At 46.8% G+C, this 245,122-nt stretch overlaps 2 protein-coding genes and 2 pseudogenes across 3 annotated transcripts; 3 read left to right on the forward strand and 1 right to left on the reverse strand.

The window, feature by feature from the left end:
• Positions 1-15,432: 15,432 nt before the first annotated feature.
• LOC120944533 lies at positions 15,433-15,591 on the forward strand (annotated as a pseudogene).
• Positions 15,592-16,531: 940 nt separating this feature from the next.
• On the forward strand, positions 16,532-16,708 carry LOC120944531 (annotated as a pseudogene).
• Positions 16,709-24,035: 7,327 nt separating this feature from the next.
• NHEJ1 (non-homologous end joining factor 1) lies at positions 24,036-199,332 on the reverse strand. Of its 2 annotated transcripts, none has more exons than XM_040358173.1 (8): positions 199,252-199,332; positions 195,544-195,740; positions 190,940-191,149; positions 184,226-184,364; positions 181,777-181,835; positions 34,485-34,596; positions 31,601-31,722; positions 24,036-24,425 (listed from the first exon to the last, which is right to left on the reverse strand). In XM_040358173.1, the coding sequence occupies exons 2-8, from the start codon at positions 195,727-195,729 to the stop codon at positions 24,333-24,335; spliced, it is 921 nt and encodes a 306-aa protein (XP_040214107.1). In that variant the 5' UTR covers positions 195,730-195,740; positions 199,252-199,332; the 3' UTR covers positions 24,036-24,332. The 2 variants fall into 2 exon arrangements, with proteins under 2 accessions (XP_040214107.1, XP_040214108.1); XM_040358174.1 differs by having other exon boundaries at positions 199,257-199,315.
• A 10,210-nt stretch (positions 199,333-209,542) lies between these two features.
• On the forward strand, positions 209,543-240,649 carry LOC120944214 (sterol 26-hydroxylase, mitochondrial-like). Its single transcript, XM_040358175.1, has 9 exons — positions 209,543-209,998; positions 218,677-218,867; positions 221,631-221,830; positions 225,206-225,403; positions 228,276-228,439; positions 230,850-231,016; positions 234,131-234,212; positions 236,108-236,308; positions 240,428-240,649. Exons 1-9 carry the CDS (start codon positions 209,780-209,782, stop codon positions 240,542-240,544), a joined length of 1,539 nt encoding a protein of 512 aa, XP_040214109.1. The 5' UTR covers positions 209,543-209,779; the 3' UTR covers positions 240,545-240,649.
• The last annotated feature ends 4,473 nt before the right edge of the window (positions 240,650-245,122 follow it).

Below are 245,122 nucleotides of genomic sequence, written 5' to 3' on the forward strand. Positions count from 1 at the left end.
GTGGCCATCATTGGTGTCTGGGGGAGGAATGGTACCCCATCATTGGTGTCTGTGGGAGGAATGGTGGCCATCATTGGTGTCTGCGGGAGGAATGGTGGCCATCATTGATGTCTGAGGGAGGAATGGTGGACATCACTGGTGTCTGCGGGAGGAATGGTGGCCATCATTGGTGTCAGTGGATGGCATGGTGCCCCGCGGGCCGGATAAAAGCAAGCAAAGGGCCACATCCGGCCCGCGGGCAATAGTTTGGAGACCACTGCCCCAGCACATTGATCATTCTTTATTTGAGCTTAATGGGACCGCACCTGACATCATTAAAAGTAAACATGATTTAAAATCATAAATCGGCTGACATTTTGATAATCTATCGATGTGTGAATGACCACCAATAGTTACACTTTAAAGATTGTTTGCGTGAGCCGGACATATCGGGGTCACTATGATGCTCTGATATCACTTGATAAACACAGACAGGAACTTCAGTCATATCAGCCAAACATCCGCCCCGTGTATGGCCAGCAGATACGTCCTCTGTAGATACGAGGATTTAATTTTATACCTTTTCAATCAATTCTTCCATTCACCGTGGTGAATATGACGCCTCTTGGCGCTCTGTAATTTCCCATTTCTATATCTGAATTAAAATCTTATACTTTATTAGATCATACAGTTTTCATTCAATCGCCTTACTGTGCTTGGCTTCATCCTTCTTCAGAACCGCAACATTATAATATGTCTCTCTCATCGGAGGTGAGCGCTAACACCGGGGTCTTCTGGCCCCTCCCTGGGGCCGCGCTATTTCCTGGGCTGAATGTAACAGATCTTTAAATAGATCAGAACCCTAACCGCATTACATTTCGTATATTACAGTGGGAGGATGATTTACTAAAACTGGAGAGTGCAAAACCTGGTGCAGCTCTGCATAGAAACCAATCAGCTTCCAAGTTTTTTTTGTCAAATCTTAAAAGGTTTCTGGGCCACACTGTGCAAAACGAACTGCAGTAAGTATGATATGTTTGTTATTTAACCACTTAAGACCCGGACCTTTAGGCAGGTAAAGGACCCGGCCAGTTTTCGCGATTCGGCACTGCGTCGCTTTAACTGACAATTGCGCGGTCGTGCGATGTGGCTCCCAAACAAAATTGGCGTCCTTTTTTTCCCCACAAATAGAGCTTTCTTTTGGTGGTATTTGATCACCTCTGCGGTTTTTATTTTTTGCGCTATAAACAAAAATAGAGCGACAATTTTGAAAAAAATGCAATATGTTTTACTTTTTGCTATAATAAATATCCCCCAAAAATATATAAAAAAACATTTTTTTCCTCAGTTTAGGCCGATACGTATTCTTCTACCTATTTTTGGCCAAAAAAAAATCGCAATAAGCGTTTATCGATTGGTTTGCGCACATTTTTTAGCGTTTACAGATAGTTTTATTGCATTTTTATTAATTATTATTTTTTTACTACTATTGGCGGCGATCAGTGATTTTTTTCGTGACTGCGACATTATGGCGGACACATCGGACAATTTTGACACATTTTTGGGACCATTGTCATTTTCACAGCAAAAAATGCTTTAAAAATGCATTGTTTACTGTGACAATGACAATTGCAGTTTGGTAGTTAACCACTAGGAGGCGCTGTAGGGGTTAAGTGTGACCTCGTCTGTGTTTCTAACTGTAGGGGGGCGGGGCTAAACGTGTGACATCATTGATCGTGTTTCCCTATATTAGGGAACACACAATCAATGACAGCGCCACTGTGAAGAACTGGGAAGCTGTGTTTACACAGCTCGCGGTCGCGCGCCCACGACCCACGGCTGGGCACTTAAAGAGGACGTACAGGTACGTGCTTGTGCCCAGCCGTGCCATGCTGCCAACGTATATCTGCAGGAGGCGGTCCTTAAGTGGTTAAAAAAAACCCCAGAAGGTTTAGTGTTACTTTAACCACTTGCCGGCTAGCAACCACAGTTTTACTGCGGCAGCATGGCACGGCTGGGTGAAACGACGTTACTGTATGTTACGTCGCTTTGCCCTGTGGCCATTAGGTGCGCGCCCGCTGCTCATCCCCCTGGAGCCGATGCGAGTGCCCGGCGGGCTTGATGACCGCCGGGGCGCTCGTGACACAGCGAGAACCGGGATCTGCGTGTGTAAACACACAGATCCGGGGGATCTGAGGGGAGAAGAGACTGATCGTGTGTTCATACAAAGTATGAACACTGATCTCTCTCTTCCGCTAGCAAGTCCCATCCCCCCCTACAGTTGGAACACAGTTAACTCCTTGATCCCTTAATTGTAAGGGACCTATGAGCCTAGTATGCCCTTGGAGGGGAACCCATGTCGGTTTTTTGGTTAAAATTTGGCGTGGAGTTCCCCCTCAAGATCAGTAGAATACAAGTCGCATGCCAAAGTCGGAGCGTGCAAGACTGCCTTCCGACTTTGATCCTACTTCAATGATGTTCAATGGAGTGAAGTAGGATCAAAGTCGGACCAAAGTAGTACAGGGAGTGTTTGCAAAGTCGGACCGACATGTGTCGGACCAGTTAAGACGGCTCCCATAGGGAAACATTGCTTTTCACACGTCATGCGACATGAGCTCCCAATGTCGGAGCGTATGTCGGACTAGTGTGAACCCGGGCCTAAGGGGGCGTGGCAAGGGGTGTGTCCTATGCCTGCATAATTTTGCTGATAGGTGTCCCTCATTCCTATCTCAAAAAGTTGGGAGGTATGCCATAGCACACGGTTTGCTATTGGGTTATGCTAGACTTTGATTGCTATGCCCTTGGGTGGCAATCAACACCCTGAATATAAACAGTGCCACATCCTAATAAATGTTTTAGAAGATATGGTAGAAAAGATGGACTTTATAGGCACTACTTAGAAATATAAAAAATGTATTTTTAATAATCTGCAAGTATATACAACTCAAAGATGCTAAATGCATCTATTGAAACATATAAAACACAAAATAAAAACAAACAAAATGTCAAAGTATAAGACCAGGTGAAGAAACCACAGGTGTAGGCTATATTGTTGTTATCACTGTCGCCAAAAGTGTGACGATTGGGATTAATATTGCCTGGGTTGACACCGTCAAAGTCTTGACACTTGTAAAGTTTGCTCAAGAGTTACTCGACATGTTTCGCGGATTCAAGCTGCTTCCTCAGGAGTATTTGAGCTGTATACAACATAAGAAAAAAAAAAAAAGCACTTGTGGAGTTAACCAATCTTGTTTTTTGTACAATTTCCCTTTAAGGGGGCGTGGCAAGGGGTGTGTCCTATGCCTGCATACTTTTGCCGATAGGTGTCCCTCATTCCCATCTCAAAAAGTTGTGAGGTATGCCATAGCACACGGCTTGCTATTGGGTTACTCAGCAGAGGGGAGGAGCCAGGAGAGCCAGCGAGGAGGGGGGCAGAAGAGGAGGATCGGGGCTGCTCTGTGCAAAACCATTACACAGAGCAGGTAAGTATAATTTAAAAAATAAAATAAAAAATTCTTGAACCTTTACAATCACTTTAATGTCTCCTTTTCTTGTATCCATAGGTGTGCGCAGCCTATTGCATTAGGGTGTGCGCCCCAAAGCTCAAACATATTTGCATGTGTATATACAGTATACTGATGGTGTCAGCAGAGCGGTGAACGGTGACAGTAGGGCCGACAGTGTCAGTAGTTTTTTTTTTTTTTTTAGGAGCCCCATTAGGGAGCTTTGGTGAAATATTGAGGGTATATTTCTGTGCATTACTGCATGTTTAACGCACTATGGGTCAGATTCACAGAGCAGATACGACGGCGTTTCTCCTGATACGCCGTCGTATCCCTGTTTCTATCTATGCGACTGATTCATAGAATCAGTTACGCATAGATAGCCCTAAGATCCGACAGGTGAAATTGTTTTACACTGTCGGATCTTAAGATGCAATACTGCGGCCGCCGCTGGGGGGAGTTCGCGTCGTAAACCAGGGTCGGGTATGCAAATTAGGAGTTACGGCGATCCACGACGGTTTTTCGCGTTCGCTACGTCACCGCTAGTCTAGTTTCCCGTCGCAAAGTTAGTCGTTTTTTTGGTGCCTTAACTTTACACAGCAATCGTATTGCTGTATAAAGTATGGCCGTCGTTCCCCCATCGAAATTTAAAAAATAACGTTGTTTGCGTAAGCCGTCCGGGAATACGGAATTACGCTACGCGCGTCGCTGTTCAAAAAAATGACGTCACTTTGCGCAAAGCACGGCGGGAGTTCGGAAACGGAGCATGCGCGGTAGGTTCGGCGTGGGAGCGCGCCTAATTTAAATGACACACGCCCATTTGAATTGGCCCGCCTTGCGCCGGAGTAGGTTTTCATCGCAAGTGCTTGGTGAATCAGGCACTTGCGATGAAAAATTGCGACGGTGTAACGTATCTACGATACGTTACGCCGCCGCTCTTCTATGTGAATCTGGCCCTATATTCCAGTGTGTTACTGCACGTTTAATGCAGCATATTCCGTGCATTACTGCATGTTTAAAGTAGAATATTTTGGTGCGTTATGTGCCGTTTAATGCTGTATTTTTCTGTGCGTTACTGCCAGTTTAATGTAGTATTTTTCGGTACAATGTGCACCACACAGGGTGATTAGGGTGTGCCCAGGCACACCTGGCACACGCCTATGCTTGTATCTGAGGCTATTTTTTTTTTCACCATTTCCATATAGATGGAAGGAAAACGTAGAAATCCTGCAGCTGCATAGGACTCTGTTATTACCTCGGTCCGCGGCGCTCGCACAGGACGGGAGATTAAACTTGTTTTTCATTTTCTTCCCCTATAAAACCCAAAAATAGAGAATCCACAGAGTCTCTTTTTCGGCGCGGTAGCGAGAACAGGACATTTCTGTGCGTATAGATCTGACCTCGTTAGCTTCCCGCGAGTGTTAATTTTTCATGGTAATTTTCTTGTTCGCTGGAAAACACATATCCGTTACAAATCATTTGCTGCGTTTAATAGGCGCACTTTTTTTTTTTTTGGGTAATAGGTTGAAAGTTCCTGTACTTTTCTTATTTTTATCAGCTTTAAAAAAAACTGATGCTGGTAAAGAAAAAACACTCGCACAGATTTGCGTCTGTATTTTTCCGTAAAGGCGGAACACGGAGCCATAATTATAACACGGTTCTGTAGCATGCCGGCTCACTCTGCGGTCTGAAAAAAAAAAAGAAAACGAACGGTCGCCACACCCCTCGCCTCAGAGTATAGACAGAGGGGAGAGAGCCGGGGAGGACTGCAGAGGTTGTGATAAAAGTTGTTCCTAAACTTCACCGAGTCTCCAGGATGTGATCCAATTTAAAAAGTAGGGTTGTCCAGATATTGATACTAGTATCGGTATCGGGACCGATACCGAGCATTTGCCCGAGTACTCGGGCAAATGCTCCAATGCTTCAACTGATACTTGGACAGTCAGGCACTGACTGTCAGTTACAAGCACTGATCACCGCTGACTGTCCTCCACCAGCCCCCCGCCGTGTCCCTCCATGCTGCCGTCTCTTTTTCCTTGCTGCCGCCGTGTCCCCCCTCCTTGCTGCCGCCATGTTCTGCCGCTGTGTCCCCCCTCCTTGCTGCCGCCATGTTCTGCCGCTGTGTCCCCCCTCCTTACTGCCGCCATGTCCTGCCGCCGTGTCCCCCCTCCTTGCTGCCGCCATGTCCTGCCGCCGTGTCCCCCCTCCTTGCTGCCGCCGTGTCCCCCCTCCTTGCTGCCGCCATGTCCTGCCGCTGTGTCCCCCCTCCTTGCTGCCGCCATGTCCTGCCGCTGTGTCCCCCCTCCTTGCTGCCGCCGTGTCCCCCCCTCGTTGCTGCCGCCATGTCCTGCCGCCGTGTCCCACCCTCCTTGCTGCCGCCGTGTCCCCCCCTCGTTGCTGCCGCCATGTCCTGCCGCCGTGTCCCACCCTCCTTGCTGCCGCCGTGTCCCCCCTCCTTGCTGCCGCCGTGTCCCCCCTCCGCCGTGCTGCTGCCGTGTCCTGCCGCTGTGTGCCACTCCATGCTGCTGCCATGTCCCCCCTCCGTTCTCCTTCTCAACCCCCTGGATCAGTCAGGATGGAGAATGGCGGTAGGAGCCGGTAAATCCGGCTCCTACCTTTTCCGAATGTACAGAGTCAGTGATGAATCTGTACATTCACATAACTGAAACATCGTAAACTGTGCTTACAATGTTTCAGTTTAGGAATGAAGAGAAGCCGCTGTCTTCTCTCCATTCATTTTCAGCGCAGCTGAGGCTGCTGAGAAAGGGACTGGGGAATCAGTGTCCCTAGTCCCTTTCTCTGTCTCAGAGGGGAGATGTCAGAGGTCTGTTAGGACCATTGATATCTCACCAAAGCCCCTCAACAGGGCTGATAAAAAATAAAGGAATTGCAATAAATAATAAAAAAAATTATTGTAAAAAAAAAAAAAAACACACACACTGACACTGTCCATTCCTCCCCACCCCCTTAAAAAAAGAAAACATTGTAAACAAAACAAAAACAATAATATTAAACAAATTGCAAAAAAAAAAAAATTGTAAAAAAATAAATAAAAATAATTGTAAAAAAATAAATAAAAATAATTGTAAAAAAAAAAAATACTGACACATGTGCCACTGTCACATGAGATTTAAAATAAGTATCGGTAATCGGTATCCGCGAGTACTTGAAAAAAATTATCGGTACTTGTACTCGGTCCTAAAAAAGTGGTATCGGGACAACCCTAATTAAAAGCCAATCAATAAAAATCAAAGCTGAAGTTTAATTGGATTATATTTTGCCATCCCTGGTTTATTCCCACGCCCCCCCCCCCTTCAAACATTTTTAAATAAAGTTTTCATTTTTATTATATACCATAGCTTGGACCTAGTGATGACATCACTGGACTTCTGGCCTTCTCTATGCAATGCAGGCAGATCATGGTTGGTGGGAGGGGCCAGCAGGGGGCGATGTAATAAAAACTGAGCACCCAGAATCTGGTGTAGCTGTGCATGGTAGCCAATCGGCTACTAACTTCAGGTTGTTTAACCACTTCCCGCCCGGTCAATAGACAATTGACGTCCGGGAAGCGGCTGTGTAATCCTGACGTCCAGCAGGATAACGTGGGGGCGCGCAGCGCGGCGATCGGTGATGCGGGGTGTCAGCCTGACACCCTGCATCTCCGATCTCGGTAAAGAGCCTCCGGCGGAGGCTCTTTACCACGTGATCAGCTGTGTCCAATCACGGCTGATCACGATGTAAACAGGAAGAGACGTTGATTGGCTCTTCCTCACTCGCGTCTGATAGACGCGAGTGAGGAGAGCCGATAGGCGGCTCTCCTGACAGGGGGGGTTTGCGCTGATTGTTTATCAGCGCAGCCCCCCCTCGGATGCCCACACTGGACCACAGGGAAGGGGGCAACATGTGGATGGCCAGGTACATCCCCCATGGCCAGCCACATTTAAAAAAAATAGGCACAATAGATGCCAAACAGTGCCTACAAATGGCAAAATAGTAAATAAACAAGTGCCACCCCTCAGTGTCCATCAGTGCCACCCCTCAGTGCCACCTCTCAGTTCCCATCCATGCCTAGTGCCCATCTGTGCCACCCATATGTACCCATGAGTGCCCATCAGTGCCGCCTATGAGTGCCCATCAGAAGAAATAAGGACATTTAAAAGCAAAATGGAAGGATGAGGTAAGTGAAGGAGGACTGCACTAAGGTAAAGGAAGTTATTTAGGGAAAAAAAATCATACCTTTACAACCCCTTTAATGTCATTCCAGTCTTAGTCCGTAGGGTTCAATATTGAGTTGGCTCCGCCCTTTGCAGCTATAACAGCTTCAACTCTTCTGGGAAGGCCGTCCACAAGGTTTAGGGGTGTGTCTATGGGAATGTTTCACCATTCTTCCAGAAGAGCATTTGTTAGGTCAGGCACATGTTGGACGAGTCTCCGCTCTAATTCATCCCAAAGGTGTTCTATCGGGTTGAGGTCAGGACTCTGTGCAGGCCAGTCAAGTTCCTCCAAACTTGCTCATCCATGTCTTTATGGACCTTGCTTTGTGCACTGGTGCGCAGTCATGTTGGAACAGGAAGGGGCCGTCCCCAAACTGTTCCCACAAAGTTGGGAGCATGAAATTGTCCAAAATGTCTTGGTATGCCGACACCTTAAAAGTTCCCTTTACTGGAACTAAGGGGCCAAGCCAAACTCCTTAAAAACAACCCCACACCATAATCCCCCCTCCACCAAATGATTTGGACCAGTGCACAAAGCAAGGTCCATAAAGACATGGATGAGCGAGTTTGGGGTGGAGGAACTTGACTGGCCTGCACAGAGTCCTGACCTCAACCTGATAGAACACCTTTGGGATGAAGCAGAGACTAATTCATCCCAAGGCAGGCGTCCCCATACTTTTAGTAATCATGGGCCAGATTCACAAAGCAGATACGATGGCGTTTCTCCTGATACACCGTCGTATCTGTTGTTCTATCTATGCGACTGATCCATAGAATCAGTAACGCATAGATAGCCCTAAGATCCGATAGGTGTAATTGTTTTACACTGTCGGATCTTAGGATGCAGTACCGCGGCCGTCGCTGGGAGGAGTTCGCGTCGTAAACCAGCGTCGGGTATGCAAATTAGGAGTTACGGCGATTCCCGCCGGTTTTTCGCGTTCGCTACGTCGCCGCTAGTCTAGTTTCCCATCGCAAAGTTCGTTTTTTTTTTGGTGCCCTAACTTCAGTCAGCAAGCGCATTGCTGTCTAAAGTATGGCCGTCGTTCCCGCGTCGAAATTTAAAAAATAACGTTGTTTGCGTAAGCCGTCCGAGAATACGGAATTACGCTACGCGCGTCGCCGTCCGAAAAAATGACTTCACGGCGGGAGTTCGGAAATGGAGCATGCGCGGTAGGTCGGGCGCGGGAGCGCGCCTAATTTAAATGGCACACGCCCATTTCAATTGGCCCGCCTTGCGCCGGAGGCCGCCGGCGTAGGTTTTCATCGCAAGTGCTTGGTGAATCAGGCACTTGCGATGAAAACTTGCGGCAGTGTAACGTATCTACGATACGTTACGCCGCCGCAATTCTTCGTGAATCTGGCCCCTAGTGTAGCTTTCTGAAAGAAACAGCAGACCACCCCAGGACACAACATGTTAGGCTCAGCCTCCATGGCTGAAAGAACTGAAATCCAAGGGACAGACAGGCTGGGGAGGGAAGACATAAAAGATGCTAGAAGTACTCCAGCCAAGAAATGAGGCAGAGATCTGTCTGACGTGCTGCAGCTTCTAATGCACATTGTGAGAAGCTCACGGTGTGCAGTGAATTCAGGGTAAGCCATTTCAGTGCAGGCGAGGAGCCGGTAACCACATGCAAGATCCAAGGAAAGTTCAGCTTTAAATGAGAACATCTGCTTATATCATGTCGTCATATCCAGACCGTACCAGGGTCCAAATATAGTGTTTTCAAGTTATAAGTTACTCACCGACATACTGCTGGTGTGTGAGAGATAACATCATGATCAGGGATTGGTTTCTTCTGCTAAAGTCATACTAAAGTCTTGTTTTATTTTTGTCGTTTAAAAACATGTTACACTTACCTGTGTAATGGTTTTGCACAGAGCAGCCTGACCCTCCTCTTCTCTGACACTCCGGGCCCCTCCCCCCTGCCAAGTGCCCCCACAGCAAGCAGCTTGTTATAGGGGCACCCGAGCCGCTGCTCTGAGTGTTCATTCCGACATTGGCCCTGCCCCCTCTTTTTCTCTCTCCTCATTGGTTTACTGACTTTGTTTGACTCCCGATCAGTGGCGGCTGGTGCTCAAATTTTTTGGGGGGGCACAAACGAAAAAAAAAAAACTGACTTTGTACATCAAATGCAGCCACTGTGCCATCAATTGTCACCACTGTGCCATGCCATCAAATGCAGTCACTGTGCCATCAATGCGCATCACTGTGCTATGCCATCAAACGCAGTCACTGTGCCATCAATTGTCACCACTGTGCCATGCCATCAAATGCAGTGACTGTGCCATCAATTCGCATCACTGTGCCACGCCATCAAACGCAGCCACTGTGCCATCAATTATCACTACTGTGCCATGCCATCAAACGCAGCCACTGTGCCATCAATTATCACCACTGTGCCATGCCATCAAATGCAGTCACTATGCCATCAAACGCAGTCACTGTGACATGCCATCAAGCGCAGCCACTGTGCCCCTTAATTGTCGCCACTGTGCCAATTGTCACCACTGTGCCCTTTAATTGTTGCCACTGTGCCCATTGTTGCCACTGTGCATGTCACTGTGCCCTTTAATTGATGCCACCGTGCCCTTTGTCTCCACTGTGCCCTTTGTCGCCACTGTGCCCTTTGTCGCCGCTGTGCCCTGTAAAATGCACTCACCTTTCTGCTTCACGTCCCTCGATGTCCTCTCCCGCCCTCGATGAGGCTTCAGCCAATCAGGGTACCGATAACCAGAATCGGTGAACCTGATTGGCTGAGACGGCCGTCAGTCTTATCCAAGGGATGCAGCCCCCGTACGTTCCGAGGATAAGCATCCGGGAGCCGAGGGCTGTACTCGGAAAGCCTATCAGAGCCGCTGGATCTGATAGGCACTTCCGCACAGCCAACCAGCTGCCGTTATTCAGGTATCCGGCGCCCTATGTCCAGCTATCTGAATAGACCAGCGGCAGCTGACCACAATAACATACATTCATGCAATCCATGAATGCATATTATTTGCGAAAGCAAGGGGGGGCGGCGCTGCAGAACGACATTCTTAATGTCTTAAAGGGCCCGTTTTTTTTCTTTTTTATGACTACAGGAGGGGGGCGGCGCCCGGGCGCCCCCTATGGATGGGCCGCCACTGCTCCCGATGCTTTATCAGCCAATGCGGAGGGGAGTCCCAGACAACTAAGGCTCTCGTGGAACACTGCTGGATTGAGACGGGGCTCAGGTAAGTATTAGAGGAGTCTGTAGGAAAGTTATAAAGTCCGCAATCTATGGGAAATATATCTGAAAATCGATCAATCCTGATGTACTGAGGTGTACTGATTGAGGACAGTACAAATATCCCCCAAATGACCCCTTTTTGGAAAATAGACAGTCCAAGGTATTTAGTAAAAGGCATAGCGAGTTTTATGAAGTTGTAGTTTTTTTTTTGTTACCATTTTTTTGGAAAATGAAGAAATGAAACAAAATTATTTTTTCACAACATTTTCTTTTTACATATTGTCACCAGTGCAGTACAATGTCATCATATGACTGGCGTGGCAGTGATCAGGGACACTGACTAGTGACAGTTTGTTAAAAAATAAATAAAAAATTTTGTTTTTCAATTTTTTTTACAATTCTTTTTTTTTTTACATACTGTGACCAGAGCAGTGCAGTGTTACCATAGTGACATTGTACTACTCTGAGGAAGCGATCAAATTTTTTTTATACACTATGGTCACTTATAACAGTGATGACCACTGTTTAACTGTTTTTATTTTTTTACTTTTTTTTTTTAACATACTGTGACCAGAGCAGTACAGTGTTACCATCAGTGGCGTTTCGTCCATAGAGGGCGCTGGAGCGCCGCCCCCTCTGGCTCTCACCCGCCACTGAGTCTAATAACATACATTCATTGCATTGCATGAATGTATGTTATTGTCGCCGCTGCCGCTGGTCTATTCAGAGATGGCCGGAACTTGAGCGCCGGCCACCTGAACAACGGCAGCTGGTTGGCTGTGCGGAAGTGCCTATCAGAGCCAGCGGCTCCGATAGGCTTTCCGAGTACAGCCCTCGGCTCCCGGATGTCTTTTCCTCGGAATGTACAGGGGGGTGCGTTCCTTGGATAAGACTGACGGCCGTCTCAGCCAATCAGGTTCCCTGATTCTGGTCATCGGTAACCTGATTGGCTGAAGCATCACCAAGGCGGGAGAGGACATTGAGGGACGTGGGAGGAGTAAGGTAAGTGCATTTTACAGGGCACAGCAGCGACAATGGGCACAGAGGCGACAAAGGGCACAGTGGTGACAAAGGGCACAGTGACATGCACAGTGGCAACAATGGGCACAGTGGCGACAATTAAAGGGCACAGTGGTGACAATTGGCACAGTGGCGACAATTGGCACAGTGGCTGCGTTTGATGGCATGGCACAGTGGTGACAATTGATGGCACAGTGGCTGCGTTTGATGGCATGGCACAGTGGTGACAATTGATGGCACAGTGGCTGCGTTTGATGGGCACATTTTTTCGTTTGCGCCCGCCCAAAAATTTTGAGCACCAGCCGCCACTGGTTACCATAGTAACACTGTACTACTGAGGAAGTGATCAACATTTTTTTTGCACACTATGATCACTTACAACAGTGATGACCACTGTTATACTGTAAGCAATCGCTTTTATGAATGGCATCCATACATTCACATTGTGATTACTATGATTGGTCACAGCTACCGTGTTTCCCTGATAGTAAGACATCCCCCGAAAATAAGACCTACTTACAGTTTTGCCTCGCCCTGAAATATAAGGCATCCCCCCCAAAAAATAAGACCTCCCCGATTATAGGGCCTCCCCCGAACATAAGGCATCACGATAATAAGGCCCCCCGAAGCTACCGTAACTCTGTACCCTGGACCGTAGCGGCGGGTGCCGCCGCGCAGCTCACCATTGGCCGCAGCGCAGACAGGAAGTGCGTGGTCTCCTTTCATCAGAGAGCCCACGCCGCCGCCAGGACAAGCTGCTGCTCGCTCTGCCCTGACGGAGTCTGGCCGACTCACAATTAGATAGTGAGTAGCGTAGAGCAGGAGTCGGGCACATTGTGTGGACACACAGGGGTGACTGAGGTAGGGGGGAAATGTCTGATAAAGGGATGGGGGGGGGGGTGTCTGGTGAAGGTGTCCACTGGCACAGGGGTGGGGGAGGGGATCACTTAAAATGACACAGGAGGATCAGAGGGGGTTACTAAAATGGTAATCCCTCCCCTCCGATTCTCCTGTGTCATTTTGATTCCCCCCACCCCCCTTCGTATACAGGTAATACATTTTCTTTTTTTATTCAACAATAAATGTGTACTGTATTATTCTTTATGGAAAAATAAGACATCCCCTGAAAATAAGACCTAGCGCATATTTGGGAGCAAAAATTTATATAAGACACTGTCTTATTTTCGGGGGAAACAAGGTATAATATGGTACAGATGCACTGTGATTGGCCCTGTCTGTATCATGTGATAACTTTGACCAATCACAGAGGTGATCACAATAGTACACAATGAATGGTATATATAAAAGCTATTCATGGTGTAAAACTGTCATGTGATTGAATGAGTTTGAATAATCATCATCACATTATTATAACTGTGCAGCCGTACCTAATACAGATTTACTCGTTATTTACCTGGCCATACACTACACGAGGAGTGCGACAGCCCAGGAACTGCCTAGTGGGGGTCCGGGGTGGTGGTAGGCGACACCTGCGGGGAAAATAAAAGCGATTAGTTGGCTCTATAGCCGCACAGATCACTTTTACATAAATTCCCGGATCCGGTTGAACAACACAGAAACAAGCTCACCGTTGTTACTGCAGACATAAGTTTGTTTCAACCTTTCACCAGATATGTCCAAATCGCTGAACTAGCAAAAGCCCATTGCTTCAGTGTGCTTCAGTGCGCATGTGCCGATGACATCGGCACATACTGGGGACAGGAGATATCTCCTAAACCGTGCCGGTTTAGGAGATATCCTGGGTAGCTACAGGTAAGCCTTATTATAGTCTTACCTGTAGCAAAAAGTGTTTTTTAAAGGGTTTACAACCACTTTACAGCAGATTAAACAGTAATCTGTCCCCCTTCAGACTGTAAAAAAAACCTTCCTGAACCTGCCACTTCCTGTAACCACTTCTCTGTACTGACTACGAAAATCAGGGCTGCTGAGCCCTGACCACCGTGGTCAGAGTGCGTCCCTGCGTCATACGCAGCTGTCCTCTCTGCTCTCCTCTCTCCCCCTCCTCCTTGCCTGCCAGCTCCCTCACTGTGCCTCTGCCCCACAACCCCCCCCCCACTATTTTATATATATATATATATATATATATATATATATATATATATATATATATATATATATATATATATATATATATATATATTAAAAAAAAATACAATGGTCACCGCCAGCCCCTCTATTAGAGCCTGGCATACCGCAGTATGTAAATCATTTCTAAAAACAAGCGTTTAAATACCTATTTAGAGCCGTCTTCAGGCAGTCACATGACTTGGAGCTGTAAAGCGGCCTCGAGTCATGTGACCGGTCTGAAGACAGCTCTAAATAGGTATTTACAACACTGAGCTATGAGCAAGCACTGATTGATAATGCGAAACGTCAGCTGTATGCCCCTGTCTTTGCTGTGATGTGTGGTGTTTGAATACTTTTATCAATAAAAGGCAACCAAGAAGGTTTTTCCAGAGTGCGGCTGTCCAAACATTTCTTTCTACAAACACTGTTTTTTAGAAATGACTTACATAGTGCGGTATGCCAGGCTCTAATAGAGGGGCTTGCAGTGATTTAGAATTTACAGTTAAACACTTTAAAGTGATTGTAACCCTTAATTTTTTTTTCTTTTAATAACATGTTATACTTACCTGCTCTGTGTAATGGATTTGCACAGAGCAGCCCTGATCCTCCTCTTCTTGGGTCCCCCACTGGCGCTCCTGGCTCCCCCCCCCCCACTGCCCACCATAACAAACCCTTGCTATAAGGAGCACTCGTCTGGGCTTTTCCCCAAGTTGACTCTGTGTGTCCATTGACACACAGAGTGCGGCTCAGCTCCCCCCCCTCTCCCTCTTCACCGGCTGTGATTGACAGCAAAATAAATAATAATAAATAATAAAACTAACAAATAAAAACAATTAAAAAAGAAAATGTTTCATAGAGTAACAGGAAACGACATCCATCTCTGACAGTTGCCTGCTTCTCAAGGTTCCAGGACCCCCCCAAGCTAGCCATTTCACATAATGCAATTCCATCCCATAATTATTAGCTTTCCCTGATTTCAAAGGACAGAGTCAGGTTTTCAATAGTTGTCCCTGGAAATACCCCCGGCCTCCAATGAAGACGACTCTACTAGAATACCCTTTAAGACTCTGATGTCATCGCCTATTTATATATCCCGGGTTTCATACATTTATCATCCAGTTTAATAAATGAGACAATGTTCTTTTGTGTCCCCATAAAAATGTTGAATTATTTAGAAACTATGAATTATTGAAATATTAGATAGAACTTTAAATCTGATCTCCAGCCTTCTCTTCAGTCTTGCACAGTTGTACCGGCTCCTCTCCTGGACTGCAACGTCTTCTTCTGATTTCACTGCACACTGTGAGCTTCTCATAATGTGCTTTAAAAGCTGCAGTAAGTCGGATACAGCCCACCTCATTTCCTGGCTTGGGGACATCCAGCATCATCTAGCCCAGGGGTGTAAAAAAAAATAAAAAAATCGCTTCTCTGCCTTTTGGCTAAGATCAAGTGTATAGTATCTGTTCTTATCAGTTGCCAGGAGGTGGCGCTATGCTAACCGTCCCTAGTACACGGCGAGGTGGAAAGGGATGGCGGTTGGCAGATGCTAAACCTGCTGGCGTGGAGGTGGAAGCCTTTGGATTTGGACGGAGAAACATGCAGTCGAAGCTGAAGAGTGGGGTCCCTGGCCCGGACAGTTGTTCGGGAGAGAACACTAGCTCCTCCTTCCCACCGGGGGAGCGGTTAGTATTTCCCGAATGTGATTAGGAGGGAGTGATGGGAGTAGCCTTCTGGCACGGGCTCTCCCCAATATCTCAGAGCTCCTACCTCCTGGCTGGGTTGGGTGCTGCTGGTCCGGGCTGTTGGTCAGGGTTGTTTGAAAAGCCTATGGTGATTGCGCCCCTGGAGTGGCAGGCCAAGTGTTTGAGAGGGCACTTTGAGTGTGGCACCTAGGTCACGTCACCATATACACTTTTTTTTACACCTGCCTCTAGGGCCGGGCCTTTTGACTGGGACCAGAGGAATTTGTGTTTCCTGGCCGGATGGGCTGGCCATCGTATTGCACGATGGTCACTTTCTACTCACTCTCCTCATCTTCCTTCTCCCCCACCTCCTTTTTATTTATCCCCTGTGTGTGTCACTTTATGTCTTTTTTTGTTGGTGCACGTTATGTTCACTGTGTGATTAGTAGGGTGCGGGTCCTCGGGCCTGCCCTGAACGTCTTGGGAGTGGGTGGACATGGCCTTCTGGCTTAGTTCGCCTGCTCTCATGGGGTCTCCCTTCGGGGGAGCCCCACCTAGTACTTGGGTGGGTTCTGTTTTTTGGCAGACCGTCCAAGGAATGGGGTCCGTGTCGGCTTCGGCTGCTCGGACCATGTGAAGTACCTCAGTCCCCGTCTGGAGCCCAACGCACCGGGGGATCAGGGTCCTTCTTGGAGGATAGACGTAGCACCCGCTGCACGTTTTTGTGTCACTCTTTATGTGTGTGCACATTTTTTTGGCACCAGGTGGAGTTTTTGGGGGTGTTTTGCACGCCATAGGCTTTTCAATAAAAAAAAAAAAAAAAAAGGGGGTGTTAAATCGCTTCTCAGCCTTTTGGCTAAGATCAAATGTAGTATTTGTTCTCATCAGTTACCAGTGGAGGCGCTGTGCTACTGTCCCGAGCTATGGCGGTAGGTTGGGGTGGCGGTGACGGTGGCTATGCAAATCCACTGGTGTGATGGTAACCTGGAAGGTTAGTATCGGTAGGAACCGAAACCGGACTGCTAGCTTCTTCCAGAGAAAGCCGGAAAGGGTTACCCCCCCCTGGTAGGGATGGAGCTGCACTGGTCTGGTTGAAGGCCAGGCTCCGAAAGAAGCCTGTGCTGTATGTGCCCCTGGAGTGGCAGCCCATGGGTGCCGTTATTCTCACTGTGTTAGTGTCCCACTTTTTATGGCATCAAGGTCACTGCACCATACACACTTTTTTCGAACCTGCCTCTTGGCTAGGACCAGAGCAATTTTTTATTCCTGGCCTAAGTGCCGCCCATTGCACCATACATTGGCGGCCATTGCACTTTCTACATTTCACTTTTCCCCACTTTTTTTGTTTCTTTGCTGTGTTTGTCCCATTTTTTTTTTTTTTTTGTCGGATTGTACATGTTTTGTTCACGTTTGACTGGTAGGGTGTAGGTCCTCGGGCTGGCCCTGAAAGTCTTGGGAGGGGGGTGGACATGGGCTTTTGACTTCAATATTCATTCGCTGTTGTAACGCCTGGGGGTGGCTCATGGTGCTCTGTGCCATGAGCCCACCCTATTTTGAAGCCTATTAGAGCCTATGGCCCATGGCTCTAATCAGGTGCTTAAAAAAAAAAAAAAAACACCCCCACCACTGTAATTCAGGCGCCCCCAGCATCCTGAAAGTGTCCGGACGCAGGGATAGGGGGTGGCTGCGGCGGCCGTAAATAGATTAATGCTATGCATGAATCTATCCAATGCATATAGGGGGTGGCATGGAGAGAGGGGGGGCACCACCCGGGTGCCCCAAATGGACGGGCCACCCCTGCTCAAAGGGCTGGTTATATCAGAAATACTAGATGTCCAGAGCACCCAGCCTCCCCTTATATCAGATGTCAAGAGTCCCCCCTCCATCAGAAGGCAAGAGTCCCCCACTCTCCCTTACATCACTGTGCACCCCCTTACCCCGTGCTGCTACCAGGAAGAAGCTGGGAGTGGACATGAGAAGCAGAAAGTGCAGGATCTGGAGGAGGACCAGAGGAAGGCTGGAGTCCACTGCCGGAGTCTGGTCAATGCTAAGACTAGGGAGGGCAGAGACAAGGGGGTGCTGAGGCTGCACAGAGAGGGGCAGGATCTGTAGGAGTTTTGTCCTTCTCTCTTATGCTGACTGAGACAAGGTGGGGGCGGAGACAGGGGGGGTGTCGCAGCTACAGGTGTGAAGACCATATGAAATTGCTAGCAGGCCTTGTGTTTGACACATGTGATCTAGCCCTCTCCCGCCCCCTACCTGACTGTCCCTGGCCCCGTCCGTTACATTCAATGTCTTTCAATCATGGCGGCTCAGCATCACATGCAAACGTTACTATGCAAATACAGTCTGCCCAAGAACGCCTACTACTTCAGATGCTCCGCCCATCAAGGCATTTTGATATTTGCATAACTCCTCCCAAGAGCCAGCCCACTGCTTGAGACCGGGTTCCGGTGATCTGCCGAGCTGGTTCCGGCTATCGTGAAAGTTCCTGCGCAGGCGCAAAGTGATCTGCCAAGATGGTTCTGGCTAACGGGAAAGTTCCTTCAAGGACTGCGCAGGCGCAAACTTGCAGACGGAAATCTCCGAACCTCGGCCGGCATCCAGGGCGACGTGGATTTCGAGGAAAGTGGGCAGTCGGCCTCACGTCCTCGCTCCGCTCGCTCGGCCTCCTGGCTCTTTTTTTTAACATCCTCCAATCCACGGGGATGTTAAAGAATGAGCCTGGATGCCGGGCGAGGTTCGGAGATTTCCGTCGGCAAGTTTGCGCCTGCGCAGTCCTTGAAGGAACTTCCCCGTTAGGGGAACCTTAAGGACAAGTAACCGGGATGTTTCCAGGAAACCATGTACAGCCAACTGCTGGCCCCGCCCACCAGCTATAATCTATATAATGCATTGCATAGAGAAGCACAGAGACGCAGTGATGACATCATTGGATTAAAAATAAGGCATGTGATGAAAACATATTTAAAAATGTCATCAGTGTGTTCATGAGGATGAAGGGAAGACAAATAAATAACCAGATTAAGCGTCAGCTTTACAGCTCAGATATAGTGAATTGACATCAATGTTTCCATGAATAATATTTTTAGCAATAATGCCAACCAAACAATTCCTTTAATTAGAATCTTGCTCTCGCTGGATGGGACAAGATCTGGAGCAGCCAGAGCACAATCAGATAATGTTGTATCTTAGAAATAATCACCTATCGTGTATGTGCTGCTGCTGCCTATTCTACTGCTGAGCACGTAAACGCATGTGTGTGGTGGCAAAGAAGGCTTTAATTGCCACATCCCGTACGCAGTGGCGGCTGGTGCTCAAAACTTTTGGGGGCACAAACTGAAAAAAAAAAACATCAATTGCAGCCACTGTGCCCATCAAATGCAGCCACTGTGCCCAAATGCAGCCACTGTGCCCAAACGCAGCCACTGTGCCCATCAAACGCAGCCACTGTGCCCATCAAACGCAGCCACTGTGCCCATCAAACGCAGCCACTGTGCCCATCAAACGCCGCCAGTGTGCCCCATCAGATGCCGCCAGTGTGCCCCATCAAATGCCGCCAGTGTGCCCCATCAGATGCTGCCGACACTTACCTGTCTCGGAGCGGGTCAGCGGCGTCCTCCAAGTCTTCTTCTGTCCTCTCTCAGGAGTCCAATTACAGCGCCTGACGTTTCAGCCAATCAGGTGACCGGTAACAGACCCGGCTACCTGATTGGCTGAGAGGCGGATTCAGTGTTAGCGAAGCGAAGCATGGCGCCCGCTGTAATTCAGATGCCTGGCGCCCGAAAAAGGGCTGGACACCTGAATCGGGGGTGTCAGCTGCGACCATAGATAGATTCATGCAATGCATTAATCTATGGTAATAGAGCAATGCAGGAGAGAGGGGGCGGCGCTCTTGTGCCCTGTATGGACGCACCGCCACTGTCCGTATGTGCATCCATGGGTGGCAGAGCTTGCTGTGCTTAGAGCTTAATCCCAGCACAGGGACTGAGCTATCCAACACAGCTCCAAGTATCTAGTAATGATCAGGAGCTCAGGGAGAGCAGTTCCCTATCACATGACCACTGTCATAGCCAATCACAGTGGTCACATGATCAGACAGTTAAGGGAATTGTAAACACTCAGTTAAAGCGATGCAGTGCCGTATCGCAAAAAATGGTCATTAAGGGGGCAAATCCTTCCGGGGCTGAAGTGGTTAATGCAATCTATGCATTACAGTGAGAAACCTTATGTGCTGCAGGAGCCCCCCTCTCTTTCTTATCTGAGCCCAATCGTTCCAGCATTGAGGACGAGCAAAGCATCTCCAGCCGCTGTCTCAGGTCCTCATTGGATAGATTGATAGCAGCGGGAGCCATTGGCTCTCGCTGCTGTCAATCAAATTCAGTGACATGGCAGCCAGGGGGTGGGGCCGAGTCCTTGGACGTCCCCCCCCTCTCGCCGCCATCCGGTGCTTCTCCGGGCTCTCCCGTGCCATCGGGGGCCCGGAGAACGAATCGGTCGGCGCTGCCTGGAAAGCATAGAGATGACTGGTCTCCAGTCATCTCTATGACCGCCGGAGGCCCGGGTTATGATGTCACGCCCAGTACCTGGAAGTAAACAAAGCCGCAATCGCGGCTGCCGGCATGAGATCAGTGATTTTTTTTTCACCGATTTCATGCTTTCCAGCCTGGAGGAGAGACGTGAGGTCTTATTAAAGCGGAGGTTCACCCATAGCGAACACATTTTCCCCTTAGATTCATGCTCGTTTTCTCTAGGGGAATCGGCTAGTTGTTTTAAAATATGTGCAGTACTTACCCGTTTTCGAGATGCATCTTCTCCGTCGCTTCCGGGTATGGGCTTCGGGAGCGGGCGTTCCTATTTTGATTGACAGTCTTCCGAGAGGCTTCCGACGGTCGCATCCATCGCGTCACGATTTTCCGAAAGAAGCCGAACGTCGGTGCGCAGGCGCAGTATAGAGCCGCACCGACGTTCGGCTTCTTTCGGCTACGAGTGACGCGATAGATGCGACCGTCGGAAGCCTCTCGGAAGACTGTCAATCAAGAAGGAACGCCCACTCCCGAAGACCCATACCCGGAAGCGACGGAGAGGATGCATCTCGAAAACGGGTAAGTACGGATCATATTTTAAAACAAATAACCGATTCCCGTAGACACAACGAGCAGGAAGCTAGGGGGAAAATATAAAAAAAACGAATTGGGTGAACTCCCGCTTTAACCCCGCATCTCTCCATAAAGAGGACCTGTAACAAGGGATGTTTACATTCCTTGTAATAGGAATAAAAGTGTAAAAAAAAGTGTAAAAAAAAAGTGTCCCCGTTATCTCGCGCGCAGAAGCGAACACGCATTCAAGTCCCGCCCACATATGTAAACGCGGTTCAAACCCCACGTGAGGTATCGTCGCGTGCGTTAGAGCGTGCGCAACAATTCTAGCACTAGACCTTTTCTGTAACTCGAAAATTGTAACCTGTAAAAAACAAAGCGTCGCCGATGGAGATTTTTAAGTTTCGAAGTTTAGCGCCAATCCATGAGTGTGCGCAATTTTAAACCGTGACATGTTTGGTATCTATTTACTCGGCATAACATCATCTTTCACATTATACAAAAAAATTGGGCTAACTTTACTGTTTTGTTATTTTTCAATTCATGAAACCGTTTTCTTTCCCAAAAAAAGGCGTTTGAAAAATGATTGCGCAAATACCCTGCGAGAAAAAAAAGTTGCAATGACCGCCATTTTATTCCCTAGGGTGTCTGCTAAAAAAAATATATAATGTTTGGAGGTTCTGATTAATTTTCTAGCAAAAAAATTTTGATTTTTTACATGAAGGAGAGAAGTGCCAAAATAGGCCCGGTGGACAAGTGGTTAAAGGGACGCCGGGGCCAGCCGGGAGTTAAACCACAAAGCATGGAGCACTGGGACGGTTTGCAAAAATATTTAAAATTTATTGATAGCATTAAAAAATCAGAAAGTTGCAGCAGATCTTTTAGAAATTTGAAGCTATGCATAATTTTCCTTCTATGTAAACATCTAGGCCTCGGTCTTCCATAATTAAAGGATAAGTTCACCTTTTACAAATACAAATATTTTTGTGGGTAAAACATGGACATTTATTATGTTTTCACAGAAGCCTGCAGAGAATTGCACCGTGCTCTATGGATTGCGGGTGCAATGCCATGCTCCTGCACACACCGTGCTCTATAGATTGCGGGTGCAATGCCATGCTCCTGCACACACACCGTGCTCTATGGATTGCGGGTGCAATGCCCTGCTCCTGCACACACACCGTGCTCTATAGATTGCGGGTGCAATGCCATGCTCCTGCACACACCGTGCTCTATAGATTGCGGGTGCAATGCCATGCTCCTGCACACACCGTGCTCTATGGATTGCGGGTGCAATGCCATGCTCCTGCACACACACCGTGCTCTATAGATTGCGGGTGCAATGCCATGCTCCTGCACACACCGTGCTCTATGGATTGCGGGTGCAATGCCATGCTCCTGCACACACCGTGCTCTACGTATTGCGGGTGCAATGCCATGCTCCTGCACACACACACCGTGCTCTATGGATTGCGGGTGCAATGCCATGCTCCTGCACACACACCATGCTCTATAGATTGCGGGTGCAATGCCATGCTCCTGCACACATTAAAGCAGCCTTTCTCAACATTTGTAACATGAAGGATCCCTCAAAAAACGTTCCGGTCGTAGGGAACCCCTTCTAATAATTGCTATATCTACAGCTCACGACAATGCTCCTTATATTTGTGGTCATTGTGGGGAAGATCCTCTTTTAGATCGCTTAAAAGATCACTGGTGCCAGTGGTTATTTGTAAAAGAGGCAGAAACTGCTCATTGCTCAAGGAACCATTAGCAACCTCTAAAGCAGTGGTTCTCAACCTGGGGGTCGGGACCCCCTCGGGGGTCAAATGATGATTTGCCAGGGGTCACTGAATCCTGGAATGTTCCTGAAGCCCACACCACTCTTCCAGACTTTTTTCACGGCCGCCCAGCTGGGCTGTTCCTGGAGCCCGCGGCTGCCACTCAGCCTCTTCACAGCCGCCCATTTACTTCCCGACATGGGTGGGGGGCAGAGACTAGAGGTCAGCTGACTGGTGAGGAATGTGAAGTGGGAGGGGCTGGAGGAGACCCCACCTCCCGATTTTGGCATAGGTGTTACTGCTGCGAGACACCACAAAGCTGGAGACATAAAGAGTAACACTACCTGTGATTAGAGTTGCCATTAACCACTTAAGCCCCGGACCAATATGATGGCTAAAGACCCAAGGGGTTTTTACAGTTCGGGACTGCGTCGCTTTAACAGACAATTGCGCGGTCGTGCGACGTGGCTCCCAAACAAAATTGGCGTCCTTTTTCCCCCCACAAATAGAGCTTTCTTTTGGTGGTATTTGATCACCTCTGCGGTTTTTATTTTTTGCGCTATAAACAAAAATAGAGCGACAATTTTGAAAAAAATTCAATATTTTTTACTTTTTGCTGTAATAAATATCCCCCAAAAACATATATAAAAAAAAAAATTTCCCTCAGTTTAGGCCGATACGTATTCTTCTACCTATTTTTGGTAAAAAAAAATCGCAATAATAGTTTATCGGTTGGTTTGCGCAAAATTTATAGCGTTTACAAAATAGGGGATAGTTTTTTTGCATTTTTATTTTTTTTTACTAGTAATGGCGGCGATCAGCGATTTTTTTCGTGACTGCGACATTATGGCGGACACTTCGGACAATTTTGACACATTTTTGGGACCATTGTCATTTTCACAGCAAAAAATGCATTTAAATTGCATTGTTTATTGTGAAAATGACAGTTGCAGTTTGGGAGTTAAACACAGGGGGCGCTGTAACATTTAGGGATCACTGTGCATGTGTTTACTAGTGTAGGGGGGTGTGGCTGTAGGACTGACATCATCGATCGAGTCTCCCTAATAAAAGGGATCACTCGATCGATGCGCCGCCACAGTGAAGCACGGGGAAGCCGTGTTTACATACGTCTCTCCCCGTTCTTCAGCTCCGGGGAGCGATCGCGACGGAGCGGCTATAAACAAATAGCCGCGCCGTCGTCCCGGATCGCTCCCCGAGCGGACCCAACCTCCGCATGTACCGGGGGGGGTCCCGATCGGACCCCCCACCCACGTCTAGCAGAGGACGTACAGGTACGTGATTGTGCCTGTCCGTGCCATTCTGCCGACGTAAATGTACATGAGGAGGTCGGGAAGTGGTTAAAAGTCCCCACTACAGTTCTTAGATCAGCAGATGACCTTGATCAAGAGCAATTAAATTGGCCGATCAGAACTCTCCCCAGCCTTGCCACTCATCCAAACTACTGTTAGGGGTCCCCACAACAACAATTTTATCAAGGGGTCACGGCACTAAAAGGTTGAGAACCACTGCTCTAAAGGAACCCTGGATGAGAAAGGCTGCTTTAGTGTCTACAAATAACAGGTCACAATTAAAAATATGCATGTTAAGCACTAGGAGGCTACAGCTTGGCAGATGGAACCCTACCCTCTGCAGTGTACCATTGGTGCCATCTTGTAAAATATTAATGCTGTAAATTCAGTCCATTGAGGAGCCTTTCTTTTTGTGGACTCCTCTTGCGACGTGTAGGAGGGTCGTTGTCATTTGAAGAGCCCCTTGGCTTTCTTCTTCTTGGGTTTGGATACCGTAGATTGGGAGTGTTGAGTCAAAGACAGTACATCAGCCAGAGGAACCTGCAAGGAGCAGAATAGATCAATGTATGACGTGTAGATGACGGAATTCCATATCTTTAGATAAAAGACATTCTATATAGTACATTATTGTCTTTACACATATATTATCTTATACTTGGCATGGCAGGCTAGAAATGTCATCTGAGCCTGAAATCTGGTCTTGGCAATTCTGGGTACAATTGGAAAGATTTTATTACAGGCATTTATAAAAGCACCAAGGGCTTAAAGAGCTGTACAGTTCCTGCCCTCAAGGAGCTTACAATCTAAAGTTTCCAATCTCACATAATAGGCCTATTTTGAAAAGGAGACAATTTACCTACCAGCATGTCTTTGGAGTGTGGGAGAAAACTGTAGTACCTAAAACTAGCCCTATCCCACCTAAACCACTATATGCTGCCCTATCCCACCTACACTACTATATGCTGCCCTATCCCACCTACACCACGATATGCTGCCCTATCCCACCTAAACAACTATATGCTGCCCTATCCCACCTACACCACTATATGCTGCCCTATCCCACCGACACCACTATATGCTGCCCTATCCCACCTAAACAACTATATGCTGCCCTATCCCACCTACACCACTATATGCTGCCCTATCCCACCTACACCACGATATGCTGCCCTATCCCACCTAAACAACTATATGCTGCCCTATCCCACCTAAGCAACTATGCTGCCCTATCCCACCGACACCACTATATGCTGCCCTATCCCACCTACACCACTATATGCTGCCCTATCCCACCTAAACAACTATATGCTGCCCTATCCCACCTAAGCAACTATGCTGCCCTATCCCACCTACACCACTATATGCTGCCCTATCCCACCGACACCACTATATGCTGCCCTATCCCACCTACACCACTATATGCTGCCCTATCCCACCTACACCACTATATGCTGCCCTATCTCACCTACACCACTATATGCTGCCCTATCTCACCTACACCACTATATGCTGCCCTATCCCACCTACACCACTATATGCTGCCCTATCCCACCTACACCACTATATGCTGCCCTATCCCACCTAAACCACTATATGCTGCCCTATCCCACCTAAACCACTATATGCTGCCCTATCCCACCTACACCACTATATGCTGCCCTATCTCACCTACACCACTATATGCTGCCCTATCTCACCTACACCAATATATGCTGCCCTATCCCACCTACACCACTATATGCTGCCCTATCCCACCTAGACCACTATATGCTGCCCTATCCCACCTAAACCACTATATGCTGCCCTATCCCACCTAAACCACTATATGCTGCCCTATCTCACCTACACCACTATATGCTGCCCTATCTCACCTACACCACTATATGCTGCCCTATCCCACCTACACCACTATATGCTGCCCTATCTCACCTACACCACTATATGCTGCCCTATCTCACCTACACCACTATATGCTGCCCTATCTCACCTACACCACTATATGCTGCCCTATCTCACCTACACCACTATATGCTGCCCTATCTCACCTACACCACTATATGCTGCCCTATCCCACCTACACCACTATATGCTGCCCTATGCCACCTACACCACTATATGCTGCCCTATGCCACCTACACCACTGTATGCTGCCCTATCCCGCCTACACCACTGTATGCTGCCCTATCTCACCTACACCACTATATGCTGCCCTATCCCGCCTACACCACTGTATGCTGCCCTATCTCACCTACACCACTATATGCTGCCCTATCTCACCTACACCACTATATGCTGCCCTATGCCACCTACACCACTATATGCTGCCCTATTCCATCTAACCCACTATGCTGTCCCACCTAAACCACTATGCTGCCCTATCCCACCTAAACCACTATATCAGGGATATGCAATTAGCGGACCTCCAGCTGTTGCAGAACTACAAATACCATGAGGCATACAAGACTCTGACAGCCACAAGCATGACACCCAGAGGCAGAGGCATTATGGGACTTGTAGTTTTGCAACAGCTGGAGGTCCGCTAATTGCATATGCCTGCACTATATGCTTCCCTATATCCCACCTACACCACTATGCTGCCCTATCCCACCTAAACCACTATGCTGCCCTATCCCACCTAAACCACTATATGCTGCCCTATCCCACCTAAACCACTATATGCTGCCCTATCCCACCTAAACCACTATATGCTGCCCTATCCCACCTACACCACTATATGCTGCCCTATCCCATCTACACCACTATATGCTTCCCTATCCCACCTACACCACTATATGCTGCCCTATCACACCTAAACCACTATATGCTGCCCTATCCCACCTACACCACTATATGCTGCCCTATCCCACCTACACCACTATATGCTGCCCTATCCCACCTTCACCACCATATGCTGCCCTATCCCACCTACACCACTATATGCTGCCCTATCCCACCTACACCACTATATGCTGCCCTATCCCACCTAAACCACTATATGCTGCCCTATCCCACCTACACCACTATATGCTGCCCTATCCCACCTACACCACTATATGCTGCTCTATCCCACCTACACCACTATATGCTGCCCTATCCCACCTACACTACGATATGCTGCCCTATCCCACCTAAACCACTATATGCTGCCCTATCCCACCTACACCACTATGCTGCCCTATCCCACCTAAACCACCATATGCTGCCCTATCCCACCTACACCACGATATGCTGCCCTATCCCACCTAAACCACTATATGCTTCCCTATCCCACCTACACCACTATATGCTGCCCTATCCCACCTACACCACAATATGCTGCCCTATCTCACCTAACCCACTATATGCTGCCCTATCCCACCTACACCACAATATGCTGCCCTATCTCACCTAACCCACTATATGCTGCCCTATCCCACCTACACCACTATATGCTGCCCTATCCCATCTACACCACTATATGCTGCCCTATCCCACCTTCACCACTATATGCTGCCCTATCCCACCTACACCGCTATATGCTGCCCTATCCCACCTACACCGCTATATGCTGCCCTATCCCACCTAAACCACTATGCTGCCCTATCCCGGTTTTCTCCGACGTCTTCCGATATTGACACGACACTTAGCCGGGGGAAACTCGCTCGTCCCCACCCCTTTTCCTGCCCGTTTCGGGCTACGTGCTCGGATAAGGGTCTGATATGGACTTTGGGGGGGGGACCCCCACTCCGTTTTTTCGGCATAGGGGGTTCCCCTTAAAATCCACACCATTTGAGTCGGACCAGTTAAGACGGCTCCCATAGGGAAACATCGATTTTCACACGTAATGCGAAACAAACTCCCAATGTCAGAGCGTTAGTCGCACCAGTGTGAACCCGGCCTTAGGCCACACAGTAGGCGTAATAACCAGGTGTTCACAAACGTTGGTCTATATAGTGAATATGCAAAATCCAACAAGAAGAGGGAGACTCCCCCAGAATGGCTGTTACAGCTCAATGGATCTATTGGAGAAATCTTGTCATCGGTGAGAGATAGTGGCGAATTGTTTCGTTTTAGACTGATGCTTTAATTTTGATCTCCCCCACACATGTGCTCCATGAAAAGGTGAAGCCAAGACTAAACCAAATCTGATGGCTTATCACATGTCAGTGCAGTGACAAGGGACCACTTGTTTTTAATGTTAGATTCAGTTTGTTGCAGGCTGGCTGGTAAGTGCGCTGGGAATATTTGTTTTTTGACATGCGTTGCCCTTCCATGTGCTTCTTGCTGCAAATGCCAGTTATAGGTAAAGGTGGTTGCCACTTTTTTGGGACAAATGATGATATAAACATGCAGGCACTCGCACTGGGCACCCAGGAGATCTATAAATGTAATGTAAACACGTCTCTTTTGTGAATTATACTTAAAAGTAATCTACACGCCTAGCACCTTTGGCTTTTTCTTTTTTCATTCACTGATCACTCTGCTAGGCCAGCTCAATCACGTTTACCTATTTTCCCCCTTTTTTTTTCTATCCTGAGCGCAGTGACCTGACAAGCCAATACAGTGAGAGTTAAGGCGGTCATACAGACAGCGGCAGGCAGCAGATCAAAGCATCGTCCAGGTCAGAGTGTCCCAGGTATGGCTTACTGGTGATCAGCAGAGAACGCAGAAAAAGTATTACAGCTTAAAGCGGAGTTTCGCCCCCCCCCCCCCTCTAAAAATTAAAAGTCAGCAGCTAAACTGTAGTTTTTGACTTTTAATATTAGGACACTTACCTGTGCTGGAATCCCGCAATGTCGGGACCCCAGCCAATGTTACCATCGGCTGTCGGGTGCTGCCGCCGCCATTGCCAGTGAGGGGGCCCGGCAGTGAAGCATTAAGGCTTCACAGCCGGGACCACGCTGTGCTTTCTGAATGGCCCGGCGGCGTGGGGTCAAACTTCTGACGTACCTCGCGGCGCCGTGGTCCATCAGAAGTGGAGAAGGGTATCTGCCAAAAACAGGAACCTCCTCTATAGTGGGTGGCAGACAATCTGGCACTAACAGACACTGGTTGGAAGGGACACTGATGTCGCTAGTGGCACCAATACAGTAATCAGTGATAAAACTGTACACATGACACTGGCTGGGAAGGGGTTAAAGGGGTTGTAAAGGGGTTGTAAAGGTAAAACCTTTACAACCCCTTTACCTCATCCTTCTATTTTGCTTTTAAATGTCCTTATTTCTTCTGAGAAATCCTCACTTCCTGTTCTTCTGTCTGTAACTCCACACAGTAATGCAAGGCTTTCTTCCTGGTGTGGAGAAAGCCTCTTGAGGGGGGAGGGGGCGAGCAGGCAAGTCAGGACACTCTACTTTGCAGATAGAGAAAGGAGCTGTGTGTTAGTGGGCGTCCTGACACTCCTGCTCGCCCCCTCCCCCCTTAAGAGGCTTTCTCCACACCAGGGAGAAAGCATTGCATTACTGTGTGGAGTTACAGACAGAAGAACAGGAAGTGAGGATTTCTCAGAAGAAATAAGGACATTAAAAGCAAAATGGAAGGATGAGGTAAGTGAAGGAGGACTGCACTAAGGTAAAGGAAGCTTTCTTGTGAAAAAAAAAAAAAGGTAAAGGAAGCTATTTAGGGATTTTTTTTTTTTTACCTTTACAACCCCTTTCAAGCAGAGTTCCTCTGAAAAAAAAATATTAAAAGTCAGCAGCTACAAATACTGCAGCTGCTTTTAATATAAGGAAACGTACCTGTTCAGGTAAGCCGATTTGCGCATCCTCACTGGTCCCTGCTGTCTTTTGGGACATGTGTGTCTCCCAGAAGACAGCGGTGGGGACGGAGGAGGGGCCGGAAATGGCGTAGATCGCCACGGATACTGCAGCGATCTATGTCCGGAAGTGGGAGCAAATACCTGTATCAGACACGTATCTGACCCCCCACCCCGAATGGTGCCAAATGTGACACCGGAGGGGGGGGGGGGGCTATCCGGACAGCGGAAGTTCCATTTTTAGGTGGAACTCCGCACCCAACAAGCGTAAAGTGTGTAACGTGTGCTGCTTTTACTTAGTAATCTTGCATTATTTTTATCCCAGCTTTTCATGGAGAAGAAACAGCCAGATCGCTGTTCTGTGTTCACAGAGTTCTGTGTATTTGTAAACAGCCAATCAGCAGGTTTCAGCTGAAATCATTGGCTGAAAACCGTTCGGTTGTTAAGCCAGAGGAGCAGGAGGGGACATCCCCCCTCCCGCCGCCTTCCGTTCGCTCTTACCGGGCCTCCCATCCCACCGGGAGACCCGATCCCTGATGCACCACTTCCGACGCCTAGAGACAGACTGGCACGAAGCCGGAAAAGGCTTCTCTCTGTGAACACGGAAGAGACATCACTTCACAACGTCACTTCCGGGTTTACTCGGCTGCCAATGGTGCCAGAAAAAATATATAGTATTCAGATACGCCGCTTTCAGCGATCTGAATACTTTGAAGTGCGAAGGAGGGATTGGTGGTCTTTTAGACCGCTGGTCCCTCCATAAAGAGTACCTGTCACCACCTATTACTGTCACAAGGGATGTTTACAGCAATGTGACAGCAATAAAAGTGATCACATTTTTTTTTTTTTAAAACACAATGTAAAAATAAATAAAATATATATATATATTTTTTTAAAAACATCCCTGTCTCCGCCAGCTCGTGCAGCAAAGAAAAAACGCATACTGAAGTCGGACCCGTATATGTAAATGGTGTTCAAAGCACACATGTGAGGTATCGCCGACATCGTCAGAGCGAGAGCAATAATTCTAGCACTAGACCTCCTGTGTAACTCTAACCTGGTAATCGTAAAAAACAAATAAATGAAAGTGTCGCCTATGGATATTTTTAGGTGCCGTAGTTTGTCGCTATTCCACGAGTGCGTGCAATTTTGGTATTTATTTACTCGGCGTAACATCATCTTTCATATTATATAAAAAAAATTGGGCTAACTTCACTTTTTAGTGTTTTTAAGATTCATGAAAGTGTATTTTGTTCCCAAAAAGTTGCATTTAAAACACCGCTGCACAAATACTGTGTAACATAAAATATTGCAACAATCGCCAGTTTAACTTGTAAACACCAAATGTCAGAAATAGGCTTAGGCATGAAAGGGATAATCTTCTTTCAAGTGATACAAGAATATATTACTTCTTAAAGCGGAGTTCCACCCAAAAATGGAACTTCCGCTTAATCCACTCCTCACCCCCTTACATGCCACATTTGGCATGTAATTTTTTTTTGGGGGGGGGGGGGAGTGGGGGCTTCAGGAGGAGTGGGACTTCCTGTCCCACTTCCTCCTTCCGCCGAGGGGCTGCAAAGGCGAATAACCTAATCGCCTTTTGGCAGCCCCTCCCTGTAGGCGATCGCCTGTGACACATGACAGGTCCCAGGTGATCGCCTGTCCAATCGGATGGCGCAGAGCCGCTCGCGCATGCGCAGTGGGTGCCCTGCTGTGAAGCCGAAAGCTGTCACGGCTGGGTGCCCACAGTTGCAGTGGAGGCGCCGAGCGGTGAAGGGGGGGACCCGAACGAAGCTCCCAGCGGCACGTCGCTGGACCGTGGAACAGATAAGTGTATGTTTATTAAAAGCCAGCAGCTACACTTTTTGTAGCTGCTGACTTTTAATAAACATAAAAAAAAGCCTGGAACACCCCTTTAAATCACTGTAAATGTAGCTGGTGCTAAACAAACAAGCCCCCCGGGGATCAGTTCTGTTGGACACACCTGATGGTTCTCAACCTTCACAGATTCTTTAGGAACGGGTATATCCTCGGCGGCCATATTGTGCTCTCTCTCCTCTGCACATTGTGCTGGTTCCGGCAGGGATCCTGGGTACTCGTTCACATCTAATCACGAGAACATAGAAATAGACATCAACAAATACAAGAAAAGAACAATAAAGTTTTGATCATAAATTTCTCTCTAATCCAACTGCATCTCAAGCTTACTGTAGTCTTTATAGACAGACAGGGGGAAATTAACAAAGAGCTGTTCAAGCACAAGTTGGCACCTATTAAACATTGCATTGGCTGCTCCTAATTAACAAAAGGGCTCCGATCAATTAGGAACGATCAGTTCTGCTGCTACACAGAAAACGGAGAGCTGGTGCTCCGATCTCTCTGCCTGTCCCCGCCCCCTGATTGGCTCAGAGTGGGAGGAAGGAGGAGGGTTGTCCACCCTGCTAGTGTAGTGTAATCACTGCACTGGCAGAGAGAGAGAGAGAGAGAGAGAGAGAGAGAGAGAGAGAGAGAGAGAGAGAGAGAGAGAGAGAGAGAGAGAGAGACTGACTGTCTGCTGACAGCTCACATCCCCTACCTCAAGGTCACACCTGGCAGGATTCTGCATCAGTGTTCTATATAGAAAACTGCCGTATTCCCTCCGTTAATTAAAGGAGAGTGTAATTATATATCCTCGACCATGGACAATGTGGTATCTTGTGATCAATTAACAAACAAATTCTTCTGCGCTCAAAAGTGATGTGACAGCAATAGATATCGCCTACAATCTCCCGGTAGATGCACAGACCTTGCTGCCCTCCAAGGGTCAGGGGACATCCAATGGAATCACTGTAGAAAAAAAACAAAACGAGGGCGCACCAACCTTGTGCATTACCCAAGTGGTGTTTATTGGTATATACAAAGGAAATATACAGTAGTGAGGAAAAGATGATACGCACTCCGGTCGTTGCTCTTAACCACTTAAGGACCGCCTCCTGCATATATACGTCAGCAGAATGCCACGGCTGGGCACATGTACGTGGCGCGCTCCCGCGACCCGGTCCAAAGCTCCAGGACCGCGGGACCCGATCGCCGCTGGGGTCCCGCGATCGGTCCCCGGAGCTGAAGAACGGGGAGAGCCGTGTGTAAACACGGCTTCCCCGTGTTTCACTGTGGTGGCTGCATCGATCGTGTGATCCCCTTTATAGGGAGACACAATCGATGATGTCACTCCTACAGCCACACCCCCCTACAGTTGTAAACACACACTAGGTGAAACATAACTCCTTCAGCGCCCCCTAGTGGTTAACTCCCAAACTGCAACTGTCATTTCCACAATAAACAATGCATTTTAAATCCATTTTATGCTGTGAAAATGACAATGGTCCAAAAATGTGTCAAAATTGTCCGAAGTGTCCGCCATAATATCGCAGTCACGGAAAAAAATCGCTGATCGCCGCCATTAGTAGTAAAAAAATGTTTTTGTTATAAAAATGCAATAAAACTATCCCCTATTTTGTAAACACTATACATTTTGCGCAAACCAACCGATAAACGCTTATTGCGTTTTTTTTTACCAAAAATATGTAGAAGAATACGTATCGGCCTAAACTGAGGCTGTTAATAGCGCAAAAAATAAAAACCGCAGAGGTGATCAAATACCACCAAAAGAAAGCTCTATTTGTGGGGAAAAAAAGGACGCCAATTTTGTTTGGGAGCCACGTCGCACGACCGCGCAATTGTCAGTTAAAGCGACGCAGTGCCGAATCGCAAAAAGGGGCCTGGTCCTTTACCTGCATTTTGGTCCGGGGCTTAAGTGGTTAAATAATTGACAAGCCACAGTAGACAAACGCAAATAGGAAAGGTTGACGCGTTTCAGCCTATAAGGCCTTAGTCATAACCACATGGTGGTTATGACTAAGGCCTTATAGGCGGAAACGCGTCAACCCTTCCTATTTGCGTTTGTCTACTGTGGCTTGTCAATAAATATGTCAATTGTTTAAGAGCAACGACCGGAGTGCGGATCATCTTTTCCTCATTATTCTACGCAGCCAGCGACTGTGGATTGAGCACCCGGGAGCTCTGCTTTTAATGCGATGTATGGGTGGTAGCACTGACTTTTTTGTTTATATACAGTAGTACCTTGGATTACGAGCATAATTCGTTCCAGAAGCATGCTTGTAATGCAAACCACTCGTATATCAAAGCGAGTTTCCCCATAGGAATCAATGGAGACTCAGATAATTAGTTCCAGTGTCACTGCTAGTGTATGTAGTACTGTATGTGGCCCGAGGTGGGGGCTCGGGGGGTGGCGCCGGAGATCCTCAGAGATGCTCGGGATGCACTTTAAGTGTTACTAAACCCAGTAATATGAAAATAGTTCATCCACCCCCCCCTCCCCCAGCTTATAAATCTTCTCTTTACATTAAAATACTGCCACTATATACCTTTTAGGATGATTTGTATACCACGGTCACATAATAATCTGCACAGTTTCTCCAGGGCAGAGAGTTCAGGTAGGAGAAGATTTCCACTACAGCCTGTATACACGCCCCCATGTGTGATGTCATTATCATATGACCTGGCTAGCTCAGATAACAAGTAAATATTCTCTCCAGCATAAAAGACACAACTGAGCATGTGCAGGTCAGCTACCCTGCCTGTGTTAGCCGGCCTTCCCCAGATAGACAGTGCAGGGAGGGAAGGATCTGTCCATACAAAATAAAACAGCCTTTTTACACAATGCAGAGGATTAACCCCTTAAGTTCCACAGTGAGTATAACAAGCATGCTTTACTGCATATACAGACTGATTTTACTGTTGCCAGTTTAGTAACATTTTAATGCAACAATGTGAAGGGACCTAAAAGATTGGCCTGTATGCGATTTTACCTTCCGCCTCCGATTTTGGCTCCATTTCTGCAGCAGTCACCGTGCTGTATAATCGCTGTAGACGGTCCGTGAACCCAGGGGAGTTCCATGAGCTGCGAAGTCCCGGGATTTTCTGTTAAATATCAAATACAGGGAGATTATTAATCAGACTAAACCACAAAGGGGAAATAAAATGTGCGCTAGGGAACTTTTAACTTGGGAAGGGTCAGAAACTCTGTCGGCTCTTTATTGCTGAATATGTTCCCACTAAGGAGATTTCCATTCTCTTCCTTTCCCATCATCAGGACAGGAAATAAGAGATCCTCTACTGAACAGGGACACAGCAATAAAAGCCCAACAGAGGTTCCAAACCCTCTGCTCTCCATTGACAACATTATTTTCCTGCTTTAACCTCCTGGGACCCGCGCTATAGTCAAATGACGGCTACAGCGCGGATCCCAAAATCCAACAGGACGTCAATTGACGTCCGCCCCTTTGGGCGTTCCCCGCGCGCGCTCTGGAAAGCTCTGTGTTGGCCGTGTCCCTTGGACACAGCCAATTACAGATCGCCGTGAACGGCCAATCAGAGTGGCCGTTTGCGATGCGATCTGTGCGGCCAATGAGAGATGATCTCAAATGTAAACATATGAGATCATCTCTCATTGCCGTTTTACACAGAGACAGCGGTGCTGTCTCTGGAGAGGAGACCGATCTGTGTCCCTTGTACATAGGGACATAGATCGGTCACCCCCCCAGTCACCCCCCTCCACCTACAGTTAGAACACAATGCAGGGAATACATTTAACTCCTTCCTCACTCCCTAGTGTTAACCCCTTCAATGCCAGTCACATTTATACAGTAATTAGTGCATATTTATAGCACTGATCGCAGTATAAATGTGAATGGCGCCAAAAATGTGTTCGATGTGTCCGCCATAACGTCGCAGTCCCAATAAAAATCGCAGATCGCCGCCATTTCTAGTAAAAAAAAAAAAATAATAAAAAATAATAATTCTGTCCCCTATTTTGTAGGCGCTATAACTTTTGCGCAAACCAGTCCCTTATTGCGTTTTTTTTTTACCCAAAATATGTAGAAGAATACGAATCGGCCTAGACTGAGAAAAAAAAATGTGTTTTTTTTTTTTAAATTGGGATATTTATTATAGCAACAAGTAAAAAATATTGTATTTTTTTCAAAATTGTCGCTCTTTTTTGTTTATAGCGCAAAAAATAAAAAACGCACAGGCGATCAAATACCACCAAAAGGAAGCTCTATTTGTGGGGAAAAAAGGACGTCAATTTTGTTTGGGAGCCACGTCGCACGACCGCGCAAATTGTTAGTTAAAGCGACGCAGTGCCGGAAGCTGAAATTTCACCTGGGCAGGAGGGGGGTATATGTGCCCAGTAAGCAAGTGGTTAAAGTGATTGTTAACCCTCTTTTTCTTTTTTAAATAACAAACATGTCATAGTTACCTTCTCTGTACAATTAATTTGCTCAGAGACAGCAGCGGGAGCACAGCACTGGATTGAGATCCGGCGCAGGTAATTATAAAGGGGGGCTGGGGGGCGGCTGCACTCGGAAGTTTTTTTTTTTACCTTAAAGTGATACTATAGGTTTGATTTAAAAAAATAAATAAAAATAACAAACATGTCATACTAACCTCCACTGTGCAGTTCATTCTGCACAGAGTGGCTCCGATCCTCCTCTTCTGTGATCCCCGCATCAGATAACCCCCTCTGGGAAGCGCTCTGCCAAGGGGGTTACCTTAAAGGTGCACTTCTGTGTCCAGCATTCGGCATCCATGATTGACAGCAGCGGGAGCCAATGGCTGCGCTGCCATCAATCTATCCACTAAAGAGCTGAGTACCCGTGGAGAGAGCGACGGCGGGATCGCGTCCACGGAAATTCGGAGCTCAGGTAAGTAAAAACGGGGGCTCTGGGGGGACGGACACTGCAATGTGTTTTTTCAAGAAAAAGGTTTGGAGGTTCTGATTAATTTTCTAGCAAAAAAATTGTGATTTTTACACGAGAGAAGTGCCAAAATTAGCCCGGTGGTAAAGTGGATATATATAATTTATTCCCGCTAGAACATATACAGTGCTACAATATGAACGCCCCTTCTCTGCATTACTTGTTCCCGTGGATCGGACGCACACAGAGCCTACAATGCTACACGGTATCTTCCATAATATTTGCAGGCAGAGTTGCTGAGAATGTAGCTTCTCATGGGGGAGTGAGAGATAGGACATGCTGGACAAGGCTGTAGAGTAAAGTGTATCAGCAATGTTTATGATGATGGTGATATCAATATCGGCCATTCAAACTTTCCTGACAAAAGATTTGCCTTTGACTAATTCAAAATCTAAAACTAAATCTCATCTCCAGGCTTATAGCAAAAACATTTTTTTTAGGCCTCATGCACACGGGGCATTTTTTTCTGCCTCTAAATGCCCCTTTATGTGTCCTCTAGGGCAGTGCACCTCAACCCTGTCCTCGAGTACCCCCAACAGGCCATGTTTGCAGGTTTTCCTTTATCTTGCACAGGTATTAGTGATAGATATAGTGCTCTATCATTGGTGGGAAGAATAGCGTCCCATCGGTGGTGTCAGTGGACGAAATAGTGAGAAATGGAAAATGACTGACAATGCCACAAATCACATGAATCATCATTTGCTACCGTGTTTCCCCGAAAATAAGACCTACCCCGAAAATAAGACCTAGTGTGATTTTCGGGAAGGGCTGCAATATAAGCCCTACCCCGAAAATAAGACCTAGTTTACAGTGCTGTCCACTCTATTACAGTGTTATTAAGTGTAGAGAGTGTGTGTGTGGGTGTTTATGCGATCTAGTTGTGCCAAATACCATCGGCATATCGCTGACCTTCCGCTGCTCTCAGCTGATCTCACGCTGCTTTCCTCTCCTCTCAGATGTCAGTGGGGGATCTCAAGCTCCCCTCCCTCTGCAGTTCTCGGAGCTTGGAAGAGGCTTCCGACGGAGCACAGAAGCGCCGAGCGGCGCACAACTGATGTTACTCTGCTCTGCTTATTTGCAAGCTGTCAGCGGGGGATGTTGGGCCCCCCTTTCTCTGCAATTCTCGGAGCTTGGAAGAGGCTTCCGACGGAGCATAGAAGCGCCGAGCGGCGCACTTCTGATGTCACTCCGCTCTGCTTACGGTATTTGCAAGCTGTCAGCAGGAGATGTTGGGGCCCCCCTTCCTCTGCAGTGCTCAGAGCTGGGATGAGGGCCCCGGCTGGCCATGGAAGCGGCGAGCGGCGCTCAGCTGATGTCACTCTGCTCTTCTGCAAGCTGTCAGCGGGGGATGTCAGGCCCCCCTGCCTCTGCAGTGCTCGAAGAAGGGGAAGAGAGCTTTGGTGGGTTACAGATGTGCCAAGCACTATAAGGTATGTGGCACTAATGGATTGCAGAGACATACACATTTTGCAATATGTAGTGGATTCTAGGATTTTACAATCACTTTACACGGTTCCACATGGGATTTATGACAGGCATGGGGGAAGAGAAGACAGCACACGGCATGATAAGACCTACCCCGAAAATAAGCCCTAGTGTGTTTTTGGGTGACAAAATTAATATAAGACCCGGGCTTATTTTCGGGGAAACACGGTATGTGCAATAAACACATCGTTGGTGTCAGTGGGAGGAATAGTGCCCCATCATTGGTGTCAGTGGGAAGAATAGTGTCCCATCATTGGTATCAGTTGGAGGAATAGTGTCCCATCGTTGGTGTCAGTGGAAGGAATAGTGAGAAATGGAAAATGACTGACAATGCCACAAATCACATCATTCATCATTTGCTATGTGCAATAAACACATCGTTGGTGTCAGTGAGAGGAATAGTGCCCTATTCTTGGTGTCAGTCAGAGGAATAGTGTCCTCATCAGTGGGAGGAATAGTGTCCCATCGTAGGTATCAGTTGGAGGAATAGTGCCCCATTGTTGGTGTCAGTGGCAAGAATAATGCCTCAAGTGCAAGATAAAGGCGAGCAAAGTGCAGCATCCGGCCCCAGGGCCGCAGTTTGGAGACCACTGGTCTAGGGCAAAGGTCTTTAGCTTGTTAGAAGCAATAAATGGCTAAAAATCTATTAAGTTATTGCCCATAATAACCAGTATTTGTTTAATTCTCCCAGAGAATAAAAGGCGGCTCCAGACTGGTCACAACTGGTCGATCTGTGGAAGGAATGGTGATCTGTGGAAGGAATGGCGATCTGTGGAAGGGAATGGCGATCTGTGGAAGGGAATAGCGATCTGTGGAAGGGAATAGCGATCTGTGGAAGGGAATGGCGATTAGTGGAAGGAATGGTGATCTGTGGAAGGATTGGTGATCTGTGGAAGGGAATGGCGATTAGTGGAAGGAATGGTGATCTGTGGAAGGAATGGTGATCTGTGGAAGGAATGGTGATCTGTGGAAGGGAATGGCGATTAGTGGAAGGGAATGGTGTTCTGCGGAAGGGAATGGTGATCTGTGGAAGGGAATGGTGATCTGCGGAAGGGAATGGTGATCTGTGGAAGGGAATGGTGTTCTGCGGAAGGGAATGGTGATCTGTGGAAGGGAATGGTGATCTGCGGAAGGAATGGTGATCTGTGGAAGGGAATGGTGTTCTGCGGAAGGGAATGGTGATCTGTGGAAGGAATGGTGATCTGTGGAAGGAATGGTGATCTGTGGAAGGGAATGGCGATCTGTGGAAGGAATGGCGATCTGTGGAAGGGAATGGCGATCTGTGGAAGGGAATGGCGATTAGTGGAAGGAATGGTGATCTGTGGAAGGAATGGTGATCTGCGGAAGGAATGGTGATCTGTGGAAGGGAATGGCGATTAGTGGAAGGGAATGGTGTTCTGCGGAAGGGAATGGTGATCTGTGGAAGGGAATGGTGATCTGCGGAAGGAATGGTGATCTGTGGAAGGGAATGGTGTTCTGCGGAAGGGAATGGTGATCTGTGGAAGGGAATGGTGATCTGCGGAAGGAATGGTGATCTGTGGAAGGAATGGTGATCTGTGGAAGGGAATGGCGATCTGTGGAAGGAATGGCGATCTGTGGAAGGGAATGGCGATCTGTGGAAGGAATGGTGATCTGTGGAAGGAATGGTGATCTGTGGAAGGAATGGCGATCTGTGGAAGGGAATGGTGATCTGTGGAAGGAATGGTGATCTGTGGAAGGAATGGCGATCTCTGGAAGGAATGGTGATCTCTGGAAGGAATGGCGATCTCTGGAAGGAATGGTGATCTGCGGAAGGATTGGTGATCTGTGGAAGGGAATGGCGATTAGTGGAAGGAATGGTGATCTGTGGAAGGATTGGTGATCTGTGGAAGGATTGGTGATCTGTGGAAGGGAATGGCGATTAGTGGAAGGAATAGCGATCTGTGGAAGGATTGGTGATCTGTGGAAGGGAATGGCGATTAGTGGAAGGAATGGTGATCTGTGGAAGGAATGGTGATCTGTGGAAGGGAATGGCGATTAGTGGAAGGGAATGGCGATTAGTGGAAGGGAATGGTGTTCTGCGGAAGGGAATGGTGATCTGTGGAAGGGAATGGTGATCTGCGGAAGGAATGGTGATCTGTGGAAGGGAATGGTGTTCTGCGGAAGGGAATGGTGATCTGTGGAAGGAATGGTGATCTGTGGAAGGAATGGTGATCTGCGGAAGGAATGGTGATCTGTGGAAGGGAATGGCGATCTGTGGAAGGAATGGCGATCTGTGGAAGGGAATGGCGATCTGTGGAAGGGAATGGCGATTAGTGGAAGGAATGGTGATCTGTGGAAGGAATGGTGATCTGTGGAAGGAATGGTGATCTGTGGAAGGGAATGGCGATTAGTGGAAGGGAATGGTGTTCTGCGGAAGGGAATGGTGATCTGTGGAAGGGAATGGTGATCTGCGGAAGGAATGGTGATCTGTGGAAGGGAATGGTGTTCTGCGGAAGGGAATGGTGATCTGTGGAAGGGAATGGTGATCTGTGGAAGGGAATGGTGATCTGTGGAAGGGAATGGCGATCTGTGGAAGGAATGGCGATCTGTGGAAGGGAATGGCGATCTGTGGAAGGAATGGTGATCTGTGTAAGGAATGGCGATCTGTGGAAGGGAATGGTGATCTGTGGAAGGAATGGTGATCTGTGGAAGGAATGGCGATCTCTGGAAGGAATGGCGATCTCTGGAAGGAATGGCGATCTGCGGAAGGAATGGTGATCTGCGGAAGGAATGGTGATCTGTGGAAGGAATGGTGATCTGCGGAAGGAATGGCGATCTGCGGAAGGGAATGGTGTTTGGGAAGCTGCGATCCCTTCTACTCTCCTACAAAATCTTGTTAGACATTGAGAATACAGAGACCGGGGATACAAAAATCTATTTCCTCCAACATTCTGCTACAAACAAGAAGTCAAGGTTGTTCAAAAGACGCAACAGCTGATAAAACAGAGAGAAGCGTCTGCATCGTACGGCCAGTGCTGCTACAACAGCAACTCTGTTGGGTGTGTACACTGTACAGTGTATTACAGTATATTTTCTTTTATTCATTTGTTTTACTTATATGTTTAATAGAGTGTCACAATGTTTCAGAAGCTTCTTTAAAGTGATACTAAACAACACACTGCTGTCCCCTTCTATTTCTGTATGGGGATGATGGCATTGCAATTATTTTTGTAAAAAAAAAAAAACTAAGTACTTTTTTCCTAATCTATATCCAGCGGTCACATGACCCGGCTCTCTCCCAGCCTGCCTGCAGGGAAGCATAAGCAGGAGTGTCTAGTCCTCTGCTGCTGGTCATGTAAAAAAAAAAAATAATAATAATAATAAAAAAAACAATAAAAAAAAAAACAATCAGCCTTTGGAATACGGAGTACAAATAAGTAATAAATATCATTAACCACTATAATACCGGGCACCTTCAACCCCTTCCTGCCCAGGTCAGCTTTCAGCGCCGTCACACTTGACAACGGCGCGGTCATGCGACATTGGACTCATATGACATTTTTATCATTTGTTTGAGACACAGCTTTCTTTTGGTGGCATTTAACCCCTTGGCGTCGAGCTCACATAAAATATGCGGCCTGTTGGCGGCCGTGCCTTAGTGCCAACAGTGCTGTGCCAAGAGCGTGCGCCCCCGACACAGTGACCGACGGTTTAACGGAAAACTCCCGATCGTTGCTTGCGATGAGGAGTTTTTACCCGATTATGTGACCACTGTGACAGCCAATCACAGTGTTTACACGACCATAAGCTCCTCCCGGCATAGCAAACCCCTTAAAGCAGGGGTCTCAACCTGGCGGCCCCCCAGCTGTTGCGAAACTACAAGTCCCATGAGACATTGAAAGGCTGACTTATAAGCATGAATCCCACAGGCAGAGGCATGATGGGACTTGTAGTTTCGCAACAGCTGGAGGGCCTGCTGTAAAGGGCCGGCGCCAAGGGGCTAATCACCACTGGGTTTTTTGTTTTTCGCTAAACAAATCTTTTTCTTTATTTCTGTTTTACAATCTTGCAAAAAAAGTAATTTTTCTTCTTCACTGATGGGCGCTGAGGAGGCTGCACTGATGGGCACTAATGAGGCTGCACTGTGGGGCACTGATGAGCACTGGGGCTTGGAGCCGTGCATGTGCACAGCTGTCAAATTGGGAGCATGCATGGAACACCTGTGCAGGTAAACACAGCCCCCCGCATGGATGTCCACTGTAGTCCACCAGTGTAAATGAGGCCCGAGTGCCAACTATGGCGGCAAAGTGGCACGGCTGCGCCGGATAACGCACCTAGTATGTGATCTGACATTTCCAGGTCTAGGGGGCGCACATGCTCCCTGCTGGCAGCCCACTCCGATTATACATAGCAGAAGCCGATTGGCGGATAGCCAGCACCCAATGTCCGCCAGCACCCTTTCGGTACAGAGGGAGAATGGCGGTCTCCCTATGTAAACAAGGCAGATCACCGCTGTGAGTACAGAAGGCATGGATCCTGTGTTCCTGTAAAGCAGGGATACGGATGTAAACCTTCCCCTAGTACAAGCACCTCCCCCACAGCAAGAAAACACTGGCTAGGCACAAAACTAATCCCTTGATCACCCGTTCCCTGCCAGTGTCAATAGTACGGTGACAGTGCGTATTTTTAGCACTGACCACAGTATTGGTGTCACTGGTCCCCATAAAGTGTGAGTTAGGTGTCCGATTTTTCTGCAATAAGTCGCTGATCGCCGCCATTACTAGTAAAAATAAAAATAAAAATAAAATTCTCATCATTTGTAGACACTATGGCCGGGATTCAGAGAGATCGGCGCATCTTTAGATAGGCGTAGCGCATCTCATATGCGCTACGCCAACGTAACATTGAGAGGCAAGCCGAGTATTCACAAAGCACTTGCTCCCATATTTACGCCGGCGTAAGCCCGCGTAATTCAAAGTAGCAAGGCAGTGGGCGTGTTGTATTATAATAAAGCGTGACCCCATGTAAATGCATGGCCGAATAAACGGCGCTTGCGCGCGCATGCTCAGAATCACGTCAAATTTACACCCTAAGATACGCCGGGTCCATTCATGCGACGTGAACGTAACCTACGCCCAGCCCCATTCACGTACGACTTACGTAAACGACGTAAAATACGACGGCTGTTCCGACGTCCATACCCTAACATGACTTACCCCTACTTTATGAGGGGTAAACATACGCCGGACGTACGCCTTACGTAAACGGCGTAGCTTACTGCGACGGGCACAAGTACGTTCGTGAATTGGCGTATCTAGCTCATTTACATATTCGACACGTAAATCAACGGAAGCGCCCCTAGCGGCCAGCGTAAATATGCACCCAAGATACGACGGCGTAGGAGACTTACGTCGGTTGTATCTTGCCAAAATTCAGGTGTATCTGCTTTCCTGAATAAGCGTATAGATACGACGGCGCACATTTTGACTTACGACGTATCTGGAGATACGATGTCGCAAGTCCTTTCTGAATCCCGGCCTATAACTTTTGCGTAAAACAATCAATATACGCTTATTGGGATTTTTTTTTTTTTTACCAAAACTATCTAGCAGAATACATATTGGCCTAAACTGAGGAAGACTTCTTCAGTTTTTTTTATAGCAGAAAGTAAAAATCTTTTTTTATTTTTTTTTCACTGTTTTTTTTTATTTATTTTTTAGGGCAAAATCAGCAGAGGTGATCAAATACTACCAAAAAAAAAAAAAAAAGCTCTGTTTGTGGGGAAAAAAAGGACACAAATTTTATTTGGGTGCGAAGTCAAAGTAACGCAGTGCTGTTAGAAGAGGGAAGGTCTGGACAGCCGCACTCAAAAAAATAAATGCCTTTATTGTGCAAAATAACAAAAGTACAAACCACAGTATTGTATAGGATAAAAAAGCCGACGCGTTTCACACTCTCAACAGTGCTTAGTCATAGCTACAAAAGCTCTGTTGGTGGGTGGGGGAGGGGTTTTGAGGACATGAATTTGATATGGGTACAGTGTCGCACAACCGCGCAATTGTCAAAGTAACGCAGTGTTGTATCGCAAAAAATGACCCGGTCATGAAGGGGGGCGCAAGTGGTTAAGATGACCACAAAGGCGTTCAGGACATTTAGGTGACGTAGTGATCAGCAAGGAGCTCAGACAGATCTGATCACACATAGAAGAGATGTCTATATAACAGTCAGTTTGCGGTCAGTGACTTGCGCTGAACAATGTAACAGCGGCGGAGCTGTGGCGTACTATAAATTTTCCAATTAATCTGAAATGCCCAGACAATGCCAGTCCTGCCAGCGCGAATAACAATAAAAGTCGGAACCCTGCACAGGGCGCGCAGAACGTTGTCTACCGCTCCATTTGCCACATTAAAGCCGCCGTCTTTTACTAATGGGTCCCGTGGGCTGCAGGAGACGTGGATTTCTGTATTTTGGGCATTTCTCTCCCCCTTCTTCCAGTATCTCTTTGAAACATTAAAATCCATCTCCGTTCTGTTCTATTTTCACTGCCGTGGGTGAGACAATGCCCAAGATTAACTCCTCCTCACCTAAGAGCTCGGGCTGTGCGGGGACAATTCAATGGCAGAGTCATGCTCAGAGCTGAGACACAATATACTGGGTGTGTGTATATACAGAATCTCACAAAAGTCAGTACACCCCCTCACCTTTTTGTAAATATTTTATTATATCTTTTCATGTGACAACATTGAAGAAATTACACGTTGTATCATTCTCTACAATGTATCACCCCAACCTTCCCTATACCACCCCAGCCTTCCCTATACCACCCCAGCCTGCCCCAATGTCACTGCAACCTGCCATATGTCACCCCAGCCTACCCTATTCCACCGCAACCTGCCCTATACCACCCTAACCTGCCTTATAGTACCTCAGCCTGCCCTATTCCACCCCAACCTGTCCTATGCCACCCCAACCTGCTCTATGCCACCAAAACCTGCTCTATACCACCCCAGACTGCCCTATACTACCCCAACCTGCTCTATACCACCCCAGACTTCCCTATACTACCCCAACCTGCCCTATACTACCCCAACCTGCCCTATACTACCCATGCCTGCCCTATGCCACTGCAACCTGCCATGGCAACCTGCCCTATGCCGCTGCAACCTGCGATAAGCCACCCCAGCCTGACCTATTCCACCCCAACCTGCCCTATACTACCCTAACCTGCCCTATACCACCTCAACCTGCCATATACCACCTCAACCTGCCCTATACCACCCCAGCCTGCCCTATACTACCCCAACTTGCCCTATACCACCCCAGTCTGCCCCTATGCCGCTGCAACCTGCGATAAGCCACCCCAGCCTGACCTATTCCAGCCCAACCTGCCCTATACTACCCTAACCTGCCCTATACCACCTCAACCTGCCATATACCACCTCAACCTGCCCTATACCACCCCAGCCTGCCCTATTACACCCCAACCTGCCCTATACTACCCCAACTTGCCCTAAACCACCCCAGTCTGCCTTATAATACCTCAACCTGCCCTATGCCACTGCAACCTGCCATATGCCATGGCAACCTGCCCTATGCCAGCCCTGCCTGCCCTATTCCACTCCAAACTGCCCTATGCAACTGCAACCTGCCCTATACCACCCAACCTGCCCTAAACCACCCCAGCCTGCCCTATACCACCCCAACCTACCCTTTATCACCCCCAAACTGCCCTATGCCACGCCAACCTGCCCTATGCCACCACAGCCTGCCCTATACCACCCAACCCTGCCTTATGCCACCACAACCTACCCTATGGCACCCCAGCCTGCCCTATACCACCCTATACTATAATTTACAGGGGCCATTTGGGGGTGCACCCCTTGACTGTAGGGCGCTGGGCAGGATAGACAGGAGGAGGGGTGGGGGGGTGACACCATGTTTTGCTGCACCAGGTGACACCAACCCTAGTGACGCCACTGCCCAAAGTGTCAATATTTTGTGTGGCCACCATTATTTTCCAGCTCTGCCTTCACCCTCTTGGGCATGAAGTTCACCAGAGCTTCACAGGTTGCCACTGGAGTCCTCTTCCGCTCCTCCATTATGACATCACAGTGCTGGTGTATCTTATTGACCTTGTATTGTTAGGAGGCACTTTTCCACTGGTCGCCAATGTGGGAGGGGGCACTTCTCTACTGATAACCAATGTAAGAGAATGCTTCTCATTGGTCCAGCATTGTTACGAGGCGCTTTCCCACTGATCGCTAATGTGGGAGGGGGCACTTCTCTACCGATAACCAATGTAAGAGAATGCTTCTCATTGGTCCAGCATTGTTAGGAGGCACTTTCCCACTGATCGCCAATGTGGGAGGGGGCACTTCTCTACCGATAACAATGTAAGAGAATGCTTCTCATTGGTCCAGCATTGTTACGAGGCGCTTTCCCACTGATCGCTAATGTGGGAGGGGGCACTTCTCTACTGATAACCAATGTAAGGGTGTATTTCTCCATTGATCACCAATGTAAGTAGGGCCTTGTCCACTATAACCACCAATGCAAGGGAAACCTTTTACTCTATAACCACCAATGTAAGGGGCCCTTCTCCCAATGACTACCAATGTAAGGGGCCTTTCTCCCAATGACTACAAATGTAAGGGGCCCTTCTCCCAATGACTACCAATGTAAGGGTCCTTCTCCCAATGTAAGGGGCGCTTCTCCCAATGACTACCAATGTAAGGGTCCTTCTCCCAATGACTACAAATGTAAGGGGCCCTTCTCCCAATGACTACCAATGTAAGGGGCCCTTCTCCCAATGACTACCAATGTAAGGGGCCCTTCTCCCAATGACTACCAATGTAAGGGGCCCTTCTCCCAATGACTACCAATGTAAGAGGCCCTTCTCCCACTGACTATCAATGTAAGGGGCGCTTCTCCCAATGACTACCAATGTAAGGGGCCCTTCTCCCAATGACTACCAATGTAAGGGGCCCTTCTCCCAATGACTACCAATGTAAGGGGCCCTTCTCCCAATGACTACCAATGTAAGGGGCCCTTCTTCCAATGACTACCAATGTAAGGAGCCCTTCTCCCAATGACTACCAATGTAAGGGGCCCTTCTCCCAATGACTACCAATGTAAGGAGCCCTTCTCCCAATGACTACCAATGTAAGGGACCCTTCTCCCAATGACTACCAATGTAAGGGGCCCTTCTCCCAATGACTACCAATGTAAGGGGCCCTTCTCCCAATGACTACCAATGTAAGGGGCCCTTCTCCCAATGACTACCAATGCAAGGGGCCCTTCTCCCAATGACTACCAATGCAAGGGGCCCTTCTCCCAATGACTACCAATGCAAGGGGCCCTTCTCCCAATGACTACCAATGCAAGGGGCCCTTCTCCCAATGACTACCAATGTAAGGGGCCCTTCTCCCAATGACTACCAATGTAAGGGGCCCTTCTCCCAATGACTACCAATGTAAAGGGGCTTTAAATGGACAATACCGATGATTTAATATTCATAATAGAAGCATCGGATCTTCTTCTAACTTACTTGAACCCTTTGACCCTCTAGAGGAGGAACAAGTACACAGAACCAAAGAAAACAAGCAAATTACAATACTGTCTAAATATTAAACGTATTTTGCTTATTTGATAATGGCGTGTTTATTGCACCCGGTATTTAACTTCTAGCAATGATTATGGGATGTTTGTTGTCCGGCTTGTACAGGTTCCTCTCCTTTATGCTGAATCACGATCACGGCGTTGCCTTTGATCTGGTAGAAGCCCCGTGTCTGCTGGCACTGTCCCCGCATGGCAGGATAACCTACTACTGTACAAGTCACACTTCTGTACTCTGGAATCCTTTTTAACATTTTACTATAAATCATTTTGTAACTGAACCCGACGCCTGTGGATTAATGGAAAGAGAACTAAACCTATTAAGGAAAAACATCATTTGCCATTCCCAAAACACGTGCATCTTCGCACTCTGTACAGACTTAACCACTTAAGGACCGCGGCACGACTATATACGTCGACAGAATGGCACGGCTGGGCACATGGACGTATATATACGTCCTCTTTAAGAGCCCAGCCGCGGGACGCGAGCGTGCCTGCCATAAGCCACCCCAGCCTGACCTATTCCACCCCAACCTGCCCTATACTACCCTAACCTGCCCTATACTACCCCAACCTGCCCTATACCACCTCAACCTGCCCTATACCACCCCAGCCTGCCCTATACCACCCCAGCCTGACCTATTCCACCCCAACCTGCCCTATACTACCCCAGACTGCCCTATACCACCACAGTCTGCCTTATAATACCTCAACCTGCCCTATACCACCCCAGCCTGCCCTATTCCACCCCAGCCTGCCCTATTCCACCCCAGCCTGCCCTATACTACCCCAGACTGCCCTATTCCACCCCAGACTGCCCTATTCCACCCCAGCCTGCCCTATTCCACCCCAGCCTGCCCTATTCCACCCCAGACTGCCTTATACTACCCCAACTTGCTCTATACCACCACAGTCTGACTTATAATACCTCAACCTGCCCTATACCACCCCAACCTGCCCTATACCACCTCAACCTGCCCTATACCACCCCAGCCTGCCCTATTCCACCCCAGACTGCCCTATACTACCCCAGACTGCCCTATACTACCCCAGACTGCCCTATACTACCCCAACTTGCCCTATACTACCCCAACTTGCCCTATACCACCACAGTCTGCCTTATAATACCTCAACCTGCCCTATACCACCCCAACCTACCCTTTATCACCCCCAACCTGCCCTATGCCACCACAGCCTGCCCTATACCACCCAACCCTGTCCTATGCCACCACAACCTACCCTATGCCACCCCAGCCTGCCCTATACCACCCTATAATATCATTTACAGGGGCCATTTGGGGGTGCGCCCCTTGACTGTAGGGTGCTGGGCAGGATAGACAGGAGGAGGGGGGGTGACACCATGTTTTGCTGCACCAGGTGACACCAACCCTAGTGACGCCACTGCCCACTGCCCGGCAGCGCGCTCGCGACCCACGGCTGGGCTCTTAAAGAGGACGTATATATACGTCCATGTATCCAGCCGTGCCATTCTGACGACGTATATAGTTGTGCGCCGGTCCTTAAGAGGTTAAGTCTGTACAGAGTGCGAAGATACACGGTCCGAAGCTCCGTGAGGGCAGCCACCAATCGTCACGGGTGTCACATGATCGGGTCACAGGAGCTGAAGAACAAGGACAGGCGAGTGTAAACAAACCTTCCCCGTTCTTCTCTGTAACTTGTCACTGATCGTCTGTTCCCTTTCATAGGGAACGACGATCAGTGACGTCACACGTCCAGCCCCGCCCCCCCTACAGTATGAAACGCACATTAGGTCACACTTAACCCCTTTAGCGCCCCCTAGTGGTTAACCCCATTCACCGCCATTGTTATTTTCACAGTAATCAGTGCATTTTTATAGCACTTTTCGCTGTGAAAATGACAATGGTCCAAAAAATGTGTCCGATGTGTCCGCCATAATGTCGCAGTCACGAAAAAAATTGCTGATTGCCGCCATTAGTAGTAAAAAAAAAAAAAAAGTTATTAATAAAAATGCCATAAAAATACCCCCTATTTTGTAAACGCTATAAATTTTGCGCAAACCAAATCGATAAACGCTTATTGCGTTTTTTTTTTTACCAAAAATATGTAGAATAATACCTATCGGCCTAAACTGAGGAAAAAAATGTTTTTTTTATAAATTTTTGGGGGATATTTATTATAGCAAAAAGTAAAAAAATATTGAATTTTTTTCAAAATTGTCGCTCTATTTTTGTTTATAGAGCAAAAAATAAAAACTGCAGAGGTGATCAAATACCACCAAAAGAAAGCTCTATTTGTGGGGGAAAAAAGGACGCCAATTTAGTTTGGGAGCCACGTCGCACGACCGCGCAATTGTCAGTTAAAGCGACGCAGTGCCGAATCGCAAAAAGAGGCAAGGTCCTTTACCTTCATAATGGTTAAAGTGTGACTGCATGTCAAATGCACCGTTCGACTCCATGTGTGTATGACTCCAAAGCACCTCCCCACTTGTAGTAAGCACTTCCTAGGCACACATTTAACCCTTTGATCGCCCCTGTTTTTAAAAGGGCATGGTAAAAAGAAAAAATCCCTAAATATCTTCCTTTCCCTTAGTGCAGTCCTCCTTCACTTACTTCATTCTTCCATTTTGCTTTTAAATGTCCTTATTTCTTCTGAGAAATCCTCACTTCCTGTTCTTCTGTCTGTAACTCCACACAGTAATGCGAGGCTTTCTCCCTGGTGTGGAGTGTCGTGCTCACCCCCTCCCTTGGACTACAGGAGAGTCAGGACGCTCTCTACGTTGCAGATGGAGAAAGGAGCTGTGTGTTAGTGGGCGTCCTGACTCTCCTGCAGTCCAAGGGAGGGGGCGAGCACGACACTCCACACCAGGGAGAAAGCCTCGCATTACTGTGTGGAGTTACAGACAGAAGAACAGGAAGTGAGGATTTCTCAGAAGAAATAAGGACATTTAAAAGCAAAATGGAAGGATGAGGTAAGTGAAGGAGGACTGCACTAAGGTAAAGGAAGATATTTAGGAGAAATAAAATTACCTTTACAAACCCTTCAACTCAACCTCATGTATTGGTGAGAAACAACTCTGGAGGAATGAGAATCGGAGGCACATCAGACAGCAGCATTGTCAGTCTAGGCCAGTGATGGTGAACCTTGGCACCCCAGATGTCTTGGAACTACATTTCCCATGATGCTCAGGCACTCTGCAGTGTAGTTGAGCATCATGGGAAATGTAGTTCCAAAACATCTGGGGTGCCATGGTTCGCCGTCACTGCTCTAGGGGGGAGGGGGGTGTTAAATGTATTAGCAGATTTAATTAAAGCAACAAAATTGAAGCCAAACGCCATCTCACACTTTATAATCAGTTACCGCAAACTTTTTTTTTTTTTTTGGGGGGGGGTAAAGGTTTTACATGAATAAATAAAAACTGATCTTTGTAAGCACCGCTGTCAGTGAGGGTTTGTCTCAATCATCTAACTGCTACATCTGCAGGACAGCTTGTTCTGTTGAAAAAACGGATTTACTGGCTGGATCACCAAATGAAAATCGAAGAAAAAGAAAAACGAATGCAGCCATCACATCTAATGCTGCAATATAATAAACGTTTGATTTTGGATTTGGAATGTTTTAATACCAATTTAAAGCGGGATTCCACCCGCCATTTTTTTTAAACTTTCTGAGATGGGAACGAGGGACACCTATCAGCAAGTATGTAGGCATAGGACACACCCCTTGTCACGCCCCCTTAAAGGAGAATTGTAGAACAAAAAATGTGATTTGTGAAAGCGGGATTCCACCCACGATTTATTTATTTTTAAGTCAGCCGCTACTAACACTGGAGCTGCTGACTTTTAATAAGGACCTGTCCTAGTCGTCCGTGATGTCGGTCCCCCGACGGCGATCGCTCCGTCCTGGCGCCTCCATCCTTACTAAGGGAAACAGGTAGTGAAGTCTAACAGCTTCACTGCCCGTTTCCTACTGCGCATGCACGACTCGCGCAGCGCTTTGTGAATGGGCGGCCGCCTCCTGGTATACACACAGGGCTAGATTCAGAAAGAATTTCCGCCGGCGTATCTATTGATACACTGCGTAAATTCAAATCTGCGCCGGCGTAGCTTCTTTCTGTATTCAGAAAGCAAGATGCGCCGAAATTTGCCTAAGATCCGACTGGCGTAAGTCTCTTACGCCGTCGTATCTTAGTTGCATATTTACGCTGGCCGCTAGTTGGCGTTTCTGTCGATTTCAGCGTAGAATATCGAAATGAGCTGGATACGCCGATTCAGAAACGTACGTGCGCCCGGCGGTATTTTTTACGTCGTTTGCGTAAGGCTTTTTCCGGCGTAACGTTGCTCCTGCTATATGAGGAGCAACCAATGTTAAGTATGGACGTCGGGCCAGCGTCGAATTTAGCGTAAGTCGTTCGCGAATCGGGCTTTGCGTAAATTACGTTCACGTCTAAAGCATTGACGATTAGCGGCGAAATTTGAAGCATGCGCAAATTTCAAATACGTGGGGTCATGTATTATTTACATAAAACACGCCCACCTCTTCAGAATTTGAATTCGGCGCGCTTACGCTGGCAGATTTACGGTACGCCGCCGCAACTTACGGAGCAAGTGCATTGTGAATACTGCACTTGCCTCTCTAAATTGCGGCGGCGTAGCGTAAATACCATACGCTACGGCCGCACAACATTACGCAGGGCTAATCTAGCCCACAGTTGCCAGAAGGCAGCGCGGCTCATTCACAAGAAGACACGGCGACGGAGGACGAGCCTGAAGATCCACCGCGGAGGAAGAAGAGCAACTTCCGCATTGCAACCGCCCTTTCAGGTGAGTATAAAACATTTTTTTTTTCAAATTTTTTTTTTTTTTATGTATTTTAAGATTTTTAGGGATAAAAAAAAAAAACGGGTGGAACTCCACTTTAAGTATTTTTTTTTATAGCACATGCAGAGAATCATTCCTTACAAATACATTCAGCCCTTAGAAATGGCCATCTCCCAGGCACGCTGTATGATTCATTACAGACATTGACCAGCAGAGGTCAGCGCTAATAGTAAATTGTGGGATTCATGTCATATTTAGGAGAGCTTTCCAGAAATTATGAGTTTCTCAAAGGTGACTTTTATTTTCATAAGCGTCACGTGGAAATTTACTAAGATGGAAGTGACTGATCCCGAGATGTAGAAGAGGTAAGCTGCGGCTCCTGAGGGGAATTATTTTCTCTGCACACGCCCCACTTCCTGTTGGCAATCAAACCAGGAAAACGCTATATATGACCGCAGAGCGCCATATCAATGTTATTATGCTGTACAGCGTGGGGGGGGGGGCTGGATTTTATTGTTCAAACAGCAAGAAAGGTTCGTAACCCTTAACCACTTAAGCCCCGGACCAATATGCTGCTAAATGCCCAAAGGCGTTTTTACAATTCGGCACTGCGTCGCTTTAACAGACAATTGCGCGGTCGTGCGACTTGGCTCCCAAACAAAATTGGCGTCCTTTTTTCCCCACAAATAGAGCTTTCTTTTGGTGGTATTTGATCACCTCTGCGGTTTTTATTTTTTGCGCTATAAACAAAAATAGAGCGACAATTTTGAAAAAAAATCTATATTTTTTACTTTTTGCTATAATAAATATCCCCCAAAAATATATATAAAAACATTTTTTTTCCTCAGTTTAGGCCGATACGTATTCTTCTACCTATTTTTGGTAAAACAAAATCGCAATAAGTGTTTATCGATTGCTTTGCGCAAAATTTATAGCGTTTACAAAATAGGGGATAGTTTTTTTGCATTTTTATACATTTTTTTTTTTTTACTACTATTGGCGGCGATCAGCGATTTTTTTCGTGACTGCGACATTATGGCGGACACTTCGGACAATTTTGACACATTTTTGGGACCATTGTCATTTTCACAGCAAAAAATGCATTTAAAATACATTGTTTATTGTGAAAATGACAGTTGCAGTTTGGGAGTTAACCACATGGGGCGCTGTAGGAGTTAGGGTTCACCTAGTGTGTGTTTACAACTGTAGGGGGGTGTGGCTGTAGGTCTGACGTCATCGATCGAGTCTCCCTATAAAAGGGATCACTCGATCGATGCAGCCGCCACAGTGAAGCACGGGGAAGCCGTGTTTACATACGGCTCTCCCCGTTCTTCAGCTCCGGGGACCGATCGCCGCACTCCAGCTTCGGACCGGGTCGCAGGAGCGCGCCGCGGGCGCGCGCCCGCGACCCACGGCTGGGTACTAGTACAGGACGTACATGTGCCCAGCCGTGCCATTCTGCCGACGTATATGTGCAGGAGGCGGCCCTTAAGTGGTTAACATGGGAGTATATAGAAGGGGTGCCCGGCTGTAGGTCCTCCAGACAGAAAGCTTTGCACCTGTGTAGAGGAGAACTGGAATTACATGTGTGCCAAGTTCCGGGTCCACGGGACCTACGGCCAACCAGTATCAGGTCCCCAAATTTAACATGGGAGTTTAACATGGGAGTCAATGGAAGGGGTGTCCGACTTTGAAAAATCAGTGCTCCCAGGCCAACAAACTTTGCACACTTGTAGAGGAAGAGTGGGGCTATATGTGTGCCAAGTCCGGGAGGTACCGGGTCCCCAAAGTCCGGGAGATCAGGCGCAAAAAGGTGACTCGAGTATAAGCCGAGGGGGGCATTTTCAGCACTAAAAAATGTGCTGAAAAACTTGGCTAATGCCGCGTACACACCATCACTTTATGTGATGAAAGAAAACGACACTTTCTGTGAAGTAAAAAATGACGTTTTTGAAACTTCAATTTTCAAAGACGAAGTTGCCTACATACCATCGTTTTCTCACAATGATCTTGCAAAGCGAGGTTACGTTCCACCACGTTTTTCCATTGAAGCTTGCTTCATAAGTATCTTCTGGGCATGCGTGGATGAAAAAACGTCTTAGAAAACGACGTTTTTTGCTACACACGGTCAATTTCTGTGAAGTAAAAAGTGCACTTTTGAAAAACGACACATAAAATTGAAGCATGCTTCAATTTTTTTTGGTCGTTTTTTACAAGACATAAAACAACGTTTTCCCCCACACACAGTCAATTAAAGTGACGTTTTTAAAAACGTCATTTTTTTTCATCACATAAAGTGATGGTGTGTACGCGGCATTATACTCGAGTATATATATATATATATATATATATATATATATATATATATATCTCTTGCGCCTGATAAAAATTTTAATTGCGCAAAAATAGAAAAAAACTAAGGGCCAGATCCACAGCCAGCGGGTGTAACTTAAATATTCGGATTTAAGTTACACCGCCGGAAAATTTCTACCTAAGTGCCCGATCCACAAAGCACTTACCTAGAAATTTTCTGCGGTGTAACTTAAATCCGGCCGGCGCAAGGCGTGCCCAATCTAATGGGGCGAGTCCCATTTAAATTAGGTGCGCTCCCGCGCCGGACGTACTGCGCATGCTCCCGACGCGATTTTCCCGACGTGCATTGCACGAAATTACGTTACGCTGAGTTTTGTGAATCGCGCCGGGTAAAAAAAGTTGCGTCGGGAAAAAAAAGAGATGCGGCGGGGAAAAAAAATGTAAAAAAATTTTTGACAGCGTCGCGGGAAAGAAGGGTCTACTTTTACATGGTGTACTAACTTTACACTTTGTAAAAGCAGCCCTAATTTTGCGAAGGCAAACTAATACTTACGGAAAAAAAACGAAGCGTAAAAGCTTTGTGGATCTCCGTAAGTGCTAATTTGCATACCCGACGCTGGATTTCGACGAGAAATGCCCCCAGTGGCGGCTGCGGTACTGCATCCTAAGATCCGACAGTGTAAGTCCCTTACACATGTTGGATCTTCTGCCTATCTATGGTAAACTGATTCTGTGGATCTGTTCCATAGATAGAAACAGGGATACGACGGCGTATCCCTTTTGTGGATCAGGCCCTAAGCTGCTAACCCCAAAACTGAGTGAAAAGATCACTAGTGCAAAATGAAGAGTGTTGGTAGGGGGCGCTAATAAGAACAATCAAGTGAATAGATTTCACCTCATAAATATAGGAAAAATTCCTGGTGAATTTGATAATAATGAGCAGCAAAAAATGCACCAGCCTAACTAGATGCAAAATATACCATAACAAAACAGTAAAGCCTCGTACACACGATCAGTCCATCCGATGAGAATGGTCTGAAGGACCGATGAAGCTGACTGATGGTCCGTCGCGCCCACACACCATTGGTTAAAAAAAAATCCTATCAGAACGCGGTCACGTAAAACACAACGACGTGCTGAAAAAAACGAAGTTCAATGCTTCCAAGCATGCGTCGACTTGATTCTGAGCATGCGTGGATTTTTAACCGATGGTTGTGCCTACTAACGATCGGTTTTGACCTATGGGTTAGGAATCCACCGATTAAATTTAAAGCAAGTTGGCTTTTTTTTTAACCTATGGATAAATAACCTATGGGGCCCACACACGATCGGTTTTGACCGATGAAAACGGTCCATCAGACCGTTGTCCTCTGGTTAACCTATCGTGTGTACGAGGCATTAGTCTGCTGGCAATTTATCACCAATATTAAAAAAAGGCAATTATGCACACGCAGGTATGTGTGCTCAAAACATAAAACAACAATGTGTTAAACAATGATGAGAAAAAAATGTCCTTGGTATTCTAAAGAAACAATATTACCACACATGTGAGTGAATGAAAGTTCAATGTGGTAAACTGTAGAGAAATCTTCCTGGATATGAAAGCACCACCTTCACCAGCTATCACCCAAATGGCTCAGTATATGGATGCCAGCTTACCAGAGGATGTTGACCTTTTTAATGAAAAGAAGGTCAAATCGGCTTTAGCAAGAAAATGCTTGCTGCAATGTTGGAGATTGCGAACTGGATCAGCCCCTCACACTGTTGGGGGGTATCAGGTGGGATATGTAAAAAGATGTAGGAAACCAAAATAGTGTAATCCCATTTAATAAAAAATATAAAAACAATACAAAGTGCCAAATGGCTGGTTACATTGGTGGTGCCATAGCCCGGCACTGAGGCTGGATTGCGTAGTGAAAGAGTGGATGTGTGTCCTGCAGTGAAGACTGATGGCTGGCGTGCGTTCCACCTACAAAAGCGGACAACCAGAGGGACCGGAAATTATGTAATTGCGTGACCAAGTACCGCCCTGACGTACGTTTCGTTTACACATCAGGAAGCGTGGCAGCGGGACTCCACATAGAACAAGTTTAGGACCAAAATCAATCCATCCCACTGAACAAATTGGCAAAGGTAAAGTATGAACCAGTTATGTCACACTTGGGTTGAAGAGGAACAAATCTCACCTCTAGTATAGCCAAGGTCACTGATGATTCTATTAATGAGGGATAGGTTGATTAAATCAGAGAGGATTAAAAAGTAAAGAGAAAGGCCCGGATTCAGATACATTTACGTATCTATCCGCGGGCGTAACGTATCTCAGATACGTTACCCCGCCGAAACTTAGGGCGCAAGTTCCGTATTCATTAAGAACTTACACCCTAAGTTACGGCGGCGTAACTTATGTGCTCCGGCGTAAGCCTGCCTAATTCAAATGTGGATGATGTGGGCGTGTTTTATTTAAATTACATGTGACCCCGCGTATTTGACGTTTTTTACGAACGTCAAAAAAATCCCAGTGCGCATGCTCGAAATTACGCCGCAAATCGTCATTGCTTTAGACGTGAACGTAACTTACGCACAGCCCTATTCGCGAACGACTTACGCAAACGACGTAAAAATTTAAAAATTTGACGCGGGAACGGCGGCCATACTTAACTTAGGATAAGCCTCATATAGCAGGGGTAACTTTACGCCGGAAAAAGGGGTAACTTTACGCAGGAAAAAGCCAAATGTAAACAACGTAAAAAAAATGCGCCGGGCGGACGTACGTTTCTGAATCGGTGTATCTACCTAATTAGCATATTCGCCCCTAGCGGTCAGCGTAAATATTGCACCCTAAGCTACTCCGGACCGTTCTCATCGGATGGACTGATCGTGTGTACGCGGCCTAATAGTGCGGGTTTCCCCGCTGGTTCAACGGTGACAACACAGGAGCACAAATGGGAGACCGCTGTCATCCCACAAGTACCTGAACAAGGACCTTCATTGGCAGGGCCACCAAGTATAATTTGAATGAAAGCTGCATATCTAAAAGACTGAAAATAACTTTCTGCATTATATAACCGTGTTACGGTTTATTTTATTGATTGATTTTGAACCTTATTTAACACATCCATACACACTCTGTTTAAAGTAGGTGTTAATCTGCAGAAAAATATCCCTCAATAAGGTGTATGTACAGAGAACTGCCATACCATCATTAATGTATTTATATAGTATTAACATTACTTCATAAAGCCCTCTACATCCAGTATAATGACACAGTCATGACTAATAAGAGCTGGCCTAAAACTTCCCCTGATTTTAGGTCCTTATATACCAAACTATTTTGAATTATTATTATTCCCGTTTACTGGAAATTAAACACAACATATTATATGTGGAGAGTACATCTCCCACGCCATACACTTTAACCACTTAAGCCCCCGACCATTATGCAGCTAAAGGACCTTGCCCCCTTTTTGCGATTCGGGCACTGCGTCGCTTTAAATGACAATTGCGTGGTCGTGCGACGTGGCTCCCAAACAAAATTGGCATCCTTTTTTTCCCCGCAAACAGAGCTTTCTTTTGGTGGTATTTGATCAACCCTGCGGTTTTTATCTTTTGCGCTATAAACAAAAATAGAGCGACAATTTTGAAAAAAATTCAATATATCTTACTTTTTGCTGTAATAAATATCCCCCAAAAATATATAAAAAAACATTTTTTTCCCCTTAGTTTAGGCCGATACGTATTCTTCTACCTATTTTTGGTAAAAAAAATATCGCAATAAGCGTTTATCGATTGGTTTGCGCAAAATTTATAGTGTTTACAAAATAGGGGATAGTTTTATTGCATTTTTATTAATAATATTTTTTTTACTACCAATTGCGGTGATCAGCGATTTTTTTCGTGACTGCGACATTATGGCGAACACATCGGACAATTTTAACACATTTTTGGGACCACTGTCATTTTCACAGCAAAAAGTGCTATAAAAATGCACTGTTTACTGTGAAAATGACAATTGCAGTTTAGGAGTTAACCACTAGGGGGCGATGTAGGGGTTAAGTGTGACCTCATTTGTGTTTCTAACTGTAGGGGGGCGGGGCTGGACGTGTGATGTCATTGATCGTCTTTCCCTATATCAGGGAACAGATTATCACTGACACTGCCACAATGAAGAACGGGGAAGCTGTGTTTACACACACACCTCTCCCCGTTCTTCTGCTCCTGTGACCGATCGCGGGACACTGGCGGCGATCGGGTCTGCGGGTCACACGGCCGCGGAGCTTCGGACCGGGTTGGACCACGCGCGACCCACGGCTGGGCACTTAAAGGGGACGTACCCTTATGTGATTGTGCCCAGCCGTGCCATTCTGCCGACGTATATCGGCGTTAGGCGGTCCATAAGTGGTTAAAGCAAACCTATATTTGGACATACGATACAAATTCTAGATCTCCATCACAACTCTGGGTGATTGTGGAAATCCTTTGATGTGCAAAAACCTGCCAGCCCAGCATTCATTTTCACCAAAGTCATAACACCTTCATACTGTTAGATCAAAGGTCTCCAAGCTTACTAAACAAAGGGCCAGGTTCATGTCATTTAAACATTATGAGGGCCAGACTGTGGCTAATGGCTCATGGCTCATCTTTGGTATTATGGGAGGAATAGTGCCCCTTTGTTTGTGTTAATGGAAGGAATAGTAACTCCATCAGTGGTATCAGTTGGAGGAAAAGTGCCCCATCATTGGTATCAGTTGGAGGAATAGTGCCCCATCATTGGTATCAGTGGGAGGAATAGTGCCCCATCATTGGTATCAGTGGGAGGAATAGTGCCCCATCATTGGTACCAGTGGGAAGAATAGTGCCCCATCATTGGTATCAGTGGGAGTAATAGTGCCCCATCATTGGTATTAGTGGGAGGAATAGTGCCCTATCATTGGTATCAGTTGGAGGAATAGTGCCCTATCATTGGTATCAGTTGGAGGAATAGTGCCCCATCATTGGTGTCAGTGGGAGGAATAATGCCCCATTTAGTTTTTTAGCCTTCGATTGTGTGGATTACAACAAGATGTGGCAAATACTAAAAGAAATGGGAATATCAGACCACCTCACCTGTCTTCTGAAAAACCTGTATGCAAGTCAAGAAGCAACAGTTAGAACAGGACATGGAACACATGAGAAAGCAGTGCGGCAAGGATGTATATTGTCACCCTATTAATTTAACTTATATGCAGAATATATAATGCGAAAATGCCAGGAACGGACGAATCACAAGCCAGAAATTAAGATCGTAGGGAGGAATATCAACAACCTGAAATACGCAGACAATACCACACTAATGGCAGAAAGGGAAGAACTAAAGAATCTGAAAGGGGAGAGTGAAAAAGCTGGCCTAAAATTGAACATCAAGAAAACTAAGATCATGGCAACTGGTCCCAACACTCCTTGGCAAGTAGAAGAAGAAATGGACACAGTGAAAGATCTCATCTTCCTAAGATCACAGCAGACGGTGACTGTAGCCATAAAATTAACCATTTAAGACCCGGACCAAAATGCAGCTAAAGGACCTTGCCCCTTTTTGCGATTCGGCACTGCGTCGCTTTAACTGACAATTGCGCGGTCGTGCGACGTGGCTCCCAAACAAAATTGGCGTCCTTTTTTTCCCACAAATAGAGCTTTCTTTTGGTGGTATTTGATCACCTCTGCTGTTTTTATTTTTTGCGCTATAAACAAAAATAGAGCGACAATTTTGAAAAACATGCAATATTTTTTACTTTTTGCTATAATAAATATCCCCAAAAATATATATATATAAAAAAAAATTTCCTCAGTTTAGGCCGATACGTATTCTTCCACCTATTTTTGGTTAAAAAAAAAAAATCTGCTTTATGGGGGGTAAAATTACGCGGGGCCGACGCCTTATGTAAACAGCGTATATAGATGTGTCCGGACGGAACTACGTTTGTGAATCGGCGTATCTAGGTCATTTGCATATTCGACGCAGAAATCAACGGAAGCGCCACCTAGCGGCCAGCGTAAATATGCACCCCAAGATACGACGGCGTAGGAGACTTACGCCGCTCGTATCTTGGCAACCGTGAGGCGTATCTGATTCTTTGAATCAGGCGCCAAGATACGACGGCACACACTCAAACGTACGACGGCGTACCTGGAGATACTCCGTCGTAAGTCGTTTCTGAATCTGGCCCCTTATGTCTAAGTCACCCTGTGCCATCCTGGCACAGGGTGACTGAGAAAATATATCTTGGATTACTTAAAATGGGACAGTAATATTTAACCACAATATCTCCCAGGATATATGTAAAGACTATTCTTGGTGTGTTTGATTCTGAACTCAACATGTTAGTTGAAACAGCTGATCACATTGGCCTCTGTACAATGTAGGAGATGGACCGACTCCTGCTGAAGCTCCTGCTATTGTGAGAAGGTGTCCTGTGTTTGTACTTATGATAATGTATCATCTACTGTCACATCGGCTGCTTCAAGGGATTTGTTAATTAGCTCATGTTAATTTTATGTTTCTGGTTACAAGTGTATTGTTAGAGTTATATGAGCAGGAGGGCAGAACCTCCTTTAACTGTATACAAGATTTGTATTTTGGTTCTAATAAACAGTCCATGTTCAGCTGACAAACAAGTATTGTCTTGTTTTGTGCTTGTTATCGGTTGGAATATCTGATATCTATTAGGGATGCACCGATATATCGGCACCGATACATATGGGCCGAAAACAGCCGTTTTGGCGACATGCTGAAACAGCTTAAAAATTGCCGATATGGGCATCGGGTGCCCGTAAAAATGATGGCCGCTGGGCTGTCACGGCTCCGTCCTCTGCCTATGGCGAGTGTCACTGCCAAAGTGTCCCTCCTGACTCGATCGGCTATTCAAAAATGGCGCCGAGTGGCGCCATTACGTATCTGTGCATGCGCTGCCCGGCCGGCTTCGGGCTCGGGAAAGCTCGTATCCGCTCGGCGTATGCACATATACGTAATGTCGCCACCCGGCGCCATTTTTGAATAGCTGATCGAGTCAGGAGGACTCAGGAGGGACACTTTGGCAGTGACACTCGCCATAGGCAGAGGACAGAGCCGTGACAGCACAGCCCAGAGTCCAGGCCTGCTTCAAGGTAATAAAGAAGATGGTGGCAGGAGGTTGTGGGGCAGGAAGTGATGGTGGCACTGTGGCAGGAGGTTGTGGGGCAGGAGGTGATGGTGGCACTGTGGCAGGAGGTTGTGGGGCAGAAAGTGATGGTGGCACTGTGGCAGGAGGTTGTGGGGCAGAAGGTGATGGTGGCACTGTGGCAGGAGGTTGTGGGGCAGAAAGTGATGGTGGCACTGTGGCAGGAGGTTGTGGGGCAGGAGGTGATGGTGGCACTGTGGCAGGAGGTTGAGGGGCAGGAGGTGATGGTGGCAGGAGGTGGTGTTTTAACATACAATTATAAGAAAAAAAAGAAAAGTAATTTTCGGTTTCGGCTTGACATTATTTTTTATTTCGGTTTCGTTTCGGTTCTGAAATTTCCATTTCGGTGCACCTCTAATATCTATATTCAGACTGGGAGGAAGTGTATATGATGAAAGCACTCAAGCGGAGTGTGGGACGTTTTGTTACAGTGGACATCGTATAAGAGATGGTCAGAGACTGTGGACATGGTATAAGAGATGGTCAGAGACTGTGGACATGCTGTAGGAGACTGTCAGAGACTGTAAATATGCAATAGGAGGTGTTGGAGACTAGGGACATGCTTCCGGAGAAGTGATAGACATGTTACATGAGGCTGCTAGATGTAACTACTATAACAGGGCAATACGGAAACACATTAGTGTTTGTAGGGGCCCAAGGACCACACAAAAAGTACCTGCAGGTTGGCTACTAGCGCTCTATATAATTTTCACAATTCTTTTCAGGCCAGCACCAAACCTCACCAACGCCATCATTCCCACATTGTGAACATGCCTCGAAATTTAGCTTTGGTCTAATTTTAGGAGCTCCCTGTGTCTATATATGGTAACACTCCATATCCACTCACCCCACAAACCTACAAATAATCTCCAAATTTAGATTTATCCAAAACAAGAAAACAAATTGCCTAAACGAAAACTTGACCCGCAATTCTGTGGCTGGGATCGTTTTCAGCATGTCTCATCGGCTGTCCGATTGAAGTGGCCGGTGAGCTGACACACGTTTCAGTCTGGGGATGCCAGCGTGTGCCCGTCAGTGGGCCGGCGGCCTCCTAGACTCTGCGCTTCTGTTTACTAGAGATAAAGATCTGCCCAAAACAACAACAACATGGTCAAGATTTTTAGGCTTTTTATTAGCTGAAAGGAACAGATTGTAAAGTGAACCTGTACTTTGGCTGTCCGAGAAAAAGTAGCGAGTTGAATTAAAAGCCCACTTTATTTTTCAAAATGCCCCCCCAGCAGGGGTTTCAAATGTTAAAAAAAAAAAATCAGCTTTGGCTGCAGTACTCGCCATCTCCCTGGCACTGTCCACTGCCATAATTCAGTTTCATCACTAGATGCCCAACATCACTCCAATTAGACAACCGAACACATGTGAGTGCAAGTTGTCATGGACTTGCAGTGTAGTGATGCCAGGAGAGGCCAGGCGTCATCACGTCCGTGCCATTCTCTGCATCACTGAAGACCACACCCACCTAAGGTGCCCACGTGTCCCGGATTGCACAGGACTGTCCCGAAATTGACATGTCTGTCCTGGGTTCCCGGGCACCTTCATTCCGGGACAATACAGTGTGCCGGAATGAAATAGAGGACACAACCACCCCCTACTAACTAGCTACATTTCCGGAACTGGTTGCTAAGGCCAGTCCTGCCTGGCATCTTGTAACCAGTAACAATTTGCTCTCAGACAGTGAGGACGGGAGCAAGGCCTGCGCGGGGTGGGTGAAGATCTGCTGTCCCCACCCACCTCGGCACCTCCTCCTTATCCGGCACCCAGCGGCAAACAGCAGGAACTGGTGTGATCTTCACTCTCCAGATAGTGACTCCACTCCTTTCCTTCTACGCACGTGGCTCATGCAGAGGGAGTGACAGCAGCACTGCATCTGGTGGCAGGCTATGGGTGGCAAACGGCACTGCATCTGGTGGCAGGCTATGGGTGGCAAGCGGCACATTCACCTGACAAATAACCTGCCGCCAAATTCCCCATCAACCCCGGGACTACATTCCCCCCCGCCCATCTTTTTTTGGGGGGTGACAGAGGGGGTGTGTCCCTGAATGGCAGCATAGAAATGTGGTCACCCTACACCAGTGTTTCTCAATTCCAGTCCTCAGGCCCCCCAACAGATCAGGTTTTCAGGATTTCCATTATTTTGCACAGGTGATTTGATCAGTTTCACTGCCTTAGTAATCACCACAGCCTTTTCATCTGAGGGAAATCCTGAAAACCTGACCTGTTGGGGGGGCCTGAGGACTGGAATTGAGAAACACTGCCCTACACCAACCACTAGGAGAAGATGGTGCCAAGAGAGGTTCTGACCTCATTATGTCAGACATATTCTGCTTAATTTAAGACCACCATGAGAAGATTTGAAGATGATGCCAAAAGGGCATTCATGTGAGTGCCATTCTCTGGTTGATTGGAGACCACCCACCACCAGGAGAAAATCTGAAGAGAATACCTCATCACACCAGTGCCATTTTCTGCATCATTGAAAACTAATCACCAGGAGAAGATCTAAATATAATGCCCAAAGGTGCCCTGACCTCATCACGTCAGTGTCATTCTCTGCTTCCTTGAAGACCAATCACAACCAGGAGAAGATCTGAAGATGATGCCCAAAGGTGCCCTGACCTCATCACGTCAGTGTCATTCTCTGTTTCCTTGAAGACCAACCACAACCAGGAGAAGATCTGAAGATGATGCCCAAAGGTGCCCTGACCTCATCACGTCAGTGTCATTCTCTGCATCCTTGAAGGCCAATCACAAGCAGGAGAAGATCTGAAGATGATGCCCAAAGGTGCCCTGACCTCATCACGTCAGTGTCATTCTCTGCTTCCTTGAAGGCCAACCACAACCAGGAGAAGATCTGAAGATGATGCCCAAAGGTGCCCTGACCTCATCACGTCAGTGTCATTCTCTGCGTCCTTGAAGGCCAATCACAAGCAGGAGAAGATCTGAAGATGATGCCCAAAGGTGCCCTGACCTCATCACGTCAGTGTCATTCTCTGCTTCCTTGAAGGCCAACCACAACCGGGAGAAGATCTGAAGATGATGCCCAAAGGTGCCCTGACCTCATCACGTCAGTGTCATTCTCTGCGTCCTTGAAGGCCAATCACAACCAGGAGAAGATCTGAAGATGATGCCCAACGGCGCCCTGGTCTCATTAAATGAGTTCCATTCTCTGCTTCCTTGAAGACCAACCACAACCAGGAGAAGATCTGAAGATGATGCCCAAAGGTGCCCTGACCTCATCACGTCAGTGTCATTCTCTGCGTCCTTGAAGGCCAATCACAAGCAGGAGAAGATCTGAAGATGATGCCCCATGGCGCCCTGGTCTCATTACATGAGTTCCATTCTCCGCTTCCTTAAAGACCAACCACAGCCAGGAGAAGATCTGAAGATGATGAACTGTGCATCATTTGACCACTTTGGCTTAAACCTTATCTCTGGGGATAGGAAAAATGCTCATAGGGACTCATCCTGATCTGGAGGGTGGCACATAATGTACTTTTACTTACCCAATCATTTGTGGAATTCTGTGGAATGTCCCTCAGCATTCCCAACATCAAATGCAACACTATGGGCTCTGCATGGGACTTATTGCTTATTGATGTCAGAGGACCTGTGACCACCAGAGCTTTGCAGGGACTGGTCTTACAGGCTGGAGGGAGCCTGCGGGAAAGGAGGATTGGATAAATAAACGTGCTTTTTGTGGGTCCCTTAAACCAAAATGAGCTTTCAACCCTTGCAGTGTGAGGCCATGTTTTTTTTTCTTTGTCTGAATTTCTCACTTCCTGTTCCTCCTCAGTAAGCTTGCCCCCATCACTTGAGCCGTTCTGGCTGGGGGTTAGTCAGCGTGCTCGCCCCCTCCCTTGGAACTACATCCCTGCGGGGAGACACTGTGAACGTTCTGGCCGGGGGTTAGTCAGCGTGCTCGCCCCCTGCCTTGGGACTACATCCCTGCGGGGAGACGCTGTGAACGTTCTACCTGGGGGTTAGTCAGCGTGCTCGCCCCCTGCCTTGGGACTACATCCCTGCAGGGAGACGCTGTGAACGTTCTGGCTGGGGGTTAGTCAGCGTGCTCGCCCCCTGCCCTGGGACTACATCCCTGCGGGGAGACGCTGTGAACATTCTGGCAGGGGGTTAGTCAGCGTGCTCGCCCCCTGCCCTGGGACTACATTCCTGCGGGGAGACGCTGTGAACGTTCTGGCTGGGGGTTAGTCACCGTGCTCGCCCCCTGCCTTGGGACTACATCACTGCGGGGAGACGCTGTGAACGTTCTACCTGGGGGTTAGTCAGCGCGCTCGCCCCCCGCCCTGGGACTACATCCCTGCAGGGAGACGCTGTGAACGTTCTGGCTGGGGGTTAGTCAGCGTGCTCGCCCCCTGCCTTGGGACTACATCACTGCGGGGAGACGCTGTGAACGTTCTACCTGGGGGTTAGTCAGCGCGCTCGCCCCCTGCCTTGGCACTACATCCCTGCAAGGAGACGCTGTGAACGTTCTGGCTGGGGGTTAGTCAGCGTGCTCGCCCCCTGCCTTGGGACTACATCCCTGCAGGGAGACGCTGTGAACGTTCTACCTGGGGGTTAGTCAGCGCGCTCGCCCCCTGCCTTGGGACTACATCCCTGCGGGGAGACGCTGTGAACGTTCTGGCTGGGGGTTAGTCAGCGCGCTCGCCCCCTGCCTTGGGACTACATCCCTGTGGGGAGACGCTGTGAACATTCTACCTGGGGGTTAGTCAGCATGCTCGCCCCCCGCCTTGGGACTACATCCCTGCAGGGAGACGCTGTGAACGTTCTGGCTGGGGGTTAGTCAGCGTGCTCGCCCCCTGCCTTGGGACTACATCACTGCGGGGAGACGCTGTGAACGTTCTACCTGGGGGTTAGTCAGCGCGCTCGTCCCCCGCCTTGGGACTACATCCCTGCAGGGAGACGCTGTGAACGTTCTGGCTGGGGGTTAGTCAGCGTGCTCGCCCCCTGCCTTGGGACTACATCACTTCGGGGAGACGCTGTGAACGTTCTACCTGGGGGTTAGTCAGCGCACTCGCCCCCCGCCTTGGGACTACATCCCTGCAGGGAGACGCTGTGAACGTTCTGGCTGGGGGTTAGTCACCGTGCTCGCCCCCTGCCTTGGGACTACATCCCTGCGGGGAGACACTGTGAACGTTCTACCTGGGGGTTAGTCAGCGCGCTCGCCCCCTGCCTTGGGACTACATCCCTGCGGGGAGACGCTGTGAACGTTCTGGCTGGGGGTTAGTCACTGTGCTCGCCCCCTGCCTTGGGACTACATCCCTGTGGGGAGACGCTGTGAACATTCTACCTGGGGGTTAGTCAGCATGCTCGCCCCCCGCCTTGACACTACATCCCTGCAGGGAGACGCTGTGAACGTTCTACCTGGGGGTTAGTCAGCATGCTCGCCCCCCTGACCTGGGACTACATCCCTGTGGGGAGACGCTGTGAACGTTCACAGCATCTTCCCGCAAAGATGTAGTCCCAAGGGAGGGGGCGAGCACGCTGACTAACCCCCAGCCAGAACTGTTTGGATGATGGGGGCAAGCTTACTGAGGAGGAACAGGAAGTGAGAAATTCAGACAAAGAAAAAAAAAACATCTAGAAGGGAAATCGAAGGAAAAGGTAAGTGAACCAACAATGCACTAGTTTAACCACTTCCCGACCGCCGCATGTATATGTACGTCCACAGAATGGCATGTACAGGCAAATGGGCGTACAGGTACGTCCTTGCCTTTCCGCGGGTCGGGGGTCCGATCGGGACCCCCCCCGCTACATGCGGCGGTCGGATTCCCGCGGGGAGCGATCCGGGACGACGGCGCCGCTATTCGTTTTCAGCCGCTACGTTGCGATCGCTCCCCCGGGGGGTGAAGAACGGGGAGAGCCGTATGTAAACACGGCTTCCCCGTGCTTCACTGTGGCGGCTGCATCGATCGAGTGATCCCTTTTATAGGGAGACTCGATCGATGACGTCACTCCTACAGCCACACCCCCCTACAGTTGTAAACACACACTAGGTGAACCCTAACTCCTACAGCGCCCCCTGTGGTTAACTCCCAAACTGCAACTGTCATTTTCACAATAAACAATGCAATTTGAATGCATTTTTTGCTGTGAAAATGACAATGGTCCCAAAAATGTGTCAAAATTGTCCGAAGTGTCCGCCATAATGCCGCAGTCACGAAAAAAACCGCTGATCGCCGCCATTAGTAGTAAAAAATAAATAAATAATAAAACTAGCCCCTATTTTGTAAACGCTATAAATTTTGCGCAAACCAATTGATAAACGCTTATTGCGATTTTTTTTACCAAAAATAGGTAGAAGAATACGTATCGGCCTAAACTGAGGAAAAAAAATGTTTTAAATATGTTTTTGGGGGATATTTATTATAGCAAAAAGTAAAAAATATTGCATTCTTTTCAAAATTGTCACTCTATTTTTGTTTATAGCGCAAAAAATAAAAACCGCAGAGGTGATCAAATACCACCAAAAGAAAGCTCTATTTGTGGGGAAAAAAGGACGCCACTTTTGTTTGGGAGCCACGTCGCACGAGCGCGCAATTGTCTGTTAAAGCGACGCAGTGCCGAATTGTAAAAACGCCTTTGGGCATTTAGCAGCATATTGGTCCGGGGCTTAAGTGGTTAAAGGAACCTATTTAAAAAATAAAAAATTAACCTTTAGAGCCGGTTCACTAGGGCGGCACGACTTTGGGGGCGACTCGGCAAGGCGTCCTGAAGACGACTTCAGAGGCGACTTGCAAAATGACTTCTGTATAGAAGTCAATGCAAGTCGCCCCCGAAGTCGTACAAGAACCTTTTTCTAAGTCGGAGCGACTTGCGTCACTCCGATTAAGACGGTTCTATTGAATACAATGGGACGCGACTTATCAGGCGGCTGAGTCGCCCCAGTGTGAACCGGCTCTTACAACCCCTTTAAGGGAAGTTCAGCTTCAAATAAATTAGATTTCAGAAAGGCACTCAAACAAATGCCAGCATTGTTAAGAGTCTGTTTGATCATTCACCAGGTTTATTCCCAGCAAGCGATCGAAATCATTCATAAATGTTTTGATATAAAGTCGTTCAGCAAACATGACAGAAGACGCAGGCCCCGACAAGTCCCGCTTCCTAAGGCCTGGGCTTGAGTTTAGTTCAGGTCACTGAAGAAGTAAACGATGATGAACGGTGGGATCGTTTTATCCCTATTGTTGCTTGGCACGTGTCGCCCTAGATTTGCATTTGGGTGTTTCAGTAGCTCCGTGTCACTCATGCCTCTCTAGAAAAGGCACCGTAACCCGCATCACAGACCAGCTTTTCTTCCTGAAGGGTGTCACTCCTGGCACGCTGCAACAAGGCAAGCTGCGATGAAGGAATCTTTCACTGCCTACATGTTTATCTTCCTTCGGGGAGTGACTCGATTCGGCTGAAACCAGTAGCATGCCATACGCTCCGTGTACCAGTGGACTGTCACCGACACTCACACACTTGGCCGCTTTCCACGCGTTCCATTACACACTGACCTCTCAATGGCAGGAAAGTGACAAGCGAGGGCTTTAAGTGTTCCAATAATATGGGAATTGAGAGTTTACTAATCTGATTCTTCCATTTCCTAGTTTAATGTGCTAAGTTTTCATGCACTGCATTAAATCGTAATCCTTGCACACCTTAACTGTTAATGGTTCTGCCTCATTGGTTCGAAAGGCAACCATTGCCGAGGATCTTCATGATATGGGGGACTCACATAATATTCAGTAAATATTATACCACTGCCAGAGATTGCAGACATTCCCTAGGATGGTCAAAAGTTATGGGCATGCTACAAGAGATGATCCCTGACTGCCATCATGCTACAAGAAATGGGCAGAGACTGAAGACATGCCACAAGAGACGGTCAGAGACTGCCGTCAGGTTACAAGAAATGGCCAGAGACTGCAGACATGCCACAAGGGATGGCCAGAGACTGAACACATGCCACAAGGGATGGTCAGAGACTGCAGACATAGTACAAGGGATGGCCAGAGACTGCATACATGCTACAAGGGATGGCCAGAGACTGCAGACATGCCACAAGGGATGGCCAGAGACTGCAGACATGCTACAAGGGATGGCCAGAGACTGCAGATACGCTACAAGGGATGGCCAGAGACTGCAGATACGCTACAAGGGATGGCCAGAGACTGCAGATATGCTACAAGGGATGGCCAGGGACTGCAGATATGCTACAAGGGATGGCCAGAGACTGCAGACATGCTACAAGGGATGGCCAGAGACTGCAGACATGCTACAAGGGATGGCTAGAGACTGCAGACATAGTACAAGGGATGGCCAGAGACTGCAGGTATGCTACAAGGGATGGCCAGAGACTGCAGATATGCTACAAGGGATGGCCAGAGACTGCAGATTTGCTACAAGGGATGGCTAGAGAGATGCCCAAAGACTGAAGGCATGCCACAGGAGATAGTCAGCGACTGCAGACATGCTACAAGGAATGGTCAGAGACTGCAGACACGCTACAAGCAATGGCCAGAGACTGCAGACATGATACAAGAGATGCTCAAAGACTGCAGGCATGCCACAGGAGATGATCAGCGACTGCAGACATGCTACAAGGGATGGTTAGAGACTGCAGACATGTTTCAAAAAGGGGTCAATGATTATGGGCATGCTACAAGAGATGTCCAGACTGCAGACATGTTACAGGAGATGGTCAGAGACTGCAGACATGCTACAAGGAATGGTCAGAGACTGCAGACATGTTTCAAGAAGGGGTCAAAGATTATGGGCATGCTACAAGATATTACCAGTAACTGTCAACATACAACAAGAGATTATCAGTAACCACAAACGTGCTACAAGAAATGGTCATAGATGGAAGACAAACGACAAGAGCTGACCAGAGGCTGTAGGCATGTTACAAGAGGTAATCATAGACTGCAGATATGCTACAAGAGATAAGTAAATATTATGGGCATACTACAAGAGATGACAAGTGACTGCTGGCATGCTACAAGAGATGGCCAGAGACTGCTGACATGCTACAAGAGATAGTCACTGACTGCAGATATGCTATAAGAGGTGGTCAGAGAGTGCAAACATGCTACAAGAAATAGTCAAAGGTTACAGTATGAGTATGCAACAAGAGATGATAAGCGACTGCTGGCATGCTTCAACAGATGGTTAGAGTTGAAACACATGCTATAAAGTCATGGGGAAAAAAAAAGCAGACAAGTTATAAGAAATGGTCAGAAAATGCATACATGCTACAAGAGATGATCAGAAATGGCAGACATTATACAGCATTTGCGGGAGACTGGGGACACTATTTACAAAAAAGGGAAGACTTCATCAGGGAGAAGTCACATGATGTGATGCAACCCGTAGGGCTCCCAAAACCGGAAGTGATGCGAGATACCATGTACCTGTATTCCAAGTTTCTGAATGTCTGCTTACCTTGTTCCTGACCTGGCTACACCTGACATCTCTCTTGGATCGCACCTGCCTGTTATGTCCGCTGCTGACTTGTGCTGCCAACCTCGGCTTGGACTTCTGATTAAGATTTTGCCTCCTGACTTGGTACCTCGCTGCCAGCATGGTACTGACTCCTGCCTGTTACCGACCTTGAACTTGATCCTGACCCTGCACCCGTTTGCCTGGCTGCTGTTGAACAAAGCTTATAACCAGATTCCTTACTGCCACCGGAAGCAGTGTTAACTTTGACAGCAAATTACGATTTAGTTTTATTCTTAGGACTAAAATGGCAATTTAGTTTTAGTCCCATTTTAGTCTTCTGCAATTGTTTTAGTTTTAGTCGTATTTAGTCGACTAAATCTCCAGGACATTTTAGTCGACTAAAACTAATTTTAGTCATATAAAATCTAATGGTTGTAGTTAAATTGTAATGCATTATTTAAGCATTTCCAAACTCATTATATACTGCTGTAGTGAAAAATCTAATATGTTATTATTTATGGTATTGAGGTATGAACATGCACTACAGACCAGTGTTAATTTTGAAGTCAAATTTAAATATAGTTTTAGTCTTAGGGCCAGATTCAGAAAGGACTTACGACGGCGTATCTCCAGATACGCCGTCGTAAGTCCAAATGTGCGCCGTCGTATCTTAAAGCGTATTCTGGAAACCAGATACGCTTAAATTTGGCCAAGATACGACCGACGTAAGTCTCCTACGCCGTCGTATCTTGGGTGCATATTTACGCTGGCCGCAAGGGGCGCTTCCGTAGATTTACGCGTCGAATATGCAAATGACCTAGATACGCCGATTCACGAACGTACTTGCGCCCACTACGCCGTTTACGTAAGGCTTACGTCGAGCGTAAAGTTACCCCTGCTATATGAGGCGTATGTAATGCAAAGTATGGACGTCGGAACAAGTGTATCTTTTTACGTCGTTTACGTAAGAAGTACGTGAATGGGGCTGTGCGTAGGTTACGTTCACGTCACAGGCATTGAGCCGGCGTATCTTAGGGAGTAAATTCGACGTGATAATGAGCATGCGCCGTACGATCGGCGCTTCATTTACATGGGGTCACGATTCATTTCAATACAACACGCCCCCTACCAGCCTACTTTGAATTAGGCGGGCTTACACCAGCCCATTTTCGCTACGCCGACGTAACTTAGGGAGCAAGTGCTTTGTGAATACTGCACTTGCCTCACTATGTTACGTCGGCGTAGTGCAAATGGGATGCGCTACGCCGGCCAAAAGATACGCCATTGTATCTGAATCTGGCCCTTAGTCTTTTGACTGAAATGGTGTTTTAGTCCTATTTTAGTATCTCAATTGTTTTAGTTTTCGTCATATTTTAGTTGACTAAAATGTTTTAGTCGGTTTTAGTCAACGAAATGAACACTGACCGGAAGGACTCTGTCTCCAAGCTCCAATTCACTTATCCAGCTTCCTGGCATCGGCACCCTTCTACTGCCCCGAGCAGTCCCTGTGTCTACTACCAGGGATGCTTGGATGGGAATTGAGGAAGAGGCCACACTCGTCCTCTTGGGCTCCACAGTCCGGTACGTAACAACCGGCGGTCCAGACCAATATATAGAGTGACCTTTAAGGGGAGCCAGTACCTGAGGAATCCATGGGCCCCACCCAGCAAAACAGGATTATCAACCAAAAATCCACCAAAAAGAGGTGAAAACGATACTACACTAATGGGAAGACAATGAAATTTGTCTAACCAAAGAAAAATCTATTGGGGTCAAATTTAAGGGGGGGGGGGGCACACCCCTTGGGGAAATTTTGTAAAGACAACTACATCTAAAAAGGGAGACCAGCTGGTTACCGTAGAAGGCTCAAGTCTAGCATTCCTCACTCTTGACTTCAGGGAAAGGAAGTGACTATAATAATGAAAGAGGCTTCCTGAGCAGATAACCAATTTTGCAATGGGTGTGAAATCCTCAGTGTAACATTCCAATGGTTAGAAGGTAATGACTCACCAGGTTGGAAATAGAAGTCTAGCAAAAATATAGTTCGACTTTTCTCCGCAGAGTTACAGAAAATATCTTCAACCTCCTAGGACACTAGCAACATTCTGAGGCATGCTGGGTAGAGGAGGGGGTATACTTGGGTATTATTTCCTGTTTGCCAGTGTCCCAACCTCCTGGCCACAGTTTAACCTAAATATTTCAGGTTACCTGTGTCCCTCAATGATCGATAATGAAAAGTGTTTTCATTTGATTCATTGACGGGCTTCTGGGGAAGTTGAAAATCACTATAGTAGTTAGAACTAGATGGGAGAACGAAAAGGGGGAGAAAGGAGAAAGAAAGGAGGGGGGGGGGTAGGGTTGCCAACTCATCCCTTTAAGGCTGGGTTCACACTACTACACTACTTTCATCCTACTTTGCTCTGCTACATTGGTCCTACATTTATCCTACATTGGTCCTACATCCATCCTACTTTCATGAACAGGATACTACTTTGGTCCGACTTCAATGATATTCAATGGGCCTGAAGTAGGATCAATGTAGGACCAAAAGTAGTACAGGGAGCATTTTCAAAGTCGGACCGACTTGTGTAGGACGCTAAAAGACGCTCTCAGAGGGAAACATTGAACACAGAGCAAAGTAGGATGAAAGTAGTGTAGTCGTGTGAACCCAGCCTTAAACAGAACACATATTAATTACACAGGTTCTGTGGCTGATTAAGGTGGTAATTAAACTCACTTGGTGCCTTATTTGCATTAAATTAGCCTCAGAACCTGTGTAATTCATATGTGTTCTGTTTTAAAGGGATGAGTTGGCAACCCTAGGGGGGGGGAGAGAGCATCAGTCAGGAAGCATTAGTGTGCAACAACAAGTTATTAATGGGAGTGATTATTTGCGTACCAAAAGTGCCAGGGATTCCAGAGGTTCAACAGGGTAGCGTAAGTGGGTTTTCCACGAGATAGGTATAATGAGTGTGTACCAAGGTAATTACTTCTTCAAGTGTAGGGGCATCTGTTGTCTTCCATTTTCTGGCGATCAACAGTTTCGTTGCCAGGAGGATGTGAGTCGTCACCAGTCTGAGATTGGGCGGTATGTCATCAGTACTTTAACTTTTTTTTAATACACGACGAAGCAGAGAGGAAAGACAGTGACGCCACGATCTCCACCATATTCGACAGCACATGGATCAAACTTCTGTCCAAAAAATAGGTGCAGCGTTTCAGAGCCACGCATGTCCCCCTTCGTCAGGCCTGAGCGATGAGTACATGGAAGCCAAAACACACAATATTGATCAGCAGGGCTGGCTTGCAGTGCACAGGTTAATATAGAATTCTCTTATAGGGGCTGGGGTGGAGCCATGCTTTGAGGAGAGATTACTTAAGCAACGAGGTGAAAGTGGTTGGCCTCTAAAGCTGAACAGGTGGAAGAGAGGTAAGCTGACAGACAGACATTACTGCATAACTGTGACAGTTTATTTGGCATGGGACCCTTTCCGATTGTCAAGATCTACTTTACTACTCCGTTTGGTCCTTCCAAATTTTCAGTGCATTACCAGGCAGCCATTTTGGTTACTGTCCTTTAGTAGTTTGTTGGACCACATAAGAACGCTGAGGTCTGTATGGAAGCTGCATTTATGGGCTTTCTCTCGGAGCTCCTAACTTTGGTATACAAAGGACCGTGGGTTTATGCTTCACTCCCAATTTCTACTAAAGTCACTCTACGGGTGTGGGGAGCGATTAGGCATAGATTTCTTCAGGTAAATCATTGGTCACCTGTGCAGCCCCTGTAGGGGAATCCGATCTCGTATCACTTTTGTACCATTCTGGATCCTCTGGTGTGGGCCAGATATTGAATTACGACTTTGGAGAATATTATGCCATCTGGTTCCTTGCTACTCTTTTACCAGCTCTCTCAGAAGTTTTGATTGCAGGGCTGTATGTTCTTTTGGTACTTTCAACTGCGGCATGCTGCCAGGTCCCAGTTCCTTCATGTACCTGTCCTCCAAGCTGACCCCGATTGAGGAACTCAAGATGAATTGAGTAAAGCCTCGTACACATGATCGGTCCATCCGATGAGAACGGACCGATGGACCGTTTTCATTGGTTAACCGATGAAGCTGACTGATGGTCCGTCGCGCCTACACACCATCGGTTAAAAAAATGATTGTGTCAGAACGCGGTGACGTAAAACACAACAACGTGCTGAAAAAAAACAAAGTTCAATGCTTCCAAGCATGCGTCGACTTGATTCTGAGCATGCGTGGATTTTTAACCGATGGTTGTGCGTACTAACGATTGTTTTTTTCCCATCGGTTAGGTATCCATCGGTTAAATTTAAAGCAAGTTGGCTTTTTTTTATCCGATAGTTAAATAACCGATGTGGCCCGCACACGATTGGTTTTGACCGATGAAACCGGTCCATCAGACCGTTGTCCTCTGGTTAACCTATCGTGTGTACGAGGCCTAAGCCTATTTCCGCTCTGTATGCAGCTCTATGCACAGAGTCTCCAAAGGTAATGCAGTTGTGGGATCATTGATAGATAGGATAGGGAGGACTGTGAGCATTGTCTGAAGGCTTGTCCTAAGTTAGTTATTTACTCCAGAGACAAATTGATAGTCAAAATGTCTTTATAGGATTTATTACACGCCAGTACGGCACCTATATTCACATGTTCTGAACTTCTGAGAGTGCCCCAATGTTTTTCAGTTTTGGTTGGAGGTCTTTGACCTCCTTAATTCTCACCTTTAACTAGGCCTTCAGAGGAGCAATTGTCAGTTAAAGCGACGCAGTGCCGAATCGCAAAAACTGGCCAGGTCCTTTAGCTGCCTAAAGGTCCGGGTCTTAAGTGGTTAAATGATAAAAAGTAGAGCTTTTCTCAAAAAATAAACCACTGCTGTATATTGCGACATGTCAGCATCTTATTCATGCAAGTTGTAAAGTTTCTCAAAGCTCCATTTTAATTCCCAGAAAAACCTTCTGTGAAAAAAAAAAAGGCAGTCCCTTTATAAAGCTGAAAATAAAACATCCTTCTTTGGGTTTATTTCACATTAGTCAAAATATATGCCGAAATTGCCCAGAGCAGCAAACGGGCAAACCTGCCCAAATCAATTACCCACAATATGAAAGAACTATTAATTTCGGCCTTTACAAACAGGTCCCACAATGTGATTACAGCAACACAGCTCCCGTCTTATGTCCCGTGCGGTGACTTTGGCGCCTCAGTGTGCCCTTGGTGGCATCTCCGTCCCCATAATAAACGCAGCCACTGGCAAGCAAGGTGAAACTCGTCAGCGCTCCTGAATAAACACAAGTAACGGGAGCCGCTCGCAGGACAGGGCTCCGTAATGCCATTGGCAGCAATTAGGTTTTACTAAGTAGGTCAGGAGCCCGGGAGAAGAGAGAATCCCTTCTGAAAGAGCCGGGGGCCATGAACCCCTCATCACAACGGGGGGATTGAGAGCCTTCAACCTTAAAATATGCCGCTTCCTGCATGCCACAAAAAAACGTACATTTCTGACTCCAGGTCTCAGCTAGCTGCGGCTTGGCAGGGTCCCGGCCTGGTCAAACCTGACATGAAACATCTGGGAGCCATAGCGAAGGAAGGAGGCAATGGGTGCTGGCCTATCCCTATCAGATGCTTGGTGGTGCGGCACCCTGTCACACAGGTGCCACCGCGATACGCAGCGCAGGAAGCCGCCAAAAACATATTTAGACGAGCTGGACAGTAAATGTCTTATTCAAAGCAGCCGGGTTGGATGTGATGCAGTTACAGAGGAAAACAATATTTTATTAGGACTTGATTATAAAATAAAAACAGCCTTATAAGCAGACGGGTAGTACTCTGAATAACTCAATTAAAGTGGAACTAAACCCATTGATATACCGGTTTCCCAAAACAGTTACATTCAAGCAGGGCCGGCCTGGGGTGTGCGAGCTGTGCGGCCGCACAGGGCGCCATGGGCAACAGGGGCGCCGTGCGGCCATCACAGCTCACAGAATGTAAGTCGCAGTAAGTTGCTCACATGATCACATAGGACCCGATGGTACCAATGTACCAGGCGGCACTTTCAGGAGGGTGGCAAATTGCACAATGTCTTGGGGGCGAGGGGTGAAGATGGGGGGCCCCACAGGATTAGCTCGCACAGGGCGCCTGAACACCTAAGGCCGGCCCTGCATTCAAGGCCTGCCCACAGTGCCAGGACAAGATCAGCTAGTGCCAAGGGAGAAGATGGAAAAAACTGTGCTGCCACCCCGGCACCCCACTCCTAGTCGTCGTCCCCCTAGCCGGACACTCCCCCCCTCCCCTAGTACAAAGCTCTTCCCCCCAACCACATCCCCTTCCATCACTACAAAACTCACCCCCCACCAACACCTCCCCTTGACACAGCTCTTCCACGCACCCTCAACGACCCTTCGTTCCTTTGAATGGGCTGCTGTACCTATGGGAAACTCAGGGAGAAGGTCCCTGACTTTTTTCTAAAACCACAACCACATTCACCCATTTTATTTCTCATGTTTACTGAAATCACTGAAAATGAAAGAAAATCACAAAACTTTGGGTTGTCCCCAGAACAGTAATAGAGGTTGTAACGGTCAGGGGTTAACGCCGTTACGATATTCCATTCCACCAACCCAAGACAGCTTCCGACAATCCACAATCCAGCAGACAGGACCCATTGGATTTCCCCCAGAAACGAGACACACACAGCTCTGTCTCTGGTTCCAAAACGAATTACTTTAATGGTAAACTCAGGTTTCTTATATACAGTTAGAAAGCATGCTGCAGTAATCAAAGTAACAATGACACACTCCACCCCCAACATCACACAATGGGTGCTACCGAGTCCCCCTCAATCCACATCTTAGACAGACTTTCTGACTCCGCGATAAGCTATTCTCACCTGCTACACAATACACATTCCTTTAGTGAACATAAGTCAGATGTCTGACCTTTAGGCTGCATTCACACCTGAGCGTAGGGCGTTCGGTCGTTTTTTCGGGCGTTTTTTTTCGCGCGTATTCATGCTTATTTGCGCGTTTGCATACAGCGTCGTGCGACGTTTTTGTACTTCGGCGTTTCTTATTTTAGCCAATAGGAAAAATTATCATCTTTTCATCACTTGTTGCTATGTTGGTAGATTTTTTTTAATCTTCTGCATGGGCGACAAGTTCTATTGATTAAAGCGAGGAAACGCCCATAGCAAACGCCCGTTGTCGCTCAATACGCGCGTTTCCCATTACTTTCTATGGGGGGAAAAAAACGCTCAAACGCTGCTGTCGTTGACAAAAAAAGGTCCGGGACTTGTTTGAGCTTCGCGCGACAGGCGTTTAAGCGTTCAGGTGTGAACAGTCACCATAGGGAATAATGTTAATTCTCCCCTCTGGCGTTTGTGAGCAGTGCGCTTCAGGCGTAAAAACGCCTAGGTGTGAATGGGGCCTTAGAGTATGTTAACTCACAACACATATTAGCATCAATAGAACTTTCACACAATACAAGGTTAGTTAGCATAGCACCATGAAATATCTTAGGAGCCAGGCTTAATTAACACAATAGACAATAGAATGCAATCACAGCAAGCTTTCATCACTACAGCCAGGTAGCTGGAGGTGATTAACATCAATTAACATCTTAAAGTGGAGGTTCACCCGGAAATGACAATTTTTAACCTTAGATTGATGCTCATTTTGTCTAGGGGAATCGGCTAGTTTTTTTAAAATCGAAGCTGTACTTACCGTTTTAGAGAGCGATCTTCTCCGCCGCTTCCGGGTATGGGCTGCGGGACTGGGCGTTCCTATTTGATTGACAGTCTTCCGACAGGCTTCCGACGGTCGCATCCATCGCGTCACGTTTTTCCGAAAGTAGCCGAACGTCGGTGCTCAGGTGCCGTATAGAGCCGCACAGACGTTCGGCTTCTTTCGGCTACTCGTGACGCGATGGATGCGACCGTCGGAAGCCTGTCAATCAAATAGGAACGCCCAGTCCCGAAGACCATACCCGGAAGCGGCGGAGAAGATCGCTCTCTAAAACGGTAAGTACAGCTTCGATTTAAAAAAAAACTAGCCGATTCCCCTAGACAAAATGAGCATCAATCGAAGGTAAAACATTTTTTTTAGGGTGAACTCCTGCTTTAATAGTATTGAAGGAGACACTCTATTGACCTGTTGTGTTCAGAATGAACAACTTGTTATATTTCAAGATATCCTGCAATACATGAATTATCATTACTGTGCCATCTCATGTAATCCACGATAACATTTCTCAGTCATCCTATGCCCCTAGTGGACATAGGATGACCCTAGACCCAAGAGTCATTGGTGAAGCTGACACAGGAGTACCCCATATCCTTCAAGCGCCTCTGGGTCCCACGGGCCATACCGTTACAGAGGGGAAATCTTCCAACGAAGACACTAGTTTTTGAAACAACCAGGGATTTCCTCTCACTTCCTATTTTGGGTATGGGGCAGGAAGCTATGGGTATTTCACCAATGGTACACAGATGGCATAAATAAAACTAACGGGGGTTATAACCCTCACAAAAAAACAAAAAAATTCCCAGCACACTTACCAGCCAGCCTGCAAAAACAACCAAATTGACCCTAAAGGCCCGTACACACGATCGGATATTCCGACAACAATTGTGTGATGGACGTGTTTTGTCAAATAATCCGACTGTCTGTATGCTCCATAGGACATTTCCGACAACAAATGTTGGCTGTGCATGCTCTCAAATTGTCCGACAACATACGTGTTACGTCGGATTATCCGATCGTGTGTACACAAGTCTGTCGGACTAAACTCCAAAGTACAAACACGCATGCTCTGAACCAATGCTAACCATCATTAGCAGAAGTTGCCCAAAGGGTGGCGCTAAAGAGCAGAAAAAACACGCCGTTTCATGAACGTTAGCTGAAAAAGTTCTGCCGTCTGTATGTAGAACAAGTTCACGGCCAGAGAAATCCGATCGTGTGTATGAGGCTTTAGAGGCGCCTCTCTTCTCTTTTATACTCTGGAGCTCCTGCTGGATTTCGCTTCTAATCCCCTTGTGGAGGCTTCCATTTGTGGATGGACATTTTATGGTTACACAACCAATCACATTGCTATAATCTTTTTATATGGACTATAAACTGAGGGACCTATGAATAAACGGTTGTGGAACGAATCATCTGAGTTTCCATTATTTCTTGTGGGGAAATTCGCTTTGATATACAAGTGCTTTGGATTACAAGCGTGTTTCCAGAAAACAAATTATACTCGCAATCCAAGGCTTTACTGTATTTCAAATTTTCACATTGTTTCAATTTATTTATTCGTTCATCTTTACTATTTGGACTGATTTGATCACAGTTTGGACATTATTTATAACCGCAACTTGTCTTCTTTTGTAACACAGCGTCCCAACTTTTTTTTGGAATTGGGATTGTAGACCAAAAAAAAAAAAAAGTTACGTCAGGACGGCTTTGACTTCAGGGGGTTAAATTTCCTTAAAGCGGAGTTCCACCCAAAAGTGGAACTTCCGCTTAATCCACTCTTCGCCCCCTTACATGCCACATTTGGCATGTACCGTATTTATTGGGGTATAGCGCGCTCCCGCATATAACGCGCACCCCTAAAGTTGCCCCGAATTCCTGTGGAAAAAAGATTTTTTGTACTTACAGTTTTGGTGTCTGGCGCGGCGTCCATCGGCGGCCTCGTCGGGTCCGGCGTCCGTCTGCGGCTTCGGGTGTCCTCTTCGTCGGGTCTGGCTTCCTTCTGCGGCGTCCTCGCGTCCTCCCCGCTCCGAGTTTGAATACTGCGCCGACATATACAGAGCGCAGTACACTCGTGTATTGTCCGGCAGGCTCGGCTACTCTCGCGCTGACGTCCAGGACGTCAGCGCGAGAGGAGCCGAGACTGCCCGACTATAGCCGAGTGTACTGCGCTCGGTATATATCGGCGCAGTATTCAAACTCGGCGCGGGAAAGCGGGTATCGGCATATATCGCGCACCCACGATTTTGCCCTGATTTTCAGGGCAAAAAAGTGTGCGTATACGCCGATAAATATGGTAATTTTTTTTTTGGGGGGGGGAGTGGGGGCTTCTGGAGGAGTGGGACTTCCTGTCCCTCTTCCTCCTTCCGCCGAGGGGCTGCAAAGGCGAATAGTCTAATCGCCTTTTGGCAGCCCCTCCCTGTAGGCGATCGCCTGGGACACGTGACAGGTCCAAGGCGATCGCCTGTCCAATCGGATGGTGCAGCGCCGCTCGCGCATGCGCAGTGGGTGGCCGGCCGTGAAGCCGAAAGCTATCACGGCCGGGTGCCCACACTTAGAATGAAGACGCCGGCCGGAGAGGGGGGGGGGAGAGGAGCGGAGCCCCGGCCGGCGCGTCGCTGGAACATGGAGCAGGTGAAAGCATGTTTATTAAAAGCCAGCAGCTACACTTTTTTAGGTAGATTCACAGAGAAAGGCTTAAACTTGCGGCGGCGTAGCTTAGCCTGTTTAGGCTACGCCGCCGTAAGTTAGCTAGGCAAGTACATGATTCTCAATGTACTTGCCTGATAATATACGGCGACGTAGAGTAAAGCGGGCGGGCGTAAGGGCGCCGAATTCAAATGTGTTGGAGGGGGGCGTGTTTTATGGTAATGAGGCTTGACCTCACGTTTTTTTTAAATGCGCATGCGCCTACATTTCCCAGTGTGCATTGCGGCTAAGTACGCCGCACGGGCCAATTGATTTTGACGTGGACGTAGACGACGTAAATCCCGATTCGCCGACGACTTACGCAAAGGACGTAAAAAATTCGAATCTCGCGGCGGGAACGGCGGCCATACTTTAACATTGTTATTCCACCTAATAGATGGAATAACTTTAGGCCCGCTAATGCCTTACGGAAACGGCGTAAAACTACTGCGGCGGCCGGGCGTACGTTCGTGAATCAGGCGTATCAACTCAACTCATTTACATATTCTACGCCGACCGCAATGGAAGCGCCACCTAGCGGCCATCCGTAAAATTGCAACCTAAGATAGGACGGCGCAAGCCGTCTTATCTTAGATATGTTTAAGCGTATCTCTGTTTGAGCATACGCTTAAACATAAGTCGGCGTAGATTCAGAGTTAGGTCGGCTTATCTACTGATAAGTCGGCCTAACTCTTACTGAATCTACCTATTTGTAGCTACTGACTTTTAAAGGGGTTTTCCACCCATTTTGTAAGTTTATTAAAAGTCAGCAGCTACAAAAAGTGTAGCTGCTGGCTTTTAATAAACCGACACTTACCTGCTCCACGGCTCCAGCGACGCGCCGGAAGGGGCTCTGCTCCTCGCCCCCCCTCGCCAGCCGGCGTCTTCATGCTCAGTGTGGGCACCCGGCCGTGACAGCTTTCGGCTTCACGGCCGGGCACCCACTGCGCATGCGCGAGCAGCGCGGTGCCGTCTGATTGGAACTCCGCTTTAATAAACATTAAAAATGAGTGGAACTCCCCTTTAAGCTTTAACGAAAGTTAACTCCACACAAAACCATATTCCCTGTATGCTGGAAGTGAATGAAATCTAATTATGGGATTTTTTTTTTTCGCGTTGCGCCATTATCACGACTAGTCCCATGTACACATCACCTCTGTGGCTTTACGAGTGGAGATGAAGGGGTTTTCACAGTCTGGCCCCGGCTTATTCTCCAAACTCCTGGTCTGGCTGCTGCCCGGGACAGAGCCCCGTCGTTTTATTGAGAAACCTGACTCTCAGCCTCGGAGTCCGCAGGGACTTACCGTCGAAAATCCGACTGAGAGCGAGCCCTGTGTTCGAAAAGGGGGGGGGGACGACGACGACTTTTCATTTTTTTTCCTCCTTTTAAAACTAAAAATACACTCGCACGCACAAACAGAAAAACAAACATAATAAAAAGGTGAGACACTCCCCTGCATTCATGCAAAAATAACTCTGGTTAGCGAACGAGTTGAAAGCGTCTGTCTGTCAGACCATCCAGATCCCCTTATTTCCCTCAAACCCAGAGGAGAAACACCTCAAGCTGCTGGAAAGGGACAGATAAAAGAAGCAAAGAGGGGCGAGAGGCGGGCGCCTGTCGAGAGAGAGGGAGCAAAAAAAAAAAAAATGGGGGCACGTAGTCAAAACGCATTCAGGAAAAGAAATAGCAACTAGGTAAACAGAATCCTGGAAAGGTCCCATTTCTATAAAAGGTCACGGGGTCAGGTAATAAATAAGCACAATAAACAGTGAGGATTAGGGGGTTCAGCGAAGAAGGAGGGGCCGAGCTTTTGATGTAACCCTGCTTCATGTCACTAGATGTCCTGGTAGCAGGGTAGGGATGTTTGGGCTGGACGCTAGCCAATCACAAATCAGCATTCCAAAGGCAGAGAGAGCGTTTTTTTTTTTCGGGAGCCTCGAGTTAGCGCAGTACAGGTAGCGGAGGAGGGGGCTGGTGGGGCTCGCCGAGAGCTGCTGTCAGAGAAGTGATAGGTTTAGCACAGCGGAAACAATGGCAGCTACTGTATATTTTTACGAGGTAAGGAGCGCAGGACGGGAAGGGGATTGGAGACAGTACGAGGAGCAGTCTGCATGCGAGCCACCAAAAAAAAAAAAAAAAAAGGAGGTCATTGACTACCTTCTGTGCCACAAAGACTCGTATAGAGGCTAGAACGTCTCCCGTCCCATTGGGTGACACCGGGAAATACAAGAGACCGATTGCTGAGCTCCGTCACCAGCCTGCATTGTATAACCACTTCGTTACTGAGCCTGTTTTTCAGATTCAGTGTATACGAGACTAAAACAGTATTTTTTGCTAGAATATTACTTAAAACCCCCAAACATTATATATATATTTTTTTCTAACACCCTAGAGAATAAAATGGCAGTCATTGCAATACTTTTTGTCACACCGTATTTGCGCAGCGGTCTTACAAGCGCACTTTTTTTGAAAAAAAAAACACTTTTTTGAATTAAAAAATAAGACAACAATACATTTTTTCCCAATTTTTTTATATATTGTGAAAGATAATGTTACGCCGAGTAAAATGATACCCAACATGTCATGCTTAAAAATTGCGCCCGCTCGTGGCATGGCGTCAAACTTTCACCCTTAAAAATCTCGATAGGCGACGTTTAAAAAATTCTACAGGTTGCATTTTTTGAGCTACAGAGTAGGCCTAGGGCTATAATTATTGCTCTCGCTCTAACGATCGCGGCGATACCTCACTTGTGTGATTTGAACACCGTTTTCATATGCGGGTGCTACTCACGTAAGTGTTCGCTTCTGCGCGCAAGCTCGTCGGGACGGGTCGCTTTAAAAAAAATTTTTGTTTGTTTTCTTATTTATTATTTATTTTATTACTTTTTACACAGAAAAAAATAAATAAAAAATTTGATCACTTTTATTCCTATTATAAGGAATGTAAACATCCCTTGTAATAGAAAAAAGCATGACAGGTCCTCTTAAATATGAGATCTGGGGTCAAAAAGACCTCAGATCTCATATTTAGACTAAAATGCAAGAAAAAAAGAAAAAAATTTGGAAATGTCATTTTTTCAAATGACAAAAAAAAAAAAATGTTTCTTTAAGACGCTGGGCGGGACTGACGTTTTGACGTCACTTCCGCCCAGCAGAGCTACGGGGACGGGCGAAGGAGATTTTTCCTTCACTCGTAACCCCGCTCAGCTGCCGAACGGTCCCGATCTCCTCCGCCGCTACCGACGGCTCCGGTAAGCGGCGGAGGGCGCGGGACAGCGGCGGGAGGGGGGGGGCCCTCTCCCGCCACCGATAACGGCGATCTCGCGGCGGAGACCGCCGTTATCGTGTACAGGACCGTCGGCACTAAAGATGGATACCTCAGTTGTGGCAGCAGCTGCTGCCGTTACGGAGATATCCATCTTTAAACACAGGACGTATTTTGACTATGGGCTGGAAACCAAGTGGATAAAGACACCAAACCGTAAGGCTTGGACGGGTCACTCCATGCAAACTCCGGGAACAGCTTTTTCTTTTTTTCTTGTAGTCTGCGGTGCTGAATTTGTACAATGATGAAGATTTAAACATAACCACATAACCAAAAAATTAAACAAAACTAACTACCTAAAATACTAATAAGGCTAAAGCTAAAACGTATAACTAAAAGTTGGCTTATATAAAAGAGTTTAAAGCGATTGTAAAGAATGGGCCAGATTCACGAACAATTACGGCAGCGTAACGTATCCCCTTTACGTTACTCCGCCGCAAGTGGTTGATTCACAAAGCACTTGCGTGTAAACTTGCGGCGGCGTAGCGTAAAGCCGTCCGGCGCAAGCCCGCCTAATTCAAATGGGGCATGTACCATTTAAATTAGGCTCGTTCCCGCGCCGAACGTTCTGCGCATGCTCCGTTAGGAAATTTTTCCCACCGTGCTTTGCGCGAAATGACTTCGCCCCGACGTGTTTTTTGAACGGCGACGTGCGTTACGTCCTTTCGTATTCCCGGACGTCTTATGCCGGGTACACACGAGAGGATTTATCCGCGGAAACGGTCCTCCGGACCGTATCGGCGGATAAATCCTCTGGCGGATTTTGATCTCCTGGTTGTACTAAATTTACGGAATTCCGCGGTGACGTGTCGCGCCGTCGCCGCGATGATGACGCGGCGACGTGCGCGACGCTGTCATATAAGGATATCCACGCATGCGTCAAATCATTACGACGCATGCGAGGGATGTGTTCGGACGGATCGATCCGGTGAGTCTGTACAGACCACCGGATCGATCCGCTGGAGCCGATTCCAGCGGATAGATTTCTTAGCATGCTAAGAAATTTTTATCCGCTGGAAATCGGTCGGCCCGAAAAAAATCAGCGGAAAAAGATCCGCTGGGTTGTACACACCAGCGGATCTATCCGCTGGAACTGATCCGCAGATCAATTCCAGCGGATAGATCCTCTCGTGTGTACGGGGGCCTTCGCAAAAAATAAATAAAAAAATTAAATTCGACGCGGGAACGACGGCCATACTTTAACATGGCTGGTCTAAATCTAAGCCATGAAATAGCAGGCTTAAGTTTGCGACGGGAAAAACAGACTAGCGACGACGTAAGAGAATGCGACGAACGCGCGTACCTTCGTGGATCGCCGTAAACAGCTAATTTGCATACCCGACGCAGAAAACGACGCGAACTCCACCCAGCGGTCGCCGAAGTATTGCATCCTAAGGTCCGAAGGCGTACTCCTGTCGGATCTTAGCCAAAGCCGTTGTATCTTTGTTTGTGAATTACAAATAAAGATACGACGCAGCAAATTTGAAAGTACGGCGGAGTATCAGCAGACTTTTTCTGTGAATCTGGCCCCATGTCTGTTTTTTAACCACTTAACCCCCGGGCCATATTGCTGGTCAAAGACCAGAGCACTTTTTGCGATTCGACACTGCGTCGCTTTAACTGACAATTGCGCGGTCGTGCGACGTGGCTCCCAAACAAAATTGGCGTCCTTTTTTTCCCCACAAATAGAGCTTTCGTTTGGTGGTATTTGATCACATCTGCGTTTTTTTAGTTTTTACGCTATAAACAAAAATAGAGCGACAATTTTGAAAAAAAAATATATATTTTCTACTTTTTGCTATAATTAATATCCCCCAAAATATATAAAAAAAATAATTTTTTCCTCAGTTTGGGCCGATACGTATTCTTCTACATATTTTTCGTAAAAAAAAACTGCAATAAGCATTTAATGATTGGTTTGCGCGAAAGTTATAGCGTTTACAAAATAGGGGATAGTTTTATGGCATTTTTTTTTATTTTTTTTTTACTAGTAATGGCGGCGATCAGCGATTTTTTTTCGGTACTGCGACATTATGGCGGACACTCCGGACACTTTTGACACATTTTTGGGACCATTGGCATTTTTATAGCGATCAGTGCTATAAAAATGCATTGCATTACTATAAAAAATGCCACTGGCAGGGAAGGGGTAAACACTAGGGGGCGAGGAAGGGGTTAAGTATGTTCCCTGGGTGTGTTCTAACCGTAGGGGGGTGGACTCACTAGGGAAAATGACTGATCGCTGTTCATACGTTGTATGAACAGACGGCCAGGCATTTCTCCCCTGACAGGACCGGGAGCTGTGTGTTTACACACACAGCTCCCGGTCCTCGCTCTGCAATGAGCAATCGCGTGTGCCCGGCGGCGATCGCGCCCGCCGGGCACGGGAGTCGGGGGCGAGCAGGGGGTGCGTGCGCGCCCCTATTGACTGCTGGGCGAGGTGACGTATAGGTACATGCTCTCGCCCAGCAGAGCCGACCTGCCGCCGTATAACTGCGGCGGCTGGTCGGCAAGCAGTTAAAAGTGGTTGTAAACCCGTTACAACCTACTTTTACCTACAGGTAAGCCATGATAAGGCTTACCTGTAGGTGCTCGAAATATCTCCTAAACCTCCACGGTTTAAAAGATATTTACAATAATGACGGGCGCCGATGTCTATCGGCGCATGCTCCATAGACAACGGTGCACTTTAGAAACAGCATCTGTGCCGTGACTGGCGGCTCCCGTGTGCATGCGAGTGACATCATCGCGGCTCCAGCCAATCACAGCGACAAAGAGTCGCGATACCCAGAAGTAACCCCCGGGAGAGATGTCAGCCGCCGGAGCCATGTACGAGGTCGGCTGTGGGGGCTTCAATCTGAGGTGAGTATTACATAATGAGCTAGTATGTGGTGATTTTGGGGGGGGGGGGGGAGTGGGTTTACAACCACTTTAACCCCTTCCATACCAGGCCATAATAAAAATGATGCCGGCAGGAAACCTCCCTCCCTCTGGATGGACGTCATATGACATCCTTTATTCCCGGCCCTCTAGGGCCGTGCACGGTGGCCGCCGGGCACCCGCAATCACGGCAGGAGTGTGGACACACAGATCCACCTCCTGTCAGCGGTGAGGAGACCGATGTGTGTTGCCGGTACAGAGGAACACACATCGGTCTCCTCCCCTTGTGAGACTCCTCCCCCTATAGTTAGAATCACACATTAGGGAACATATTAACCCCTTCAGCGCCCCCTAGTGTTAACCCCTTCCCTGACAGTCACATTTATACAGTTATCAGTGCATATTTATAGCACTATTCACTGTATAAATGTGAATGGTCCCAAAAACGTGTCAAAAGTGTCCGATGTGTCCGCCGCAATGTCACGGTCACAATAAAAATCACAGATCGCCGCAATTACTAGTAAAAAAAATAAAATAAATAAAAATGCCATAAATCTATCCCCTATTTTGTAGACGCAATAACTTTTGCTCAAACCGATCAATATACGCTCATTGCGATTTTTTTTTTACCAAAAATATGTAGAAGAATACATATCGGTCTAAACTGAGGAAAAAATAAAAAACAAAGATTTTATTTGGGTACAGTGTTGCATGACTGCGCAATTGTCATTCAAAGTGCAACAGCGCTGAAAACTAGAAATTGGTCTGGGCAGGAAGGGGGTGAAAATGCCCTGTATGGAAGTGAGTGAGTGAATAACTTATATAGCGCTACAAATGCGAACTGAATCGCCTCAAGGCGCTTGGTATCCATTTTCTTCCATTTAGCCTTCAAATTTTTTTCCTAAAGGCCAGGTGATTTGCTTCCGTTTGCATATTAGTTGGTAGTGCGTTCCACAGTCGAGGTCCTTGGACTGAAAATCTACGTTCTCCTTTGGTCTTGTAGCGGGCCTTGGGGATTTGTAGAAGATTTTGGTTAGAACGGAGAACGCGATTGGTGGTGTGGCGTTTTATTTTCTCGCACAGATATTGGGGGGCGGTTCCTTGTACACATTTGTGCGTCAGGCAGAGGGCCTTAAATGTGATTCTGTCCTTTACGGTCAACCAATGGAGGGAGAAATTGACTCCCAGGTTTTTTTTCCCGTTACCAGTCGTGCCGCCGTGTTCTGGACGACTTGTAGGCGAGCGATCTGGTATTATGGGAGACTGAGGTAAAAGGGAGTTGGCATAGTCGAGCCTGTAGTTGATTATTGTACCTGCCACTACTGCGGTGTCTTTTTCCGGGATGAACGGAACGAGTCTTCGTAGCTGATGGAGAAGATGGTGGGATCCGCTGACTACGGACCCAAATTGTGCATCCATTTTCATGTCGGAGTCAAAAATTACTCAGACTTTTGACCTTGGTGCTTGGGGTAATGGTCTGTCCCAATATGGGCGGGGGTGTCCATATTGCCCTAGCAAGTCTCTTTTTGCTTGCGTGGAGCAGGAGTTCTGTTTGTGATCCATTAAGTTTAACCACTTGGGATCCGCGCTATGGACAAAAGACGTCCACAGCGCGGCTCTCAAGTGCCGAGTGGACGTCTTTAGACGTCCTGTTGTTGTCTTTCCCCGTGCGCGCCGCTGGGGGCGCGCAGCAGGGAAACAACGTGCCCGGCACATCGCTCGGGAGCCGATGCGTGTGCCTGGCGGTCGCGATGTCCGCCGGGTACACGCGATCGTCGGTTACAGCAGGGACGTGGAGCTCTCTGTAATAAACACAGAGCTCCACGTCCTGTCAGGGGAGAGAGGAGACCGATCTGTGTCCCTTGTACATAGGGACACAGCATCGGTCACCTCCCCCAGTCACCCCCCTCCCCCCACACAGTTAGAACACACCCAGGCTACACATTTAACCCCTTCCTCACCCCCTAGTGTTAACCCCTTCACTGCCAGTCACATTTATACAGTAATTAGTGCATTTTTATAGCACTGATCGCTGTATAAATGTGAATGGTCCCAAAATTGTGTCAAAAGTGTCCGATACGTCCGCCGCAATATCGCAGGTCTCACAAAAAAAATCGCAGATCGCCGCCATTACTAGTAAAAAAAAAAATCATAAATCTATCCCCTATTTTGTAGGCGCTATAACTTTTGCGCAAACCAATCGATAAACGCTTATTTCAATTTTTTTTAACAAAAATATGTAGAAGAATACGTATCGGCCTAAACTGAGGGAAATTTTTATTTTTTTAAAAAAAAATTGGGATATTATTATAACAAAAAGTAAAAAATATTGTGTTTTTTTTTTCAAAATTTTCTGTCTTTTTATGTTTATAGCGCAAAAAATAAAAATCGCAGAGATGATCAAATACCACCAAAAGAAATCTCTATTTGTGGGGAAAAAATTATAAAAATATAATTTGGGTACCGTGTTGTATGACCGCGCAATTGTCATTCAAAATGCGTCAGCGCTGAAAGCTGAAAATTGGTCTGGGCACGAAGGGGGTTTAAGTGCCCAGTAATGAAGTGGTTAAGGTGACTTTCTGTCCAATTATCTATCAAATTGAGGCATTTTTCAAGTCCGACGTGTTGGTCCTTTTTGTTTATTTGAAAGTAGAGTTGAGTGTCGTCGGCGTAGGAGTGGTAGAGTAGATCCTGGTTACTGATAATTTTGAGGAGTGGGCGAAGATAGATATTGAATAGCACGGGCAACCCTTGGGGGACTCCACATGTCAGAGTTCGTGTTTCCGAGGTGAATGGTCCCAGATTCACTATCTGGGATCGATTTTCCAGGAATGAAGCGAACCATGGTAGATCGGAGTCAGCGACTCTGGCTAATTCTGTGAGCCGAGTCAGCAACATTTTGTGATCTACTGTGTCGAAGGCAGCACTCAGGTCCAGCAGGATCAGAAGACATGATTCTCCTTCGTCTGCTGCTTCGAGAGCATCATCCCATATTTTGAGAAGTGCCGTTTCCGTGCCGTAACCTGGACGAAAACCTGTAGAGCAGTGGTTCTCAACCTTCTATTGCCGTGACCCCTTGATAAAATTTCCCAAGTTGTGGGGACCCCTAACAGTAAAATAATTTTCGTAGCGTGGGTTGTCAGCACCCAAGGCAAGACAAGTAATTTGCGCCCCTGACCCACAGACATTTAGCGCTACCCGAGTCCTTTTAATGGCAACTATAATCACAGGTAGTGTTACTCACTGTGTCTCCGGCTTCATGGGGTCTCGTAGCAGTGACACCTATGCCGAAATCTGGAGATAGGGTCTCCTTCATCCCCTCCCACATCACATTCCTCACCAGTCAGCTGAACTCTAGTCTCTGCCCTCCAGCCATGCCGTGAACTGAATGGGCGCCTGCAAAGAGGCTGAGTGGGCGGCTGTGGGCTAAAGGAACAGCCTAGCTCTGCGGCCGCAGGCTTCAGGGATAGGCCTTCTGAGTGGCCGCAAAAAGGATGGGAGAGGGGTCACCGAATCCTGGTCTGGTCCTGAAGCCTGCACGGCTTCAGGACCAGACCAGGATTCGGTGACCTCTGGAAAATCATCATTTGACCCCCAGGTTGAGAACCACTGCTGTAGAGGGTCCAGTAGTTTGTGGGAGTCTAAATGGTGTTGTAGCTGTTGTACTACAGCTTTCTCCATAATCTTGGAGAAGACCCTGAGGCTGGTTATAGGTCGACAGTGGTTTGGGTCCTTAGGGTCAAGGTTGTTTTTTTTTTTAGAATGGGCTTTTTTAGGCCTTGTTTTAGGGAAGGCGGTACCGAGCCCTCCTTAAACGATTGGTTTATCAGGTGTGAGATTGAGGGTGCCAAGATCTCGGCACATTCTTTCAGCAGTTTTGTGGGGATGATGTCATTCGGTGCTGTACTGTCACGCAGGCTACCGATGACATTTTTGGCGTCGATGGAAATTGGCTTAAGTTTAAATTTTATTGATTGGGGGTATATTTGTAATAATATTGCCTTTTCGATTTGTTGGGGCGGGGTTCATGATTTTATTTTGCGGAATTGTTTCACGGATTTTTCCGATTTTGTTGATGAAAAAATCCGATAATTCATTGCAAAAATCTCACCAATGGGCCAGGTCATCCGCCACTGATTCCACAGGCAGTGGCAGCAACAAAGATCCAGCACGGGAGCTGAGGAGGCGGGGCAAAAAGTAACCCCAATGGGGGAGCACCTGGAGTACCGCCATGTCTACGGTTGAGCCATGTTTTTACCGCCTCCACTTTAACTGCAGAGGCAATGGCCCGCAGGTGAACACATGCCGTGGCATAGATGGTTTGCTTCACGACCACAGCAGGATTTATACCCACCTGCAGTGTTGCCAACCTACCAGATTGAAATTTACTGGCACAATACCCGAAATTTACTGGCACAGCCAAGTTTTTACTGGCATTTCACAAAAGTTACTAAATTAAATTCTTAGGTGCAAATTTCAGTATTTAGGCTACAAACAAATACGCTAGGCAAATAGCAATGTGATTTAAGGTAGATGTTAAGGTAAAAAAACATATTTTTGATATAATAAGGGCAAATTATTTAGTCACATCACCCCCTGCCTCCATCCCCCTCTGCGGTGCCACAATCTCCCCCTGCCTCCATCCCCCTCTGTGGTGCCACCAACAACCCCTGTCTCCATCTCCCACCCTCTGCGGTGCCACCATCCCCTTCTGCGGTGCCTCCAATCACCCCCTGCCTCCAACCCCCTCTGCAGTGCCACCACAGCCACCATCACCCCCTGCCTCCAATCTCCATGCGCAGTTCCGAACCGATCTCGGCTATTTTTACTGGCACATTCCCGCAACCACGGACATTTCCGAACAGGGAAAAAAAAGTGCCAGTTTTACTAACTGTCCGTAAAAATACAAACGGTTGGCAACACTGCCCACCTGCCATTCTCAGGAGGCATAGTGCTCACCGAAAAAGACCCATTTAAGTAAATGGGGCCACTCTGCAAGTGCCCCGCAACCGTATGCAATGCAAGGTGCAGGGTTCAAGGGGCCAAACCAATACAAACAGAAGTCCTTAGCTCAACCTGATAACTTAGGTTTGGCAGGTTCCCACAACATAGGGGCCCCTCCTGAGGTTCAGAGGTCACCCAAATTAAGCGATTATGTATATTTAAGCCATAAGGAGCGCTTAACAAATGTTTCTTTGAAGGAAAATGTCCAATGGTCTCACAGACGCAACTTTATTTTTTAGTAGAGGAAGGTTAAAACTCCTATTCAATTATTATTGCTGTCTATGTCCTAGCTGCAGATTTTCCCCTCACTCCGGTGAAACCCTTGTCACCAGAACAGGAAGGTAAGGGGGAAATCTCTCTAATAGGGCCCTTAAATACAGTAGAACCCAATGGGTTCTAAAAATGGGACGATCGTTTCATGTGATACAACTGGTCCTCTTGAGCCCTGGTTCACACTGGGCTGCGGTAATGAAGCCGTGCAAGTTCGGCTGAACTCGCACGATTTCACTCCCGCCGGCAGTCCCGATTTCGGCCGCGATTTAAGAGACACCTGTGCAGGTTTCTGCACAGATGTCAATGTAAATCGCGGCCCGAAATCGCAAAAAGTAGTACAGGAACTACTTTTTGAAATCGGTCCAGCGCCGCAGATGCGGCATCGAACCGATTAGGACAGTGTCATTGCCGACAATTGGCGGCAAAGGCCGCCGATTTGAGATGCGATTTCACATGTGAAACCTGCGCCCACTATGGACGCACCGCCGCTGCACTGGGACCTTGATTTCCAAATGAAATTCTACATTTTCCATAGTCGTGATGATTTGGTCTAAATTGGGTGTGAATTCAGCCCTTGTATCCAAGTAGGATCAAGTCGCAGGGCAAAGTCGCAGGCAAAGTTGTACGACTTTGCCGTCGGAGCAGAGTGAATCTAAGAATTGGTAAGCTGCAATATAATATATATTTGCTTTTGGATTTAATACTAATTAGACTTGTACTTTAACGTGAAACAGGACGAAGAGAGGCCACGAAATTGGGTGACCCCATAGACAGTGTACACATCCTAAAATCCTGGGAGTGGAGATAATTCCCAGACATGCAACAGTATAAAGAGGGAGGCCGAGATATCTCGGTTATGAAAATAGACACTTATTAAAGTATATATCAACTCCATCCAAATATATTCAAGGTCAACGCAGTGAGTGGAAGGTAACGCTTTACGCCAGCTGAGCAAATACAGTGAGGTCATTCCCTTCGTTTGTAAAAAAAAAAAAAAAAAAAGGAATTCGCCAGAAATGATTTTATTAACTTGAAAGATTTGAGACGTTTCATGTCGTGCCTACAAGACATCGCAGGTCTTTCTGAGGAAACGTTTTCTTTCCAGATTTGGAAAGCCCTTGTAGGGGAGGAAAGAGGTTACAGAGTGACGGCCGGCCGTTACGTAATAGAGAATTATTGCTACACGAGGTTCCCACACAATGGAGGAATCCCGACACTTCTTCAAACTGATGCCCAGAGTGTGGAAATAAACTAGGGAACCAATGGCAGTCCGAGGCTTGTAACATTGGAGGAAATACTGGAACCCCCCGAGGGATACCCAGCTTCATATTCTAACCTTAACCACTTGCCAACCATGTCACGCCGATATACGTCGGCAGAATGGCACGGCTGGGCAAAGCAATGTATATATCAGGGTTTGACAAATTTGCTTGGAATCTAGGAGCCAGCTAAAAAAGTTAGGAGCCAGAAAACGCGCCCCGCCCCGACGAGCTTGCTCGCAGAAGCGAACACGGTGTAAACGGTGTTCAAACCACACATGTGAGGTATCGCCGCGATTGGTAGAGCGAGAGCAATAATTCTAGCCCTAGAACTCCTCGGTAACTCAAAACATGCAACCTGTAGATTTTTTTAAACGTCGCCTATGAAGATTTTAAAGGGTAAATGTTTGTCGGCATTCCACGAGCAGACGCAATTTTGAAGCATGACATGTTGGGTATGAATTTACTCGGCTTAACATTATCTTTCATAATATTAAAAAAAAAAATGGGGATAACTTTACTGTTGTCTTATTTTTTCATAAAAAAAAGTAATTTTTTCCCAAAAAAGTGCGCTTTTAAGACCGCTGCGCAAATACGGCGTGACAGAAAGTATTGCAACAATCGCCATTTTATTCTCTAGGGTGTTAGGATAAAAAATATATATAATGTTTGGGGGTTCTAATTAGAGGGAAGAAGATGGCAGTGAAAATAGTGAAAAATGACATTAGAATTGCTGTTTAACTTGTAATGCTTAACTTGTAATACCAACGGCCACCACCAGATGGCGCCAGCTCACATCTGGTGGTAATAACTTGTAATACCAACGGCTCACCACCAGATGGCGCCAGCTCACAAGCAAGTCGCCAGGACACTAGTTCTAGTCGCCATGGCGACCGGGATTTGTCGAGCCCCGGTGTGTGTATATTATATATATATATATATATATATATATATGGGAAAGAGAAATTACCGCTCCAGGTGGGTCTGCTGGACAATCAGTAGCTGCTCAGGAGGCCAGGAGTGCCGGCAATGCACGAGGCAAAATGTAGAAACTGAAAGGATGGACAGCCGCACCTCCAAAAAAAAACCTTAGGTTGTCTTTATTTTAAAAAATTTGATGGAAAATGCACTACAAATAACAACAAAGGGTGGAATACAGCCTACGCGTTGCGTTGCGTTTATTTATAATTCTTGATTGTTTATATATTTCATGTTGCTGTGATGCATGAACATGTATGACATCACTTCCTGTCCCTTTCAGACTTGTTACATCATTTCCTGTTCCCGCCCCTGTGTGGGCTGGGTTTAGGTTTATTATGTATATAAAAGCAAGCAGTATGGGGGTGCAGTAATATACCCCTGTTGACGGCTCTCTAAGCCGAAACGCTTCGGGTTCGCTTTACAGCATCCTATACTGCTTTTATTCATTGCTCACGTGATCAATTTTATTTATGTTTTGTTCATAATTTTAAAATAAAACCTTTCACGGTTTATTTTTGACCTGCACCATTTGGAGCACCTTTTTTTTTTATCTTTTCCATTTGCTTCGTGAACCCACTGGGGTTCTCCATATATGTCCTGCATTGGAAGTTGTATCCGTCCAGTTCCTGTGATTGGTGGTATTCATCTCATCTGATTCGTATAACCATCGCCGCCTGGGGAGATCCTTTATGCAGAGATCCATGTCTGTCGAGACCACTACGCTCACAAGACTAGGGCTAGATTCAGATAGCCCGCCGTAAGTTTCTGCGGTCGTATCGTAACTTAGTGTGGCTGGGGCTGGATTCACTAGTATAGTATATTAGTATATAGTATAGTATATTGACGTCCGGGAAGTGGCTGTGTTATCCTGACTGGACATCTATTGACGTCCAGCAGAATAACATGCCGGCGCACGCCCGTGGGGGTGCGCAGCGATCGGTAATGCGGGTGTCAGTCTGACACCCTGCATCTCCGATCTCGGTAAAGGGCCTCCGGCGGAGGCTCTTTACCATGTGATCAGCCGTGTCCAATCACGACTGATCACGATGTAAAGAGCATCCGGCGGAGGCTCTTTACCACGTGATCAGCCGTGTCCAATCACAACGTAAACAGGAAGAGCCGTTGATCGGCTCTTCCTCACTCGCGTCTGACAGACGCGAGTAGAGGAGAACCGATCGGCGGCTCTCCTGACAAGGGGGGTTCGCGCTGATTGTTTATCTGCGCAGTCCCCCCCTTGGATGCCCACACCAGACCACCAGCGAAGGGGGCAACAATACAAAAATGAGAACAATAGATGCCAATCAGTGCCCACAAATGGGCACTGACTGGCAAGATGGGCACTGGCACAATATGGGATAAACAAGTGATGCCCAGCAATGCCATCAGTGCCACCCCTCAGTGTCCATCAGTGCCACCCCTCAGTGTCCACCTATCAGTGCCCATCTGTGCAACCCATAAGTACCCATCAGTGCCACCCATAAGTGGCCATCAGTGCAGCCTATGAGTGCCCATCAGTGCCGCATACCATCGCCGCTCAGCGGTGCCCATCAGTGCCCGTAATTGAAGAAGAACACTTACTTATTTACAAAAAAAATTTACAGAAAAAAATAAAAAATGTAATTTTTTTCAAAATTTACAATCTTTTTTTAGTTGTTGCGCAAAAAATAAAAAAATCGCAGAGGTGATCAAATACCACCAAAAGAAAACTACTTGTGGGAACAAAATTATAAAAAAATTGTTTGGGTACAGTGTAGCATGACCGCGCAATTGTCATTCAAAGTCTGACAGTGCTGAAAGCTGAAAATTGGCTTGGGCAGGAAGGTGCGTAAGTGCCTGGTATGGAAGTGGTTAAAGTATCGGTATCGGCCAGAAACGTACCGATATTGCTTCAAGTTGTTGTTTTCAATACTTTCAATTGCAGAGGAGGGGTTTTGGGTCTTATAGACCCCAGATCTCTCCATAAAGAGTACCTGTCACCATTACTGTCCCAAAGATGTTACATTCCTTGTGACAGCAATAAAAGTTCCAGCGCTACCCCCGGAGGAGCCGCTGATTAGATTTGGGATCGGCATGTTTAAGTTACCTCTTACTGTGTCTAGGGGTGATAGTAGTTCTGAGAGCAATAACAGAATGTCCAGGACCGTTGGTTGACGTTTTTCAAATGCTTTATTTTCCCGGTCAAACACGACCAACATGTAACTTGAGGTAGACCGGATAGGTTGGTGAAGGAAGAGCAACTTCACAGAATCAGGCTATGGGTAATAAAGGAAGTCCTGCCCCTTTAGCAATAATATTTGTATGCGTCGCCACTCCAGCCGGAGTGGTTGAAGTGCCCCTGGACAGACCTCTCTCACAGGCCTGGCATCCAGAGCGCCACTTAACCGGTTAACGCCCGCAGCATGTACATATACGTCCACAGAATGGCACGTACAGGCATATGGGCGTACATGTACGAGGGTCCGATCGGGACCCCCCCCCCCCGGTATATGCGGTGGTCGGTAACCCGCGGGGAGCGATCCGGGACGAGGGCGCGGCTATTCGTTTCTAGCCGCCCCCTCACGATCGCTCCCCGGAGCTAAAGAACGGGGAGAGCCGTATGTAAACACGGCTTCCCCGTGCTTCACTGTGGCGGCTGCATCGATCGAGTCATCCCTTTTATAGGGAGACTCGATCGATGACGTTAGACCTACAGCCACACCCCCCTACAGTTGTAAACACACACTAGGTGAACCCTAACTCCTTCAGCGCCCCCTGTGGTTAACTCCCAAACTGCAACTGTCATTTTCACAATAAACAATGCAATTTAAATGCATTTTTTGCTGTGAAAATGACAATGGTCCCAAAAATGTGTCAAAATTGTCCGAAGTGTCCGCCATAATGTCGCAGTCACGAAAAAAATCTCTGATCGCCGCCATTAGTAGTAAAAAAAAAAAATAATAAAAATGGAATAAAACTATCCCCTATTTTGTAAACGCTATAAATTTTGCGCAAACCAATCAATAAATGCCTATTGTGATTTTTTTTACCAAAAATAGGTAGAAGAATACGTATCGGCCTAAACTGAGGGAAAACATTTTTTTATATATGTTTTTGGGGGATATTTATTATAGCAAAAAGAAAAAAATATTGAATTTTTTTCAAAATTGTCGCTCTATTTTTGTTTATAGCGCAAAAAATAAAAACCGCAGAGGTGATCAAATACCACCAAAAGAAAGCTCTATTTGTGGGGAAAAAAGGACGCCAATTTTGTTTGGGAGCCACGCCGCACGACCACGCAATTGTCTGGTAAAGCGACGCAGTGCCGAATCGTAAAACCTGGCCTGGGCATTTAGCTGCCTAAAGGTCCGGGGCTTAAGTGGTTAAAGCTTCTGGGAAAGGAAAACAGACTTGGTTCTAAATTAGATCTGAATGTCCATGATGAGACCTCTGCCACAGGCCTAGTGCTTGGAAGTTAGGACGGTAGAGCAAATCCTCCCAGTATGTCTTTTGGGGGTCACCGACTGACAGCTTGAAAGTGACCTGTCAGTGTCCGGTGCCCAGATCCCCGGTGGTTCGTTCAAGCCTTGTTGGATCACCTGCCTCCGGGCTCTCCTCAGACCGATCCCCCACCGAACAGCACCCAGCTTGGGTTCTTCTCAATAGAAGTGGGGACCCAGTAAGTCACTGGGGCCCTCTTGCAGCATAGGTTGCTCCGGGCTATGAGAGCCCAGAGTCAGGAACTCCGCGCGGCACGTGACCCCGGCCTGGTAGGCCATAGTGGTGGGGCCCGTGATGTGCGCACACCCTAAAAGTGGGTGCCGCACCTGGAACCAGGAACCCGCGAAGAACCTAGAACAACGGCTTCCGCCACTGAAATACTACTCCCCAGCATGCCCCGCGAGGAAAAACTCCTCCAATTGGCTGCTGGGAAAAAGCGGCTCCGCCTGGACCCCTCTGGCGCCACCTGCCGCCCAGAGATGAGACTGCATCTCTGGGGTACAGACTGACCCACAGGACAATCCAGATTTGGCGACAGACAAATTTGTCAAATTACAGAATGAGAGCAACGTAACTCTCTCATTCTCCCACTAAATTTTATTATAGCACCTGTACGAAAAGTACACAGGCGCTACAAAGTCATAACACTTTATTTTTTTTAAAAGAACAGTGTAAAAATAAAAACTTTAAGGGCCAGATTCTCCTCCAGCGGCGTATCTCTGCGGCGGCATTACGTATCCGATTTACGTTACGCCGCCGCAACTTAGACGGGCAAGTGCTGTATTCTCAAAGCACTTGCTCCGTACGTTGCGGCGGCGTAGCGTAAATCGGCCGGCGTAAGCCCGCTTAATTCAAATTTGGATCAGGGGGGCGTGTGTTATGTAAATCTTATGTGACCCGACGTGATTGACGTTTTTCCCGAACGGCGCATGCGCCGTCCGTCGAATTTCCCAGTGTGCATTGCTCCAAAGTACGCGGCAAGGACGTCATTGGTTTTGACGTGAACGTAAATTACGTCCAGCCCCATTCACGGACGACTCACGCAAACAACGTAACTTTTTCAAATTTCGACGCGGGAACGACGGCCATACTTAACATTGTTACGCCGCACTTACGCCACCATATAGCAGGGGTAACTATACGCCGGGAAAAGCCTAACGTAAACGCCGTAACTTTACTGCGTCGGCCGGGGGTACGTTCGGGAATTCGCGTATCTAGCTCATTTACATATTTTGACGCGTAAATCAGCGTACGCGCCCCTAGCGGCCAGCGTAAAAATGCAGTTACGATCCGACGGCGTAAGGCCTCGTACAGACGACCGGATCTATCCGCTGGGATTGATCCGCGGATCAGTTCCAGAGGACAAATCCGGTCGTCTGTACGGCCTAGCGGATATTTATCTGCGGAGATTCGTCGGGCCGATCGATTTCAAGCGGATAGAAATTTCTTACCATGCTAAGAAATCTATCCGCTTGAATCGTTTCCAGCGGATTGATCCGGTCGTCTGTACAGACTCACCGGATCAATCCGTCCGCTCCCCTCCCTCGCATGCATCGTAATGACGCATTCGTGGAAGTACTTACCTTCCAGCGTCGGATGTATTCCGCGCGGATTTTGATCCGATGGTGTGTACAAGCCATCAGATCCAAATCCGGAGGAGGAATCTCCGAGCAGGAGATCCCCTTGTCTGTACGAGGCCTAAGAGACTTACGCCTGTCGGATCTAACAGATATCTATGCGTAACTGATTCTAAGAATCAGGCGCATAGATACGACCGGCCGGACGCAGAGATACGGCGGCGTATCTGGAGATACGCCGTCGTATCTCCTCTAAGAATCTGGGCCTAAATGTACAAAATAGGGGCTCCTGATATCGGCTATTAGCCTGAAAAATCAGTATCATATCGGCCCTGAAAAAAACGATATCAGTCGCCCCTAAATACAATAGCTTAATCGCGTATGTACGACTAAAGCAGGGCTATCCCTACATACAGGCCCAGCAGGGACCGTTGTTCTCTGTAAGCGATCTGCTCAGTTATGGGCACTTTCTGACATAACATACTAAAGCTTAAAGCCGTCACATCTATATTTAGGAACAAGAGGAAAGTGTAAGCTATTTTAGAAAAACGCTGAAATATCAATGTAATTTATGCCTAGAGGAATCCACAGGCAAAGCTCTGTGACAAGGCGTAAATCACACGCCAACATGGCAGCAAAGAGCAGGCCGTGCTTCCAGGAGAACACGTCTGATCTGCCTCCAGGGAGTCTGCAGCAGCAGGCGGGAAGGTGAAAGGTGGCGGACTTGTCACCGGCAAACAATGGAGAAGGTTATACACAGGACACACGCGTGTCATGGCTTCCGTTCTGCTCTCAGCCACTTCTCAGCCTGCCAGGTCTCCTGTAATTTCTTTCACTTTTACTGTACTGGGAGCCGCCAGGATTCCCAAAGCAGGCGCGGCTCAGCATGACAAAACAAGGCAAGTCAGAAAACTTGGTAAATAAGATTTATGGCTTTCATTCTCGAACTCAGGGCTAGGCAACCTTTGAGAGGTGGAGGATCTACCTGTACAACATGAAAGAGATCAAAGAACACCAGGGTTCAGCGCCCTTTATTTTCCGCCCCGCTCTCCATCCTGAAGATCCAGCGGCCGGCAGGAGAGGAGAGGAGGGCTTTTTCCCAGCAGCCAATTGGAGGAGTTTTCCCTCGCGGGGCATGCTGGGGAGGAGAATTTCTGTGGCGGAAGCCATTGTTCTAGGTTCCTGGTTCCAGGTGCGGCACCCACCTTTAGGGTGTGCGCACATCACGGGCCCCACCACTATGGCCTACCAGGCCGGGGTCGCGTGCTACGCGGAGTTCCTGTCATGGTCTTACCTCTCTCCTGTCTCCTTCGTTTGACATGTGCTGGCGGCCATCTTGGTTTCTAGGTCTCTTGTAGCCTCCCACCCTGCGGCTCCTCCTTCCCACTGGGAGGAGCTGGATGCCTGGCTCACATATATAGGAGGTCTGTGACTTCAGTTCCTTGCTTGGTCCTCCTGTGTGCACATGCTTCTAAGACTGCTGCTGCTTCTGGTTCTGATCCTGGCTTCGTCTGACTTCCCTGCTGGTTCCTGATCCTGGCTTCGTCTGACTTCCCTGCTGGTTCCTGATCCTGGCTTCGTCTGACTACCCTTCTGGTTCCTGACCTCTGGTTTCACCATCCGTTGGACTTTTGCTTTACAGCTTGATTTTCAATAAAGCCTTCTTATTTTCACTTATCTCTTGTTGTACGTCTGGTTCATGGTTCCGTAACATTAGGACCAAGCCATGAATTTTGACGGTACAGAGCCATCCTCGCTACCCACGCTGGTTGCCAGACTTGATCAGCTGGAGTCCCTGTTGGGTCAGTTCGCCGTGGCGTTGCAAACCCTGCTTGAACGCACGGCTCATGTCGCTCCCGTTGCCGATGGGTCGGTTGTCGCTCCTGGGCCCGCTCCTACTGCCGCTCCGGTTGTTGCGCCAGAGTCTACCCCGACACCTGATGTTGCGCCTGCGGTGTTTCGGGGTATGTCCGGTTCTGCCCCCCTTCCACAACGTTTTGGGGGAGAGCCAACTCAGTGCCGAGGTTTCCTTAACCAAGTGGGCATTTATTTCGAGTTGCTGCCACATGCCTTTCCCACTGAGAGATCAAAGGTGGGCTTCTTGATCTCGCTGCTCTCGGACAAGGCCTTGGTCTGGGCCAGCCCTTTATGGGAGAACAACAATCCGGTGGTTGCCGAGTTTTCCGGTTTTGTTGCTTCTCTTCGGAAGGTATTCGATGTGCCGGCTCGCGCCGCCTCTGCTGCGAAGCTCCTTATGTCCGTCAGACAGGGTTCACGATCCGTAGCCGAATACGCCATTGAGTTTCGTACCCTGGCAGCAGAGGTAGGTTGGAATAATGAGGCTCTGGTCGCTGCTTTCTCTCATGGTCTCTCGGATGCCTTGAAGGATGAGGTTGCAGCTAAGGACCTACCAGTGGAGCTCGAGGCTCTTATTTCTTTCCTGATTTTGATTGACACCAGACTCAGGGAGAGACCTTCCTTTAAGGAGCGCCTGCAGAGGCCTCCTAACAGTTTGGCGCCTACTTTTGCTGTCCCACCCGTGCCTCCCTCTCCTCCCACGCCTCCTGGTGTTGACTTGTCTGGGGGTGAACCCATGCAGCTGGGGTTTGCTTGCCTGTCCGAGGGGGAGAGGGTACTCCGGAGACGCGAGGGCCGATGCATGTACTGTGGTCTCGGTGGGCATTTTCGGTTGGCATGTCCGAACCGTCCGGGAAACGCTCGCACCTGAGATCCTGTCGGGGGCAGATCTTGGGTGGAGTCTCCTCGTCCCCGGTTTCCCGTGTTGATAAACCACTGATCACTGTTGTCCTCTCCTGGGTCGGGGGCTCGGTGACGACCCAGGCGTTGGTGGACTCTGGTGCTGGTGGTTTTTTCATTGATAGTGAGTTCGCTGCCGCCAATTCCATTCCTCTACAGGCTCGAGGTTCCCCGCTGGCTCTAGAGGCGATAGACGGCAGACCCCTCCAGCCGTCACACGTGACTCATGAGACCCTTCCAGTGGGGATAGCCATTGGTGTCGCTCACAGAGAGTCGGTCTGCTTCCAAGTTATTTCGTCTCCACACTACTCGGTGGTCTTGGGGTACCCCTGGCTCCAGAAGCATAATCCGACTTTCGACTGGAGATCGGCCGAGATCCTCTCATGGTCACCACAGTGTGGGGCTAAGTGCATCCATGGGCCTGTCAAGTTGCTGTGTACTTCCTCGGACTCTCTGTTGCCTCCTGAATACGAGGAGTACCGGGATGTATTCGATAAGGTACGCGCAGTTGCCCTACCTCCGCACCGCCCCTATGATTGTGCAATAGAGTTACAACCTGGTGCCGTTCCTCCTCGCGGCAGGGTCTATCCACTGTCGGTTGCGGAGAATGAGGCCATGGAGGAGTACGTGATGGAGGCGCTGTCCCGTGGTCACATTCGCAAATCCTCGTCCCCGGCAGGGGCTGGATTTTTCTTTGTGAAAAAGAAGGGCGGTGAGTTGAGGCCTTGCATCGATTACAGGGGTCTCAATCGCATCACGATCAAGAACGCTTACCCGATACCCTTGATTTCTGAGCTGTTCGATCGCCTGAAAGGGGCCACGGTCTTTACCAAACTCGACCTGAGGGCGGCATATAACCTGGTAAGGATCAAGGCGGGCGATGAGTGGAAGACCGCGTTTAACACCAGGACCGGTCATTATGAATCCTTGGTTATGCCCTTTGGGTTGTGCAATGCGCCCGCAGTCTTTCAGGAATTCATCAACGATGTTTTCCGTGACCTGTTGCAGCAGTGTGTGGTGGTCTATTTGGATGACATCTTGGTATATTCTGAATCCATGGAGGCCCACATTCTGGATGTCAAACGAGTGTTGCAACGGTTACGAGAGAACAAGCTGTTCGGTAAGCTTGAGAAATGCGAATTTCACCGATCCCAGGTAACCTTCCTAGGTTACATCATTTCTGCTGAGGGGTTCTCCATGGATCCTGAGAAGGTCTCGGCTGTCTTACAGTGGCCCCAGCCCAGTGGTCTTCGTTCCCTGCAGCGCTTTTTGGGCTTCGCCAATTATTATCGGAAGTTCATCAGGGACTTCTCCATGCTGGCCAAGCCTCTCACGGATCTGACCAGGAAGGGCAGTAATTCCCAGGTCTGGCCGCTCGAGGCCATCCGGGCTTTTGAGGCCCTAAAATCCGCCTTTGTGTCAGCTCCGATTCTGTCTCATCCCAACCCTGGGTTGCCCTTTGTCCTCGAGGTGGACGCGTCCGAGACGGGAGTAGGCGCCCTTCTGTCTCAGCGTAGGACACCAGAGGGTCCGCTGCTTCCTTGTGGGTTTTACTCCCGGAAACTGTCACCCGCGGAGTGCAACTATCAGATTGGTGACAGGGAGTTATTGGCCATAGTGCAGGCTCTCAAAGAGTGGAGGCACTTGCTCGAGGGCTCGGTGGTTCCGGTTCTCATCCTGACGGACCACAAGAATCTGACCTACCTTTCTGAGGCCAAGAGATTGACACCACGTCAGGCCAGATGGGCTCTGTTCTTGTCACGTTTTAATTACTTGGTCTCCTACCTACCTGGTTCCAAGAACATCAGGGCGGATGCCTTATCACGGCAGTACTCCGAGCTGTCCAGGGAGGAATCTATACCGACTTCGGTCATACCTCCGAATCAGATCCTGGCCGCCATTCGCACCAGCCTGACCTCTCCCCTTGGTGAGCAGATTTTGGCGGCTCAGTCTGGTGCTCCCTCTGGGACACCCAACGGCAGATGTTTTGTGCCTGAGGAGTTGCGCACTCGGTTGTTGCGAACCTACCATAACTCCAAGACCGCGGGGCATCCTGGTAAGAATCAGCTGTCCTGGGCTGTTTCACGTCTGTTCTGGTGGCCTTCCCTACGTTCCGACATCGCCGCATATGTAGCGGCATGCTCCGTTTGTGCCCAAAGTAAGTCCCCTCGGCACCTTCCGTTGGGCCTGCTGCAACCCATAGCCACCGGGGAGCGCCCATGGTCACACCTGGGGATGGATTTCATTGTGGACCTCCCTGCATCCCGAGGCCATACGGTCATTCTCATGATTGTGGATCGGTTTTCCAAAATGTGCCACTGTGTTCCTCTCAAGAAGTTACCCTCTGCACAAGAGTTGGCCACGATTTTTGCCCGGGAGGTCTTCCGGTTGCACGGTTTGCCCAAGGAGATAGTGTCGGATCGGGGGAGTCAGTTTGTGTCCAGGTTCTGGCGCGCCTTTTGCTCCCAGTTGGGGATTCATCTCTCCTTCTCCTCGGCCTACCACCCTCAGTCCAATGGGGCCGCAGAACGATCCAATCAGGCCTTGGAGCAATTCCTTCGTTGCTATGTCTCCGATCACCAGGACAATTGGGTTGACCTCCTGCCTTGGGCTGAGTTTGCCAGGAACACGGCTGTGAACTCTTCCTCTGGGACGTCTCCCTTCATGGCCAATTATGGGTTCCAACCTGCCGTGTTACCGGAGGCATTCTCTCCCCAGGATATTCCGGCTGTGGAGGATCACCTTTCTGCTCTACGTGCTTCTTGGGTACAGATCCAGAGGTCCCTTGAGGTCTCTGCGCAGCGCCAGAAACTCCAGGCTGATCGCAGACGAGCGCCTGCTCCTTCCTACCAGGTCGGAGACCGTGTATGGTTGTCCACTCGCAACCTCAACCTTCGAGTGCCCACTCCCAAGCTGGCTCCTCGCTTTGTTGGTCCCTTCCGAGTGCTTCGCAGGGTAAACCCGGTAGCCTATGCCCTTGCGCTTCCTCCTGGCATGCGGATCTCCAACGTGTTTCATGTCTCCCTGTTGAAGCCACTGGTGTGCAATCGCTTCACTTCCTCGGTTCCTCGGCCTCGTCCGGTCCAAGTGGGCAATCACGAGGAGTATGAGGTGAGCAATATCCTGGACTCACGCCTGGTCCGCGGTCGGGTGCAGTTTTTGGTCCACTGGCGTGGTTATGGCCCTGAGGAGCGTTCCTGGGTTCCCTCCGCAGATGTCCATGCTCCTGCCTTGCTCCGAGCCTTCCACGCACGCTTCCCTCAGAAACCGTTTTTTGCACCGCGGAGGAGGGGCCCTTGAGGGGGAGGTACTGTCATGGTCTTACCTCTCTCCTGTCTCCTTCGTTTGACATGTGCTGGCGGCCATCTTGGTTTCTAGGTCTCTTGTAGCCTCCCACCCTGCGGCTCCTCCTTCCCACTGGGAGGAGCTGGATGCCTGGCTCACATATATAGGAGGTCTGTGACTTCAGTTCCTTGCTTGGTCCTCCTGTGTGCACATGCTTCTAAGACTGCTGCTGCTTCTGGTTCTGATCCTGGCTTCGTCTGACTTCCCTGCTGGTTCCTGATCCTGGCTTCGTCTGACTTCCCTGCTGGTTCCTGATCCTGGCTTCGTCTGACTACCCTTCTGGTTCCTGACCTCTGGTTTCACCATCCGTTGGACTTTTGCTTTACAGCTTGATTTTCAATAAAGCCTTCTTATTTTCACTTATCTCTTGTTGTACGTCTGGTTCATGGTTCCGTAACAGTTCCTGACTCTGGGCTCTCATAGCCCGCAGCAACCTATGCTGCAAGAGGGCCCCATTGACTTACTGGGTTCCCCACTTCTATTGAGAAGATCCCAAGCTGGGTGCTGTTCGGTGGGGGGAGGAGCAGCAGAATGAAGGGGAATCTGTACAGGGGGGGCTGCAAGGAATTGTATTTTCCACCTGTTGCAGCTAAATGCCGGCAGGAAGGAGAGGAGGAGAAGCCACCTTTCAGCTGCCACAGGAGGAAAATTAAGGTGATCAGTTCCAATAAATGCTGACCCAGTCGCCCCTCCTGTCCAGGTTCCAGGGGTCGGCAAGGAAGGGACGCGATCTATCAAACACCAGCCCATGATTGACGGGTAGATCGATGGGTTACCAACCCCCCCTGTAGCCTGTGCTAGAGATTGAAACAGTCTCACTGGGTGTCAAAGCAGAACTTTACCTATGGAAACAAAGTTCTTCTCTCCTGGTTCCTACCCCTCCCTCTTCCACATCTGGAGAATGCTCCCTCACTTCTGCAAAACTTTTGTACTTTTAGGCTGCATTCACACCTGAACGCGGCGTATGTTACCGCGATTTGCCGCGACAAAACGTGGCGTTTTTTAAGCCTAACATACGCCGGAGGGATGATCAACATGGGGGACGCCTGCTGTGGGGGGGCTCTGATGGGGGACACCTGCTGGGGGGGTGCTCTGATGGGGGACACGAATGGAGACTTCTTAGGGGAGCATCTCTGTGTTTGAGTCATAGCCATAGAAACATTTGTAAAGGGGAGAAGTTAGCGCCCATGTGGGGGCGCCAGCAACATTTCTGCACCCAGGCGTCTGTGACCCTAGGATCGGCCCTGTTTTAAAGGATCTCCTAAAAGTGAAAAAAGTTGGAGATAGTCAAACAGATTGGGGTGAAGAATTCCAAAGGATGGGAGAGGCTCGGGAGAAGTCCTGGAGGCGAGCATGGGAGGAGGTTATGAGAGAGCTAGAGAGCAGGAGGTCTTGGGAGGAACGAAGAGAATGATTTGGTATGTTGAGGCTAAGCTAGTGATGTAGCTGGGGGCAGAATTGTGGGTGGCTTTTTAAGTTATTTTGAATTACATTTGTTGGGTGAGAGGAAGTCAGTAGTGGGATTGGCAGAGAGGGGTGGCAGAGGCTGAGCAGTTGGTAAGGTGAATGAGTCTGGCAGCAGCATTCATGATGGACTAAAGGGGGGGATAACCATCTCCATAGCCGACAATGTTAAATCACCCCTCCAGCGTATTGCAGGCTGCAATAGCGTCGGGCGTGAAAACGCCTACGTGTGAATGGAGCCTTAGGCCTGGTTCAGCCAGGTGTACTACAGTTTGCACCCATGGGAGGGGTGTTTTGATCCGCATGGGGATGCACAGGTCTTCTGTGCACCCCCCGTGCAGGCAGTCCCGTTCATGTCAATTGGGATGCAACACAGACAGTATGCACTCAGGACTGTGCACCCGCACAGATGGCAAACGGAGAGCAGCGAATTGGCACAACTTCAAATCCGGCACTGGTGTGAAAGTATGGTGCCCGGATATCCGATGACTATTTCTATTCACGTTTCTCTTCCAACCAATTATTATTATTATACAGGATTTATATAGCGGCAACAGTTTGCGCAGTGCTTTACAACGTTGGGGCAAACAGTACAGTTCCAATACGGGAGGGTCCTGCTCATTAGTGCTTATAATCCAAAAGGGAGGGTCAAGTGAAACAAAAAGGTAAATAACTGTGGAGGATGTGCTGATGAAGAAAAGTTTTAAGGCAGGGTGCGTGGGGTGCTCCGCACCCAAGCGCCACAGAGGTGGGGGCGCCAAAGCTCCAAAGTGCTCTTCTCCCTCCTCCTTGTCTGTGTCCAGAGGCGGAGCCCATGTAGCGGGTGCTGCGGTTCCCCATCCTGCTTGCTCTCCGCTGGCAACTGACAAAAGCGCATACCTCCTGCTATCCCCAGAATCCAGGTTGGGTACCGCAGCGTAGCCTAGTACCGAAACACATTCCAGCACTAGGCTCCACTAACTATATCTGTCTGGTGCACGTGGAGCAGTCTCCTGTCTGCCCCGCCCCCTCTGCATGTGTCGGCTCTTCTCCCATAGGCGGTGTGATGAGAGGCTTCTGGGTTGGCTGGAACTGCTACCAATCATCCCGTGCACTCCCAGAAATGCTCTATGAATGCCACCCTCCTAGTAACCAAAGATGCCATGTATTCCCCGCCCCCTGTAATGTGCTTCTGGTCCCAGCGTGCCTGAGCTACAGGGATCTATTGGACAGGTACTGATCTATAGGGACACCTGATGTGGGGGGCTCTGATGGGGGACACCTGCTGTGGGGGGTTTTGATGGGGGCCACCCGCTGGGAGGGGGCTCTGATGGGGGGGACACCTGCTGGGGGGGGGGCTCTGATGGGGGGGGGACCTGCTGTGGGGGGCTCTGGGGAGGGGGACCTGCTGTGGGGGGCTCTGATGGGGGACACCTGCTGGGAGGGGGCTCTGATGGGGGCCACCCGCTGGGAGGGGGCTCTGATGGGGGACACCTGCTGGGGGGGCTCTGATTGGAGGGGGACACCTGCTGTGGGGGGCTCTGATGGGGGACACCTGCTGGGGGGGCTCTGATGGGGGACACCTGCTGGGGGGCTCTGATGGGGGACACCTGCTGGGGGGCTCTGATGGGGGGGGACACCTGCTGTGGGGGGCTCTGATGGGGGACACCTGCTGTGGGACACCTGCTGGGGGGGCTCTGATGGGGGGGACACCTGCTGTGGGGGGCTCTGATGGGGGACACCTGCTGGGGGGGGCTCTGATGGGGGACACTAATGGAGACTTCTTAAGGGAGCATCTCTGTGTTTGAGTCATAGCCATAGAAACATTTGTAAAGGGGAGGAGTTAGCGCCCATGTGAGGGCGCCAGCAACATTTCTGCACCCAGGCGTCTGTGACCCTAGGATCGGCCCTGTTTTAAAGGATCTCCTAAAAGTGGAAAAAGTTGGAGGTAGTCAAACAGATTGGGGTGAAGAATTCCAAAGGATGGGAGAGGATCGGGAGAAGTCCTGGAGGCGAGCATGGGAGGAGGTTATGAGAGAGCTAGAGAGCAGGAGGTCTTGGGAGGAACGAAGAGAATGATTTGGTATGGTGAGGCTAAGCTAGTGATGTAGCTGGGGGCAGAGTTGTGGGTGGCTTTGTAAGTTATTTTGAATTACATTTGTTGGGTGAGAGGAAGCCAGTGGTGGGATTGGCAGAGAGGGGTGGCAGATGCTGAGCAGTTGGTAAGGTGAATGAGTCTGGCAGCAGCATTGATGATGGACTAAAGGGGGGATAACCTAGTTAAAGGTAAGCCAATAAGGAGGGAGTTGCAGTAGTTGAGGCGAGAGATGACCAGGGAGTGGATTAGGAGCTCTGTGGTGACATTGGTTAGCAAGGGGTGTATTCTGGAAATGTCGGAGGTTGAGGCGGCAAGCTTTGGACAGCGATTGGATGTGGGGCCGAAAGGCGAGTTCAAAGTCCAGGATAACACCTAGAATCCTGGCATGCGGGGATGGGTGGATGATTGCACCATTGCTCTTGACAGAGAAGCAGGGCCCGATGCTACCACTAGGCAAACTAGGACGCCCTGCTGCCTAGGGTGCCCGGCCACTGGTGTAGCCTACTCTCTTCTCTCTGCAGCAAGCAACTAAGACTCAGCAGGCAGCCGCCGCTCCATTCACACATAATGTCAGAGGCGCAGCGGCGGCGGAAGACTGTGTCTGTGTCCCGACTCCCGAGTGAATGGAAGCAAGCAAACATTTATTGATGGGCGCTGTTGAGGCTGCATCTGATGGGCGCTGGGGAGGCTTCATCTGATGGGCGCTGGGGAGGCTGCATCTGATGTGCGCTGGCGAGGCCTGCTCTGATGGGCGCTGGCGAGGCTGCATCTGATGGGCGCTGGCGAGGCTGCATTTGAGGGGCGCTGGCGAGGCTGCATCTGAGGGGCACTGGCGAGGCTGCATCTGAGGGGCACTGGCGAGGCTTCATCTGATGGGCGCTGGCGAGGCTGCATCTGAAGGGCGCTGGCCAGGCTGCATCTGAAGGGCGCTGGCGAGGCTGCATCTGATGGGCGCTGGCGAGGCTGCATCTGATGGGCGCTGGCGAGGCTGCATTTAAGGGGCGCTGGCGAGGCTGCATCTGAGGGGCGCTGGCGAGGCTGCATCTGAGGGGCGCTGGCGAGGCTGCATCTGAGGGGTGCTGGCGAGGCTGCATCTGAGGGGCGCTGGCGAGGCTGCATCTGATGGGCGCTGGCGAGGCTGCATCTGATGGGCGCTGGTGAGGCCTGCTCTGATGGGCGCTGGCGAGGCTGCATCTGATGGGCGCTGGGGAGGCTTCATCTGATGGGCGCTGGGGAGGCTGCATCTGATGTGCGCTGGCGAGGCCTGCTCTGATGGGCGCTGGCGAGGCTGCATCTGATGGGCGCTGGCGAGGCTGCATTTGAGGGGCGCTGGCGAGGCTGCATCTGAGGGGCACTGGCGAGGCTGCATCTGAGGGGCACTGGCGAGGCTTCATCTGATGGGCGCTGGCGAGGCTGCATCTGAAGGGCGCTGGCCAGGCTGCATCTGAAGGGCGCTGGCGAGGCTGCATCTGATGGGCGCTGGCGAGGCTGCATCTGATGGGCGCTGGCGAGGCTGCATTTAAGGGGCGCTGGCGAGGCTGCATCTGAGGGGCGCTGGCGAGGCTGCATCTGAGGGGCGCTGGCGAGGCTGCATCTGAGGGGCGCTGGCGAGGCTGCATCTGATGGGCGCTGGTGAGGCTGCATCTGATGGGCGCTGGTGAGGCTGCATCTGATGGGCGCTGGCGAGGCTGCATCTGATGGGCGCTGGCGAGGCTGCATTTGAGGGGCACTGGCGAGGCTGCATTTGAGGGGCGCTGGTGAGGCTGCATTTGAGGGGCACTGGTGAGGCTGCATTTGAGGGGCGCTGGTGAGGCTGCATTTAAAGGGCCCTTCATTAAAAAGGTGGGGTATACATGGGCAGGGCAAAGGGGGTGGAGTCAGGGGTGGAGCCAATTTGGGGCAAAATGTCTAGGGCTTCAAAAATACTTGCATCAGCCCTGCAGAGAAGTCGGGGGCAAGAGGCACATGGGGAGGAAATATTATGAGCTTGGTTTTGGACAGGTTGTGTTTGAGGAAGTGATGCGACATCCAGACAGATTTGTCCGTTAGTAAATTAGTGATATGTGAGGAGACTTATGGAGTAAACTGAAGGTGCGGTGGGGGATCGGCAGGATGAGAGCCAGTGAATAGCAGAGTAATGGAGACCAAAGGAGCAACGTTTTTTGAGGATGAGGCCAATAGGTAAGCTTGCTGCTTCCTAGGAATCCAAGGCTTCACTGTACATGCTCATCAATAAAGTCCAAAAATGGAAACCCCAGTACCGCTTGTGTGACCTGGCTCTGAAGAAGAGTGGACACCAATTGAAATGCGTCTGTAGACCTGTGTTGCTCCGCCGTGTGTTAAGGAGCTTGTGCAGCGGCCCTGGTGTTACTGTTTCTGGATTGTATCGAGGAGCTGGATTGTACATTGGTTTGTGAGTATAATTGCTCCATTTTAACCACGTGCCGACCGCTGCACGCCGATATACATTGGCAGAATGGCAGCGGTAGGCAAATGGACGTACCCGTACATCCCCTTTAAGATGCCGTTCCCCTTGCAACTCGATGTTCACCGGCTGCCCACGATCGTCTCACGGGGGGATAGCTGTATAAACAAGGCATCCCCATGTTCTACCTAGTGACAGGACACTGATCGTCTGCTCCCCTGTCATCGGGAGCAGTGATCAGTGTCTTGTCACAGGTAGCCCAGCCCCCGCACAGTTAGAATCATTCCCTAGGACACACTTAAAACGGGGGTTCACCTGCAAAAAAGTTTTTAAAAGCCAGCAGCTACAAATACAGCAGCTGCTGGCTTTTAAAACATAGAAACTTACCTGTCCAGGTCGCCCGCGACATCGGTATCTGAAGCCGAGCGGTAGCTCGGCCTTCGGCTTCCCCCGCCGCCATCCTCGGTGAGGGAATCGGGAAGTGAAGCGCTGCGGCTTCACTGCCCAGTTCCCTACTGCGCATGCGCGAGTCACGCTGCGCATGCCCCACTGGTTCCTGTTGTGTTTTGGGAGCCGAATGTTACCCAGAACACAACGGGGGGCGGGGTTAGTGGAGTCTATACCAGGAAGTGATGCAAATACCTGTTTTATACAGGTACCTGCACCCCCTCCCCCCTGAAAGGTGTCAAATGTGACACTGGAGGGGGGAGGGTTACGAAAAGCGGAGGTTCACTTTTGGGTGAACCTCCGCTTTAACACCTTCCTCACCCCCTAGTGGTTAACCCCGCCTTCCCTGCCAGTGTCATTTACACAGTAGTCAGTGCATTTTTATAGCACCGATTGCTATATAAATGACAATGGTCACAAAATAGTGTCCGATGTGTCTGCCATAATGTCGCAGTCATGATAAAAATCGCAGATCGCCGCCATAACTAGTAAAAAACAACCCCCTATTTTGTAGACGCTATAAATTTTGCGCAAACCAATCGATAAACGCTTATTGCGATTTTTTTTACCAAAAATAGGTAGAAGAATACGTATCGGCCTAAACTGAGGAAAAATTTTTTTTTAGATATGTTTTTTGGGGATATTTATTATAGCAAAAAGTAAAAAATATTGCATTTTTTTCAAAATTGTCGCTCTATTTTTTTTTATAGCGCAAAAAATTAAAACCGCAGAGGTGATCAAATACCACCAAAAGAAAGCACTATTTGTGGGGGAAAAAGGACGCCAATTTTGTTTGGGAGCCACGTCGCACGACCGCGCAATTGTCTGTTAAAGCGACGCAGTGCCGAATTGTAAAAACCCCTTGGGTCGTTTAGCAGCATATTGGTCCGGTCCTTAAGTGGTTAAAAGGTAATGTACTAGGCTGGGGCATCGTCTTTGTTTTTCCAGCCCAGGATGTACTCTCCTAAGCTGCATTCTCCCAAATTTTAATTCAAGACCTTCTCAACCAAACAATGGTCAACGACGGTCAGTAAGTGGCTCTAACATGTGAGCTTTCGGAGAGGCGTTCTTGAAGACTCATTTGGAACAGCGTGGCTTTCTATAGAGAGATGTTTTATATTTATGATGGAGGTTTGCCAACAGCTTGATCTGTGACTCACGGGCATATGCAAGTTGAAAGAGATGTGCAGTGATACTAGTATGCAATTACCCAGGATGGTTCCCCAGGGTTGAATATGCTTGAACCTGTTTATGGGAAAGAATACAGAGGTAGCAACCCAACCATGATGGTTTATTTAGGCCTGCTGCTTTAACATCTTCCCACCCAGCCTCGGCAACGCTTTAACATGGTCTTTACATCTTAGGTGGGAGATTTGCGATCATGCGACTGCCTATCAATGTCACAATGGTCACATGACTGGCTACCCATCGTTCGTGGGGAGCGGGAGATCTCTTTGATATCTTAGTCTCGGTGCTTAGAGAGCTCAGGGAAACATTGGCCGCATAGGAGGGCGTTAAAGCCCACCATTTTGCCATTGCACAAATGTTTTTTGCGGGCTGCAACAGGTGAATGTGCAACTTCACGATTACATTCACCACTTGCCGCCCGCCCACTGTCAAATGACGGAGGGACGGTGCGGCTCTCGCTCTGGGTGGACGTCATATGACGGCGCCCCAGAACGGCTGCTCCAGCGCGCTCATGACGGCACGTAGCATGGCGGTCGTGCCGGTTTTCTAGGACAAAAGCACGACCACCATCTCTGTAAAGAGCCAATGACACGGCTCTTTAACCATGTAACTGGCTGTGTTCGATCACAGCCAGTCACATGTAAATGCGGAAGTGACGTTAATCGGCTCTCCTCGCCTCACAACGACAGAGTGTATAGAAGGTCTTTATTGAAGGCGGCAGACCAAAATTGATATCTGAAGAACACATTAATGCCCAGAGTTCAGCTTTAATAGAATGAAGACAAGCCTTGGGGGCATTTGCCCCTTTGTCTCGTCTCAAATCCTTGTCATGGTCTTACCTCTCTCCTGTCTCCTTCGTTTGACATGTGTTGGCGGCCATCTTGGTTTCTGGGTCTCTTGTAGCCTCCCACCCTGCGGCTCCTCCTTCCCACTGGGAGGAGCTGGATGCCTGGCTCATATATATATAGGAGGTCTGTGGCTTCAGTTCCTTGCTTGGTCCTCCTGTGTTCACATGCTTCTAAGACTGCTGCTGCTTCTGGTTCCGATCCTGGCTTCGTCTGACTTCCCTGCTGGTTCCTGATCCTGGCTTCGTCTGACTACCCTTCTGGTTCCTGACCTCTGGCTTCGCAAGACTCTGCTTCGGTTTCACCATCCGTTTGGACTTTGCTTTACAGCTTGATTTTCAATAAAGCCTTCTTATTTTCACTTATCTCTTGTTGTACGTCTGGTTCATGGTTCCGTAACAATCCTCCCCTGTACTTGCAAGATATAACCTTTTGGGAATAGAAGGTCTTTATTGAAGACGGCAGACCAAAATTGATATCTGAAGAAAACATTTGTGCCAGAGTTCAGCTTTAAAAGAAGACAAGCCTTGGGGGCATTTGCCCCTTTTTCTCATTTCAAATCCTCCCCAGTACCTGAAACATATAACCTTTTGGGAATATAAGGCCTTTATTAAAAAGGTAGCAGACCAAAATTGATATCTGAAGAAAACATTGGTGCCTAGAGTTTAGCTTTAGAAGAATGAAGACAGGCCTTGGGAGTGTATGAGGACACAGGCCACACATTGAGACTGTAGGAGAAGCGGTTTAACTTTAAACTGCACAGGGGGTTCTTCATTGTCAGGGCAATAAGGATATGGAACTCCTCTCCCACAATTGGTGGTGGCTGCAGGGATTATGGATATCTTTAAAAGACTCTTGGATGCACATCTTAAGAAACACAACATACAGGGATATGGAAAAATAGTATAGACACTGACACACGTACACCTACAGCTTTAAAAGAATGAAGACAAGCCTTGGAGGGATAGAAGGTCTTTATGGAAGGTGGCAGACCATAATTGATATCTGAAGAAAACATCTGTGGCCAGAGTTCAGCTTTAAAGGAATGAAGATAGGCCTTGGGGGGCATTTGCCCCTTTTTCTTATTTCAACTCCTCCCCTGTACTCTAAACATATAACCTTTTGGGAATAGAAGGTCTTTATGGAAGGTGGCAGACCATAATTGATATCTGAAGAAAACATTTGTGGCCAGAGTTCAGCTTTAAAAGAATGAAGACAGGCCTTGAGGGCATTCGCCCCTTTTTCTCATTTCAACTCATCCCCTGTTTCTAAAACATATAACTTTTTGGGAATAGAAGGTCTTTATTGAAGGCAGCAGACCAAAATTGATAGCTGAAGAAAACATTTGTGGCCAGAGTTCAGCTTTAAAAGAATGAAGACAGGCCTTGGGAGTGTATGAGGACACGGGGTCACACATTGAGACTGGAGAAGAAGCGGTTTAACCTTAAACTGCACAGGGGTTTGTTCACTGTCAGGGCAATAAGGATATGGAACTCTCTCCCACAATTGGTGGTGGCTGCAGGGATTATGGATATCTTTAAAAGACTCTTGGATGCACATCTTAAGAAACACAACATACAGGGATATGGAAAATTAGTATAGACACTGACACACGTACACCTACAGCTTTAAAAGAATGAAGACAAGCCTTGGGGGGAAAGAAGGTCTTTATGGAAGGTGGCAGACCAAAATTGATATCTAAAGGAAACATTTGTGGCCAGAGTTCAGCTTTAAAAGAATGAAGATAGGCCTTGGGGGTGGGGGGGGGGTGTTTGCCCCTTTTTCTTATTTCAACTCCTCTCCTGTACTCGAAACATATAACCTTTTGGGAATAGAAGGTCTTTATGGAAGGCGGCAGACCAAAAGTGATATCTGAAGAAAACATTTGTGGCCAGAGTTCAGCTTTAAAAGAATGAAGATAGGCCTTGGGGGTGGGGGGGGGGGGGTGTTTGCCCCTTTTTCTTATTTCAACTCCTCTCCTGTACTCGAAACATATAACCTTTTGGGAATAGAAGGTCTTTATGGAGGGCGGCAGACCAAAATTGATATCTGAAGAAAACATTTGTGGCCAGAGTTCAGCTTTAAAAGAATGAAGACAGGCCTTGAGGGCATTCGCCCCTTTTTCTCATTTCAACTCATCCCCTGTTTCTAAAACATATAACTTTTTGGGAATAGAAGGTCTTTATTGAAGGCAGCAGACCAAAATTGATAGCTGAAGAAAACATTTGTGGCCAGAGTTCAGCTTTAAAAGAATGAAGACAGGCCTTGGGGAGGGGTGGTTGCCCCTTTTTCTTATTTCAAACCCTCCCCTGTACTTGAAACATATAACCTTTTGGGAATAGAAGGTCTTTATTGAAGGCGGCAGACCAAAATTGATATCAGAAGACGTCATTGGTAAAAATCTAAAAGAGAAAGTGCTCGAGGAGAAGACTTCTTTCATGCCGACTGAATTGAGACTACGACCATTCAAACCTGTTGGTCATCTCCTAAACTATGGTTCCTCTGTGATTTAAAAAAAGAGAGCAAGGATGGAACCCAGCGACCGTAGACAACCCTACGCGTGTGTTGGAATCATTCCGTGCGCCACAACGAAGACACACAAACTGGGATAACACGCCCACGGTTGCAACGGCTCACGCCATACAGGGCACAAAGAAGACGATTCTACTGTCACTGCACCTCAAACACCATCCCCACCATAAAACCTTTCCAAGGACTTCAGATTTGGGAAAACTAACAAGCATTTAATCTCCTCCAAAATAGCCGAGACAAAGGTCAGGACGACGGTGATGCTTCACCTCCTGACCACAGGCTACCGTCACACTGCAATCAATATTTATTTGCCTTGTCCCCCATGGCCTGTCAGCGGCTCCTTGCCGTGATATGTTTGTTTGTTCTTTGGGGTTAAGAGTCTGGCTCGGTCCAAGGGAAAAAAAAATTAAAAAAGAAGCGAAAAACCCACAAAAGCATCTGGTGAGAAGGGAGCCGTAGCCAAGAGTGTGGACAAACCACGGGCAAGCCACAGACGCATTGGTCATTGGAATAATTACCGGAAAAAGGCACAGAGTCTCCGATGGCAGGAGGGGGGCCCAGGTGCGGTACAGAAAGCCCCAAAATGGTATGTGTCACAGCACAGAAAAGAAGGAGAATCGGTGCAACGAGACGAAATACAAGATTCCATTTTTACAGGATCAGGTCAAGGGCACAGAACATAGATCTTCATAAGCGGAGCATACAAGGACATCCATAATAACCCCCTTTTTATGGGGAACGGTTAGCAGAAAATGCCATTGCATATAAAATGTATCTTAACAGCCCGTCTGTGTGCGCCCTATTACTAAAGAATTGTGGCAGACAGAAAATTAATGGGTAAGGTTTGAAATATATACAGAAACGTATACAGATTAAATATCAAATTGCTTACACACGAGCGGCTGTTTTTACTTTCAGCGCTTTGCAGATTCCAAAAATAGTAGTAACGTTTTTTTTTCCGAAAAGGTCTTTTTCTCTAAAACAGGATTTCAGGGCAGAGAGTGAAAACTTTGTGTCACGGTCTTCTTGACCCACCATGGATCCCCCCTCCAGTACACCGGTGCTAGGTTGCCCCAGGTTTTTGCTAATCTATTTTATTGCTTACTGTATTTCAGGGCAGCCATCAGACATTTTTGGGCCCCTTACACAGCTTTAAGCCTGGGCCCCCCCCGAGCCCGACCACCAACCTTCCCCAGGGCTTGCCCCCGGGTCATCCCACCGAATCCACACACCGTCCAGTTCACCTGTATGCACTCAGCTCCCCCAAACGTCAATCCTGTATATATGTCAGCCCTTTACCTGTATATATGTCAGCCCCATACATACACACATCTGTAAACAACAAGCCTCTGGCCCCTCCCTGTACACAAACAGCCCCCTCCCTTTCCTTCACAGCCCCTACTTGTAAAGAAAATCTTCCTACCTAGTCCCGGCTCAATTTCACAAAGCTGACATGTTGCTGACACAGAGGAGCACAGCACAGGCAGCTCACATGAGGGGTGTACATGCACATAGTAGCCAGAGGTGGCATTAAAGAGCTTGATGTCTGAGCTAAATGACATAGAGAGCAGCAGAAGCTTTGAGATATGTTTCAATTGTGGTGTGGACAATGGTTTACAGAGGGTCCAACATTTGTGTCTCAAGGAGTGTCCTACATTGAGACCCACTATCATCAGTATGTTCTCTATCACTTTTGATGGACTGACCCTTGAAGTTGTGTTTAAACCTTTTGTTAAGTGGTGATCTAGGAATAGTATTTATCAGGGTATTGCGCACTCCGGCGTATAGCGCGCACCCCTAATTTTGACCCCTTTTTCCTGTAAAAAAAAAATGTTATTACATTTTACTACTTACAATTTTGGTGTCTTGCCCGGCGTCCATCGGCGGCCTCGTCCGGTCCGGCGTCCGTCTGCGGCCTCGGTGGTGTCCTCCCGGCTTCTCCCGCGCTGTCTTCATGGCGAATCCCCGCTTCCCGCGCTCAGTTTGAAGCCTCCGCCGACGTATACCGAGCGCAGTACACTCGCGTATATTCGGCCAGGCTCGGCTTCTCACGCATAACGTCACAAAGCATGACTACGAGTGAAGCCGAGCCTGGCCGAATGTAACCGAGTGTACTGCGCTCGGTATATTGCCGCGCAGGCATTCAAACTAGGCGCGGGAAGCGGGTATCGGCGTATATCGCGCACCCATGCTTTTGCCCTGAATTTCAGGGCAAAAAAGTGCGCGATATACGCCGATAAATACGGTAATAGGGAGAAGAAGCCAAGAGGAAAGGTGTCTTAACCGCTTCAGCCCCCGGAAGATTTTACCCCCTTCCTGACCAGAGCACATTTTACAATTTGGCACTAACTGACAATTGCGTGGTCGTGCGCCGTTGTACCCAAACAAAATGTGCGTTCTTTTTCCCCCCACAAATAGAGCTTTCTTTTGGTGGTATTTGATCACCTCTGCGGTTTTTATTTTTTGGGCTATAAACAAAAGAACAGCGACAATAAAAAAAAAAAAAAACACACAACATCTTACTTTTTGCGATAATATCCCAATTTTTTATTTTTTAAATACTTTTCTCCTCAGTTTAGGCCGATATGTATTTTTCTACATATTTTTGGTAAAAAAAATAAAACAAAAAAAAAATACGCAATAAGCGTATATTGATTGGTTTGCGCGAAAGTTATAGTGTCTACAAAATAGTTGATGGAATTATGGCTTTTTTTTTTTTTACTAATAACGACGCCGATCTGCGATTTTTATCGGAACTTCGACATTATGGCAGACAGATCGAACACTTTTGACACATTTTTGGGACCATTGACAATTTTCCAGCGATCAGTGCTATAAAAATGCACTGATTACTGTGTAAATGACAGGGAAGAGGTTAACACTAGGGGGCGATCAAGGGGTTAAGTGTGACCTAGGGAGTGATTCTAACTGTGGGGGGGGGGGGGGGCTTATGCCCCTACATTTAAAAAAAAACGATTGTTTTCCCGATGGAATTCCTCTCAAGCCTGCCTTGCATACACACGGCCACACAAAAGTTCAGTGAACTTTTGACTGCCAAGAACGCGGTGACTTAAAGACTACTAACGGAAAAAAAAGAGATCCCGTTCTCTTTTTTTTCCCGGCAGTTTTTCGGTTGGAAAAAGTCTGATGGAGAATACACACGGTCAGGATTCCCGGCCAAATGCTCTCATCTGACTTTTTCAGACGGGAAAACTGCTCGTGTGTACGGGCATTACTAGTGGAAATGACAGATCGCTATTCATACTTTGTATGAACACACGATCAGTAATTTCTCCCCCTGACAGGACCGGGAGCTGTGTGTTTGCACACACAGCTCCCGGTTCTCGCTCTGTCACGAGCGATCACGGGGTGCCCGGCGGTCATCACACCTGCCGGGCACTTGCATCAGGTCCGGGGGCGAGCAGCACGAGTATAAGCCGAGTTTTTCAGCACATTTTTTGGTGCTGAAAATGCCCCCCTTGGCTTATACTCGAGTCACCTTTTTGCGCCTGATCTCCCGGACTTTGGGGACCCGGTACCGGCCGGCCGTAGGTCCCCTGGCCCCTAAACTTGGCACACATGTAGCCCCACTCTACAAGTGTGCACATTTTGTTGTCCAGGGGACCTACGGCTGGAGAGCACCGATTTTTCAAAGTCAGGCACCCCTTCCATAGACTCCCATGTTAAACGTAAGTCTAGTCATGGGCACAGTGAGGCATGAGTACAGTGAGGCATGGGTACAGTGAGGCATGGGCACAGTGAGGCATGGGCACAGTGAGGCATGGGCACAGTGAGGCATGGGCATGGACACAGTGAGGAAAAGTGAGGCACAGTGAGGCATGCAGATGGACACCCTAGGCCACAGGTGGCAAACACAAGGCCCGTGGGCCGAATCCGGCCCTCCAGGCCATTTCATGTGGCCCTTGCACCTCTCCTGCAGCTGCAGGAGAGCTCCTGCCCTCTTCTAGACCCTTACTTTCTGCTTTCAAGCAATGCATCCAACTACTTCCCAGCAGCAGCATAACGAAAGGGGGTGCACTGTGATGTAAGGGAGAGTGGGGGACTCAACATCTGACTCTTGACATCTAATATATGGGGAAGAAATGCGCTGGACATCTAATCTTACAGATACAACCAGCTCTTTTGAGGGCAATCATAATGCTGATGCGGCCCACCATGAAATTGAGTTTTACATCCCTGCCCTAGGCTTATACTCGAGTCAATAAGTTTTCCCATTTTTTTGGGTAAAATTAGGTGCCTGTCCAGTACAGATGGAGCCTAGTGGAATGGGGCAGCCTCTGGTTTCTTTTACGTCTTGGATTCTCCAAAAGTGAGACCACCCTACTATAATGACCATCTCAGGGGGTTTGGGGTCTTCCCACACACACACACACCTTACAGCTCCTCCTGTTACAGTCTCCATAAAATAAAAAAGCCTGGAAGTTATGGTGGAGTTCAGAGATCTCACCAAAGTCCTGAAGAGATAGAAGAGGCCATCAGATGGTTCAACTCTCCGGCATCTACCGAAAACCAGAATATCAGTTTTGGGTGGACTGACCCTTTAACACCCGAGAATCCCTGACAACATAAAGCCTCATTCAGCCCCATACTAGCTGGAAAAAAAAAAAAAAGCTCAAAAGCCATATAGAAGCCCTGTGAGTAATGGGAGTTAAGGAACGAGCCCCTGTAATTAAATAGAACTGCTACAGCAGCCTGTGCCCTCAAACCTGTAACACTGTAACCACTTGAAAAGCAGAGCTACATTAGAGTGCGGGCTGAGCAAGGAATTCCATCATTCCGAGAGCTATGCATTTCAAAAATAAGCCTTCCATGTGCCCAACAAAAAAAAGAAAAAGAAAAAGGAGAGAGAGGGAGAAACCGCAGCTTAATCGTTTTCCGCCACTAGAGGAAGAAGTAAGACGGAGCAAAGCAGTGCGCTTTGAATGAGAGGTAATTAGAGAGAGAGACACATTCCTGGCTAATCCTCTGTGCCAAGGAATCGTACAAGAGGCTGGTTTTTAGGTGTAATGGGCTGAGATCACACAATGTAGATAGTCCGCTGATTGATCCAGCGTCAGCTCACAGACACCTTCAAAGAACCCAGTCTGCACACAGCTATGTTCTTATTCCATGAAATGTGCAAGCACTTTATCTCGTCCTTTCTTTACATAACCTTAAAAGAAGAACCGGGGTGCGCTACTTACAAAGTGCAAAGTATAGGGGTGTGCTAGGTACAGAGTTCATGGGTGTGCTAGGTACAGAGTTCATGGGTGTGCTACGTATAGAGTGCCATTTCAGGGGTGTGCTACGTACAGAGTGCCATTTCAGGGGTGCGCTACGTACGGGTGCGCTACGTACAGAGTGCCATTTCAGGGGTGCGCTACGTACAGAGTGCCATTTCAGGGGTGCGCTACGTACAGAGTGCCATTTCAGGGGTGCGCTACGTACAGAGTGCCATTTCAGGGGTGTGCTACGTACAGAGTGCCATTTCAGGGGTGCGCTACGTACAGAGTGCAGGGTTTAGTGGTGTGCGCTACGTACAGAGTGCAGGGTTTAGTGGTGTGCGCTACGTACAGAGTTCATGGGTGTGCTATGTACAAAGTGCCATTTCAGGTGTGCGCTACGTACAGAGTGCCATTTCAGGGGTGCGCTACGTACAGAGTGCCATTTCAGGGGTGCGCTACGTACAGAGTGCCATTTCAGGGGTGCTCTACGTACAGAGTGCAGGGTTTAGTGGTGCGCTACGTACAGAGTGCCATTTCAGGGGTGCGCTACGTACAGAGTACCATTTCAGGGGTGCGCTACGTACAGAGTGCCATTTCAGGGGTCTGCTACATACAGAGTGTACGTAGCACACCCCTGAAATGGCACTCTGTACGTAGCGCACCCCTGAAATGGCACTCTGTACGTAGCGCACCCCTGAAATGGCACTCTGTACGTAGCGCACCCCTGAAATGGCACTCTGTACGTAGCGCACCCCTGAAATGGTACTCTGTACGTAGCACACCCCTGAAATGGCAGAGTGCCATTTCAGGGGTGCGCTATGTACAGAGTGCAGGGTTTAGTGGTGTGCTACGTACAGAGTGCCATTTCAGGGGTGCGCTATGTACAGAGGGCAGGGTTTAGTGGTGCGCTACGTACAGAGTGCCATTTCAGGGATGCGCTACGTACAGAGTGCCATTTCAGGGGTGCGCTACGTACAGAGTGCCATTTCAGGGTTAAGGGGTGAAGGGGTGTGCTACGTACAGAGTGAAATTACAAAGGTGCGCTATGTACAGAGTGCAGGGTTTAGTTGTGCGCTACGTACAGAGTGCATAGTTCAGGAGTGCACTATGTACAGAGCGCATGGTTGAGGAGTACGCTACATACATAGTGAAGAGTTCAGGGGTGCCCTATGCATAGAGTGCAGAGTTCGGGGGTGCACTCTGTACAGAGTGCAAAGTTGAGGGGCAAGCTACACACAGAGTGCAGGGTTCAGGAGTGCGTTATGTACAGAGTTCAGGGGTGTTCTGTGTACAGAGTGCAGGGTTTAGGGGTGCCCTATGCACAGTGTGCAACCCAAACCCAACCCTTAACCCCCCCCCCCCAAAGCTTCCTTGCATCTCTCCCCCAAACTTGGCCCGGCTCTAGTACCTACATGTGTAGATGGCTTTGCCTCGCCTTGCATGGAGATTGTTCTCTTGCTCAGATTCTTGAGATCTGTACCTGCCGTGCACCTATGTGCGTGCGTGATCTGTTCTAAGAGCAAATTCCCCTTGAGATTTTCCACATTTTCTCATGTTGCAGTCAAAAATGTAAATGTATTTTATTGGGATTTTGTGTGACAGACCAACACAAAAAGGCACATAATTGTACAGATAAAGGAAATTGATAAATCATTTTCAATTTTTTTACAAATAAATATGTGAAAAGTGTGGGGGGCATTTGTATTCAGTCCCCCTGAGTCAATACTTTGTAGAACCTCCTTTCGATGCGTGTCTTTTTGGGGATGTCTCTACCAGCTTTGCACATCTAGAGAGGGACATTTCTGCCCATTCTTCTTTACAAAATATCTCAAGCTCTGTCAGATTGGATGGAGAGCGTCTGTGATCAGCAATTTTCAAGTCTTGCCACAGATTCTCAACTGGATTTAGGTCTGGACTGTGACTGGGCCATTCTAACACATGAATGTGCTTTGATCTAAACCATTCCATTGTAGCTCTGGCTGTATGTTTAGGGTCGTTGTCCTGCTGGAAGGTGAACCTCCCCTCAAGTCTTTTGCAGACTAAGCTTTTATTCGAAGATTTGGCTCCATCCATCTTCCCATCAACTCTGACCAGCTTCCCTGTCCCTGCTGAAGAAAAGCATCCCCACCACATGATGCTGCCACCATCATGTTTCACGGTGGGGATGGTGTGTTCAGGGTGATGTGCAGTGTTAGTTTTCCGCCACACATAGCGCTTTGCTTTTAGGCCAAAAAGTACAATTTTGGTCTCATCTGACCAGAGCACCTTCTTCCACATGTTTGCTGTGTCCCCTCCCCCACATGGCTTCTCACAAACTGCAAACAGGACTTCTTATGTCTTTCTTTCTCCAATGTCTTTCTTCTTGTCACTCTTCCATAAAGGGCAGATTTGTGGAGAGCACGACTAATAGTTGTCCTGTGGACAGATTCTCCCCCCTGAGCTGTGGATCTCTGCAGCTCCTCCAGAGTTACCATGGGCCTCTTGGCTGCTTCTCTGATGAATGCTCTCCTTGCCCGGCCTGGTCAGTTTAGGTGGACGGCCATGTCTTGGTAGGTTTGCAGTTGTGCCATACTCTTTCCATTTTCCGATGATGAATTGAACAGAGCTCTGTGAGCATGGGATATTTTTTTATAACCTAACCCTACTTTAAACTTCTCCACAACCTTATCCCTGACCTGGTGTCTTCCTTGGTCCTCATGATGTGGTTTGTTCACTAAGGTTCTCTAACAAACCTCTGAGGGCTTCACAGAACAGCTGTATTTAAACTGAGATTAAATTACACACAGGTGGACTCTATTTACCAATTAGGTGACTTCTAAAGGCAATTGGTTCCACTAGATTTTAGTTAGGGGTATCAGAGTAAAGGGGGCTGAACACAAATGTACCCCCCACACTTTTCAAATATTTGTAAAAAAAAAAAATTAAAACCATTTATCATTTTCCTTCCACTTTTTTAAAGGCACTGTATTATTTTAAGGCTGAACTCCAGGAATTCAGCCACTTTGGAAAATGTTCTGGCATGCTAGGTGTTGAGTCCAACGAGGTGCATGTCACCTTGTGGACTTATCTCTTTAAAGCGGAGCTCCACCCTAAAGTGGAACTTCCGCTCATCAGAACCCTCCCCCGCCTCCGGTGTCACGCTTGACGCCTTTCAGGGGGAGGGGGGTGCAGATACCTGTCAAAGACAGGTATTTGCACCCACTTCCGGGAGTCTGTGAACAGCAATTTTCAAGTCTTGCCACAGATTCTCAATGTGATTTAGGTCTGGACTGTGACTGGGCCATTCTAACACATGAATATGCTTTGATCTAAACCATTCCATTGTAGCTCTGGCTGCATGTTTAGGGTCATTGTCTCTGCTGGGAGTCTGCGGGTAGTGTGTCACTTCCCGCCCCCGCCCGTTGTGTTCTGGGAAACACTCGGCTTCCAGAACACAGCGGGGACCAGTGAGGACGGCGCTGAGCGACTCGCGCATGCGCCGTAGGGAATCGGGCAGTGAAGCCGGAGCGCTTCACTGCCTGATTCCCTCACCGAGGATGGTGGTGGGGGGCAGCAGATAGATGAGCGATCGCTCGTCTTCTGCTGCAGACGTCGCTGGACTCCAGGAGGGGTAAGTGTCCAAATATTAAAAGTCAGCAGTTGCAGTATTTGTAGCTGCTGGCTTTTAATATTTTTTTTACAGCGGAGCTCCGCTTTAAGTTACAATTGACATTTTTCTTTTATAATAATTGTTTTTAGTTTTTGAAACCATAAAAAATACAAAGCATGCCATATGTGCTTTTGCAAATGTAACAAAAGGTATCCTAAATGTTCATGTAGCACATACTCAGGATCATCACCATATTAAAGTGATTGTAAAGGCTCATTTTTTTTCCTATATACGGTCAATAACAAACATGTTATACGTACATGCTCTGTTGCAGTGGATTTGCACAAAGCAGCCCAGATCCTCCTCTTCTCGGGTCCCTTTCTGTGATCCTGGCCCCTCCCTCCTGTCGAGTGCCCCCACAGCAAACAGATTGCTATGTGTTCACCCGAGCTGAGTCACAGCTCCTGTGTCCATTGAGACATGGAGCCCTGACCCGGCCCTGCCCTCTCTCCCCCCTGATTGGCTAGCTGTCTCAGCAAATCGGGAAGAAGAATCTCGGAGGGCTGTTTACTGTGTGTTTTTTACATTGTGTGGGAGCACTGGGCTGGTGATCAGTGAGTAAAAAAACAGCTTATACTCACTGATCACCAGCTGGGCTGCAGCGATCCCTCTGTGTGAGAAGAGGAGAGCCGATTGCCTAGCAACCACCTCTGTGTTGACATCACATGACGGCTGTGATTTGACACGGTTGTCATGTGATCAGGAGGGCCAATCACAAAGCCCTCCTGCTGATCTGAGATGCGCCGTGTCCGGGTGACACAAGTGCATCAAGATCGTGCTGCTGCGCAGGAACGCGTGTGCGCGATCCCCCTCCTTCTGAGGGACGTTCCTGAACGTCCACTCAGAAGGAGAGAGAGCCTGTCCGGCCGTATATGTACAGTGGCCGGGTGGGAAGTGGTTAAAAAGTAACAGCGCTGAAAGCTGAAAATTGGCTTGGGCAGGAAAAGGGGGGGGGGAGGTATTGAAGTGGTTAAACGAAAGAGAGAAGTCGAGCAGGTGGCATTCACCTGGTTGGACTTAAGTCGTAGTATGCCAGCACGTTTTACAGATTGGCCAACTTTTAAAGTTGAAGGGCCAGGAATCCAAACAAAAGCACTAATGTCCAGGGCCGTTTGAAGGAATTTGGGGGCCCCAAGCAAAATGGGGGCCCCCAAGCACCCCCCCCCCACGTAAAGCCTACATTAGCGATACACTAATTTTTTACACCCATGTTCTTACTCCTCCCCCCTCCCTAGTCCCTATGTTTTTCTATTCTCACCTCCCCTTCTTCCCTGTAGGCTGCCGCTGTAGCTCCTCTTCCTCCTGTCAGTCCGGTGTTCTATCATTATGGGTCCCCAGTCCCCTATCAGATAGTGCCCGGGCCGGGTACCGCGCGGTACAGGAGCTTCAGTTTTCTGTGTTCCCAGCCGGACTGAAAGGAAGTGAGCACTTCCTGTCAGTCCGGCCGGGAACAGGAAACGGAATCTCCTGTACCACGCGCGGTACCCGGCCGGACTGACAGGACTCCAGGAGGAAGGAAGAGGAGCTCGGCCACGCTACAGCCTGGGAAGGGGAGGTTTGGAGCCCCAAGCCAGCTCGGGGCCCCAAGCAATTGTTTGTTTTGCCTATCCTGTAGCGACAGGCCTGCTAATGTCTCAACGTATTTTATGCAAGATGTTATGCACACATATAAAAAATAGTGCCGAGTTTATTTGATACTAAAAAAGAACATATAAAAAAAAAAAAAAAAGAAGAGTTGGTGATCAGTTTAGGCCGAAGGTAGAAAGTAACATCTAGAATATCATCTCCTGAGAGTCAGAGAGATCCATGCACTCTCTGATGGTCAGCCCCGTCCCCACAGTAAAGCACTGTTACACACTGTGGCTCGAGGATACAAATTTGCACTTAGAGACACAGCGACTGGCACAGGTCTGGGACTGTTCCAAAACGACAGACTCTTTTCTGACCCCCGGTGACCTGCAATCCCCCTGCCCAAGGATTTATCTTCTGTGTCAGATTTATTCCCTGCACATCCCATGCACTCTACAAGGGCTGTGTGTATATGTGTTACCTTCTATGCTCACCCCTAATTCTGCAAGCCTTCCGTCCTCAGGGCCAACCCCAAATCCCACAGAGAACAGTAAACACCAAGGAAAACACTGGGACCCAATGTGGACTCTCAGACAGTGCGGCCACCAGTCCTTTCCGGGCTAAAGGGCTGCGAGGCGCACGATCCCATGAAAGAGGAGCTATGAATAGCCAGGTGAGCAGCGTGTGGCTTAATGAAGCCACACTGCCAGCATTAATTCCAGATTCCCCTACATGACTCGGGCTTTTCATCTGCTGCTCTTTTTTGGAAATCATATGCCGCACCAGGGCAGCAACAGCACAAACCGCAGGGAGATAGGGGGACGGGCGGGCGTCAGACAGTCCTTCTGCGCAATGGCACCATTTTATAGAACAGCAGAGAGTTCTATTTAGCAGTATTGACCTTTGAAGGTTATTAGAAAAAAAAAAAAAAGTCTATGGATTGCCCTGAATTTCAACGAGCAAAATACCTGAATGATGTTCTGCTTATATAACAACTTAAAGTGGAAGCAAAGGCAAACAGCGAAGCTTATACAGTAAAACCTTGGTTTGAGAGCGTTTTGCAAGACAAGAAACATTTTTTTAATACATTTTGACTTGAAAGGTGCCAAATGTGGCACCAGAGGGGAGAGAGGAGACAGGTAAGTGGAAGTTCCACTTTTGGGTGGAACTCCGCTTTAAAGTTGGGATCTCTTCAGAGTCTGGACCAGCTGAGTGACGTCCACCGACGGCAGACTTTAGCACGCTGTCGGCTGAATATTTTTTTTTAATGACCGGAGCACAGCTTTACAAAAGGTGAAGGGTGTGGTGTTAAATGGAAAGTTGGGCCAAGCTCCTTTGGCCCTACTTCTCCTGTGGGTCACAGCAGTGCACTCCTGTGACCCACAGGAGAAGTAGGGCCAAAGGAGCTTGGCCCAACTTTCCCTTTAATACCACACCCTTCACCTTTTTAAAGCTGTGCTCCGGTCATTTAAAAAAAAAAAGCCTCATTATTTACCCCTTCACCAGCCCCTTGGCATTCAATCATTTATTTATTTATTTTTCACATTAGATTAAAGGGGTATTAAAGGGAAAGTTGGGCCAAGCTCCTTCGGCCCTACTTCTCCTGTGGGTCACAGCAGTGCACTCCTGTGACCCATATTCAGCCGACAGCGTGCTAAAGTCTGCTGTCGGTGGACGTCACTCAGCTGGTCCAGACTCGGAAGAGATCCCAACTTTAAAGCGGAGTTCCACCCAAAATTGGAACTTCCACTTACCTGTCTCCTCTCTCCCCTCTGGTGCCACATTGTTAGGATTTACATAAACACCTGGACAGGTCAATCCTCTCTCCTTACTATGCAGTTGGCTGCAAAATTGTGTTTGGTTTTCCTAAAACAGACATTCCATAAATTTTTGAATGCCCATGTACCCATAACTCCCTGAACGTGGCCATTCCAGTGACCCGGCACAGTACAATGCAGTCACTACCGCTTGCCCTGCGTTCTCACAGCACAGAATCCCAGCCAGTCAGCTCCAGCGGTGGGATAAAACCGCCCCATAGACTGGGTCCCTGTGCCCGCCTATGGACAACGGACATCAGTGCCGTGTACTAAGAGCGGGTGACCACAACACTGACATGCCAGCTGAAGCCAGAGCTATTTCCGTGGAATGACCATCCCCAGTCTTAACTCTTCTAATGTTTTAAAAGAGCATTCCTGGCATATCACACTCACGCCCTTTGTGCTCTGCGCTGGGCTTAGTCCAAGATAAGCCTTGGTCAGCGGCTGGAGATCACTCACTCCACCAAAACACAACACAGTGATGCAAGAGAAGGAAATTAACCCCTTACCACCTAGCTACAGGGAAATGGGCACAACCTTTCTTCCTGGAAGCAATGAGATGATCACGATGACAGATAAATGAAACCATAAGACAAAATGGGAAAAAAATATATATTTCTATAGAAATAAATTTAAAAATAATAAAATAAACATATACGTGATGTTGCAGTGATGTCACGGGTTGGTAGCGAACGGATGAGCAGTGTTTCATGATTGCCATCCTTGTGTTGTCACTGGTCTCTATAGAATGGACAAGCTACATCCTTGTGTTGTCACTGGTCTCTAGGGAATGGACCGGCTACATCCTTGTGTTGTCACTGGTCTCTAGGGAATGGACCGGCTACATCCTTGTGTTATCACTGGCCTCTAGGGAATGGACCGGCTACATCCTTGTGTTGTCACTGGTCTCTAGGGAAAGGACAGGCTACATCCTTGTGTTGTCACTGGTCTCTACTGAATGGACAGGCTACATCCTTGTGTTGTCACTGGTCTCTAGGGAATGGACAGGCTGCATCCTTGTGTTGTCACTGGTCTCTAGGGAAAGGACAGGCAGCATCCTTGTGTTGTCACTGGTCTCGAGGGAATGGACAGGCAGCATCCTTGTGTTGTCACTGGTCTTTAATGAATGGACAGGCAGCATCCTTGTGTTGTCACTGGTCTCTAATGAATGGACAGGCAGCATCCTTGTGTTGTCACTGGTCTCTAGGGAATGGACAGGCTGCATCCTTGTGTTGTCACTGGTCTCTAGGGAATGGACAGGCTGCATCCTTGTGTTGTCGCTGGTCTCTAGGAAATGGACAGGCTGCATCCTTGTGTTGTCACTGGTCTCTACTGAATGGACAGGCTACATCCTTGTGTTGTCACTGGTCTCTAGGGAATGGACAGGCTGCATCCTTGTGTTGTCGCTGGTCTCTAGGAAATGGACAGGCTGCATCCTTGTGTTGTCACTGGTCTCTACTGAATGGATAGGCTGCATCCTTGTAATGTCACTGGTCTTTACTGAATGGACAGGCTGCATCCTTGTGTTGTCACTGGTCTCTACTGAATGGACAGGCTGCATCCTTGTGTTGTCACTGGCCTCTAGGGAATGGACAGGCAGCATCCTTGTGTTGTCACTGGTCTCTAATGAATGGACAGGCAGCATCCTTGTGTTGTCACTGGTCTCCAGGGAATGGACAGGCTGCATCCTTGTGTTGTCACTGGTCTCTACTGAATGGACAGGCTACATCCTTGTGTTGTCACTGGTCTTTACTGAATGGACAGGCTGCATCCTTGTGTTGTCACTGGTCTCTACTGAATGGACAGGCTGCATCCTTGTGTTGTCACTGGTCTCGAGGGAATGGACAGGCTGCATCCTTGTGTTGTCACTGGTCTCTAGGGAATGGACAGTCTACATCCTTGTGTTGTCACTGGTCTCTAGGGAATGGACAGGCAGCATCCTTGTGTTGTCACTGGTCTTTACTGAATGGACAGGCAGCATCCTTGTGTTGTCACTGGTCTCTACTGAATGGACAGGCTACATCCTTGTGTTGTCACTGGTCTCTAGGGAATGGACAGGCTGCATCCTTGTGTTGTCACTGGTCTCTACTGAATGGACAGGCTACATCCTTGTGGGGCCATTTTCAGCACAAAAAAATGTGCTGAAAAACTTGGCTTATACTCGAGTGTATACGGTATTTAAAAATCATATTTTATACAAACTCCTTTCCTTACGTAAAAATAAAAAAAGGCACCCTGAAACGTGAGAGGTACTTTACCGAAAACCTAATAGAAATGAGACATATACATATCACGTTCGCACTTGATTTGTGTTTAGCTTGGATCCCAGGCCCTATATATGGGATGTACATTAAGCGCGGCTCGCTTTAGCGCAGCATCTGTATTCAGTTCACTTTTGGCAGCAAATGTGACCCGGATCTGCCAAAATTGTTTTTATCTGTTTACCTTTGTCTCCCCTCAAAATGCTTAACAGATTTGACCAGAAATCCCAAATACTTTGGTTGTGCCATCTTGTTATTACAGAGGAGGATGCGAGGAGGACAAATATAGGGTGTGTTTATTACAAGGCAGGCAAACAGCGCTGGCAGGGTGATTACAGGGCAGCATAGTAGAGCTCATGGTACAGACACCGCACTAACATTCTGTCACTCGCCATCTGCTTTGGGTTCATTGCTTCCTTACGAGGGTAGACGCAGAACAAATCCAAAACCACCGCTCAGTTATCCTATCTAGTTGTTTGGAGCTTGTGCCATGCCGCATTACGGGAGCGGGGGGGGGGGGGGGGCGACAGAGAAAAAGTGTAGACTGCCACTCAAAAATTTCATTCCTTAGAATTACGCATAGGAAACAAAAAAAAAAAAACTAGCATACAATTACTCTAATTGGGTAACAGAATAACATGCTTAAAATCAAACACTATTCACACTCGCGAGAAGTGTGCGTACAGGAAACCAGGTCACCCTATATAAACGTACTGTCATAAAACCAACAGTCAGTGGCTTTAAAATGCGTTGGCATTTTAACCCTTATATGGTCCATCCAACTTTTCATGACACTTTTTTTTTTTTTTTTAACACACTGAACCTAGAAAGTAGAGATTGTCACAAAATATTCTCTGGTCGTGAATCACTGTCACCCAAGCACTTAAGGACCGCCTCCTGCAGATATACGTCGGCAGAACGGCACGGCTGGGCACAACACACGTACAGGTACGTCCTCTTTAAGTGCCCAGCCGTTGGTCGCGGCCGCGGGACCTGTTCGCCGCTAGAGTCCCGCGATCGGTCCCCGGAGCTGAAGAACGGGGAGAGCTGTGTGTAAACACAGCTTCTCCGTTCTTCAATGTGGCGCGGTCATTGATCGTGTGTTCCCTGTCATCAATGACGTCACACGTCCAGCCCCGCCCCCTACAGTTAGAAACACAGATGAGGTCACACTTAACCCCTTCAGCGCCCCCTAGTGGTTAACTCCCAAACTGCAATTGTCATTTTTTACAGTAATCAATGCATTTTTAATGCGTTTTTTGCTGTGAAAAATGACAATGGTCCCAAAAATGTGTCAAAATTGTCTGATGTGTCCGCCATAATGTCGCAGTCACGAAAAAAAAAAAAAAAGAAAACGCTGATTGCCGCCATTAGTAGTAAAAAAATAAATAAAAAAATAATAAAAATGCAATAAAACTATTCCCTATTATGTAAACGCTATAAATTTTGCGCAAATCAATCGATAAACGCTTATTGCGATTTTTTTTACCAAAAATAGGTAGAAGAATACGTATCGGCCTAAACTGAGGAAAACATTTTGTTTATATATATTTTTGGGGGATATTTATTATAGCAAAAAGTAAAAAATATTGCATTTTTTTCATAAATTGTTGCTCTATTTTTGTTTATAGCGCAAAAAATGAAAACCGCAGAGGTGATCAAATACCACCAAAAGAAAGCTCTATTTGTGGGGAAAAAAGGACGCCAATTTTGTTTGGGAGCCACTTCGCACGACCGCGCAATTGTCAGTTAAAGCGACGCAGTGCCGAATCGCAAAAACTGGCCGGGTCCTTTACCTGCCTAAAGGTCCGGGTCTTAAGTGGTTTAAAATACACAGCTCCAAAAAAATGAAAGGGGTTGTAAAGGTTCGTGTGCATCCTATGCATTAAGGTGAAAAAACACCTTGCACTGTCCGGCCCCCACCCCGAGCCCCCGTTTTACTTACCTGAGCCCCAAACATTCGTGGGCGTGATCCCGCGTCGTTCTCCCCGCGGCTTCTCGGCTCTACACTAGATAGATTGATAGCAGCGCAGCCATTGGCTCCCGCTGCTGTCAATCAAATCCAATGATGCGGCCGCCGGGGGCGGGACCGAGTCGTATGATCTAGGACGGGGGATATGCAACTAGCGGACCTCCAGCTGTTGCAGAACTACAATTCCCATGAGGCATAGCAAGACTCTGGCACCCACAACCATGACACCCAGAGTCAGAGGCATGATGGGACTTGTAGTTTTGCAACAGCTGGAGGTCCGCTAATTGCATATCCCTGAATTCTAGGGCCATTGGAGTACATGTTAAACATTGTGCATTCGTTTTTGATAAACGCACTGGACTGCGACTGATGTGAGCCAGCCCTAATGGTGTAACATTATTACGAAAAAGGACCTCATTACCCCAGAAAAACAATATCAGTTACTTAGATGGAGAGCCCGATATTTCATAATGGTACGGTCACAGGAAATTGTTGTTTGTGCGCAGTGACAAGGGAGGACTTATACATAGACCAGAGCCACCAACACTGGAAGTGACTAAGATGGACAAACAAAATGACTGGACAAAGGCTTACACAAGGAGGATAGCGACTCACAGCCCTGCCTTTGTGATTCAGGCACACATCAACTCCCTCACCCTGCAGGTAGCCGCAAATCTATCTAAGAACACACCAACCTTTCCCATGTTTGTTTTCCCTGCAGTGACTATAAACTGTGGTTCCTGGTAGTCATGACTTAACCCCGTCCCCCTACGTCAAACTTAGACCGATGGGTAAAAATGGAAGCGCAGGGGGGGTTAAGGTGCCTAAACCATAATTGCAGCAGGGGCATGTTCCAATGTTCCTTTTAGGTGATGAGCAGGAACCTTTAAAAAGGGGATGTGGGTAGTGGAACACTCCCTTGTTTACAAGACCAGATTGGGTCTAAGAAACCTGTGATGGGAGTAATTTACATGACGTCAGGCCAGAAGCTTCGTCAGTTTTGGATCAGTGCCAGATCTTGAAGCCCAGCTTCCAGTATAAAAAAAAAAGAAAGAAAGAAAAATTGCTCAGGCATTTAAAAAACAAAAAAAAAGGCAGCTGCAATACAGTGCAATTCTACGCAACTCTATGGCACTGATCCCTTTCAGACATTCTGAATACCGGTGACTTGTCGGTATTGCTCCCCTATCCAGATGGTTCCTGTAAGGACTGCGCAGGCGCAATCCTTGCCGACGGAAATCTCCAAACCTCGGCCGGCATCCAGGCTCATTCCTTAAAATCCCAGTGGATTGGAGGATGTTAAAAAAAGAGCCAGGAGGCCGAGCGGGCCGTCCGAGCGAAGCGAATACGTGAGGCCGACTGGCCACTTTCCTCAAATTCCACGTCGCCCTGGATGCCGGCCGAGGTTCGGAGATTTCCGTCGGCAAGGATTGCGCCTGCGCAGACCTTACAGGAACCATCCTGATAGCCGGAACCATATTGGCAGAACACCGGCATCGGTCCGCTTCTGGGACTAGTAATGCCCAATGTAATCAACCCATCCCTTCTTTTATTGCAGGGTGTAATAGACCCCCCCCCCCCAGAAATTTGGTGCACTCCAAACAGTATTCAACCTCCTTTCTGAGTGCTCTAGTGATATATCATGGACGGTTCTGTAACTAAGCCAGAAAAAAAGCAACATACTGTAGATCACCAGCAGATCGTCCCGATTCTGGCGATACAGGTTTCTAATTAACCACTTAAGACCCGGACCATTATGCAGCTAAAAGGACCTTTTGCCCCTTTTTGCGATTCGGCACTGCGTCGTTTTAACAGACGATTGCGCGATCGTGCGACGTGGCTCCCAAACAAAATTGGCATCCTTTTTTCCCCCACAAATAGAGCTTTCTTTTGGTGGTATTTGATCACCTCTGCGGTTTTTATTTTTTGCGCTATAAATAAAAATAGAGCAACATTTTTGAAAAAAATGCAATATTTTTAACTTTTTGCTATAATAAATATCCCCCAAAAATGTATAAAAAATGCTATAAAAATGCATTGATTACTGTAAAAATGACAATTGCAGTTTAGGAGTTAACCAATTGGGGGCGCTGTAGGGGTTATGTGTGACCTCATATGTGTTTCTAACTGTAGGGGGGCTGGACTTGTGACATCATTGATCATCTTTCCCTATATCAGGGAACAGACGATCAGTGACACTGCCACTGTGAAGAACGGGGAAGGTGTGTTTACACTCACCTCTCCCCATGCTTCTGCTTCTGTGACCGATCGCAGGACACCGGCCGGGATGGGATCTGCAGGTCCCGCGGTCACGGAGCTTCGGCTGGGCACTTAAAGGGGACGTACCTGTACGTGCCTGTGCCCAGCCGTGCCATTCTGCCGACGTATATGTGCAGGAGGCGGTCCTTAAGTGGTTAAAGGAGTTGCAAAAGTTTTTTTCACCTTAATGCATTAAGGTGAAAAAACATCTGCGGATTAGCGTCCACCCCCGAGCCCCCGTTTACTTACCTGTCCCCTCGAAAGTCCAGCGCCATGATCGTGCAGGCCTTTGGGCCGGCTTCTCGGCTCATTCATTGGTTGATTGAAAGCAGCGCAGCCATTGGCTCGTGCTGCTGTCAATCACATCCAATGACGCGGCGCACCGGGGCCGAGTGATACATTGAGCGGCTATGGCCGCCAGCTGTATCACAGGAGCGCGCCCGCAAGAACTCATCACCATGCGAGCTGATGAGTTCTTGCAAGGGAGAGCCGAGACAGCCGCCGAGGGACCCCAGAAGACCAGGATCGGGGCCACTCTGTGCAAAACGAGCTGCACAGTGGAGGCAAGTATAATATGTCTTTAAGACCGGTGACTTAACAAGCTGGTTCCACCTATGGTATTTGTTCCACTTAACAGCTGATGATCAGCTGTTGCGTTCGGCTATTTCCGTAGCCTGCTACTGCGCATGCCCGGAGTCTGCGCAGTCGGTTGTGTAAGAAGCTCGGCGATGGTCATCTTCTCCTCCTCCCTCCCTGAAGCCTCCCCCGCCCGGGTGCTCAGTCAGTGAGCTCCTCCTGCTCCGTCAGCCCCATAGAGCCGCACACACCCCCCCCCCTCTACGATCCGTTTCAAACCCGACGTGCTTATGATGTAAATGTATGATGTAAATGATAATGTAAATGTAAATGATGTAATAAATATACATGTCTGGAGGAAATGTTTACGGTGTGGTGCAGTGAAGCTTTCCGTCCTCCCCTGCTGACTTTTGGTACGCTCCACAAGCCGGGTTTCCTGTCTCAGCAGCTAGCTGCCGATTCCGTGTTCCACAGCTGACGATCAGCTGTTTTGTTCCGGCTATTTCCGTAGCCTGCCCGTAGAATGTTACTGCGCATGCCCGGAGACTGCGCAGTCGGTTGTGGAACTTCCCCCATAGGGGAACATTGAGGACAAGTCACCGGCCATAGAAGATTTGAATCTTGGCCAGTTCAGCAGGAACCGGCAAAGATTTGAACAGTCTGTGGGCAGGCTGAATGTACCAAGTTGATTGATCGATAAACTTGGGTACAACCAACAAAAAGACAAGGGGGCACTTATTACGTCCAGGAGGAAAAAAAAATCATCTCCAAATACGGAAAGGTTTCTTGACAGTAAGAGCTGTGAAAATGTGGAACAGACTCCCTCCAGAGGTGGTTCTGGCCAGCTCAGTAGATTGCTTTAAAAAAGGCCTAGATACTTTCCTAAATGTACAGAATATAACCGAGTACTGACATTTATAGGTAAAGTTGATCCGGGGAAAATCTGATTGCCTCTCGGGGGATCAGGAAGGAATTTTTTCCCCTGTTGTAACAAATTGGATCTCATGCTCTGCTGATTTATTTTTTTTGCCTTCTTCTGGATCAACTGTGGGTATAGAATTGGGTATATGGGATTGTACTTTTTTTTTATGGTTAAACTGGATGGACTTGTGTCTTTTTTTCAACCTGACTAACTATGTCACTAGGAAGAACGGGGAGATGTTGTGTTTACACTGACATCTCCCCGTTCTTCAGCTCTGTGATCCCATCGCGGGACACTGGCGGACATAGAGTCTGCGGGTCCCGGAGCTCGCGACCGCGCCGCCCCGCCACACGCGGCAAATTAAAGGGGACGTATATATAAGCCCATTTGCGCAGCCATGCCATTCTGTCGACGTAAAAACCTGTGCGGTGGTCGGCAATCGGTTAATGAAGAGTGATGCTCGCAGACAGATAAGTTTGATGTCAACTGGGATATTGTCCACAGGGGTGTAAGTCCTGATTAAAATATACACAATGCCGTCTCGTTTCCCAATGGATGAATTACTTGGGCTTCACCCTTTAAGGAGAAGAATTTCCAGGGGTCTAATCATCGAGCAATAAAGCACGCGCCCTTCAGAAAAGCACGACGCAACATAATAGACTGGCATCCTTTCCAATAAAGTTTTTGTTTGAACTCCGTCCATCTTTCCTCCACTTCCAATGATTAAGTAGAGGTTGGGCGAGCGGTGACACAAGGTCCGCAAGCCCCAAATACTCTTAGCGGGAGCGTTTCCTGCCTCTCCAAGAATACACACAGTTATTTTTTGCCTGGAAGACAATGTCGATTGCCAACCCACCTCCTCCCAGGTCAGCCGGCCTCACTCCGGCCACATTAAACAAACAAAGGAGCCACGATTGCCGATAAATCTCAGCGCATCATGCAAAGAAGTTGGGAAGGACCCCCACCTAAGAGGAAAAGCAATATCTTAGAAACGGTTAAACCCCGGAAGCTTTCTTAGTCCCATCATTCACTTTTTTGGAGGTGAGATAAAGGACAATGTTGGGGTCGCGGGGTTATCTCCTATAAACAAGACAGTGCACCTCATTTCCAGCAATGCAACTGGCTTCCTCTGTCAGTAAAAACAAGAGGAGAGCGAATGTGCAAGCCTGACATGTTTATTATCTCGGTCAGTGAAGAGGGAATCCATATTGTAAATCTCATAAGCTCTTATTCGGGATACCTTCAAATGATATATACAAAAAGAGAGCTGAAGTTTACTTTTCTACGGATAAAAACCGTGATAAAACCCGTGTTTGCTTTTATATGTCTGTTCACACGGTTTTAATTTAAAGCGGAGGTTCACCCTAAAAACATGTATTTAACAAGTTTATTAAAAGTCAGCAGCTACAAAAAGTGTAGCTGCTGGCTTTTAATAAAAAGACACTTACCTGCTCCATGGTTCCAGCGACGCGCCGGCCGGGGCTCCGCTCCTCGCCCCCCCGCTCGCCGGCCGGCGTCTTCATTCCTAGTGTGGGCACCCGGCAGTGACAGCTTTCGGCTTCACGGCCAGGCACCCACTGCGCATGCGCGAGCGGCACTGCGCATGTGCGAGCGGCGTGGCACTGTCCGATTGGACAGGCGCTCGCCTACAGGGAGGGGCTGCAATAAGGCGATTAAGCTATTCGCCTTACCAGCCCCTCGGCGGAAGGAGAAAGTGGGACAGGAAGTCCCACTGCTCCTGAAGCCCCCACTCCCCCCCCAAAAAAGAATTACATGTCAAATGTGGCATGTAAGGGGGCAAGGAGTGGATTAAGCGGAAGTTCCATTTTTAGGTGGAACTCCGCTTTAACATTCCATTCAGCATAATTCCAACATTTACACTATACCGTTTTTTTTTGTTTTTTTTCGGAAAACTGGTGACGCGCCTTATGCGCCGGGGGGAAGTTTTTCACAAGGCGTCAATCATCTAGCCTCTGCATAGGAACGCCTACTCCCGCGGGAATGAGAACCCGGAAGCCGGGTGGAAAACAATAATAAGACGGTATGTACAGCAAAAAAAAAAAAAAAACACGGCATTGTGTAAAATGTTGGAATTATGCTGAATGGAATGTTAAATACATGTTTTTAGGGTGAACCTCCGCTTTAAAGTGGAACAGATAACTATAGAAAAAAATTGATCCAGTTATGTACTGATTGAAGTATCATTAAAAGGGTTGTAAAGGTACAATTGTAGCCCAGCCCCCCCCCCCACTGACTCTCCTGTAGTCCAAGGGAGGGGGCGAGCACGGCACTCCCCACCAGGGAGAAAGCCTTGCATTACTGTGTGGAGTTACAGACAGAAGAACAGGAAGTGAGGATTTCTCAGAAGAAATAAGGACATTTAAAAGCAAAATGGAAGGATGAGGTAAGTGAAGGAGGACTGCACTAAGGTAAAGGAAGCTATTTAGGGAAAGAAAAATTGTACCTTTACAACCCCTTTAAAGCAAAACGCCTTTCAAAAATAACTGGATAAAAATGAATAGCCCTTGCCGACCGCCGTCTGTACATATACGTCGGCAGAATGGCACAGCTGCGCAAAGCAACGTACAGGTACGTTGCATTGAATTTGCCGCTGTGCGGGCACGCGCCCCTGCCGCGAGCTCCGTGACCGTGCCCCACGGACTTTGTGTCCGCCAGTGTCCTGCGATTGTGTCACGGAGCTGCAGAACAGGGAGATGCCTATGTAAACAAAGCATTTCCCTGTTCTGCCTAGTGACAAGACACTCATCTACTGCTTCCTGTCATCGGGAGCAGTGATCACCGTCGTGTCACTTGTAGCCCAGCCCCCCACAGTTAGAATCACTCCCTAGGACACACTTAACACCTTCCTTGCCCCCCTAGTGGTCAACCCCTTTCAGTGTCATTTACACAGTAATCAGTACATTTTTATAGCACTGATCGCTGTATAAAAGACAATGGTTCCAAAATAGCGTCAAAAGTGCCCGCCATAATGTCGCAGTCATAATAAAAATTGCTGATCGCCGCTATTACTAGTAAAAAAAAAAAAAAATTCTAAAAATTACAAAACTATCCCCTATTTTGTAGACGCTATAACTTTTGCGCAAACCAATTAATATACGCCTATTGTGATTTTTTTTTTTTACAAAAAATATGTCGAAGAATACATATCGGCTTAAACTGAGAAAAAAATAAAAAAAGTTATATCTTTTTTGGGATATTTATTATAGCAAAAAGTAAAAAATATAGCTTTTATTCCAAGGTTTTACTGTATGTGTTTGCACCTTTTTTTTTTTTTTTTAAATCATTTGTTGCATCTCAGTACTGCTGAGCAAATTTGGCCTTTTTTAAACCATTTCCTGACTACATGTAATGAATTTGCATGGTATTTGCACCGTTTCCCTCATGGTTTGCTCTAAAGAAGGGGGATTGTCCTCCGAAACTCATCAGCTGGTCACAGGATATCCATCTAGAGGAGCTCCGCCATTGGACAGACCCTTGGTTCTTGGTTTTTGTACACTTCAAACATGTTAACTTTTGTGAGTAATGTTGTGGAAATTTCAAGATGTATTTAATATGTATTGTCATAATGGCACCCAGTCTTAGTACTTCCGCAACCCGCTCTAAATAGAGCTGACTGGGGCAGTCTGAGGCTGGTTGAATCTCGTCTGGTAGTAGAAAATGTTGGAGTGTGATGTTTCTATCAGCGATTAATATGAGAGCCGTGCTAAGCCATGAGGGGTGATGATGGTGACTTGATAACAAGCTGGTGTGATGGTCTGTTACTGAATGGATGGACAGGGAATGGATGGTGAGTGAACCTATTTAGCTTAAAGATGGCTTACTTCACTAAGACTTAATTAGTGCGATTAGCACAGGACAAAATGGCGGTGTGCTCTGCATACAGCCAATTTTGCCATGGCAGTAACCACACAGCCTTTGTAAGAAAATGTTTCAGATTGGTCCTGTTCTTATTTTGCAAGCCTAGTACATGCCTAGTACATACTACCCGGTCTGAAGAGGGCTGCAATGTCTATACTTTACAATTATGATTGTAGGATACAGTGAACATTTTTGTCATTTGGTTCAAATTCTCCGGAACTCCTTAGCGCCGCGATGTCAAGTTTCTGGTTCTGTGTTTGAAAGGTCGTGTGGTGCCAGGAAGGGTTGCAGAGTAACGATCCTTGAACATAGGAAGGTAAGCATTCTACCAGGTGGGCTGCACTCAGGGGGGTGGAGGAACTACTCAACGGTCAATATTATTAAAGCTGAAGTTGTCCTTTAATCTGGAATCGTTTTGATAGAATAATGCCGCGTACACAACGAGTGTTCGTTGCTTGTTGTTGTCGGAAAATCCAACCGTGTGTAGGCTCCATCGGACATTTAAAAAATGTTAGGGGTTAGGGTTTCCCATTGAAGAATAAGGCTAGGAATTAGAACAGGGACCTCCCCCAGAGGTCAAAGATCAGAAGGCGGGTTCCCAGAGGTCAAAGGTCAAGGGGGCGTAGCTGACCCACCTCCAAAGTGTACCGCCTACCCTAAGTCGGGGAATGAACAAGCCTTTGACAAGGCTCGGTGAGAGAAGATGGCGCCGTGAGCTGATGTGTGGAGGCTGGCCTTGTTTTGAGCTGTGGATCTATGGGTTATTGGATCACACCAGGAACTTGTGTGTGTAAGCCTGCTGTGCATGTGAAATCAGGAGCTGGTCTCAATAAAATATATATTTGCAAAAAAAAAAAAAAAGAAATCAGGAGCAGGGATAGCAATAAGAGAGCAGTAATCAGTCCTAAAGAGATATTGCAGCAAGGTTTTTATTTTAGCCTATTAAGGTGAGAGGCTGGGGGAAACTGTTTTTAGCACCTGCACTAAAAGAAACAGCACCTGAACTTTTGTAATCACCGTGATCCTGTGAAAATTGCCTGCTTACACTTTTGGAGTCTATTGCACATCATTATGAAATATGAACTTTTTTGAAGAATTTATTTTGTACCAGACTTTTGCACTTTTATGCACATTGATTGTTGTCAGTTGCACATTTATATATTTATTTACTGGATTTGTATCCACCTGTCCTATATGGGTTACTAATTCCCTATTTCACCTCTTTTTTTTCCCACTTAGTTTACTTCTGCACTAAAATTGCATGTTTTGGATTTGCTTGGACATTATATTAATTCATCAGTTTTTATTTGATCAATTATCCTACTGTTCACCCATTCAGTTACATAGTTATTCAGTCAGTGAGCGCTCAAATTTCGACCATGTGTACACAATTCAACGCACAAAAATTTGACACATGCTTGGAATCATTGAACTTAATTTTTCTCGGCTCGTCGTAGTGTTGTACGTCACCGCGTTCTTGACGTTCACAATTTCTGACAACATTTGTGTGACCGTGTGTATGCAAGACAAGTTTGAGCGAACATCCGTCAGAGAAAAATCCACGGTTTTGTTGTCGGAATGTCCGATCGTGTGTACGCGGCATTAGAATAATGAGAGATTGGCAACACAAAGCCATGGGGAAATTGCTGGTATTTTAGGGTTAGGTTGTCAGGCTTGCCATGCGAAACAATTCCCCTTGTAAAAAGTGTGCGAAGCAGAATCAGTAAATAGCCACAGTGGATTTGATCTCGGTTCATTGTGTTGTCACTTTGACCACTACTCTGTTACAGTAACCACAGCCCTGTCATTGCATCCATCCCATTATCATAGGGAAACTGCAGCCAAACAAACAAGGGCGCAGGGCGGACTGTCATTGAGATAACGGAAATGCCATTCTCCTACACACACAGCTCCAAATAACTGCCCAATATAAAGTGTCTTACACGCTTGATTTTGCGGCACTGGAGGGCTGAGATAATTTCCTGGCAGAGCTCTATCTGCATGGCATTCCTATCGGATCTCCGTGTTTGTTTGGGTATCCTCCCTGAACCTAAAAACATTAGCTTACTACAGACTACAATGGCCCTGGTGAGTGGTTGCAAATTTATTTGTGCTTGTAGGACTGTGGTACCAGCACTAGATGATGAGCTATTTTTCAGGAAGGGACTAAAACTATATGGCTAAAGGTTTGTGAAAACCTGACCATTACACATATATCAGCTTGCTGGACATCCCATTCCAAAACCAAGGCTGGTATTATAGAGTTGGCCTATTTAGCCAAATGAACGTTTGTGAGGTCAGAAACTGAGGTTGACTGAGAAGACCTGGCTCATTCCAAAGGTGTTCAGTAGAGTTGAGGTCAGGACTTTGCTCAGGTCACCGGAGTTCCTTCATACCAAACTATGTCTTTATGAAGACCTAAATCTTTCGGGCCCTGGCGTAACTCGGTTCGACCAATCGGGTGAGCAGGTCTTCCTACCTCAACATTGATTGTAGTACGATGTTAAAGTTTACCTATATTGCTTTGTATATATGCTTTGTCTTATTGTATTATTTGTTTCATAGACCACTCCTCCTGAAGAAGCTGTTTATTCCACGAAACCAGTAGAGGAAACAACATATACTCCACTCCAATAGAAACTCTACGGGGAACCCGTCAGTAGTTGTTTGTGGCGTATTTTTTAATACTTTTGTATGTTTTATATGTATTAAACAATATATTTATTATCAAATTCATTTTGTCATTGTATCAGTACCGAGATAGTCCATTAATTATCCACTTCTAGGTGGTTTTATATGTGTTCTGGTCAGCAACTTTCCCCATTTTTTCACCTTTCCCAATTGCCCTATGTCTTTATGAAGCTGGATATCAAGACAATACATTTTAGTGTACATGAGCAGGAATTACAACATCAGTTGCTGCCTAATGGGCAAAGAAGGAAGCTACCATGTCTAAAAGAAGAACAGAAGATGGCTGCGCCAATGCCAATTGCTGAAATCCTCCCACTCACGACAGCTCCACTTAAAAAAGTTGACTATATCAGTCTGCAGGCCCATGAAGACTGTGATGGTAAAAATTTCACTGGAGACTAAAAGCCCCGTATACACGAGCGGGTTTTCCAATGGGAAAACTGCGAGGAGAGCTTTTGGCCGGGAATCCCGGGCATGTGTATTCTCCCTTGCAGTTTTTCAGACGGGAAAACTACCATAAACCGCCAGACAAAAAAAAAAAAAAAGAATCTGCTCTCATTTTTCCTGCCGGGATTCCCGGCTGACTTTTTCCCGTTTAAAAACCTGGCCATGAACGCGGGAAAACCAGACGTTTTTGGCAGTTTTCCTATCGGAAAAACTCAGATGGAGCATACACACGGCCGGGATTCCCGGCCAAAAGCTCTCAGAGTTTTCCCGTCGGAAAACCCGGTCGTGTGTATGGGAGAGCAGATTCTCGAGTTTCCCGTTGGGATTTCCGACGGACCTTGACCCGTCGGGAATCCCGATCTTGTGTACAGGGCATTACATTTAGTGTTAAGGGATAGTGTTCAGGTTTATGGTCAGTGTGATTTTTTTCGAAGGAAGAGTGTAAAATTTATTTTAAAGGAATAATACATAAAAATGTTGGTTGTGTCTTACATGTGATAAACGTCATTTGTTCTTATTTTTCTATCGCAAAATTCCTGGTGTTGAAACTTCTATCACAAAAAGAAACAGCTCAAATTACTCTACCCAACTTAAAGTGTTCTGCACTATTGCCACGCAGCATTGGAGTGCCAAGGTAATTTCTTGGCAGAGCTATAGCTGTTTGGTCTTCATATACAGTGGCGAAATTAATTATTTGATCCCCTGCAGATTTTGTAAGTTTGCCCACTTACAAGGAAATGAAGGATCTATAAGGCTTCATGTACACGGAACGTTGTTTAACCTCTCCTGAACGATTTAACTTGACAGCTATAAACCAGCGTCTAAAAACATCCGTTTAGCCACGTTTACATGCCGCGTTTGCATCTAGAGGCGCTTGTAAAAAAAAATATACAAGCTGTTACAGGTAATTTTACCACAAAAAACTGGGAAAACTTATTGACTCAAGTATAAGCCTAGGGTGTCCATCTGCATGCCTCACTGTGTCCATGCCTCACTATGCCCATGCCTAGACTGACGTTTAACATAGGAGTCTATGGAAGGGGTACCTGGTTTTGAAAAATCGGTGCTCCCCGGCCGTAGGTACCCCAGACAACAAACTTTGCAAACTTGTAGTTGAGAAATAGGGCTACATGTGTGCCAAGTTCCAGGTCCAGAGGACCTACGACCGGCTGGTACTGGGTCCCCAAATTCACCAGAGAAATGACCGTTTTAACATGGGAGTCTATGGAAGGGGTGCTCAGCTTTGAAAAATCGGTGCTCCCCGGCCGTAGGTCCCAACTTGTAGAGGAAGAGTGGGGCTATATGTGTGCCAAGTTTGGGGTCCAAGGGACCTACGGCCGGCCGGTACCGGGTCCCCAAAGTCCAGGAGATCAGGCGCAAAAAGGTGACTCGAGTATAAGCCGAGGGGGGCATTTTCAGCACAAAAAAAATATGTGCTGAAAAACTTGGCTTATACTCGAGTATATACAGTAACCTTTAATTGCCATTTAAACCTGTGTGTGCCACCTTCTATGTGTGTACCAAGGCCGAACATTCCAGGGTATGTAAACTTGTTAACAAGGCCATTTGGGTGATTTCTGTTATCGTTATGATTTAAAAAAAAAACTAATGCGATAATAAATGGCTTCATGTGATTGCTATCCTTAACCACTTAAGCCCCGGACCATTTTGCAGCTAAATGCCAGGTTTTGCGATTCGGCACTGCGTCGCTTTAACAGACAATTGCGCGGTCGTGCGACGTGGCTCCCAAACAAAATTGGCGTTCTTTTTTCCCCACAAATAGAGCTTTCTTTTGGTGGTATTTGATCACCTCTGCGGTTTTTATTTTTTGCACTATAAACAAAAATAGAGCGACAATTTTGAAAAAAATGCAATATTTTTTACTTTTTGCTATAATAAATATCCCCCAAAAACATATATAAATTTTTTTTTCCCTCAGTTTAGGCCGATACGTATCGATTGGTTTGCGCAAAATTTATAGTGTTTACAAAATAGGGGATAGTTTTATTGCATTTTTATTAATTTTTTTTTTTTTTACTACTAATGGTGGCGATCAGCGATTTTTTTCGTGACTGCGACATTATGGCGGACATTTTGGACAATTTTGACACATTTTTGGGACCATTGTCATTTTCACAGCAACAAATGCATTTAAATTGCATTGTTTATTGTGGAAATGACAGTTGCAGTTTGGGAGTTAACCACAGGGGGCGCTGTAGGAGTTAGTGTTCACTTTGTGTGTGTTTACAACTGTAGGGGGGTGTGGCTGTAGGTCTGACATCATCGATCGAGTCTCCCTATAAAAGGGATCACTCGATCGATTCAGCCGCCAAAGTGAAGCACGGGGAAGCCGTGTTTACATACGGCTCTCCCCGTTCTTCAGCTCCGGGGAGCGATCGCGAGGGGGCGGCTAGAAACGAATAGCCGTGCCGTCGTCCCGGATCGCTCCCCGAGGGAATCCGACCGCCGCATGTAGCTGGGGGGGGGGGGTCCCGATCGGACCCCCGACCCACGGAAAGGCAGGGACGTACAGGTACGCCAATGTGCCTGTACGTGCCATTCTGCCGACGTATATGTACATGCGGCGGTCGGGAAGCGGTTAAATAAAAGACAGTTTTTCGGCATGATAAGTCATATTTTCAATATTAATGCCAAAATTTAACAATTTCTGCCAGGGTATGGAAACTTTTGAGCACATATACACACCCGCACACAACATAACATACCACTGGGGGATTCTGGGGGTGGTTTATCAGGTGTCGGGGGGGCTTTAAGGTTGTAAACTGTAGCAGGAAGAATTTTATTAAGGGACCTCAAACAATTATTATTACTTACTACTCTTCCTTTAAAAACAAAAAAAGTAAAATAAAGCGTAGAGCTGGTCTTCTCACTCACTGCTGCACTGGTAATAAAAAGAAACACTTGTCGCCAGGAAGTTTTAAAAGAAGACAGATGCGCTCCAAACCTCGGGTGAAGCTGCTGACAGTGGTCAGGGAGGCATTAAATGAAGCTTCTGTCCTGGTTTCTGCTGTTTACCATGATGCCATTTTTAACTCTGCAGTTTTCTTCTCTTTTTTTTTTCCAGGACAGCACACAGTGGATCTTCTCTCTCTCTAGATTTTCTTCGCTTTGAGTAATCCGTCTAAACCCACCGTACATACGTATTACGGCTTCTGGAATCTCTAATGCTATAGGATTCCATTAGTATTATACCAAATACTACACACATGCAATTCAATTGCTGCAGTAGCAACATGCAGACCTTGGGCCAGATCCACGTACCTCCGCGCATTTTTCCGTCCGCCGTAGCGTATCTCAGATACACTACGCCGCCGTAACTTTCAGCGTATTTTCCGTATCCTGAAAGAATTTGCGCCGTAAGTTACGGCGGCGTAGTGCAACTGTGTCGGCATAAGGGCGCGCAATTCAAATGGCTAAGTTGTGGGCGTGTTTTATGTTAATACGTCTTAACCCGACGTAAATGACGTTTTTTCCATGCGCCGTCCGGGTTAATTTGGAGCATGCGCACTGGGATACAGTGCGCATGCTCCAAATTAACCCGCAACAAGCCAATGCTTTCGACGTGAACGTCATTCTACGCAAAGCCCTATTCGCGAACGTTTTACGCAAACGACATACACAACGGAAAATTCGACGCTGGCCCGACGCCCATACTTAAAGCGGGGGTTCACCCTATAAACAAAAAAATAATTTTTTTTTTTCTTCTAGCATAAAATTAGGCATAGTAGCGCGAGCTACAGTATGCCTGTCTTGATTTTTTTAGCGCGGTACTCACAGTGCAATCCTACATTGAAGATACCGACTCCCCGCGGGGAATGGGTGTTCCTATCCAGACGGAGGATGATTGACGGCCGGCTCTGGCACGTCACGCTTCTCCGGAAATAGCCGAAATAGGCTTGGCTCTTCACGGCGCCTGCGCATAGTCTGTGCGCAGGCGCCGTATAGCGCCGTGAAGAGCCGAGACCTACTCCGGCTGTCTTCGGGGAGCGTGACGTGCCAGAGCCGGCCGTCAATCATCCTCCGTCTGGATAGGAACGCCCATTGCCCGTGGGGAGTCGGAATCTTCTATACAGGATTGCACAGTGAGTATGGCGCTAAAAAAATCAAGACAGGCATACTGTAACTCGCGCTACTATGCCTTAATTTATGCTAAAATGTTGCTATGGAGGGTGAACCACCGCTTTAACAATGGCTACGCCTCATATAGCAGGGGTAACGTTGCGCTGAAAAAAGTACGTACGTTTGTGGATCGCCGTATCTAGCTCATTTGCATATTCTCTACGCGGAAATCAACGGAAGCGCCACCTAGCGGCCAGCGTAAATATGCACCCAAGATCCGACGGCGTACTAAGACGTGCGCCAGTCGGATCGAGCCCTCATTCAGTCGTATCTTGTTTTGTAGATACGTGGGATCTTAGAAATTACGCGGCGTATCAATAGATACGCCGGCGTAATTTCTTTGTGAATCTGGCCCAGAGTGCGTGCTTTCAGGTTGAGGGCGATTCCGATCACTACTTGTAACAATGCTTCATATATATCAAATGAGTGGGGGGTACTTTACTAAAAGGGAAACTAGCATTTATTTCAGTAAATATTTGGTAAATCTGACACATTTTCACAGCAAAGCTGTGCTGTGCCCATAAAGGGTCAAGAGATTTGCTCTAAAGGCCAACCCGGGCCTCCGCCCTGCCACCCCACCTCACATTTGTTAAGCTTTAACTTAGGGCTGTGGAAATTAACTATTAATTCATCAATTAATCTTTAATTTTTTTGATCGGTCAAAATTATTTTGATTGGTACTCACCTCTCTGCCGTCTTGTGGGCCTTCAGGGAGTTCTGTTGGAGATCCGGTGACGTCACAGACACCGGCGGGGCTTGCCGTGTCCATCTGAAGGGCTCCTTTGCTGTGCCTTCATATCTGCATGCCGGCGGGACCTTACTATCTGCCACACACAAGGGCTGTTACACTTCCTTCTATCACTTCCCTCTAGCAACCTGGGATTCTACAACCATCCACTGGGAGTTGTGATAATTCCCTTCATGGGACATCTACATGCCTACGGACTGATGTTAACCCCTCCTCATCTGGATTCAGCAGTGGCATCGTTTTACACATTTTTATACCAGTATCATACTTAGCTACATGTTTTTATGACTGCTTTTGCTCCCGTTTGGTATTACTCACACCATTTTTACAGTTTATGTAGCTACATCGATTTTATCTCCAGTGCAATATTTATTTTGTTATCTACTTGAAGACTATAAAAGTTTTAATGCTATTCCCATCGAGCGCTGCCTTTGTATGTTTTTTGTATCCTGCTATCCATTTTTCCAGTGGTTGATAGCTGCACTGGGAATCAGCCTGCAAGGAGGAGATCAGCTAAAAGTAGTTGGATCTGTATGTGCGTTATAATTAATCAAAATTAGTCGATTAAAAAAAAAAATCGATTAATCGAACACAAAAATTTTGATCAGTGACAGCCCTACTTTAACTACTTGCCGACCGCCACATGTATATTTACGTCGGCAGAATGGCACGGCTGCGCAAAGAGACGTACCTGTACGCTTTATTTTACTTTTTTTGTTTTTAAGGGAAGAGTAGTAATAATAGTCGTTTAAGGTCCCTAATAAAGTTCTTCCTGCTACAGTTTACAACCTTAAAGGAGTTGTAAAAAAAAAAAAAATGTTTTACCTTAATGCAATCTATGCATTAAGGTGAAAAAACATGTGATCATGCCGCCGCCCCCCCCGGAGCCCCCGTTTTACTTACCTGACCCCTCGAAAGTCCCGCGCTCGGTCCCGAGATCCTCTTCGCTGCTGATTGGCTAGAGCGGATGGATTGAGAGCAGCGCAGCCATTGGCTGGCGCTGCTGTCAATCACAGTGACGCGGTTCACCGAGGGACTCACCACCATGCGAGCTCTCTCGCATGACTGTGGTGAGTTCTTTCGGGGAGGACCAGAGACAGCCACCGAGGGACCCCAGAAGACGTGGATCGGGGCCACTCTGCAAAACGAACTGCACAGTGGAGGTAAGTATAACATGTTTGTTATTTTAAAGACATTTTTTTTCCTATAGTAACCCTTTAAAGCCCCCCTGGCATCTGATAAACCACCCCCAGAATCCCCCAGTGTTATGTTGTGTGTGGGTGTGTATATGTGCTCAAAAGTTTGCATACCCTGGCAGAAATTGTGAAATTTTGGCATTAATATTGAAAATATGACTGATCATGCCAAAAAACTGTCTTTTATTTAAGGATAGCAATTGCCATTTATTGCCATGAAGCCATTTCTTATCACATTCGTTTTTTGTTTTTTTTTTAAATCATAACGATAACACAAATCACCCAAATGGCCTTGATTACAAGTTTACATACCCTGGAATGTTTGGCCTTGGTACAGACACAGAAGGTGGCACACACGGGTTAAAATGGCAATTAAAGGTTTATTACCCACATTTGTGGCTTTTTAAATCACAATTAGTGTCTGTGTATAAACAGTCAATGAGTTTGTTAGCTCTCGCATGGATGCACCAAGAAGGCTAGACACTGAGCCATGAGGAGGAAAAAAAGAACAGTCAAACGACCTGTGTAACAAAGCTTTACAAAGATGGAAAAGGATATAAAAAGATATTCAAAGCCTTGAATATGCCAGTCAGTACTGTTTGATCACTTATTAAGTGGAAAATTAGGTCAGTTGCTGAATAACACCGTAACAGATTCCCTGAAAAAAAGCAAACTGCGTATGTACATTTTTTAGTGTTCTTTCAGCAGTCAGCCTTTTCGCCAAACAGCAGGCTCCCACGTCGGAAAATAAGCGAGTCTTGAGCATCAGCCAGCTCACGTATTTAATCCCTTCACGTCAACCTAATGCAAATATGCGGCCTTCGTTTTTTCCTTCCTTCTCCCCCTACTTATTCCCTCCTGTCCTACCTTGGCCCCAACTTTCCCCCTGAATCCCTACTATTTTGCCCTTCCACCCTCTTGACCTATGTCGCTCATAAGTCACTGACTGTCATCTGATATTTGCAGCCTGTGTCGAGCATTTTAGCGTTTGCACTGTGTTATTATACACTCTACATCGACTCTCTAATTGTTTTTTGATGTTGAAGCCCCTGTGTGGGAGTAACAGTTGTTGTGACCTTTCTCCTTCCTAAAAACCTCAATAAAAACAACAAAAAAGTTAAAAATGGTAGATGTGACATTCAGCACTTTAGCCAACTGAAGTTAGGTTTACATCTTGTGACAGTGCGAAGCACTAACATTGTAAAAATCATTGTAAAAAGGGCACAGGGTTTGCATGTATGTAGAGTGCTCCAGAGTATGGATTATGAGCAGAGAAAACTGATTTTACAACTTTCTCCAGATTTTGGTATTCCTGTATTGGGCTCCGTAGTTTATCCAACACTTACATATAGGTAAGTAGAGATGTGCTCATAGGAGATCAGCATTTCCTAGTGATTGTCCCAAAGTCTTGTAGCGTGTCTTCGAGCCGCCCAAATCCGGGATGGGAAGCCGCAAAGAGCCAGAAGGACAAATGAGCGCGCATGCCCCGTGCGGGACCAGCGCATGCTTTGAAACGCTTTGTGTTCCCTTCGATCCCGCTGACGTCACACGCTGTTCTGCGAGCCGACTGCTACCATCTCCACTGAAGTAAAATAGCCAGCTTCTCCCCTTGGTTCTTTGCGGCTTCACAGCCCACATTTGGGTGGCTTGGGGACACACTACAAGACTTTGGGACAATCACTAGGAAATGCTCATCTCCTATGAGCACATCTCTACTTACCTATAAGTGTTGGATAAATTCATTGCTATACTCTTTAAATACTGTACTTTTATGTAAATCTCAGAGAGGTGAGGGAGTCCGGGGTGCTAGGAGAACCCTATTGAGAGACCAGGAGTGGGCCCATACAGCAGGGAGCTGTAACTACAGGCTGAGTGAGCCAGGAAAGCCCATAGAGCCAGGAGAAGCCGAGTTAGGCCCCATACACACGACCGAGTTTCTCGGCAGAATTCAGCCAGAAACTCGATCGGAGCTGGATTCTGCCGAGAAACTTGGCCGTGTGTACACTTTTTAGCGAGGAAGCCGACGAGGAACTCGTCGGGCCGAATAGAGAACATGTTCTCTATTTCCTCGTTGTTCATTGAGGAATCTCGGCGGCTTCCACACTGAACTCGACGAAGAACTCGATGTGTTTGGCACGTCGAGTTCCTCGGACGTGTGTACGGGGCCTTACACAGTCTGAGGAACTTGTGAAAAGAGCAGCGGTGCTGCTGAAGAGTGAGCTCAGCATTTTCTGTTACCTATATAGCGCCCTGCTCCTGATGACCAGGCGCTATGTTTAAATTTAGTGGGTGTCTGAGCTGGTAGTTAGCTCAGACTCTGATGATTAAGGCTAAATCAGCCTCTGTTCCGGCTATGGCTGTGCTTTGAGGGTTTTCCCATTGTTTGCCTGTAGGTGGCGATTACCACCACAGGCCAATGTTGGAACACAGGCAGGCCAGAGTGTATTGGGTGTTTTTTCCACCGGGAACAGCCCAGTGGGAGTGGTCTCCCCACTGGGCATGCTGGAGAAGGATACTTAAGGGGCAGACGCCATTTTCTCTGGGCTCTTTGCCTCGTGGCCCTCCTGGCTCGAGGAATGTGATGGTCCATTTTCAGCCCCGGGTCCATGTTGGCCCGAGGCTGCATTTCCGCCAGGTAGGCCCAGTTGTCTTAACTGGGGCCTGCACTTTGAAGGTGATCCTGTGCTGTCTGCGGGAGGAAACCACTCAATGGAGGAAACCAGGGGAGCACCTGTCCTGGGGAGGACCAAGCGCAAGGCTGGTATCTCGGGAGAGGCCTGGTATTCTATGATGCCTTACAGTGTTGCCGGGTCGGCTTAAAGGCTCTAAACTGTACGGCTGGAAATCTGGGTACTAAATCCTGTGGCAGAGGATTCTGGAACAGTTTATTTCTACTTTCAAAGAAAGGTCTGTGGCAGAGAGTGTATTCTTTTTTTTTTGTCCGTGCATTATCCCGGCTACTAGGCCAGTGAGAGGGGCCTATCCGGGTGAGCAATACCCACTCTGAGGAAAGTGGCGAGTCTGACTTTTGAAACGTAGAAGTTCCACAGTGATCTGCATTGTGTGCCTGAACCTTCCCCTGACCCTTCATCCCTCTACCTATACAGTTTTGTGTGAGATAAAACCTGACAGAAAAGGGATTTACAACTTGTGTGGACATTGAAGTTTCTTAGACTCTCATCTCATCCCCTAGTCAACGAAGAGCGAGGTAACGTGCAAGGCACAAATTTAAACCAACTACGGGGGTAGTGCTACACCTGTTTTTACTGGTGAAAATCCCCTGCATGGGCAACTCTTTGTGGAGTTGCCCTTTGTTTTTGTTTTTCTAATAAAAGTGTTCCGACAAATCTAAAGCCACATTTCGGACTGGTGTGGGCTCACTAAAACACGTCTCCCACTGAGCGAATAATCCCCATATCAAGATCTCATTTAAGAAGAGGCTTGTAGTAACTCAAAAAAATAATTGCAATGTGTAATATCACAAGATGCCGATAATAATATAGATAAAAAAAAACACATAAGATCATGCGTTTGTGATGTACATCTCTCTGACTTGACTAGCTATGTATAAATATAGTTGGAAGCGTAACTGCTGTTGACACTGGCCGCAATGTGGTTTCTGCCTGCTGGTAACACTATGGCGTTGTGTTGAACAGTCACACATTGGTACTTTGTACTATGCTGGGTTTGTGACACTAATGAGTGTGGGGAAGAGCCTAGGTATATAAAAAGAGGTGTGGATGGGGGAAACTCACCCGCTGCCCATTCTGTGCCAGTTCCGTGGGTAAACACAGAGGTGACTCACAGCCCAGCGCCTTTTAGGAAAAATGTGGGCTGCCGCAAACAAGGCCGGGAGAGGGAATGAAACAGCCATAGGCTCTCAGTACTCAGACAGTAAACAGCAGGTGGGTTTTTTATTATTGACCCCTAACGCCGATGTCTCACTAAAACCAAATCTCTCTCTTGCACACCATTGGAAAGACTTTTACAAGACCTCTTACTTTCCAAGTGGACTTGTTTGTCGTGCCCTAGAGATAGGAAGAAATCATAGCTGGTAACGAACGATAAGTCCCGAAATCCCAGGGAAGAATGTGATACTTCCTGTAGCAGCTCACAGAGTGAACCACCACGTCTATGTGGATGAGCCCAATGCCGTGTACACACGATCATTTTTCGGCATGAAAAAAAATTTGTTTTTAAAGAATGTCATTTAAAATGATCGTGTGTGGGCTTCACATAATTTTTTCGGGTTCTGAAAAACGACAAAAAAAAAATTCGAACATGCTGCATTTTTTAAGCATTTTCTCATGGTTAGTTTACACAAGGTATGTTGTGACCGTGATAGGCGGGCTTGCCCAGTTGAGGTTGTGCAGGCCAGTCAAGTTCCTCCACCCCAAACTCGCTCATCCATGTCTTTATGGACCTTGCTTTGTGCACTGGTCCAAATCATTTGGTGGAGGGGTGATTATGGTGTGGGGTTGTTTTTCAGGCATTGGGCTTGGCCCCTTAGTTCCAGTGAAGGGAACTCTTAACCACTTAGGGACCCCTTCATGCCGATATATGTCGGCAGAATGGCACGGCTGGGCACGTACATGTACGTGGCTCTTTAAGCCCAGCCGTAGGGTCGCGGGCGCGTGCACGCGACCCGGTCCGAACCGCCGCGGGACTCGCGGACCCGATTGCCGCTGGAGTCCCGCGATCGGTCCCCGGAGCTGAAGAACGAGGAGAGCTGTGTGTAAACACAGCTTCCCCGTTCTTCACTGTGGCGCCGTCATCGATCGTGTGTTCCCTTTTATAGGGAGACACAATCGATGACGTCACACCTACAGCCACACCCCCTTACAGTTAGAAATACAAATGAGGTCACACATAACCCCTTCAGCGCCCCCTTGTGGTTAACTCCCAAACTGCAATTGTAATTTTCACAGTAATCAGTGCATTTGTAATGCATTTTTTGCTGTGAAAATGACAATGTGTCAAAATTGTCCGATGTGTCCGCCATAATGTCGCAGCCACGAAAAAAATCGCTGATCGCCGCCATTAGTAGTTAAAAAAATTTTTTTATAAAAATGCAATAAAACTATCCCGTTGTTTGTAAACGCTATAAATTTTCGATAAACGCTTATTGCGATTTTTTACCAAAAATAGGTAGAAGAATACGTATCGGCCTAAACTGAGGAAAACAAATAATGTTTTATATATTTTTGGGATATATTTATTATAGAAAAAAGTAAAAAATATTGAATTTTTTTCAAAATTGACGCTCTATTTTTGTTTATAGCGCAAAAAATAAAAACCGCAGAGGTGATCAAATAGCACCAAAAGAACGCTCTATATGTGGGAAAAAAAGGACACCAATTTTGTTTGGGAGCCACGTCGCACGACCGCGCAATTGTCAGTTAAAGCGACGCAGTGCCGAATCGCAAAAACTGGCCTGGTCCTTTAGCTGCCTAAAGGTCCGGGTCTTAAGTGGTTAAGGTGTCAGCATAACAAGACATTATTGACAATTTCATGCTCCCAACTTTCTGGAAACAGTTTGGGGACGGCCCCTTCCTGTTCATCAAGCAAGGTCCATAAAGACTTGGATAAGTTTGGGGTGGGGTGGAGGAACTTGACTGGCCTGCACAGAGTCCTGACCTCAACTTGATAGAACACCTTTGGGATGAATTAGAGTGGGGGCATCCTCAAACGGAAGGTGGAGGAGCGCAAGATCTCTAACATCCACCAGTTCCGTGATGTCGGCATGGAGGAGGGGAAAAGGACTCCAGTGCCAACCTGTGAAGCTCTGGTGGCCTCCATGCCCAAGAGGGTGAAGGCAGTGCTGGAAAAAAATGGTGGCCACACAAAATATTGACACTTTGGGCCCCATTTTCACTTAGGGGTGTACTCACTTTTGTTGGCAGCGGTTTAGACATGAATGGCTGTGTGTTGAGTTATTTTGAGGGGACAGCAAATTTACACTGTTATACAAGCTGTACACTCACTACACAACATTGTAGCAAAGTGTCATTACTTCAGTGTTGTTACATGAAAATATAGAATAAAATATTTACAAAAATGGGAGGGGTGTACTTACTTTTGTGAGATACCATATATATCCTTACGATTACTTGTAGGGCAAGTCCCTATCTATCTCCAAACATCATAAGTAATAGTATTTGATTCTTTGATCTTCTTGCTTTTAGTCTGAATATTGTGTGGCTTCTCAGCAACCCCAGTGGTCCACAGGCTGATGGCTAGACTCCACTGCCCCCCGTTGGTCATTTGAATGTATATTTTCATGTTTTTATCCGATTCTTAAAGGAGTTGTAAAGGAAAAAAATGTTTTTGCCTAAAATGAATGTCTGCAAGGTAGACAGACAGAATAGTGTAATGATTCTGTTAAAAAACTAGTAAATACCTATTAAATTCCTTCATCTATCACCTCCGGCGTTCTAGTTTCTGTTCTCTCATTCACTTCCTGGTTTGCGGCGCTCGTTCATGTAAGAACTACATTTCCCAGTATGCATTGCGGCACGCCCAGTAATTCACACCTCCTTGAAGTCTCTAACCCGTAGAGAGCGTCCTGCCGCACAGATGTAGTTCCCAGGAGGGGGTGAGCACGTCACTGACCACCGCAGTAAAGCCTCCCGTCACGGTGGTGAGTAATAATCAGACAAGCAGGAAGTGAACAGAACAGAGAAGAAATAGAGCAACTTCTGAGCAAAAATGATCAATTAGGAAGTGAAAAAAGGAATGTCTGCAGGTAAAGGATGCTTATTATGGAAAAAATGTTTTCCTTTACAACCCCTTTAACCACTTAAGGACCGCCTCCTGCACATATACGTCGGCAGAATGGCACGGCTGGGCACAAGCACTTACCTGTACGTCCTCTAAGTGCCCAGCTGTGGGTCGCTGGCGCGCGCCCACGACCCCGTCCGAAGCTCCGTGGGCCCGATCGCCGCTGGAGTCCTGCGATCGGTCCCTGGAGCTGAAGAACGAGAAGAGCTGTGTGTAAACACAGCGTCCCCATTCTTCACTGTGGCGCTGTCAGTGATCGTGTGTTCCCTAAAAGGGAAACACAATCAATGATGTCACACGTCCAGCCCCTACAGTTACTGTGTGGAGTTCTTCTGTCTGTAACTCCACACAGTAATGCAAGGCTTTCTCCCTGGTGTGGAGTGTCGTGCTCGCCCCCTCCCTTGGACTATAGGAGAGTCAGGACGCTCTCTATGTTGCAGATAAAGTAGCTGTGTGTTAGTGGGCGTCCTGACTCTCCTGTAGTCCAAGGGAGGGGGCGAGCACGACACTCCACACAAGAAAGCCTCACATTACTGTGTGGAGTTACAGACAGAAGAACAGGAAGTGAGGATTTCTCAGAAGAAATAAGGACATTTGAAAGCAAAATGGAAGGATGAGGTAAGTGAAGGAGGACTGTACTAAGGGAAAGGAAGCTATTTAGAAAAAAAAAAAATTGTACCTTTACAATCCCTTTAAAACTGCTTCTAACACGTATACTACCTACCAGGGCCGTCTTTAAAGCGGAGGTTCACCCAAATAACATTTATATCAGACCAACTTCTTTATACTTCTAACATGTACAGTCCGCATTTTTTTTTTTTTTTTTAGGCTGTACATATACATTCTAATCTAATTGCAATCCGGCTTCCGGGTACTTCTCCCCGCGGGAGTAGGCGTTTCTATGCTGAGGAGGAATGTCCTCTGGGAGGTCGCCCAGATGATTGACGTCTTTTCAGAAAAAGTTCCCCCCGGCGGATAAGGCCCCGCTCCCCGTATTGCGTAGGCGCGTCACGAGTCACGGCGTTTCCGAAAGAAGCCGAACATGCAGAGCTGCGAGTCGGCTTTATACGGCACCTGCGCACCGACTAGGAGCCGTGTAGAGCTGACTGCGCAGGCACCGTATAGAGCTTCTTCATGTTCAGCTTCTTTCAGGAAACGCCGTGACTCGTGACGCACCTACGCAATACGGGGGGCGGGGCCTTATCGGCCGGGGAGAACTTTTTCTGAAAATACATCAATCATCCCAGAGGACATTCCACCTCAGCATAGAAACGCCTACTCCCGCGGGGAGAAGTACCCGGAAGCCGGATTGCAAATATAGATTAGAAAGTATGTACAGCCTAAAAAAAACAAAAATTGCGGACTCTACATGTTAGAAGTATAAAGAAGTTGGTCTGATATAAAAAAAATTTGGGTGAACCTCCGCTTTAATATTGATTGGACCCTGGGCACTTGTGCGGGCGCCCTCCCGTGTCCTGCTGCTGCTGCTGCGTCTATTGACACAGACAGCAGGACTCAGCCCCGCCCCCGACTCCCGCGTCATTGGATTCGATTGACAGCAGCGGGAGCCAATGGCTGCGCTGCACTTAATCTATCCAATCAGATCCTTAAAGCGGGGGTTCACCCAAAAAAACATTTTTTAACTAGGGTTGTCCCGATACCGATACTAGTATCGGTATCGGGACCGATACCAAGCATTTTCCCGAGTACTTGTACTGTGGGAAAATGCTCCGATACTTTACCGATACCTGAATCCTCCTCCAGTTCCCCCATCCATTCTGCTCTCTCCCTCCATGCTCCTGTGTCCCCCCTCCGTGCCGCTGCCGTTCGGCTCTCTCCCATGACATAAAAAAACAAGCATTGTAAAGAAGCATTGTAAAAAAACAACAAAAAAAAATTGAAAAATGTAAATTGTAAAATAAAAAAAAATACTGACACATGACATAAAAAAAAAAAAGTATCGGTATTCGATATCGGCGAGTACTTGAAAAAAAGTATCGGTACTTGTACTCGGTCTTAAAAAAGTGGTATCGGGACAACCCTAATTTTAACATTACATTCAGCCGAGTTGTCAGAATGACAATCTGCTGTTTTTTTTTTTTATTTTATCCCCGTACATATTGTATTTTCACCGCCGCTTCCGGGTAGGTCTTCTGCGGGACTGGGCGTTCCTAATTGATTGACAGGCTTCCGACCGTCGCATACAGCGCGTCACGAGTTGCCGAAAGAACCCGAACGTCGGTACGCAGGCGCCGTATAGAGCCGACTCGCAGTCCGGCTTCTTTCGGCAACTCGTGACACGCTGTATGCGACGGTCGGAAGCCTGTCAATCAGTTAGGAACGCCCAGTCCCGCAGAAGACATACCCGGAAACGGCGGTGAAAATACGGTATGTACGGGGATAAAATTAAAAAAAAACAGCCGATTGTCATTCTGACAACTGTGGGTGAACCCCCGCTTTAACAATCACTTTAATTGTAAAAAATACATTTAAATTTAGCATATTGATTAAAGGTGAAAAGGAGGAACCAGGGAAGGCAAAATAAAAAAAATATTAAACTTCACATTTAATTCTACACAAAAATAAATACATGTGAGCTTATATTATGGGGTCAATTTATAAAAGTTTTGACACAAGATTCACACATATTTCTAATGGAATCTTACTAGGAAAATGTGCAAATCTTGGGTAAAATTTGAGTGATAAAATGTATAAATAGACCCTTCTATCTCACGCAAACAACCTAAAAATAGGCTTTATATTAAGCGATCGATAGATGTTAAACGGAGTCAATACTCGCTTCTTGTCTCTCGAAGAAAGATTAATTTTAATGCTCCGGCCCTTTTACTCGCGCTGCGCGAGAAACATTTACATGTAACACTTCAACACATTCTAACAAGTCCTTTCTGTCACCTTCCCCTCCTGGGAGCCTTTCAGTAGACGGCAGCAGGCACTTTTTTTTACCCTCTCTAATTTGTTTACTTAGCATTGCGTCTCCTTCCAGTGGCTAATTGACCGCCACTGGCCAGCCAGCTAGGCTTCTGATCTGCAGAAGATGTGAATGCAACCCCTCAGCCAAGCGTGCATATTTTAACAGGCTCCTTTAACTAATAAAATTTATATGCGTTTATATACATGCAGACATATATACATGCTAACTTTTTATTAACAGTTTGTGCAGTAGCGCGGGCGGCGTGCCAGGACTTTTTTTTTTTTTTTTTCCTCCTTTTGCTCCTCGAGAACAAATTTTAAAGCCGTTCCAAAGCCAAAAACATCACTTAAGCGGCTATTAGCGTTTACCTCTCAGCCTCAACACACACGCTAAATATGGAATTGCGGCTATTTTAATGGTTTCTCTGGTTGACATGAATGGCCGAGTCTCTGTACATACACACAAATAAATAGAGAGACACGGTTATATTTAGGGCTGAAGAAAATATTGATTAAAGGCTAAACAGATTATCGGCGACCATATTAAGGTGGTTACACATGGATGAAATTTACACGAGCAAAATAGGAGATAAAAGGAGCTTTCATTCACGGGACGACGTTTGAAGATTCTGAGGCCCTTTAAGGCACCGATTCCAATCAACCTTTTGGCTGAAAAGGAACCGGCCACAACTGAGCTTATGCTAAAATTTAAGTTTTGGATCATTATAAATCTAAAGGCTTTTCCTAAAGGGGAGGTCCAGCCCAGATCTGAAGCTGGCCATAGATTGGAAGAATTTTCAAAACAAAATTCATAGGAAAAGAACATTCTAAGAAAGCTCATTCATTTTTACTATTTAGGGTTGGAGATCGCGCTGGATCTAAAGATGGCCATAGAAGGGATGAATTTTCAAAAAAAAATTCTTAGGAAAAGAACATTCTAAGAAAACTCATTCATTTTTACTATTTAGGGTTGGAGATCGCGCTGGACTGACTCAATCAGTTTAGGTCAATGTGTAGGTAATGGGTTGGAAGAGTTCTCTTCCGATGATATTTGCCCAACTTAACCGTAAGGAGGCATTAACCTCATTTTGGGGGCTTGGGCTGCTACCTCTGGGTACATCCTTTAGGTTATTTCCGCATAGGAGATAAAAAGGAGCTTTCATTCACGTGACGACGTTTGAAGATTCTGAGGCCCTTTAAGGCACCGATTCCAATCAACCTTTTGGCTGAAGGGGAACCGGCCACAACTGAGCTTATGCTAAAATTTAAGTATTGGATCATTATAAATCTAAAGGCTTTTCCTAAAGGGGAAGTCCAGCCTAGATCTGAAGCTGGCCATAGATGGGAAGAATTTTCAAAACAAAATTCATAGGAAAAGAACATTCTAAGAAAGCTCATTCATTTTTACTATTTAGGGTTGGAGATCGCGCTGGACTGACTCAATCAGTTTAGGTCAATGTGTAGGTAATGGGTTGGAAGAGTTCTCTTCCGATGATATTTGCCCAACTTAACGGGAAGGAGGCATTAACCTCATTTTGGGGGCTTGAGGTTATTTCCGCATAGGAGATAAAAGCTTTCATTCACGTGACGACGCTTAAAGATTCTGAGGCCCTTCAAGGCACCGATTCCAATCAACCTTTTGGCTGAAGGGGAACCGGCCACAACTGAGCTTATGCTAAAATTTCAGTCTTGGGTCATTATAAATCTGAAGGCTTTTCCTAAAGGGGAAGTCCAGCCTAGATTTGTAGCTGGCCATAGATGGGAAGAATTTTCAAAACAAAATTCTTAGGAAAAGAACATTCTAAGAAAGCTCATTCATTTTTACTATTTAGGGTTGGAGATCGCGCTGGATCTAAAGCTGACCATAGAAGGGATGAATTAAAAAAAAAAATTCTTAGGAAAAGAGCATTCTAAAGCCCCGTACACACGATCAGTCCATCCGATGAGAACGGTCTGATGGACCGTTTTCATCGGTTAACCGATGAAGCTGACTGATGGTCCGTCGCGCCTACACACCATCGGTTAAAAAACCGATCGTGTCAGAACGCGGTGACGTAAAACACAACGGCGTGCTGAAGAAAACCAAGTTCAATGCTTCCAAGCATGCGTCGACTTGATTCTGAGCATGCGTGGATTTTTAACAGATGGTTGTGCCTACTAACGATCGGTTTTGACCTATCAGTTCGGAATCCATCGGTTAAATTTAAAGCAAGTTGGCTTTTTTTTAACCGATGGTTAAATAACCTATGGGGCCCACACACGATCGGTTTTGACTGATGAAAACGGTCCATCAGACCGTTGTCCTCTGTTTAACCTATCGTGTGTACGAGGCCTAAGAAAGCTCATTCGTTTTTACTATTTAGGGTTGGAGATCGCACTGGACTGACTCAATCAGTTTAGGTCAATGTGTAGGTAATGGGTTGGAAGAGTTCTCTTCCGATGATATTTGCCCAACTTAAACTGAAGGAGGCATTAACCTCTTTTTGGGGGCTTGGGCTGCTACCTCTGGGTAGAGCCTTGAGGTTATTTCCGCATAGGAGATAAAAAGGAGCTTTCATTCACGGGACGACGCTTGAAGATTCTGAGGCCCTTTAAGGCACCGATTCCAATCAACCTTTTGGCTGAAAAGGAACCAGCCACAACTGAGCTTATGCTAAAATTTCAGTCTTGGGTCATTATAAATCTGAAGGCTTTTCCTAAAGGGGAAGTCCAGCCTAGATTTGTAGCTGGCCATAGATGGGAAGCATTTTCAAAAAAAAAATTCTTAGGAAAAGAACATTCTAAGAAAGCTCATAAATTTTTACTATTTAGGGTTGGAGATCGCGCTGGACTGACTCAATCAGTTTAGGTCAATGTGTAGGTAATGGGTTGGAAGAGTTCTCTACCGATGATATTTTCCCAACTTAACCGGAAGGTGGCGTTAATCCCTTTTTGGGGGCTTGGGCTGCTACCTCTGGGTACAGCCTTGAGGTTATTTTAGCATAGAAGAGAAAAAGAGCTTTAATAGGAAATAGGAGATAAAAGGAGCTTTCATTCACGGGATGACGTTTGAAGATTCCGAGGGCCTTTTAAGGCACTGATTCAATCAACCTTTTTGCTGAAGGGGAACCAGCCACAACTGAGCTTATGCTAAAATTTCAGGCTTGGATCACCTTCATCTGAAGGCTTTGCTAAAGGGGAAGTCCAGCCTACATGTGAAGATGGCCATAGATGGGAAGAATTTAAAAAAAATATCATTTGTAGGTCAATGGGTAGGTAATGGAGGGGATGGGTTGGAAGAGTTCTCTTCTGATGATATTTGCGCAACTTAACCGGAAGGTGGCGTTTAAACTCTTTTTTGGAGGCTTGGGCTGCTACCTCTGGGTACGGCCTTGAGTTAATTTCTGCATGTACTTGTAATGGTAGGTAAAAAGAGCACCCGATATCCAATGAAATGCGAGTTGGAAGGTTAGATAGTTACATAGTAGGTGAGGTTAAAAGAAGACACAAGCCCAACCTATGTAAACCTCAGGTGAATTTGTAATAGGTTTATTGAAAGATCACTTGCTGCTACTTTCCATAAACGATTACAAATTCACTTTCCAACGTGAATTTCATTGGCTATCGGGCGCAGTGATAAGAAAATTAGAAGTAGGATGGACATTTTTTGGCTTTTATTCGGAAAAGTCCATTCATTCCAAAATCAAATGTTCAAAGCAACTGATGGACACCAATAGGTGGTGCGGATCTAATAGGCAGCACTGATGAACAGGCACTGATGGGCATTAAAAGGAAACACTGACAAGCATCACTGATGGGCACCGATTGGCATCACTGATGGAGCTGCATTAAAAGCAGTGCCCTGATTATCTGTGCAGATCTCCTCTGTGAGGGATTACCACTGATAGCCTCTACTCTCCTCTCATGCGCACTGACAGGCATCACTGATGGGGCTGCACTGATTATCTGTGCAGATTTCCCCTGTGAGGAAATTCCATTGATCACCTCTCCTCACACGCTGTCAGCGTGAGGAGAGGAATGCTGATAACAGACATTTTCTTTGTTTACATGTGATCAGCTGGGTAAAGAGCCTTGTCATTGGCGCTTTACTGGGATCAGTGATAGGCTGTGTCACAGAGAGTGGGATAAGGACGTCCTGTGACGTCCTTTCCAGAACGAGAGTGCTCTCGTCCACCCGTCATTTGACAATACGGCCGGCGGGAAGTAGTTAAAGCGTAACTTTGCCCAAAAGGGGAAATTCCACTGGCCAATAGGAGGCCGTCTACTGGCTAAGGATCCACCCACTGCCTGCTGTCAGTTATAACCTCCTGTATTGAATTGCACTGTCTGCCCTAACATTGTAAGATGCTGTGCAAACTGTTGGCGCTATAGAAATCCTGTATAATAATAATAGCAACAACAACAGGAACGGACCTGATGGAAAACTATCTGAATCTGCATCAGGCTCGCCCCCCCCCCTCCCCCCCCCCCCGAGGTACAGAACTTTTTGGTGGGAAGAAAGTGCAGTTGCACTGAGGGCGGAGTGCTGTATGGACCAGAAGCATAGCTAGAACCTTCAGGGCCCTGGTGCAAGAAACCATGAGGGGCCCTGCTTTTCCATTGGTCCAAGGGCCCTTTTCTGCACCCCTGGTAGTTTCACCACTGGTATGGACGCTCCAGTCTGCAATTAAGAATAAACAACTTCGGTACAAAAGAGGAGCCTGTACAACTGTGCAAGCCTGAAGTGAAGGTCAGAGGTCAGCTTTAAGGCGGAGTTCCACCCAAAAATAGAACTTCCGCTGTTCAGAACGCTCCCCCCCTCCGGTGTCACATTTGGCACCTTTGAGGGGGTGCAGATAGGTGTTTAATACAGGTATTTGCTCCCACTTCCGGGCAGATAGTCGCTTTATCTGTGGGTATCTACGCTACTTCCGGCACCTCCTCCGTCCCCCCCACTGTCTTCTGCGAAAAACACAGGTCCCAGAAGACAGCAGGGACCACCCGGGTCGTGCAGAGCGACTCGCACATGCGCAGTAGGGAACCAGGAAGTGAAGCCGCAAAGGCTTCACTTCCCGATTCCCTTACCGAAGATGGCGGCGGCAGCATCCGAGAGCCGAGGGAGAGATCGGCTTCGGGTGCCGGCATCGCGGGCGACCTGGACAGGTAAATTTCCTTATTTTAAAAGTCAGCAGCTGCAGCATTTGTAGCTGCGGACTTTAAAAAAAAAAAAAAGATTTTTGGCGGATCTCCGCTTTAACCACTTCCCGCCCGGCCTATAGGCGATTTACGTCCGGGAAGTGGTTCTGAAATCCTGACAGGATGTTCCAGAACGTCCTGCAGGATTTCATGCCGGGCGCGCAGCGCGGCGATGCGTGGTGTCAGTCTGACACCCTGCATCTCCGATCTCGGTAAAGAGCCTCCGGCGTGATCAGCTGTGTCCAATGACGGCTGATCACGATGTAAACAGGAAGAGCCGTTGATGGCTCTTCCTCACTCGCGTCTGACAGACGCGAGTAGAGGAGAGCCGATCGGCGGCTCTCCTGACAGGGGGGGTTCGCGCTGATTGTTTATCAACGCAGCCCCCCCTCGGATCGCCACACTGGACCACCAGGGTGGGCAAAAAAATAAAAAATAAAAGTCTGAAAAAAAATAAAAAAAGCATTCAAAAAAATAAAAAAGATGCCAATCAGTGCCCACAAATGGGCACTGACTGGCAACCTGGGAAAATCAGTGCTGCCCCACAGTGTCCATCAGTGCCACCCCACAGTGCCCATCCATGCCCAGTGCCCATCTGTGCCACCCATAAGTATCCATCAGTGCCACCCATAAGTGCCGCCCATGAGTGCCCATCTGTGCCGCCTATGAGTGCCCAGTGCCGCCCATGAGTGCCCATCAGTGCTGCCTATGTGTGCCCATCAGTGGCGCCTATGAGTGCCGCATACCAGCGCCGCCAATCAGTGCCACCTCATCTGTGCCCGTTAGTACTACCTCATCGATGTCCATCAATGCCATCTCATCGGTGCCCATCAGTGCCGCCATATCAGTGCCCGTAATTGAAAGAGAAAAACGTATTTACAAAAAAATGTATAGAAAAAAATAAAAACGTAATTTTTTTTTCAAAATTTTCAGTCTTTTTTTTAGTTGTTGCGCAAATAAAAAATCGCAGAGGTGATCAAATACCACCAAAAGAAAGCTCTATTTGTGGGGAAAAAGGACGCCAATTTTGTTTGAGTACAGTGTAGCATGACCGCGCAATTGCCATTCAAAGTGCGACAGTGCTGAAAGCTGAAAATTGGCTTGGGCGGGAAGGTGCGTAAGTGCCCTGTATGGAAGTGGTTAAGGAACAGAGCTGGGTGCTTTTATCAAGCCCCCTAGTACGAGCAAAACCGATTACAACCTAGTAAATTCCCTCTTTGGGGGGGGGGGGGGCGGTTGCTGAAACCAGACATTGCTTGCCTCAAAAATCTCCTAACTACTGCCGTGACAAGGATCCATATGGACAAAGGCGACTTTTCCTTTTGCCCTCGAAGAAGCCAGAAATACTAAAACAAAGAGAAGTGGCCTTTGTGCGAAGCTTGAGAGTAAATTACAGCAGAAAGGTTACATTGTAGTATGCAGCCGCCCTGCCTAATATGCATTGGGTGACAGCCAGCTTGCTTGTGCGGTTAACAATATTGCGAGCCCTTAATGATCTCTCCTCAAAAGACAAACAATTAGACACAACGTCTCACGCCTATAAAAAGCATCAACACCGAGATAAAAGGAGGCCGGCACATTATTCACCAGAAGACCGGTCCGGCTACACGGCAAAGCCGAATTCACACGCTCTGAGATCCAAAACTTCCGTAAACATATGGACCGCGCTCCAAAAATAATAACTGCGCTCTAACTGCACCCGCCTGTCAGAAACAAGCCTACGCTCGGCCTCTTTAATGAACAGGTGACTTCGAGACGGAAGCATGAATTGCTTAGGTGTAATTGAAACCTTTTTGGCTGTTAATACTGGCGTGAGCTTCAAGATGATTTTGTTTTATTTGTTTACTATGAAAACAACGTTTTTCATTACGCTAAAGCCCACACGTATGAGAAGGAGCTGAGCACTAAAAGCAGCCGAGGAATTTGTAGACATCTGACGCACACGTATATGCCCAATGCCCCCAGGCTGCAGTCATTGTCCTAGGCTTCAAGACCAGTTCCTGGAAATATTGGTCTTTAGAAGTGTTCTGTAGAGGAATCAAAGGCAACGTTTTACAGGAGCCACCATGGAGGTACCCGAGCTTGCCTTGTGTAGCCCATTGTCCCACTTTGCCACCAAAGCCCCTCAGAAGTCCTACATAAATCTGGACTTTGTGAAGGTATTTGCATAGGGCTAGCCATGAACTCTACGCCTATCAGTGGTGGTCACCTTAAAAATGGAAGTTTGTCCAAAGCTTATTTGGTCATACTGCTCTTATGGGTCACAGAAGCGTACTTACTTTTACTCTCTTGTGACCACGAATCAGCCGTCAGCAGGCTAAAGACGCGTACACACGATCAGTCCATCCGATGAGAACGGTCTGAAGGACCGTTGTCATCGGTTAACCGATGAAGCTGACTGATGGTCCGTCGCGCCCACACACCATCGGTTAAATAACCGATCGTGTCAGAACGCGGTGACGTAAAACACAATGACGTGCTGAAAAAAAGTTCAATGCTTCCAAGCATGCGTCGACTTGATTCTGAGCATGCGTGTATTTTTAACCGATGGTTGTGCCTACCAACGATCGGTTTTGACCTACCGGTTAGGAATCCATCGGTTAAATTTAAAGCAAGTTGGCTTTTTTTTAACCAATGGTTAAATAACTTATGGGGCCCACACACGATCGGTTTTGACCGATGAAAACGGTCCAACAGACCGTTTTCCTCTGTTTAACCTATCGTGTGTACGAGGCCTAAAGCTTACTGTCAGACGATTTTACAGAGCCGCAACAAGCTCTGCAAGGATCTCAAACATGTTTTTGTGATCCACCCCAGCTGCCCAAGAAGCTGGCAACTTAAAGTTTAACTTGTAATGCTTAACTTGTAATACCAACGGCCACCACCAGATGGCGCCAGCTCACGTCTGGTGGTAACAACTTGTAATACCAACGGCTCACCACCAGATGGCGCAAGCTCACCTTCCAAGCCAAGTCGCCAGGACACTATTTCTAGTCGCCATGGCGACCGGGATTTGTCGAGCCCTGGATTACACTAAGGCTGTTATATACCGTATTTATCGGCGTATAACGCACACTTTTTCCCCCTTAAAATCAGGGGAAAATCGTGGGTGCGTGATATATGCCGATCCCCGCTGTCTCTGTGCGCCGCAGCCTAGAGTCAAGCCGAGCCTACTGCGCACTCGGCTAGGCTCGGCTCTGCCCGCCGCAGCCTAGAGCCAAGCCGAGTGTACTTCGCACTCAGCTAGGCTCGGCCACACTCGGCTCCGCCCTCAGCCATGCGAGAGGAGCCGAACACACAGGAAATCCGGCTCCTCTCGGCGCCAAATCCAAAAACAAACACCGCTGCAACCCCGGGCAAGGTGCGGATGGACCGGCAGACGGACACGCTGGACGGAGACCTGGATGGAGGCCGCAGACAGAAACCTCCAAAGCCGCAGACGGACACCCACAAGGCTGGACGGACCCCGCGCAAGGAAGCCGCAGACGGACACCCACAAGGCTGGACGGACCCCGCGCAAGGCCGCAGACGGACACCCACAAGGATGGACGGACCCCGCGCAAGGAAGCCGCAGACGGACACCCACAAGGCTGGACGGACCCCGCTCAAGGAAGCCGCAGACGGACACCCACAAGGCTGGACGGACCCCGCTCAAGGAAGCCGCAGACGGACACCCACAAGGCTGGACGGACCCCGCGCAAGGAAGCCGCAGACGGACACCCACAAGGCTGGACGGACCCCGCGCAAGGCCGCAGACGGACACCCACAAGGATGGACGGACCCCGCGCAAGGAAGCCACAGACGGACACCCACAAGGCTGGACGGACCCCGCGCAAGGCGGCAGACGGACACCCACAAGGCTGGACGGACCCCGCGCAAGGAAGCCGCAGACGGACACCCACAAGGCTGGACGGACCCCGCGCAAGGAAGCCGCAGATGGACACCCACAAGGCTGGACGAACCCCCCGCAAGGAAGCCGCAGACGGACACCCACAAGGCTGGACGGACCATGCGCAAGGCCGCAGACGGACACCCACAAGGCTGGACGGACCCCGCGCAAGGCCGCAGACGGACACCCACAAGGCTGGACGGACCCCGCACAAGGCCGCAGACCCCGCACAAGGCCGCCGATGGACGCAGGGCAAAAATGTATGTTTTCTTTTTTTTCCCTTAAACTACCTTTCTAAGCTTGGGGTGCGCGTTATACGCCGGCGCGCGGTATACCCCGATAAATACGGTAATTGTTTTCCTAAAAGAAGCATGTCCCTTAGCACAATGTCATGTACTATCTATCTATATCTGTAAGTTTATTTGCACTTTTGCAGTTTTGTGACATGCAAAGTGTGTCTTCATCCATCATATTATTTATTGAAATGTCACCTTGTAGACGTCTGACTCCTGTGGTCTCCGCGTCCTGCTTATGGGTCCCTCCTAGCGACAGCATGCAACGCACGTCATGTATTAAACACAAGAACACAGACAGACTCGTGTCTCTGGTAACATCTTCATACATCGCTACTGAAATGAGAGTATTCTGTGAAATGTAAGACGTTGGGTTCTTCACGGTCAAACGGCGCAAGAAGCGACGATTTTCAATAACCTATAGCAACCAATTAGAATTTGGAACGTATAGCCGCCGAACCGCAATAATATATAAACCAGTTTCCTCAACAATAAAGTGATGGAAATTTGTGCTCTCCCTCTGGGATGCAGCCAGCAAATACACGATGCCAAATGTTACGTACTGTGCAATCAGAAAAATCAAAAGAAAAGCCAGCGCTTCCCAAACTGCCAGAGTAGTAATTACTCAATAAACCTCTTCACAATCCAATCTAGCCTCTGTACTGTACAGATTTACTTGTGTGTAAATAGGATTTTTAAAGCACTCAAAATATACCCCAATATAAAATAATATACAGTAAAACCTTGGTTTGAGAGTAACTTGGTTTGAGAGCGCTTTGCAAGACAAGCAAACAATTGTAATAAATTTTGACTTGATATACAAGCGATGTCTTGATTTAAGAGTAGCGTCATGTCACAACTGAGTAGAAGAAAGAAGAGAGCAATATGGTTACATTTAACCACTTAATCACCGCCTCATAGCCAAATTACAGCTACAAAGCGGTTCCTTAACTCTGGGAGGACGTCCATGGACATCCTCCCCGAGAATCGTTCCTGCATGCCCGAGCGGGCGCGCACACGCGATCATCGGTGCTCGCCGGGTCCACGGGACCCGCAGCAACAAGGATCGCGGTAAAGGGCCAATGAAAGCGTCTCTTTACCACGTGATCGCGCCGTCCAATGACGGCTCGATCACAAATGTAAACAAACATTACACATGGGTCATTTTCAGGTCATCTCTCTCCTCACACCGATGCAGCGTGAGAGAAGAGGAGAGAGATAAGAGACAAACGTAAGTGCTTTCGAGTGCCAAGCAGTGCCCAATAGTGCCCCATTTGTCAGAACTCTGCCCCATCAGTGTCATCTGTGCCCCACCAGTGCCACCTATGCCCATCAGTGCCAATCAGTGCTCATCTGTGCCCCACCAGTGCCGCCTGTGCCCCACCAGTACCACCAGTGCCCCACCAGTGCCCTCTGTGCCCCACCAGTGCCGCCTGTGCCCCACCAGTGCCGCCTGTGCCCCACCAGTGCCCCACCAGTGCCACATCAGTGCCACATCAGTGCCGCCTGTCCCCACCAGTGCCACCTGTGCCCACCAAAGATATGTAGCAGTATACATTTTAGGCCAAATTTATGAAGAACAATTACTTTTTTGCAAAATGTTATAATAGAAATGAAGAAAAATTCATTTTTTTACAAAATTTTCGTTCTTTTTTCATTTATAGCGAAAAGGATAAAAACCGCAGAGGTGATCAAATACCACCAAAAGAAATCTCTATTTGTGAGAAAAAAAGGACCAAAATTTTATTTGGTTACAGTGTTGTATGACTGAGTTATTGTCATTCAAAATGTGAGAGCACCGAAAGCTGAAAATTGGTCTGGTTATTAAGTGGGTTTAAAGTGGAGGTTCACCCAAAAACTCAATTTTTAACATTAGATTGAGGCTCATTTTGTGAAGGGGAATCGGGTAGTTTTTTTTTAAATCGAAGCAGTACTTACCGTTTTAGAGAGAGATCTTCTCCGCCGCTTCCGGGTATGGGCTGCGGGACTGGGCGTTCCTATTTGATTGACAGGCTTCCGACGGTCGCATACATCGCCTCACGATTTTTCGAAAGTAGCCGAACGTCGGTGCGCAGGTGCCGTATAGAGCCGCACCAACCTTCGGCTTCTTTCGGCTACTCGTGACGTGATGTATGCGACCGTCGGAAGCCTGTTGGAAGCCTGTATCCTTTGAAAAAGGTCACGTGAACAGTGACGCAACACGTCAGAGAAAGAGCCGGGTGTCGTCACTGCTGGTCGTGGCCGAAACCGGAATTTCCTATGTGTATCACGTTGTTTGCTTGTATCTTCAACTGTAAGTTGCTACATTTTAGTGAACAGCCATCAAAGATTGAGGAGATGGTGGTCAAAAAAAGAAAGAAGAAAGTTGTCTACACAAGGGGACCAGAAAAAGGTAACCACAGTATCTATCAATTTAGTGGTTTATATTTTCATTACAGATTTTAGTTTCAATTTTTATTTTAGTTATTTTTCAATAGAGCCCAGGTTATTCTTACTTACGGTTACTTACGGTTTTCTTGATGATTAAAGCCGGCCATACATGGATCGAATCCGGAAGGGTCAGCTGAGATTCGATCCATCTATGCACAGGCTGATTGTACCCAAGTAGATCCATTGATCGATTTAGGTACAATCAGTCTTTCAAAAAAAATTACATGCGATTACTCTCAGCAGCTATAGCCACCAGCAGCAATCATTATGTTTCGCTGCCCGGGAAGTCTCCCTGCTGGCAGAACACAAAAGTGCTGCGGGAGACATTCCCCTCCCCGATCATCCACTGACTGTGTTGGAAGAAAATTAAATCATCTATGGTCTGCTTAACCTCTTGCCGACCAGCCGCCGCAGTTTTACGGCGGCAGGTCGGCTCCCCTGCGCGAGAGCACGTAATATAACGTCGGCTCTTGCGCAGGCCCCGACTACCGTGCGCGTGCCCGGCGGGCGCGGTCGCTCGTTACAGAGCGGGGACCGGGAGCTGTGTGTGTAAACAGTCCTGTCAGGGAGAGAAATGCTGATCTTCTGCTTATACAATGTATGAACAAAAGGTCAGTAATTTCCCCTAGTGAGGCCACCCCCCCTACAGTTAGAACACACCCAGGGAACACACTTAACCCCTTCCCCGCCCCCTAGTGTTAACCCCTTCACTGCCAGTGGCATTTTTATAGAAATCCAATGCATTTTTATAGTACTGATCGCTATAAAAATGCCAATGGTCCCAAAAATTTCTCAAAAGTGTCCGAAGTGTCCGCCATAATGTCACAGTACCGAAAAAAAAAAAACGCTGATCGCCGCCATTACTAGTAAAAAAAAATATTAATAAAAATGCCATAAAAATACCCCCTATTTTGTAAACGCTATAACTTTTGCGCAAACCAAAACGCTTATTGCCATTTTTTTTACGAAAAATAGGTAGAAGAATACGTATCGGCCTAAACTGAGGGAAATATTTTTTTTTATTTATATATATTTTTGGGGGATATTTATTACAGCAAAAAGTAAAAAATATTCATTCTTTTCAAAATTGTCGCTCTATTTTTGTTTATAGCGCAAAAACTAAAAACCGCAGAGGTGATCAAATACCACCAAAAGAAAGCTCTATTTGTGGGGGAAAAAAGGACGCCAATTTTGTTTGGGAGCCACGTCGCACGACCGCGCAATTGTCAGTTAAAGCGACGCAGTGCCGAATCGCAAAAAGTGCTCTGGTCTTTGATCAGCAATATGGTCCCGGGGGTTAAGTGGTTAAGAGATGGGGATTGACATGTTTTAGCAATTGTTCGTTTCTGATCCTAAACTGATCCCAGAGTATAAGTGTTCACCTATAAGATTCTCAGATCAGGACAGATGTAAATGGCCTTATTAGAATATCCGCATGTCTGGGGACAGGGCCTTGTTAGACTATAAACATGTCTGGATTCAATGCACTTGTTAGTGGCTCTATATACAATATAAAGGGTTGTATGATGCGCTGATGCTATCGCTAAGCAATAAATAAATAAACAAATCATTAACATAAATTAGTTCTCATAGGACCCTAAACAATCCCTTATAATTACAATGCTGCCAAATGCATGCGCCCGCCACAAGCCTGACTGTGGGAATGCGCGGGCAGGAGACAAGTATCAGCAGCAATATGTGTTTATATACACGCCCAGTACAAGCACAGACTGACATCATACTGTCACACGCCAAGCTCTTCTGTATCATCTTCACTCATCAGCAGTAAAATATTCTATTGATGTCTCATTTACCTAATATACACTTACAGAGGACATTAGAAGTACACAAATGTTCAGAAATTTAAAGAGAGCGTACTGCAGATGGTATCTTAGGAAAGCATATACATGAACTGCATTTAGCGTTATAATTGAAGTGTTTATTTGTAACAGGCGTTTTTCGTCTGGTACCTGGAATTCGTTCCACGCTGGAACGCATTACAGCGACCACGCAATGACGTCATCGCCCGGCGCCGCGTGCATTCCACCGCGGAACGCTTGCAGTGTTTCCCTGTAGCGGAGATCCTCCAGTCCCATTATTAGTTTTGTTGCACTTCTTTGTACTGCAGGCATCACCCCGGTACCGTTCTTTAGAGCAGACGGTCGGCTTTATTGTAACAACCACCAATGTGGCTCAGCAGCCGCTTGGCTGTTATTACAATCAGTGGGAGGGGACATCCGCCCCCCTCCTGCCACTCGCCCGTGCTATCCTGTCCCACCGGGAGGCCCGAGCAACCAGCCGGCTTGTCTGCCGGCTGGCCGAAGACCCGAACAAAGCAGATTCTTCGTTTGGGCCTCGGATCTAGAAATCTGGAAGTGATGTCATGACATCACGCACTGCATCACAATGACATCACTTCCTGGATTACTGGCATCTTAAAAGGGGCCAGTTTTAAAAAATAGAAAGCATTCAAAAATGCTGTGAAATATGAGAAGCAGGTGGTGGCGCCAACCTTAAGTGTAGATTAAATGTCAAAAAATAATGAATGTTGTATGGGTGGTATAATAAAGCCAAAACAAAAACAAAAAACAACAAAATTGTTGCGTGGTGATCCAAATAACAAACTGTTCAAAAAACTATTCAAGAAACAAGAAACTCAAAAAGTGTTCAAGTGCTGGAAAATCATTCCATCTCTGCTTCATGCAAAATTGAGTGATTCAATAAATATAAATATAAATATAAATATAAAAATAAAAATAAAAATATAAATATAGTGCAGTGTGCTTTCAACAGACAGTTTCCATACTGTCAGTAAAAGAGTCTTTATGCAAAAAATCCATGCAAAAATAAATAAATAAATAAAAATATTAAAAGTGCTGTGTGCTTCTTCCACGTGAGAGCAACGTAGGTATAAATCTTCTGTGCAAAAAAACGTGCTCGCTCCCTATGGTCCCGCACTCACCAGATACTTGAACCCCTACAGGGGTAACAGGCGTTCACAGTATAAATACTGACAAATCCCTGGATCTTCCCAGAATCTAAAATTCCACCGCTCAGAAGAGGAGGAGACAAATGGATTGCCCAATAGTGTGATATCGTTTTTAAAAAGGAACAATTTTTATTCACATTATACAGGGTACTCACAATTTGGTAGAAAGGTTAATACACATAACATAAAAACGTGCTGTAGCTTAGAGTAGCGTCTGCTCTACCGGTTTCGTCGATCTGACGTCATGATGGCGCTCCAGATGACGTCAGATCGACGAAACCGGTAGAGCAGACGCTACTCTAAGCTACAGCACGTTTTTATGTTATGTGTATTAACCTTTCTACCAAATTGTGAGTACCCTGTATAATGTGAATAAAAATTGTTCCTTTTTAAAAACGATATCACACTATTGGGCAATCCATTTGTCTCCTCCTCTTCTGAGCGGTGGAATTTTAGATTCTGGGAAGATCCAGGGATTTGTCAGTATTTATACTGTGAACGCCTGTTACCCCTGTAGGGGTTCAAGTATCTGGTGAGTGCGGGACCATAGGGAGCGAGCACGTTTTTTTGCACAGAAGATTTATACCTACGTTGCTCTCACGTGGAAGAAGCACACAGCACTTTTAATATTTTTATTTATTTATTTATTTGTGCATGGATTTTTTGCATAAAGACTCTTTTACTGACAGTATGGAAACTGTCTGTTGAAAGCACACTGCACTATATTTATATTTTTATTTTTATTTTTATATTTATATTTATATTTATATTTATTGAATCACTCAATTTTGCATGAAGCAGAGATGGAATGATTTTCCAGCACTTGAACACTTTTTGAGTTTCTTGTTTCTTGAATAGTTTTTTGAACAGTTTGTTATTTGGATCACCACGCAACAATTTTGTTGTTTTTTGTTTTTGTTTTGGCTTTATTATACCACCCATACAACATTCATTATTTTTTGACATTTAATCTACACTTAAGGTTGGCGCCACCACCTGCTTCTCATATTTCACACTTTTTCTCCATTCTGTGGGGATTTTTCTGCAGGGGCAGCCCCTCACACTTATTATATTATATACCTTATTTTTAAATATTCTGTAGCGCAGATTCACATTTTTCCTTTTCCATTCAAAAATGCTGATCTTGACGTTTTGAATACTTTCAAGTGCACAGGGGGGGGGTTTGGTGTCTTATAGATCCCTGATCACTGCCTATTACTGACACCCTGCATCTCCGATCTCGGTAAAGAGCCTCTGTCGGAGGCTCTTTACCACGTGATCAGCCGTGTCCAATCATGGCTGATCACGATGTAAACAGGAAGAGACGTTGATCGGCTCTTCCTCACTCGTGTCTGACAGACGCGAGTAGAGGAGAGCCGATCGGCGGCCCTCCTGACAGGGGGGGGTTCGCGCTGATTTTTTATCAGCGCAGCCCCCCCTCGGATGCCCACACCGAACCACCAGGGAAGCCGCCAGGACCCAAAAAAACAACAATAAAGCAATAATAGGCAACAATAAAAAAACAATAAAAAAATGAGCACAATAGATGCCAATCAGTACCCACAAATGGGCACTGACTGGCAACATGGGCACTGACTGAAGTGATGCCCAGCAATGACAACCCTTAGTGTCCATCAGTGCCACCCCTCAGGGTCCATCAGTGCCACCTCTCAGTGCCCACCTATAAGTGCCCATCAGTGCCACCCATAAGTGCCGCCCATGAGTGCCTCCTATGAGTGGCCATCAGTGCCGCCTATGAGTGCCCATCAGTGCCGCCTATGAGTGCCCATCAGTGCCACATACCAGCGCCGCCTATGAGTGCCCATCAGTGCCGCATACTAGCGCCGCCTATGAGTGCTCATCAGTGCCACCTCATCAGTGCCCATCAGTGCCACCTCATCGGTGCCGCCATATCAGTGCCCGTAATTGAAGAAGAAAACTTATTTATTTACAAAAAATATTAACAGAAAAAAATAAAAATAATTTTTTTTTCGACATTTTCAGTCTTTTTTTAGTTGTTGCGCAAAAAATAAAAATCACAGAGATGATCAAATACCACCAAAAGAAATCTCTATTTGTGGGAACAAATATATAAAATAATTAATTGTTTAGGTACAGTGTAGCATGACTGCGCAATTGTCATTCAAAGTGCGACAGCGCCGAAAGCTGAAAATTGGCTTGGGCAGGAAGTTGCGTAAGTGCCCGGTATGGAAGTGGTTAAAAAGGACAGTGTAACATTTTTTTATTAAAATTCACAGAATACTGGCACAGAATAATTGGCCATCGGCCTGAGAGGTGGCGGAAATATCGGTATCTTACAAAGGATATCGGTCAATCCCTACTAGAAACGTATCTTTTATTTTAGATACAAAGATGGCTGAGGGCTTGTTTTAAAGTCCTTTAACTGCTTATTCAGAAGGTGGAAATGCTTGATGAGGGCACAGGTTCACTTCCGGACATCATTCATTTGCTCTAGAGATAACCTTGTACCCCCTTCAGTTTGTTTTTGTAAGACTGTAGTGATTGCAGTCTGCCACATGGTGGCGAAAGAGCACCTTCTGGCACATTTCTAGATCACTTTCTCTAATTCTCTACAAGACGTCCAATCGGCTGCAAAATCTGAATATTTTATTAAACGGCAACTAAAATAAATTAAATATAATCTAATAATATTTTTACCCAATTTTTTTGCAGCGGGAAATCAGCTAATAATCAATGCAGCGTATGACACCCTGAACAAGTTAGTCTGTGCCCAACCATTCCATGCACTGCATCACACCAACTGATAAGAGAGCTTACAATTAGAGGTGCACCGAAATGAAAATTTCAGAACCGAAATGAAACCGAAATAAAAAAAAATGTCAGGCTGAAACCGAAAATGGAGTTTGTACTGTGGGCGGCAGGGGAGGGCTGGTCAAGAGGCCCATTGAACCACCGAATCAGCTCACCATTCATGCCCACCTGGTTTTTCAATGCAGTCTCACCAGTGCCCATCCAATGCAGCCTCACCAGTGCCCATCCAATGCAGCCTCACCAGTGTGTATAGATGCAGCCTCACCAATGTCCATCAATGCAGCCTCACCAGTGTGTATAGATGCAGCCTCACCAATGTCCATCAATGCAGCCTCACCAGTGTGTATAAATACAGCCTCACCAGTGTCCATAAATGCAGCCTGACCAGTGCTGATCAATGCAGCCTCACCAGTGGCCATAAATGCAGCTTCACCGTGCCCATCATTGCAGCCTCACCGTGCCCATCATTGCAGCCTCACCGTGCCCTCATTGCAGCCTCACCGTGCCCTCATTGCAGCCTCACCGTGCCCTCATTGCAGCCTCACCGTGCCCTCATTGCAGCCTCACCGTGCCCTCATTGCAGCCTCACCGTGCCCTCATTGCAGCCTCACCGTGCCCTCATTGCAGCCTCACCGTGCCCTCATTGCAGCCTCACCGTGCCCTCATTGCAGCCTCACCGTGCCCTCATTGCAGCCTCACCGTGCCCTCATTGCAGCCTCACCGTGCCCTCATTGCCGCCTCACCGTGCCCTCATTGCCGCCTCACCGTGCCCTCATTGCCGCCTCACCGTGCACATCATTGCAGCCATACTGTGACCATCATTGCCGCCTTACCGTACCCTCATTGCCGCCTTACTGTGCCCTTATTGTCGCATTACTGTACCCTTTTGCCATCTTACTATGCCCTTATTGCCACCTTACTGTGACCTCTTTCTGTGTCCTCATTGCAGCCTCACCATCATCATTGTAAATCACCATAATCACACTTACTTTGCCAGTCAGTGCGTTGACTACGCATCTCCCGCAGCTCTCACAGAGCTGTCTGAAATTTTCGGCCACGTTGTGACGGAAGTCCCGCCCTCCTCCTGGACCAGCTTGTGTGATAGACGCAGTGTTCCGTCTATCACACCAGCTGCTCTAGGAGGAGGAGCGTTTGGGTCATTATCAGCAAATTTTTAGTTATTTCGGCATTTCCCCAAAAAAGCTATTTTCGGGCGATATGTATCGGTCTCCGATATATTGGTGCAAATAGGTTGAGAAAAGGAGCCGATTGCATTGTGGTAGCTGACTTTTTTCCAGGTTTAGACATTGTCAGCTTTGACAACTGAGGAGGAGGTGTGGCTACACACAGAAGCGGGGTGTCTTTACCCCTTCAGTACCGGGCACTTATACATTTCCTGCCCAGACCCATTGTCCGCTTTCAGTGCCATCACATTTTGAATGACAATTGCGCAATCATGCAACGCTGTACCCAAACAAAAATATTCTTTCCCACAAATAGAGATTTCTTTTGGTGGTATTTGATCACCTCTGGGGTTTTTATTTTTTGCGCTACAAATAAAAAAATAAAAATAAAATAAGTAACTTTTCTCCTTCACTGCACTGATGAGGCAGTACTGATTGGTTGTGATGAAGGTGGCATTGACAAGGTGGCACTTATATGCTGCACTGATCGGCACTGATAGGTGGCACTGGAGGGCAAGTATAAACAGCACTGATGGGCGGCACTGAGGCCCCTTTCACACTGGGGCGGGAGGCGCGGTGGCGGTATAGCGCTGCTAAAAATAGTGGCGCTATACCGTCGGATTTGCCGCAGGATTCGGCTGCTAGTGGTGCGGTATTAACCCCCGCTAGCAGCCGATAAAGGGTTAATACCCTGCAGAGGCGCATTGCGGGCGGTATTGCCGCGGTTTCCCACTGTTTTAAATGGGAAGGAGCGGTATACACGCCGCTCCAAAGATGCTGCTGGCAGGAGATTTCTTTCTCTCCCGCCAGCGCATCGACTCAGTGTGAAAGCCTTCGGGCTTTCACATTGAGTATGCAGTGCAGGAGTTTTTCAGGCAGTATAGCAGCGCTATTTTTAGCACTGTACCGCCTGAAAAACTGCTCAGTGTGAAAGGGGTCTGATAGATGGCACCAATAGGCAGCACTGATCAGAGGCGCTGGCAGGCATCACTGATGGGCACAGAGTGCCAACCCTAATGGGTAATGATTGCCATCCCTGGTGGGCTCTAGTGGTCTTCCCTGCTGGCCAAGGGGGGACATCCTCAAAGGGGGCTGCACTGATAACCAATCAGTGCAGACCCCCCCGTCAGGAGAGCTGCCGATCGGCTCTCCTCTACTTGTGTCTGTCCTGTTTACACTGTGATCAGCTGTGATTGGACACAGCTGATCATGTGGTAAAGAGCCTCCTCGATCGGAGATGCAGTGTGTCAGACTAACACACCACACCACCGATCGCGGCTTATCTTGATGGACATCATATGACGCCCAGTCAGGATAATGAAACCACTTCCCAGCCATCATTTTGCTATATGGCGGGCAGGAAGTGGTTAAACTCCTATACAGTGAGGTAAGAAGACACACAGTAAACGATGCGGTTGATTTACTAAAACTGGAAAGTGTAAAATCTGGCGCAGCTGTGCATGGTAGCCAATCAGCTTTTAACTTCAACTTGTTCAGTCAAGCTTTAACAAAAAAAGACTGGAAGCCGATTGGTTTCTATGCGGAGCTACACCAGATGTTGCACTCCAGTTTTAGTAAATCTACCGCATTGGGTGCTTTAAAAATAAAAGTTTTCCGGGCCTACAGTATACTTCCTAATGCAAAACCTGAATAAAATCCAGTCATCACAGCAGTGATTCTTCCCTTATTAGACAGTTCAGCAAGTTTCCATGCGCCGTTCGTGAAAAAAGTCAATCACGTCGGGTCATGGTTATTTTACATAACACACGCCCCCCTGTTCCAAATTTTAATTAGGCGGGCTTACGCCGGCCGATTTACGCTACGCCGCCGCAACTTACGGAGCAAGTGCTTTGAGAATACAGCACTTGCCCGTCTAAGTTGCGGAGGCGTAACGTAAATCGAATACGTTACGCCCGCGCAAAGATACGCTGCTGTACGAGCATCTGGCCCCGTGTTTACATGTAAATAACTGTCATTCATGTAAAGAACGGGAGCATTCCTATGTAAATAGCTGAGGTTGGTGGCATTCATATGTAAAGGTGGCAATCATATGTATATCATGCCCCTCTGCAGTGAACAAATCATGTGCTGTAACCTCTAGCAACTAATCAGCGAGCCGTAATGTGTGCTGTAACCTCTAGCAACCAGTCAGTAAGTGGTAATGATATGCTGTAACCTCTAGCAACCAATTGCAATCACTGCCTGATCTGATACAGTAAAATTATTAAGTTGATATTTATTGTATGTCTCAGAGCCAAGATTTTTTTTTGCCTGGGGTCCAATCAACATTAAAGACGGCCCTGCCTGGTATAACAGCCCAGCACAGTCTCAATGCATCCAGTTTGAATGGACCCTAAAACAGTGGGCACCGATTGGGAATAACCGATCTGCTTGTATATATTCTGCAGTCTCTTACCTCTGCCAGAAAAGACTCTTGGAACGATCCCTCATCAAAAGATTCTGTTTTCAATCGGCCTGTAAGACAACCAGTATTCCTTTATTAATAAAAACAAGACTGGACTCAAAAATAGGTGAACAACAACAGCTCAATATCCAGTTCTTAAAAGCAGCTCTGCGCCAATCAGGGTGTCCCTGAAATGGTACAAACATATAAAGGATGGGAGCATCACACATTTATATTAAAGCGGAGTTCCACCTAAATATGGAACTTCTGCTTAACCCACTCCTCCCCCCTTTACATGCCACATTTGGCATGTAATTTTTTTTGGGGGGGGGGAGTGGGGGCTTCAGGAGAAGGGGACTTCCTGTCCCACTTCTTCCTTCCGCCGAGGGGCTGGAAAGGCGATTAGCTTAATCGCCTTTTCACAGCCCCTCCCTGTAGGCGAGCGCCTGTCCAATCGGACGGCCTCGCGCATGCGCACTGCCCCTCGCGCATGCGCAGTGGGTGCCCGGCCGTAAAGCCGAAAGCTGTCACTGCCGGGTGCCCACACTAAAAATGAAGACGCCGGCCAGCGAGGGGGGGCGAGGAGCGGAGCCCCGGCCGGCGCGTCGCTGGAGCCGTGGAGCAGGTAAGTGTCTGTTTATTAAAAGCCAGCAGCTACACTTTTTGTAGCTGCTGACTTTTAATAAACTTGAAAAAAAAGGTGGAAAACCCCTTTAAGACCAGTAAAAAAAAAAAAAAATGTATCTTGAAAACAGAAAACAGGTCAGAGGATACCGTATTTATCGGGGTATTGCACGCTCCGGCGTATAGCGCGCACCCCTAATGTGGACCCGCAATTCCTGTAAAAAAAACATTTTAGTACTTTTTGGTGACTTGCGCGGCGTCCATCGGCATTCGGCCAGGCTCGGCTTCGCTCGTGCTCACGCTCTGTGACGTTTATGCGTGAGCACGAGCGAAGCCGAGCCTGGCCGAATGTAGCCGAGTGTACTGCACCCGGTATATGTCGGCGCAGGAGTTCAAAGCGCGGGAAGCAGGTATCGGCGTATATCGTGCACCCACGATTTTCCCCTTATTTCAAGGGGAAAAAAGTGCGCGGTATACGCCGATAAATACAGTATATGCAACGGATTTCAGTGACTTACAACTCCCTTTCATTGGGACAGCAGGCTGTCAGGTTGGTGATCAGCAACTATTCTAATTGTTTTATACAACTGCTGCACCCCATTATACAGGGGGGGGGGGTTAATGATTCTGTGATCTTCTGCAGACTTTGTAAGTTTGCCCACTTACAAAGAATTGAAGGGTCTATCATTTTCATCATAGGAGTATATTATATGATAAAGACAGAATATCAACCAAAAATTTGATCCCCTACCAACCAACAATAATTCTGCCCCCCACACAATGCTGTATCTTGGCATGGGCCAACAAGGCCCAGGCCTAGGGCAGCACTTTGCAGGGGGGCAGCACGAAAAGAGTCCTTTTAGTGTTGTGCCAGTCTTGGGGTGGACTGGGCCGGGAGGCAAATCAGTCTAGTGCCCCCATAAAGCAGCCACACTACTGCCGGTATAATAATACTGGCAGGGACACCATCAGGGGGGGAAGCCCATACACATGGAGGGCGCTAGGGCGGCAGACCCCCATCCAATGAGTTGTTGTGTGGCATAGCTCCTAACTGTCCCTGATTTCGAGGGACTGTCCCTCATTTAGAGCAATGTCCCTCATTCTCCTCATTTGTCCCTCATTTTGGTCTGATCCACATAGTTGTATATAAAATGCACTTTTTATGTTTCAAAAAGTGTTCCCCAGTGGTAAACCTTTCATCCAATTTCTAAATCGCTGCATTTGTACATTTTAAAAGCCAATATAAAGGAAAAGTAGTGGTAAAAAGACCTTGTGGATTTAATTTACCTTTTTTTGGGGTTAATTCTCCTTTCAGGGGGTGTGGCTACATACATTTGTAAGTAGGTGTCCCTCATTCCCATCTCAAAATGTTGGGAGGTATGGTGTGGACGGGCGGCGTTCCGCAACTGGGGGCTGGGGCTTTGCGTCGCTTCTAGTTGTGACTGTTCTATAATAACAGTGGACCTCCCACCTGAGTTCTCAGCTAGAGAGAGACAGATGCCATGTCGGGAGGCTAAAAACTGTCAAAAAGTCAGCTGACGGGCTCCATAGCAAAACGAGAAGTTAGAGTAAATTGCTGCAAATTAAGGGGACTCTACTGCCCCCCCAAGGCCCTTAGAACTGGTGTCCTCACTGGAAAATGTCAGGGCGTGTCCTAAATGAGGGTGTGGTCTTGACGGGAAAGGGTGGGAAGGGGTGGGTCATATTTAAATTAGGGGGTCACAAGTTTCGTCAGGGCTAGGGCAGCACAAAACCTAAATACACCACTGCTCCCACAGACTGGCTACAGTAGGTTCTCATGTGCTAAGCATAATGCATACAAGACTGACCCTCTTACCTCGAGTCAGCACAGCCCCGCTCTCCTGGTACTCCTGAATTTCGGCATCTTTTTGGAGCAGTAAAGTGCACAGCTCCTGGCTCTGATAGTCCAGAGCTTTCGTCATACACACCAGAGGCTGGACTAAATGCCGACACACCTGCCAATCAAAACACAGGAGAGGGTCAGAAAGAGCCGCATGCAACAAGTCTACAAATGCAATACACACATTAAGACAAGTACCCAATGAGGGGGATAGTATAGTATATAGCATAGGATGCATTAAGGTGAAAAAACAGGAACCTTTACAACTCCTTTAACCACTTCTCTACTTTGGGTGTTTTTCAGATTTGGTGTTTACAAGACTAAAACATTTTTTTTGCTAGAAAATTACTTAAAACCCACAAACATTATATATTTATTTTTTTCTAACAACCTAGAGAATAAAATGGCGATCATTGCAATACTTTTTGTCACACCATATTTGCGCAGCGGTCGTACAGCGCACTTTTTTGGGAAAAAAATCACTTTTTTGAATAAAAAAATAAGACAGCAATAAATTTGGCCCAATTTTTTTATATATTGTGAAAGATAATGTTACGCCGAGTAAAATGGTACCCAACATGTCACGCTTACAAATTGCGCCCGCTCGTGGCATGGCGTCAAACTTTTACCCTTAAAAATCTCGATAGGCGACGTTTAAAAAATTCTATAGGTTGCATTTTTTGAGTTACAGAGGAGGTCTAGGGCTAGAATTATTGCTCTCGCTCTTACGATCGCGGCGATACCTCACTTGTGTCGTTTGAACACCGTTTTCATATACGGGCGCTACTCGCGTATGCGTTCGCTTCTGCGCATGAGCTCTTTGGGACGGGGCGCTTTAAAAATTATTATTTATTTTTTTTCTTATTTTTTTTATTTATTTTATTATTTTTTACACTGGAAAAAAAAAAAAAAATGATCACTTTTATTCCTATTATAAGGAATGTAAACATCCCTTGTAATAGAAAAAAGCATGACAGGTCCTCTTAAATATGAGATCTGGGGTCAAAAAGACCTCAGATCTTATATTTAGACTAAAATGCAAAAAAAAAAAAAAAAATTTGAAACTGTCATTTTTTCAAATGACAAAAAAAAAAATATGTTTCTTTAAGAGGCTGGGCGGGACTGACGTTTTGACGTCACTTCCGCCCAGCAGAGCTATGGGGACGGGTGAAGGAGATTTTTCCTTCAGTCTCGTCCCCAGTCACCAGACGAACGGTCCCGATCGCCTCCGCCGCTACCGACGGCTACGGTAAGCGACGGAAGGCGCGGGAGAGTGGCGGGAGGGGGGGGCCCCTCTCCCGCCGCCGATAACGGCGATCTCGTGGTGAATCTGCCGCGGAGACCGCCGTTATCCCTAACAGAACCGCTGACACTAAAGATTAATACCTTGGTTGTGGCAGCAGCTGCTGCCGTTGCCGAGATATCGATCTTTAAAGTTAGGCCGTATAAAGACGTACGGCGGTTTAGAAGTGGTTAAAGAGATTGTAAAGTTACATTTTTAACCTCTTGACCACTGGGCACTTAAACCCCCTTCCTAACCAGATACATTTTCAGCTTTCGGTGCTCGCACAATTTGAATGACAATTACTCAGTCATACAACACTGTACCCATATGAAATTTTTGTCCTTTTTTTCACACAAATAGAGCTTTCTTTTTGTGGCATTTGATCACCTCTGGGTTTTTAATTTTTTGCGCTATAAAAGAAAAAAAAGACTGAAAATTCAGAAAAAAATAATTCTCGTTTCTGTCATATTAGCAGGTTATTTCTCACACACAGCATATGCATACCACAAATTACACCCCAAAACACATTCTGCTATTCCTCCCGAGTATGGCGATACCACATGTGTGAGACTTTTACACAGTGTGGCCACATAGAGAGGCCCAACATGTAAGGAGCACCCAGGCCAATCCTGACATTCCTCTCCTACTTGTAAAAATCATCATTTATTTGCAAGAAAATTACATAGAACCCCAAAACATTATATATGCTTCTTTAGCAAAGACCCTAGAGAATACAATGGCGGCCATTACAACTTTTTATCTCGCACGGTATTTTCGCAGCAATTTTTTGAACGCGTGTTTAAAAAAAAAAAAAAAACGGTTTTGTGCTTAAAAAAAACACAAAACAGTAAAGTTAGCGCAATGTTTTTGCATAATATGAAAGATTAAGTTACTCTGAGTAAATAGATACCCAACACCCTTTAATATTGCACACGCTCGTGGAATGGCGCCAAACTTTGCTACTTAAAAATCCCCATAGGCAATGCTTTAATTATTTTTACTAGGTACACGTTTTTAGTTACGGAGGAATTCTAGGGCCAAAACAATTGCTCCCGCTCTAACGTTTGCAGCGATACCTCACATGTGTAGCTTGAACACCGTTTTCATATGTGGGCGGGACTTACGTGTGCGTTTGCTTCTGCATGCGAGCACACGGATACAGGGGCGCTTTAAAAAAAATATATATATATATTTTATTGTTCATTTTAATTTATTTATTTTAGTTTGACACTTTTTTCCCCAAAAATACATTATTTGATCACTTTTTTCCTATTATAAAGGAATGTAAACATCCCTTGTAATAGGAATATAGCATGACAGGTCCTCTTTACAGTGAGATATGGGGGGGGGGGGGGTCAATAAGACCCCACATCTCACCTCTATGCTGGGAAGCCTGAATTAAAAAATGAAAAAAAAAATTACCCTGGCTTCGATCGTAGTGGCGAGTATTGCGGGGTATTGGAGTATTGCAGGGTATTGCAGAGTATTGCGCAGAGTATTGCGCAGGGTGTTGCAGAGTATTGCGCAGGGTGTTGCAGAGTATTGCGCAGGGTGTTGCAGAGTATTGCGCAGGGTGTTGCAGAGTATTGCGCAGGGTGTTGCAGAGTAATGCGCAGGGTGTTGCAGAGTAATGCGCAGGGTGTTGCAGAGTAATGCGCAGGGTGTTGCAGAGTAATGCGCAGGGTGTTGCAGAGTACTAAAACACAGAAAAAGTGTGGCGCTAAAATAAAAGTCTAATAACGAAAATCCATATGGTAGGACAGCTTCAAATGATGAAATAAACCAAAGTCCATAATGTAATCCAACCCATGAAGGAGAGGAAGATCAAAGGAAAATGCAAAATCCTTGACAATGGAAATGGAATGAAGATCTGCTTACCAGATGATGAGACCCGATTAGGTGTATACCTATCAAGTCATACAGGCTTGTGGGGTATCAGAAAACCCTGTGTCATCAGTGGAAGAGATGAGCTTGTTACTGCATGGATCCTTGCTTCTATGTAGAGCAGTGCTGATAGAAGTTCTCAGATTTTGAGATGAGGATGGTTACCAAAGGAAAATTGAGACACACATAGCGTGATACTGCATATGAATCAATAATTTATTGAACAAAGGGAAAATTACACTCACATGTGACTGGAGTTTAAAAAGCGCTTAAACGAAAATTGGCAGAAAGGTCAGTGTCTTCTCCCGACGCGTTTCGTTCAATAGAACATCGTCCTTAGTGCCCCAGGACGATGTTCTATTGAACGAAACGCGTCGGGAGAAGACACTGACCTTTCTGCCAATTTTCGTTTAAGCGCTTTTTAAACTCCAGTCACATGTGAGTGTAATTTTCCCTTTGTTCAATAAATTATTGATTCATATGCAGTATCACGCTATGTGTGTCTCAATTTTCCTTTGGTAACCATCCTCATCTCAAAATCTGAGAACTTCTATCAGCACTGCTCTACATAGAAGCAAGGATCCATGCAGTAACAAGCTCATCTCTTCCACTGATGACACAGGGTTTTCTGATACCCCACAAGCCTGTATGACTTGATAGGTATACACCTAATCGGGTCTCATCATCTGGTAAGCAGATCTTCATTCCATTTCCATTGTCAAGGATTTTGCATTTTCCTTTGATCTTCCTCTCCTTCATGGGTTGGATTACATTATGGACTTTGGTTTATTTCATCATTTGAAGCTGTCCTACCATATGGATTTTCGTTATTAGACTTTTATTTTAGCGCCACACTTTTTCTGTGTTTTGCTTCATTTTTACAAGATTGATCTAATTTTGTGGTGGTGGCTGCTCAGTGTTAGTATTTTAGGCAGCGCATTGACCGTATAGACACATTGTGTCTTAACATTTTTTATTGCAGTTGCAGGGTACTGCACAGGGAGTTGCAGGGTACTGCAGAGTATTGTACACGGAATTGCAGAGTATTGCGCAGGGATGGATGGCTGGATCTGTGACTGCAATTGTCACAGATCCAGCTGCTGCTCCGCCCCCCTCTCCTCTCACACTGTACCGATCGGTACAGAGAGGGGAGGGAGGAACCGGCATCATCACATGACGCCGGTTTGTTTACAAGTGATCGCTCCGTCATTGGACATAGCGATCACGTTGTAAACCGCCGCTATCAGCGGCGATTTACCGGGATGCACCGGGAACACGAATGATTCCAGGAGCGCGCCCCAGGGGGGCGCGCGGGAGCAAGATTCTGGGAAGACATCCTCCCAGAATAACTCGACCGTGCTGTAAACGTATTTTGTCTATAGCGTGGTCGGCAAGAGGTTCATTAACCACTTCTCGTCCAACACCAGTGCCTGACCTCACATATGTGCTTCTGGAAGAATGGTCAAACATTCCCATAGACACCCTCCTAAACCTTGTGGACGGCCTTCACAGAAGAGGTGAAGCTGTTATATCTGCAAAGGGCGGGGCCAACTCAATATTGAACCCTACAGACTAAGACTGGGATGCCATTAAAGTACGTGTGTGTGTAAAGGCAGGCGTCCCAATACTTTTGGTAATATAGTGTATGTGTTAACAAAGCAACTGACCTTTTCTTTGAGAGTAGAAAACCATATTAAACAGGTCATATAATACATTATTTAATATCGGTTTTACTTTTATTATATATTCAGGACACGTTGAACCTCTGACTTGCCCCAGCTACTGTACATTATAAAATCATCTGAAACAAAGCAAAGGTTTACTTGATGCACAGCGCCACCTTGTGTTTAATTATCATACAACTTCCTTTGAAGAAAGAAGACTTGTGATTGGTGGTTGCCGTCAGAAAATGATAGCTGCCAGGTTGTCAGGCTCGGGGCCGTCTTTAAAGTTTATTGGACCCTGGGCAAAAAAATCTTGGGGCCCACCCATGTAATTTTGCTCTCCACCTGCTCTGAGACATACAATAAATATCGGCTAGACTTAAAATCAGTTTACAGTATCAGATCAGGCAGGGATTGTGACTGGTTGCTAGAGGTTACAGCACACATTACGGCTCACTGATTAGTTGCTAGAGGTTACAGCACATGATGTCTTCTTGTTGATTGGTTGCTAGAGATTACTGTACAGCAATACTGCTCACTGACTGGTTGCTAGAGGTTACAGCAGATCATCTCTTCACTGCAGAGGGGCATGATCTACATATGAATGCCGCCTTTATTTACATATGAATGCCAATGCTATTTACATTTGAATGCTGCAGTTATTTACATATGAATGACGATTATTTACATGTAAAAAATAAAAAATTGCAATGACCACCATTTTATTCCCAAGGGTCTTTGCTAATAATATATATATAATGTTTGGGGGTTCTGAGTAATTTTCTAGCAACAATTTGTAATTTTTACATGTAGGAGAAAAATGCTGGAATTTGCACGGCATGGAAGTAGTTAACCACTTCCCGCCCGGTCAATGGACAATGGACGTCCGGGAAGTGGTTGTGAAATCCTGACTGGACGTCTATTGACGTCCTGCAGGATTTCATGCCGGCACGCGCCCGTACGGGCGCGCAGAGTGGCGATCGGTGGTGTCAGTCCGGCGAAGGCTCTTTACCACGTGATCAGCCGTGTCCAACCACGGCTGGTCACGACGTAAACAGGAAGAGCCGTTGATCAGCTCTTCCTCACTCACGTCTGATAGACGCGAGTAGAGGAGAGCCGATCGGCGGCTCTCCTGACAGGGGGGGGTTTACGCTGATTGTTTATCAGCGCAGCCCCCCCCTCAGTTGCCCACACTAGACCCCAGGGAAGCCGCCAGGACCTCCAGGGATTGGAGGAAACATGTGGATGGCTAGGTACATCCCCCATGGCCATCCACATGTAAAAAATATGCACAATAGATGCCAATCAGTGCCTACAAATGGGCACTGACTGGCACTATGGGCACTGATTGGAAAAATTGTAAATAAACAAGTGCCACCCCTCAGTGTCCACCAGTGCCACCCCTCAGTGTCCATCAGTGCCACCCCTCAGTGGCCATCCATGCCCAGTGCCCACCTTTCTGTGCCACCCATATGTACCCATCAGTGCTACCCATATGTACCCATCAGTGCTACCCATATGTACCCATCAGTGCCGCCTATGTGTGCCCATCACTGCCGCCTATGTGTGCCCATCACTGCCGCCTATGTGTGCCCATCACTGCCGCCTATGAGTGCCCATCACTGCCGCCTATGAGTGCCCATCACTGCCGCCTATGAGTGCCCATCACTGCCGCATACCAGCGCCGCCTATCAATGTCCATCAGTGCCACCTCATCGGTGCTCGTAATTAAAAAAGAAAACGTACTTATTTACAAAAAAATTAACAGAAAAAAATAAAAAGTTTATTTTTTTTCTACATTTTCGGTCTTTTTTTTAGTTGTTGCGCAAAAAAATTTCTGTTCAGTAGAAGACTCACCGTGGTGACGCTGGCCTCCTTACAGTGGAACTCCCAATAAAAAGGAAGGCCAGACAGCTGGCTCTTCACCAGCAGCATCAGCGTGTTCTCTGTCCGCTGACAAGAGAACCGGCCGTGTCCGTCTTCCGCGGAACCCAGCAAGGGAAGGAGGAGCCGAGACAGGTGGGAAAGGAAAGAAGAGATTGGCGCCTTCAGCCTTTTATTGAGCTCCTGCACAAAAAAACATGGAGAAGGAAAAAGGTGAGAATGTCTTTAGCCAGCCCTAGACAGAGATGGTGGATGTACAATCGATCACAAATCTACTGAACATAAAGTGATTGTAAAGGCAGATTATTTTTTTTTTTAACCAGTTAAGCCCCGGACCAATATGCAGCCTAAAGACCCAAGGTGTTTTTACAGTTCGGGACTGCGTCGCTTTAACAGACAATTGCGCGGTCGTGCGACGTGGCTCCCAAACAAAATTGGCGTCCTTTTTCCCCCCACAAATAGAGCTTTCTTTTGGTGGTATTTGATCACATCTGCGGTTTTTAGTTTTTGCGCTATAAACAAAAATAGAGCGACAATTTTGAAAAAAATGCAATATTTTTTACTTTTTGCTATAATAAATATCCCCCAAAAACATATATAAAAACATTTTTTTTCCTCAGTTTAGGCCGATACGTATTCTTCTACCTATTTTTATTAATTTTTTTTTTTTTTTACTACTAATGGCGGCGATCAGCAATTTTTTTCGTGACTGCGACATTATGGCGGACACTTCGGACAATTTTGACACATTTTTGGGACAATTGTCATTTTCACAGCAAAAAATGCATTTAAATTGCATTCTTTATTGTGAAAATGACAGTTGCAGTTTGGGAGTTAACCACAGGTGGCGCTGTAGGAGTTAGGGTGCACCTAGTATGTGTTTACAACTGTAGGGGGGTGTGGCTGTAGGAATGACGTCATCGATCGTGTCTTCCCTATAAAGGGAATGACGCGATCGATGCGCCGCCATAGTGAAGCACGGGGAAGCCGTGTTTACACACGGCTCTCCCCGCTCTTCAGCTCCGGGGAGCGATCGCGACGGAGCGGCTATAAACAAATAGCCGCGCCGTGGTCCCGGATCGCTCCCCGATCGGACCCCCCACCCGCTAATAGGCAAGGATGTACATGTACGCCCATGTGCCTGTACGTGCCATATTGTGGACGTATATGTACATGCGGGGGTCGGGAACTGGTTAAACACACGTTATGTTATACTTAGCTGCTCTGTGTAATGATTTTTCACCAATCAGCCCCGATCCTCCTCCTTTCAGGTCCTTCCACCTGCCAAGTGCTCCCATAGCAAGCAATCTTGTGTGCTCGCTCCTGAGCCGACACTGTATGTCCATTGAGGGGGGCTAAGCCCCACCTTTCTGTCTCTCCTCACTGGTTGTGATTGACAGCAGCAGGAACCAATGGCTCCCACTGCTACCTCTCTGGCCAATGAGGAGAGAGAGCATGTTGTACTGCGACAAGTTGGCTCCCCTGAGTGAATCGCTGTCATTATACTGAGAAAAATGAGAGGGGGAGGGGAACAAACCCTGGGATTTTAAAGGTGTCGAATTCAATTAATCAAGTAAGTATATTAAAAAACAAGATTATTATTTAAAGGAGTTTTCCACTTTTTTTTTTAAGTTTATTAAAAGTCAGCAGCTACAAAAAGTGTAGCTGCTGGCTTTTAATAAACTGACACTTACCTGCTCCACGGCTCCAGCGACGCGCCGGCCGGGGCTCCGCTCCTCGCCCCCCCCCTCTTCATTCTTAGTGTGGGCACCCGGCAGTGACAGCTTTCGGCTTCACAGCCGGGCACCCACTGCGCATGCGTGAGCGGCAGTGCGCATGCGCGAGCAGCGCCGTCCAATTGGACAGGCGCTCGCCTACAGGGAGGGGCTGTGAAAAGGCGATTAAGCTATTCGCCTTTCCAGCCCCTCGGCGCAAGGAGGAAGTGGGACAGGAAGTCCCCTTCTCCTGAAGCCCCCACTCCCCCCCCCAAAAAAATGACATGCCAAATGTGGCATGTAAGGGGGCGAGGAGTGGGTTAAGAGGAAGTTCCATTTTTAGTTGGAACTCCTCTTTAACATAATTCAACATTAAAATTTGAACAGACAGATAACCATCCCAAAGAACATGATATGCTCAACAGAGAGCCAGGAAACCTGTACCAAATTCGCTCGACATGTTTCGCTCTGATCGAGATTCATCAGGAGCTATACAGGTCATGCTGGAAATAGAAAAACAAACAATCAATAAGCTCCTGATGAAGCTCGATCAGAGCGAAACATGTAGAGAACGAATTTGGTACAGGTTTCCTGGCTCTCTGTTGAGCATATCATGTCCTTTGAGATGGTTATCTGTCTGTTCAAATTTTAATGTTGAATTATGTTAAATAAACTTGTTTTTTTACTATACTTGATTTATTGAATTCGACACTTAACCACTTAAGGACCGGACCAATATGCTGCTAAATGACCCAAGGGGTTTTTACAATTCGGCACTGCGTCGCTTTAACAGACAATTGCGCGGTCGTGTGATGTGGCTCCCAAACAAAATTGACGTCCTTTTTTCCCCACAAATAGAGCTTTCTTTTGGTGGTATTTGATCACCTCTGCGGTTTTTATTTTTTGGGCTATAAACAAAAATAGAGCGACAATTTTGAAATAAATGCAATATTTTTTACTTTTTGCTATAATAAATATCCCCCAAAAACATATATAACAATTTTTTTTTTCCTCAGTTTAGGCCGATACGTATTCTTCTACCTATTTTTGGTAAAAAAAATCACAATAAGCGTTTATCGATTGGTTTGCGCAAAATTTATAGCGTTTACAAAATAGGGGATAGTTTTATTTTTTTATTTTTTTTTACTACTAATGTCGGCGATCAGCAATTTATTTTGTGACTGCGACATTATGGCGGACACTTCGGACAATTTTGACACATTTTTGGGACCATTGTCATTTTCACAGCAAAAAATGCATTTAAATTGCATTCTTTATTGTGGAAATGACAGTTGCAGTTTGGGAGTTAACCACAGGGGGCGCTGATGGGGTTAGGGTTCACCTAGTGTGTGTTTACAACTGTAGGGGGGTGTGGCTGTAGGTCTGACATCGATCGAGTCTCCCTATAAAAGGGATCACTCGATCGATGCAGCCGCCACAGTGAAGAACGGGGAAGCCGTGTTTACATACGGCTCTCCCCGTTCTTCAGCTCCGGGGAGCGATCGCGATGGAGCGGCTATAAACGAATAGCCGCACCGTCGTCCCGGATCGCTCCCCGCGGGAATCCGACTGCCGCATGTAGCGTGGGGGGTCCCGATCGGACCCCCGACTTACGTCTAGGCAGGGACGTACAGGTACGCCAATGTGCCTGTACGTGCCATTCTGCCGACGTATATGTACATGCGGCGGTCAGGAAATGGTTAAAGGTGTCGAATTCAATAAATCAAGTAAGTATAGTAAAAAACAAGTTTATTATTTAACATAATTCAACATTAAAATTTGAACAGACAGATAACCATCCCAAAGAACATGATATGCTCAACAGAGAGCCAGGAAACTTGTACCAAATTCGCTCGACATGTTTCGCTCTGATCGAGCTTCATCAGGAGCTATACAGGTCATGCTGGAAATAGAAAATCAATAAGCTCCTGATGAAGCTCGATCAGAGCGAAACATGTAGAGCGAATTTGGTACAGGTTTCCTGGCTCTCTTTTGAGCATATCATGTCCTTTGAGATGGTTATCTGTCTGTTCAAATTTGAATGTTGAATTATGTTAAATAAACTTGTTTTTTTACTATACTTGATTTATTGAATTCCACACTTTTAAAATCCCAGGGTTTGTTACCCTCCCCATCTCCTTTTTCTCAGTATATATTTGGGATGTGGTGTCGTGATTTGATCTTCTGTGCCTCACAAATTAATCGCTGTCATTATACATCGGGTGCGTACACATTGATTTGTGGGCATTCGTGCCCATTAACAAAATGGGTGAGCCAACCAGCTCTGAACTTTGTATAAATGTCAATGGTCCCCCCCAAAAATGTCCAATCTGTCCACTGCAAGGTCGCAGCTTTGCTAAAAATCGCAGATCACCGCTGATGTCACTGCCATCAGTCGGGGCAGCACGTCATCACAACTTCCAAGTCGGGATCTGCCAGCTGCCCCGATTGATGCCAGTCTCAGCGGGCCACCGAGACTCTCCCCGCCCCAGTGCTCCAGTGAGCGTGGAGAAGAGGAGAAGCAGAGAGGAAAGACGTTGACTGACAGTCAGCAGCTTTCCTCTCAGGGATCTGTGAGAACCGAGCCATCAGCAGCGTTCGGTGTCTCGGTTCTCAGTGCGGAGACGCCAGGGGGACAGATGGAGAATCAGTCTGAGAACCGAGCCATCAGCGGCGTTCGGTGTCTCGGTTCTCAGTGCGGAGACGCCAGGGGGACAGATGGAGCATCAGTCCACCGAGGTAAGTATGAATGAAAAATACAAATTTAACCCATACTTCTCTTTTAAAATTCTTTCAGTTTGATTTAGTGAAGCCCTATGTGTGCCCATCAGTGCCGCCTATGTGTACTGGAACTTGACTGACCTTTGACCTTTCCAGTATGACCTCAGCTCCCGCCTCCTCACACCAGACACGGCTGAGGTCGGACAGCAGCAAGCAGTACGCCGAGTCTGTGAAATGGACTTTACATAAGTAAGTGCACTCAGCAATCTGCAGAGACTTCCATGGCAGAGGGAGGAGGCGGGCGTCCATGTCCGTTGACACCGCCATAGTCCGACACCCTGGGAGAATGGAAAAGCAGACACATGAGTAGAGCTATCTCTTCACTAACACAATGCACATATTTATTTTAGAGACACATTGGAAGAAGTAAATCATACAGGCAACTACAATAAAAGGGCCGCGCTCATTACCGCGTGATCGGTGAATTTGTTAATCAATGGAAACATTATTTGAGAACGCTGCAACTGACTAAAGTCAGAAATCTAGTGAGGATTCAGAATCAAAGAGAACTGCAGCCTCATATCATATGATTCTGTCTGGTGCAACCTCCCTCTAATGCTCCAGTATGCAAGAACAGTAGCTCAGTGCTTAGCACATCTGTCTTGCAGCACTGGCTCCTGTCTAATTTGGCACGTAGTCTGTTTATGTATACTGCACGTGTGAGGCATGGTCCTTAGATCCAAAGCTCGAGGACAGGGATTGAGGTGAATGCACAGCATGTAAAGTGCTGTGTAAATCGACAGCCCTATAAAAATTCCTCTAAAGGTATATTAACCCCCTAGAGGGGTTAATTAGAAAGCTCCCAAACGCAAGGAGCTGTGCCGAGAGTGCGCACCCCCAGTACAGTTAATGCCGGTGTTCTGCCGAGATGTGTCCCCCTGGTGGATAATATCCGCCCTGGACTGTGAAGGCACATCGCTCTAGCTCCGAAAATTGACGAACAATGCCGCACGCTCCCGATGCTCGCTCCACTCTGCAGGGGGCGGGTGTATTACAATTATATCATGTAAGGGGTGGATGCCACAAACTCCCCCATCAACAGTGCAAAACTCGCCCTTCTTTTTATACACCCGCCCCCCCCCTTGCAGACGATATAATAGTAATACACACGCCACGCCCCCCGTGGCGTGCGTATTACTATTATATGACGATTCGCCGCTGCCGCCATTTTACTACTCCCCGCACTCCTCCATAGTAAGCATACAGTGAGAATGGGGCAAGCGGACATCTTGTTACACCCACCGGAGTTTTACATTTCTCAGTGTATCCTTACTATGGAGGAGTGCGGGGTGTAGCAAGATGAATGAATGAATGACTTGTATAGCGCAACGCATGCGAACTGAATCGCCTCTGGGCGCTTTTTCCAGCCAGTATCTGCTTGGTTGGTGCGGTCATTTTTACCCCGTAGGATCATGACACGCTAGGGACACACAGTCATACACACATATATACATATATACTGGGCCAATTTGGACGAGATCCAATTTACCTACCAGCATGTCTTTGGAGTGTGGGAGGAAACCGGAGTACCCGGAGGAAACCCACGCAGACACAGGGAGAACATGCAAACTCCAGGCAGATGGTGTCGTGGTTGGGATTCGAACCAGCAAACCTTTTTGCTGCTAGGCGAAAGTGCTACTCACTGCACCACTGTGCTGCCCAGATGGCGGCGACGAAACGTCCCAGGGGGCAAGCGGACATCTTGTTACACCCACAAGAGTTTTTGCAATTTACACTTAGGGCCAGATTCTCTTACATCCGCGCAAGTTTGTGTGGGCGTAACGTATCTGATTTACGTTTCGCCTCCTCAACTTACACGGGCAAGTGCTGTATTCTCAAAGCACTTGCTCCGTAAGTTGCGGCGGCGTAGCGTAAATCGGCCGGCGCAAACCCGCCTAATTAAAATTTGGATCAGGGGGGCGTGTTTTATGTAAATCTACTGTGACCCGACGTGATTGACGTTTTTCCCGAATGGCGCATGTCCCGCCCGTGGAATTTCCCAGGGTGCATTGCTCCAAAGTACGCCGCAAGGACGTCATTGGTTACGACGTGAACGTAAATGACGTCCAGCCCCATTCACGGACGACTTACGCAAACGACGTAACTTTTTCAAATTTCGACGCGGGAACGACGGCCATACTTAACATTGGTACGCCGCCTCATATAGCAGGGGCAACATTACGCCGGGAAAAGCCTAACGTAAACGTCGTAACTTTACTGCGTCGGTCGGGCGTATGTTTGTGAATTCGCGTATCTAGCTGATTTACATATTTCGACGCGTAAATCAGCTTACACGCCCCTAGCGGTCAGCGGAAAAATGGCCGTTACGATCCGACGGCGTAAGAGACTTACGCCTGTCAGATCTAATGGATAGCTATGCGTAACTGATTCTAAGAATCAGTCGCATAGATACGACGGGTCGGATTAGGACTTACAACGGGGCAGCGCCATGTACGCCTTAGTAAGTCCTTTCAGAATCTGGCCCTTAGTATTTAGAACTCTGTCTGACAGCTTAAATGATGAATTTTAAAAGCAGTGAACTTCTGTCAGATTAGCAAACCTGTGAGATCCGCAGGCTTGCCGCTGCTTTTAAAATTCAACATCTAAACATTCATAGGGCGTTCCAAGTCCTGAATTTCACAATATAAACTCAGTTTAATGTTAAAAAAAGTGTCAAATGCAAAACTCCGGTGGGTGTAACAAGATGTCCGCTTGCCCCCTGCATCGTTTCGTCGCCGCCATCTTGCTACACCCTGCACTCCTCCATAGTAAGAATACACTGAGAAATGTAAAACTCCGGTTAGTGTAATAAGATGTCCGCTTGCCCCCTTCTCAGTGTATCCTTACTATAGAGGAGTGTGGGGTGTAGCAAGATGGCGGCGACGGAACGTCACTTCCATTACACATTCTGACTAGGGATGAGCTCTGGCGTGTTCGCACACTCCACGCGCCAGGAAGTCGGCACTGCGCTAATCACAGGCAGTGAGACATTTCCCGATCTCTGCAGTCGCGCATCAGGACAACGTCTCTCTGCCTGTGATTAGCGCAGCGCCGTGCCCACTTCCTGGTGGGCTCTGCACGTGGAGCGTGCGAACACGCCGGAGCTCATCCCTAATTCTGACGGGTCACCTAATCTGATGAAATAACGGCGCCCTTTTCAAAGTCGCGCCAATTTGAAGGGGCGCCATTGAAAAGAAAAGGGTGCGACTTTGATGTTCAAAGTCACATGACAAGTAACACAAGTGTGAACGAAGGAGTTTTTTTTTTTTTATATAAATTGGTGAATTAGGACGTTTTTATATTTTGTAAATGTTTATTAAACGTGTTATAGTGTACGGTCCAAACTTAGAGACGTCGCCCCTCCCCCCCTCCTCCGAGCCCACACCAAGTGACACCAGAAGATCGCAGGGGTCACTTGCGGATCTCTTACTGTAGTCACACCGGTCAGAATCTGTTTGGAGGATATAAAAACAGACAAATACAATCTATAAAAAAAAACAGATAATAAAACTAATAATAATAAACAAAATAATAATAATAAAAGTGGGTGGATCCTCAGGCATGGATCGACAATTGATTGGCCCCATTACTGTATTGCAGGTTGCTATGGGTTACCTCTGCCCTGTGTTTACAATGATATGTATGAAGACAATGGCAGACCTTCCCCAGATCACAATATAGACTTCTATAGAAGAAATGACAAAGCAGCAGAATGAGCCCCAGAGAACATCAGAGAGCAAATCAGAACACAGCAAACTTCAACCCCACCATCCCACCAATCACCCTCACCTTACCTGCTGCCAACCAGTCCGCCACATACAACCTTCCCTCGGAAAACACTGCCCCGAACAAACGTTCCTAGACACAGATGGATTACATTTTGTCTGAGGCAACAGCACCATCTAGTGTCAATTTTACAAACTGCAGCGTTTGTTTTTGTCTGTTTGTTTGGATGTTAGTTTTTTGTTTTGTTTTTTTAACCCCGTTACATAGTTTGTCAGGTTGAAAAAAAACACAAGTCCATCTTGTTCAACCAAAAAAATAAAAATAAATACAATCCTATATACACAATTCTATACCCACAGTTGATCCAGAGGAAGGAGAAGAACCCCAGCAGAGCATGATCCAATTTGCTACAACAGGGGACAAAATTCCTTCCTGATCCCCCCGAGAGGCAATCGGATTTTCCCCGTATCAACTTTACCTATAAATGTCAGTTCCCAGTTATATTATGTACATTTAGGAAATAATCCAGGCCTTTCTTAAAGCAATCTACTGAGCTGGCCAGAACCACCTCTGGAGGGAGTCTATTCTACATTTTCACAGCTCTTACTGTGAAGAAACCTTTCCGTATTTGGAGATTAATAGCCAGATTCACGTACGGCGGCTTAAAGTTGTGCGGGCGTAGCGTATGTCATTTACGTTACACCGCCGCAAGTTAGAGAGGCAAGTGCTGTATTCACAAAGCACTTGCGTCCTAAGTTATGGCGGCGTAGCGTAAATGTGCCAGCGTAAGCGCGCCTAATTCAAATTGTGAAGAGGTGGGCGTGTTTTATGTAAATAAAGCATGACCCCACATAATTGACATTTTGAACGAACGGCGCATGCGCCGTCCGTGGACGTATCCCAGTGTGCATGCTCCAAATCACGTCGCAAATAGTCAATGCTTTCGACGTGAACGTAACCTACGCCCAGCCCTATTCTGAATCGACTTACGACGCAAACGACGTGAAATTCAACGGCGGTTCCGACGTCCATACTTAACATTGACTGCGCCATCTTTTTGGTGGATTATCTTTACGCCTGAAAACGCCTTGCGTAAACTGCGTTTCTTTACTGCGACGGGCAAGCGTACGTTCGTGAATAGGCATATCTTGCTGATTTGCGTATTCTAGGCGTAAATCAGCGTACACGCCCCTAGCGGCCAGCGTAAATAGAAAGCTAAGATACGACGGCGCCGGCGGTCGTATCTTAGCTACATTTAAGCGTATCTCAAATTGAGAATACACTTAAATATACGACGGCGCGGATTCGGAGTTACGACGGCGTATCTACTGATACGCCGGCGTAACTCTACGTGAATCTGGCCATAAGTCTCTTTTCCTCTAGACGTAAAGAGTGCCCCCTTGTCCTCAGTGTTGACCGTAAAGTAAATAACTCAACACCAAGTTCACTATATGGACCCCTTATATATTTGTACATGTGGATCATATCCCCCCTAATTCTCCTCTTCTCAAGAGAGAATAAATTCACACACCTCCCAACTTTTTAAGATGGGAATGAGGGAAACTTACTAGCAAAAGCATGTAAGCATAGGACACGACCCTTGCCACACCACCTTAAAGGAGAATTACCTAAAAAAAAGGGGATTAGTTAACCACTTCACTTCCCAGGTATCAAATGACGTCCGCAGATGGGATCTCCCATCCTGGGTGGGTGTCATATGACGTCCTCAGCTTCCCTCGGGTATAGGGGACGCGCGCGCCTTCCACGTCACTGAGGAGCCAATGCGCGTGCCCGGTGGCCGTGATGTGCGCCGGGCACCCGCGATCGCTCGTGACAGAGCAGGAACAGGGATCTGCGTGTGTAAACACACAGGTCCACGCCCTGTCAGGGGAGAAGAGACCGATCGTGTGTTCCTAGTATATAAGAACACTGTTTGGTCTGCTCCACCAGTCAGTCCCCTCCCCCCACAGTTAGAACTGGTGCCCAAAACTGAACTGCATATTCCAGATGAGGTCTTACTAATGATTTGTACGGGGGGGGGGGGGGGCAAAATGATATCTCTCTCTCTCTCTCTGGAGTCCATACCTCTCCTAATACAAGAAAGGACTTTGCTTGCTTTGGAAACCAAATATTTTTTCAGAATAAATTGGGCTTTCATTTGGTGGTTAATGGGAATGAGGGACACCTACTTGCAAAAGCATGTAGGCATAGGACATGCCCCTTGCCACTCCACCTTAAAGGAGAATTAATCTAAAAAAAAAAAAAGATTTTGTTAACCACTTCACTTCCAAGGTATAGTCAAATGATGTCCGCAGATGGGATCTCCCATCCTTGGGCTTTCACATTGGAGTGAAAGGAGGCGCTTTTAGAGTTGCCACCTTTTCTTCAAGCCAAACCCAAACACTTTAGCGGCACAATTTTTTTTGTTGGGACTATACACTATAGGATTGTAAAAGACCTAAGACACCTTTGAGTGCATCAAGGAGAGTAGTAATGCAGCGTGCTAGGTAGGGGTGCAACGGATCAAAAAACTCACGGATCGGATCGATCCTCGGATCAGGAGTCACGGATTGGATCATTTTCGGATCAGCAAAAAAAAAAAAAAGGGTCCGTTTTTTCATTGGTCCAAAAAAAAAAAAAATATATATATATATATATATATATATATATAATAAAATAATATATATTTTTTTTTTGGACCAATTAAAAAAAGGAACCTTTTTTTTTTTTTTTTTTTTGCTGATCCGAAAAAAGAGCACAATAGCAATTCACAGGGGTGGATTAAAGAGGAAGCAGGTGAGGCTGTTTGGGACTTAAAGTACAATCTCGATGTTTTTACAGCAAAATTTATATATATATATATATATATATATATATATATATATATATATATATATATATATATATATATATAATTTTTTTTTTGCTGTAAAAACATCGAGATTGTACTTTAAGTCCCAAACAGCCTCACCTGCTTCCTCTTTAATCCACCCCTGTGAATTGCTATTGTGCTCTTTTTTCCCCCTTTCCCCCCCCTCCTCTCACACCAGTGCTTCACTGCTAACATTCCCATTCAGCTTGCTAGAGCCCAGTGCACAGCGTGACACGCCTCCCCGGGGAGGCGGGGAGGCGTGTCATGCTGGGCTCTGGCAAGCAGACTGGCCGCCGCTCCGGAGCTAGGCCGAAGCCGGGGACTTTCCTAGGCCTAGGCTCCGGAGCGCTCCGCGGATCGCGGGGTGTGCCGATCCGAACGGGGTGGCCCGTTCGGATCACGGATCGGTGACGATCCGTTACACCCCTAGTGCTAGGTGCACCACAGTGAACAGTGAGTGTTTGCCAAATTGCATTGGGAGGGGCTGAAAGGGACATTGTTAAATAAAACAAAAGCATTCTTGTCCCTATAAAATATGATTTAATTAATAAAACAAATGTCATTGTGAAAATATGAATTAGGATTTTACAAGCATTTTAAACTAGGGCTTATTTTCGGGGGAGGGCTTATTTTGCAGTGCTCTTGGAAAATAATGCTAGGTCTTATATTTGGGGTAGGGCTTATTTTCGAGGAAATATGTAAAGGCAGGGTTTGACAAATTTGCTTGGAATCTAGGAGCCAGCTAAAAAAGTTAGGAGCCAGAAAACACGCCCCGTCCCACCGAGCTTGCGTGCAGAAGCGAGCGCATACGTGAGTAGCGCCTGCATATGTAAACGGTATTCAAACCTCACATGTGAGGTATCACCACAATTGGTAGAGCGAGAGCAATAATTCTAGCCCTAGACCTCCTCTGTAACTCAAAACATGCAACCTGTAGAATTTTTTAAATGTCGCCTATGGAGATTTTAAAGGGTAAAAGTTAGTCGTCATTCCACGAGCGGACGCAATTTTAAAGCGTGACATGTTGGGTATCAATTTACTCAGCGTAACATTATCTTTCACAATATAAAAAACAATTGGGCTAACTTTACTGTGGTCTTATTTATTAATTTAAAAAAGTGTATTTTTTTCCCATAAAAGTGCACTTGTAAGACCGCTGCGCAAATACGGTGTGACAGAAAGTATTGCAACGACCGCCATTTTATTCTCTAGGGTGTTAGAATAAAAAATATATATAATGTTTGGGGGCTCTAATTAGAGGGAAGGAGATGGCAGTGAAAACACAGTGAAAAACACATTAGAATTGCTGTTTTACCTGTCATGTCAACAGCCACCACAAGATGGCGCCAGTTCACAAAAGGAAGCTTTGGCTTGCAGAAGGCCGCAAAGCCGCGGCCTTAATTACTGGCCGGCGGGGGAGGTGGGGGCGCACGGAGACACAGGATGGGGTATCCTGTGTCTCTGTGCGCCCCAACCTCCCCCGCCGCGCGATCGCAGGGCCAGCACTGGCCGGTAATTGAGGCTACGGCTTTGCGGCCTTCTGCAGGCCTAAGCTTCCCCGGGCACCAGGTCGCTATTTCTTGTTGCAATTGCGACCGGGTGCCCGGATTTTGTCGAGCCCTGCGTTAAGTGAAAGTGGCTATTTTCCCCCCCAGCACTGCAAGGGTGGACTCTTCCCTTTCCTGCAGTTGGGCTGTATTCTGGCACCATGTCCCTTGCTGTTTATGCGAAAATGTTTGACTATGTCAAGAATATACTGGGACTTTTCAGGTTCTACATGATTTTTAATAAGATAGGGGGTTATTTACAAAAAGGAAAATCCGCTTTGCACTACAAGTGCAAACTACAAGTGCAAAGTGCACTTGAAAGTGTAGCACACCCCCAATGGAGCTGCTTTTGTTTGTTCAGTCCGTTACTCTGCCTTTCAACCCCAATGAACTGTCCCAGCCCCTCTGGCACACCTAGCAATGTGATTAATGGAATAACTCGGCAGGAATACACAACACTGTTTTTTCTTGTAGTTTACTTGAATAAAAGTAAAATTCAGGTTAACATTAGTCAGCCAGGACCTGTGTAAGTACCCAGGACTTGTTTGAAACAGTGTAAGGCCCCATGCACACGAGACGCAGATGCAATCTCATCTAAACACACGTTTTCAAACGTAAAAAAAGGCGTTTAAAATGCCCGTTTTGCCGCAAATTTTGCGGCGTTTTACTGCGTTTGCGTTTATAAGCGTTTAGTTAAGAAACATCATAAGACCCCCCTAAGCTCAAAAAACAGTATTATTTAACCATTTCAGCCATTTTGTGAGACCAGAGTGAGTAGCAGCTGAGAGAGCAGCAGTGTACTTGTATTTAGCGTGACACTTGCCACATCACCTGCCACAAGCTACGGATTGTCCACCTGCCACATCACCTGCCACAAGTTGTGAATTGTCCAATTGCCACGTCATCTGCCACGTCACCTGCCACATCACCTGTTCACATCACCTGGCACGTCACCTGCCATAAGTTGTGGATTGTCCACTTGCCACGTCACCTGGCCATGTCACCTGGCCACGTCACCTGCCACATCACCTGTTCACATCACCTGGCACGTCAAGTGAGCTGTTGCAGGGTGTCCTTCTTTAGCATGGACAGTCTGTTCCTCTGGGCTGGAGCTGCATCAACAATCTGTTCCTCTGGGCTGGATGTCATGAATATGCATCAAGTCTGTTTGCTTACCTGATCTCCATGTGTTCATTAGAGGCTGACCCTGTTCTGGTTTCCCTTTTTATCACTTCCTCTTCCTGTATGGCTCCACCCTAGTCCATCCCAGGAAGCCTATATTAACCGTTGCTCTACAGGTCTGCAGTGCTGTTCAACAGTGTTCTTATGCTTAGTTCCTGTCTGCAGTGTAGTTTGCTAGTTCCTGTTTGCAGAGTGCTACGATCATCTTTCCGTGTACCGTTTTGGCTTGTCCCCGACTTCCTTGTCTGCCTGTGCCCCTGACTATTTGCATGTCCCACGGTTATCCTTGTCTGCCTGTTGCCCTGACCTCGGCCTGTCTATCACCACTGTTTGTCCTGCTGGCTGCTTCCCCTTTCTCCCTGCGGAGTGTGACTTAAGGAATCCCGGGAACGCGACCTGGACCCAGTTGCGGCCAAGACCATCCTTACCATCAAAGGCTCTGGTGAATACAAAACTGGGTCTTAGACTCCGCGCCCTGGGTGATCTTGGGTTACGCTTCATCCCTGCCAGCAGTAGTCGGCTATAGGGTTCACTTCCCTGTGGTGCATCCCTGACCCCTACGGGGTGCACTTGTCACCTGGCCACAGGTGACCTGACACTGGAGCTGCATGAACAATCTGTTCCTCTGGGCTGGAGTTGCAGGCTGTGTGTCCCTTGGTAGGCCCCGATTTCACTTACACAATGCAGATGCTCTCCTGATGGGGTGCAGGCAAAAAGAGGCTCTGGCCTAGTTCCTCTGGCTTTTTATCTCCTCCCCCACAGTCCTTTGCTGCTGTCTCATGATTGCCTCAGGCTCTTCCAATAGGGAGTTTACAGACAACCACCAATAGGAATTTACAAGCAAGCAGTTCTGAATGTCTGTGTGAAGAGAGAAAGCTAGGGGGGAGGTGAAAATGCCCACACTGCTGCAGCAGACAGTTCTCCCGACATAGATTAGATCAGTCTTGAGAAGTACCTGCTACAAAAGTACACTTGGAAGTGCAGTCGCTGTAGATCCGAGGGGGACATGCAAGGAAAATAAAAAACAGCATTTTAGCTTGCACATGATTGGATGATAAAATCAGCAGAGCTTCCCCTCATTTCAGATCTACCCCTCAGATCTACAGCGACTGCACTTTCAGTGCAATTTCAAGTGCACTTTGCACTTGTAGTGCAAAGTGGATTTGCCTTTTGTAAATAACCCCCTTTGTGTGTGTGTGTGTGTGTGTGTGTGTATGTGGAGCCTGGAAAGTCCCAGTATATTCCTGGCATAGTCAAGATTTTTACTTTCTCTTTCAGTAAACCTGCACTGCAAGGTGCACAACAGGTTTACAGCACAGAAGTATACAGTTTGGAAGGCAGAACAGGTTGGGACTTACGGGAGGAGAGTATGCAGTGTGGCATTCATCCTCTGCTATCTTCAGTCCGTCCCAGAGTGAGCATACCTCCCAACTGTCCCTGATTTCAAGGGACTGTCCCTGATTTGGAGCAATGTCCCCTCTGTCCCTCTTTCCTCCTCATTTGTCCCGTCCACCCAAAAATTACGGTACTCCGTTCCTGAGCCTTTCCGAGGGTTACCGCGTTCAGCCGAGCTGTCCCTGAGTATTTCCGGGGCTCTCCGGCACCCCCCACCTCTGGCCACTTGCGGTATTCCACGCCATAGAAGTCAATGCAGAACAAATTATTTTTGTTTCCATTGACTTCTATGGGGAAACTCGCTGTGATATGCGAGTGCTTTGGATTACAAGCATTCTCCTGGAACGGATTATACTCGTAAGGTTCCACTGTAAATAAAAATAAATGGGAAGGAAAAGTAATGACTGGAACTGTTGTTCCTATGTGTAAGAGAGGGTGATTTCAGTCCAGAGGCGTGGAGATGTGGAGCAATGGAATCATTTCCAATGGGATATGCAGAGGGCTAAGGGCATGTTTGTAGATCATGGGTCTTCAAACTACGGCCATAGGCGTGCGCACAGGGTGTGCCTGGGCACACCCTAATCCCCTTGTATGCTGCAGATGCCCCCCTGTTCAGACCCATGATATTTCACCAAAGCTCCTAAAAAAAAAAAATAGATTTTTTTTTCATAAATAATAATAAAAAAAATAGTAATTTAAAAAATAAAAATGTAACTGTAAAAAATAAATAAAAAATAAAATAGTAAAAATAAAAACACAGTCCACTGCCACCAAACTTTGCCCTACTGACATAATGAGGATCCTAAAAAAAAATGCAAAAAAATATTAAAAAAATAAAATGTTATATAATAAAAAAAATTGTAAAAAAATAAATGAATGTAAAAAATAATTAAAAATAAAATAGTAAAAATAAAAAATAACTGACACTGTCCACTGCCCCACTGACACCAAACTCTGCCCTACTGACATAATGAGGCTCCTTAAAAAAAATGCAAAAAAAATAAAAAAATAAAATTTTATATAATAAAAAAAATTGTAAAAAATAAATGAATGTAAAAAATAATAAAAAATAAAATAGTATAAATAAAAACTACTGACACTGTCCACTGCCCCACTGACACCAAACTCTGCCCTACTGACATAATGAGACTCCTAAAAAATTTTTTTATAAAAAATAATAAATAAATAAAAAGAATTGTAAAAAAAATAAAAAATTAAAATGTAATTGTAAAAAATAATACAAAATAAAATAGAAAAAATAAAAACTACTGACACCAAACTCTGCCGTACTGACATAATGGGGCTCCTAATTTTTTTTACAAAAATAACAAAAAAATATTTATAAATAATAATAAAAAAAATTGTAAAAATAAATAAATGTTATTGTAAAAAATATTAAAAAATAAAATAGTAAAAATAAAAACACAGTCCACTGCCACCAAACTTTGCCCTACTGACATAATGAGGATCCTAAAAAAAAATGCAAAAAAAAATATAAAAAAAATCAAATGTTATATAATAAAGAAAATTGTAAAAAATAAATTAATGTAAAAAATAATAAAAAATAAAATAGTAAAAATAAAAAGTAACTGACACTGTCCACTGCCCCACTGATACCAAACTCTGCCCTACTGACATAATGAGATTCCTAAAAAAAAAATATATAAAAAATAATAAATAAATAAAAAGAATTGTAAAAAAAATAAAAAATAAAAATGTAATTGTAAAAAAAAAATACAAAATAAAATAGTAAAAATAAAAACTACTGACACCAAACTCTGCCGTACTGACATAATGGGGCTCCTAATTTTTTTTTACAAAAATAACAACAATTTATAAATAATAATAAAAAAAATTGTAAAAATAAATAAATGTTATTGTAAAAAATAATAAAAAATAAAATAGTAAAAATAAAAACACAGTCCACTGCCACCAAACTTTGCCCTACTGACATAATGAGGATCCTAAAAAAAAATGCAAAAAAAATATTAAAAAAATAAAATGTTATATAATAAAAAAAATTGTAAAAAATAAATGAATGTAAAAAATAATAAAAAATAAAATAGTAAAAATAAAAAGTAACTGACACTGTCCACTGCCCCACTGATACCAAACTCTGCCCTACTGACATAATGAGACTCCTAAAAAAAAAAAAATTATAAAAAATAATAAATAAATAAAAAGATTTGTAAAAAAGATAAAAAATAAAAATGTAATTGTAAAAAAAAAATACAAAATAAAATAGTAAAAATAAAAACTACTGACACCAAACTCTGCCGTACTGACATAATGGGGCTCCTAATTTTTTTTTACAAAAATAACAACAATTTATAAATAATAATAAAAAAAATTGTAAAAATAAATAAATGTTATTGTAAAAAATAATAAAAAATAAAATAGTAAAAATAAAAAGTAACTGACACTGTCCACTGCCCCACTGATACCAAACTCTGCCCTACTGACATAATGAGGCTCCTTAAAAAAATGCAAAAAAAAATATAAAAAAAATAAAATTTTATATAATAAAAAAAATTGTAAAAAATAAATGAATGTAAAAAATAATAAAAAATAAAATAGTATAAATAAAAACTACTGACACTGTCCACTGCCCCACTGACACCAAACTCTGCCCTACTGACATAATGAGACTCCTAAAAAAAAAAAATAATAAAAAATAATAAATAAATAAAAAGATTTGTAAAAAAGATAAAAAATAAAAATGTAATTGTAAAAAAAAAATACAAAATAAAATAGTAAAAATAAAAACTACTGACACCAAACTCTGCCGTACTGACATAATGGGGCTCCTAATTTTTTTTACAAAAATAACAAAAAAATATTTATAAATAATAATAAAAAAAATTGTACAAAATAAATAAATGTTATTGTAAAAAATAATAAAAAATAAAATAGTAAAAATAAAAACTACTGATACCGTCCAATGCCCCACGGACACCCAACTCTGCCCTACTGACACCGGCAGTATATACTGTATACACATGCATATGTGTTTGAGCTTTGGGGTGCACACCCTAATACAATAGGCTGCGCACACCTATGACTACGGCCCTCCAGTTGTTCAGGAACTACAATTCCCATCATGCCCAGTCATGTCTGTGAATGTCAGTGTGTTACAATGCCTCATGGGATGTGTAGTTCTACAACAGCTGGAGGGCAGTTTGAGGATCCCTGTTGTAGATCATTTATCTCAGCCCAGGGAATCAGAGAGGAAGGCTTTATTATACCACTCAGAGCATTTAGATGTTGTCATGTTTTGTGTTATTTTTGTGTTAGTCAGAGAACTTTCCATGAACGTTTGCCATCTTTTCATTGCTTTTGCAATTGTCCCAGATAACAGAAGACTCAGCATTCCAGAGAGCCAATGCTGACCTGAAATGTTCTTGTTTTCGGTGACGCAATAGAACATTTTTTTATTTATTTTTTTAATTTTTGGTCTGAAGCTCACATCTGAAAACACAGAACCCGGTGCGTCGGGTTTCCTAAGAAAAGGTGTGTGAAAATTACCTGTCGGACCTGCTCTATTCAGTGGGAGGGATCCTGCTGTATTCACGTCCACACAGGGAACCCTTTCACCATGATCTCCAGGATAAGCAGGGTCTTCTATCCTTCTATCCAGCTATCACCATGCAGGCTGAGAGGCACGAGGCACATGGGGTCTCTGGGGGTATCAGGAGACAAAGTGGAGAACAGGAGTAACCTAAAGACCATCGACGACTTGCCGGGACCTAGCCAACTGGAATTGATCTACTGGGTGTTCCTGAGAGGCTATCTGTTTCACATGCATGAACTAGAGGTAAGATCGGGGACAGCGCGCGGGGGGGGGGGGTGGGGGTCAAGATGGTGACCTTAACCACTTAAAGGGTCACTAAAGGAAAACATTTTTTTTTGCTGAAATGACTGTTTACAAAGTATAGAGACATAATAGTTAACTGATTCCTTTTAAAAATGATTAAAAATAGATAAAAATCAATCATATAATGTGCCTGCAGTTTAGTTTAGTTTTTGCTGTTGTTTCCTGGTTCTCTGATGTACAGAGCCAGAGAGCCAATAGAGGGCAGTGAAGGTTTTGCAAAACGAAACTGGATTGGTGCTGAGGGGTTTTAATCACACCTCCTTGATTAGTCACCACAGTGAGAAATCTCCTAGTATTGTGGCGATCAGGAAACAGACAACCAGGAAGTGTCCAGAACAGAGAGGAATTAAAGCAACATCAAAGCAAAAACGAACAATGAGGACATGAAACCAGGACTGCAGTAAGGTAAAGGAAGCTATTTAGCTGAAAAAAAAAAAATTCCTTTAGTGACCCTTCAAGCCCCGGACCTTTAGGCAGCTAAATGCCCAGGCCAGGTTTTGCGATTCGGCACTGCGTCGCTTTAACAGACAATTGCGCGGTCGTGCGACGTGGCTCCCAAACAAAATTGACGTCCTTTTCTTCCCACAAATAGAGCTTTCTTTTGGTGGTATTTGATCACCTCTGCGGTTTTTATTTTTTGCGCTATAAACAAAAATAAAGCGACAATTTTGAAAAAAAATAATATTTTTAACTTTTTGCTATAATAAATATCCCCCAAAAACATATATAAACATTTTTTTTCCCCTCAGTTTAGGCCGATACGTATTCTTCTACCTATTTTTGGTAAAAAAAAATCGCAATAAGCGTTTATCGATTGGTTTGCGCAAAATTTATAGCGTTTACAAAATAGGGGATAGTTTTATTATTATTTTTTTTTTTACTACTAATGGCGGCGATCAGCGATTTTTTTCGTGACTGCGACATTATGGCGGACACTTCGGACAATTTTGACACATTTTTGGGACCATTGTCATTTTCACAGCAAAAAATGCATTTAAATTGCATTGTTTATTGTGAAAATGACAGTTGCAGTTTGGGAGTTGACCAGAGGGGGAGCTGAAGGAGTTATGCTTCACCTAGTGTGTGTTTACAACTGTAGGGGGGTGTGGCTGTAGGTGTGACGTCATCGATTGTGTCTCCCTATAAAAGGGATGACACGATCGATGCAGCCGCCACAGTGAAGCACGGGGATGCCGTGTTTACATACGGGTCTCCCCGTTCTTTAGCTCCGGGGAGCGATCGCGAGGGGGCGGCTAGAAACAAATAGCCGCCCCCTCGCGATCGCTTCCCGACGATTTCCGACCGCTGCATGTAGCGGGGGGGGGTGTCCCGATCGGACCCCCGACCCGCGGAAAGGCAGGGACGTACATGTACGCCCATATGCCTGTACGTGCCATTCTGCCGACGTATATCTACATGTACTGCTCGTGTTCGGCCGGCTTCTCTGGTAAGACTAAGCAAGCACTAATCTTCCTATACAGTGGGGGAGATGTCTGTGGATATTACAGTGGGGGAGATGTCTGTGGATATTACAGTGGGGGAGATGTCTGTGGATATTACAGTGGGGGAGATGTCTGTGGATATTACAGTGGGGGAGATGTCTGTGGATATTACAGTGGGGGAGATGTCTGTGGATATTACAGTGGGGGTGATTGTGGATATTACAGTGGGGGAGATGTCTGTGGGTATTACAGTGGGGGTGATTGTGGATATTACAGTGGGGGAGATGTCTGTGGATATTACAGTGGGGGAGATGTCTGTGGATATTACAGTGGGGAGAAGTCTGTGGATATTACAGTGGGGGAGATGTCTGTGGATATTACAGTGGGGGAGATGTCTGTGGATATTACAGTGGGGGTGATTGTGGATATTACAGTGGGGGAGATGTCTGTGGATATTACAGTGGGGGTGATTGTGGATATTACAGTGGGGGAGATGTCTGTGGATATTACAGTGGGGGTGATTGTGGATATTACAGTGGGGGAGATGTCTGTGGATATTACAGTGGGGGTGATTGTGGATATTACAGTGGGGGAGATGTCTGTGGATATTACAGTGGAGACTATATATGGTGGTGATCCAAAAAATGTATGTGCGTTATAATTAATCGAAATTAGCCGATTAATCGATTTTAAAAACGAAAATTTTAATCAGTAACAGCCCTAATATGTATTAAAATAGAGGAACACTCACATTTTGATTAGATAAAAAGAGCTTGTAAAACAGACTGTAGGTTTAGGCAATGACATAAGCAAGGCTCCGCCCGATGCGTTTCGTCTTAGGAGACATCATCTGGGGTGTAGACATGCTGTGGTCATTGCATTTAAATAGATCTTGTACCCCAGGATACAAACCTGTGCCAAATTAGCATTGAAGTGTAATCACCTCCTGGTTCTCAAAAATACACACCCCTAAACCTTGCGGACGGCCTTCCCAGAAGAGTTGAAGCTGTTATAGCTGCAAAGGGCGGGCCAACTCAATATTGAACCCTACGGACTAAGACTGGTGTGACAGGAGTCACTTTTGGGCACGGGGTGACCAAAAAAAATGGTGAACACTGAGAATATGTCTTGGTTTACTTAAAATGGGACAGTAATATTTATCCACAATATCTCCCAGGATAAATGTAAAGACTATTCTTGGTTTGTTTGATTCTGAACTCAACATGTTAGTTGAGAGAGCTGATCAGTGATCACATTGGCCTCTGTACAATGTAGGAGACGGGCCGACTTCTACCGGAGCTCCTGCTATTGTGAGAAGATGTCCTGTGCTTAAACTTATGATAATGTATCATCTATTGTGTGAAGCTCAGTGACAAGAAGTCTGACCTGTAGTGAAATCCTGATTTATCATAACAATGACCAGGCTGTTTAACCACTTCCCGACGGCCGTACGACTTTATACGGCTGCAGGGTGGCTCTAAATCGCTGGGAGGCCGTGTTTTTACTCCTCCTGGCCACTGGGGGGCGCGCGGGGGATGCCAATGCGCGTGCCTGGCACCTGCGATGTCTGCCTGGCTCCCGCGATCGGCGGTTACAGAGAGAAGGACATGGATCTGTGTGTGTAAACACACAGATCCATGTCCTGTCAGGGAGAGAGGGGACCGATCTGTGTCTCTTGTACATAGGGACACAGATCGGTCACCTCCCCCAGTCAGTCCCCTCCCCCCACGGTTAGTAACACTATATAGGGTACACATTTAACCCCTTCCTCACCCCCTAGTGTTAACCCCTTCAATGCCAGTCACATTTATACAGTAATTAGTGCATATTTATAGCACTGATCGCAGTATAAATGTGAATGGTGCCAAAAATGTGTCAAAAGTGTCCGATGTGTCCGCCATAATGTCGCAGTACCGATCGCCGCCATTACTAGTATAAAAAAAATAATAATAATTCTGTCCCCTATTTTGTAGGCGCTATAACTTTTGCGCAAACCAGTCGCTTATTGCGATTTTTTTTTTTACCAAAAATATGTAGAATATGTATCGGCCTAGACTGAGAAAAAAAAAACAAATAAAAAAAAAAATTGAGCTATTTATTACAGCAACAAGTAAAAAATATTATTTTTTTTTCAAAATTGTCGCTCTATTTTTGTTTATAGCGCAAAAAATAAAAACCGCAGAGGTGATCAAATACCAGCAAAAGAAAGCTCTATTTGTGGGAAAAAAAGGACGTCAATTTTGTTTGGGAGCCACGTCGCACGACCGCGCAATTGTCAGTTAAAGCGACGCAGTGCCGAATCGCAAAAAGTCCTCTGGTCAGGAAGGGGGTATATGTGCCCAGTAAGAAAGTGGTTAAAGGGATTAGTTAATGAGCTCATGTTAATTAGGTTTCTGGTTACAGGTGTATTTTCAGAGTAATATGAGCAGGAGGCATACACCTCCTCTTCTACTGTATATAAAACTTGTATTCTGGTTCTAATAAAGAGTCTGATTCCTGCTTGACCCTCAATACAGAGCCTCGTCTCGTACTTGGTGGAGAATTATTCTCATGGGTTTCTTGTTCGGCTGATTGGAGTGTTCAGTAGCTGCCTTTGAGTTCGGGTATGGAATGTCCTAAATGACTCTAACCCCTTTCATACTCGGGGTGTCGTTACAACTGGGATGCCATTAGAGTTCATGTGCGTGTAAAGGCAGGCATCCCAATACTTTTGGTTATATAGTGCGTATGTAAAGCGCTATGTAAATTGACGGTGCTTTATAAGTACCTGTGATAAATGAATACATGCTCCAGGGGTCTAGGGTCCTGATGTCATCAAGACTGAAGCAGGGTTGATAGCTCAGCAGCGGACATGTTGATACAGAGGGCAGTCCATCGCCAGAGTGTGGGGGAGCGCCATCTGCTGGTGGAATGGAGGATCGAGTAAGTGTTTCCCCCTCTCCTCTTGACAAAATGAGAAATGAACCCTTGCAGTTCAGGCACAGCCCCACTGCAGGGGATGATTTTTAATTTGGGCTTTTAGCCATGTCCAATATTCAGTGCATCTTATCCATGCCCATTTTGGGCACCATGCTTGTCTTCTGCATCCGAATATCCCTCCCTCTTTATCAAATTTCAAAAGTTAAAAGGTATGTTGGATGTTACATGCAAATATTTTGTTCTCAAGTACTCCTCTTTATGAATGCATTTCCTTAACCACTTCAGCCCCGGAAGAATTTGCCCCCTTCCTGACCAGAGCACTTTTTGCGATTCGGCACTGCGTCGCTTTAACTGACAATTGCGCGATCGTGCGACGTTGTACCCATGTTTTTTTTTCCACAAATAGAGCTTTCTTTTGGTGGTATTTGATCACCTCTGCGTTTTTTTTTTTTTTTGTGCTATAAAACAAACAAACTGTGACAATTTTGAAAAAAAAAGCAATATTTTTAAAATGTTGCTATAATAAATATCCCCCAAAACTTATAAAAAAACTACTTTTTTCCCTTGGTTTAGGCCGATATGCATTCTGCTACATATTTTTGGTAAAAAAAAAAAAAATCGCAATAAGCGTATATTGATTGCTTTGCACAAAAGTTCTAGGCCCGTATTCACATACATTGGCGCATATTCATGCCGGCCTAGCGTATCGAATATTTACACTACGCCGACGCAGCGCACAGATGCAAGCACAGGATTCACAAAGCACTCGCCCCCAGTCACTGTTAAAGATACGCTGGGTTTTCTCAGCGTAAGCCAGCGTAGGTGAAAGTGAGCGTGAGCCATGCTAATGAGGCTTGACCCCATGTAAATGAAGGACTGAGCGTCATAATGCATGGACGCATCCCAGTGCACATGCTCAGAATCACGTCGAAACAACTGCCTAAGATACGTTGAATCACTGCCTACGACGTGAATGTAACCTACACCCAGCCCTATTCATGTACTACATAAACGTCGTAAAATACAACGGCTGTGTTCCCTGGTCCATACCTTTGCATGACTTGCGCCTCATATATGGGGAATAACTTTACACCGGACGTAGGACTTACGCAAAGCACGTATATCAAGCGCCGGGCACAAGTACGTTCGTGAATCGGCGTATCTCACTCATTTGCATAGGTGAATAGGAAATCAATGGGAGTACCACTTGCGGCCAGCGTAAATATGCGCCAACGATACGCCGGCGTAGGAAAGTTACGTCGGTCGGATGAAGCCTATTTTCAGGCGTATCTAGTTTTGTTGGCACGGCGCATAGATACGACGGCACATACTTACACTTACGCGGCGTATCTCGAGATACGTCGGCGTCAGTGTTTTGTGAATCTGGGCCATAGCGTCTACAAAATAGGGGGGAGTTTTATGGCATTTTTATTATTAATAAATTTTTTACTAATAATGGCGGCTATCTGCGAATTTTATCGTGACTGCAACATTATGGCGGACACTTTTGACGCTATTTTGGGACCATTCACATTTATACAGCGATCAGTGCTATAAAAATGCACCGATTACTGTGTAAATGACACTGGCAGGGAAGGGGTTAACCACTTGGGGGTGATTCTAACTATGGGGAGGATGGGCTACGAGGGAGTGACACGACAGTGATTACTGCTCCCGATGAGAGGGAGCACTAGATCACTGTCCTGTCACTAGGCAGAACAGGGACACGATCACGGGACACCAGCGGACAATGAGTCCGCGGGTTTCACGGGGCACGGTAACAGAGCTCGCAGCAAGCACGCGCGCCCGCATGGCAGGATTTTCATAGCAACGTACAGGTAAGTTGCTTTGCCCACACGAGCCATTCTGCCAATATATATGTGGTTAACAATTGTCAAAAATTCCCCAAAATTATTGGAGGACGATAAGCAAAAGCCGAGCTTGGATTAGGGCAAATGTTAGATTTCATTAGCAATAAAAAAACAACATTTGTTTATAATTAGGCTAAAAAATCCATAATGGGACAAAATTTGGCCAAAAAAAAGCCAAGCGATCCCTTTATAAAAAGACCCCAGCCCAGATCCACAAAGAAATCACGCCGGCGTATCTATTGATACGCCGCGTAATTTCTACGATGCCCCGTCGTATCTTTGTTTTGTATCCACAAAACAAGATACGACTGAATGTGGGCTCGATCCGACTGACGTACGTCTTAGTACGCCGTCGGATCTTAGGTGCATATTTACGCTGGCCGCTAGGTGGCGCTTCCATTGATTTCCGCGTAGAGTATGCAAATGAGCTAGATACGGCGATCCACAAACGTACGTCCGACCGGCGCATTTTTTGACGTCGTTTACGTAAGGCTTTTTTCGGCGTAACGTTACCCCTGCTCTATGAGGCGTACGCAATGTTAAGTAAGGACGTCGGGCCAGCGTCGAATTTTCCGTCGTTTGCGTAAAACGTTCGCGAATAGGGCTTTGCGTAAATTACGTTCACGTCGAAAGCATTGACTATTTGCAACGTGATTTCAAGCATTGCGCACTGGGATACCCCCACGGACGGCGCATGCGCCGTTAAAAAAAAAAACGTAATTTACGTGGGGTCAAGATGAATTACCATAAAACACGCCCACATCTTATCCATTTGAATTGCGCGTCCTACGCCGCCGTAACTTACGGCGCAAATTCTTTGTGGATACGGAAAATATGCTGTAAGTTACGGCGGCGTAGTGTATCTGAGATACGCTACGCCGGACTTATATATGCGCCGAGGTACGTGGATCTGGGCCCCCATTGTGTTATGCCTGAATGTGGTTCACGATCCAGCCAAGGACTTGGCATTTCCTCGCTGAGTGAATGACTGCTGTGTCATCACAGTGTGGAAGTTGGCTGGCAATATTATTTGACAGTAACATATTGGGTAAGGGTAAAACAGATAAGAAAAACCAAAGTCCATGATACTGTTGCAATACTTTTAATTCATTAAATGACAACATTCTGAGTGAGATTGCTTTATGTGCGTTCATCCACATCATGGGGGGGGGGGGGATAATAATTTTCAATTATATTAGTGGCAAAGAAGCAAATTCCCTGGGTGAGTTCCTTCCTCCACTGAAAATGTCCAATCATTGTGGAATCATACAAATTATTTTCAGAACCATTTCTAATTTCTGTCCCCCTTGGACAGCATATAAAGGGAGTAGAACTGAACGATTCTGGCCAAAATGGGAATCACAATTTTTTTACTTTAGAATAAAGATCGCGTTTTTTTTCACGATTCTCGTGGCGTAAAATCTTTCCCATTATATAAAAAAATTGGGGCTAACTTTACTGTTTATTTTTTATTTTATTTTATTCATTAACCCCCGAACCATATTGCTGGTCAAAGACCAGAGCACTTTTTGCGATTCGGCACTGCCGTCGCTTTAACTGACAATTGCGCGGCCGTGTGACGTGGCTCCCAAACAAAATTGCCGTCCTTTTTTTCCCACAAATAGAGCTTTCTTTTGGTGGTATTTGATCACCTCTGCGGTTTTTAGTTTTTGCATTATAAACCAAAATAGAGCGACAATTTTGAAAAAAATTCAATATTTTTTACTTTTTGCTATAATAAATATCCCCCAAAAATCTATAAAAAAACTATTTTTTTTCCTCAGTTTAGGCCGATACGTATTCTTCTACATATTTTTCGTAAAAAAATTAATCGCAATAAGCGTTTATTGATTGGTTTGCGCAAAAGTTATAGCGTTTACAAAATAGGGTGTATTTTTAGGGCATTTTTATTAATATTTTTTTTTACTAGTAATGGCGGCGATCAGCGATTTTTTTTTTCGGTACTGCGACATTATGGCGGACACTTCGGACACTTTTGACACCAAAGGGTGACGGTAAAGAGCTGAAAAACCACATGGTTTGGTGAATGTTGGCTGAAAATGTTCTACCATGTACATAAAATGTACTTATTTTTATCAAAAAGTGTTTTCCAGCGCTAGACCTTTCATCTGATTTCTAAATTGCTGCATTTGTCAATTTGAAAAGCCAATATAAAGGAATAGTGGTGGTAAAAAAAGCACTTGTGTGTTTAACCAATCTTGTTTTTTTGCACAATTCTCCTTTAAGGGGGCGTGGCAAGGGGTGTGTACTATGCCAGCATACTTTTGCTGATAGGTGTCCCTCATTCCCATTTAAAAAAAGTTGGGAGGTATGGGATAGGTATAGCTGTAGTAGTATGATGCATCATTTGTGGTCATTGTTTCAGGCAAAACTTAAAAAGAAGTACGGACCAATATGGGTGTCTACCTTGTCGCATTATCGCACGGTCAATATCGCTGGCCCTGACATCTTGGAGACTCTCTTAAAGCAGGAAGGCAAGTACCCAATGAGGGCCACCATGGATCTATGGAAGGGACATCGAGACCTTCGGGGTCATTTCTACGGACCGCTGAGTGAGTGAGTATTTTTGGCTGAGGTTTGCCAAGACTATTACAGAAACAATACCAAATTTTACCTTTTTTTTGGATGGAATGTGGAAAAGTTAAAGCAACCCTGGCACTTTATAATTTCCGTCTCTGTGTTCCTGCTTGGGATATTTACCCTCTTTATTTGTCCTTGTGGCCATTATTGCTAAGGTCCAGTTCATACCACATGCGGTCCAGTGCGATTTATTTATTTATCAATGCATCAAAAAAACATGAAAAGTAGGTTATATGGTTTCCAATGGCATATTTCATAGTGTGGTCAGTTCCAGGGTGTTCCAGTTCCAGACAAAAAAAGTACAACATGCTGCATTTTTCCTGCACTGGACTGTACTGGAACGCAGTAAAACGCATCAAAAATGCACCAGAATGCAAAAAAACACACCAGACCCCAGTACTGTGAACAAAAACAGGAAAAATAAGAAAAAAAGCATCTGGAAACACATTAAAAATGTTTCACAGTGCATTAACCACTTAAGCCCCGGACCTTTAGGCAGCTAAATGCCCAGGCCAGGTTTTGCGATTTGGCACTGCGTCGCTTTAACAGACAATTGCGCGGTCGTGCGACGTGGCTTCCAAACAAAATTGACGTCCTTTTTTCCCCACAAATAGAGCTTTCTTTTGGTGGTATTTGATCACCTCTGCGGTTTTTATTTTTTGCGCTATAAACAAAAATAGAGCGACAATTTTGAAAAAAATTCAATATTTTTTACTTTTTGCTATAATAAATATCCCCCAAAAACATATATAATTTTTTTTTTCCTCAGTTTAGGCCGATACGTATTCTTCTACCTATTTTTGTTAAAAAAAAATCGCAATAAGCGTTTATCGATTGGTTTGCGAAAAATTTATAGCGTTTACAAAATAGGGGATAGTTTTGTTGCATTTTTATCGATTATTTTTTTTTTACTACTAATGGCGGCGATCAGCGATTTTTTTTTTAGTGACTGCGACATTATGGCGGACACTTCGGACAATTTTGACACATTTTTGGAACCATTGTCATTTTCACAGCAAAAAATGCATTTAAATTGCATTGTTTATTGTGAAAATGACAGTTGCAGTTTGGGAGTTAACCACAGGGGGCGCTGAAGGAGTTATGTTTCACCTAGTGTGTGTTTACAACTGTAGGGGGGTGTGGCTGTAGGACTGACGTCATCGATTGTGTCTCCCTATAAAAGGGATGACACGATCGATGCAGCCGCCACAGTGAAGCACGGGGAAGCCGTGTTTACATACAGCTCTCCCCGTTCTTCAGCTCCAGGGAGCGATCGCGAGGGGGCGGCTATAAACGAATAGCCGCGCCCTCGTCCCAGATCGCGGAAAGGCAGGGACGTACATGTACGCCCATATGCCTGTACGTGCCATTCTGTGGACGTACATATACATGCGGCGGTCGGGAACCGGTTAAAGCGGAGTTCCACCCAAAAATGGAACTTCCGCTTAATCCACTCCTCGCCCCCTTACATGCCACATTTGGCATGTAATTTTTTTGGGGGGGGAGCAGAGCCCCGGCCGGCACGTCGCTGCAACCGTGGAGCAGGTAAGTGTCTGTTAATTAAAAGCCAGCAGCTACACTTTTTGTAGCTACTAACTTTTAATAAACAAAAAAAAAGGTGGAGCTCCCCTTTAAAAACGTGCACGGAAAAATGCATTCGGAACGGACCTGGAGTGCATTTTTGTGGGTTGAACTGGACCTCAGACAAAAAGTGGTTACAAATTCAAAGTTTTAGGGTTGTCACCAGAACAAGAGGTGAGGGGAAATGTTACTATTGGGACATCTTCTGGAGAAAACTGCCTAAGGCCCCTTTCACACGGGGCGGATCAGTAATGATCCGCCCCGTGAACCTCCACTTGCTCAGCGGGGATCGCTCCGTTGATCCCCGCTGAGCCTGCGGATGACAGGGTGGTCCCCGCACACTGTGCAGGGACCGCCCTGTCTTTTCTCCGCTCTCCCCTATGGGGGGATCAGATGAACACGTAGGTTTTTCTTCTGTCACACTTTGGCGGATCGGAGCGGGTCGGATGTCAGCGGGCATGTCACCGCTGACATCCGCGGCTCCATAGAGGAGCACGGAGCGCCCGTTCAGGTCCTCCTAAAAAACTGGCAGGCTTGGTTGTAACATGACAAACTGAGCAAAGCAAACAGGTCAAAATGCAGGCAGATTTCAGAGAGTAGTTAATATTCCATACAAGGTCATCAATGAGCTAATCCAATCTAGTAGAACAGGGCAAACATACAGGTAGCTTGATCAAGTATTACACATGCTATCACAAGCATGAGACTGCAGGCTTGACTGGCTTAAATCAGGTTTGGTCTCCACCCAGAGACTGACCACATCAATCACTTTGCAGGTGGACAGACAGAGAGAATGTATCACAACTAAAACCAGGATGCTGGAATGAGACCAGCAGCTGTCAAATAACTGGGGCTTTAACATGCTGCTGGTCAGCACGACCAGATGAGGACATCTTACAAGTAGAAGCCTCAATTGCACGGTCACATGGCTGGAGTGCTTGCGATTTTGAGCATTATAATGGCTACTCATTTCAGGGCTGTGTACAGACCCTTGCACTGGCAGCATGGCACATCACAACTGCCATGTACAGTGAGGTCCAAGAGGGTGACCAGGATATTTGGAGTTAGTTCACTTTACCTTTTTTGTGAAAAGCTGAACTTACTCTTTAAAATATACCATATGTAAACTCCAATAATGAACGTCATTTATTTACAAAGACAGGGCCATCGATGGCAAACCCTGCGCTCAGTGCTCAACCAGAAGATGCTGAAGCCAACCGATGCAGTGCGATACATCGACACACTGAACGAGGTGGTCCCTGATCTGCTGGACAAGATCAGAGAGCTGAGAGCAGAGAGTCAGTCGGGACTGGTGGTGACAAATGTGGCTGGACTGATGTATAAGTTTGCCTTTGAAAGTAAGTCAGTGTATTCTTCCCACCCTGTGGAACTGCCGCTATAATACACATGAACGCTTTTTACTAGCATGCCTCTGAAAAGTCCCAACCAAAGATTTCAACATAGCATATAGTCCATAAAACTGGAGTCCTTCATCATTAAAAGTAACAATATCTCTCAACGTGTTTCCAGAGACAACACCCACTTCCTCAGGGGAAGTAAAAACTCATATCAGCAAGGAGAAACCAGGTCGTTAGAAATGGGTTAAAAAAAAGTGGGAGGGGCGATTCCATAGGTGAACTTATAGTTCAAATAAGATATCAAGAAACAACACAATGCTGGATATTGATCCCAGCAGTAAAATATTATGACATAACCCCAAAAAACAAACAACAAAGGAAATGCCAACTAGTCCATGTGGACAGGGAGAAAAAAAGGGGGGAAAATAGGTTCCCAAATAAGTGTAAAAAGACCCCCCCTTTTTTTCCCCATTTCTAACGACCTGGTTTCCCCTTGCAGATTAATGAGTTTTTACTTCTGTGTGTTGACTGTTGTCTCGGGAAACGTGTAGAGAGATATAGCCAGATTCAGGTAGATGTGCCTAACTTTAGGCGGGCGTAGCGCATCTCATATACGCTACGCCGCCGTAAGTTAGAGAGGCAAGTACTGTATTCACAAAGAACTTGTGTCCTAATGCCCCGTACACACCATCACTTTATGGGATGAAAAAATATTACGTTTTTAAAAACGTCACTTTAAATGACTGTGTGTGGGGGAAAACGTTGTTTTATGTCTTGTAAAAAACGACAAAAAAAAATTGAAGCATGCTTCAATTTTATGTGTCGTTTTTCAAAACGTCATTTTTTACTTCACAGAAATTGACCGTGTGTAGCAAAAAACATTGTTTAAAATGACGTTTTTTCACCCGCGCATGCCCAGAAGCTAGTTATGAAGCGAGCTTCAATGGAAAAAGTGGAGAGAACGTTACCTCGCTTTGCTAGAACATTGTGAGAAAAACGATGGTGTGTAGGCAACTTCGTCTTTGAAAATTGAAGTTTCAAAAACGTAATTTTTTACTTTACAGAAAATGTCATTTTTTTTCATCACATAAAGTGATGGTGTGTACGGGGCATAAGTAACGGCGGCATAGTGTAAATGGGCCGGCGTAAGCGTGCGTAATTCAAAGTAGGCTGTAGTGGGCATGTTGTATGGTAATGAATCCTGACCCCACGTAAATGACGCGCCTAACGAACGTATACCAGTGCGCATGCTCAAAATCACGTCGCAAATAGTCAATGCTTTCGACGTGAAAGTAACCTACGCCCAACCCCATTCTGAATCGGCTTACGCAAACGACGTAAACGACGTGAAATTCAAAGGCTGTTCCGACGTCCATACTTAACATTGGCTGCGGCATCTTTTTGGTGGTTTATCTTTACGCCTGCAAAACGCCTTACGTAACCGGCATAGCTTACTGCGACGGGCGTACATACGTTCGTGAATAGGCGTATCTTGCTCATTTACATATTCTCGGCGTAAATCGACGTACATGCCCCTAGCAGCCAGCGTAAATATGCAGCTAAGATACGACGGCGTAGGAGACTTACGCCGGTCGTACCTTAGCAACAGAGAATCGTATCTCAATTTGAGTATACGCTTAAAGATACGACGGCGCGGATTCGGACTTACAACGGCGTATCTACTGATACGCCGTCGTAAGTCTCTGTGAATCTGCCTAATAATGTACAAGAACTATTTATGGAGTATATGCAATGTTGAAATATTTGCAACTACTGTATATATGGGTTTTGGATAAATTGTATACTCTTGATAATGATATTTATTTGTACATGGCCCCTTCCAAGTTTGTTGCTTTTTCCCCTCCTTTATATTTCTTATGGTATGCCCTGTTTATTTTCTGGGCGCAGGAGTCATTTTTGTATTTTTACAGCCGTTGGGACAGGCTGTTTTCTAGGGGGGGGGGGGTGAGTGTAGCACCCTGTAGTGTGCTAGATGTAAATAGGTCGGTTGTTAGAGTAGGCAAATTGGCTTGACTGAGAGCCAGGCCTGGGTTGTGAATCTGGGTCAGGGTTTAGAGACTCATGGCTGGATGACTCGACAAGCAACTTCTTTGTTGCCTACCCCTGTTTTCTGGGACATTGGTGAATGTTCTAGACATAGTGGGTGAAGGTTAGGTGGAGCTACCTGTCATATTTATGAAAGCCTCAGTCAATTCCTAGCAAATAGGCTAGCAGGGGGCAAACTCACCTCAAAAATAGACATAAGTCATGCCAACAGGGGCAGTCAGGTTGGAGATGGAGTGCTAAAGAGGCTGTCGGTGGCCCTTGAGGGCGCCCCCTAGTCTGGGGGGGGGGTCATTTCGGACCTGGGGCTCGGATGCTGGAAGGATCCCCCAAAACACATGGAGAAAGCCCTCCCTGGAGGCACGGGAGCAAGAAGAGGACAGCAGGAACAGTTCAGCACGTCCGAGAGATCTCCTGAGAGTCAACCGGGTGAGCTGATGTCAGTCTGGAGGACTGTGGAGAGAAGTTAGGCTGGAGGGCTAGTGAAAGGGGCAGCTTCAGCCAGGTGGGTTGGCAGGCCTGAAGAGGTGGTGCTGGGATCAGTAGCCACAGGAGGAATGCAAGCTGGACACTGAATGTGAGCTGAACTTTTGCTACACAACCAAGGGGCCTCGGTTTCCAGCCTATAATAGGCTTTTGCTTTGATCTTCTGTACAGTGTTCCAGTTGAGTTCTGCAAGCAAGTGAGTGCTGGAGGAAGAAGTGGAGTGTCATACCTCCCAACATTTTGAGATGGGAATGAGGGACACCTACTAGCAAACGTATGTAGGCATAGGACACACCCCCCTGCCACACCCCCTTAAAGGAAAATTAACCAAAACAAGGACTTTTTTTTACCACTACTATTCCTTTATATTGGCTTTTAAAATGTACAAATGCAGCAATTTACAAATCAGATGAAAGGTTTAGCACTGGGAAACACTTTTTGATAGATAAAAAGTGCATTTTATATACAACTCTATAGATCGGAGCGAAATGAGGGACAAATGAGGAGGAAAGAGGGACATTAATCCAAATCAGGGACAGTCCCTTCAAATCATGGACAGTTGGGAGCTATGGAGTGTATATAGAGCTGTATATAGGAAGAGTTGTCCCTGAAGTTGTTCTGAAGTCAAGTGGACATCCCATAATCTCTAATCCCTAGCCAAGTTATTACCCCTCAATACAAAAACAAAATCACGGATTGTTCTCTGACTCTGAGTGCCTGTGGAGATTCTGTGTGCCTGGCTGTGCAGGGTGGGGGATCCCAGTTATTTGCGGCTTCCTAGGGGGTGCACTACATATCATTTTTAAAAATTGTGTTTTGTCACAGGCATCTGTGGGGTAATATTTGAGACCCGGCTGGGCTGTCTGAGAAGGGAGGTTGCAGATGAAATTCAGAAACTTATCAGCTCGGTTGGAATCATGTTGGAGAACGAGGTGGTGATTGAGCGGCTACCTCCCTGGACCAGAAATTGGCTTCCTTACTGGGGACGTTTTGTCGAGGCCTGGGACGCCATCTTTGCTTATGGTAAGTGATGCCTTGACATGCAGGCAATGAGGTACGTACAGTGCACAAGGAACCCATTTCCATAACAAGCTTTAGCTATGACCAGGGCTCAAGTCCTGCGGGAACGCGTGGGAACAGAGTTCCTGCACTTTTTTCACAGCAGGAACTCAGTTCTCTTTGCAGGACTAGAGCAGCCGAGCCGCATGAGCCAATCCTTCACTAAGCGGCGATGCCCAGCTCGAGTCACTGTCAGGGACAATGAGGGAATACCCGCACACTACCCGATGAATCCATATACAGGAAGCAGCCAGTAACATAAAGGATTACTAAGGTATATGGATCGAGGAAGTGACGGAATACCCGCAAACTAGACATGTGCACTGCCAAAAAAATTGTTTTTTTCGTTTATATTATTTTCGTTTTTTTTATTTTTTCGTAAATTCGGGAAATTCGAAAAATTCTTTTTTCTGTTTTTGTTTCATTGGTTTTTTTATTTTTTCGTAAATTCTGAAATTTCTAAAAATTTTCAGATTTCCGATTTTTTGACATTTAAATTTTTTTTAAATTTTTGAATTTTTGACATTTCGAATTTTTCAATTTTCGAATTTTTCGAAATTTCGAATTTTCGCATTTTTCGAATTTTCGCATTTTTCAGTTTTCGAAATTTCGATTTTCACATTTTTTAATTTTCGAAATACGAAAATTCGGAAATACGAAAATATTCGGAAATACGAGATTTCGAAAATTGAAAAATTCGAAATTCGGGATTTCGAAAATTGAAAAATTTTCAAATTTTTCAATTCTCGAATTTCGAATTGAAAAATTCGAAATTCGAAAATTGAAAAATTCGAAATTTTTCCATTTCGAATTTTCGAAATTCGGAAATACGAAAATTCGGAAATTGAATAATTTGAAATTTGAATTTTTTTTTTCAATTTTCGATTTTTAAATTCAAAATTTTCGAAAGTCCAAAAATTCGTAAATAAAAAATTTGTAAATACGAAAATTCGTAATTAACGAATTTCCGAATTTTTCGTAAAAAAACGAATTAGAAACAAAACGAATTGCACATGTCTACCGCACACTACCCGATGAATCCATACACAGGAAGCGGCCAGTAACATAAAGGATTACTAAGGTACAGTGGATCGGAAAAAAAAAACATGCGGTTTAGGAATTTTGCATATGAGCGTATAATGCGTAGAGTATTTCCCCAGTCGTCTTCCAGGACAGCCCTTGAGAGACGGAGTCCCTCCCATCGACACAGGAAACACATTGCCAAACAGTTCAACAGGCGGTCCCTCAGGTCCCTGGCCAGTCATTGTGTTTCCTATGTCGGAGGAACATGTTGCCAGAGGAACAATGCAATAGGACTTCATCTCTCAGGGGCTGCCTGCAGGGAAAGAGAGGCTGTATGGAGGACTGGGTCCCATCCGTCGCCTCTTAAGAAGTCTCACCTTTTTGGTGCTGTGCTCAGGTACCGTCCAGCAACACCGGAGCAGACCCGTTTTCTCTCCTCTTCCCATTGCCGATGTGAGCCAGTGGGCAGAATGCCTTTTCCTCCAGACTCTGGGACCTTCATTTCCAAATGAAATGCAAAATTTTACTTTCAATCCGAGGACTTTGGACCACTGAGCAACAGTCCAGTCCTTTTTCTTCTTAGCCCAGGTAAGAAGTTGTCTCTGGTTCAGGAGTGGCTTGACACAAGGAATGCGGCAGTTGTAGTCCATGTCCTGCATACGTCTGTGTGTGGTGGCTCTTGAAGCACTGATACCAACTGTAGTCCACTCCTTGGGAATTTCCCCCCTTTGCTTCACAATTCCCTCAAGGCTGTGGTTATCCCTGTTGCTTGTGCACCTTTTTTCTACCACACTTTTTCCTTCCACTCAACTTCCCATTAATATGCTTGGATACAGCACTCTGTGAACAGCCAGCTTCTTTAGCAATGACCTTTTGTGACTTTCCCTCTTTGTGGTTGACTGTCTTCTGGACAACTGTCAAGTTAGCAGTCTTCCCCATGATTGTGTAATCTACTTAACCAGACTGGGAGACCATTTAAAGGCTAAGGAAACATTTGCAGGTATTTTGAGTTAATTGGCTGATTAGAGTGTGAAGGTTCGTGTTTTCACCTTAATACACCTACAGGTGTATGTAGGTCTGGTAGGTCAGTGTATGTAGGTCAGGCAGGTCAGTGTATGTAGGTCAGGCAGGTCAGTGTATGTAGGTCAGGTAGGTCAGTGTATGTAGGTCAGGTAGGTCAGTGTATGTAGGTCAGGCAGGTCAGTGTATGTAGGTCAGGCAGGTCAGTGTATGTAGGTCAGGCAGGTCAGTGTATGTAGGTCAGGCAGGTCAGTGTATGTAGGTCAGGCAGGTCAGTGTATGTAGGTCAGGCAGGTCAGTGTATGTAGGTCAGGCAGGTCAGTGTATGTAGGTCAGGCAGGTCAGTGTATGTAGGTCAGGCAGGTCAGTGTATGTAGGTCAGGCAGGTCAGTGTATGTAGGTCAGGCAGGTCAGTGTATGTAGTTCAGGCAGGTCAGTGTATGTAGGTCAGTGTATGTAGGTCAGGCAGGTCAGTGTATGTAGGTCAGGCAGGTCAGTGTATGTAGGTCAGGCAGGTCAGTGTATGATGAACACTGGTAAGTCACACGACCCCACCGCACAGCCAAAAAAAAAGCAGCGCTACATACAACACCCAAACATCCCCCCCCCCCATTCCGGCCTTGGACTTTGGGCTGAAGCCCCTGGTCTTTTTGCCACCTAGCAACGCCCCTGCCTGATGGGGGGTTCTAATCCTTCCTGATGCCATCAAAAACGTTTTGGCTATAGTTACACTTTAATAACGCCCCACATTTTGTAATACAGTACTGCACTATTACGCACTTGCTCTTTGTAGGGACGAAACTGATTGACAAGAAAGTGGAAGACATTGAAGGACGCCTCCAAAGAGGAGAAGATTTGGGAGGAGCCTATCTCACTCATCTGCTGACCAATGGGAAGCTGGACCTGAAGGAGGTTTATGGGATAATGCCGGAGATCCTTCAAGCTGGGGTGGACACGGTGTGTTTTGTAGAGCTTCCTGATATCATCATTTCCACTATATACAGAAAATGTAACAACTTTTTGAAAGAGTTATTTGGATAGAGATCACACAGAGTGAAGAAATCTCCCCACTACACCACATGACAGCGCTGTCCAAGTCCTGGCCATTGACTACTTAGGCAGGGCTCGACAAATCCCGGGCGCCAGGTCGCCATGGCGACTAGAAATGGTGTCCTGGCGACTTGGCTTGGAAGGTGGGCAAAAAAAAAGAAAATGTTTTTGTGAGCTGGCGCCATCTGGTGGTGAGCCGTTGGTATTACAAGTGATTACCACCAGATGTGTGAGCTGGCGCCATCTGGTGGTGGCCATTGGTATTACAAGTTAAGCATTACAAGTTAAACAGCAATTCTAATGTAATTTTTCACTATTTTCACTGGTGAGAGAGTCACCTGATGCAGGGGGACCCCTAAGTGAACCTGTAACCTGCATGAGCAAAGCAACTGTTCACTTTAAAGGGAGTTTCTGCTTTATAAATGCAGATGACTTATTCTTCATGTAGAACTCTTGTAACAATTTGATAAGATTCACATCAACTTTAAAAAAAAAAAAAAGTTTTATCTATCTAGACAAAGTCATATATCCAGTGTACACATATCAGGCACATTGGTTTTTAAATTACTGTATAAATGACACTGACAGGGAAGGGGTTAAACACTAGGGGGCGATCAAGGGGTTAAGTGTGTGCTAGGGTGTGATTCTAACTGTGGGGGGCTGGGTTACCAGTGACATGACAGAGATCACTGCTCCCGATGACAGGGAACAGTAAATCTCTGTCCTGTCACTAGGCAGAACAGGAAAATGCCTTGTTTACATAGGCATCTCCCCGTTCTGCCTCTCCTCACCGCAATGGCGGGTTGCCGGCGAACATCGAGTTTGCGGGACCCGCGGGCTCACTCCTGAGGCGTGCACGCCCGCTAGGTGGCAAATTCAAAGGGACGTACAGGTACGCCCATTTGCCTGCCCGTGCAATTCTGCCAACGTATATCGGAGTGCGGCGGTTGGCAAGTGATTAACATAAACCTGTCCTCCTAGAAATAACTAGGCTGTCCTTGCCGATCTCCTTTTCGAAAATGCTCTTTACATGGATCTCCTGCCGATTTCTGGCCAAATCTTTACATTACTAACCTCAAACTAATTTTTGTTCTTACTTCATGCTGACTTTACTTATCTGTATACTTGTTCCTGGTCTGATATACCAACCAGAGCAGTGGTTACCAACCAGTGGTCCATGGGCCACTGATTGTCTACGAGAAAATGTCGGTGGTCCCCAGGGGTTGTGCCACAAATTAACATTGTGGAGGATGTATACCACCCAATGTTGTTCCCAGTGTTCTTCTCAAAGCGCGCATTGATACCCAGTGCCTCCTCTGTAGTTCCGGCTCCTGTGAACTAAGAGAGAGGTGCCAGGAGTAGTGCAGGAAGCGGGAGATGAAGATGGAGGGAACTTCCAATGGCAGCGCTGATCACAGACTGTGGGTGGGAGCACAGAGCTCAAGTACATGGCTGGATAAAGAGGTGAGATCCAATGATTACCGTATTTATCGCGGTATAACGCGCTCCCGCGTATACCGCGCACCCCTAAAGTGGCCCCCAATCCTGTGGAAAAAAAGTTTTTTTTGTACTTACAGTTTTGGTGTCTTACGCGGCGTCCATCGGCGGCCTCGTCGGGTCCGGCGTCCTTCTGCGGCTTCGGGTGTCCTCTTCGGCGGGTCCGGCGTCCTTCTGCGGCTTCGGGTGTCCTTCTGCGGCTTCGGGTGTCCTTCTGCGGCGGGTCTGGTGTCCTCTTCGGCGGGTCCGGTGTCCTCTTCGGCGGGTCCGGCGTCCTTCTGCGGCGTCCTCCCCGCTCGTTTCCCGCGCCGAGTTTGAATACTGCGCCGACATATACAGAGCGCAGTACACTTGTGTATTGTCGGCAATGCTCGGCTACCCGCGCTGACGTCCTGTACGTCTAGGACGTGAGTGCGGAAGGAGCCGAGACTGCCCGACTATACCCGAGTGTACTGCGCTCGGTATATGTCGGCGCAGTATTCAAAACTCGGCGCGGGAAAGCGGGTATCGACGTATACCGCGCACCCACGATTTTGCGGTATACGCCGATAAATACGGTAGTCTGTATAAGGCAGCAATGTGATGCAGAATGTGGGGGGGGGGGGGGTCAGAGAAGGGCACAGAGCCAGGGCATTGTGTGTATAAGGCATGTAAAATTCATGTTTGTGGTCTGCGGGATTCAAAATTGTGAGTTTAGTGGTCCATAAAGTCCTAAAGGTTGGCGACCACTGAACCACAGAGGATTTGCAAGCCAACCAGGCAAGTGGCATTTTCAGAACAACTGCAACAACATATTTTTTTTTCTCTGCCTTTCCCCCAGACATCAAATACCTTGACATGGGCCCTGTACCTGCTGGCAAAGCACCCAGAGATCCAGCAGAGTCTCTATGAGGAGGTGGTGAGTGTTATCCCTGGAGATAAAATTCCCTCCCACGAGGATCTTGCTAGAATGCCACTGCTGAAAGCCGTCATCAAGGAAACCCTGAGGTAAGAGTCTCTTTTATACTTCCAAATAAAATACATCCAAACTTTTTCTTTGTATAGAGAAGGAACCTCGGTTAGTTTTTTGTGGGTCTTTACTCCAGTTGAAAAAATTGTATGTTATTATACTATATTGGTAGAAAAATACTGCGCTTATCCGAGCGAAAAACAGCAAGCAACTATACGTGTTATATGACACAAAAACAGAAATAAATACAAAAAAAGCTGCGCTAAATAAAGTGATACACAAGATCCCGTTAAGGAAACAATGATGAATACAATGGGTTAAAGTGAAAACATAATCAATATACAATCACTATGGCCCGGATTCACATACATTGGCGCATATTTATGCCGGCGTAGCGTACCTAATATACACTACGCCGACGTAGCGCAGACAGGCAAGCACCGAATTCTCAAAGCACTTGCCTCCCAAAATGCGCTGGGTTCCCTCGGCGTAAGCCGTCGTAGGTGGAAGTGGGCGTGAGCCATGCTAATGAGGCGTGACCCCATGCAAATGATGGGCCGAGTGCCATACAAGTACTAAAAACGAACGGGAAAATGCGCCGTCCCGTGGCCGTATCCCAGTGAGCATGCTCAGAATCACGTCGGAACTACTCCCTAAGATACGACGGATCACTGCCTACGACGTGAACGTAACCCACGCCCAGCCCTATTCACGTACTACGTAAACGACGTAAAATACGACGGCTGTGTTCCCTGGTCCATACGTTAGCATGAGTTGCGCCTCATATATGGGGAATAACTTTACGTCGGACGTACGACTTATGCAAACCGCGTATATTATGCGCCGGGCGCAAGTACGTTCGTGAATCGACGTATCGCCCTCATTTCCATATTTGAATAGGAAATCAATGGGAGCGCCACTTGCGGCCAGCGTAAATATGCGCCCAAGATACGCCGGCGTAGGAAAGTTACGTCGGTCGGATGAAGCCTAGTTTCAGGCGTATCTTGGTTTCAGAGTCCTGCGCATAGATACGACGGCGCATATTTACACTTACGCGGCGTATGTGTAGATACGTCGGCGTAAGTGCTTTGTGAATCCGGGCCTATGTGTGTAGCTTGTTGGACCCAAAGGTAAAGGTCTCAAAAACAAACCACATGTAAATTGACTAAAACATAAGTGAAAAATAAGGTGAGCTTATCAACCCAGTGACATGTGAACAATAAATGCAAAGTCCAAATGTATGATGAGAACGTAGCTGTAAATCCACAAATAGATGGCAAAGTCTAGGACTAATGCAGTGAAGATCCCAAAATCCAGAAAGCCGTGCGGATAAAAAAGCCACCACCTAAGATAATACTGGGGTAGATTCAGGTAGGGCTGCGCACTCTTACGGAGGCGCAGCGTACCGTTTTAAAGATACGCCTCCGTAAATTACTTGCGCTACGCTTCATTCACGAAGCAGTAGCTCCGTAATTTGCGCGGGCGCTCCGGCAAAATGCCCGGCGTAAGCGCGCGCAATTTAAATGATCCCGTAGTGGGCGGGAATCATTTAAATTAGGCGCGTTTCCGCGCCGATCGTAGAGCGCATGCTCCGTCGGGAAACTTTCCCGACGTGCATCGCGGCAAATGACGTCGCAAGGACGTCATTTGCTTCAAAGTGAACGTGAATGGCGTCCAGCGCCATTCACGATTCACTTACGCAAACTACGTAAAGTTCAAATTTCGCGACGCGGGAACGACGGGTATATGTAACATTGGCTGCCCTTGCTACTAGCAGGGGCAGCCTTACGCGAAAACCGCCGTACGCAAACGACGTAAACTGCGTACGCAGGGCTCGCGTTACGTTGTGAATCGGCGTTAGTATGCAATTTGCATACTATACGCTGAGCACAACGGGAACGCCACCTAGCGGCCATCGCAAGAATGCAGCCTAAGATATGCGGGCATAAGAGCCTTATGCCACGCATATCTTAGGCTGCAGTCGGCGTAACGAGGTTCCTGAATCAGGAGCATTCGTTACGCCGGCGCAAGTAAGCAATTGTGCTGCGTAACTATGGTTACGCAGGCGCAATTGCTCTCTGAATCCGGGCCACTGTCTCTTACCAGCTGGATAGATCTCCGTTTTAAGGAGATCAAAAAGGCTTGAGACAGAATCCTCTTAGCGATAATCCAACAGAGAGATCCGCTTGGATGTAACCACAATCAGGATGAACCATGAAAGAAAAGGCTCGCATAGTGTAAAATCCCAGATGGTTTATTGAATAAGTATAAAAATGCGCACTTACAATTGGTCAATCGTTCAATGGCATATAAATAAAATCGAGCCGTCCGGCTCCTCGATGTGCCTGCCCGTGTCTTCCGGGTGCAGCTGGTGTGGCGGTGACGTCAGAACGTCGCCTGCCCAACGTTTCGTCGCAATGGTTCTGGATGTACAGTTAGCCATTGGGTATAAAGGATTGATTTGCATGGTTCCACCCACTATCTTGAAATGAGGAAGAATCCCTTTGTTTTTGGAATATGTAATGGAATGAGAAATGTGAAGTCCTTCTTTTCTGATTGGCTAAGTGGTGGGCTCTATAGTTCCTTTTAGTACCTCCTTACCTTAAAGCGTGGGTTCCGCGGGTTTTTTTTTTTTTTTTTTAAATCCTTCTGCCGCTCTTACCTTGGTGAAGAAGGAACTCGTGTGTCCCAATCTTCTAGCCGCCAGGAAATGTTTTCTCCCGAAAACGATATTTTATAAAAATCCATAGATGGACATTTCAATCTTGTTTGTGGGCACTGTGAAGCCCAGCAGGATGTCCTTCCGGGATACTCTATACCTAAAATGGAGAATTCGTAGCCGCCCACGTCACATGACCCGCTTGCCGAGTCACGTGACCCGCGAGATATCGCGTGATTACAGCACAGCGCGTCTCCTGGGACTCTCATCACTCACTCCCAGGAGACATTGCGCAGAGCTCCCCGTCGGGGAAAAGGAGCGACACGCCCACTCCCCGCAGGGAAGAAGACCCGGAAGTGAGGCTGGAGACAGGTAAGGGTTAAAAAAAGGCATATATTAAGGCTGCAGAAATGATTGCTATAAAGTTCAGTTTGAGGGTGAACCTCCGCTTTAAGTAATTGAAATGATTGCATTAATATATTTTTAAATTTAGGATGTATCCGGTGGTTCCACAAAACGGACGTATTATAACAGATAAGGAGATAGTCCTAGAAGGATACATGTTCCCTAAAGATGTAAGTAATTTCCATTATAATGTAGCACTACCCCCGCAGGAGCTGCTGGTTATTTTTGGGTGGCACGTTACCTCTATATTCTCGCTGTCCAGGGTAAAAGGAGAGTCAGAAGAATTTCAATGTCCACACAATGCACTTCTTTTTCTTAGATTTATTTTGCAGAACTTTAGTAGAAAAGAAGGATGAGGGGTGGAAGGGTAGGTAGGTTCAGGTTAGGGTTGTCCCGATACCACTTTTTTAGGACCGAGTACAAGTACTCGCCGATACCGAATAACGATACTTTTTTTTTAAATGTGTCCCCAAATGCAGCCATGTCCCCCCCATATGCAGCCATGTCCCCCCACAGATGCAGCCATGTCCCCCCCATATGCAGCCATGTCCCCCCATATGCAGCCATGTCCCCCCCATATCCAGCCATGTCCCCCCATATCCAGCCATGTCCCCCCTTATGCAGCCATGTCCCCCCCATATGCAGCCATGTCCCCCCCCATATCCAGCCATGTCCCCCCCATATCCAGCCATGTCCCCCCCATATCCAGCCATGTCCCCCCCATATGCAGCCATGTCCCCCCCATATATGCAGCCATGTCCCCCTTATCTACATGCTGCCGCGCCGCCGCTTGGTTAATACGGGCGGGGGAACATTACAGCTTTTATTTGAAGATCTGTAGTGTAGACACTCCCCCTTGCTCGGGATTGAACAGTTCACCCGAGCAAGGGGGAGTGTCTATACGCGGCGCGGCGGGAAACACTACAGCTATTCAAATGAAAGCTGTAATGTTCCCCGCCCGTATTAACCAAGCGGCGGCGGCAGCGGGGATGCGGCGTAGCGGCGGCAAGGGGGGGGCAAGTATCGGATGAGGCATCGGGGGCATTTGCGGCAGTACAAGTACTCCCGCAAATACTCGGAATCGGTCCCGATACCGATACTAGTATCGGTATCGGGACAATCCTAGTTCAGGTGCATAGTCACAGATAGGGAAACACTCCTGTTCGAGTAAACAGTTCTCGTCGCCACTCTAGCCAGAGTGGGTATTGCTCACCCGGATAGGTCCCTCCTCACTGGCCTAGCAGCCGGGATGGCGTACAAAGTAAAGTATAGTCTCTGCCACAGACTTTCCTTTATGAGGAGACACTTTGGTCCGGAATCCTCTGCCACAGGATTCAGCACCCGGATCTCTCCAGCTTAACTTTGGTAGAACTTTTAGGCCCGACAGGTGACACTGTCCAGCCTCTCGGTGTGCAGTGCATCCTTCCATGAAGTTTCCAGGCCTTCTCCCAAGATACCAGCCTCTTGCATGGCCCCCTCCAGGATAGGTCCTCCCCTGGCTTCCTTCATCAAGTGGCTTTCTCCCGCAGGACAGGATCACCTTTACAAGGCAGGCCCCAGCCAGACTACTGGGCCTACCAACAAAGTCACAGCCCCGGGCCAACGTGGTCCCGGAACCAGGATTCAGGACACACACCTCAGGTCAGGCGGGCCACGAGGCGCGTGGGACGACCGACCACAACCTCGCTCAATGGCGTCTGTCCCTTAAATACCCCTCCCGATAGAACACCTTTGGGATAAATTAGAGCGGAGACTGCGAGCCAGGTCTTCTCGTCCAACTTCAGTGCCTGACCTCACAAATGCTCTTCTGGAAGAACGGTCAAACATTCCCATAGACACACTCCTAAACCTTGTGGACAGCCTTCCCAGAAGAGTTAAAGCTGTTATAGCTGCAATGGGAGGGCCAACTCAATATTGAACCCTCCGTACTAAGACTGGGATGCCATTGAAGTTCATGTGTGTGTAAAGGCAGGCGTCCCAATACTTTTGATAATATAGTGTACATTAACATAATAATAGCAAAAGCAATATACAACTCACTCTAAACTTACACTTTTATTTTCAGACGCAGTTTGTACTTTCTCACTATGTTCTGTCTCGCGATGAGGACAGCTTCTCTGAACCCGGCAAGTTCCTGCCCCAGAGGTGGCTGCGCAGCTCTGAGAAGAATCACCACCCTTTTGCCTCTATCCCCTTTGGGTACGGGGTCAGGGGGTGCCTGGGGCGCCGGGTAGCTGAGCTGGAGATGCACTTGGCTCTGTCACAGGTGAGTTATGTGTGTGTGTGTTATCGAATGTAGCAGTAGTAGTCGTAGTTTTTGAGTTTTATTGAGGGGATTGCAACTTGGATGGGGATAGGGTAGATATGAAATGCCTAGAAGGGACTGAGAACTGTATACACCTCCGGTATATACAACTTTCTCTCCAGCAAATTCACTTGGTTTCAGATTCAGGACCAGCTAGCACTGTGATTGAGGCCTGACACTGGCTCAGTCAGGCCTAAAGCAAATTCCCTTTGCAGGCAGGGACCACGGGCCCCTATGGTGTAGCAAAATTGGTAGTCTTAATGCTAGCTGTCCCACGTGGCTACTGATCCCAGCACCAACTCTTCAGGCCCTAACAGCCCCCCTGGCTGCAGCTGCCTCTTTCCACTGCCCGTGCCACCACAGTCCTCTCCACTGGCTCTGTACCCATCCCAGACCGCTTGCACCCAGTCCTCTCAGAGATGCCTCCCAGTCCTCCTGACTGTGTGTCATTTAAAAGCCCTCTTGGCTGCACCTTGTTGCTCCTCCTGGAGACTTACCTGATAGAGTTCTCCTGCTGTCCTCTCTTTTCTTCCGTGCCTCCTGTCCAGGACACCTCAGCTGGTTGTAGGAAGGCCCAAGGCCCAAGGTCAACTACCGCCCAGACTGGGGAGCTCCCTCCAAGGCCACAGGCTAACACTCCATCTCCATCTTCCACCCGAACTCCTCCCCAGCTGGGCTGACCCTGAGTATTTCAGAAGGCCCGCCCCCTGCCAATCCAAGTTGGTGATTGGTTAGGGCTCTCGGAATACTCCAGGCATCTCCACCTCAGCGTGAGGTGAAAAAAAAATTGCTGATTACCGGCTCTGTTTACATCACATGATCAGCTGTCATTGGCTGACAGCCGATCACGTGGTAAGGGGTCGGGATTGACACCTTACTCCAAACTGTGATCAGCCGAGTCTCATAGACTCGCTGATTACAGAGCGCCCCGCACATGACTTGCAGGGGGCGCGCAGGCCGCTCGAGCACGGGAGGATGTCTATTGACGCCCTCCCGGCAAAGTAGGTCCGCTCTGTAGCCGCCATTTGGCTATAACGCGGGTCTAAAGGGATTAAGTTTAATTAATTTCCCCATTCCCAAATGACTTTGTTTGCTGGCCCACGCACATACAAATTATACAGATCAGAGTGAGTCTGATTGGGCAGCGCCGACACAGAGCATCGCTCTAATCTGTCCTGGAAGCCCTGCAGAAACAAAGGGGAAGAAAAGCGGGGATTTAAAATCCCTGGACCCCCGCTATACTGGCTTCATGGGCACTGACAGCTCATTACCCACAGAGGTACTGGGGAGGAGGGGAGGGTTTAGGGTGTTGGTTCATCTTTTCTTTTTTTCTGATAAGGTGAACTAACCCTTTAAAGGAGTTGTAAAGACAGAAGTTTTTTTTTATCTTAATGCATTCTATGCCCTTCAGAACTCTCCCTCCTGATTGGCTGAGACACAGCAGTAGCGACATTGGATCCCATGGCTGTCAATCAAAGTCAGTTAGCCAATCAAGAGAGGGAGGGGCGGGGTCGAACGACAGCTCTATGTCTAAATGGACAGTTCAGCCTCGGGTGTACTCAATAGGAGGGAGGGACCAGGAGCAGTGAAGAGGGACCCCAGAAGAGGAGGATCTGGGCTGCCAGGTGCAAAACCAACTGCACAGAGCAGGTAAGTATAACATGTTTGTTATTTATAAAAAAAAAAAACTTTACAAACACTTTAAAGTGGAGTTTCCTTCCCAAATTTTTTTTCTCATCTGGAAATGCCTGTTGCTATGCGGTCCCACAAAATCTGCCTTTGAAATCACCTTGGATTCTGACATCATCTCCCTCTAATGCTCCTGAGAAATGTGTGTCATCATTTCCCAGGATGCAGTGCGCATCAAGTCCCCATCCAAGACTTCCAGGAAGTATTTATCGCGGTATAATGCGCTCCCGCGTATACCGCGCACCCCTAAAGTTGCCCCGAATCCTGTGGAAAAAAAGTTTTTTTTGTACTTACAGTTTTGGTGTCTTGCGCGGCGTCCATCGGCGGCCTCGTCGGGTCCGGCGTCCGTCTGCGGCTTCGGGTGTCCTCTTCGTCGGGTCCGGTGTCCGTCTGCGGCTTCGGGTGTCCTCTTCGTCGGGTCCGGCGTCCTTCTGCGGCGTCCTCGCGTCCTCCCTGCTCATTTCCCGCGACGAGTACTGCGCTCGGTATATGTCGGCGCAGTATTCAAACTCGGCGCGGGGAAGCGGGTATCGGCGTATACTGCGCACCCACGATTTTGCCCTGATTTTCAGGGCAAAAAAGTGCGCGGTATACGCCGATAAATACGGTAAGTGTTGTAGGCTTCACAATGCCCACAAGAAAAATGACAACGATGTTTTATAAACTATCTTTTTTTAATATCTATGCGGATCAGCGGCGGATTGTAAAATAGTAAGTGACCGGATTTATATTATAAAAACGCAGGATGAAAGGACATACATTTAAAAAATGCTAATTGTGGTTGAAACTCCGCTTTAAGTATATTAACCACTTCCCTACCCACGTATTGTCAAATGACGTCCGCAGGACATCCCATCCTGGGCGGGCGTCATATGACGTCCTCGGCTTCCCAGCCGTCTAGGGGGCGTGCGTACGCCCGCCGTGTCACACAGGAGCCGATGCGCGTGCCCAGCGGCCACAATGTCTGCCGGGTACCCACGATTGCCTGTCCCAGAGCAGGGACGTGGACCCCTGTGTGTAAACACAGAGATCCACGTCCTGTCAGGGAAGAGGAGACAGATCGTGTGTTCCTTGTACAGAGGAACACAGATCAGTCCCCTCCCCCCTCAGTTAGAATCACTCCCTAGGTAACACATTTAACCCCTTGATCACTCCCCTAGTGTTAACAACCTCCATCCTCCTTAACAACCTACTCCCCCGGGGGTTCACAGGCAGTGGGTTGAATGACCGGAGGCATTAGACATGTGCAATTCGTTTCGTTCCCCAAAAAAATTTCACCGAAATTCGACAAATTTGTTAATTCGGAAATATTCAAATTAACGAAAACCCATTTAATTTATCTTTCCAAAATTAGAAAATATGAAAATTTGGAAATTGGAAAATATGGCGGTGGCGCACCGATTTGAACAGTTCCCTTGCTGACAATAGGATGCGACTTGTCATGCGATTTGGGCCATATCGCATGACAAGTTGCACCGGTGTGAACGGGGAGCTAAAGACCGACTCCAGCCTTAATTTTTTTTTCTTAAAGCCCCGTACACACCATCGGAGTTTCCGATGGAAAAAAACCTAGGGGCAGATCCACAGAGCGAGTACGCCGGCGTACTTTCAAATTTCCCGCGTCGTATCTTTAGTTTGAATCCTCAAACCAAGATACGACGGCATCTGGGTAAGAAAGATCCGACAGGCGTACGGCTTCGTACGCCTTCGGATCTTAGATGCAATACTTCGGCGCCCGCTGGGTGGAGTTTGCGTAGTTTTCCGCGTTGGGTATGCAAATTAGCGATTTACGACGATCCATGAACGTACGCGCGTCCGTCGCATTTTCTAACGTCGTCTGTAGTCGGCTTTTTCCGGCGTATAGTTAAAGCAGGTATTTTGAGGCGTATAGATAGACTTGCCATGTTAAGTATGGCCGTCGTTCCCGCGTCGAAATTTGAATTTTTTTTTGCGTAAGTCGTCCGTGAATAGGGATGGACGTAACTCACATCTAAGTTAAAAAAATGACGTTGTTGCGACGTCATTTTGCGCAAAGCACGGCAGGAAATTTCTGGACGACGCATGCGCAGTTCATTCGGCGCGGGGACGCGCTTCATTTAAATGAAACCCGCCCCCTACCCGCCGATTAGAATTCCGCCGCCAGAAATACAGTACGCCGCCGTAACTTACGGCGCAAACTCGCTGAGGATTCAAATATACGCCAGGTAAGGTACGGCGGCGTAGTGTATCTCTGATCCGCTGCGCCGATCTAAATGTATGTGGATCTGGCCCTACGGACTTTTTCCATCAGAAATCCCGACCGTGTGTATGCCCCATCGGACATGAAAATGTTTTTGCTGGAGTTCCGCTTTACGTCTCTGTAACATTTTTTCTACGTCTTTGCATCTCCAGATGATCAGACAATTCCAGCTGCTGCCAGATCCAGAAATGAAAGAAGCGAAGACAAAGAATCGGGTGGTTCTCGTGTCAGACATTCCAATCAATCTGCAGTTCATCGATCGCCAATAATAGATTCGGGGGCTAAATAAACCTTTTCAGGGAAACTTGTGAAATAGGAAGTAAGATTTTATCCTGGAAATAAATCTGACAGGCTTGTCTATCAGTGGTCTCCAAGCTGTCGTCCGGGGGGCCAGGTGTGGCCCTTTGCTTGCTTTTATCCGGCACTTGGGGCATTATTCCCCCCACTGTCAATTAACATCCACAAAGGATATCAATCCACACGATGTGCATAAAATGCCTTTGGAAATCTGGATATTACCTTCTAAAGGTAACTGTGACATCATCACTGTGCTGTACATAGGATGCGCAGACAGCAGAGCTGTGGGAGGGACCCAGCAGGCTCCGCCCACTACAGGCTGTGGTGTGTAGGCGCTACAACTTTCCCACATAAAAGCTCCGCCCAGTGCTCAGACCTCAAGGCTGCCGACACCTCCACCCGTACCAGAATAAGGAAAGGGGTGGTGAGCACTCAGGATGACATCCAAAAAATAGTATTCCTTTATTGAAAAGACATGTACAACGCTGTACAACCACCCTACGCGTTTTGGAGATTAGTCTTTGGCCATGACTAAGGACTAACGTCTGAAACGCGTAGGTTGTTTTTTTTTACAGCATTTTACATGTCTTTTCAATAAAGGAATACCATTTTTTCCGATGTCATCTTGAGTGCCGACCATCCCTTTCCTTTGTCTGCAGAAAACTACAGGAAGGGGGCGGAGACAAGACCAGTCCCCCTGTACAAGGAGAGAGAGCAGAGATGTGGGAGGGGCCAGCAGGCTCCACCCACTACAGGCTGACTGCAGAAAACTACAGCTAGGGGGCGGAGACAAGACCAGTCCCCCTGTACAAGGAGAGAGAGGTGCTCTGGTCTGATGAGACTTGTCTGAATACTTTGAAGCGCAAAGGAGGGATTGGAGGTTTTAGACCCCCGATCTCTCAATAAAGAGTACCTGTCACCACCTATTACTGTCACAAGGGATGTTTACTCTGGCCTGGATTCAAGAAGCAATTGCGCCTGTGTAACCATAGGTTACACAGCGCAATTGCTTACTTGCCCCGGCGTAACGAATGCTCCTGATTCAGGAACCTCGTTACGCCGACTGCAGCCTAAGATATGCGCGGCATAAGGCTCTTATGCCCGCATATCTTAGGCTGCATTCTTGCGATGGCCGCTAGGTGGCGTTCCTGTTGTGCTCAGTGTATAGTATGCAAATTGCATACTAACGCCGATTCACAATGTGGCGCGAGCCCTGCGTACGCAATTTACGTCGTTTCCGTACGTCGGGTTTCGCGTAAGGTTGCACATCCTAATAGCACGCGCAGCCAATGCTAAAGGATACCCGTCGTTCCCGCGTCGCAATATTTGAAATCTACATCGTTTGCGTAAGTGAATCGTGAATGGCGCTGGACGCCATTCACGTTCACTTTGAAGCAAATGACGTCCTTGCGACGTCATTTGCCGCAATGCACGTCGGGAAAGTTTCCCGACGGAGCATGCGCTCTACGATCGGCGCGGGAACGCGCCTAATTTAAATGATTCCCGCCCCCTACGGGATAATTTAAATTGCGCGCGCTTGCGCCGGGCATGTTGCCGGCGCGCCCGCGCAATTTACGGAGCTTCTGCTCCGTGAATCGAGGGCAGCGCAAAAAAATTGCGGGGGCGCAGGGCAAAAACGTTGCCCTGCGCCTCCGTAAAAATAGCGCAATTCTACCTGAATCCGGGCCATTATTTGTGACAGCAATAAAAGTGATCACATTTTTTTTTTTTAAAACACAATTTAATAATAAAAAAATAAATAAGAAAACAAATTGGGATATTTATTATAGAAAAAGGTAAAAGATATTGGGGGTTATTTACGAAAGGCAAATCCACTTTGCACTACAAGTGCAAAGTGCACTTGAAATTGCACTGAAAGTACACTTGGAAGTGCAGTCGCTGTAGATCCGAGGGGGACATGCAAGGAAAATAAAAAACAGCATTTTATCATGCACATGATTGGATAATAAAATCAGAAGAGCTTCCCCTCATTTCAGATCTACCCCTCAGAATTACAGCGACTGCACTTCCAAGTGCACTTTCAGTCCAATTTCAAGTGCACTTTACACTTGTAGTGCAAAGTGGATTTGCCTTTTGCAAATAACCCCCATTGTGTTTTTTTCAAACTTGAAGTTTTTTTTTTTTATAGCGCAAACAATAAAAAACGCAGAGGTGATCAAATACCACCAAAAGAAAGCTCTATTGGTGGGGGGGGAAAAAGGACGCAAATTTTGTTTGGGTACAGCGTCGCATGACCGCGCAATTGTCAGTTAAAGCGACGCAGTGCCAAATTGTAAAAAATGCTCTGGTCGGGAAGGGGGTAAAATCTTCCGGGGCTGAAGTGGTTAACGTGGTTGTAAAGGCAGAAGGCTTTTTCTTAATGCATCACGATAGAAAAAAAAAAACCTTGTGGCCCGGATTTACGTAGAATCGCGTATCTTTGTGCGGGCGTAACGTATCCTATTTACGTTACGCCTCCGCAACTTTTACAGGCAAGTGCCGTATTCTCAAACGAAAGTTGCGGCGGTGTAGCGTAAATAGGCCCGGCGTAAGCCCGCCTAATTCAAATGTGGTAGATGTGGGCGTGTGTTATGTAAATTTTACGTGACCCCACGTAAATGACGCTTTTTACGAACGGCGCATGCGCCGTCCGTGAAAGTATCCCAGTGCGCATGCTCCAAATTAACCCGCAAGAAGCCAATGCTTTCGACGTGAACGTAAATGACGCCCAGCCCTATTCGCGAACGACTTACGCAAACAACGTAAAATTTTAAAAATTCGACGCGGGAACGACGTCAATACTTAACATTGGTACGCCTCATATAGCAGGGGTAACTTTACGCCAGGAAAAGCCTAACGTAAACGGCGTATCTGTACTGTGTCGGCCCGGCGTACGTTCGTGAATTCGCGTATCTAGCTGATTTACATATTTATAGGCGTAAATCAGCGTACACGCCCCTAGCGGCCAGCGTAAATATGCAGTTAAGATCCAACGGCGTAAGAGACTTACGCCGGTCGGATCTAATACAAATCTATGCGTAACTGATTCTAAGAATCAGGCGCAAAGATACGACGGCTCGGACTCAGAGTTACGACAGCGTATCTGCAGATACGCCAGCGTAACTCGTACGTGAATCCGGGCCTCTGTGTGCAGCAGCCGCCCTAATACTAACCTGAGCCCCCTCTCTCTCCAGCGATGTCCACAAGTGTCTTAGCCTCCTCCTGATTGGCAGAGACACAGCAGCGGCATCATTGGCTCCCGCTGCTGTCAACGTCAGTAAGCCAACCAGGAGAGAGAGGGGGTGGGCCCTTACCAAGGCTCCATAGCCAGCTGCTTGCTGTGGGGGCATTTAACAGGAGGGAGGAGCCAGAAACACAGAAGAGGGACCCGAGAAGAGGAGGATCGGGGCTGCTCTGTGCAAATCTACTGCAAAGGGCAGGTAAGTATAACATGTTTATTATTTTTAAAAAAAAGACTTTACAGTCACTTTAATAAGAAATGGGTTTTATTTAACAATTTCACATCCCTCCTTATAAATAAAACCTCACTATGAGGCAAAAAAAATGGATCATTCTTTTTTTTTTCCCTAACCAGAAAAGATGATCAGCACAAACCTCAAACTATTTTTAAAGCGGAGGTTCACCCAAATAACATTTATATCAGACCAACTTCTTTATACTTCTAACATGTACAGTCCGCAATTTTTTATTTTATTTTAGGCTGTACATACCTTCTAATCTATTAGCTGGATTCATAAAGAGCGCCGCATCTTTAAGGCAGCGTATCGTATTTACGCTACGCCGCCGTAAGTTAGATAGGCAAGTACTGTATTCACAAAGTACTGGCCTCCCAACTTACGGCGGCGTAGCGTAAATGTGGCCGGCATAAGCGCGCCTAATTCAAATGAGGATGGGGGGGGGGCGCGTTTTATGTTAATTACTCGTGACCCGACGTGATTGACGTTTTTTTACGAACGGCCCATGCGCCGTCCGTGTACATATCCCAGTGTGCATTGCTCCAAAGTACGCCGCAAGGACGTATTGGTTTCGACGTGAACGTAAATTACGTCCAGCCCTATTCACGGACGACTTACGCAAACGACGTAAAATTTTCAAATTTCGACGCGGGAACTACAGCCATACTTAACATTGACTACGCCTCCTAGGGGGCAGCTTTATCTTTATGCGGCGTATCTCTTACGGAAACGGCGTATCTTTACTGCGACGGGCGCACGTACGTTCGTGAATCGACGTATCTAGTCATTTACATATTCTACGCCGAACTCAACGGAAGCGCCACCTAGCGGCCAGCCTAAAAATTACACTTTAAGATACGACGGCGTAGAAGACTTACGCCGCTCGTATCTTAGCCTAATTTAAGCGTATCTGGTTTCCAGAATACGCTTAAATTAACGCCGGCATAGATTCAGAGTTACGTCGGCGTACATCTTTCTGAATCCAGCTATATATTTGCAACCCGCTTCCGGGTACTTCTCCCCGCGGGAGTAGGCGTTTCTATGCTGAGGAGGCATGTCCTCTGGGAGGTCGCC

The sequence above is a fragment of the Rana temporaria genome, chromosome 6, assembly GCF_905171775.1.
Source record: "Rana temporaria chromosome 6, aRanTem1.1, whole genome shotgun sequence".
Lineage (NCBI taxonomy): Eukaryota > Metazoa > Chordata > Amphibia > Anura > Ranidae > Rana > Rana temporaria.

Bases quoted from the DNA above. Each gene is read 5' to 3' on its own strand.
- NHEJ1 (XM_040358173.1), bottom strand. From the start codon at position 195,729: ATGGCGGTGTCAACGGACATGGACGCCCGCCTCCTCCCTCTGCCATGG. The intron at 184,365-190,939 runs GTGAGTCTTCTA...TTTGATTGGCAG, and splicing joins AGGAGGCCAGCGTCACCACG to GTGTGTCGGCATTTAGTCCA. The intron at 34,597-181,776 runs GTAAGAGACTGC...GATATTTAACAG, and splicing joins AAGAGTCTTTTCTGGCAGAG to AAAATCCCGGGACTTCGCAG.
- LOC120944214 (XM_040358175.1), top strand. From the start codon at position 209,780: ATGATCTCCAGGATAAGCAGGGTCTTCTATCCTTCTATCCAGCTATCA. The intron at 221,831-225,205 runs GTAAGTCAGTGT...GTTTTGTCACAG, and splicing joins GTATAAGTTTGCCTTTGAAA to GCATCTGTGGGGTAATATTT. The intron at 236,309-240,427 runs GTGAGTTATGTG...TTGCATCTCCAG, and splicing joins TGCACTTGGCTCTGTCACAG to ATGATCAGACAATTCCAGCT.